The sequence below is a fragment of the Oncorhynchus clarkii genome, chromosome 20 (genome assembly GCF_045791955.1).
Source record: "Oncorhynchus clarkii lewisi isolate Uvic-CL-2024 chromosome 20, UVic_Ocla_1.0, whole genome shotgun sequence".
In the NCBI taxonomy this organism is placed as follows: domain Eukaryota; kingdom Metazoa; phylum Chordata; class Actinopteri; order Salmoniformes; family Salmonidae; genus Oncorhynchus; species Oncorhynchus clarkii.
The window spans coordinates 43,561,774-43,850,131 of record NC_092166.1 but is presented as its reverse complement, the minus strand read 5'-3'; the positions used below and the strand labels follow the sequence as shown (position 1 = coordinate 43,850,131).

General features: G+C 42.2%; 3 protein-coding genes and 2 pseudogenes across 4 annotated transcripts; all 5 read left to right on the top strand.

Annotated features, from left to right (window-relative positions):
• The first annotated feature begins 12,859 nt into the window (after window positions 1-12,859).
• On the top strand, window positions 12,860-41,933 carry LOC139376389 (dnaJ homolog subfamily C member 7-like). 2 transcript variants are annotated; one of them, XM_071118930.1, is made up of 7 exons: window positions 14,132-14,317; window positions 26,136-26,224; window positions 26,521-26,645; window positions 28,024-28,137; window positions 39,089-39,163; window positions 39,297-39,415; window positions 41,262-41,933. In XM_071118930.1, the coding sequence occupies exons 1-7, from the start codon at window positions 14,187-14,189 to the stop codon at window positions 41,332-41,334; spliced, it is 726 nt and encodes a 241-aa protein (XP_070975031.1). In that variant the 5' UTR covers window positions 14,132-14,186; the 3' UTR covers window positions 41,335-41,933. The 2 variants fall into 2 exon arrangements, with proteins under 2 accessions (XP_070975032.1, XP_070975031.1); XM_071118931.1 differs by lacking the exons at window positions 14,132-14,317; window positions 39,089-39,163; window positions 39,297-39,415; window positions 41,262-41,933 and adding exons at window positions 12,860-13,020; window positions 37,550-39,038.
• A 10,227-nt stretch (window positions 41,934-52,160) lies between these two features.
• LOC139377096 (ATP-citrate synthase-like) lies at window positions 52,161-160,332 on the top strand. Its single transcript, XM_071120133.1, has 20 exons — window positions 52,161-52,243; window positions 56,511-56,585; window positions 70,474-70,653; window positions 77,659-77,781; window positions 81,465-81,527; window positions 82,845-83,035; window positions 84,885-84,964; window positions 86,976-87,106; window positions 89,178-89,296; window positions 96,020-96,156; window positions 96,710-96,771; window positions 98,737-98,854; window positions 106,770-106,967; window positions 119,906-120,047; window positions 129,083-129,242; window positions 129,652-129,795; window positions 133,932-134,045; window positions 143,483-143,565; window positions 145,552-145,628; window positions 158,372-160,332. Exons 3-20 carry the CDS (start codon window positions 70,495-70,497, stop codon window positions 158,464-158,466), a joined length of 2,196 nt encoding a protein of 731 aa, XP_070976234.1. The 5' UTR covers window positions 52,161-52,243; window positions 56,511-56,585; window positions 70,474-70,494; the 3' UTR covers window positions 158,467-160,332.
• A 4,915-nt stretch (window positions 160,333-165,247) lies between these two features.
• LOC139376391 (E3 ubiquitin-protein ligase CHIP-like) lies at window positions 165,248-173,049 on the top strand (annotated as a pseudogene).
• Window positions 170,043-184,767, top strand: LOC139376390 (C-reactive protein-like; annotated as a pseudogene).
• Window positions 184,768-250,734: 65,967 nt separating this feature from the next.
• Window positions 250,735-253,267, top strand: LOC139377442 (proline-rich protein 35-like). Its single transcript, XM_071120471.1, has 2 exons — window positions 250,735-252,065; window positions 252,196-253,267. The coding sequence occupies exons 1-2, from the start codon at window positions 250,735-250,737 to the stop codon at window positions 253,058-253,060; spliced, it is 2,196 nt and encodes a 731-aa protein (XP_070976572.1). The 3' UTR covers window positions 253,061-253,267.
• Window positions 253,268-288,358: the final 35,091 nt, after the last annotated feature.

Here is a 288,358-nt window from a genome sequence, read left to right as displayed (position 1 = left end):
TCTCAAGGCTTAAACATCCTTTTTTAACCAGTCGTCTCCCCTCCATCTACACTGATTTTAAAGTGGATTAAATAAGGGATCATAGCTTTCACCTGGTCACTGTCATGGAAAGAGCAGGTGCCCTTAATGTTTTGTACATTCAGTGTATATTGTCGGTTTTCCAGACCCAGATAAAGCTTAGTCCTGGAATAAGTGATTTCCGTGGAGAATTTCCATTGCGAGTGCTTGTTAGTCCAGGACTAGGCTTAATGAGGGGGCGGCAGGTAGCCTAGTGGTTAGAGGTAGATCGAATTCCTGAGGTGACAAGGTAAAGATCTGTCATTCTGCTCCTGAACAAGGCAGTTAACCCACTGTTCCTAGGCCGTCATTGTAAATCAGAATTTGTTCATAACTGACTTGCCTAGTTAAATAAAGGTAAAATAAATAAATATTAAACAAATGAGTCTCCAAAACCGTCCCATAAGTGTTTTCTAGTAGTTAAATGGAGGTTCAGCTCCATGGACAACATCTAACCAGTTTGGACTATTGATTACCCCCAAACTGGATCACCAGTGGTTATTAGCAAGATGTGGTGATTGTGACAAGTACCGTGTGAATATACTGGTCCCGTTCCAGGCTGATTTTATTTTTCAGTCCTGCTGCATGAAGCAACCTAAGGTTGCATGAAACGTTGTGAATGTACACAGGCATGAGGTTGATATGTGGTTAGCTAATATGTAAACCCTTATCCAGGCGTTGTGATTTCTGGAAGGAGATTGCAATGTAGGGGATGATTTACCTCTTGGAACTAAAACTAAAATAAGTGGAGAATTTCAGGGTCTATAAATTATGCATGGTTGAATAGTCTGGAATACTGGTTGAAAAGAGTCTGGAATACTGTTGAAGGAATGCACCTCTTTCATGAGGAAATTGCTCGCATACTTTTGCTGGCATACTTACTGTCCCCAATTTATGCAGTTCTCTGTTTTTTTGTCCACTACCTGTAGGTCATAGACTACAATGTAGTGAGGTCTGGTTGAGTTATGATCACTCAATGGGGTCTATCTACAAAAGGAAGCTGGAGAATGGAGATGTAATCAGTGGATGTTCCCAAATCGCCCCCTAACCCCTTGGCGCTGTAACCCTTCGTCTCTGCCGATCTGTATGGTGGAAGCTTTACCATTGCACTGCTTATAGCTAACGAGACCATACAGATCTGCAAATATCAAGTGACTTGACTTGGAGCGATTTTTGGGACCAGCGTGTGTTAGAGCATCTAGATTCTCCTACATGGTAATGGTGGTCCAGTTCATGATTAACCAATCGTGTAAATTGGTTATATGCTGTCCACAGTTCTGAATCCTAGTATTGCAGGTAAAAAATTATATAATCTACACATGCATAGGGGGTAGGGGACTATTTTGAAATGGGCATCCAAGATCCAACAGAGTAGGGCACACCTGAAACGTGCCTGAGGGATGTAACGGCAGTGTTACTTGATTACAGTCCTGAGTTCACCTCAGAGGCCTACACTTAATTATTTTTTGACTTTTGGGTTAGCAAGATCTTGATTGAGCAAGAGCATTCTTGTAGAATAGGATATATTCCTACTGAATTGTCCAAATTAAATCCATGAATGTTAAATATTTAGAATGTTGCAAGCATTGTGTTATAGTGGGTGTATTAATTTCCACAATAATGCTGTTTTTAAACCAATACAGGTATCTCAAATGAAGCGTAACCTTTACTCGGCCATTTTCACTTGTACCTATGACCCCCATGAAATGGGATTGTCACTAATTGCCACAAAATCATACTGTTCGCATACTCAACCAATCAGATTAATGAGTATGATTAAGTATGAGATTAATGAGTATGCCGACCTACTTGCCGGGGTTGATAAGACATGCATTTTATTTTTTGTCTTGTTCAATTAAAGTGTGCAAGCTTAACATGAAGTTTGCCCTTACTCATGCTATAGTTACTTGTCCTAACCCAAAATAGGTTTACTCCAATAGCTGCATTGTTTTTAAAATTGCATGGAGATGAACTGATATCTTGATTTTTAGATTTTCATTTGAAAAATACCACAGTTTCACTGAAATTTTGTGTTTTGAAATTGGCATATTTTAGGCATATTTTCAAGAACTTTGATGCATTCTGACTTCAAAACATGAATATGAAATATGCTTATTCTTGTTAGGAGAATGCAGAGTTTACATTCTGTCAGAACATGTTATTGTTAGATATTAGGTATCCAGTGGAAAGAAGGGCCACAGTCTGGTTTCAGTTGTTTGGTTGTAATTTGAAATACTTGCTACACCAGAAGTTAATGGATATGTGTAGGAGGAATGTATATTGTGGAGGTTGTGGAGGGAAAAGCAATCACATGCTTTCGGTCACTGATAAGGGTGGATAGCTGTTGATTAGTGCGTAATGGGGGCCGAGGTCAGGTCACATGTAGGGAGAAGTTTATTACCCATATCACTTAACTTCCTGCCTAGCAACAGATGTATTGGCTCTCCAGATGTGTGAGGAGACTCGGCATAGGAGGAAGTTATAAATATATGTGCTTGTGTAAACATGTTTTTCTTATGCAGCTGTGTGACCCAGTGGGTGAATAAACTTGGTTTGAGCTTTACTGGTCGTCGGTGAGTTTACTATGTTTATTTCGAACCTAACAGTTGGTGCTGCGAGCGGGGTTCACCACAATTTACAATGGAACTACGGAGTCCAAATCAGTGGAAAAGGAGCTGGCACCAGAAACAAGGTAGGCAAAGTAGGCTGAACAATTAAAGGATACGGACCTAGAAAAGCCTGAGTTAATTTAGTAGGCCCACTGTATATACTAGGTTAGACTGGAGCACAGCGTGTTCAGGAGGGTTTAGCCCCCTTAATAGGTTAGATTAGGGGTTGGAGTCTTAAGTGTCTGTAGTATACAGTTGAAATCGGAAGTTTACAAACACTTAGGTTGACGTAATTAAAACTCGTTTTTCAGCCACTCCACACATTTCTTGTTAGCAAACTATAGTTTTGGCAAGTCGGTTAGGACATCTACTTTGTGCATGACACAAGTAATATTTCCAGCAATTGTTTAGACAGATTATTTCACTTATATCTGTATCTGTATCTCAATTCCAGTGGGTCAGAAGTTTACATACACTAAATTGACTGCCTTTAAAAAGCTTGGGAAATTCCAGAAAATGTCATGGCTTTAGAAGCGTCTGATAGGCTAATGGACATAATTTGAGTCAATTGGAGGTGTACCTGTGGATGTATTTCAAGGCCTACCTTCAATTGCAGTGCCTCTTTGCTTAACATCATGGGAAAATCAAAAGAAATCAGACCAGAAAATTGTAGACCTCCACAAGTCTGGTTCATCCTTGGGAGGAATTTCGAAATGCCTGAAGGTACCACGTTCATCTGTACAAACAATAGTACGCAAGTATAAGCGCCATGGGACCGCGCAGCCGTCATACCGTTCAGGAAGGAGACGCGTTCTGTCTCCAAGAGATGAACGTTCATTTGGTGCAAAAAGTCCAACTCAATCACAGAACCACAGCAAAGGACCTTGTGAAGATGCTGGAGGAAACGGGTACAAAGTGTCTATATCCACAGTAAAACGAGTCCTATATCGACATAACCTGAAAGGCAAGGAAGAAGGCACTCCTCCAAAACCGCCATCAAAAAGCCAGACTACGGTTTGCAATTGCACATGGGGACGAAGATCATACTTTTGGGAGAAATGTCCTCTGGTCTGATGAAACAAAAATAGAACTGTTTGGCCATAATGACCATCATTATGTTTGGAGGAAAAGGGGGGATGCTTGCAAGCTGAAAACCATCCCAACCATGAAGCACGGGGGTGGCATGTTGTGTGGGTGCTTTGCTGCAGGAGGGTCTGGTGCAGTACACAAAATAGATGGCATGAGCAAGGAGAATTATGTGGATACATTGAAGCCAGTGAGGAAGTCTAAGCTTGGTCGCAAATGGGTCTTCCAAATGGACAATGAAGTTGTGGCAAAATGGTTTAAGGACAACAAAGTCAAGGTATTGGAGTGGCCATCACAAAGCCCTGACCTCAATCCTATGGAATATTTGTTGGCAGAACTGAGTGTGCACGTGCAAGGAAGCCTACAAACCAGACTCTGTTACATCAGCTCTGTCATGAGGAATGGGCCAAAATCCACCCGACTTATTGTGGGAAGCTTGTGGAAGGCTACCCGAAACGTTTGGCCCAAGTTAAACAATTTTAAAGGAAATACACTCTACATTCTGACATTTCACATTCTTAAAATAAAGTGGTGATCCTAACTGACCTAAGACAGGGCATTTTTACAAGGATTAACACTGTGTATAGTGATATTATTGAATAGCTCGTAGGAGAGGAAGGACGGCTAACTGCACAATATATCAAATCAAATTTTATTAATTGCATGCGCCGAATACAACACCTTACAGTGAAATGCTTACTTACAAGCCCCTAACCAACAATGCAGTTTAAAGAGGAATAAATAAAAGTAACAAGTAGTAAAAGAGCAGCAGTAAAATAACAATCTATAACAATAACTACAGTGGGGCAAAAAAGTCTTTAGTCAGCCACCAATTGTGCAAGTTCTCCCACTGTAATTTTCATAATAGGTACACTTCAACTATGACTGCCAAAATGAGAAAAAAAAATCCAGAAAATCACATTGTAGGATTTTTTAAATATATTTATTTGCAAATTATGGTGGAAAATAAGTATTTGGTCACCTACAAACAAGCAAGATTTCTGGCTCTCACAGACCTGTAACTTCTTTAAGAGGCTCCTCTATCCTCCACTCATTACCTGTATTAATGGCACCTGTTTGAACTTGTTATCAGTATAAAAGACACGTGTCCACAACCTCAGTCACACTCCAAACTCCACTATGGCCAAGACCAAAGAGCTGTCAAAGGACACCAGAAACAAAATTGTAGACCTGCACCAGGCTGGGAAGACTGAATCTGCAATAGGTAAGCAGCTTGGTTTGAAGAAGAAATAAACTGTGGGAGCAATTATTAGGAAATGGAAGACATACAAGACCACTGATAATCTCCCTCGATCTGGGGCTCCACGCGAGATCTCACCCCGTGGGGTCAAAATGATCACAAGAACGGTGAGCAAAAATCCCAGAACCACACGGGGTGACCTAGTAAATGACCTGCAGAGAGCTGGGACCAAAGTAACAAAGCCTACCATCAGTAACACACTACGCCGCCAGGGACTCAAATCCTGCAGTGCCAGTACATGTCCAGGCCCGTCTGAAGTTTGCTAGAGAGCATTTGGATGATCCAGAAGAAGATTGGGAGAATGTCATATGGTTAGATGAAACCAAAATATAACTTTTTGGTAAAAACTCAACTCGTCGTGTTTGGAGGACAACGAATGCTGAGTTGCATCCAAAGAACACCATACCTACTGTGAAGCATGGGGGTGGAAACATCATGCTTTGGGGCTGTTTTTCTGCAAAGGGACCAGGACGACTGATCCGTGTAAAGGAAAGAATGAATGGGGCCATGTATCGTGAGATTGAGTGAAACCTCCTTCCATCAGCAAGGGCATTGAAGATGAAACGTGGCTGTGTCTTTCAGCATGGTAATGATCCCAAACACACCGCCCGGGCAACGAAGGAGTGGCTTCGTAAGAAGCATTTCAAGGTCCTGGAGTGGCCTAGCCAGTCTCCAGATCTCAACCCCATAGCAAATCTTCGGAGGGAGTTGAAAGTCTGTGTTGCCCAGCAACAGCCCCAAAACATCACTGCTCTAGAGGAGATCTGCATGGAGGAATGTGGGCCGAAATACCAGCAACAGTGTGTGAAAACCTTGTGAAGACTTACAGAAAACGTTTGACCTCTGTCATTGCCAACAAAGGGTATATAACAAAGTATTAAACTTTTGTTATTGACCAAATACTTATTTTCCACCATAATTTGCAAATAAATTCATAAAAAATCCTACAATGTGATTGTCTGGATTTTTTTCTCATTTTGTCTGTCATAGTTGAAGTGTACCTATGATGAAAATTACAGGTCTCATCTTTTTAAGTGGGAGAACTTGCACAATTGGTGCTGACTAAATACGTTTTTGCCACACTCTATATACAGGGAGTACTGGTACAGAGCCAATGTGCAGTAGCACTGGTTAATCGAGGTAATGTACATGTAGGTAGAGTTATTAGTGACTATGCATAGATAATAACAGAGTAGCAGCGGTGTAAAGGGGGGGGGGGACAATGCAAATAGTCTGGGTAGCCATTTGATTAGATATTCAGGAGTCTTACGGCTTGGGGGTAGAAGTTGTTTAGAAGCCTCTTGGCCCAGTGATGTACTGGGCCGTACGTACTACCCTCTGTAGTGCCTTGCGGTCGGAGGCCGAGCTGTTGCCATATCAGGCAGTGATGCAACCAGCTCTCCATGGTGCAGCTGTAGAACCTTTTGAGTATCTGAGGACCCATGCCAAATCTTTTCAGTCTCCTGAGGGGTAATAGGTTTTTCGCAACGGTCTTGGTGTGCTTTGACCATGTTAGTTTGTTGGTGATATGGACACCAAGGAACTTGAATCTCTCAACCTGCCCCACTACAGCCCCATTGAGAATGGGGGCGTGCTCGGTCCTTTTCCTGTAGTCCACAATCATCTCCTTTGTCTTGATCACGTTGAGAGAGAGGTTGTTGTCCTGGCAAGTCTCTGACCTCCTCCCTATAGACTGTCTCATCATTGTTGGTGATCAGGCCTAGCACTGTTGTGTCATTGGCAAACTTATTGTGGTGCTGGCCATGCAGTCATGAGGGAAAAGTAGGCACAGGAGGGAACTGAGCACGCACCCCTGAGGAGCCCCTATGTTGAGGATCAAAGTGGCGGATGTGTTGTTACCTACCCTTACCACCCGGGGGCGGCCCATCAAGAAGTCCAGGATCCAGTTGCAGAGAGAGGTGTTTAGTCCCAGGGTCCTTAGCTCATTGATGAGCTTTGAGGGCACTATGGTGTTGAACCCTGAGCTGTAGTCAATGAATAGTATTCTCACATAGGTGTTCCTTTTGTTCAGGTGGGAAAGGGCAGTGTGGAGTGCAATAGAGATTGCATCATCTGTTAGGGTGGTATGCAAATTGGAGTGGGTCTAGGGTTTCTGGGATAATGGTGTTGTAAGCCATGACCAGCCATTTCAAAGCACTTCATGGCTATAGACGTGGGTGCTACGGGGTCGGTAGTTATTTTTGGCAGTTTACCTTAGTCCCTGTGCCCAAGAACACTATGGTGGTCTGATTTAAACATGTTGGTATTACAGAATCGGACAGGGAGAGGTTGTAAATGTTTTTACTCCATTTATTTAGAACCTAATAACTTCCACTCTGTTAATAGTTAATGTATTAAACATATTGAGTTGAACATGTTTTTGTTAAGTTTGACTCTGTGTTATGTTCAAATTACGTGAAATAAAAGTTAATTTACTCTAAGGGTACTCGATTGGTGGAACGAACCACGCACATTCCTCCCTCCTCCTGCCCTACGCTCCCTGCAAACAAGGTATCTCATGCCACACTCTGTTAGGAAAACAGTTTTTTGCATGTCCACCTGTGAAAGGGTGTGAGACTCTTTTGGTTGGTAGGGTGTCCATGGCCTTCTCAGCTTTTTTCCTTGAGGAAAACATACTGCCGCCTTGTACATTTCAGCAGCCTATTTCTCTTTAGCTTTTGTTATTCTGTCTTTCCTCTTATGGCATTTATATGTCTTTGGGCCCACAACTTGAAAAGGGAACACCATTGAATGGGTGACTGGTGCTCTCCAATCTGAGTTTTTTTTCCCCCCTGCCAAAGTCTGCATCTGTTGAATTTTAAGAATATGGTATATTACTATTAGAATGAAAGGCTTGTAAGTGTGGAGGACAAGTTCCCGTAATTAGATTTAAGTTCATAAATAAATACACACATGGTGTATTCAGACCCCGTAACCTTATGTTACGTTACAGCCTTATTCTAAAATGAATTTAATTGTATTTTTTCCCCTCATCATTCTACACACAACACCCAATAATGACAAAGCAAAAACAGGTTTTTAGAAATGTTTGCAAATTTAAAACAAAAACAAATATCACATTTTAGTTAAGTATTCAGACCCTTTACTCAGTTCTTTGTTGAAGCACCTTTGGCACCGAATACAGTGGCAGGGACATTCAGAGACTTGTCCCGAAGCTAATTCTGCATTGTCTTGGCTGTGTATTTCGGGTTTGTTGTCCTGTTGGAAGGTGAACCTTCACCCCAGTCTGAGGTCCTGAGCGCTCTGGAGCAGGATTTCATCAAGGATTTCTCTGTACTTTGCTCCATTCAGCTTTCCCTCGATCCTGACTAGTCTCCCAGTCCCTGCCACTGGAAAAACATCTCCACAGCATGATGCTGCCACCACCATGCTTCACCTTTGGGATTGTGCCAGGTTTCTGTTTATTTCAAATTTGCTAACATTTCAAAAAAAAACTATTTACACTTTGTCATTATGCGGTATTGTGTGTAGATTGAGGGGGGGGGGACAATTTAATTCATTTTAGAATAAAGCTGTAGCGTAACAAAATGTGGAAAAAGTCAAGGGGTCTGAGTACTTTCCGAATGTGCTGTAAATGGATGTAGGAGAGAAACTCATTCTGATTGGATGGGGCTGGCTCCCCAATGGGTGGGCCTTCTAAGGGCCTTGGCTGTGTACTTAGGTTTGTTGTCCTGATGGAAGGTGAACCTTCACCCCAGTCTGGGGTCCTGAGTGCACTGGAGGAGGTTATCATCAAGGAGCTCGCTATACTTTGCTCTATACTTTGCTCTGTTCATCTTTGCCTCGATCCTAACTGGTCTCCCAGTCCCTCCCGCTGCAAAACATCCCCACAGCATGACGCTTCCACCACCATGCTGAGAGTCCTTTAGGTTCCTTTTGGCAAACTCCAAGCAGGCTATCGTGTGCCTTTTACTGAGGAGTGGTTTCCTTCTGGCCACTCTACCAAAAAGGCCTGATTGGTGGAGTGCTGCAGAGATGGTTGTCCTTCTGGAAGGTTCTCCCATCTCCACATAGGAACACTGGCGCTATGTCAGAGTGACCATCGGTTCTTGGTCACCTCTCTGACCAAGGCCCTTCTCCCCCGATTGCTCAGTTTGGCTGGGCGGCCAGCGCTAGGAAGAATCTTGGTGGTTTCAAACTTCTTCCATTTAAGAATAATGGAGGCCGCTGTGTTCTTGGGAACCTTCAATGTTGTAGAAATGTTTTGTTACCCTTCCCCAGATCTGTGCCTCGACACAATCCTGTCTCTGATCTCTACGGACAATTCCTTCAACCTCGTGGCTTGGTTTTTGCTCTGAAATGCACTGTCAACTGTGGGACCTTATATAGACAGCTGTGTGTGTGCCTTTCCAAATCATATCCAATCAATTGAATTTACCATGGGTGGACTACAATCAAGTGGTAGAAACATCTCAAGGATGATCAATGGAAACAGATGCACCTGAGGTCAATTTCTAGTCTCATGGCAAAGGGTCTGAATTACTTAGGTGAATAAGGTATTTCTGTTTATTTTCTTTTGCTAAAAATCTGTTTTCGCTTTGTGTGTAGATTGAGGATTTTTAAAAATGTAATCCCGTTTTAGAATAAGGCTGTAACGCAACAATGTGGAAAAGGTCAAGGGGCCTAAATACTTTCCGAATGCACTGTATACATATTTCACATTGTGTGCTGAAGGCATGGGTTTATTTTTTACACTGTCACACACACGAGCTGAAATGAAGGGGGATGCATAACTACTTTTCACTGAAGGTGAGAAACGAGGTACAGCATAGAACTTCGATTGAAGACTTAAAATCATGCCTGACAAGACCAATGAAATCATAACGGTATCCTATTACTGTGTGGATACAGGAGTAGCCTATTCTTCAATAATGTAACTATGTGCTAGTATTATTTATCTAATTGATAAATACAATTTTAAGTGTGGATGGGTACGATACTTAATTCAATGATTACCAGGTAGATACAGGAGTAGCCTATAGTCTACAATAACGTCATTGAATGTGCTTTAGTATAATTTATTTTATTGATGAATGAAATTGTAAATGGGGATGGGTAGGCTACTTCATTCAGTAAATACTGGATGTCTTGCTATCTCTGGGAGCATGTTCATGAAGGCTTTTCAGCTGTTGAACTATGGCAATGTCTAATTTCTAAATCGAGCTTTGTTTTTGTCAAGATGTGATTTGTATTAATGTATTTTTATTTAACCTTCAATTAACTTCACTGCAGCTGTTCAACCCACCACGCCCACTGCTCTCCCTCCACAAACACATCCTTTTCTCCTGTTCAACAAATTTGCCGGCACACTGAAAATGACTCTACTTACATACTCCTGTGGCCATCTCATTGAAACATGATCCACCCCAAGGCCTCAGCTGGACAGCTAGAATGAGAGAAATGTAAACAAGATGCTACAGTAGTGTGTGCGTACATAGAGTTCCAAGAAAATACATGTGTGATGTCCCTATGTATCAATGTTGAAATGCAATAAATGGAAGATGGCAAAGGAGATAGTGATGTGAGTGAGAGCATATGAAAATGAGGACCCCTTGGGATCTAAAATGAGTGTGGGGTGCCCTCGTGTCTCATTTTTATCCGTTTGAGGATGCTAGTCTGATGCTAGCTAGGTTCCAGGTTGAAGTATTTTTGGTTCCAGTAAGAACCCTGTTGGGTTCCAAATTGAACCCTCTGTGGAATGGAACCCTAAAGGGTTCTAACTAGACACAAGGGGTTCTACGTGGAACCAAACAGGGTTTTATGGGGACAGCAGAAGAATCCTTTTAGGTTCTAGATAGCACCTTTTTTTCTGAATGTAGGGCTATATTGCAGTGTTGGTTCTGTGGTTTTCAGTTTTTTTTTTTTTTTTTTACAGAAATTTTGGTGGTTAAAATAACCAACAATACTGTGAAACAGCTCCACTTTTAGCACATATTTGCAAGCCGGCAAAGTAGCCTTCTACTGTATGCATGCTGATGCATGTGTGATCACTCAATATTGACAGGACTGACAAAAAAATACATGCTCAATGCAATCAAGAAATGTACAAAACAATGAAGAAATTGACAAAAGTTGTAAATGTTATGAAATAAAACAAAACTTGTTGATCAAGTGTAGCAGTTTGAATTTCATTAACATAAATTACCATAAATTAACATTGTAGATTATTTAAAAAAACAGCATTAACGGTTCACATTTACTGGTGGGGATATAACAGGCCATGAGCATCTCTAGAGGATCTAGCAAGATAGCGAATCATTGCATCAACGACAGTATGACTACAGTATAATGGACATGTGTCAAACTTGCATTATTACGCAATTATTAAGAGACTAGATACAAATAGCTAATCCTGGCGACCAGTGTTCTAGCATTAATTTATTGAGGCAAGCAGATCAGCGACGTCAAGGTGGTACCCACGAATATGCTATGTGTATAGTGTAAATAACTACCAATAGACCTACTAAATTATAAGTGTTTAGTTCATCAAATAACTGTAAAACAAGGAATGCAGTTACTCCATTCAACTAATAGGATGCATTAGTCATGAAACAATTTACAGAAACAATTAGTGTACATGAAATGTATGATACATTAAAGAATAACACAGAGTAGCCTATATGACTATTACCATTAGGTTAAAACAATTCAATGTCTTTTAACCAAATTCAAGCAGAAAATCATGCCCACCTGAGTTAGCATTTCTTTGCACTGTACTAGTGAAAACAAAAGACAGGAAAACATGGCCAGATTCTAATCTAATCAACTCAATTTAAATGATAGGAGTGCACCCTTGTTGCTCTCCAACAAACAAAATAACAGTTTTCCTTTAACAATAAATCCATAGCACTTGCAGAGCAAAATATATGAAAATTCATAGCTCTTCATGAACTCTTGAACAATTCAAACATGACAATTTAATTTGCACAGTAACATTAATTTAGTTGATTCACGTTTTCATCTGTCTTCTCACCTTTCTTGGCGTCAGTGAACCCAGGACTTCCATGGAAACGTATCTTCTTAGAGATCCTCTGTGTCCAACGTAAAACACTAAATAATGCATGCAGAGCAGAATTAGGCCGAAACCCACTAATTATCCAAATACAGAAAATAGACGTTAAATTCTACAACCACCTAAAATGAACAATACCCAAACCTTACAAAACAAAGCCATCACCTACAGAGAAATTAACCTGGAGAAGAGCCCCCTAAGCAAGCTGGTCCTGGGTCTCTTCACAAACAGACCACAAAATGAGGTGCAAACTGAGCTGGACTTCCTAACCTTCTGCCAAATGTATGACCATATTAGAGACACATATTCCCCTCAGATTACACAGACACACAAAGAATTAGAAAACAAGTCAAATTTGGACAATCTCCCATAACTGGGTGAAATACCACAGTGTGCAATCATAGCAGCAAGATGTGTGACCTGCTGCCACAAGAAAAGGGCAACCAGTGAAGAACAAACACCATTGTAAATATAACCTATATTTATGTTTATTTTCCCTTTTGTACTATTTAGCTATTTGCTCATCATTACAACACTGTGTATATACGTAATATGACATTTGAAATGTCTTTATTATTTTGGAACTTTTGGAGGTGTAATGTTTACTGTTCATTTTTTGTTTATTTAACTTTTGTTTATTACATATTTAACTTGCTTTGGCAATGTAAACATATGTTTCCCATTCCAATAAAGCCCTTAAATTGAGAGGTATCAGTAGCTTCACCTGGCAGAATTCTGACCTGAATCACTCCACCACATACGCCTGGCTGAGGCTCTCAATCTATCCAATCACCGTTCGCATGCTGTTGACCAATGACGCGGAGGTATGTAGGCTGAAATACGCCCCTATGCGTTGCTTTGGCTGAACTCGTTGGGAAAAAAGACGGGTTCCTTTCAGAAAAAATGGCAGCTGTTGACATCGACATGCAGACGGAACTAGAGCCACAAATAATTATTGACGCCGACATGGAGAGGTAGCTAAATATGCACTTTTTCATTAATGGTTGTGAAGAAAGTACTCTTTGTTATTTGATCGAAATCCGAGCATAATCGTCATTTCTACTTAGCGGGGCCTACCTGGCTAGCTAACTAACAGTAACGTTAGCTCGCTAACGTTAACTGTCTTTCACCAACTAACAAGGGTTAGGTAACGTTAGCTACAACTAATCCAAGGGGCATTATCAACGGTCTCAAGTCTCCAGACAGAACGTTCCAGAAAGCAAACTATCCTAGCTAGTATTAGTTAACTATGCCATTTGTTCCTTCGTATTGGCAATTAACGTTACTTTACAATGACTAAATTGGTTCGAGGTTCTACTAGTTTATCTAGCTAACGTTAATTGACTAAATCTGCAAACCACCCTGAACTGTGCTGTTCTATGTGTATCCTTTGTCACTGCATTTTTGCCACTCATGTTAGGTTGCCTATGGATTATCCTAGGAAGCAAAAAGTGGCCACCACATCTGACTAGAGGATAAAATCATGCTGAGGCCAGACGGAATGACCCATTTCTCAGTCACGATGATAATGCCATCATAGTAGCTACTTGCCACACAAGTGTCAATAACTGAACTGTGTATATTGGTCTGCTCATTACATTTTTCAAATGAACGGATGTGGCCTTTTTTTTTGCCTACTTAGCGTTGAGATCAATGATTTTTATGCACGCTAGTTAGCGACTTAGCATTTAAGTTTGGTTTTCAAAAGAAACGATGTTGTTGCAAGATATCACGCTGTTAGTTTACATGGATGGGCCTAATGGAAGAAAGTGGATGTGGACAGTTTACCCAAACAAAATGACACCATGTTGACTAACCCCATTCAGTACAAATTTGCGCAACCGCGGCATTCAAACGAGACTGCAATGAAAACTAATAGGACTATGTTGGCATCAAAATCTGGGTTGTGAACTACGTTTCTATTGACATGGTAATGGCCCGATAGTATTGGAGAAAAGTTTTTTTTTAAACTGCCCCCTCTGACGCTGTTAAATTGTGACGTGTCATGACGTACGTACGCACGCATTATGCAACTCATTCTGTGTAGTACAGCCTCTCCACTAGGTGTAGCGCTTCTCTCGCAGTTTAAAAACAAGAAAGGGACAGGGTAAGGCGGATACCTAGTCAATTGTACAACTGAATGCATTCATTTTTTTGCATAATCGCTGCAAGCCACCATGACTCTCAAAAGCCGCGACAGCCGCTGTTTACTTCTGAAGATAACTTTAGTGCCGCCCTAAAAACCCGACTAACTCGACAAACTTCAGATAGGTATGTAATGACACATTATATAAACTTTTAGTGTTTTAAATCAAATCAAAGTTTATTTGTCATGTGCGCTGAATACAACAGGTGTAGGTAGACCTTACAGCTTACTTACAGGCTAAAGTAAAGAAATAAAACAGGAAAAATACATTTGAAAATAAGAGTAGCAAGGCTATATACAGACACTGGTTAAGTGTTTTATTTACATCTCAGAGGTGATAAATTGGACAGATCAGGTGAGAATAATCGGTTTCCCCATCTCCCGCTTTCCTTATCACGCAGTAGGTTTCGTTTCTCCACCCGCCATTTTTAAAAAGACCCAACAGAGCTCATTGCCTTCTTCAATCATGCAGAGACAGGCAGCATGACGGGCTTGTCATTGATTTTCCTGGAAAGGGTAGATATTGTGCTTTACAATGGTATTCATATTACAGTTGACCTGGAAGTATTGCGTTTTTTTGGGCGTTAAAATAAGGTCAGTTGTACGTTATAGCATGATGTACAAAATATTGTTAGCTAACTATGTGGTAAGCCTTAGCAAGCTAGTTGCATTCGTTTTCGAGATGATCGATCTCTGTTGAGGGAGGAGCTGGTTTTAACAATTCTGAACACATTCCGTTTGTCAAAATAATGATGTATGTTCGCTAGCTGGACAGGCAAACGCCGCCAAATACTAAACTGTAAACCAATATAAACTACTGTACTATCGCTGGTGATCATGTTATCCGTATCTAAGATGGTAGAAAACTGGTGACATCGAGAGACCTCCTTCCGACAAACTGCTATCAGGTAAAGTATTTTAAATGTATTTGTAATTTAGCTATTTAGCCATAGAAACGTGATGCATCAACACAAGCTGTAAAATGACTCCCAACATAGAGCACAGCAACCATAGTAATGTTGCTAATGTTTGCTAGATAGAACAAGTAGATCTGTTGCTAGCTAGTCGGAGTAAATACACTATATATCCAACAGTATGTGGACACCCCTTCAAATTAGTGTATTTGGCTATTTCAGCCACATCCATTGCTTACAGGTGTATAAAATCGAGCACAGTCACGCATTCTCCATAGAGTGGCAGTAGAATGGCCTTACTGAAGAGCTCAGTGACTTTCAACGTGGCACCTTCGTAGGATGCCACCACAGATAGAACAATGGGACAGATATTTCACCAGATGTATAAATGTCAGGCATCCATGGTTGGCATTCTGCACATTTTCTCATCTATGAAACATTTGATCTCAATACAGTTTTCTGTGCCTAAAACTATAATCTTATGAACAGTGGACTACGTTTTGTAGACTTCACTCTTTGCAAAGTTTTTCAAAATCGTGTTGTTTAGGAGTGTAAAGGAGAATTGAGTTAATGCACACGCCTACTTCAGAGTAGGTGTTCCCTAATGGAAATATGCAGATGCACGCTAGAACGCGCCAATAGGATCTCGCTAGCTCTTGCTTGCTTCTGCCCTCCTCCTTGCTTGTTCTGCCCACTAGGCCTCATATGTTCCCATTGGAAACAACAGGCTGTGGTCTATCTTGGTATAGTTATAAAAACCTTTAATGCCACTTTTCCAACAAGTCATTTCGTCACATTTCTGCCCTGCTAGAGCTACTTCGGTCAACTGTAAGTGCTGTTATTGTGAAGTGGTAACGTCTAGGAGCAACAACAGCTCAGCCACAAAGTGGTAGGCTACACAAGCTCACAGAATGGGGCTGCTGAGTGCCTACGTAGTGCGTAACAATTGTCTGTCCTTGGTTGCAACACTCACTACCAAGTTCCAAACTGTCTCTGGAAGCAACGTTCGCACAATAACTGTTTGTCGGGAGCCTCACGAAATGGGTTTCCATAGCCGAGCAGCCACACACAAGCCTAAGCTCACCATGCACAATGCCAAGTGTCAGCTGGAGTGATGTAAAGCTCGTCCCCATTGGACTCTGGAGCAGTGGAAACGTGTTCTCTAGCGTGATGAATCACTCTTCACCGTCTGGCAGTCCTACGGACAAATCTGGGTTTGGCGGATGCCAGGAGAACGCTACCTAACCGAATGCGTAGTGCCAACTGTAAAGTTCAGTGGAGGTAGAATAATAATGCCCTGGGGCTGTTCTTCATGGTTCGGGCTTGGCCTCTTAGTTCCAGGGAAGGGAAATCTTAACACTACAGCATACAATGACATTCTAGACGATTCTGTGCTTCCAACTTTGTGGCAACAATTTGGGTTAGGCTCTTTCATGTTTTAGCGTGACTTACATTTTTTTATTTATTTAACTAGGCAAGTCAATTAATAAGAACACATTCTTATTTTCAACACCGACCTAGGAACAGTGGGTTAACTGCCTTGATCAGGTGCAGAACAACAGATTTTTACCTTGTCAGCTCGGGGATTCGATCGAGCAACCTTCCAGTTCTAGTCCAATGCTCTAACCACTAGGCTACCTGCTGCACAATGTCCCCGTGCCCAAAGCAAGGTCCATTCAGAAATGGTTTGTTGAGATCAGCGTGGAAGAACTTGATTGGCCTGCACAGAGCCCTGACCTCAACCCCATCGAACATCTTTGGGATGAATTGTAACACTCACTGCGAGCCAGGCCTAATTGCCCAACATCAGTGCCTGACCTCTAATGCTCTTGTGGCTGAATGGAAGCAAGTTCTTGCAGGAATGTTCCAACAGCCAACATAATGGAAAGCCTTCCCAGAAGAGTGGAGGCTGTTATAGTAGCAAAGGGGGGGACCAAGTCCATATTAATGCCCGTGATTTTGGAATCGGATGTTTGACGAGCAGATGTCCACATACTTTGTGATGTAGTATAGGTTTATTACTAGCTAGCATGTAATTCCGGGACGTTGAGCGTTTTAGCTATCAGTTTATTCCAAGTAATAATTTAAGAGGACTGACCTGTAGGACAAGTAGTGTAAATCTAATACATTCAAAGGCAGGACCCACTAATTTAATTTATACTGACAAATAAGAAATGCCTCATTATCCCTGTCAATAGTTAGATGACTGTCAGATGACTGTCAGGATGTATTTTCTTGCTCACAAACTTCATTACTTTGCTGTGATTTATTTTATTCATTCAGGTCTCTCACGTGATCTATTCAGCTCTCCTGTGTCCATCTCCCAGAGATCAACCAAGTGCTATTTGCCAAGCATGGGCTGTAAGGAGAACCTTCCTGCTGCAGTTTGAACTAGCCCTGCTGTCACTATTTAGACATTGGGACCACGTATGCATTTGCCTGTTGTCTTTTCTTTTTGGGGTTGGTCTTAAACAATCTAGTGCATTTTTAGAGTTGAAGAACACCAACTACAGATGTGTGCCTGTTTGAACATCTCAGACTCAATTCACTGTGAATCAGTTTAACAGGTGACAGATTATTTTACTATTGTAACATGCATTGGGGAGAATTCAATTGTACCCGTCAGGAGCCCAGGCTTTTGCCATAGATGGTAGAGTTCTCATCTCTGGACCACACAAGACACAAGCTTTAGATTGCATTCCGCTAAGGCACTTGTCTGTCTACATCGGTCCGCTACATTGGTGACAAAGGTGGGATCCTTTCGATAGGGCCTGGGCGCACAAATGCTCCTAGAGAGGTGGGGTAAACTAAAGAGTGCGTTGATGACTCTTCTACAGTCTCTCAGAGGCCCAGGCTTTTGGCATGCATGGTAAAAGCTTTTCATTTCTGGACTGTAAGATTGTACCCTCCGTGGCACTAAATAGACATTGATTGGTAGGTTACACTATATTTAGATCATGGAAAACATGTCTCGCACTCAGTCATAGTTAGTAGTAGAATAATGAATGCATTGGCAAGATTTTGACACTGTCAACTTTAAAGGTTAATAATTTAAACCACCTAAATATACTCGCATGCACTGAACATTTTAGTATTTAAAACTCACATTTCCAAACTATAATCCTATTATTCTCCATACCTTATGTTCCAATGCATCCTACATTATGCATGGTATTGAGAAGCTGCTATTTGAGATTTCATCTTGTTTAGAAATGTAACTACGGTTTGTGAAGACCCTCCCACTCTTGTCTGCCGAATTCTTTCTCTCTGCTCTTGTTATCCTTAATACGATTGTTGGTGGGCGGAGCTGGGAGGGTTGTCAGCGAGATGGGACACACCTGGGCTCAGGTGTGTCCCGGGGATAAATACACCCCCACACATACATCGAGGAGACCATGTAGACATGCTGCTTTTTTTTGTGCCATTTTGGGGCTTTGTTAGTTTATTTTGGCACCTCTCAATACCCCTCATTATCACCATCTATGCACTCATCCACTCGCTTACACTACTGATTACACACACACCATTGTTACTTTATTTAATAAATATGTTTTTCTTTTATGCATTATGATGGGTTAATGCTAATTGGAATGCGCTTTGGTTGGTATTCACTGCTTTGTCTTATACGTGTTCCGTATAGTACCTTAGAGACGTATCAGTGATTTTGCTTGTCATCAAACAGGTGTGTTGCCTGGAAAATATGCCAGTAGGCCTAATACTAGTGTCGTTAAGTTAACTGGTAATTGTATTTTGTTTAGGAGAAAACAATTTGAGTGTTTTGATCAACTCTGTTCATGTTTTGATACTGCTGTCTTGAGTTGCGCTGTTTGCTAGGCCCAGTGTTGGCTGCCTTTGTTTATGTTTGTTTGGTAAACTTGCCACTGCATTGTATAATTGGTTGTGTGCTGCGTTGGAGAGAGGAACATTGGTTAGTTTCCAGTCCCCTGCCCAGGCTGGAAACTCTTGCTCTACTTGCTGTTGGGACATTTGTCCGAAGAGGTGAGTACATTCTGATGTGTATGTACCTCAATGGGAGATTTGGATAGGATAAGTGCCATTTTCTCCCCGGAGCCATAGCCCTGTTAGTCTTTTGGCGACGAGTTTCAATTTGGAATACGTTGGGCATAGTTAGTTATTTTGTTAGCTATTTTTGTGTGGGGTCCGTGGACCGATCAGTTGTCTCAGGATGCACATCTGTTGCTCGGGGTGGAATCTGCCATTTTGCTGCCCCTCCCCCTTTCTAGCGGGCTACAGTGCGTAATTACCCACCGCGAATCCACACGAAAACTAAACTAGGGTTGAGCTGTTGTAGGATTTGGTGAAGCACCTTGTACAATACCAATACACACCTACTCTTTCAGGGGTTTTTATTTTTACTATTTTCTACATTGTAGAATAATAGTGAAGACATCACAACTATGAAATAACACACATGGAATCATGCAGTAACCAAAAAAGTGTTAAAAACAAAATCAAAATATATTTTTACCCTTTGCCTTGACAGCTTTGCACATTCTTGGCATTCTCTCAACCAGCTTCACCTGGAATGCTTTTCCAACAGTCTTGAAGGAGTTCCCACATATGCTGAGCACTTGTTGGCTGTGTTTTCTAAACTCTGCGGTCCGACTCATCTCAAATTTGCACTAAAGGACCGATTTCCACCGGTCTAATGTCCATTGCTTGTGTTTCTTGGCCCATGCAAGTCTCTTCTTCTTATTGGTGTCCTATAGTCATTTTTTTGCAGCAATTGACCATAAAGGCCTGATTCACGCAGTCTCCTCTGAACAGGTGATGTTGAGATGTGTCTGTTACTTGAATCCTGAAGCATTTATTCGGGCTGCAATTTCTGAGGGTGGTAACTCTAAAGAACGTATCCTCTGCAGCAGCGGTAACTCTGGGTCTTCTATTCCTGTGGCGGTCCTCATGAGGGCCAGTTTCATCAAAGCGCTTGGTGGTTTTTGTGACGGCACTTGAAGAAATGTTCAAAGTTCTTTAACCTCTTACTTCTACCCCCACCTTTTTTGAAAATTCTGTTAAAAATCGCGCAACTTTTCGGCGTCCTGCTACTCATGCCAGGAATATAGTATATGCATATGATTAGTATGTGTGGATAGAAAACACTCTGAAGTTTATAAAACTGGTTAAATCACGGCTGTGACTATAACAGATCGTGTGTTTCATTGAAAAACGCAAGAAAAACTGCTCTCTGAAAGCAAAAAATAATTTCCATAAGTCACTTCCACCAGTTGTTAAAAGAGAACAGAATTTAATGGGAATCTGCCTGCACCTCATACAAATTCCGCACGATGGCGCCATTGTACTAATTTTCAATTGAATTAATTGTTGGAAAATACATCTGTCTGACCTCCAGTTTCCCAGTCTTCACCCGGATGTAGTTTAGGGAGAGATCAGATGGCATTGTTTTTGAAGTGAGGACCTATTGAAGAGACATCGCCCTGTAATCATTTTGATAGATTATAAACGTTTACTAATACCTAAAGTTGGATTACAAAAGGATTTCGAAGTGTTTTGTGAAAGTTTATCGTCGACTTTTTTAATTTTAAAAAATTACGCAGCGTTTAAAAACGATGATTTTTTCTGAATGACACAACCTCCATACAAAGCTATTTTGGGTATATATGGACCGATTTAAACGAAAAAAAGACCCAATAGTGATGTTTATGGGGCATATAGGAGTGCCAAGAAAGAAGCTCGTCTAAGGTAATGAATGTTTTATATTTTATTTCTGCGTTTTGGGTAGCGCCGGCTATCGCAAAATCTGTTGTTTACGTGTCGAGCTGGCATTTTGGGGGGTGCATGCTATCAGATAATAGCTTCTGATGCTTTCGCCGAAAAGCATTTTAAAAATCTGACTTGCTGGCTAGGTTCACAACGAGTGTAGCTTTAATTCAATACCCTGCTTGTGAATTTTGATCAAAGATTGAGTTGTAACGAGTACATTTAGCATTTAGCGTAGCGCATTTGCATTTCCAGGGGCATACTTGGGACGTCTGCGTGTCAAGTATTCTCAAGAAGTTAAAGTAATGATGGACTGTTTCTTTGCTTATTTGAGCTGTTCTTGCCATTACGGAATATGGTCTTTTCCCAAATAGGGTTATCTTCTGTATACCACCCTTACTTACCATGTCACAACACAACTGATTTGCTCAAATGCGTTATGACGGAAAGAAATTCCACAAATTAACTTTTAACAAGACACCTCAGTCGGGGACTCTCCAGCCATCTCCCGGTTTCGCTGCAATGGCCTCTCCGTCTGTTAGCCCTAGTAGTCTTTCTTCTGAACAGCAGAAATGACTGCTTCTGTTACAGCTTGAGCATAGTCGTGTTAAGGAATTGGAATTTAAATGGGATTTGTAGCGCGTTGATCGTGTTAAGCATGACAAGGAATTGGAATTTAGAGTATTTGGTGCTCGCTAAAATCAAGCTGCTACGAGCGGTTAGAATTGGTTAGGGAAGGAAAGTTCTCGAGAGTTTGCTTATGTAATGTGACCCTGATTCACCTAAGGGTCGCTCCTCTTTCGTTCCTGCCCCGGACACACTTGATATTGTTGAAAACTTACAGCTGTTGCCAAAATTTAATGAAAGGACCCTGACACATTCTTTTCATTGTTAGAGTAAGTTTCTAGCACTAGGAGTTGACCTGATTCTAATCACACTTTAATGTTGCTGTGTGTGTTGACTGGTAAAGCACAGGAAACATATTCAGCACTTTGGTGTAGCCAACGTTGTCAGTTATGAGGTCAATGGCTGTGTTACAGATTTACGAATTGGTTCCTAATGCTTACTGCCAACAATTTAGAACTTTAAAAAGGGATGATAAACAAACAGCCTCATGTTGAATTTGAGCTAAAGTTATCTTCACAGTTTAATCGCAGGTGTTCCTCTGTGGTTAAGACTTTCTAGGGGCTGTGTGATCTGATTATGCTAAAACAATTTAAGGACACAAACCCAGATCAATTAACAAACGAAAAGTGAAGACTGTCTCTGAAGCTGAGGTTTTGGCGGACGAGTATGTTTTGACTCAAATAAGTGGCTTTGCAGAGCCCTGTATTCGGATTGAGTGGGGGCGTTTGGAGAGATTTGAGCCTCGACCAACGAGACACTCTGGTTCACGGGCAGAGCTTCATTCATCTAGAGTTGAGCCTGGCTCCCATGGTAAAGCTGACTTCAGTCAAGTGACATTACTGTCAGGGTTCAGGTCATTGAAAAAACAAATGTCCTGTTCTCTCTAAGGGTAAATTCAGTACTGGCGCTAACGTTAAACCTAAGCCTACGGCGATGGAAGCGCCAGTCTCAAATCCGTTCACTCCGGTCACTTCGTCTTATGCCCAGGTGCATGTTAAAGTCCCAGTTGACCCAAATGATTTACCTTTCATTACACAGGGTTTTGTGTGTCTGTTAGGAAGTAACGTGCCAGTGTAGATCTTGAGGGACACCGGTGGCTCAGAGTTGTTTGTTAGTCTGTTACCTTTCTTTGCTGAGACTGATTCAGGGAATCGTGTTTCAATTAGGGGAATCGGGTCGAACACTCATTTCCATTGCGTAAACTGATGTTGGATTTTGAACTGGTGAAAGGCTCCCGAGTGGCGCAGCAGTCTAAGTCACTGCATCACATCCAGCCGTGATTGGGAGTCCCATAGGACGGTGCACAAATGGCCCAGGGCGTCCGGGTTTGGCCGGGGTAAAATAAGAATTCGTTCTTAACTGACTTGCCTAGTTAATAAAAAAAATAATTGTACGTGCATGGTGAGGATGTCCTGACGATTGCGTACTGCAGGGCAGATTGAAAAATGTAGAGTCTCTGGGTGTTTTGGATAGCCTTCTTGCTCATCTACCTGCTGATAGGCAAGACGAGTTGGTCGGTCTTATTCTGAGTTTTCCAATTATTATTTTTTTCTTCTGATATGCCTAAACGTACAAACTTAATACAACATAATGTTAGGGATGCGGACCCCATCCGTCAGTGGTTCTATAGTTTCTCCAGAGAAATGTCGTTTTCTGGATGCTGGAGAATGATATTGCAGAGCCTTCTTTTTCCTGCTGGGGTTCTCCCTGTATCTTGGTCAGTAAACCGGATGGGACAAACCGATTTTGTACAGACTACCGTAAAGTCACTAAGCCAGATTCATTTCCTCTTCCTTAGATGGAGGACTGCGTTAATCAGGTTGAGAAGCAAAGTTTGTGAACAAGTTTGACATGTTAAAGGTCAATTGGCAGGTGTAGGGCATCTGAATTCTCTGCCTTTTATTACGCCCTCCGGTCTGTACTCATATTCGGTTATTAGTTTCGGCCTGTAATGCACCTGCCACTTTTCAGCACCTTATGGATTGGGTTTTCTCCCGTATTCAAGCCTTGTTCGACCACCTGGCTGTGGGTTGCCTCACTATCAACTTGGCAGAGTGAGTTTGCTCAGATGATATTTACGTACCTTGGTAAGGTGGTTGGGAAGGGTGAAGTGCGTCCTGTTCAGGCTAAAGTGATAGCTGTTGATGATTTTCGACCGTCAATTACTAATAAAGAACTAAATGCGTTTCTTGGGAATGATTGGTTATCGTAGTTTCTGTAGGAACTTCTCTACCGTAGTCGCTCCCCTGACAGATTTGCTGAAAGCTAATGCGTTTTACGTCTGGTTTCCTGTAAGCAGACTTTTGATGTGAAGAGTTTGCTTACCTCCAGTCCGTTGCTGGCTGCTCCTGGCGTGGATTTGTCATTGACCTTGCAGGTAGATGCGAGTCACTGCAAGTGCAGTCCTGCTGTAAGCAGATGTGTCTGGTGTTGAGGCCCGTTGGTTTCTTTTCCAAGAAGTTTAACCGTTATCAGTTGAACTACTCCGTGGTGGTAAAAGAAGCTCTAGCACTCACTTGGGTGCTGCAAGACTTCAAGGTGTATGTTGGGTGTAGTACCAAATGTGGTCTACACCAACCATAACCCTCTCACCTTCTTGATGTCTGTCTCCTGACCAGAGAATAATGTTCTTACAGGCATTCCATCTCAGTGTGTGGCACATCAGGGGGTCTGATAATATTGTTGATGATGCTCTCTCGTGCGCACTGTTCCTGAACGCATCTGGTTCTGGTTACGTGGACATGTGATTTCTCATGCGTGTAGTCCCTGAGTGTTGTGACGTATGCTTTTTGTCCACGTAACCGGGAAACATAAAATACAGTTATCTTGTTTTTTAATTCCTCTTAAAGATTGCTGAGGTCTGGGGAGGATGAGGTTGGTTGGGGCAGTGGGGTAGCTGGGTAGCTTTAACCAGGGCAATATCTTTATTAATATTTTGATATCTTTTTTGGTTGGTGTGGTCCCTGGGGGGGGGGGGTTCTCCCACACTGACAAATTATTTCTCTGCTCTTGTTTTCCCTAATAGAATGTTTGTGGGTGGAGCTGGGAGGGTCGTCTGCTTGGCTCAGATGTGTCCTGGCAATAAATACTTTCCCCCATACTTCGAGGAGACTCTCCGCGCGGACATGTTGTTTTTGTTGGGGCATTTTGGGACTTTGTTAATTTATTTTGGCACCTCTCAACACCCCTCATCACCATCAATGCTAACACCATTGTTACTTGTATATAAGTTACTTTATTTAATAAATATATTTGTTAATTCTTTCTTAGTCGTCTCTTTGTTACAGGCAGGTGCTTATTGCACAGCGCATTGTACAACTGTTTTTGGAGAAGATTGTATCGCAAGTTATGTGATATGTCTAGGCTATGCCATATGTATTAGCTAATATGCATATGCAGCTGTCGTTTTGAAACATCCATTCTAGCATATGTGACACCTTTCTATCTCCATGCTTTTATTTGGTTTTCTATGCAAAGTATATTATAAATTATTATTATGCCTGCAGTTAGTTACTTGAACTTACATGTAATCATGCTAAAACATGATTAAATTGTATTCACTGACAGAGCGATAACTAATGAGACGCTGAGTAGGATTGTGATTTGACATAAAGTTGTTTTTGTGAAAATGCTTTTTATCTGCCTTCCCAATGGAAACTAGTTCAAATCTATTTTCTATGTAAAGAGATGTACGTTTCTGGATGATGCAACATGCTGCCTTGTTGACAACTTGACCGAGTGGCGTATATTACTGTTAGATTTGAGAAGGACGTTCCTCCTTCACTGCTTTTGCCCTTTCACGTCACAGGCCATAGATGGGTGCACCATGGCTCAGGTTAATAGAACTCTCTTATTGGTTTCCTTACCCTGTAAACAGTGTATGAACAAGGTATAGCAGCAATCCATGCTTTGGTTTAGTTTCCCTTGCAGTGGCTGGCACGGTTGCATTTGTGTCACAAATCCCATTCAAGTCATGTGACTGTTATTAGCATTTCTTTCGCATCATGTTCAAATCAGCTGTAAGTGACTGAGCGTAACAATCAATTTTTAGGTGCTTTTGGATAATTTGGACAGGATGTGCGGAAAGTGCTAACAAATTCTTAAATGTTAGCATTTGGAAACAGTGCCAGGCAAACCAAAGCATGGATTGCTTGTCCATAAACTTAGGGGCACAACTTTAAATTGGGACGGAGGGGACAGTTGCTAAATTGCTGCTATAGCCAATCGAGTAGACTACACATCCCCTAGTAGTAGGCCTATGTCTTAATGATATATTTATTCAATCCCCTTCCTTCATTGGTTTTGCTCCAGTGCCTTCTATGTCCTCACACTGGGCCAGTTTCTGTTTGTTCCAATCAGGTAAACATGCCAAGTGTGCTTTCCCATTTGGTACACTGAGCCAATTCATTCACATAGGTCAAAATGTGTTTGTTACTAAGACGAGATCCCCTGGCTGCTATGCACAAATAGATTGCCTCTGAATATTTTTGCTGGCATCAAAATACCACCTAGCAAGTAAAGAGGATTTGTCAATAGATTTTCCCCTGCTTAACTGGCTTAAGCGTAATTGTATATCAGTTACTGCTGAATTGTAGGTAACATCATGATAATTGTTTTTGGTGCATAGCCTGAATGCTCCATTTGTTTCTTTGTTTTCTCTTAGGGAGGCTGAGGGCTTCAAAGATCAAGGAAATGCTTTCTACGTCAAGAAGGATTATTCTGAGGCATTTAACTACTACACAAAGGCCATTGGTGAGAATGCAACCCTAGCTTTGAACCCTAGTTTAGTAACAACATGCTAGTTCATAGCGTAGAGGGCAACTGTGTAGGGACTTTTTTTTTGAAGGATTCTCAAATTATATTTCTTATTTAACTGGATCGTTAGAGCCAATTCTCATTGACGACTAGTTTGAAAATTCAGCGAATACTATTTTATTTCAGTTTCCAGACATGCTGATATGTTTCTCTGGAATTATAGACTGTTGTTTCACAGTGATTGATTACAGGCGTGACTATTGAGAATATGGTTCCCTTTTTGTTTTTGTCAGATGCATGTCCTAAAAACGCCAGTTACTATGGAAACCGGGCGGCCACTCTCATGATGCTGTGCCGCTTCCGAGAGGCCCTGGTGGACTCCCAACGGGCCGTGCGGCTGGACGACTGTTTCATGAAGGTCAGAGTTCAGCCTGCTTGCTTCCGTGGCGTCATTGTAGAATTGGGAGTCGAGCATAGGGTTGTCGCGATACCAGTATTACAATACCACATTTTCGAACTCTTGAGTCCTATATATATTTATTTATTTGCTGTATATTGGAAAATAAACATAATTTAGACTTTTTCCAATTAGAACTGTTTTCCTCATGAAATGGAGACTGCGTCATGTTTTGTTTCCTTGACATGATACTGCTGAGTATCACAATTAGAGCCCTACTGATAAATCCGTTTGCCGATATTATTGGCCGACATGGTCTTTTCACAAATATATTTGTATCAGTCTTCAGTCTTTAAAACGACGATATTATTTATACATGAATTAACAAATAAATCCACTAATCTGAGCATAATCTGAGATATTACTATCATTTTTCCAGGTTTGCCCTGAGATGGCTCTCTAGTCTCATACAAGCCTCTCACTGAACATCATTCTGTAGCCAGCAGATCGCAAAGGGTTTATTGTGAACAGTAGTAGGCATGCTGGTTTGACGTTGCAACCGCATTTGAAAAAGTAATTCATCAGAGTAAATCAAACTGGCTAAAGTTTTCACTTTGCTAACGTTAGCTAGCCAGCAAAGTATTTTTTTAGCTAGCATGCCTGGCAGTCTGTGCTGCTAATGACAGGACTGGTGGCGAAAGTTATACAATAACACTGGTTGCAGTTATTGTCTGTGCCTGTCATTCAAGCCATGTGCTGATATTGTGATTAGGATGTTACTAGCTAGAACGAGTAGTGACTCAAATGAGTGCGGCAAGCATAAACGTTGTATCGCTTACCATACAGATTTGAAATATCTAGCCAATACATTTTGTATTGAATAACATTGCTTGTGAACTAAAGTGCTGCAATGATTTGAGACTTTTAGGCTTTGGTTAAAGATCAGTACAAATGCTTTAAAATTTTGATGATAGCTTATACTTTCGAGAAGAGCGATGACTATCTGGTGATGATTCGGATATAACGTTGTCATCTCGCTGCCTGTTCTTAAAGCGGCAGTACAACATTACAAGTGCAATTTCATATTTACATTGACACTACGTTTATTAATTCAGCCAGGGCATCTACCTACTGTACACCGCATATTGTCCCTCCCATAGAGATCCTATTAAAGTATTCACATTTTTCACATTCATATTAAAAACAATTTTTGGGCAGATATGTTGTTAATTGGCACATTTTTCAACCTCTTAAACTGGTATTGGATCCAGAAATCCGATATCAGTTGGGCTCTAATCACAATACTGGTATCGTGAGAACCCTATGTGGAGCACACCAAACCTTTGTCGTCCTCCAGCAGCTTTAACCAAGAAGTATCTTTCCACCCACTGCACCACAGGGCCATCTGCGAGAGGGCAAGTGTCACTTGTCTCTGGGCAACGCCATGGCAGCCAGCCGCTGCTTTCAGAAGGTCCTGGAACTGGAGCCCAGCAACAGCCAGGCGCAGCAGGAGGTGGGTCCAAGTGACCTTGATTACTTTAAATGATCTAGGATTATTAGACAAATACTTATACATGCATACCAAGATCTTCCCTCTTGTTTTCCCATTGAACATTTACCTTCACTTGACCTACTTAAAAAATAATTGTGTTAAAGGCTAAGTGCTGTCAATGTGATTTTTCTGTTTTTATATATATTTCCACACCGAGGTTGGAATAATACTGTGAAATTACGAACATTATGATAATGCCTTTTTATTGTAAGAGCTGTTTGCAAAAAAACGCCTGAAAATTCAGCCTGTTTTGGTGGAATGGAGTTTTGGCCTACCTGGTGACATCACCAGCTGGTCAATTAGTTAATAGTAGGGCTGTGGATATTGAGGGTCATGGATTTTGGATTATGATAATTGGCCAGACAAATAAATGCAGTCACTGTAATATAATTGTTTTGACATACAGTTGAAGTCAGAAGTTTACATACACCTTAGCCAAATACATTTGAACTCAGTTTTTCACAATACCTGACAATTAATCCTAGTAAATATTCAGTTAGTTAGGATCACCACTTTATTTTAAGAATGTGAAATGTCCGAATAATAGTAGAGAGTGATTCATTTTTCTTTCATCACATTCCCGGTGGGTCAAAAGTTTACATACACGCAATTAGTATTTGGTAGCATTGCCTTTAAATTGTTTAACTTGGGTCAAATGTTTTGGGAAGCATTCCACAAGCTTCCCACAATAAGTTGGGTGAATTTTGTCCCATTCCTCCTGACAGAGCTGGTGTAACTGAGTCCGTTTTGTAGGTCTCCTTGCACGCACACGCTTTTTCAGTTCTGCCCACAAATGTTCTATAGGATTGAGGTCAGGGCTTTGTGATGGCCACTCCAATACCTTGACTTTGTTGTCCTTAAGCCATTTTGCCACAACTTTGGAAGAATGCTTGCGGTCATTTTCCATTTGGAACACCCATTTGCAACCAAGCTTTAACCTCCTGACTGATGTGCTGAGATAATGCTTCAATATATCAACATAATTGACCTTCCTGATGATGGCATCTATTTTGTGAGGTGCACCAGTCCCTCCTGCAGCCCCACAACATGATGCTGCCACCGTGATTCATGGTTGGGATGGTGTTCTTCGGCTTGCAAATGGTTGGGATGGTGTTCTTCGGCTTGCAAGCAATCCCCCTTTTTCCTCCAAACATAACGATGGTCATTATGGCCAAACAGTTCTATTTTTGTTTCATCAGACCAGAGGACATTTCTCCAAAAAGTACGATCTTTGTCCCCATGTACAGTTGCTAACCATAGTCTGGCTTTTTTATGACGGTTATGGAGCAGTGTCTTCTTCCTTGCTGAGCGGCCTTTCAGGTTATGTCGATATAGATTTGTTTTACTGTGGATATAAATAATTTTGTACCCGTTTCCTCCAGCATCTTCACACGGTCCTTTGCTGCTCATCTGGGATTGACTTGCACTTTTCGCACCTAAGTACGTTCATCTCTAGGAGACAAAACGCGTCTCCTTCCTGAGCGGTATGATGGCTGCGTGGTCCCATGGTGTTTATACTTTTCTACGATTTTCTACAATTTTATTTTCTGATGTCTTTTGTCATGCAAAAAGTAGATGTCCTAACTGACTTGTGGTGACAGGAAAATAACCTCACACTCAACGTCAACAAAACAAAGGAGATGATTGTGGACTTCAGGAAACCGCAGAGGGAGCACCTCCCTATCCACATTGATCGGACGGTAGTGGAGAGGGTAGTAAGTTTTAAGTTCCTCGGCGTACACATCACGGACCAACTGAAATGGTCCACCCACACAGACAGCGTTGTGAAGAAGCCGCAGCAGCACCTCTTCAACCTCAGGAGGCTGAAGAAATTCGGCTTGTCACCAAAAGCACTCTCAAACTTCTACAGATGCACAATCGAGAGCATCCTGTCGGGCTGTATCACCGCCTGTTACGGCAACTACTCCGCCCACAACCGTAAGGCTCTCCAGAGGGTCGTGAGGTCTGCACAACGCATCACCGGGGGCAAACTACCTGCCTTCCAGGACACCTACACCACCCAATGTCACAGGAAGGCCATAAAGATCATCAAGGACATCAACCACCCGAGCCACTGCCTGTTCACCCCACTATCATCCAGAAGGTGATGTCAGTACAGGTGCATCAAAGCAGGGACCGAGAGACTGAAAAACAGCTTCTATCTCAAGGCCATCAGACTGTTCAACAGCCACCACTAACATTGAGTGGCTGCTGCCAACATACTGACTCAACTCCAGCTCACTTTATGCCACTTTGTTTACATACCCTACATTACTCATCTCATATCCTTATACTGTACTCGATACCATCTACTGCATCTTGCCTATGCTGTTCTGTACCATCACTCATTCATATACCTTTATGTACATATTCTTTATCCCTTTACACTTGTGTGAATTAGGTAGTAGTTGTGGAATTGTTAGGTTAGATTACTCGTTGGTTATTACTGCATTGTCGGAACTAGAAGCACAAGCATATTGCTACACTCGCATTAACATCATGTGTATGTGACAAATAACATTTGATTTGAGAACTATAGTTTGTTGAAAATACATTTGTGGAGTGGTTGAAAAATGAGTTAATGACTCCAACCTAAGTGCATGTAAACTTCTGACTTCAACTGTATGTTTTCTCCTCTCTGCTCATGACTGCATGTGCTGCCATTTAATTAGAACGGGTGTCCCCAGAGCCATATACAGTGCCTTGCGAAAGTATTCGGCCCCCTTGAACTTTGCGACCTTTTGCCACATTTCAGGCTTCAAACATAAAGATATAAAACTGTATTTTTTTGTGAAGAATCAACAAGTGGGACACAATCATGAAGTGGAACGACATTTATTGGATATTTCAAACTTTTTTTAACAAATCAAAAACTGAAAAATTGGGCGTGCAAAATTATTCAGCCCCTTTACTTTCAGTGCAGCAAACTCTCCAGAAGTTCAGTGAGGATCTCTGAATTATCCAATGTTGACCTAAATGACTAATGATGATAAATACAATCCACCTGTGTGTAATCAGGTCTCCGTATAAATGCACCTGCACTGTGATAGTCTCAGAGGTCCGTTAAAAGCGCAGAGAGCATCATGAAGAACAAGGAACACACCAGGCAGGTCCGAGATACTGTTGTGAAGCAGTTTAAAGCCGGATTTGGATACAAAAAGATTTCCCAAGCTTTAAACATCCCAAGGAGCACTGTGCAAGCGATAATATTGAAATGGATGATCTACCAAGACCTGGCCGTCCCTCTAAACTTTCAGCTCATACAAGGAGAAGACTGATCAGCGATGCAGCCAAGAGGCCCATGATCACTCTGGATGAACTGCAGAGATCTACAGCTGAGGTGGGAGACTCTGTCCATAGGACAACAATCAGTCGTATATTGCACAAATCTGGCCTTTATGGAAGAGTGGCAAGAAAGCCATTTCTTAAAGATATCCATCAAAAGTGTTAAAGTTTGCCACAAGCCACCTGGGAGACACACCAAACATGTGGAAAAAGGTGCTCTGGTCAGATGAAACCAAAATTGAACTTTTTGGCAACAATGCAAAACGTTATGTTTGGCGTAAAAGCAACACAGCTGAACACACCATCCCCACTGTCAAACATGGTGGTGGCAGCATCATGGTTTGGGCCTGCTTTTCTTCAGCAGGGACAGGGAAGATGGTTAAAATTGATGGGAAGATGGATGGAGCCAAATACAGGACCATTCTGGAAGAAAACCTGATGGAGTCTGCAAAAGACCTGAGACTGGGACGGAGATTTGTCTTCCAACAAGACAATGATCCAAAACATAAAGCAAAATCTACAATGGAATGGTTCAAAAATCAACATATCCAGGTGTTAGAATGGCCAAGTCAAAGTCCAGACCTGAATCCAATCGAGAATCTGTGGAAAGAACTGAAAACTGCTGTTCACAAATGCTCTCCATGCAACCTCACTGAGCTCGAGCTGTTTTGCAAGGAGGAATGGGAAAAAATTTCAGTCTCTCGATGTGCAAAACTGATAGACATACCCCAAGCGACTTACAGCTGTAATCGCAGCAAAAGGTGGCGCTACAAAGTTTTAACTTAAGGGGGCTGAATAATTTTGCACGCCCAATTTTTCAGTTTTTGATTTGTTAAAGTTTGAAATATCCAATAAATGTTGTTCCACTTCATGATTGTGTCCCACTTGTTGTTGATTCTTCACAAAAAAATACAGTTTTATATCTTTATGTTTGAAGCCTGAAATGTGGCAAAAGGTCGCAAAGTTCAAGGGGGCCGAATACTTTCGCAAGGCACTGTATATACTGTACTCTATACCATCTACTGCATCTTGCCTATGCTGTTCTGTACCATCACTCATTCATATATCTTTATGTACATATTCTTTATCCCTTTACACTTGTGTGTGTATAAGGTAGTAGTTTTGGAATTGTTAGATTACTCGTTGGTTATTACTACATTGTCGGAACTAGAAGCACAAGCATTTAGCTACACTCGCATTAACATCTGCTAAGCATGTGTATGTGACAAATACATTTGATTTGAAAATCGTGGTGAATCCTGCCAACAACGCCAACTGACAGAGCAAAACTTAGATGGCTAGTGAAGTTCAATCCAAGTTTACTCACTCACTGGGTCACACAGCTGTATAAGACAAATACATATTTACACAAACACATTTATATCTTCCTGCTATGCTGAGTCTCCTTACACATCTGGACAGCCAATAAATCTGTTGCTAGACAGGACTTTAGTGATGTCTGTTCTTTCTCACTTCATCTGACCTGACCTCGCCCAAAGTCCCCATGGCTGTCCTGTTGACTTGAACCAGACTGTGGCCCTTCTCTCCATAGGATATCTCATATCTAACTTTAACTTGTTCTGACAGAATGGTAACTTTCTGCGTTCCCCTTTCTCACTCATTTTCATACCCTCAGTTGTAATATGATAACATAGTTAAATATATAAGTCATAGAAGCCAGTACCCATCACAGTCAAAAGGCTATATAGCCTATTATTGAACATGCAATTGATGTAATGAAGCAGCTAATAACAATTTTCAAACATTTGCTAAAATGCAATTTGAGGGAGAAACACTTCTAAATAGTGCACCTAATGCGAGCGGTTCCATATGTGACGGAGATGAAAATCTGTTAGATTAGAAAGAGGGGGAATCTAATAGCTAGAACTAGGATGGATTGCTAATATGACTAGGATTGTGCATTTGGCTTTTGGACAATGAAATGTTGATATGAAAACGAATAGAACAGGAGAGAAATGCTGGTTAATGGCACGAAGTCAATAAAAATATTGCCTTGACATTTCTATGGTTGGATTATGGCTAGACTACTTTGATGCAAGCTAATACATTCCTCATTATTTAAAGTAAAGCAAAACGTTAATTTTTCAGACAATTGTAAAGTGGTGGGTAACGTGCTGCCTACCGTTGATTTATAGCCTATGCACTCAAATTGCAAATGGGATGTTACAAGTTGAGATTGAGAAATAATTGTAGCCTTTTTTATCGTGGCCATCAAAGTTTAACGCGTTATTGCATTTTAGAATTGTTATTTGTTGCTCGATGACTTGGCTTTTAAAAGCACACATTTCACTCCAGTGCCAGGACAGCCTTCGCGCTGTCTGACAGGTGATGGGTCATTCCACTTCATAAACTAGGCTCTGTATGCTGTGAGAGTGTGGTAAATAAGATAAATGATGGCAAAAAAAATACACACTCTGCAATTTAATTCCACTAAATTATGCAAATTTTACCTAGAGACCGATAAGCATCACTAGTACCAATATGTGCTGTAATTTGTTGATTCAACTTAACTGTCATTACAAAAAATGACATTCCATTGCATGAATCACATCAGTTAACATCATTTGAATGAACATTATACATTACCATGGAAGTTATTGCATCACAATTCCAGGAAGCCATTGCGAGTGTATCCATGAGTTTAAAAGTCAAATTGCCACACGAATGCCCGCCATCTCCTTCAGTCAGCTGTTTATTCCCCCCCCCCAGAATAAAAAAAACACCGTACCAGTCAAAGGTTTGGACACACTTACTCATGCAAGGGTTTTTATTTTTTACTATTTTCTACATTGTAGAATAATAGTAAAGAAGTAAAAACTATGAAATAACACATGTCAATCATGTAGTAACCAAAAAAGTGTTAAACAGATCTAAAATATATTTTACTTTTGAGATTCTTCAAAGTAGCCACCCTTTGCCTTGAGGACAGCTTTGCACACTCTTGGCATTCTCTCAACCAGCTTCATGAGGTAGTCACTTGGAATGCATTTCAATTAACACGTGTGCCTTGTTAAAAGTTAATTTGTGGATTTTCTTTCCTTAATTAGAGGTCGACTGATTTATGTATTTTCAACACCGATACCTATTATTGGAGGACCAAAAAAAGCAGATACTGATTAATCGGACGATTTTATACAGTGGGGCAAAAAAGTATTTAGTCAGCCAACAATTGTGCAAGTTCTCCCACTTAAAAAGATGAGAGACCTGTAATTTTCATCATAGGTACACTTCAACTATGACAGACAAAATGAGGGGAAAAATCCAGAAAATCACATTGTAGGATTTTTTATGAATTTATTTGCAAATTATGGTGGAAAATAAGTATTTGGTCACCTACAAGATTTCTGGCTCTCACAGACCTGGGCAACGAAGAAGTGGCTTCGTAAGAAGCATTTCAAGGTCCTGGAGTGGCCTAGCCAGTCTCCAGATCTCAACCCCATAGAAAATCTTTGGCGGGAGTTGAAAGTCCGTGTTGCCCAGCAACAGCTCCAAAACATCACTGCTCTAGAGGAGATCTGCATGGAGGAATGGGCCAAAATACCAGCAACAGTGTGTGAAAACCTTGTGAAGACTTACAGAAAACGTTTGACCTCTGTCATTGCCAACAAAGAGTATATAACAAAGTATTGAGAAACTTTTGTTAATGACCAAATAGTTATTTTCCATCATAATTTGCAAATAAATTCATTAAAAATCCTACAATGTGATTTTCTGGATTTTTTTTTCTCATTTTGTCTGTCATAGTTGAAGTGTACCTATGATGAAAATTACAGGCCTCATCTTTTTAAGTAGGAGAACTTGCACATTTGGTGGCTGACTAAATACTTTTTTGCCCCTCTGTATATATTTATTTGTAATAATGACAATTACAACAATACTGAATGAACACCTTTATTTGAACATAATATAATACATCAATAAAATCAATTTAGCCTCAAATATATAATGAAACATGTTCAATTTGGTTTAAATAATGCAAAAACAAAGTGGTGGAGAAGAAAGTAAAAGTGCAATATGTGCCATGTAAAAAAGCTAACATTTAAGTTCCTTGCTCAGAACATGAGAACATATGAAAGCTGGTGGTTCCTTTTAACATGAGTCTTCAACATTCCCAGGTAAGAAGTTTTAGGTTGTAGTTATTATAGGACTATTTCTCTCTATACCATTTGTATTTCATATACCTTTGACTATTGGATGTTCTAATATGTACTTTAGTATTGCCAGCCTAATCTCGGGAGTTGATAGGCTTGAAGTAAACAGTGCAATGCTTTTACGCATTGTGAAGAGCTGCTGGCAAATGCAGTAAAGTGCTGTCTGAATGAATGCTTACGAGCCTGCTGCTGCCTACCACCGCTCAGACTGCTCTATCAAATCATAGACTTAATTATAATATAATAAAACACAGAAATACGAGCCTTAGGTCATTAATATGGTCAAATCCGGAAACTATCATTTCGAAAATAAAACATTTATTTCAGTGAAATACGGAACCGTTCCATATTTTCTCTGATGGGTGGCATCCATAAGTCTAAATTACATTGCACCACCTTTAATGTTATGTCATAATTACTTAAAATTCTGGCAAATTAGTAAGCAACGAGCCAGGCGGCCCAAACTGTTGCATATACCCTGACTCTGCTTGCTATGAACGCAAGAGAAGTGACACAATTTCTCTAGTTTAATATTGCCTGCTAACAGGAATTTATTTGAACTAAATATGCAGGTTTAAAAATATATACTTCTGCCTGTTGATTTTAAGAAAGGTGTTGTTTATGGATAGGTACATTCGTACAACGATTGTGCTTTTTTTGCAAATGCGCTTTTGTTAAAGCATCCCCCGTTTGGTGAATTTGGCTGTCTTTGTTAGGAAGAAATAGTCTTCACACAGTTCGCAACGTGCCAGGTGGCCCAAACTGCTGCATATACCCTGACTCTGTTGCACAGAACGCAAGAGAACACAAGAAGTTCATGTTAGCTGGCAATATTAACTAAATATGAAGATTTAAAAATATATACTTGTGTATTGATTTTAAGAAAGGTGTTGATGTTCATGGTTAGCTACACATTGATGCAACGACAGTGCTTTTTTCGCGAATGCACTTGTTAAATCACCCGTTTGGAAAAGTAGTCTGATTCAATGATAAATTAACAGGCACCGCATCGATTATATGCAACATAGGACAAGCTAAATAAACTTGTAATATCATCAACCATGTGTAGTTAACTAGTGATTGTTAAGATATGTTTAATGCTAGCTAGCACCTTATCTTGGCTCCTTGCTCCACTCGCATAGCAGGTAGTCAGCCTGCCACGCAGTCTCCTCGTGGAGTTCAATGTGATCGGTGTCCAAAAATGTAGATTACTGATTTGTTATTTCTTGAAATCGGCCCTAATTAATCGGTCGACCTCTATCCTAAATGCTTTTGAGCTAATCAGTTGTGTTGTGAGAAGGTGGGGTGGTATACAGAAGCTAGCCCTGTTTGGTAAAAGACCAAGTTCATATTATGGCAAGAACAGCTCAAATAAGCAAAGAGAAACGACTGTCCATTACTTTAAGACAAAGGTCAGTCAATCCAGAAAATGTAAAAAACTTAAGGTTTCTTCAAGTGCAGTCGCAAAAACCATCAAGCGCTATGATGAAACAGGCTCTCTTGAGGATCGCCACAGGAAAGGAAGACCCAGAGTGACCTCTGCTGCAGAGGATACGTTCATTTGAGTTACCACCCTCAGAAATTGCAGCCCAAATAAATCCTTCAGAGTTCAAGTAACAGACACATCTCAACGTCAAGAAACATGAGCAATGGACATTAGACTGGTGGAAATCTGTCCTTTGGTGTGATGAGTACAAATTTACTACCGTACCTTTTTGAGATGCAGAGTAGGTGAACACTACACACGTGTAGTTCCCACCGTGACGCATGGAGGAGATTGTGTGTGGGTGCTTTGCTGTTGACCCAGTCTGTGATTTATTTAGAATTCAAGGCACACTTAACCAGCATGGCTACAACAGCAATACGCCATCCCATCTGGTTTGCTCTAAGTCCCACTATCATTTGTTTTTCAACAGCACAGTGACCCAACACACCTCCAGGCTTTGTAAGGGCCATTTGACCAAGAAGGAGAGTGATGGAGTGCTGCATCAGATGACCTGGCTTCCACAATCGCCCGACCTCAACCCAATTGAGATGGTTTGGGATGAGTTGGACCGCAGAGTGAAGGAAAAGCAGCCAACAAGTGCTCAGCATATGTGGGAACTCCTTCAAGACTGTTGGAAAAGCATTCCAGGTGAAGCTTGTTGAGAGAATGCCAATAGTGTGCAAAGCTGTCATCAAGGCAAAGGGTGGCTACTTTGAAGAATCTATATATTTTGATTCGTTTAACACTTTTATTTTTTATTTTTTTGGTTACTACATGATTCTATATGTGTTATTTCATAGTTGTGATTTTTTTCCATTATTATTCTACAATGTAGAACATAGTAAAAAGCAAGAAAAACCCTTGAATGAGTAGGTGTGTCCAAACTTTTGACTGGTACTTTATATTCTATATAGCGTGTGTGATTTTTTTATATATATTTTTTCAGGTTGTTTTATTTTCATGACGGTCTTTATTCATACATGTTGGTTATAGGGTGTTTGTGCCAACCCTATTCAAGAGAGTACCAAACCTCTTCCAATAACAGCTAGTTTTCAGTGTTCTCCACTCAGACCACTCCCAGACAGTCCTAGCAAAAATCTTGATTGAGAAATTGATCTTTGCTAAGAAGGTATTTTTGTGTATTTTTATGATTTTAATTGAAAACTATCACATTAAGTTTTTCATACACCCCAAAAATAAAACGCATAAGAAATATCTTGCTGCGTTTTGTAAAAGCAGATTTAAAATGTTTTTTATTGTAATTTATGCTCGGCATCAGACAGTTTGCTTCAATTGCGCTTCTCCACTCAGATGAAAATACTTTTCTCGTGTAGCCTGCTTTTCTCCGGTAAATGCAAGATTAACTTCAAGCAAAACATTAGGAAGTGTAGCTGGCTACATTCTTTCTATGATAAACATTAGAAATATACATGCCATGCATTGTTTTTTGCAAAAAATACCTTGATTTTTCATTGTAAGCTCGTTTATTTGTGTGGCTGCTAGCCAAAAAGCCTTGCACTTCTGTTGTCATCTGATCAAAATTAAGCTTTTTTCTGCCGCATGTGTTGCACTAATGTATTTTCTGTCAAGGAAAACTAGTTGCACGCCACTCTATTGAAGCTAAAACTACACTGTTGACGTTCAATTTCAGATTCCTGGACTCGTAACGTGACCCCTATACTTAATTGTTACCCAAAAATGATTTGATTTTGAGATAAGAACTGCTGCATTGGACCTTTTAAAGTTTAATTTCTGCAAGTGCGTTATCTTTTGATTGTTGTATTCGCCATCTTTTCGGTTACGCATTGCACAACTCTGACTTGCATGTAAATCATGTCAATGGGAACTGTGCGAGACGTTGTGCATGTTTTTCTCAATTATTCAGCCTCCTATTCTTATCGTACTCTGTGTAGAAATTTCTATCACAGTGTGATTTTGATGTGCTTTGTTTTTTATTTGTGCCTTGCAGCACAAAAATGCCACAGCAGTACTGGAGTACGAACGAATGGCAGAACTTGATTTCGAAAAGAGGGATTTCAGAAAGGCATGTTACCCCATTCAACCCTACACACACACACACACACACACACACACACACACACACACACACACCTATTGACACACAGACATTGGCAGTCAACCCAGTTGTGAGATGGTAGCTGTCTTCTTTCCTGCAGGTGGTGTATTCTATGGACAAGGCCCTGGGATTGGCGTCCACCTGCCATCGCTTCAAAATCCTCAAGGCTGAGTGTTTGGCCCTACTGGGTCGCTACCTAGAAGCCCAGTCTGTGGCCAGGTACAAACCAATCAGGCACTAAAGTGGGGCAGAAAGGCGTGGAAGTTAGGAGGACATTGTTATTAGTTAAATAAAGTCCACTTGTGTGCAATCTGTGTCACATGATCTCAGTATATATACACCTGTTCTGAAAGGTCCCAGAATCTGCGGCACCATGAAGACCAAGGAGCTCTCCAAATAGGTCAAGCACAAAGTTGTGGTGAAGTACAGATAAGGGTTGGGTTATAAAAAAAATTATCAGAAATGTTGAACATCCCACAGAGCACCATTAAATCCATTATTAAAACATGGAAATAATATGGCACCACAACAAACGTGCCAAGAGAGGGCCGCTCACCAAAACTCATGGACGAGGCAAGGAGGGCATTCATCAGAAAAGCAACAGACCAAAGAGAACCCTGAAAGAGCTGCAAAGCTCCATATGGAAGAAAGTACTCTGGTCAGATGAGACTAAAATTTAGCATTTTCCTTGATGGTCAAAAAGCTATGTCTAGCGCAAACCTAACACCTCTCATCACCCTGAGAACACCATTCCCACAGTGAAGCATGGTGGTGGCAGCATGTTGTGGGGATGTTTTTCATCGTCAGGGACTGGGAAACTGGTCACAATTGAAGGAATGGTGGATGGCGCTAAATACAGGGAAATTCTTGAGAAACCTGTTAGTCTTTCAGAGATTTGAGACTGGGACTCTACAAAGTAGTCTTTTGGGGGGTGAATAGTTATGCATGCTCAAGTTTGTTTGTCACAATAAAAATGAAATGATACAGACCTCCAAAAAAATAAATTTTCATACCAGGTTGTAAGGTAACAAAATAAGAAAAATGCCAAGGGGGGTGAATACTTTTGCAAGTCACTGTGTGTATATATACAAAAATATGTGGACACCTCTTCAAATTAGAGGATATGTCTATTTCACCCACATAAAATTGAGCACACAGACATGCAATCTCCGTACAAGCTCACAGAGCGGAACTGCCGATTGCATGTCTCGTTAAAATATTTTTTTTAAGTATCTGTCACCAACGGATGCATATCTGTATTCCCAGTTATGTGAAATCCATAGATTAGGACCTAATGAATTTGTTTAAATTACGCTTCAGCGGTCCCGTTCTGTGAGCTTGTACGGAGATTGCATGGCTGTGTGCTCGATTTTATACACCTGTCAGTAACGGGTGTGGTTGAAATAGACATATCCTCTAATTTGAAGAGGTGTCCACATACTTTTGTATATATACACAGTGACTTGCAAAAGTATTCACCCCCTTGGCATTTTTCTTATTTTGTTACCTTACAACCTGGAATTATTTTTATTTTTTTTATACCTGTTAGCAATGGGTGTGGCTGAAATGGCCGAATCCACTCATTTGAAAGGGTGTCCACATTCTTTTGTATATATGGTGTATGTACCACTTGACTTTTTCCACATTTCGTTACACTAGTCTTATTCTAAAATGGATTACCTACCTTGTGCTTTTGTGCTTAGGGTTGTTGTACTGTTGGAAGGTGAACCTTCGCCCAGTCCGAGGTTCTGAGCACTCTGGAGCAGGTTTTCATCGAGGATCTTTCTGTACTTTGCTCTGTTCATCGCTGCCTTGGTCCTGACTAGTCTCCCAGTCCCTGCCACTGAAAAACATCCCCACAACATGATGCTGCCACGACCATGCTTCACCATAGGGATGGTTCCAGGTTTCCTCCAGACGTGATGCTTGTCATTCAGGCCAAATAGTTGGTTTCTTGGTTTCACCAGGGTCTGACAGTCTTTAGGTGCTTTTTGGCAAACTCATAGCGGGCTGTCATGTGTATTTTACTGAGAGCTGGCTTCCGTCTGGCAACTCTACCATAAAGGTCTAATTTGTGGAGTGCTGCAGAGATGGCTGTCTTTCTGGAAGGTTCTCCCATCTCCACAGAGGAACTCTAAACCTCTGTCAGAGTGACCATCATGTTCTTGGTCACCTCCCTGACCAAGGACCTTCTCCCCTAATTGCTCAGTTTTACCGGGTGGCAGAGAAGAATGGGAGAAGCTCCCCAAATACAGGTGTGCCAAGCTTTTTATTTTATTTTATTTAACCTTTATTTAACGAGGCAAGTCAGTTAAGAACAAAGCTTGTAGTGTCATACCCTTGTAGTGTCAGACTCTAGGCTGTAATTGCTGCCAAAGGTGCTTCAACAAAGTACCGAGTGAAGGGTCTGAATACTTATGTAAATGTGATAATTCAGTTTTTTGTTTTTCATGAATTTTCTCAAATTGATAACCTGTTTTGGTATTATGGGGTATTGTAAGTAGATTGAAGAAGGGAAACAACTATTTAAGCGAATTTTAGAATATGGCTGTAAAGTAACAAAATGTGGAAAAGGTCAAGTGGTCTGAATACTTTTGGTATTTTGTATACTTTTTGTAGTGTATTTTGTTTTCTTCAGCTGTAATGGGATGTTTAATTTTTCACGGGTTATAACCTTTTCAACTGTCGAATTTGACTTCAGCACTTTTTTTTTACAACTTTTGCTGACTAACGTATTACATTTTAAAAACCCCAGGAACATCGCCATTTTGACGAGGCTTCTTTTGCCCTTGTTTTTAATGTTTGCTCCAGTTAGGGGAATATCAAAGTCAGATTCTTTGTCTTATGAATCTTGTCTTTTCTCTCCCAGCGATATATTGAGGATGGACTCGACTAACGGAGACGCTCTGTACGTGCGAGGCCTGTGTCTGTACTACGAGGACTGCATCGACAAAGCTGTGCAGTTCTTCGTGCAAGCACTGCGCATGGCCCCAGACCACGAAAAGTCTCGGCTAGCTTGCAGAGTGAGTCACTCAACTTGCGCCTGTACTTATTTTAAAATGTTGAAATGATTTACTTGTGTAGGGTAGTTTTATGTCATTGGATAGTGTACAGGGAGAGGTCTGTAGCTAGGCCTACCTCTTACTGGCTATAAGGAGTCAAATGTTGGTATTGTGACAACACTACTTGATCAATAGCGGGTGGGGCAGTGGTCTAAGGCACGGTATTTCAGTGCAAGAGGCGTCACTGCAGTCCCTGGTTTGAATCCAGGCTGCATCACATCCGGCCGTGATTGGGAGTCCCATAGGGCGGCGCACATTTGGTCCAGGTTTGGCCGGGGTTGGTCGTCAAATAAGAATTTGTTCTGAACTGACTTGCCTAGTTAAATAAAGGTTACACATCAGTACTGTAGCCTGTGAATTGAGTTCTACTGCATCTGACGTACTGATTCAATGTGGTTAATATCTATCTAAAATCAGAATGCCAAAGCTTTGAAAGCCAAGAAAGAGGAGGGAAACAAAGTGTTCAAGAACAGCAACTTTGAGGCAGCCTACCGGCTCTACTCGGAGGCCCTGGCGATAGACCCCAACAACATCAAAACCAACGCCAAGCTCTACTGCAACAGAGGCACCGTCGGGGCTAAGGTGAGAACCTCAACTGGAATGTTCTAGAACAAGGTAGAGTTCAGGAACAAATGTGCAAAAACATTGCAGAATTAAGTGCTCATATTGGGCAAGTTCAGGTAGTACCTCATCTCAAAAGTGTTCCCAATTTATGGAATCCTAGACAGGACTGGGAAACTACTTTTGTAAGAATCCTGAATGTACATAATGGCCAGACCTTAAATAATACTACAAAATAAAAAGGAACCCAGATGTCACATTGGGTAAAAATCTGAAGCACCACCAGAGAGGAAGTGCAGTGGTCAGGAAGACGGAGCAAGATGAAACTGGGCTGACATTCTGCTAATTTTCTGAGAGAAACATCCAATATCAATTCAGTTTTCTGTTCCCAAAACTAGAATCTGTTATAGTTGGAGCAGCCTTAAGGGCAGTACGAAGCAGGAAGCAGCAGTTTCCAGTGTAAAATTGTGTCCAGTTTATTCAGTTAAGTGGTTCCATGTGAAAATATAATATGGCAGAATATTTACATTCAGTGTCTTCGGTAAGTATTCAGACCCCTTGAATTTTCCCACATTTTGTTACGTTACAGCCTTAATCTGAAATGGATTAAATAAAAAATCCTTAATACCCCATAATGATAAAGTGAAAAGTTTTTTGTTTTAAATTTGTGCACATTTATGAAATATAAAAAATGGATACCTAATTTACTTACGTATTCAGACCCTTTGCTATGAGACTTGAAATTGAGGTCATTTGCATCTGTTTCCATTGATCATCCTAGATGTTTCTACAACTTGATTGGAGTCCACCTGTGGTAAATTCAATTGATTGGACATGATTTGGAAAGGCACATACCTGTCTATATAAGGTCCAGTTTATGTCAGAGCAAACACCAAGCCATGAGGTCGAAGGAATTGTCCGTAGAGCTCCGAGACAGGATTTTGTCGAGGCACCGATCTGGGGAAGGGTACCTAAACATTTCTGCAGCATTGAAGGCCCCAAGAACACAGTGGCCTCAATCATTCTTAAATGGAAGAAGTTTATAACCACCAAGCCTCTTCCTAGAGCTGGCTGCCCAGCCAAACTGAGCAATCGGGGGAGAAGTGCCTTTGTCAGGGAGGTGACCAAGAATTCAATGGTCACTCTGACAGAGTTCCAGAAAGACAACCATCTCTGCAGCACTGCCCCAATCAGGCCTTTATGGTAGAGGGGCCAGACGGAAGCCTCTCCTCAGTAAAAGGCACATGACAGCCCACTTGAAGTTTGCACCTAAAGACTCATGAGAAACAAGATTCTCTGGTCTGATGAAACCATGCCAAGCGTCACGTCTGGAGGAAACCTAGCACCATCCCTACGGTGATGCATGGTGGTGGCAGCATCATGCTTTAGGGATGTTTTTCAGCGGCAGGGACTGGGAGACTTGTCATGATCGAGAGAATGATGAACGGCGCAAAGTACAGAGAGATCCTTGATGAAAACCTTCTGAGCGCTCAGGACATCAGACTGGGGTGAAGGTTCACCTTCCAACAAGACAACGACCCTTAGCACACAGCCAAGACAAAGGAGGATTTGGCTTCGGGACAAGTCGCTGAATGTCCTTGAGTTGCCCAGCCAGAGCCCAGACTTGAACCCAATCTAACATTTCTGAAACTGAAAATAGCTATGCAGCAATGCTCCCCATCCAACCTGACAGAGCTTGAGAGGATCTGCAGTGAGGAATGGGAGAAACTCCCCAAATACAGGTGCGCCAAGCTTGTAGCGTCCTACCCAAGAAGATATAATACATGAATGATGTTTTACGTTTTAGATATGTTAGAATTCTGTTTAATTCGTGAACAAATTGATTCGATGCATTAACATGTTGCTTAAACATATTAATTTTCCATTTTAAATTAAGATATGCTGCTGATGGCGCTCATGACCTGGGCGACTCTAAGTTGGATCTGTCTGAGCTCACTTCTCTATTGTGTGTGTCAGTGGGGAGTTTAGCATGTAAATCTTGGTGGGACAAAAAAAAAAAAATAAGATGCTTGCCAGCAAAGCCACTACACTAAATGAAACAATACATGAATTGCACTATACCGGTGACAAATGGTGCGCACAAACTGTTCGGGCCTACATAAAGCTGTCCCAACAGCAGAGCTTTCTTTTCAGCACCATTGAGTGAATCCTTACCACTAATACACCTGGTTATCAGCGGAGCCTTGTCTGGCAGCGAAACAGTTCATTCAGCCTCGTTTACTCCTTTAAAATAAAATCATAGCTGATATGTATGGCTGACTTGTGTGCAAATTGTGTCATCAAAGTCTGGCATTACCTGGATTTATGGTGCTTTCAAGACAACTGGGAACAAAGTCGAATCATGGCGCCAGTGATCTTCTGGTTGGAGCTCTAGAAAGAGGCCAGAGTTCCCAACTTCTAGTCGCAGCTTGTTTTTATCACAGTTCCCAGTTGTCTTGAACTCATTGAACTCATTGAACTCTTGAGATTTCCCAGTTCCGAGTTTCCAGTTGTTTTGAACATGAAGTCATGCTGGATTGACAGCATGGCCAATGTATTGTTTATCCTTTTAAGCTTGGAAAAGAGACCACAGACCCTTTGGACCACAGACCCACTGTTGCCAGATAATTTAATGTTAATTTCTCTAAGCCACCTCCGTCGTAAAGATAATTTTGCAGTACATCCAACTGGCCTCACAACCGCATACCACCTGTAACAACACCAGCCCATGACTTCCACATCTGGTTCTTCACCTGCGGGATCCTCTGAGACCAGCCACTCGAATAGCTGATGAAACTGAAGCTTATTTCGATCTCTAATAAAGGCCTTTGGGGGGAGAAACTCATTCTGATTGGCTGGTTCTGGCTCACAAGTGGGTGGGCCTATGCCGTCTCAGGCCCACCCATGACTGCGCCCCTGCCCAGTCATGTGAAATCCATAGAGTAGGGCCTAATTTATTTATTTTAATTGACTGATTTCCTTAATATAAACTAACTCAGTAAATCTGAAATTGTTGCATGTTGTGTAAATTTGTTTTGTTCAGTGTAGCTATGACAGTCAATGAATAAACAGTGCATTTGTAAGGTTTTCAGACCCCTTGACTTTTTCCACATTTTGTTACGTTACAGCCTTATTCTAAAATTGATTTTGTTTTTAATTAATCATCAATCTGCACGCAATATCTCCGAATGACAAAGCAAAAAAAATCTTGAACACAATTTTGCAAATGTATAAAAAATGTACAATTTAAATCACATTTACATAAGAATTCAGACTCTGTCAGCTGTGCAGCAAAGCTCCCCATCCAACCTATTTTCAGGTCTCTCCAGAGATGTTCGATGGGTTCAAATCTGGGCTCTGGCTGGGCCATTCAAGGACATTCAGAGACTTGTCACGAAGCCACTCCTGCATTGTCTTGGCTGTGTGCTTGGGGTCTTTGTCCTGTTGGGAGGTGAACCTTCGCCCCAGTCTGAGAACCTGCTCAGGACTTCATCAAGTGATCTCTCTGCGCTTCGTTCATCTTTCCCTTGACTAGTCTCCCAGTACCTGCCGCTGAAAAACATCCCACAGCATTAGGCTGCCACCACCATGCTTCACCGTAGGGATGGTGCCAGTTTTCCTCCAGTCTTGACGCTTAGCATTCATCACTGCAGATAATCTTGTTTCTCATGGTCCTTTAGTGAGAGTCCTTTAGGTGCCTTTTGGCAAACTCCAAGCAGGCTGTCATGTGCCTTTTTACTGAGAAGTGGCTTCCGTCTGGCCACTCTAACATAAAGGCCTAATTGGTGGAGTGCTGCAGAGATGGTTGTCCTCTGGAAGGTTCTCCCATCTCCACAGAGGAAGTCTGGAGCTCTGTCATAGTGACCATTGGATTCTTGGTCACCTCCCTGACCATGGTCCTTCTCCCCTAATTGTTCAGTTTGGCCAAGATGCCAGCTCTCGGATGAGGCTTGGTGGTTCCAAACTTCTATTTACTGTGTTCTTGGGGACCTTCAATGCTGCAGACATTTTTTGGTACCGTTCCCCAGATGTGTGCCTCAACACAATCCTGTCTCAGAGTTCTACGGACAATTGATTAGACCCCATGGCCTGTTTCTTTTTTTCTCTGACATGCACTGTCAACTCTTTATATAGACAGGTGTGCCTTTCCAAATCATGTCCAATCAATTTAATTTACCACAGGTGGACTCCAATCAAGTTGTAGAAACATCTCAAGGATGATCAATGGAAACAGGATGCACCTGAGCTCAATTTTGAGTCTCATAGCAAAGGGTATGAATACTTACGTAAATAAGCTATTTCTGTTTTTGTAATAAATTTGAAAAACATTCTAAACCTGTTTTCGCTTCGTCATTATGGGGTATTGTGTGTAGATGTTTTTTTTATTTAATCCTTTAGAATATGGCTGTAATGTGGAAAAAGTCAAGGGGTCTGAATATTTTCCAAATGCACTGTATAGCACAACTTTGGATTTCACCATCTAAAAGTTTTTCCGTAGTGATCTAATCCTCTCGCTTCAGCCATGCAGTGTGCCTCGCAAAAGTGATTGATGTCCTCGTTTTGAAATGATTGCCTTATTTCTAAATGAACCATATGCACCAGGGCTTTTCAATTGGCTGCCCGCGGGTCACATCCGGCCCGTGGGTCACATCCGGCCCGTTTATCGATTTTTAGAATAGTTTTGATCAATTTTGTACATTTAGTTTAAAAAATATGAAAAATGATCCCCATAAATTTCTGATGTCTAGTGCCAAAACTGCTCAGATGCAGACTTTATCACAGATTGAGATATGAGTGCTTCATCCAGCTCCCAAAAATATGTTTGTATAACGTTTTGTGATATATATATATATATATATATATATATAAAAAGTTATATACTTTGAGATCCAACAATCACCAAAATATATATATACATTGGGTCAAAAAAAGTATTTAGTCAGCCACAAATTGTGCAAGTTCTCCCACGTAATAAGATGAGAGAGGCCTGTAATTTTCATCATAGGTACACTTCAACTATGACAGACAAAATGAGGAGAAAAAATCCAGAAAATCACATTGTAGGATTTTTAATGAATTTATTTGCAAATTATGGTGGAAAATAAGTATTTGGTCAATAACAAAAGTTTCTCAATACTTTGTTATATACCCTTTGTTGGCAATGGTAGAGGCCAAATGTTTTCTGTAAGTCTTCACAAGGTTTTCACACACTGTTGCTGGTATTTTGGCCATTCCTCCATTCAGATCTCCTCTAGAACAGTGATGTTTTGGGGCTGTTACTGGGCAACACGGACTTTCAACTCCCTCCAAAGATTTTCTATGGGGTTGAGATCTGGAGACTGGCTAGGCCACTCCAGGACCTTGAAATGCTTCTTACGAAGCCACTCCTTCGTTGCCCGGGCTTTGTGTTTGGGATCATTGTCGTAGCTGGGTCTTTCAGCATGTTTCATCTTCAATGCCATTGCTGATGGAAGGAGTTTTTCACTCAAAATCTCACGATACATGGCCCCATTCATTCTTTCCTTTACACGGATCAGTCGTCCTGGTCCCTTTGCAGAAAAACAGCCCCAAAGCATGATGTTTCTACCCCCATGCTTCACAGTAGGTATGGTGTTCTTTGGATGCAACTCAGGATTTTTTGTCCTCCAAAAACGACGAGTTGAGTTTTACCAAAAAGTTACATTTTGGTTTCATCTGACCATATGACATTCTCCCAATCTTCTTCTGGATCAGACGGGCCTGGACATGTATTGGCTTAAGCAGGGGGACACGTCTGGCACTGCAGGATTTGAGTCCCTGGCGGCGTAGTGTGTTACTGATGGTAGGCTTTGTTACTTTGGTCCCAGCTCTCTGCAGGTCATTCACTTGGTCCCCCCGTGTGGTTCTGGGATTTTTGCTCACCGTTCTTGTGATCATTTTGACCCCACGGGGTGAGATCTTGCGTGGAGTCCCAGATCGAGGGAGATTATCAGTGGTCTTGTATGTCTTCCATTTTCTAATAATTGCTCCCACAGTTGATTTCTTCAAACCAAGCTGCTTACCTATTGCAGATTCAGTCTTCCCAGCCTGGTGCAGGTCTGCAATTTTGTTTCTGGTGTCCTTTGACAGCTCTTTGGTCTTGGCCATAGTGGAATTTGGAGTGTGACTGTTTGAGGTTGTGTACAGGTGTCTTTTATACTGATAAGTTCATATAGGTGACATTAATACAGGTAACGAGTGGAGGACAGAGGAGCCTCTTAAAGAAGAAGTTACAAGTCTGTGAGAGCCAGAAATCTTGCTTGTTTGTAGGTGACCAAATGTTTATTTTCCACCATAATTTGCAAATAAATTCATAAAATGTGATTTTCTGGATTTTTTTTCAAATTTTGTCTGTCATAGTTGAAGTGTACCTATGATGAAAATTACAGGCCTCTCTCATCTTTTTAAGTGGGAGAACTTGGTGGCTGACTAAATACTTTTTTTGCCCCACTGTGTATATATAGTTATGCACGCTCAAGTTTTCTGTTTTTTTTGTCTTATTTCTTGTTTGTTTCACAATAAAAATTATTTTGCACCTTCAAAGCATGTTGTGTAAATCAACTGATACAAACCCACCAAAAATCAATTTTCATTCCAGGTTGTAAGGCAAGAAAATAGGGAAAATGCCAAGTGGGGTGAATACGCAATCCACTGTATCTTACACATCGGTCCCCGATTCAAATGTTTATCGGCGAATCATTGCATCCCTAGTAACAGGCATCTTCATTATAGCCACTTTTACATATTCCGTCCAAATAGACATCTCAAAGAAGCCGTAATACTTAAAGAATTTTTTTTTATATAATACTGGTTTTGTTGACCAGTATTATAAACAGGCGGCAACACGTATTCCTTATGGAGCCGCACACTGCCCACTCTCCCGCTACACATGGACATGTGAACAATGACCGACATGGAGCTCCAAGATGCACAAATTACAAACATAGGAAACATTTAATATATGGAAATAAACAAGTTTTTTTTCTAATCAGTGTAGCGAGTGTTCATGTGCATCTGTACATTGCATCCACTTGGAGGATTGCAAAAGGATAAACTACTGAAACTGAATGGGCTCAGCGATCTAAGGCACTGCATCTCAGTACAAGAGGCATCAGTACAGTACCTGGTTCGAATCCAGGCTGAATCACATCTGGCCGTGATTGGGAGTCCCATAGGGCGGCGCACAATTGGCCCAGTGTTGTCCGGGTTTGGCCAGGGTAGGTCGTCATTGTAAATAAGAATTTGTTCTTAACTGAGTTGCCTAGTTAAATAAAGGTTCAATAAAAAAATACATGAATAAAAAGTGCCATTGTGCAACTTGACCTAACATTTCAATACATGATTAGCTTTGCACACAGTTAATACTCATGATATTGGCGAAAGAAGTACAACAATATATACATTTACTTACAAAAAAGGGAAAACATGAATGCGCCAAACCATTTATAAGGGGAATTAAATAATGTGCGGTCATGACGAGAGCGGCCGAGTCAGCTTCATCACACGAACAGAGCGCACGTTTCTTAGAATTTAACCTTTGCCAAGTTGTAAAAAATTACATTGTTTAGGAGTGCAAAGACAAATTCAAGTTCCTGCTCACACGTACTTCAGAGAATAGGCCTTCCCTAACAGAAATATGCAAATACATGCTAAAATGCGCCAATAGGATCTCACCAGCTCGTGCTTCGCTCAGCCTAACTCCCTCCTTGCTTGTTCTGCCCAATGTGTCTCCCAACTCCCATTTGAAAAAGGCCCATCTTGGGGTTAGTTAAAAGTACATTTGATAATACTTTATGTATGTTAGCAATCCAAGCTAGATTCTGGAAGTTGAGTTCCTAATTGTTTGAAATGCATGCCATCTGTTCATTTGTGTCTTTACTTCCTCTCCTTCAGCTGAATAAACCTGATCAAGCAATCGAAGATTGCACAAGTGCAATAAAGTTGGACGACACATATATCAAGGCCTATTTGAGACGAGCACAGTGGTAAGCTATGAAAAGTACTTATAACAAGTGGCTCAGACTTGGAGCGATAATCAGCGATCAAGTCATTGAGATCTCCCATGGTGGGTGTTTCATGCAAACACCTTAGATGACGGCAGTTTTGTTAGCCAAGGCTTGCTAGCAAGAACTACCCTCTCCTGATTGGCTGTGGCGTGGTTGCGTCGCCGAAATTTGCTTAATATTGAGACATTTCAATTCTGGTCACTAACTCTCTCGTCACTGACCGTTAAGTCGCTGTGTCTCTCCTCTTGTTTCCCCCTTCCATTGAAAATGACTGATCGCTGGTAACTAGGCTGCTGAATATCGCTTCCAAGAGACTCTTTGCCTCTTGACTCTGAGACAGTGAGACACTTAACTCTGCTTTTTTTTTCTGCAGTTATATGGACATCGAACAGTATGAAGAAGCTGTACGGGACTATGAAAAGGTCTACCAGACAGAGAAGACTAAAGGTATGTTGGTATTGCAACCATAGTTTACGTGATAGTCACCAGTGGAAAAATAATGGCAGAGGTTGAACAGTACTCGTTTTCTTTCCTGTGAAGCTTTTCACTCATTTCTTGAAATTTTCTTGATGGTGATGATTGATTACATTATTGCATTTGTTCATTCGGGTGAAATTGTTTTGTTAACAAATTATCTATTCTGTCTTTCCCTCTTTCTATTTCCCTTTCCCTCTGTATAGAACACAAGCATCTCTTGAAGACGGCTCAGTTGGAACTGAAGAAGAGCAAGCGGAAAGATTACTACAAGGTTCTGGGGGTGGGAAAGAATGCCACAGAAGATGAGATTAAGAAGGCCTATCGGAAACGGGCCCTCATGCACCACCCAGGTACACCAACATACACAGGCAACACCATTGAGGAGTAAGACTGTGTTCAAATAATATTTATATTATTTTCGTTACTCCAGGCAGGCTCAATCGAACATCAACGTTTTTGAAAGAAAACCAACACTATAGAATAGATACTTTATTGTCAATTGGTTAGAACGGAAATTTGTCTTTTGCCTTTCCCAACACCCCCATATATAGACTCCCACATTGAGAGGCACAGGGTCAGCTGCAGTGCAGCGCCCCTGGATGGAGGGCAATTGTGCCTTGCTTAAGGGCATAATTGCAGGATGTGATATAAGGGATCAGAGAGCAGCCTTTCCCATTTTCATTTTTGTGTCTCTGGGAAATACCAGCTGCAACGCAACGGTCAAGTAAAGCGTTCAAATTTTCACCTAATGTTTTCTATTTGCTGGTCAGATCGTCACAGTGCGGCCACGCCAGAGGTACAGAAGGAGGAGGAAAAGAAGTTTAAAGAGATGGGCGAGGCCTTCACTGTGCTCTCTGACCCCAAGAAGAAGACTCGCTATGACTGCGGCCATGACCTGGAGGACGACAGCAATAATATGGGAGGTCAGTAACCACCAATCTAAACTCAGCAAAAAAAGAAATGTCCTCTCACTGTCAACTGCATTTATTTTCAGCAAACTTAACATGTGTAAATATTTGTATGAACATAAGATTCAACAACTGAGACATAAACTGAACTAGTTCCACAGACATGTGACTAACATAAATTGAATAATGTGTCCCTGAACAAAGGGGGTGTCAAAAGTAACAGTCAGTATCTGGTGTGGCCACCAGCTGCATTAAGTACTGCAGTGCATCTCCCCCTCATGGACTGCACCCGATTTGCCAGTTAATGCTGTGAGATGTTAACCCACTCTTCCACCAAAGCACCTGCAAGTTCCTGGACATTTCTGGGGGGAATGGCCCTAGCCCTCACCCTCTGATCCAACAGGTCCCAGACGTGCTCAATGGGATTGAGATCCGGGCTCTTCGCTGGCCATGGCAGAACAATGACATTCCTGTCAGGAAATCCCGCACAGAAGAAGCAGTATGGCTTCTGGCATTATCATGCTGGAGGGTCATGTCAGGATGAGCCTGCAGGAAGGGTACCACGAGGGAGGAGGATGTCTTCCCTGTAACGCACAGCGTTAAGATTGCCTGCAATGACAACAAGCTCAGTCCGATGATGCTGTGACACACCGCCCCAGACCATGACGGACCCTCCACATCGATCCCGTTCCAGAGTACAGGCCTCAGTGTAATTCCTTCGACGATAAACGCGAATCTGACCATCACCCCTGGTGAGACAAGACCGTGAAGAGCACTTTTTGCCAGTCCTGTCTGGTCCAGTAATGGTGGGTTTGTGCCCATAGGTAACGTTGTTGCCAGTGATGTCTGGTGAGGACCTACCTTACAACAGGCCTACAAGCCCTCAGTCCAGCCTCTCTCAGCCTATTGTTTACAGTCTGAGCACTGATGGAGGGATTGTGCGTTCCTGGTGTAACTCGGGCAGTTGTTGTTGCAGGTGTTGTAACACGTGGTCTGTCGCTGCGAGGATGATCAGCTGTCCGTCCTGCCTCCCTGTAGTGCTGTCTTAGGCGTCTCACAGTACAGACATTGCAATTTATTGCCCTGGCCACATCTACAGTCTTCATGCCTCCTTGCAACATGTCTAAGACACGTTCACGCAGATGAGCAGGGACCCTGGGCATCTTTCTGTTGGTGTTTTTCAGAGTTTTCATAACTGTGACCTTCCGTCTGTAAGCTGTTAGTGTCTTAACGACCGTTCCACAGGTGCGTGTTCATTAATTGTTTATGGTTCATTGAACAAGCATGGGAAATGGTGCTTAAACCCTTTACAATGAAGATCTGTGAAGTTATTTGGCTTTTTATGAATTATCTTTGAAAGACAGGGTCCTGAAAAGGGGGCGTTTCTTTTTTTGCTGAGTTTAGAATCAGATTCCATTTTCCTAACCTTAAACACTACCCCATAACCACTGATTTAGGATTTATATTTCTTCACCCCAAATCCTAGCCCTAACCATTTCGCTATTCCTAGCGACTGAGGATCTGCCGAGGATCTCCCCAATTTCGTGACATCCATTTGGTAGTTAGTCTTGTCCCATCGATGCAACTCCCGTACGGACTCTGGAGGGGCTAAGGTCGAGAGCCATGCATCCTCCTACCCTGCCAAACCGCACTGCTTATTGACACACTACTCGTTTAACCCGGAAGCCAGCCTCACCAATGTGTTGGAGGAAACACCGTACAGCTGGCGACCGAAGTCAGCGTTCGATCCCAGGCTGTGTCGCAATCGGACGCGACTGGGAGACCCATGAAGTCGTGCACAACTTGCCTGTGATTGTCAGGGTTAGGGGAGGGTTTGGCCAGCCGGGATGTCCTTGTCGCATCGCGCTCCAGCTACTCCTTGTGAAGGCCCGGGCTAAGGTCGAGAGCCATGCATCCTCCTACCCTGCCAAGCCGCACTGCTTATTGACACACTACTCGTTTAACCCGGAAGCCAGCCTCACCAATGTGTTGGAGGAAACACCGTACAACTGGCGACCGAAGTCAGCGTGCAACACATTGATCCCACACATTGGTGAGGCTGGCTTCCGGGTTAAACGAGTAGTGTGTCAATAAGCAGTGCGGCTTGGCAGGGTAGGAGGATGCATGGCTCTCAACCTAAGCCCGGGCCTTCACAAGGAGTAGCTGGAGCGAGATGGGACAAGGACATCCCGGCTGGCCAAACCCTCCCCTAACCCTGACAATCACGGGCAAGTTGTGCACCACTTCATGGGTCTCCCAGTCGCGTCCGATTGCGACACAGCCTGGGATCGAACCCGGGTCTGTAGTGACGCGCCTCTAGCATTGCGGTGCACATTAAACACTACCCAAACACTTCCCCTACCCAAAGATCTACTCTACAGGTCAAAAGTTTTACTCATTCAAGGATTTTTACTTTATTTTTACTATTTTCTACTTTGTAGAATAATAATGAAAAAATCACAACTATGAAATAACACATATGGAATCATGTAGTAACCAAAAAAGTGTTAAACAAATCAAAATACATTTTATATTTGAGTTTCTTCAAAATAACCACCCTTTGCCTTGATGACAGCTTTGCACACTCTTGGCATTCTCTCAACCAGCTTCATGAGGTAGTCACCTGGAATGCGTTTCAATTCACAGGTGTGCATTGTTAAAAGTTAATTTGTGGAATCTGTGGAATTTCTTTCCTTAATGAGTTTGAGCCAATCAGTTGTGTTGTGACAAGGTAGGGGAGGTATACAAAAGAGTGCCCATTTTGGTAAAAGACCAAGTCCATATTACAGCAAGAACAGCTCAAATAAGCGAAGACAGTCCATCATTACTTTACGACATGAAGGTCAGTCAATACGGAAAATTTCAGCTGCGAAAACCATCAAGCGCGATGATGAAACTGGCTCTCATGAGGACCGCCACAGGAAAGGAAGACCCAGAGTTACCTCTGCTGCAGAGGTTAAGTTAGAGTTAACAGCTTCAGAAATTGCGGAGTTCAAGTAACAGACACATCTCAACATCAACTGTTCAGAGCAGACTGTGAATCAGGCCTTCATAGTCAAATTGCTGCAAAGAATCCACTACTAAAGGACACCAATGAGAAGAATAGACTTGCTTGGGCCAAGAAACACAAGCAATGGACATTAGAATGGTGGAAATGTGACCTTTGATTCGGAGTCCAAATTGGGGATTTTCGTTTCCAACCGCCGTGTCTTTGTGAAATGCGGTGTGGGTGAAAGGATGATCTCTGCATGTGTATTTCCCACCGTAAAGCATGGAGGAGGTTGTATTATGGGTTGGGGGTGCTTTGCTGGTGACACTGTCTGTGATTTATTTAAAATTCAAGACACACTTAACCAGCGTGGCTACCGCAGCATTCTGCAGTGATATGCCATCCCATGTGGTTTGCTCCCACTATCATTTGTTTTTCAACAGGACAATGACCCAACACACCTCCAGGCTGTGTAAGGGCTATTTTACCAAGAAGGAGAGTGATGGAGTGCTGCATCAGATGACATGGCCTCCACAATCCCCTGACCTCAACCAAATTGATATGCTTTGGAATGAGTCGGACTGCAATGTGAAGGAAAAGCAGCCAACAAGTGCTCAGCATATGTGGGAACTCCTTCAAGACTGTTGGAAAAGCATTCCAGGTGATGCCGGTTGAGAGAATGCCAAGACTGTGCAAAGCTGTCATCAAGGCAAATGGTTGCTACTTTGAAGAATCTCAAACATAAAATATTTTGTTTTGTTTAAAACTTTTTTGGGGTTACTACATGATTCCACGTGTTATTTCCTAGTTTGGATGTCGTCACTATTATTCTACAATGTAGAAAATAGTCAAAATAAAGAATACCCTTGAATGAGTAGATGTTCTAAAACCTTTGACCGGTAGTGTAGTTTAAGATTACCTTACCCTCAATGCTAGTCTGAACCATAACATCAACATCAAACCACTACCCCTAACCACATGTCTAGGGTCAGATTACCTTACCCTGGGTCCTAACCATAACCACTGAGGGGACAAATGCAACACTGGCCATTGATCAGCGTCGGCCTCTCTCATGGTCAAGAGTCAAAATGTAATTCTAGGAGAATGGCATATCTCTGAAAAATATACATGTGATCGAATTGTGCGAGAAATAGTTGCCAATTTTAAATGTCTATTCCCAGTGCAGTCTTTAATACAAAAAAGGTTTGTTTTGATGTGTGGATGTGACTGAATTGGGGGGAGAATTAATATCGCACGTTGACACTTTGACTCATTGCTGTTGTTTCTCTGCAGATTTCAATGCCAACAACATCTTCAAGACCTTCTTTGGAGGCCCAGCAGGAGGATTCAGTTTTGAATCCAATCACAGTATGTAGGATCACTGCTGTGACAATGATACTTTTTTACCTTTAATTTGTACACAGGTTATTCAGACCCCTTTGATTTTTTTAAATACATTTTGTTACGTTACAGCCTTATTCTAAAATTAATTAAATACCCCATAATGATAAACCAAAAACAGGTTTCTATTAATTTTTGCAAATGTATTCAAAATAACATACGGAAATATCACAAGTATTCAGACCCTTTACTCAGTACTTTGTTGAAGCACCTTTGGCAGTGAATACAACCTTGAGTCTTTGGTCTGATGCTACAAGCTTGGCACACCTGTATTTGGGGAGTTTCTCCCGTTCTCTGCAGATCCTCTCAAGCTCTGTCAGGTTGGATGGGGAGCGTCGCTGGACAGCTATTATCAGATCTCTCCAGAGATTCTCGGTCGAGTCTGGGCTCTGGCTGGGCACATTCAGAAAATTGTCCAGAAGCCACTCCTGCCTTATCTTGGCTGTGTGCTTAGGGTTGTTGTCCTGTTGGAAGGTGAACCTTCGCCCCAGTCTGAGGTCCTGAGCACTCTGGAGCTGGTTTTCATCAAGAATCTCTCTGTACTTTGCTCCTTTCATCTTTTCCTCGATCCTGACTAGTCTCCCAGTCCCTGCCACTGAGAAACATACCCACAGCATGATGCTGCCACCACCATGCATTACCATAGGCTTGGTGGGAGGTTTCCTCCAGACGTGATGCTTGGCATTCAGGCCAAAGAGTTCAATCTTGGTTTCATCAGACCAGAGAATCTTGTTTCTCATGGTCGGAGTCCTTTAGGTGCCTTTTTGCAAACTCCAATTGGGCTGTCATGTTCCTTTTTACTGAGGAGTGTCTTCTGTCTGACCACTCTACCATAAAGGCCTGATTGGTGGAGTGTTGTTGGAAGGTTCTCTTTTCTCCACAGAGGAACTCTGAAGCTCGGTCAGAGTGACCATCGGGTTCTTGGTCACCTCCCTGACCAATAACCTTCTACCCCGATTGCTCAGTTCGGCCCTGCAGCCATGTCTTGGTGGTTCCGAACTTCTTCCATTTAAGAATGATGGAGGCCACTGTGTTCTTCTGGACCTTTAATGCTGCAGAAATGTTTTGGTACCCTCCCCCAGATCCGTGCCTCGGCACAATCCTGTCTCGGAGCTCTACGGGAAATTCCTTTGACGTTATGGCTTTGTTTTTGTTATGTGAACTGTGGGACCTTATATACACAGGTGTGTGCCTTTCCAAATCATGTACAATGAATTGAATTTACCACAGGTGGACTCCATTCAAATTGTAGAAACATCTCAAGGATGATCAATGGAAACAGGATGCACCTGAGCTCAATTTCAAGTCTCATATTAAAGGGTTTGAATACTTATGTAAATGAAGAGTGCCTTGGTCCTCCTTTCATTTTGATGACCAATTTACCGCATTTACCGAAGAGCACTTTCTGTCGACTGAAATTTGCCAATATTTCTTAAACTGTTTTAACTTTTTTTTTTATTATTTATTTTTATAGAATATTCGAAACATACAATATACTTGCAGTGAAGCCGCTCAACTACTACATGATGCCAGTCTTCCAACAGATTCCCATTCAGGGTCAATGCCCTGCTCAAGGGCATGTTGACCGATCTATCACCAGGCCAAAAGACGTGAACCCGAACCCTCCAAGACCCCCCCCCACACACACACACACACACAATTCCCCAATAGCTGTCCCTCAACCATTGTAGACCCCTCCCACAGTACCCCCCCACCCCCCCCAGAAAAAATATAACTAATACAATTAATTCCATTCCCCACCCCCAAGAACCCCCCAATGCACAAACAACCAAGAGAATAAACTAAAGATTAAAAAGGAAACATAGAAGAAAACACCAAACAACAATGCAAAAAAATTATACATTTACAACAAAGGACATCAAGGACAACTAAAATCATAACAGCAATATGCCAACTGTATATGTTTGTGTGCATGTCTGGCACTATTACATGTATGTGTGTGTTCTTGTATGTGTGTGTTCTTCTCTGTGTTTATTTGAATGAGTGTGTGTGTGTGTATGCATGTCGACAAACACCTGCACGGCACCAGCCTCAGGCAAACCAGCATTAGTTGTAAAAACACTGCCACTTAGTGTCATTCAAATGTACTTTTTATTATGTTTTATTTTGCTTTTTTAATTATTATTTTTTTCCTTTTATCTTTGACCATCATTTTATCTCTCACACAGCAACTCACTCCCACTTGTCTCCAATTCCACATACCAACCCTCAGCTTCCCTCAGCCCATCCCATCCATCTCTGCTGGCCACCCACTTTCGAGTTTCTACGCAACACATATCTTTCAACTATGCTGTGATGTTTAACGTACAATTTCTTATCGAATAGAATCCACAGATTGCGAGTTGAAGATAAATACTTTTACTAAGAGTATGAGCAATTGACAGACCTGGTCTCTCCAGATGTCCTAACAGTACTATTTCTATGGTCAATTTTAGATCAATGCTATGCATTTTCAGCCATTCCTGAACCTGAGACCAGAAACAGGCTACCTGAGGGCAATACCAAAATAAATGGTCTATCGATTCTGTATCCTCACAACGCAATCTGCAGAGCTTCGATGATTTCATGCCCCAAATATTCAACATTTTGTTGGTGGCAAGAAATCTATATAATAATTTTTGCTAAAAAGCACGAAGTCTTGACTACTGCATTTTATATATCAACTCATACACCCTGTACAACGGAATCTGTACATCAAAAATCTCTTCCCAACTATTTTGCAATCCGTATGGCACATTTGTGAACATCCTGGTCCTCATATGAAACTGGTATACTTTCCTATTTATGCAATTTTTTTTTTTTATTCCTCTGACAGTTTTGACCCTTTATATTGGGCAGACAGACCAGACCAAATACTTGATATACCTCTACCGGTATGCCATCAAGCCCTGTCATTTTTCCAGACTGAAAGAGTTGAATAGCCTCAATTCTTCCTCTGTAATTTGGCCTTTGCACTGATCTTTCTGTACATTTGGTTAATTTTCCATTTTTTATATTATTTGGAAAGTATTCCTTACCATAATCTTCATTCAGTGGGAAAGGATGAGACGGAAAAGAGAAGATCTGCCTAAAATAATTAGCTTCCTCTTTTAAAATATAATTCGGAGAATGATACAGTGTTCCTGTATTGGAGATTCAGGAATAATTTTGTGAAATTCTCTATATTCCATCCAGTTTGCTATATTTTTTGTAATATTAGATCATTTTTGAAGAAGTTCCTCAAGTTCTTTTTCCTCAAACTTATTTTGTATCTATGTAGTGTTGCTATCTACCTGTACTATTAGTTCATGGATTTCCCTTCTTAGTCTCGTCTCTTTAGCCAGAAACTGCTTTTTTTATTATTATAATTAGCACGTCCGGTGAACAGGTCAGGGTTCCATAGCCGCAGGCAGAACAGTTGAAACTGGAGCAGCAGCACGGCCAGGTGGACCGGGGACAGCAAGGAGAGAGAGAGGTTTTTGCAATGTTACGTAGATGGAAAAAAGCTGTCCTTGAAACAGTCTTGATATGTTCGTCAAAAGGGAGATTAGGGTCCAGAGTAACGCCGAGGTCCTTCACAGTTTTATTTGAGACGACTGTACAACCATCAAGATTAATTGTCAGATTCAACAGAAGATATCTTTGTTTCTTGGGACCTAAAACAAGCATCTCGGTTTTGTCCGAGTTTAAAAGTAGAAAGTCTGCAGCCATCCGCTTTCTTACAGTGGGGCAAAAAAAGTATTTAGTCAACCACCAATTGTGCAAGTTCTCCCAAATACTTATGTTCCACCATAATTTGCAAATAAATTCATTAAAAATCATACAATGTGATTTTCTAGATTTTTTTTTTCTTCTCATTTTGTCTGTCATAGTTGAAGTGTACCTATGATGAAAATTACAGGCCTCATCTTTTTAAGTGGGATAACATGCACAATTGGTGGCTGACTAAATACTTTTTTGCCCCACTGTATGTCTGAAACAGAGGCTTCTAGTGAGGGCAATTTTGCGGCTTTACCATGTTTCATTGAAATGTACAGCTGTGTGTCATCCGCATAGCAGTGAAAGTTAACATTGTGTTTTCGAATGACATCCCCAAGAGGTAAAATATATAGTGAAAACAATAGTGGTCCTAAAACGGAACCTTGAGGAACACTGAAATTTACAGTTGATGTGTCAGAGGACAAACCATTCACAGAGACAAACTGATATCTCTCCGACAGATAAGATCTAAACCAGGCCAGAACTTGTCCATGTAGACCAAGTTGGGTTTCCAATCTCTCCAAAAGAATGTGGTGATCGACGGTATCAAAATCAGCACTAAGGTCTAGGAGCACGAGGACAGATGCAGAGCCTCGGTCTGACGCCATTAAAAGGTCATTTACCACCTTCACAAGTGCAGTCTCAGTACTATGATGGGGTCAAAAACCAGACTGAAGCATTTAGTTTACATTGTTTGTATACGAAATCTTTGATGCAAGAGAGAAAGAGACAAGAATGTAGTCAAAACGACTATCTGGATTAAGTCTCCATGTATATCTCACTAGGTCTGGGCTTTTTTAGTGTCCAAATATCCACTATTTCTAATGTGTCCATAATATTTGTGATTTCCTTAAGGTGATGATAGTTTGTGGAGTGATTATCTTTACAGTCCATTGAGGTACTTAACACTGTTTTATAGTCTCCTACCGTAATGATTAGATAATTTGTTGCCTGTAAGTTGAATAAATTGGTATAAATGTTTTCAATGAAGTGTGGATCATCCTGATTTGGACCATATAGATTAATGAGCCAAATCTCTTTTTTTTGTCCACTTTCATATATTATTTTTGCTTTGTTATTATGGGGTATTGTATGTAGATTGATGAGGAACAGTTTTTATTTAATCCAGTTTAGAATAAGGCAACAAAATGTGGAAAAACTCGAGGACCCTGTAAACTTTCCAAAAATACTGTAATCATACACTTTGTCATGGATTTCAACACAGCAAAGTAACATTTTTTTTTTTCACCCTCTAGACCAAGCACCTGGAAATGTATTTTTCCAGTTTGGCTAGAAATGAAGAATGCCATTGGGAATGCTGTAGCCCTGTGGTGGACAATATTAAGTCGGACGCACCCTCACAAGCTGATTTTTATGCTCCCAGTGTTTTTTGCAAAATGTTGCTTTCACATGCTAAAAAGACACTCAGTGTTGTTATCTGAGCGAGAGATGGTGCTCATCATGCTTGGCATCTTCCTAAAAATCTTTTTGGCTGTTACCACCACATTTGACAATACCCTCTTCAAATTCAAACTGACATGGGCGACTTTTGGTAGGTTTAGTAACTAAGAATGTAACTAATTAAATAGGTTATAGGTTTTTTGACAAGGGGGTTTCGGAAAACTTGAATCCTCAGAAAATTGTCTTGATTCTCTTTTGTGAGTATTTGTCGCAAAGCATGTTTTGAAGGCATGAAATAGGAGTACTGTTGCCAAAATATACATTTCATTTCTTGAATGGAAAATGTTTGCTGTACCTGGAGCAAGTAGAGGTTTGTAAATGAACACATGGGAGTGCAACTCCGTTGTTAGTTTTAGTAGGTCGCATGATTTTTTTCATTCACGCCACATAGAGGTCGCCCGGAAACACAAAGTTAGCATGGGAATCATTTGACGGTAAAGCAGAAACTGACCTTAGGGCAGAGCCTAGGAACTACTTCAGTCCCATGTAGAATGAGGCCTGGTTTTCATTTGTTGGATTTTCCTGCAGACTCTAACTACAGTTTCATGTTAGTCTCCATTTTGCTCATTGATGCATTGTGCATTTTACTGGTCTTATTTTGTGCTCCTAATTTGATTTGAGATTTTGTTCAGTTCTCTTAAATGTATTTATTTATTGTATATTCAAACTGTATCCATCTCAATGACAGTGTTGGTGATATTCCATTTGATTTCTAATGTTTTCTATTGAATAGGATGTAAAAAAAAACATATCCTTGACCCACGTATGTAAAGTTTTGACCTCTTAATAGATCTATTTTTCTCCATGTGGTTTTCTAGCATTGCTTTGGCCCCATAATACGATGCATCCGGTTTCAACTCCCAAGTGAACATTTGAAACTTCAGCAGCTAGTCTTGTAGATCAGTTTCTAACTGGTCCAAGCGAAGTACATGTTACTCTACAAACTAGTAGAGGAACTGTGTAGCAGATGGACCAGAGCTAGTCAGTCCCTCACATAAGTGGTGCCTTAGATGTTGACTAGACTGGACACGCTTGCGTGCAAAGTTAATTTTGTCCATCTTTTTCTTTTTATTGAACCTTTATTTAACTAGGCAAGTCAGTTAAGAACAAATTCTTATTTACAATTATGGCCTAGGAACAGGCCAGGGGCAGAACGACAGATTTTTACCTTGTCAGCTCTGGGATTTGATCTAGCAACCTTTCGATTACTGGCCCAACGCTCTAACCGCTAGGCTACCTGCAGACATGATCAGGACGCGCAGGTTGAAATATCAAAATTAACTCTGAACTAACTATATTACTTTGGGGAGAGGTTGAAACACATGAAAAATGTACCTTGCTGCTAGCTAATTTGTCCTGGGATATAAACATTAGGTCCTTTCTTTCTGGATCTTTGTAGAATTTTGGCCATTTTGAGTCACACAAATGTGTGTGTTCTCTTCTCTGTCAATCCACATATAGAAGTGGAAACCTTGGTGGTTTCTAGTAATCTCTCCTTTAGTTTTGTTCCTTCTTCTGTGGACTTTATATGGCAGTTGGTGACCAACTTTAAGATGCATTACCACCAACTGGACTGGGAACCTCAGTTCATCCTTCAATCACCCATGTGGGTATATTCTCCTGAAAACTAATGAGGAGATTGGAGAGGTGGGACTTGCAGCATGTCACGAGTAAAAAATAGAACCGTCTTCTATTTTAGCGCCTAGCTACTCAGACGCTCGTTGACACGCACAAGTTGTTTGGATGAAATGATTGAAATATGTATGTGTACATTTATTTAGCAATAAATGTTAGGAGAACCCTACTGACGGACGTTGCTTGAACACAAAGGTTGAGAAACTCTCTTGTAAAGTGTGCTAAGCAAAGTCACCTATTTTAATTGTAATTTTACTTTGAAGATGTTTAAATTTAAAAAGAAAAGTGGATTCCCAGCCTAGTACGATACAAGATGAGAATTGACTTGCTGGAATTGGTTTTGTGTTCTGTTCCAGAAAAACAACATTCTCAGTCTGGCCAGTCTAGGCAATGGGATCTTGAAAGAAGATACTTGACAAAAAACAGATCCCTTTTTTGCACCTAGAATCAGCTCTCATTGAGAGGCTTTTATTCTGCTTTTGGGGATTGTCATCATGCCTTGTATCTGTCATGAATGTTTGGTCAGTATGTCCCCTCTCAATCTGTGTGCTTCTCACCTGTGTGCCAGGTGTAGGTTGAAAACGTGAACAGAAACGCTACATTTTCATGATCCTAGTACCTGTGTACCTTTTTTATTTTTATTTTTTATTTTTTTAAGAATATGCCTCTGTACAATGTTTTGGTTGAAGGAAATAAAGATGAATCTTTTCCCCTTATCTCTTTGTCCTCATTGTTTTACATTTGAGTGGAGATATTGCTTCCACTATCTCTGATTCTACAAGTATAGTTTCAGAAAGCTAGTATTCTTTGTCAACATTACAACAATACAACACTGACACATGGCTTTGCCAAATTATAGCAAAAAAACATGTATTTTCCCCATAAATTATAAGGCTAGGATTTTCAACTAAATGTATACAGAACAAAAATATAAACTCATCATGCAACAGTTTCAAAGATATACTGAGGTACAGTTCATTATAAGGAAATCAGTCAATTGAAATAAATTCATTAGGCTGTAAACTATGGTTTTTACATGACTGGACAATCTTGCAGCCATGGTGGGCCTGGGAGGGCATATGCCCACCCACTTGGGAGCCAGGCCGAGCCAATCAGAATTGATGTATTATCTGGAATATAGGGGTCTATTAAGTCCATTACAGAGTGGATTCAGAAAGGGAAGAACTACCCTTGATGCATTACTGAAAGTTCGGTGGTGACCAAAGATTTGGCAATGAAGTGATGTTAATAGTGTATTTTGATATTGAAAAAGCATAAATGCTTATATTATGATACAATGTGGTGGGAAGGTCTACTGATTTAAATTGAATGAAATGCGTATTAGTGGGAGAATGTATAACTGGATTAAGGATTTCTTCTTTGACCGACCCTTCCATGTCAGGGTGGGATTGGAGTTATCAAGAGGAGGAGGTGGAAAATGCAACTCCACAGGGTAGTGCTATTAGTCCTATCTTCACAGGGTAGTGCTATTAGTCCTATTCATGTTGATGATTGATGATATCTTTGGGGATATGGGACAGGGTATAGGTGCAACGTTATATGCAGATGATGGTGCCTGTTGGAAAAGGGGAAGGAATATTCCTTATGTAATAGAGAAAATGCAAGGTGCTTTTGTAGCAGTAGTGGAATGGTCCTTATGAGGTTTAAAGTCACTGTATCTAAATCTTGCCATATGTTGTTCGCTAACAAAAATAGATGAACGAATGGAAATGGTAACAGAATTTAAGTATTTGGGGCTGAATTTAAGAATTTAAGTATTGAAGGGCGGCAGTTAGCCTAGTGGTTAGAGCGTTAGACTAGTTACCTAAAGGTTGCAAGATCGAATCCCTGACCTGACAAGGTAAAAATCTGTCATTCTGCCCCTGAACAAGGCACGGTTCCTAAGCTGTCATTGAAAATAAAAATTTGTTCTTACCTGACTTGCCTAGTTAAATAAATAAAATTGAGACTGAATACGTTCTTATGTTTAATCTAATGAGGATGATAGTTGGGCATGATTGGGGGCAGATAGGCCATCTTTACTGAATATTTATTGTACTTTGATGAGATCGTCCATAGATTATGGGTGCTTGGTATATGGTTCTGCGGCTTTTACATCGCTGTTGTGCCTTGATAAGATGCAAGCGAGGGCACTCATGATGTGCGATGGTGCATTTGTAAAGCCTCAACACTGGTTGAGTCTTTACAAATAGATACTGGGGAAACGCCACTATCCCTTGGAAGAGTTAAGCTAGCCCTGGCATACTGGGCAAGACTGTAGAGAAACGCTACATTTTCATGATCCTAGTACATGATCCTAGTAAAAATGCTCACACCACCTGATAAAACCCTATCAAAGCTTAGAAAAAATACATTTGAATCATATCAAGTATGGAAATGGATTAACCTAAAATCTTCAATCCCAAAAACCCTAGTACCGCCAACAAATTTTACGGTAGATCATCCTACACTGACACTATTGGAAGACTGCTGTGAATATGAACAATATCAAAAGAGGGGTTTTGGTGCAGAGATTAGAAAAAGGGTTGATTACTGTTGACTCAGATATTGTCATAGGGCCATTTGTGTCAATAGGAAATGTACCACTGTGGTTTTATACAAGACCACATGTTGATCTTAGCCTGATGGAAGAAAATTAACAGTGGTGCGAAGAAGATAATGAAGGAACAATGGTGGATCAGTATATTAGTAATCCGTTTTTTTCTTGTCTTGCAGTGTATACAGATCCCATGAAAGGATCCCATGAATGGGAGGACAGGAGAAGGTGTATTTATTCCTGAGTTCGATGTTCATCTATGCAAGAGATTAACAAATGTATTTGTATATTCAACAGAAATTGTTGCAAATCATTTGTTGGATTGCAATGGATAGAGGAGGTGCAACTAAGAACAGTAGTAATATGTTCGGACTCTGCATCAGTTTTGTGTAGTTCAAGATCTGGAAAGTCAGAACGTGAGGATTTATGGTTAGAAATAAAAAGCAGTGAAAACAAATATTGTGGATATACTGGTGCAGTTGGGTAGAGGGTAAATTAAAATATTGATTTGGGGTGATGGGAGTAGTGAGGTTTGTAGGGAATTGTTTTATTTTATTAGAAATTCAGGGTTAGGTAAGAGTAGATAGGTCGTGACCGGCCTCACACAGTAGGTGGCGGTGTATGCAGATGTCAGTTGGTTGCGATTAGCCAATAAAACTTAAAGAATAAGAAACCTTGCCCAATGGTAGTGGGTGTAAAGGTTTGGAGGAATATCACCACGTGGTTATGTTTGAGCCAATGGAACAGCCGAAGAGGTCGTAATCGTATCGGCAGATTATGGAGCGACAAAAACAAGTGAGGTGGCAAGAGAAGACTGATTTATTTGGCGTAGATCGCGCAGCCCTCTAAACTAGCTCGTAGCAACCAGGACATCATTTTACACCCCTAGGACGTAGCATTCGCATAAGGTATGATTCTATCTGTTCTGACTTTCTTCATGTCTTGCTACATCGAAATTTACCTAGAGAGCTATGCGCGCATGATGCTAGGAACGTCTGGCGGGATCGTCACTACAAAGTAATAAACCCCGCCCATTTCTACAATTCCTCTAAACATTTTATTTTAAACCTAACCTCAATTCTAACCTTAAATTAGTCATTTTGACTTTGTGGCCTTCGACTCTGACTTTGTGTATATAGAAGCTAATGGAAACCATCTGACGGTGTAAAATCTGTCGTTCCCTACTTCCTAGTTAGCTAACTACTGTAGCTAGCTGGAGTTAGTTCAGCAGCGACTAAATTGCAAACAACGTGCTGGTGAGTTTGTCCTGCAGGACTCTTAACGTTACCGTTAGCTAGCTAATTTAGCCAGCCGGCAAGCAACCAGAAAATTCATCTTTACCGTGCCTGTTTAGCTAAAGCGTTTACCCACCCCAAACCAGGACGGAGTAGCTCACTGGCTAGGTATCTAGCTACAAGCTAGCATGTGATACTAAATATTTTTCTATAATTTCTACTGGAGGTAGTTTTGCTATCTGCACTCAATCACCAACCCAGGAGGAGGTTGTTCCGGGCTCAATGCTGTTAACGTTAGCTACTGCTAAACACTATCATGTATTTAATTTGTCCAAGAAATGAGGGTGTGGAATTAAGTGTTGAAGTGTTGTGCGTCTTTGTAGCTAACTTTTGTTTTCTCTTACCTTGTTAGCTGGCTAGCTGCTTAATTAATCAGACCGTGAGTGATAAAAGCTTTCTGTTTACAGTCTGAAATAAAGCAGGGCTCTACACCGAACTATTGTACAAGGAGCACGTTTGCGCCTCAGTTGAAAGATATATGCTCACAAACAAATTTAGCAGCACAATTCAAATTATTTGATATATTAAAGGTGAACTGACACCGTTTTAACTATTTTGCAGATATGGAACGGATAGTTAAATATCAGTCAAAGTTGATGCTACAAATCCAACTTTATACGAGTTTCTATAAATAGGTTTTATTTGACTCAACATTTCATGATGTACACTAACAGGTATTCCCAAACTGGGGTACGCACAATGCTGTCGGAGGTACGCCAACAAATGGTGAATCACAGTTTTAAAAACATCAATCTTTACACATTTTCAAACATTCCGTCTGATTTTCCAACAGTATTTGGGTGAGGGGGTTTTCTTGTCTGAGTAGCCTTGTTTCACTGCCAAAAATCAAATTTAACCATCTAGTGTTCAGCGAAATAACAACACAATGTCAAATACAAGTAGCCTAGTCAAATAATTAACATCCAATCACATTAACCGGTCTGTATTTAGCCAAACGTTGCTGCTGCTCATGTTGGTATCTGTACTGATGGCGCAAAAGCCATGACAGAAATACATAGTAGAGTGGTAACGCACGTGCAAGCAGTTGCTCCCGACGCCACTTGGGTACACTGCAGCGTCCACCGAGAGGCTCTTGCTGCCAAGGGAATGCCTGACAGCTTAAGACGTTTTGGACACTACAGTGAAAATTGTTAACTTAATTTCTTGACGCAGGATCATTTTCATCAAATCCGCTGAATTGTACAGCGCCAAATTCAAATTAAATTACTAAAAATATTTAATTTTCATAATCACAAGTGCAATATAGCAAAACAAAGCTTAGCTTGTTGTTAATCCACCTGCCGTGTCAGATTTCTAGAAAGCTTTTCGGCGAAAGCATAACAAGCGTTTATGTAAGAACATCTCTCTCAGTAGACAAAATATTACAAACAGCTAGCAGCCAAGTAGATTGGTCACGAAAGTCAAAGCAATAAATTAAATCGCTTACCTTTGATCTTCGGATGTTTGCACTCGAGACTCCCAGTTACACAAATGTTCCTTTTGTTCCATAAAGATTATTTTATATCCTAAATACCTCCTTTATTTGCGCGTTGTTCAGAAATCCACAGGTTCGAGCAGTCACGACATCGCAGACAAAAATTCCAAATAGTATCCGTAAAGTGCGTAGAAAGATGTAATGTTTTTATAATCAATCCTCTGGTTGTTTTTACAATATAATCGACATGTCAACCGGAATGTAGCTTCTTCCATAGGCGAGAGAGAGAAAATGGCTGTTGCGCATGAAAAACTCATTTTTTCAAAATAAAAGCCTGAAACTATGTCTAAAGACACAGCTTGAGGAAGCCATAGGGAAAGGAATCTGGATGATATCCCTTTAAATGGAGGCTAGGCATCCAATGGAACAGAGAGCTTTCAGGAAAAACAGGACTTCCTTGTTGGATTTTCCTCAGGTTTTAGCCTGCAATATCAGTTCTGTTATACTCACAATATTTTGACAGTTTTGGAAACTTGTGTTTTCTACCCTAATCTGACAATTATATGCATATTCTCGGTTCTGGGCCTGAGAAATAGGCAGTTTCAAATGGGTAAGTTTTTTTTGCCAAAAATGAAAATACTGCCCCCTACAGTCAAAGAAGTTAACTTCTCTGGGATATGTGGGACACTAGTGACGCCACCTCGCCAACAGCCAGTGAAATTGCAGGTAGCCAAATTCAAAACAACAGAACATACAAGTATTATACACCATTTTAAAGATCAACTTCTTGTAAATCCAGCCACAGTGTCCGATTTCAAATAGGCTTTACGGCGAGAGCACACCAAGCGATTGTTAGGTCAGCACCTAGTCACAGAAAACCATACAGCCATTTTCCAGCCAAGGAGAGGGCTCACAAAAGTCAGAAATAGCGATTAAATCAATCACTAACCTTTGATCTTCATCAGACGGCACTCACAGGACTTCATGTTACACAATAAATGTGTGTTTTGTTTGATAGGGTTAATCTTTATGTCCAAAAACGTCATTTGAAATTGGCGTGTTATGTTCAGAAATGCATTGTCTCAAACAAACATCCGGTGAAAGTGCAGAGAGCCACATCAAATTACAGAAATACTCATAATAAACATTGATAAAAGATACAAGTGTCGTGCATGGAATTATAGATACACTTCTCCTTAATGCAACCGCTGTGTCAGATTTCAAAGGCAATTCCTTTGTCTTTAGAAATGAAAAGGAACGCAGCTACCTCTCACAGCCACACGCATGATTTAGCTCATGGCATTCTGCCAGACCCCTGACTCAGCTCTTATTCACTCCCCCTTCACAGTAGAAGCCTGAAACAATGTTCTAAAAACGGTTGACATCTAGTGGAATCCTTGGGAAGTGCAATATGACCCCATAGACACTGTTTATTCGATAGGCAATGACTTGAAAAATACCGATTTCCGATTGTTATGAAAACTTAATTTGCACTAATTAATCGGCCATTCCGATTAATTGGTCGACCTCTAGTTGGGAGAAGTTCTCACGTTTTCGTGAGAAGACCAATTTTTGGGATGACATGGTCTGACAAACACCAGTGTGTAAATTGACTAGGAGGCTAACATTCCTGTTACTAATTCAAGGACTTCTGTGTGGACCTGTACTAACTGCCCCTGAAACTCTTCTGACTTCTCCTCTTCCTTCTGCTAGATAGTGAGCCTGTGATTCGCCATGTCGGCCAAAGCCATCTCAGAGCAGACGGGGAAGGAGTTCCTCTACAAGCACATCTGCACCTCGGCGGCCGTGCAGAACCGCTTCCGCTACGCCAATGTCACCTCGGAGACGGACTGGGACCGCTTGACGCAGGACCACCCTTGGCTGCTCACTGAGGTACAATAAAATAGTATTGTCCTCCAGCAAGGACATTCTTCTCACCTTCTTGTACATGGACAAATTGTCACACAGTGCACTTATATGACATTTTTGGCCGATACCGATATCATATATATATAGCATTATAGTTAAACCGCACATGGACGCAGCGGTCTAATGCACTGCATCTCGGTGCAAGAGGCGTCTCGAATCCAGGCTGTATCACATCCGGCCGTGATTGGGAGTCCCATAGTGTGGCGCATAAATGGCCCAGCGTCGTCCGGGTTTGACCGGGGTAGGCCGTCATTGTAAATAATAATTTGTTATTAACTGACTTGTCTAGTTAAATGAAAGGTTACACACACACCACACTGACCAAAAAGTTATTTTGTTGGCATTTACGTATGTCCCCATTACCAGTAAAACATAATCAAAACCTATTTCTTTCACTTACTTGCTGTGCTGTTTCGTTGTTCAGTCATTTCATTCTGAACCAGGATTTCTATGGAACGCCGTTTGGATCTTTGCATGTCAAAAAGATACATGTCAAATAACACTTTGACGTGTCAAATAAGTTTGTTGACCAATCAGGACCTGAATATGACTGCACGTCACACAATAATTTAAAGCGTTTATAATTTTTTTACGTAGTTATTACACATTTTTAAACGTGCATATTAGTTCATTTTGCCTGCTAACATTAATTTATTTAACTAGGGAAATTGCCACTCTTGCGTTCTGTGCAACAGAGTCAGGGTATATGCAGCAGTTTGGGCCGACTGGCTCGTTGCGAACTGTGAAGACTTTCTTCCTAACAAAGACAGCCGGCTTCGCCAAACGGGGGATGATTTAACCTCTTAAAATAGGAGGCAGCATTTTCACTTTTGGATAAATAGCGTGCCCAACTTCCTGCTACTCATGCCAGGAATATATGATATGCATATGATTAGTAGATGTGGATAGAAAACATTCTGAAGTTTCTAAAACTGTTTCAATCATGTCTGACTATAACAGAACTTATGTAGCAGGCAAAACCCAGAGGACTGACTGTTCAGAATTTTTTATTTTTTGCCTCTGACCATTCCCTCTGTCTTTGCCAAGGGATATTTGATAGGGACCATTTTACAGTTCCTACCACTTCCACTGGATGTCACCAGTCTTTGGAATTTGGTTGAAGTTATTCATTTGTGCAAAGAAGAAGCACATCCTGGAACAAGGTTACCCTATTGAGAGTTGCGCAAGACATAAAAAAGAGCATGGTTTGTTTACTTGCTGTATTGAATACAGATTGCCCCGTCTTCAATTGGATCGATTATTTACGTTTAAAAATACTTAAAGTTGTATTACAAAAGTAGTTTGAAATATTTTGGCAAAGTTTATAGGTAACTTTTGAAATGTTTTGTAGTGACGTTCTGTTTTTGTAAGCTGTTTTTTTTTCTGGATCAAACGCGCTTTATTAATGGACATTTTGGGTATATATGGACAGAATTAATCGAGAAAAAGGACCAATTGTGATGTTTATGACAAATATTGGAGTGCCAACAAAAGAAGCTCGTCAAAGGTAATGCATGTTTTATATTTTATTTCAGCGTTTTGTGTAGCGCCTGCAGGTTTGAAATATGCTACCCTCTTTATTGACACAGTGCTATCATCAGATAATAGCTTAATGCTTTTGCCGAAAAGCTTTTTAGAATCTGACATGTTGGCTGGATTCACGAGTGTAGCTTTAATTGAGTATCTTACATGTGTGATTTAATGAATGTTTGATTTTATATCATTATTTGAATTTGCCGCGCTGCATTTTCCCAGTTTTTTTTCTCCAAGTAAGACGCAAGCGTCCCCTATACCATAAGAAGTTAACAAAAGTGCATTTGCGAACAAAGCATAATCGTTGCACGAATGTACCTAACCATAAACCTTAATGCCTTTCTTAAAATCAATACACAGAAGTATATATTTTTAAACCTGCATATTTAGTTAAAAGAAATTCATGTTAGCAGGCAATATTAAACTAGTGAAATTGTCACTTCTCTTGCGTTCATAGCACGCAGAGTCAGGGTATATGCAACAGTTTGGGCCGCCTGGCTCGTTGCGAACTAATTTGCCAGAATTTTACATAATTATGACATAACATTGAAGCTTGTGCAATGTAACAGGAATATTTAGACTTATGGATGCCACCTGTTAGATAAAATACGGAACAGTTCCTTATTTCACTGACAGAATAAACATCTTGTTTTCGAGATGATAGTTTCCGGATTCGACCATATTAATGACCTAAGGCTCGTATTTCTGTGTGTTATTATGTTTAAGTCTATGATTTGATAGAGCAGTCTGACTGAGCGGTGGTAGGCAGCAGCATGCTCGTAAGCATTCAGTCAAACCATTTTCGTGAGTTTGCCAGAAGCTCTTCGCAATGCTTCAAGCATTGAGCTGTTTATGACTTCAAGCCTATCAACTCCGAGATTAGGCTTGTGTAACCGATGTGAAATGGCTAGCTAGTTAACGCTAATAGCGTTTCAAATGTCACTCGCTCTGAGACCTTGAAGTAGTTATTCCCCTTGCTCTGCAAGGGCCACGGCTTTTGTGGAGCGATGGGAAAGGATACTTCGAGGGTGGCTGTTGTCTATGTGTTCCTGGTTCGAGTCCAGGTAGGGGTGAGGAGAGGGACGGAAGCTATACTGTTACACTGGCAATACTAAAGTGCCTGTAAGAACATCCAATAGTCAAAGGTATATGAAATACAAATCATAATCGGTCGACCTCTAGTTTTTACTGGTCATTGTTTTCAGCCTGGTTGTATTGGTGCTATCTATGTACCAAGCTAAAGCTAGCTAGCTACCCCAGAAGTTGCGGTCAAACAAATAATGCTTTATTACCAACGTGGTATTGTAAACACATCGTTCGTGGCCGGTGTTTGCAGACTTTTTTTTGTACAGCTTTGACAGTGCTACTGATAGTGGCGCTTGGCTTGCATGTGCAAATTCAGAACACAACATTCTATAATATAACTGTACCTCTAAAACAAGAGGCTCCCACGCTGAGGTCTGTCCAACGCTGGTCCGACCAAGCTGACTCCACACTCCAAGACTGCTTCCATCACGTGGACTGGGAGATGTTTCGTATTGCGTCAGATAACAACATTGACGAATACGCTGATTCGGTGTGCGAGTTCATTAGAACGTGCGTTGAAGATGTCGTTCCCATAGCAACGATTAAAACATTCCCTAACCAGAAACCGTGGATTGATGGCAGCATTCGTGTGAAACTGAAAGCGCGAACCACTGCTTTTAATCAGGGCAAGGTGTCTGGTAACATGACCGAATACAAACAGTGCAGCTATTCCCTCCGCACGGCTATCAAACAAGCTAAGCGCCAGTACAGAGACAAAGTAGAATCTCAATTCAACGGCTCAGACACAAGAGGCATGTGGCAGGGTCTACAGTCAATCACGGACTACAGGAAGAATAACTTTTTTGCCCGCTTTGAGGACAATACAGTGCCACTGACACGGCCTGCAACGAAAACATGCGGTCTCTCCTTCACTGCAGCCGAGGTGAGTAAGACATTTAAACGTGTTAACCCTCGCAAGGCTGCAGGCCCAGACGGCATCCCCAGCCGCGCCCTCAGAGCATGCGCAGACCAGCTGGCCGGTGTGTTTACGGACATATTCAATCAATCCCTATACCAGTCTGCTGTTCCCACATGCTTCAAGATGGCCACCATTGTTCCTGTTCCCAAGAAAGCTAAGGTAACTGAGCTAAACGACTACCGTCCCGTAGCACTCACATCCGTCATCATGAAGTGCTTTGAGAGACTAGTCAAGGACCATATCACCTCCACCCTACCTGACACCCTAGACCCACTCCAATTTGCTTACCGCCCAAATAGGTCCACAGACGATGCAATCTCAACCACACTGCACACTGCCCTAACCCATCTGGACAAGAGGAATACCTATGTGAGAATGCTGTTCATCGACTACAGCTCGGCATTCAACACCATAGTACCCTCCAAGCTCGTCATCAAGCTCGAGACCCTGGGTCTCGACCCCGCCCTGTGCAACTGGGTACTGGACTTCCTGACGGGCAGCCCCCAGGTGGTGAGGGTAGGCAACAACATCTCCTCCCCGCTGATCCTCAACACTGGGGCCCCACAAGGGTGCGTTCTGAGCCCTCTCCTGTACTCCCTGTTCACCCACGACTGCGTGGCCACGCACGCCTCCAACTCAATCATCAAGTTTGCGGACGACACAACAGTGGTAGGCTTGATTACCAACAACGACGAGACGGTCTACAGGGAGGAGGTGAGGGCCCTCGGAGTGTGGTGTCAGGAAAATAACCTCACACTCAACGTCAACAAAACTAAGGAGATGATTGTGGACTTCAGGAAACAGCAGAGGGAACACCCCCCTATCCACATCGATGGAACAGTAGTGGAGAGGGTAGCAAGTTTTAAGTTCCTCGGCATACACATCACAGACAAACTGAATTGGTCCACTCACACAGACAGCATCGTGAAGAAGGCGCAGCAGCGCCTCTTCAACCTCAGGAGGCTGAAGAAATTCGGCTTGTCACCAAAAGCACTCACAAACTTCTACAGATGCACAATCGAGAGCATCCTGGCGGGCTGTATCACCGCCTGGTATGGCAACTGCACCGCCCTCAACCGTAAGGCTCTCCAGAGGGTAGTGAGGTCTGCACAACGCATCACCGGGGGCAAACTACCTGCCCTCCAGAACACCTACACCACCCGATGTCACAGGAAGGCCATAAAGATCATCAAGGACATCAACCACCCGAGCCACTGCCTGTTCACCCCGCTATCATCCAGAAGGCGAGGTCAGTACAGGTGCATCAAAGCTGGGACCGAGAGACTGAAAAACAGCTTCCATCTCAAGGCCATCAGACTGTTAAACAGCCACCACTAACACTGAGTGGCTGCTGCCAACACACTGACACTGACTCAACTCCAGCCACTTTAATAATGGGAATTGATGGGAAATGATGTAAATATATCACTAGCCACTTTAAACAATGCTACCTTATATAATGTTACTTACCCTACATTATTCATCTCATATGCATACGTATATACTGTACTCTATATCATCGACTGTATCCTTATGTAATACATGTATCACTAGCCACTTTAAACTATGCCACTTTGTTTACATACTCATCTCATTTGTACATACTGTACTCGATACCATCTACTGTATCTTGCCTATGCTGCTCCGTACCATCACTCATTCATATATCCTTATGTACATATTCTTTATCCCCTTACACTGTGTACAAGACAGTAGTTTTGGAATTGTTAGTTAGATTACTTGTTATTACTGCATTGTCGGAACTAGAAGCACAAGCATTTCGCTACACTCGCATTAACATCTCCTAACCATGTGTATGTGACAAATAAGATTTGATTTGATTTGATTTGTTATTTAATGTGTTAAATAGTGTTATTTGACGTGTGTTATTTGACGTATCTTTTTTGACATGCAAAGACTGTAGTATGTCGTGAAGCTAATAGCAGTGACGCTAATACTGTATCTCCGGTAGGGCAACATCTGAGCAATAGCGCACTTGGTAACGTTAGTGTGTACCGGTGCTTGACCAGCTGTGAAAGCCAACATCACCCACGACAGAGAATGGTTGATTGTCAAGGGCAATGAATTCCATTATCTTAGTGTTCATGGATTCTGGCTCTACCCAGAATAGAAAGAGGAGTGGGAGGCCGCAGTGCACAACTGACCAAGAGGACAAGTACATTAGAGGGTCTTGTTTGAGAAACGGATGTCTCGCAAGTCCTCAACTGGCAGCTTCATTAGATCGTACCCCGCAAAACACCAGTCTCAACGTCAACAGTGAAGAGGCGACTCCGGGATGCTAGCCTTCTAGGCAGAGTTCCTCTGTCCAGTGTCCATGTTATTTTGCCCATCTTAATCTTTTCTTTTTATTGGCAAGTCTGAGATGTGGCTTTTTTCTTTGCAACTCTGCCCAGAAGGCCAGCTGCCCAGAAGGCCAGCATCCCAGAGTCGCCTCTTCAACGGTTGACGTTGAGACTGGTCCGAGCTGGTCTGTTTGTACACGTCCATCTTCCTAGTCTGACAGGGCCCCATGGCTAAATGCAGTGGTTCAGATGTTGATAGGAATTCGGTAGTGTTTTCCTTCAGATTTCCTCAGAATATACACGGCAGTGACGATGACCGAAGAACATTGTCTTGTGAGGTAATGCAGGTATTCCAGATTGGGAGACCAAAGTGACTTGAGTTCCTGTACGTTACAACAATAACACAATTAGTTATTTGTCATGAAACAACAAACCCTTCAGCTTTTCCTTTTTCCTGTAAATTTCTTTCCTGTCCCACGATGGACTGGGGCAATATATCCGGAGAGCGTTGATTCTGTAAAACGGACTATATTACAGTCCCTGATGTCGCTCTCGAAGGAGGTCCTCGCCCTGAGCTCGTCTACATTATTGTGAAGGGACTGAACGTTAGTGAGCAATATACTTTGAAGCGGTGGATGGTATGCACGCTGTCTTGAGTCTGACTAGGGCCCCACTTAACTCTTCTCGTGCATCAGCGTTTTCGTGCAGCCTCCGGGATGAATAGAACTGCCTCGAAGTTCAAACAAAGGATCCAGGTCAGGCATGTCAAATTTCTGGTGAGTAACTGCCAATCTAATATCCCAAAGTTATTCTCGTCTGTAGGTACAATAAATATTCTGAGCAAATAGTGTAAGGAAGAAAAAATCCTGCGAAATTGTCTAGAAGCTAGAAACAGGGCATCTTCAACTATCGAGTGCCGTTTTCCTCAAATGATTTTGGCTTAGCTTTGTTTTCTTGCGATTATACTTTTGAGCATTCCGATAATGGTTTCGTGACAACCCTATCACACACCCAATATTTTTACAATCACCGGGTTAACGGTAGACAAGTCCAGGCGCAATAGACAGTGAAACGATTCACCTGTGTGCTGTACCATGCTAACGTTGGTATTGTCCATTCCCCCTACAGCGATTGGTGGTGAAGCCAGACCAGCTGATCAAGTGCAGAGGGAAGCTGGGCCTGGTGGGTGTTAACCTAGACCTGGTGGGCGTGCAGGAGTGGCTCAAGCCCCGCCTCATGAGGGAGACCACCGTGAGTTGATCTTCTTGCTCTTTCTCTCTCTGTATGCCTGCATGCATGATCCAGTGTGAAGTTTCCCCTAGTTAGAGCTAGGGTCAGCTTCCCTTCCTCGATCCTAACCTTAACCAAACTGACCCTGGATTAGCATGTAAGAGCAACTTCATCCTACTCCTCCCTCAACTTCATAAACAGAAACTCTGCTGCCAGGTTCCCTCTTTTTTTTTTTTTTTTTTCCTTGTCCTGAGTCCTATTAGCTGCAGCCAATTTGACACTGGTGGAAGTGGAAACCTGCTGCAGGAGTTAGAAAGTTACAGCTGAGGAGTTTTTGTACACCTAGTATGCAGATTTTTAAAAAGCAATTTGACTTCAATCAATAGGCCTAGGCATTGTAGTGCTTAGTGTAGCCTTTCTTTATATTTAGCCAGGATGGTCTACTCAATAATACTTGTCACTGTTTTCCAGGGAGTCTTAACAGGGAGACCTGGCATGGAGCCATCCTCTCCATTTTGCTTCCTTCCTGTTCGTTCAGATCTCCAAACAGGAATGGAACTATGCCTGCTTTTCTTATCTAGCTCTCTAATCAGAGATCGTAGTGAGATGGCGGTGCTTGAGGGAACAATGCCCTCTGATTGGCAGGTTCCTCTGCCCCAACAGTGTGTAGCTCTGGGCTTGTTAATGTGGTGAATGTGTAGCATGCAGACAGGTGCCCATTTCAGGGGCTGCTAATCCACAATCCCCTGAACTGTTGGTCAGGGGTCCGGAACATCATTACAAATCAGTTCTAGACTGCAAATTGATCCCAAGAAGACCAAATTGATATGTTTGACTAAAACATAATAATTGTAAACTTCTCTTACATTTGTATACGATCACATATCTCTCTCTCTATTATTATGCGTGGGAATATTTCGGAACAGATTTCCAAAATTAAAATCACTTGGAGCTGATTTGCTGGTGTTTTTAGAGTCTGTCCAACAATTAAACAATACAATCACCTGTGGACCACCAGTTGGGGAACCCTGTCCTACAGTGTGCACTAATAAATACGATCCTGGTTTGTCATCTGCGGCATGTTCACCATGTGCCAGGCAGTACTTGTTCATGAGCATACAGCGTGCAAACATAGGGAGCTGAGGTTGCCATCTGTCTCTCCACTGCCAGGACCGGCGGGCTCCGAGTTATGTTTAGAACCACTGATGCAAGTGGTCAGAGGGTATGTAATGCCAATGTCAGGAGGCTAGTATGGCCAAAACAGCCTTATTAGGTCTGTCTTGGAAATTCAGTACTTAGAGAGACATGGTCATTTCTGCAATAATGAAGCCGTCAATCCAACTGTCGGACCAAGTGCTTGAATCATACAGAGAATACCGGATCTTTATACACCAAACCTAAAAATGCTTCAACCATGGCTGGCAAACATTCAGATTGGGCACCATAACCCACCCTGGGTTCATCCAGTTTTTCTGCACGGGGGTGTTATTTTACTCCTCCAAGCTAAGCTTCCCAGAAAGATGAGAAACTGAGGCATTGTTCTAAACTCTTCCAGGCTGTCTCTCTCTCGGGTCACACACACCCCACATCCTGTCCATGGAATACGTCTCCCTCAGTGCACCGCTGATCATGGAATGGAATGTGGCTGTAACGTTTTATCACCCTCTAGTAAAACCAATTTCCTTGATGCCCAGACGAGCTGCAGGAAGCTAGTGGTCACCATTAAAAACTCAGCCTTAGCAGGCCAGCCTTACGCTTAGTTAAATGTATAATCGTTTACTATTAATATCAAACAAATCAGGTAGGTACAGTGCCTTGCGAAAGTATTCGGCCCCCTTGAACTTTGCGACCTTTTGCCACATTTCAGGCTTCAAACATAAAGATATAAAACTGTATTTTTTTGTGAAGAATCAACAACAAGTGGGACACAATCATGAAGTGGAACGACATTTATTGGATATTTCAAACTTTTTCAACAAATCAAAAACTGAAAAATTGGGCGTGCAAAATTATTCAGCCCCTTTACTTTCAGTGCAGCAAACTCTCTCCAGAAGTTCAGTGAGGATCTCTGAATGATCCAATGTTGACCTAAATGACTAATGATGATAAATACAATCCACCTGTGTGTAATCAAGTCTCCGTATAAATGCACCTGCACTGTGATAGTCTCAGAGGTCCGTTAAAAGCGCAGAGAGCATCATGAAGAACAAGGAACACACCAGGCAGGTCCGAGATACTGTTGTGAAGAAGTTTAAAGCCGGATTTGGATACAACAAGATTTCCCAAGCTTTAAACATCCCAAGGAGCACTGTGCAAGCAATAATATTGAAATGGAAGGAGTATCAGACCACTGCAAATCTACCAAGACCTGGCCGTCCCTCTAAACTTTCAGCTCATACAAGGAGAAGACTGATCAGAGATGCAGCCAAGAGGCCCATGATCACTCTGGATGAACTGCAGAGATCTACAGCTGAGGTGGGAGACTCTGTCCATAGGACAACAATCAGTCGTATATTGCACAAATCTGGCCTTTATGGAAGAGTGGCAAGAAGAAAGCCATTTCTTAAAGATATCCATAAAAAGTGTCGTTTAAAGTTTGCCACAAGCCACCTGGGAGACACACCAAACATGTGGAAGAAGGTGCTCTGGTCAGATGAAACCAAAATTGAACTTTTTGGCAACAATGCAAAACGTTATGTTTGGCGTAAAAGCAACACAGCTGAACACACCATCCCCACTGTCAAACATGGTGGTGGCAGCATCATGGTTTGGGCCTGCTTTTCTTCAGCAGGGACAGGGAAGATGGTTAAAATTGATGGGAAGATGGATGGAGCCAAATACAGGACCATTCTGGAAGAAAACCTGATGGAGTCTGCAAAAGACCTGAGACTGGGACGGAGATTTGTCTTCCAACAAGACAATGATCCAAAACATAAAGCAAAATCTACAATGGAATGGTTCAAAAATAAACATATCCAGGTGTTAGAATGGCCAAGTCAAAGTCCAGACCTGAATCCAATCGAGAATCTGTGGAAAGAACTGAAAACTGCTGTTCACAAATGCTCTCCATCCAACCTCACTGAGCTTGAGCTGTTTTGCAAGGAGGAATGGGAAAAAAAATTCAGTCTCTCGATGTGCAAAACTGATAGAGACATACCCCAAGCGACTTACAGCTGTAATCGCAGCAAAAGGTGGCGCTACAAAGTTTTAACTTAAGGGGGCTGAATAATTTTGCACGCCCAATTTTTCAGTTTTTGATTTGTTAAAAAAGTTTGAAATATCCAATAAATGTCGTTCCACTTCATGATTGTGTCCCACTTGTTGTTGATCCTTCACAAAAAAATACAGTTTTATATCTTTATGTTTGAAGCCTGAAATGTGGCAAAAGGTCGCAAAGTTCAAAGGGGCCGAATACTTTCGCAAGGCACTGTATGTCATTTTTCTATCACAGGTCCAGTGCTCTTTTCCATTTTACTGCACTTCTTTTTTCTAGGGCCAGCTTTTCAGCAGAATGGATCATTAATAGTATTTTTCTGCAGAATAGAGCATTTATGCAAAATCGTTATTTTCCACCATTGATTGTTGCTTTTCCACAGTGCTCCATAATGTGAAAATACCATTTCCTCAGACATCTTCATATCCCTTTGCCACATAATAATACTAAACTAAATGTTGAATTAATCTATTTTACTGTTTCTCACCAGGTGGCAAAAGCGAAAGGCATCCTGAAGAACTTTCTCATTGAACCGTTTGTTGCACATACACAGGTAATTTGTGTGAGGTTGTCTTAAATATCCTACCTGTGGGGTAGGTGTGTAGTAGTCAAGTAACCATGCTAACAGATGTGTGTGTGCGTTCACTTGCCCATATACAAATTATTCAGACCCCTAGACTTTTTCCACATTTCGTTACTTTACAGCCTTATTCTAAAATGGATGAAATAAATACACTCAATACCCCATAATGACAAACAAAAACAGGTTTTTAGAAACATTTGCAAGTTTATTAAAAATAAAAAACAAACATGCATTATTTACGTAAGTATTCAGACCCTTTGTTTCCATTTTAGAATAAGGCTTTAAAGTAACAAAATTAGGAAAAAGTCAAGGGTTCTGAATCATGTCCAATCAATTGAATTTTACAGAGGTGGACTCCAATCAAGTTTAGAAACATCTCAATGATGATCAATTGAAACAGGATGCACCTGAGCTCAATTTCGAGTCTCAAAGCAAAGGATCTGAATACTTATGTAAAGGTATTTCTGTTTTGTAATAAATATGCAAAAATGTATTACGCTGTTTTTTTATGGGGTATTGTGTGTATATTGATGAGAAATTATTTTTATTCAAGCCATTTTAGAATAAGGCTGTAAAGTAACCTAATCTTAAAGTGCATTTGGAAAGCATTCCCTTTTTCCACCTGTGTTAAATTCATTGGACATGATTTGGAATGGCACACACCTGTCTATATAAGGTCCCACAGTTGACAGTGCATGTCAGAGCAAAAACCAAGCCTTGAGGTCGAAGGAACTCTCCATAGAGTTCCAAGCCAGGATTGTGTCAAGGCACAGATCTGGGGAAGGGTACCAAAACATTTCTTCAGCATAGACGGTCCCCAAGAACACAGTGGCCTCCATTCTTAAATGGAAGAAGTTTGGAACCACCAAGACTCTTCCTAGAGCTGGCTACCCGGCCAAACTGAGCAATCGGGGGACAAGGGCCTTGGTCAGGGATTTGACCAAGAACCCCATGGTCACTCTGAGAGCAAAAACCATGCCTCAATGGTGCTTCAACATAGTATTGAGTAAGGGTCTGAATATTTATTTAAATGTGAGATTTCAGTTTTTTTTGTTTATACATTTGTTTTTTCTTTTTCGTTATGGGGTATTGTGTGTAGATTGAGGGGAAAAATCTATTTAATCCCTTTTAGAATAAGGCTGTAACATCAGAAAATGTGGAAAAAGTAAAGGGGTCTGAATAGTTTCTGATTGCACTGTTATGTAACTGTCAAAACAATCTACCTCTGCTCCCTCTAACTTTTAATCCCTCCCTTACTTACCCCCCTGCTCCCTTTGTGCTCCGCAGGAGGAGGAGTTCTACATATGCATCTACGCCACCCGAGAGGGCGACCACGTGCTCTTCCACCACGAGGGAGGCGTTGATGTGGGGGACGTGGACGCCAAGGCCCAGAGGCTGCTGGTGGGAGTGGACGACAAGCTGAGCGAGGACTCTGTCAAGGAGCAGCTCTTCATGCATGTCCCAGAAGACAGGAAAGAGTAAGTGACCGAGAGCCGTAGGTCAGGGGTGTCAAACTCAATCACTGGAGGGCAGTGTCTGATGGTTTTTGTTATTTCCTTTTAGTTCATGCCCAGTTCAAACCTAGACAACCAGGTGAGGGTAGTTTCTAACAAATCAATTACCTTAAATGATCGATCACATACATGGGCGGTGTGAAAACCTGCAGACACTCAGCCCTCACAGATTTGAGTTTGACACCCCTGCTTTAAAGCAAAAGCTATACAGGGTTTAGAGTTGAGTCCTATTTTTTTTTTTCAGCTCACATGTTTTATGCTTCACAATATTTATGGTGTGAAATATCCAATCACCAACACTCACAGATACCTGACACTCAACTGCCAATGCCACAAAAAATAAGGGAGTTTGATTTTGCATTGAGAAAGTCTGTCCTTTGCACAGCCCTTGCTTTCAGCTGCAGACATACATACACTGAAACCTCCTTAGTCACAAACCCTTTAAAATGTTTCAGTAGAACGATGAACCTGCAATGCTCATCACCAAGCCATTTCACTTTCTGTGTTGAGAAATGTAGTTTCGAAGTTTGTTGGACCGCATCTTTTAGCAATACCAAGGGACTCGCGACTCTACTCGGAATTTAATATGAAGGACTCAGATTACAATTCTAGGTATTGAGACGCCCTGATGAAAACGTTAACCGATACGCATTGGTTTATTTTAATAATGACTTACTAATTAGCCCACACATGAAAGGCTTTTTCTTTCAAACCCACACAGGACTTCGATTTTTTTATGCCACTAACGTTTGCTAGGTACTTGGGATTTGACTGACTTGAGGTTTAGTGATTTCACTACATCACTTTGTGGTATTATGGTGTCCCCCTCAACATTCTGTGGTGAACTAGTGGGAGTACTTTTTATTTTTATTTAACCTTTAACTAGGCAAGTCAGTTGAGAACAAATTATTATTTACAATTACGGCCTACGCCGGACAAACCCGGACGACGCTGGGCCGGCTGTGATACAGCTTGGAATCGAACCAGGGTGTCTGTAGTGACGCCTCAAGCACTGAGATGCAGTGACTTAGACCGTTGCTTCACTCGAGAGCCCATACTTAACATTTCCTGCTGTGTTTGTGGTCTGGTTCCCATCCATGACAAGAAGTCTGACTCAATTACACACCTCAGTTATTTATAGTGTTTATAGGCAATGCACTCCCCATTTAGGCTGGACAGTGGACACAGTGAAATTAACTTTGATACGTCCCAATCTGCACCGCTATTCCCTAAGTAGTGCACTTTATATAGGGTATTGAGTGCCATTTAGGACTCAACCAAGGTCATTGCTCTGTGTCTACAATATAGTGCACTACTTTTGACCTAGGGGCCCAGGTCAAAAGTAGTTCACTATGTAGGGAATAGGGTGCTTTTTGAGATGCTTGTTTTGTCGATGTGTGGAGTAGCTCATTGTTTCACCCGGAGGGGTTCCCGAAGTTGAAGTGTTAAGTGATGACTGTCTAGTATTCTGTAAACTCATTGTGTGCATACCAAATGGCACAATATTCCATATATAGTGCACTATTTTTGACCAGGGCGGATTGGGCTCTTCAGAACTAGTGGCCTCAAATTCAACTCTGGACCTCAAAGACCGTTTGCTTTTTTTTTATTCTTCCGCTCTAATCAGGCACCAGGTGGGTGCAATTAATTATCAGGTATGATAGAAACGGCAGGAAACTAACATTTTAGTTTATTATTAAACCATTTTTAAAACTCAAATTTAGATTTCTTGTCTACAGTTTTCCATGTGGTTTTATATGCAGTTTTCCGAGATGGCTCTCTGATCTAAACTTTTGATGTTTGTTGTATGCAGGGTCCTGGTCAGTTTCGTTGTGGGTCTCTTTAACCTGTATGAGGACCTTTACTTCACTTACCTGGAGATCAACCCACTGGGTAAGTCAACTTGTTTTACTAAGGCGATTTTACTTGGACGTTTAACTAAGGATGCTGTCATATATCCCTGTATGGTTCGGATCCTGGAGCTTTTGGTACTTGGGCTGGGAATTAATTGCCAGAGACCTCACGATATGATATTATCGCAATACTTAGGTGCCAATAAGTTATGTATTGCAATTCGATGTTTCAAACATACTGCTCACCATATGCCTGCTGCAGCGGGACAAGCAAGAGCCATGAGAATTAGTATTGATCAGTCATGAAAACAAAGTTGCTCCTTATTTAAAAAGCGATGGAGAACAAGCTACAGTGCCTTCAAAAAGTATTCATACACCATGATTTATTCCACATTTTGTTGTTGGTGTGAATTCAAAATGGATTAAATATCATTTCTCTCATCTACACACAATACCCCACCCCATAATGACAGTGAAAACATGTTTTTAGAAATGTAAGTACATTTATTGAAAAATAAAAGCCAAAACATCTCATTTACATAAGTAAATACTTTGTAGAAACACTTTCTAGGTAAGTCTCTAACAGCTTTTCACACCTGGGTTGTGCAACATTTGCCCATTTTTATTATTTTCAAAATGCTTCGAGCTCTGTCAAATTTGGTTCTTTATCATTGCTAGACAATCATTTTCAGGTCTTGCAAAAATATTTAAGCAGATTTGTCAACTGTAGCTAGGCCACTCAGGAACATTTATGATCTCCTTGGTAAGCAACACCAGTGTATATTTGGCCTTGTTTTAGGTTATTGTCCTGCTGAAAGGTGAATTAATCTCCCACTGTCTGGTGGAAAGTAGACTGAACCAGGTTTTCCTCTAGGATTTTGCCTGTGCTTAGCTCCATTCCATTATTTATTTTTATTCGGAAAAACTCTCCAGTCCTTAACGATTACAAGCATACCCATAACATGATGCAGCCACCACTATGCTTGAAAATATGGAGAGTGGTACTCAGTAATGTGTTGTATGTTTGGGGCAAATCCAATAACACTTTGTATTCAGGACAAAATAGTGTATTTCTTTGCCACATTTTTGCAATATTACTTTAGTGCTTGTTGAAAACAGAATGAATGTTTTGGAATACTTTTATTCTGTACAGGCTTCCTTTTCACTCTGTCAATTACGCTAGTATTGTGGAGTACTTACAATGTTTATCCATCTTCAGTTTTTCATAGCCATTAAACTTCAACCGTTTAAGTCCCCATCGGCCTCATGGTGAAATCCCTGAGTGGTTTCCTTCCTTTCGAGGAACTGAGTTAGGAAGGACGCCTGTATCTTTGTAGCGACTGGGTTTACTAATACCATCCACCATCCAAAGTGTAATTACTTCACCATGCTCAAAGGGATATTCAATGTATTTTTTTTTTTAACAGCTAATTGTATGTGTGGTGTGCAGAGATGAGGTAGTCATTACAAAATCCTGGTAAACACTATTGTCCATGCAACTTAAGTGCCTTAAGCACATTTTTGGTTTTCTAACAAAGGGGTTGAATACTTACTGACTCGAGACATTTCAGCTTTTCATGTGTAAAAATTTGATAAACATAATTCCACTTTGACCTTATGGGGTGTATATGCCAGTGATGACAAATCTCAATTTAGTCTTAATTTAAAATGGATTCACACAACGAAATGTGGAGAACGTCAAGGGGTATGAATACTTTGAAGGCACTGTATTTAGGAAAAATACAGGAGCTTTGGTGTAAGTACAGCAAATTAGCACACAAATATTGTCGATACAATATATCGGCATATAATATCCCGATATGTAAATTTAATTGTATTTACTGTAGTATCCCGTTCTGCGTTAAAAAGTACATGAAATGCAAATGAAACCTGGACCTGCTTGAAATATGTGAAAATGCCTTAAAGCCAGGCTTTTACAAGCTCCCACAGCAATGGCTCAGCAGTACCTCTCACTTTGAATTCCTCAATGCAAATCAGCTGTTGTCTTTAACTCTCCATTGATGTATCATGGCATTTCTTTTTCTCTCCAGTGGTCAACCAAGATGGCGTGTTTGTCCTCGACATGGCAGCCAAAATTGATGCCACGGCTGACTACATCTGCAAGGCGAAGTGGGGTGACGTGGAGTTCCCCCCACCCTTTGGGAGAGAAGCCTACCCCGAGGTGAGTTGGACAGAGGGTCTAGAGATGTACACTACATGACCAAAAGTACATGGACACCTGCTCGTCGAACATCTCATTCCAAAATCATGGGTGTTCATATCGAGTATGTCCCCCCCCTTTGCTGCTACAACAGCCTCTACTCTTCTGGGAAGGCTTTCCACTAGATGTTGCAACATTGCTGTGTGGACTTGCTTCCATTCAGCCACAAGCATTAGTGAGGTTGGGCAGTAAGCCTGGCTCGCAGTCTGCATTTCAGTTCAGCCCAAAGGTGTTTGGTGTGGTAGAACTTGACCCCATCTATCTTGACTTGACAAACCATTTCTGTATGGACCTCACTTTTTGCACTGGGGCTTTGTCATTCAGCAATGGGCCTTCCCCAAACTGCTGCCACAAACTTGGAAGCACAGAATCGTCTGGAATGTCATTGTGTGCTGTCGTGTTAAGATTTCCCTTCACTTGAACTAGGGGACCAAGCCCAAACCATGAAGAACAGCCCCAGAGCATTATTATTCTACCTCCACTGAACTTTAGTCGGCACTACGCATTGGGGCAGCTAGCGTTCTCCTGGCATCCGCCAAATCTAGATTTCTCCGTCGGACTGCCAGATGGTGAAGAATGATTCATCACTAAAGAGAAAGCGTTGCCACTGCTCCAGAGTCCAATAGCGGTGCGCTTTACACCTCTCCAGCTCACGCTTGCGCATGGTGATCTTGTGCTTTTGTGGGTTTCCATGCAGCTGCTCGGCCATGGAAACCCATTTCATGCAGCTCCCGATGCTTGGTAGTGAGTGTTGCAACCGAGGACAGACAATTGTTACGCGCTATATGCTTCTGTGCTCGGCGGTCCCATTCTGTACTCTTGTGTGGCTTACCACTTTTCGGCTGAGCCGTTGTTGCGCAGACATTTTCACGCCATGATAAAAGCACCAAGCACCCATCTCCTCGAGGAGGGCAGAACTCTGACGAACTGACTTGTTGGAAAGGTGGCATCCTATGACAGTGTCATGTTGAATGTCACGGAGCTCTTCAGAAGGCCATTCTACTGCCAATCCTTGTCTATGGAGATTGCATGGCTGTGTATTCAATTTTATACACCTTTCAGCAATGGATGTGGTTGAAATAGCTGATTCCACTAATTTGAAGGGGTGTTCACATACTTTAGTGTATATATCAAGAGTCTCAGGATAGGAGTGAAGATTTTAGGATCAGTTTTGCCTTTTGGACCACAATGAATAATATTACATGGACAGTGAGGACCTGATCCTAGATTTCCATCCCTACTATGAGAAGCTTGATATTGTACATATGATAGGAGAATTATGTTCTCCAGGTACATCACCCAATTTAATTATATTACTCTGTTTGGTATTTGTAAGATCCTGGTTGAATGAAACAGACGGAGCCCAGCTAAATAGTCAAAGGTTTATTCACGGAACGTTCTGAAGTCAAGAATACAAATCAACTCATTTTATACTGACTTCTCACACCCACACATACACACAAACATACGCACACACATACACACAAACATACGCACACACATGTCCTGCTACGCACACAGTCTGTCTCACTTCCCAGCCGACAGAGATAGTGACTTTGTCCTTGAGACGTACTCCCCGTTCTCTCCCAAATCTCTAGTCAGGTCAGCACCAAGCTGAGACAGTGTGTTTATTATACCATAAAGACATATTGTCTTTACCCTAATTCTGACGAGGACTACACATTTATTATGATTTCATACATTCTAATAATTTCCATACAATTATATGTTTCAGGGTGGAATATTCTAATCATTCAATTAACAGACACTTTTCCTCCATCAACATATGGCCGCAGAAATGCCTGACAGTTCTCTAAGCTAATGGTTTTTCTTCTTTCTCCAGGCCAATGGCTCGGGCTCTCCAGTATTCAATTGAAATAAATGTTATCCATTTTCTTTTCATGAGAACTTTCAATCCATGGAACTAACAACTTGTATAGATTTTGGTGGGGTAATTAACCTGTGACTATGATTTTTTTTGCTACCCTCAGAGTATATGCCCTAGTGACACATCCTTGTCTACCAATTCTAGGAGGCTTACATCGCGGATTTGGATGCCAAGAGCGGGGCCAGTCTGAAGCTCACTATCCTGAACCCCCTGGGAAGGATCTGGACAATGGTGGCAGGTGGAGGAGCCTCCGTAGTCTACAGGTAGGCTTGCAAAATTCCGGAAACTTTCCTAGTTCCTAGCCTAGTCCCAGATCTGTTTGTTTTCCTGCCAACTCCATGCCTGTCATGTAGGTTGTAACGGTTTTGACTTGAGGTTATTTTTTTATAGGGGTGCCAGGTAGGTTGTGCCTACCAGAGAAAACATTGGTTTCTCCTTTTAGTTTGGGAGGGAATGAGTCCCATCTGGTCCGTCAAGTCTACACCATTACAAAGGACTTATGTAAACGTCAGAAGGGAAATCAACTTTTCATAAACCCTTAAAACATTGAAAGAACTTCAAAAACAACTATTCTTTTGCGTGGGTTGTATTAGCAACATCAATGGATTACACACACATAATAATATAACACAATGAGTTCTGGTTCCTCCAGAAATGTCCTGTACCTCGGGCCTAAAAAGAGTCCCGCCCGGTAAAGGAGTTCAGTGAACTCAAGTGACTTTTGTCACGCAATGTTGGTCCGTTCATTCCGTGTAGCGTAAACCCAGTATTAAATCATACAATCAATATAACCATTTTACCACAGAACTTTAAAGCGTATCTGCTCTTACTAATTCCTCAACTACATCTAACTACATAAATCATCACCGTATACATCATATCAAAACAAATGAAATACCGTATACAAAAAAGGTGGTAGTCAGTCGGTCAGTCAGACAATCCAATCCGCCAACAGATCTCCAGCGGAGAAAGGCCACGAAGAATAGAGAGGAGTAGTCCACGGACGCAAAGAGTGGATCCGATCCTGGGTAAACTCTCAGGCTACAAAACACACGTTTAACAGCAACAAAACAACCGGAATAGAGAAGTTTCGGGAACACATCCTCAGTCACGTCTCCATCACAAACGCCACTTTTGCGCAGCTGATGCTGGCTATTTAATTGGGAATTAAAGGGAAAGCACCCTATTGGAAGGAGAAGCACTGAGACGGCTCAAAATAATTCAGGGCCGTCACAAGGTGGTGCAAGCTATCTGCTTTAGTTTTCGAAATGATCTCTGTTGAGGGATGAGCTGGATGAGTTTCTTCTGAACACATTTCCAATTGTTGGCCATCTCAATTTGTGTACATTTTTCAAAATACTTTTGTTCCTTAGCTGGACAGGCAAACACTGCCGAGTACTAAACTGTAAACCAATCAAAACTTGTGTTACTATCCATGGTACAATCTCTGCTGATCACGTCTACAAATCACATTAAACATATCTAAGGTTGTAGACAGCTGGTGACATCTTAAGAGATCTCCGTCTGACCAACTGCTATCAGGTTAAGTATTTTTTATTTTTTTGTAATCTAACTTATTTAGTTATAGAAATGTGATATAATCTATGCAAGCTGTAAAATTACTCAACTTAAAACACAGCAACCTTACTATTGGAGCTAGCTTGGTAGTTTCCTAGCGACTTACAAGTCGATCCGTTGCTAGCTAGCAGGAGAAAATATCACTAGCATATCATTCTGGGACAAGGAGCGTTTTATCAGTTTATTCCAAGTAATCATTTAAGACAAGTAGTGTAAATCTAATAGTCAAGGCAGAACCCACTAATTTTATTCATACTGACAAATAAGAAATGTCTCATTGTCCCTGTCAGTAGTTGGTGGCAGAGCACCCTGACTCAGACTGTCAGGATGGTCATTTTGTAGCTCACAAACTACAAATCAAATTTAAATTTTATTTGTCAAGTGTGCCAAATACAACAGGTGTAGACTTTAAAATGAAATGATTACTTACAAGCTCTTACATTCCTTTGCAGTGATTTATTTTTATTAATTCTCGTCTCTCCAATGTTTCTCATGTTCTATTCAGCTCTCCTGTGTCTCTTTCAGAGATCAACCAAGTGATATTCACCAAGCATGGGCTGTGAGGAGAACCATCCTACTGCTGTTTGAACTAGGCCTGCATCACTATTTAGACATTGAGACCACGTATGGGTTTGCCTGTCTTTTCTTTGTTGAAGAACTGCAAATACATGTGCTTCTTTAAGCACTTTGAAGACAAAATTCAATGTAGAATCAGTTTAACAGGTGTTGTGTAATATTTCTGATTCAAAGGGGAGACTTTATCATTTCAAACAATCAACTTTATTTAATATTGATTATTTCAATAATTAAGCTGGTTGATCCCACACTCCGAAGTGTAATGCCGAGAGCTCAACGAGCAGAATTGAGCCACAGTATTTTATAGTTAAAACACATCCTCCTGAATACGTGACAAACAACAGATGTCTGGAATAGGTCAAAAGGTTAGGATTAGTATGTGAGAAAGGAGTATCCCCCAGCCAGATATCAGATAGAAGACTGTTCCATTTGTATAGAAGTCTTAGGGGCCAAACCCTGATAAGGTTCCTCCAATCAGCCGTCAACACCAGAGACATCTTCCTGGTACTTCACAGTATACAAACACCAACTCATTCTATGGAATGCAGGGTATAGGTTTTATCACCAAGCCATCACAAATAAATTGCTAGCGCAGAGGCCCAACTCAGTCCCGCTGACACAGATGAGAGTACCCATCAAAGCTATTTGATGCATAAACAGTAAAACATATTCTTGTAATTTTCCTACCATACAGGTGACAAACATATTATTTTACATTTGTAACATACTGTTGGAGGATTCCTGGAATTGTATTGTCCCCGTCAGGAGCCCAGTCTTTTGCCATAGATGGTAGAGTTCTCATCTCTGGATCACGCAAGCTTAAGATTGCATTCTGCTAAGGCACTTGTCTGTCTACATCGGTCCGCTACATTGGTGATCTGGGTGGGATCCTTTCATTTGACATTTTAGTCATTTAGCAGACCGTCTTTAGCAGACCCTCCTTTCAAAACGCATATGGGGCCTGGGCACACAAATGCTCCTTGAGAGAAGGGAGAATACTGAAACATGCGTTGATGACAGTTCTACAGTCTCCATCAGAGGCCCAGGCTTTTGGCATAGATGTTAAAGCTAATTTCTGGACTGCACCATTGTAAGATTGTGCCCTCCCCGGCATTTGATATACATTGATTGGTAGGTTACGCTGTACAGTGCATTCAGAAAATATTCAGACCATTCCCTTTTTCCACATTTAAGTTACAGGCTTATTCTAAAATGGATTAAATAGTTTTTTTTCTCATCCGTCTACACACAGTAAACTATAATGACGAAGCGAAAACAGGTTTTTAGATGTTTTTGCAAATGTATAAATAAAATAAAAACATACCTTTTTATTTACATAAGTATTCAGACCTTTGCTTTGAGACTCAAAATTGAGCACCGGTGCATCCTGTTTGCGTTGATCATCCTTGATGTTTCTTGATTGTAGTCCACCTGTGGTGACTTCAATTGATTGGACATGATTTGGAAATGCACTCACTTCTACATAAGGTACCACAGTTGACATTGCATGTTAGAACAAAAACCAAGCCATGAGGTCGAAGGAGTTCTCTGTAGAGCTCAGACAAGATTGTGTCGCTGCACAAATCTGGAGAGGGTACCAAAAAATGTCTGCAACATTGAAGGTCCCGAAGAACACAGTGGCCTCCATCATTCTTTAATGAAAGAAGATTGGAACCACCAAGACTCTTCATAGAGCTGGCCGCCCGGCCAAACTGAGCAATTGGGGGAGAAGTGCCTTGGTCAGGGAGGTGACCAAGAACCGATGGTCACTCTGACAGAGTTCTGCTATTCAGAACTCTAGAACTATGTTCTAGAGTGCTGCTGTTCTGCAGCACTCCCCCAATTAAACCTTTATGGTAGAGTGGCCAAACGGAAGCCACTCCTCAAAAGGAACATGACAGCCCGCTTAAAGTTTGTCAAAAGGCACAAGTTTGTCAAAAGACTCTCAGACCATGAGAAACAGGATTATCTGGCCTGATGAAACCTTTATTTAACCAGGTAGGCAAGTTGAGAACAAGTTCTCATTTACAATTGCGACCTGGCATCTAAATGTAAAATATATATTTTTATGTATGTGTGTGTGTGTGTGTATGGGGGGGGGTCATTGGTCATGGGGGGGTTTAATCCATTTTTAGAGCAAGGTTGTGATGTGGATGAAGTCAAGGGGTCTGAATCCTTTCTGAATGAACAGCATTTAGATACTTAAACTACCTGAGACACCTTTGCTATTTATCTCTGTACTCAATAAATGGTAAACAAAAACTATTGGTGATGGTGTACTTTGTTCGAATGTATATGCATGAAACGTATATTATGGAAAACATGTCCCACACTCTGTCATAGTTAGTAGAACAATGAATGGATTGGCCAGATTTTGGCACATCAGCTTTTAGAAGATTAATAGAAAAGCTAATTATTCAAACCACCTAAATATACTCACATTCACTGAACAAACATTTTCCCAACTGCTTTTTCTACAGTCCTACACACGCTAACATTCTACATATCTTAAATTCCAATGCATCCAACATTATGCATGCCTACCATGGTATTGGGCAGCTGCTATTTGAGAATTCATATGTATTGCAAGTTATGCCTAATATGTAGGCTAAGCCATATATAGTGGCTAATATTCCTATGCAGCTGTTAACTATTCTTGCTTACATGACACACACATGCTTTTAATTGTGTTTATAAGAAACGTATTTGAATTTTTTCAAGCCTGCTGCTAGTTACTTGAAATGAGACGCTGACAGATTGCTAATGAAACACATTAACATTTACAGTAGTTGGTTACGCAAACTGTGACATTGGCTAGCTTCAATATATTGGCTAAATGGTCAACAGAGTTACCTCTAAAGTGCACTTCTATATTTGAAGTGCACTCAAACAGATATTTACGTATATCTAGCTATATCTAATCCTCTTCATCAGACAGCAGCTTGCGTTCTCACAACAGGCTGTTTACACATCGTAGATAGAAGCAGGACATTTGCGTCCTTCATCATGAGGGGTATGTATGGAAGTTCTGGTTGGTTCCAAGTTTAACAGTTCCGTATTTACCTGGGCAGACACTTAATCTTTTTATGAGTGGAAGAATTGGTGTCTCAAACTTTTATAGTCTTCATAAGAATTGTTCAGTCACGTATACAAAAAAATCAGCTTGTTCAACTTCACATTTTTTGGCTTCTGCCCACTAGCTAATTGTCGAGCCAAACTGTCCCATAAATCAACTCGGCAAAAAAAGAAACATCCCTTTTTCAGGACCCTGTCTTTCAAAGATAATTCGTAAAAATCCAAATAACTTCACAGATCTTCATTGTAAAGGGTTTAAACACCGTTTCCCATGCTTGTTCAATGAACCATAAACAATTAATGAACATGCACCTGTGGAACGGTCGTTAAGACACTAACAGCTTACAGATGGTAGGCAACTAAGGTCACAGTTATGAAAACTTAGGACATTGAAGAGACCTTTCTACTGACTCTGAAAAACACCAGAGGAAAGATGCCCAGGATCCCTACTCATCTGAGTGAATGTGCTATAGGCATGCTGCATGAGGACTGCAGATGTGGCCAGGGAAATAAATTGCAATGTCCGTACTGTGTGACGCCTAAGACAGCGCTACAGGGAGACAGGACGGACAGCTGATTGTCCTAGCAGTGGCAGACCATGTGTTACAACAACTGCCCGAGTTACACCAAGAACGCACAATCCCTCCAGTGTTCAGACTGTTCGCAATAGGCTGAGAGAGGCTGGACTGAGGGCTTTTAGGCCTGTTGATGCCTGTTGTAAGGCAGACATCACCGGCAACAACGTCCCCTATGGGCACAAACCCAACTTCGCTGGACCAGACAGGACTTGCAGAAAGTGCTCTTCACTGACGAGTCGTGGTTTTGTCTCACCAAGGGTGATGATCGGATTCACGTTTATCGTCGAAAGAATGAGTGTTACACTGAGGCCTGTATTCTTGAGCGGGATCGACGTGGATGTCCGTCATGGTCTGGGGTGATGTGTGACAGCGTCATCGGACTGAGCTTGTCATTGCAGGCAATCTCAACTCTGTGCGTTACAGGGAAGACATCCTCCTCCCTCATGTGTTACCCTTCCTGCAGGCTCATCCTGACATGACCCTCCAGCATGACAATGGCCCCAGCCATACTGCTCGTTCTGTACGTGATTTCCTGCAAGACAGGAATGTCAGTGTTCTGCCATGGTCAGCGAAGAACCCGGATCTCAATCCCATTGAGGATGTCTGTGGAACTTGTTCAGTTTGTCGTTGAATCTTTTATGTTCATACAAATATTTACACGTTAAGTTTGCTGAAAAGAAACGCAGTTGACAGTGAGAGGACGTTTCTTTTTTTGCTGAGTTTAGTTGGCAGGAGAGCAGAAACATACTACCATCCAGATTTTTTTTCCAGAAATTCCTGTTGGAAGATTCCCACGCTGCTTGTTCGCTCCTGATTTAGGGAATCCTCCCAACTGGGATTTGGAAAATATTAAAATTACTTGTCACTATGGTGCAATGTTATCTATAATTTTATGATCCCAGCTACACTTAGTTTTCAGTTTGAATCGATCCGAGTGTTGCTGAATAGAACAATTGCGCTGCATTGGAGGTTTCGGCACTGAAGATACTTTCTAATTGCATTTATAACCCGTGCAGCTCAGGGCATGACTTTGGCCATGTCCCAAATGTCACGCTATTCTCTATCTAGTGCACTACTCTATGGGCACTGGTCAAAGTTAGTGTACTGTAAAGGCAATAGGGAGCCGTTTGGGAAGCAACCACTTGTCCTTGACTCTGACCCCTGTCCCCTCGAACGTAGTGACACCATCTGTGACCTGGGTGGAGTGGATGAGCTGGCCAACTACGGGGAGTATTCGGGAGCGCCCAGCGAGCAACAGACCTACGACTACGCCAAGACCATCCTCTCACTTATGACCAGAGAGAAGCACCACAAAGGTGGGCACTTGCTCAGCTTCCCCAACCCCAATTATAAGCTTTACCATTTAGTAGGAAAATGCATAACTGACCCAAGATCAACGTCTAGTGTCAACTTCACCCTACACCTGGGAACTCGCCAGGGTTGCCCACTTGCACCTCTTATAGTTTTGAAATCAACGTTGGCATCGTCAGCTCATATTACATTTGGGCTATATCATAAACAATGCACGTAGAAGCAAGAAGTCCCACAGACTGTATTGCTCCTGTACTGCCTCTATTCCAACGTTTTGATCCGAGTTGGATCTTCTTAATTCATTTATTAATCTTCATCAATAAATGTGAAGCAATATGTGTTGACTTAAAAAAATAAAACAATGTTTTACTAGTTACACTTAAATTACTTTTGGACACAGACGAATTCCATTGGTTGGGACTATTTAACTCAGTGCAACACTAAGTTCTATCACACGCTCAATTCTTAGTGTGTTACCGCATTGTCAAACTAGATAATGTTGTTACATGAAGTCTCGGCATTAATACTAACAACACATTTCTATCTTTGCCTCGCCAGGGAAAGTGCTGATCATCGGAGGAAGCATCGCTAACTTCACAAACGTGGCGGCCACGTTCAAAGTAAGGCGCCCAAACACGGTCTTCCCCTAGTGCTGTGTCATTGATAGGGCCAGACATAATCTGAGTGCAGAATGTGCATGAGTCCCTTGAATGTAATTTGTAATGAAAAATATATGAATTGGCTTGTCTAAATACCTCTACTCGCGTTCTAAATAGTATAATATGTCAAATGTCTAACATTGAGAGTGCTTTAAATGCCAGAATGTCATGCTCTATATATACCAAAGTATGTGGACCTCCCCCTTCAAATTCGTGGATTATGCTATTTCAGCCACACCTGTTGCTAACAGGTGTATAAAATAAAGCACACAGTCATGCAATCTCCATAAACAAACATTGGCAGTAGAATGGCCTTACTGAAGACCTCAGTGACTTTCAACGTGGCATCATAGGATGCCACCTTTCCAACAAGTCAGGTCATCAAATTTCTGCCCTGCTACAGCTTCCCCGGTCAACTGAGTGCTGTTATTGTGAAGTGGGAATGTCTAGGAGCGACAACTGCTCAGCAGCGAAGCAGTAGGCTGCACAAGCTCACAGAACGGAACCGCTGAGTGCTGAAAATTGCCTGTCCTCGGTTGCAACACTCACTACTGAGTTCCAAATTGCCTCTAGAAGCAACGTCAGCACAAGAACTGTTCGTCGGGAGCTTCATGAAATGGGTTTCCATGGCCGAGCAGCCACACACCAGCCTAAGATTACCAAGCAGTGAGTAGTTTTACACTACACTACACAGGAGTAGTGTAAAGCTCGCCACCATTGGGCTCTGGAGCAGTGGAAACGTGTTCTCTGGGCTGATGAAGCGCGCTTCACCATCTGGCAGTCCCACAGACTGGGTTTGGAGGATGCCAGGAGAACGCTACCTGCCTGAATGCACAGTGCCAACTGTAAAGTTTGGAGGAGGAATAATGGTCTGGGGCTGTTTTTCATGGTTCGGGCTAGGCCCCTTAATTCCAGTGAAGGGAAATCTTAACGTGACATTCTAGACTATGTGCTTCCAACTTTGTGGTTACAGTTTGGGGAAGGTGCTTTCCTGTTTCAGCATGACAGCATGCACTAAGCGAGGTCCATACAGAAATGTTTTTTTGAAATCGGTGTGGAAGAATTTGATTGGCCTTCACAGAGCCCTGAACTCATCCTCATCGAACACCTTTGGGATGGATTGTAACACCGACTGCGAGCCAAGCCTAATTGCCCAACATCAGTGCCTCACTAATGCTCTTGTGGCAGAATGGAAGCAAGTCTACGCAGCAATGTTTGAACATCTAGTACAGTAGAAAACCTTCCCAGAAGACCGACTGTTATAGCAGCAAAGGGGGGACCAACTCCATATTAATGCCCATGATTTTGGAACAAGATTTTCGAGCAGGTGTCCACGTACTTTTGGTCATGTAGTGTACTCATTTAGTCTTCATCTGTATTTGCTGCATACTCTATTAAGGAAGAGGTGCATCTTTTCAGACCCATTTGTCATAAGAGGATGGGCTGTTGCAAAATGAACGAATGGCGGGAAACAACACGTTTGAGCATTAGATTATGCTTTCTTAGTATGGGTGAGCCTAGTATGTTTATTTGTTGCTGAATGCATACTTTTATATTAAACCGTACATATATATATAGTATGATTAGTACAAAGTACGTTTTAAAAATTAGTAGGCAAGATCGTTTTTCGGACACAGTGGTTCTCTATTTGGATACACATGAGCTAATGCCTAGTCTTCCTGGCAATATTCTAACATTTAGAATCCATTCAATCAAACCAAATAATGCCACTAAACATGATATAACATGCTGCAGTTTCATATATGAAAAGTATGTATATAAATTCAATAAGGACAGATTTAGAAAAGGCATCCTGCAGATTTTGTCCAGCCTTAGCCATTGTGCCTGCCATTAATCCCATGCTTTGAACAAGGCATGTCTATCCATACATTTTACCATACTGTGCTCTCCTTTGATCACCCCTAGGGCATCGTCAGGGCTATCAAAGACTACCAGGGACCCCTGAAGGAGAACGGAGTCACCATCTTTGTGCGTCGCGGCGGCCCCAACTACCAGGAGGGCCTAAGAGTGATGGGAGAAGTAGGTGAGTCCAGGCTGCAACTAGTTGGCTACATTCCAATTCTCTACCCTACTTCCCGAAGTGTGCACTTGTACACTCCCTGTTATGGATTTCAAAGGAATGGACTGGTATAATGAATATGGTGGTAGCTCCCTCCAGCCATTCTTGTATCAATCCAATGCTTTGAAATGAATGATGTGGAGTGAACGAGTACACACTTGGGGAGAAGGAAAAGTAATTGAAACATGGCAATTGTCCCACTCCTCCCTTCTGCCAACGTTTACTCCAATTCTCTGATCTGAGACGACTGTCCCTGACTGCATCCCGGATGGCACCGGGGCCCATAGGGTGCTATTTAGGACAGACCTTAGTTGAAGCGATGGTGCCACTCAGTTGAAAGCAATATGGCAGAAACTATCAGATGTGATAAGGCGATTTGGGGGCGTAATAAAGTAATGTAGAAGTGTGGCCAGATAACCCTACCACTGGTCATACAGTGGCTTCAGAAAGTAATCACACTCCTTGACTTAATCCACATTTTATTGTGTTAGTCTTTAATTTAAAATGGATTCAATTGAGATTTTTGGTCACTGGCCTACACACAATACCCCATAATGTACGAGTAATTGTTTTTATGAATTGTTTACAAATTCATAAATGATTATCTGAAATGTTTTGAGTCAATAAGTATTCAACCCTTTTGTTATGGCAATGCTAAATAAGTTCAGGAGTAAAAATGTGCTTGACAAGTTACATAATAAGCTGCACGGACTCTGTGTGCAATAATACTGTATAACATGAATTTTGAATGACCACCTCAACTCTGTACACCACACATACAATTAGCTGTCAGGTCCAGGGAATTTCAAACACAAAAATCAGGGATGTTTTTCCAATGCCTCGCAGAAAAGGGCATTTATTGTTAAATGGGTAAAAAAAAAAAGTAAAAAGCAGACTTTGAATATGCCTTTGAGCATGGCGAAGTTATTAATTAATACTAACCTAATTGACTGAGTGAAAAGCAGGAAGCCTGTGCAGAATAAAAATATACCAATAGATGCCATTAACTTTTTGGCCTGAATACAACGTGTTATATTTGGGGCAAATACAACAAATTACTGAGTACCACTCTCCATATTTTCAAGCATAGTCATGGCAGCATCATGTTATGGTTCTGCTTGTAATCTTTAAGGACTGGGGAGTTTTTCAGAGTAAAAAATAAATGGAATGGAGCTAAGCACAGGCAAAATCCTAGAGGAAAACCTGGTTCAGTCTACTTTCCACCAGACAGTGGGAGATTAATTAACCTTTCAGCAGGACAAGAACCTAGAACACAAAGCCAAATCTACACTGGAATTCCTTACCAAGACAGTGAATGTTCCTGAGTGACCCAGTTGCAGCTTTGACTTAAATCTACTTGAAAATCCATAGCAAGACCTGTGTCGTGACTTACTTTTATTAATCTGATTTATTTATTTATTAATCAACTAACTTTGTTGTAATTGTTACCCGATTTTAAATGAATCATGTAACAATGATTGAGAGCCGTTGTTCAGAGTTACCATCTTCCGAATTAAACTCTAAAGGTCTTTCTTTACCTATCACATCCATAACAGTCAATGTATTAATGATTACCTCTTATCATTCTGAACAGTCATAACCTTGGATCTGCAAAAACCCCAACCTTATGATTCAGTGCTACACAAATTGGTTTATTTACTAACTAAATAATATCACAAACATACACACTTAATACATGAGAATAAGGTCCCTAGCGGACTGACAGCATATGGCGGCTTGTTACACAGAAATTAACTTCTCACTAATCATATACTTTGCACATGAACCGCTGCCCGTTTGAAGTAAGAAATCATGAATGTATTTACGTGTGAATGCTGTATATGTCTGTCAGATCCAGCCTTCTTAGGAAGGATGTGGGATGGCCTTTCAGCTGCATTCTTGTAAGGCTCTGATTGTCTGAAAGGGGTCTCCCCTTTCCTGTCTTCTACTGTTCACTCTGGAAGATTCTCCTTGGATAGCTAGGCAAGCCACCTGTGTCGATGGCTCCCACTGGGTGATGAGAGTAGCGTACTACAGTGATTTGAGAATAGTACAGTAGGATGATTTGAAGAGTAGTAGGATGGTCCCACTTTGTTCATGGTTACAAAATATTGACTTATCTGAGTTTGAGTGGAATCGGCTATTGCGATGTTTGCCTTGTGCGTTGTAACATTTGTATCGGAGTCTATATAGTCAAAGCCTGTAGGCTTGTTTCTTGATCGAGGGGACCCTGGACAGAGTCTCGAGTGAGAGCGGGGGTAATTGGATTGTTTGCGTCCTCGCTAATGGAATTAAATTTGGCGGACCTTTTGTCCAGCAATAACGCACCCTTTTTAACTGGAGTAAGTGCTTCTGTTCAATCTTAAATGGGATTTTCTAGACATTTGACTTAGAACCGCTAATCAGCCATCCAGTGATTGTCCAAGAGGGGAGTTTCCTCCTCTCTCCGCCTCGTGTTGGTAGTCCGATTGAACCACTTTACACGCAAAGCTGCAGCCTGGAGATTTTTCCGGTCTACTCTGGGAAGTGAGTTTATTTTCTTCACCTCATGTTGAGGTTTTAAAGTCCAACCATTTCAAACGTGTAGCAACGCTCCACACTTTTCTGGATTGTTAATTCGTTACCAATCCTTTTATACACTCTCTCGAAATGGGCTGGTCTGTAATTCTGACACACTCTCTGACCTCACTAGGGGCGTGGCTACTTACTATGCACAATTTATAAGAGATAGGAATGTGATTTTTAGGAGACATAAAATAATCTATTAACAAAAATACTTTCATTCTTTTTCATAACTAATATACAACGTTAAGGATGGAGTCTTAATAGATAAAGGGGATATACAGTGGGGCAAAAAAGTATTTAGTCAGCCACCAATTGTGCAAGTTCTCCCACTTAAAAAGATGAGAGGCTTGTAATTTTCATCATAGGTACACTTCAACTATGACAGACAAAATGAGGGAAAAAAATCCAGAAAATCACATTGTAGGATTTTTAATGAATTTATTTGCCAATTATGGTGGAAAATAAGTATTTGGTCAATAACAAAAGTTTATCTCAATACTTTGTTATATACCCTTTGTTGGCAATGACAGAGGTCAAACGTTTTCTGTAAGTCTTCACAAGGTTTTCACACACTGTTGCTGGTATTTTGGCCCATTCCTCCATGAAGATCTCCTCTAGAGCAGTGATGTTTTGGGGCTGTTGCTGGGCAACACGGACTTTCAACTCCCTCAAAAGATGTTCTATGGGGTTGAGATCTGGAGACTGGCTAGGCCACTCCAGGAACTTGAAATGCTTCTTACGAAGCCGCTCCTTCGTTGCCCGGGCGGTGTGTTGGGGATCATTGTCATGCTGAAAGACCCAGCCACGTTTAATCTTCAATGCCCTTGCTGGTGGAAGGAGGTTTTTACTCAAAATCTCACGATACATGGCCCCATTCATTCTTTCCTTTACACGGATCAGTCGTCCTGGTCTCTTTGCAGAAAAACAGCCCCAAAGCATGATGTTTCCACCCCCATGCTTCACAGTAGGTATGGTGTTCTTTGGATGCAACTCAGCATTCCTTGTCCTCCAAACACAACGAGTTGAGTTTTTACCAAAAAGTTATATTTTGGTTTCATCTGACCATATGACTTTCTCCCAATCTTCTTCTGGATCATCCAAATGCTCTCTAGCAAACTTCAGACGGGCCTGGACATGTACTGGCACTGCGGGATTTGAGTCCCTGGCGGCGTAGTGTGTTAGTGATGGTAGGCTTTGTTACTTTGGACCCAGCTCTCTGCAAGTCATTCACTACGTCCCCCCGTGTGGTTCTGGGATTTTTTTTTTCTTGTGATAATTTTGACCCCACGGGGTGAGATCTTGCGTGGAGCCCCAGATCGAGGGAGATTATCAGTGGTCCATTTCCTAATAATTGCTCCCACAGTTGATTTCTTCAAACCAAGCTGCTTACCTATTGCAGATTATTGTCTTCCCAGCCTGGTGCAGGTCTACAATTTTGTTTCTGGTGTCCTTTGACAGCTCTTTGGTCTTGGCCATAGTGGAGTTTGGAGTGTGACTGAGGTTGTGGACAGGTCTTTTATACTGATAACAAGTTCAAACAGGTGCCATTAATACAGGTAACGAGTGGAGGACAGAGGAGCCTCTTAAAGAAGTTACAGGTCTGTGAGAGCCAGAAATCTTCCTTGTGTGTAGGTGACCAAATACTTATTTTCCACCATAATTTGCAAATAAATTCATTAAAAATCTTACAATGTGATTTTCTGGATTTTTTTTCCTCATTTTGTCTGTCATAGTTGAAGTGTACCTATGATGAAAATTACAGGCCTCATCTTTTTAAGTGGCAGAACTTGCACAATTGGTGGCTGACTAAATCCTTTTTTGCCCCACTGTTTTTTCCAAGTTACACTAGTTACCTGGAATGCTTTTCCAACAGTCCTGAAGGGATTCCCACATATGCTGAGCAAACGTTGGCTGCTTTTCCTTCACTCTGCGGTCCAACTCATCCCAAACCATTTCATTGGGTTGAGGTCGGGGGATTGTGGAGGCCAGGTCATCTGATGCAGCACTTCATCACAAACCATCTTGGTCAAATAGCCCTTACACAGCCTGGAGGTGTGTTGCGTCATTGTCCTGTTGAAAAACAACTGATAGTGGGACAAAGTGCAAACCAGATGGCATGGCGTATTGCTGCAGAATGCTGCGGTAGCAATACTGGTTAAGTGTGCCTTGAATTCTAATTAAATCAGTGTCACCAGAAAAGCACCGTCACACCACCACCTCCATGCTTCATGGTGGGAACCACACATGCAGAGATCTGTTCACCTACTCTGCGTCTCCCAAAGACCTGGCGGTTGGAACCAAAATTCTCACATTTGGACATCAGAACAAAAGACAGGTTTCCACCGGTCTAATGTCCATTCCTCGTGTTTCTTGGCCCAAGCAAGTCTCTTCTTATTATTGGTGTCCGTTAGTAGTGGTTTCTTTGCAGCAATTTGATCATGATCGTGAATCACGCAGTCTCCTCTGAACAGTTGAGATTAGCCTGTTGAACTCTGAAGCATTTATTTGGCGTGCAATTTCTGAGGCTGGTAACTGATTAACTTATCCTCTTCAGCATTCCTGTGCCGGTCCTCATGAGAGCCAGTTTCATCATGGCGCTCAATGGTTTTTGCGACTGCAATTGAAGAAACGTTCAAAGTTCTTGATGTTCCGTATTGACTGACATTCATGTCTTAAAGTAATGGACTGTCATTTCTCTTTGCCTTTTTGAGCTGTTCTTACCATTAATATGGAATTTGGTATTTTACTAAATAGGGCTAACTTCTGTATACCCCCTCACCTTGTCACAACTCAAATGATTGGATTTGAGTTGTCCCACCTGGTCAACATCCGGTGAAATTGCAGAGAGCAAAATTCAAATGACAGAAATATACATATTTAACGTTCATGAAAATACAAGTGTCAAACATCAAATTAAAGCGTAACTTCTTGTTAATCCAGCCGCTGTGTCAGATTTCAAAAAGGCTTTACGGTGAAAGCACACCATGCTGAGGACAGACAAAAGCATACAAAAGCATATTTCAACCAGGCAGGTGCGCAACGAAAGTCAGAAATAGCCATATAATAAATGCCTTACCTTTGAAGATCTTCTGTTGGCACTCCAAAAGGTCCCAGCTACATCACAAATGGTCCTTTTGTTCGGTAATGTTCTTCTTTATATCCCCAAAAACTCAGTTGAACTGGTTTCCCTCCAAAATGCATACAAAATGAATCCCAAACGTTTCCAATAAACTCCTCCAAGTCAAACAACGTTTATAATCAAACTCAGCTACCCCAATACGTAAAAAAACAATAACATTTAAGACGGAGAATCGTTATTGTCTTTACCGGAGATTAACAACAAAGAACGCGCTCTCATCCCCACGCATGACATCACTACAGCCAAAATGGGAACCACTTAGAAAAACGAATTCTAGCTAATTTTTCCAAAAACAAGCCTGAAACTCTTTCTGAAGAGTGTTGACATCTAGTGGAAGCCCTAGGAACTGGAATCTGGGAGATTTTCGCCTCATAATAAACATGACAACCATTGGAAACAGTGGTAGGCTGAATTTTTTTTTTTTTTTTGGATGGTTGGTCCTCTGGGTTTTGCCTGCCATATCAGTTCTGTTATACTCACAGACATTATTTTAACTGTTTTAGAAACATTAGTGTTTCATCCAATACTACCATGCATATCCTAGCTTCTAGGCCTGGGTAATAGGCAGTTTACTTTGGGCACGTTTGTCATCCAAACTTCAAAATACTGCCCCCTACCCCAGAGAGGTTAACCTGTTGCGTCTACCAAACCCGGATCCGGGATTCTATTTACAGACCTAAGCTCATTACCATAACGCAACGTTAACTATTCATGAAAATCGCAAATGAAATGAAATAAATATGCCATCTCTCAAGCTTAGCCTTTTGTAAACAACACTGTCATCTCAGATTTTCAAAATATGCTTCTCAACCATAGGAAAACAATCATTTGTGTAAAAGTGGCTAGCTAGCGTAGCATTTAGCGTTAGCATTAGCGTTAGCATCCAGCACGCAAGATTTCAACAAAAACATAAAAGCCTTCAAATAAAATCATTTACCTTTGAAGAACTTTGGATGTTTTCAATGAGGAGACTCTCAGTTAGATAGCAGATGCTCAGTGTTTCCAAAAAAGATTCTTTGTGAATTCGAAATAGCTCCGTTTTCTACATCACATTTGGCTACCAAAAAAAAATAAAAAATTCAGTCCTCAAAACGCGAACTTTTTTCCAAATTAACTCCATAATATCGACTGAAAACATGGCAAACGTTGTTTAGAATCAATCCTCAAGGTGTTTTTCACATATCTCTTCAATTATATATCGTTCATGGAAGCATGGTTTCTCCCCTCAATCAAATGGAAAAGTACAAGCAGCTGGCGTTTGCGCACCGAATTCCACGCAGGACACCAGGCGGACACTTGGAAAATGTAGTCTCTTATGGTCAATCTTCCAATGATATGCCTACAAATACGTCACAATGCTGCTAACACCTTGGGGGAACGACAGAAAGTGTAGGCTCATTCCTTGCGCAATCACAGCCATATAAGGAGACAATGGTAAACAGAGCTTCAGAGATTCTGCTCATTTCCTGGTTGACGCATCATCTTGGTTTTGCCTGTAGAATGAGTTCTGGGGCACTTACAGACAATATCTTTGCAGATTCTGAAACTTCAGAGTGTTTTCTTTCAAAAACTTCTTTCAATAATATGCATAGTCGAGCATCTTTTCGTGGCAAAATATCGCGCTTAAAACGGGAACGTTTTTTATCCAAAAATGAAATAGCGCCCCTAGAGATCAAAGAGGTTAAGAAGGAAAGCAATTCAAATATTAACTTTTAACAAGGCACACCTGTTAATTGAAATGCATTCCAGGTGACTAGCTCATGGAGCTGGTGGAGAGAATGCCAAGAGTGTGCAAAGCTGTCAAGGCAAAGGGTGGCTACTTTGAAGAATGTATTTGTTTTAACACTTTTTTTTGGTTACTACATGATTACCACATGATATGTGTTATTTCATAGTGTTGATGTCTTCACTATTATTCTACAATGTAGAAAATAGAAAAAATAAATAAAAACATATGTGAAACTTGCCTAATGTTCCAGGTTTGCTGGGTGTACTAAAACATAAAGACCATCTTTGGCACTAAAGATAATTGAGTCCATTGGTAGACAATGAAAACGATTTCTGTTTTTGGGAAATTCACACCTGGAGATTTGATCAATAGGTTTCCTTTTTTATTGTACAGTTGTTCAGGATAATCAAAATATTTGTTAACCATGTCAATTTTTTTTCCCATAGGTAAGACCACCGGTATCCCCATCTATGTTTTCGGCACAGAGACCCACATGGCGGCCATTGTCGGCATGGCGCTGGGCCACCAGCCAATCCCCAACCAGCCTCCAGTAGCCGCCCACACAGCCAACTTCCTGCTCAACTCCAGCACCAACTCCGCTGTACGTTTTGTTCAATGTAGAGCTGACCCCAATTGGTCGGCAGGTCGATTTTTCAGTCGATAGCTTTTCGCTCTACCAATATGTATTTTTTTGGTCAAGCAGTGGAGTGTATGCATGCATGCATGCATGCATGCATGAATGCACGCACGTATGTATGTATTCCAGCCAGTCAGCCAGCTAATCAAGGGTTTTTGTTGATTTTTACACTTTTCTACTTTGTGAATTAATAGTGAAGACATCAACACTATGAAATAACACATGGAATCATGTAGTAACCAAAGAAGTGTTAAACAAATACAGTGCCTTGCGAAGGTATTCGGCCCCCTTGAACTTTGCGACCTTTTGCCACATTTCAGGCTTCAAACATAAAGATATAAAACTGTATTTTTTTGTGAAGAATCAACAACAAGTGGGACACAATCATGAAGTGGAACGACATTTATTGGATATTTCAAACTTTTTTAACAAATCAAAAACTGAAAAATTGGGCGTGCAAAATTATTCAGCCCCCTTAAGTTAATACTTTGTAGCGCCACCTTTTGCTGCGATTACAGCTGTAAGTCGCTTGGGGTATGTCTCTATCAGTTTTGCACATCGAGAGACTGAAATTTTTTCCCATTCCTCCTTGCAAAACAGCTCGAGCTCAGTGAGGTTGGATGGAGAGCATTTGTGAACAGCAGTTTTCAGTTCTTTCCACAGATTCTCGATTGGATTCAGGTCTGGGGACAGTTTAGACTCCCTACAGCTCATATTCATTAAGGCACATTGTAGCTAAATGTAGCAAGATGTTTTGCAACGGAAACCATTTAAATCACTTAGTAGTGCATCTGGGAGTAAACAATTGACATTGCAAAATGTTTTGCTACAGTGTGCATTGTCCACTAATGAATATGAATGACCCTGTTCTCACACACACAACCCTCTGTCTTCTGTCTGCTTCTTCACCTCTGCCATCCGTCTTTCCATTTTCTCCCCATCTACACCAACCACCCAGCACAGTTTGACATTTTAAATGTTTTTTTTTTTTTTCCCTTTTGCCCCTCATTTCGATGTGTAATCAGCCTGTCTTTTCATGCTCAAATCTTTTAAGCCGCTTCTCATTATCCGTGGCTGTGGCCTGTGAAGGAGGAATTCACAGGAGACTGCTACGGTAAGTGCAGGTGTAACCCTACACGACGAGCTCACCCATCCTGCTCCCCCACTCCTTGGGTTTGTCCCTGTCTTGCCCCACACTTCCCCAATTTAGAGGTGTGTGTGTGTGTGTGTCTTGCTTTCACGCCTATGTTCTGAATTGGCATTCTAGAACTCCCACGGACTAGGCCTAGGGAATGGTCTACATGGGTAAGTTCCTTGGGTTTCGTATTGTTTGTTTACTTTTTTAAAAATTTTTAAATAGATGTTTAGTTAATTGAGCTCATATCGGTCCCTCTTATTGGGTATCCATGCAATGAAGTGTGAAGGCCAAGGTATGCAGCCATACATGCAACCATACAACACACCCAATGCATTAGTTGATTGATGAGGTTACATAGTAAGGCTTTTATTCAAACTGTTTGGTACCTTATTTCGGTGTCGCTTATTTTGTCGTCACTGCTTTGTGTTGCCCAGTTGGTCACAGAAGCACAGGCTTCGTCAGGCTGGAGTGGAGGTAGGAATGAGTGATAGACCCTCAGTCCTCCTCCAGGTTCTCCTCTCTTCCTCCTTCTTTCCCCTACGTCCATCCCTGTTTCTCTTAAGTAGTGTGTGTGGGAAATGCCTTTGTTCAGCCTCCATCCAGTTAGGTGTTTCTCATGGTGACGAACTGTCCCAATTCTCCTACTCTTTTCCAGAATGTTGACTTGCATGCTTCCCGGCATGGATTTTAAAGCATATTATTGATGTAAGCATTGGCTGGAGTACGTTTCCACCATTGTTAAATCCATGCACGGGTGTAAGTGTACACTTTGGGAGGAGGGTGTAGAATCAGACGCAAAAACCTTGTCAAATGGGTCTGCGGCTGTCCCGGACTGCGGTTAATTACAGAAAGTTGCTCAAAAAAATACATTTAAAAAAAGCTAAAACATTACCCCTTAGGTCAGTCATAGTGGAAGGCACAGAAAGATAAATATCCGCTACGACAGTATTTCCTCGCTCCCCCTTTTTGTTTATTTATGTATATATGTAGAAACGTCCCTTTTTCAGGACCCTGTCTTTCAAAGATAATTCGTAAAAATCTAAACTTCACAGCTCTTCATTGTAAAGGGTTTAAACACTGTTTTCCATGCTTGCTCAATGAACCTCAATGAACATAAACAATTAGTGAACATGCACCTGTGGAACGGTCATGCAGACACTAAGAGCTTACAGACGGTAGGCAATTAAGGTCACAGTTATGAAAACTTAGGACACTAAAGAGGCCTTTCTACTGACTCCAAATTGACACCAAATTAAAGATGCCCAGGATCCCTACTCATCTGCGTGAACGTGCTATAGGCATGCTGCAAGGGGGCATGCGGACTGCAGATGTGGCCAGGGAAATAAATTGCAATGTCCGTACTGTGAGATGCCTAAGACAGCGCTACAGGAAGCTGATCGTCCTAGCAGTGGCAGACCACATGTTACTACAACTGCCCAAGTTACACCAGGAACGCACAATCCCTCCATCAGTGCTCGGACTGTCCGCAATCGGGTGAGAGAGGCTGGACTTAGGGCTTGTACGCCTGTTGTAAGGCAGGTCCTCACCAGAGATCACAGGCAACAACGTTGCCTATGGGCACAAACCCACCTTCACTGGACCAGACAGGACTGGTAAAAAGTGCTCTTCACTGTCTTGTCTCACCAGGGGTGATGGTCGGATTTAAGTTTATCGTCGAAGGAATGAGCGTTACACCGAGGCCTGTACTCTGGAGCGGGATCGATTTTGGAGGTGGAGGGTCCGTAATGGTCTGGGGCGGTGTCACAGCATCATCGGACTTAGCTTTTTGTCATTGCAGGCAATCAACGCTGTGCGTTACAGGGAAGACATCCTCCTCCCTCATGTGGTACCCTTCCTGCAGGCTCATCCTGACATGACCCTCCAGCATGACAATTCCACCAGCCATACTGCTTGTTCTTTGTGGGATTTCCTGCAAAACAGGAATGTCAGTGTTCTGCCATGGTCAGCGAAGAGCCCTGCTCTCAATCCCATTGAGCACGTCTGGGACCTGTTGGATCAAAGGGTGAGGGCTAGGCTAATTTAGTTTCTCATGGTCAGTCCTTTAGGTGCCTTTTGGCAAACTCCTAGTGGGCTGTAATGTGCTTTTACCTTTATTAAATCGAACCCCAGGCTGTAGTGACTCCTCAACACTGCTATGCAGTGCCTTGGACTACTGTGTCATTGTGTGCCTTCATGTGCTTTTTAAAATGAGAAATGGCTTCTGTCTTGCTGCTCTACCATATAGGCCTGATTTGGTGTAGTGCTGCGGAGATGGGAGAACCATCCAACCAACCATCACTCTGAACTCTGTCAGAGTGACCATTGGGTTCTTGGTCACCTCCCTGACCAGGGCCCTTCTCCCCTGATTTCTCAGTTTGGCCAGGCAGCCAGCTCTAAAAAGGGTCCTGGTGTTTCCAAACTTCTTCCATTTAAGAATGATGGAGGCCACTGTGTTCTTGGACCTTCAATGTGGTCATCCCCCCCCCCCCCCCCCCCCCCCCCGGGTTGTGCCGTGGCGGAGGTCTTTGTGGGCTATACTCAGCCTTGTCTCAGGATGGTAAGTTGGTGGTTGAAGATATCCCTCTAGTGGTGTGGGGGCTGTGCTTTGGCAAAGTGGGTGGGGTTATATCCTTCCTGTTTGGCCCTGTCCGGGGGTGTCCTCGGAGTGGGCCACAGTGTCTCCTGACCCCTCCTGTCTCAGCCTCCAGTATTTATGCTGCAGTAGTTTATGTGTCGGGGGGCTAGGGTCAGTTTGTTATATCTGGAGTACTTCTCCTGTCCTATTCGGTGTCCTGTGTGAATCTAAGTGTGCGTTCTCTAATTCTCTCCTTCTCTCTTTCTCTCTCTCGGAGGACCTGAGCCCTAGGACCATGCCCCAGGACTACCTGACATGATGACTCCTTGCTGTCCCCAGTCCACCTGACTGTGCTGCTGCTCCAGTTTCAACTATTCTGCCTTATTATTATTCGACCATGCTGGTCATTTATGAACATTTGAACATCTTGACCATGTTTTGTTATAATCTCCACCCGGCACAGCCAGAAGAGGACTGGCCACCCCACATAGCCTGGTTCCTCTCTAGGTTTCTTCCTAGGTTTTGGCCATTCTAGGGAGTTTTTCCTAGCCACCGTGCTTCTACACCTGCATTGCTTGCTGTTTGGGGTTTTAGGCTGGGTTTCTGTACAGCACTTTGAGATATCAGCTGATGTACGAAGGGCTATATAAATAAATTTGATTTGATTTGATTCAATGCTGCAGCCATTTTGTGATACCCTTCCCCAGATCTGTGCCTCGACACAATCCTGTCTCTCAACTCTACAGACAATTCCTTGAACCTCATGGCTTGGTTTTTGCGCTGACATGCACTGTCAACTGTGGAATCTTATATAGACAGGTCTGTGTCTTTCCAAATCATGTCCAATCAATTGAATTTACCAAAAGTAGACTCCAAGTTGTAGAAACATCTCAAGGATGATCAATGGAAACATGATGCACCTGAGCTCAATTTCGTGTCTCATAGCAAGGGTCTGGAATACTTAGTAAAACAGTTTATTTTATTTTATTTTTTTTATCTCTGTGGGGACGATTGTTGCTAATGTGACTAGAATAACTTTCCGGAACAGACATTTATCTTTATATGGACAGAAAGCTTAAATTGTTAATCTAACTGCAGTGTCCAATTTACAATAGCTATTAGTGTAAAAGTACCATGTTATTGTTTGAGGAGTGCACAACATATCACTGGTATCAAATGGTTTGATACATTTACCTTCCAGAATGTATATCACGTTATTACATTCAGCGATCTTGCTCTGATTTGTCGTCCTGAGGGTCCCAGAGAGAAAATGTAGCATAGTTTTGTTTGATAAAACTATTTTTATGTTCAAATGTAGGAACAGCGGTCTGTAGTTTGACCCCACTGCTGTTTCTGAAAAATCAATTTCAGAATAAGGTTGTAACGTAACAAAATTGTACTTTTTGGGGGGGGTTGTATTATTTCTGACAGTACAGTTGGAAATGTAAAGGAGGGACAGATCGTAGGGGCAGAAGGGTGGCTGCAATTGGGCTCAAAACACCGTTGCCAGAGGGCTGTTACACCAGCCGCTGACACTCCCTCCCCTTTTGTGTCTGATAGATCTGGATAGGCGTAGCCTATTATTTAATAGCTCCTCCAGTCATCTAGGTTCTGATATGTTGATTCCACCTTATAGTCATGACAGCAGATGGCAAGCATAGATGGAAGGAAACTAAGATCTGGAATGAAACAAAGCCCTGGTAAGACTGTGGCGAACAAATGCTTTTAATTTCGTTTTTTTTCCAGAGGGGGGATTACAGGTACAAAAACAAAGAAATGCATACAAAGAACTGCAAACCAGGTCATTTTTTTCCTGGTCAGGTCATTCTGATTTAATTAGATCTGTGGACCATGCTTTTTTTTATGGCTAGCTTAGAATATGAGCGTTCCAAAAGTTGTTTATATACACTGCTCAAAAAAATAAAGGGAACACTTAAACAACACAATGTAACTCCAAGTCAATCACACTTCTGTGAAATCAAACTGTCCACTTAGGAAGCAACACTGATTGACAATAAATGTCACATGCGGTTGTACAAATAGAATAGACAGGTGGAAATTATAGGCAATTAGCAAAGGAGTGGTTCTGCAGGTGATGACCACAGACCACTTCTCAGTTCCTATGCTTCCTGGCTGATGTTTTGGTCACTTTTGAATGCTGGCGGTGCTTTCACTCTAGTGGTAGCATGAGACGGAGTCTACAACCCACACAAGTGGCTCAGGTAGTGCAGCTCATCCAGGATGGCACATCAATGCGAGCTGTGGCAAGAAGGTTTGCTGTGTCTGTCAGCGTAGTGGCCAGAGCATGGAGGCGCTACCAGGAGACAGGCCAGGACATCAGTAGACGTGGAGGAGGCCATAGGAGGGCAACAACCCAGCAGCAGGACCGCTACCTCCGCCTTTGTGCAAGGACGAGCAGGAGGAGCACTGCCAGAGCCCTGCAAAATGACCTCCAGCAGGCCACAAATGCGCATGTCTGCTCAAACGGTCAGAAACAGAGACTCCATGAGGGTGGTATGAGGGCCCGACGTCCACAGGTGGGGGTTGTGCTTTACAGCCCAACACCGTGCAGGACGTTTGGCATTTGCCATGATTGGCAAATTCGCCACTGGCGTCCTGTGCTCTTCACAGATGAAAGCAGGTTCACACTGAGCACATGCGACAGATGTGACAGAGTCTGGAGACGCCATGGAGAACTTTCTGCTGCCTGCAACATCCTCCAGCATGACCGGTTTGGAGGTTGGTCAGTCATGGTGTGGGGTGGCATTTCTTTGGGGGGCCGCACAGCCCTCCATGTGCTCGCCAGAGGTAGCCTGACTGCCATTAGGTACCGAGATGAGATCCTCAGACCCCGTGTGAGACCATATGCTGGTGAGGTTGGCCCCGGGTTCCTCCTAATGCAAGACAATGCTAGACCTCATGTGGCTGGAGTGTGTCAGCAGTTCCTGCAAGAGGAAGGCATTGATGCTATGGACTGGCCCGCCCGTTCCCAAGACCTGAATCCAATTGAGCACATCTGGGACATCATGTCTCGCTCCATCCACCAACGCCAAGTTGCACCACAGACTGTCCAGGAGTTGGTGGATGCTTTAGTCCAGGTCTGGGAGGAGATCCCTCAGGAGACCATCTGCCACCTCATCAGGAGCATGCCCAGGCGTTGTAGGGAGGTCATACAGGCACGTGGAGGCCACACACACTACTGAGCCTCATTTAGACTTGTTTTAAGGACATTACATCAAAGTTGGATCAGCCTGTAGTGTGGTTTTCCACTTTAATTCTGAGTGTGACTCCAAATCCAGACCTCCATGGGTTGATAAATTTGATTTCCATTGATCATTTTTGTGTGATTTTGTTGTCAGCACATTCAACTATGTAAAGAAAAAAGTATTTAATAAGAATATTTCATTCATTCAGATCTAGGATGTTATTTTAGTGTTCCCTTTATTTTTTTGAGTAGTGTATTATAGAGAGCATTCCTTTCGTGAGCACAGATAATTTATTCTTAAATCCCATCATTGAATGGTTCGGTAGTTCAGTTTCCCAAGTGACACCATAGGATCTATGTTGTACGTATAGAAAAATGAGTTTCCTTTTGCTGTGTATATATCTTTAATATATTAGAATTTTAACAAAACCATTACTGTCCCAATATAGTAAGGGTTTGCAAGGCATTATTGGGAAATGGGAATGCCACGTTGTTTTTTAATTTTGCGCCACATAGAAATTGTGTGAGAAAATCTGACCAAAGCGTAGTTTACATTGTTGAATGGATATATCAGTGAATACCTTTTTCCAGGGAGATAGGTGACACCATATTTCTCGCTGTACTCAGCCAGGGGGCAGACGAGTCGTGCCTAAACCAATTAAGGATATGGTGACATGCTAGTGCCTGGATATGCAATTTTAAAGTTTGGTATGGATAGTCCTATGTCGTTCCTCTCTTTGTAAATTTGTTAATTTTATATTGAATCGTTTACCTTGCCATTCACTGAATATTTGTAAAAAATAATTAAGGACACCTGCTCTTTCCATTACATAGAGGTGGATTCAGGTGGATTCAGGCGAAAGGTGTGATCCCTTATTGATGTCACTTGTTTAATCCACTTCAATCAGTGTGCGTGAACGGGAGGAGACAGGTTAAATATATTTTTATGCCTTGAGACATGGATTGTGTATGTGTGCCATTCAGTGTGAATGGGCAAGACAAAATATTTAAGTGCCTTTGAACGGGGTATGGTAGTAGGTGCCAGGCGTAGGGTTGTGGCGGTCATGACATTTTGTCAACCGGCTATTGTCATGCAAAAGATGACCGGTCTCATGGTAATTGACCATTAATGAACATAATCATGTTCAATATCTCCAGGCCTCCACATGTACAAGCTGCATAGAAGCCCCTGAAATGTGCTCCTTTGGAATATAAAAAAGTAAAATCTACAAGAAGAATATAATTTTACTTAGCTGAATAAAATAGAAAGGATATTTTTCAACTTTGGGTTTATAGCGGAGCATGTTGATATTCCGCCCAATCGCTGAATGCCATGGACTCTCCAACCCTGTTCCTACAGCTACCCAATACTTAATTTGGGAAACCAAGTGAAATCTGTTCGGGAATTGTTGACAGCCCCTTCGCGAGCTTGAGTATGGAATATAGGAGATGGTAACGCATGGTGGGGAGATTCTGTATAGCTAAAGGTAATGTCATCCAATTCATTATGAAAAATGCACTATTAGTAGGTTTATTCAAATACAAATTCACTATAATTGTAGGCTAACTTTAAGCCGGCCTTTACAATCAATGAACCAACAACATCGCTTGGGGCTCTCCCAATCTCTTGGATAGAAATTTTACTCTAATTTGTTTAATTTTGGAGTATATGCTAGACCAATTATATACCAAATACATCTTAACCTTTTATGGCTAGGGTTCCGCTCCACTGAAATGGCAGAGTGAAATTCAAATATATATTTTTTTTTATATTTAATTAAAAACCTCTTACTTCTACCCCCTCCTTTTTCGAACATTCTGTTAAAAATCGCGCAACTTTTCAGCGTCCTGCTACTCATGCCAGGAATATAGTATATGCATATGATTAGTATGTGTGGATAGAAAACACTCTGAAGTTTCTAAAACTGGTTAAATCACGGCTGTGACTATAACAGATCGTGTGTTTCATTGAAAAACGCAAGAAAAACTGCTCTCTGAAAGCTAAAAATAATTTCCATAAGTCACTTCCACGAATTGTTAAAAGAGAACAAAATTTAATATCGACCTGCCTGCAATTCATACAAATTCCACACGATGTCGCCATTGTCGTCATTTTCAATTGAATTAATTGTTGGAAAATCCATCTATCTGGCATCCATTTTCCCAGTCTTCACCCGGATGTTGTTAATGAAGACATTGGCAGCCATTGATTTGCAAGCGAGGACCTATTGAATATACATCGCCCTGTAATCATTTTGATAGATTATAAACGTTTACTAATACTTAAAGTTGGATTACAAAAGGATTTCGAAGTGTTTTGTGAAAGTTTATCGTCGACTTTTTTAATTTTAAAAAATGACGCAGCGTTTAAAAACGATGTTTTTTTCTGAATGACACAGCTTCCATACAAAGCTATTTTGGGTATATATGGACCGATTTAAACGAAAAAAAGACCCAATAGTGATGTTTATGGGGCATATAGGAGTGCCAAGAAAGAAGCTTGTCAAAGGTAATGAATGTTTTATATTTTATTTCTGCGTTTTGATTAGCGCCGGCTACCGCAAAATCTGTTGTTTACGTGTCGTGCTGGCATTTTGGGGGGTGCATGCTATCAGATAATAGCTTCTCATGCTTTCGCCGAAAAGCATTTTAAAAATCTGACTTGCTGGCTAGGTTCACAACGAGTGTAGCTTTAATTCAATACCCTGCTTGTGAATTTTGATCAAGGATTGAGTTGTAACGAGTACATTTAGCATTTAGCGTAGCGCATTTGCATTTCCAGGTGCCTACTTGAGACGTCTGCGTCTCAAGTATGGTCAAGAAGTTAACTTTACAGCGAAAGCGCACCATACAATTATGTTAGGTCAGCGCCTAGTCACAAAACATACATCCATTTTCCAGCCAAAGAGAGGAGTCACAAAAAGCAGAAATAGAGAAAATGAATCGCTAACCTTTGATCTTCATCAGATGGCACTCATTGGACTTCATGTTACACAATACATGTATGTTTTGTTTGATAAAGTTCATATTTATATCCAAAAATCTGTTTACATTGGCGCGTTATGTTAGTAATGTTGTGCCTCAAACATTCAGCGAATTTGCAGAGGGCCACATCAATTTACAGAAATACTCATCATAAACTTTGATGAAAGATACAAGTGTTATGCATAGAATTAAAGATCTACTTCTCCTTAAAACCAGTTGTGACGAGCAAACCCGGATCCGGGATCCTATTTATAGCCTCAAGCTCATTACCATAACGCAACGTTAACTATTCATGAAAATCGCAAATGAAATGAAATAAATATGCTAGCTCTCAAGCTTAGCCTTTTGTTAACAACACTGTCATCTCAGATTTTCAAAATATGCTTTTCAACCATAGCAAATCAAGCATTTGTGTAAGAGTATTGATACCTAGCGTAGCATTTAGCGTAGCATTTAGCATTGCATTTAGCGTAGCATTCAGCGTACAACATTTTCACAAAAACAAGAAAAGCATTCAACTAAAATAATTTACCTTTGAAGAACTTCAGATGTTTTCAATGAGGAGACTCTCAGTTAGATAGCAAATGTTCAGTTTTTCCAAAAATATTATTTGTGTAGGAGAAATCGCTCCGTTTTGTTCTTCACGTTTGGCTGAGAAAAAACCCTGAAAATTCAGTCATAACAACGCAAACTTTTTTCCAAATTAACTCCATAATATCGACAGAAACATGGCAAACGTTGTTTAGAATCAATCCTCAAGGTGTTTTTCACATATCTATTCGATGATAAGTCACTCCTGGCAGTTTGGTTTCTCCTCTGTTCAAAATAGAAAAATGCGCGCACCTGGAGATTGCGCAATAGTTTCGACGGAGGACACCCAGCGGACACCTGGTAAATGTAGTCTCTTATGGTCAATTTTCCAATGATATGCCTACAAATACATCACAATGCTGCAAACACCTTGGGGAAACGACAAAGTGTAGGCTCTCTCCTTGCGCATTCACAGCCATACACAGCGCCTCAAAAATCTGGCTCCCTTCCTGTCTGAAATTTCATATTGGTTTCGCCTGTAGCATTAGTTCTGTGGCACTCACAGACAATATCTTTGCAGTTTTGGAAACGTCAGAGTGTTTTCTTTCCAAAACTGTCAATTATATGCATAGTCGAGCATCTTTTCGTGACAAAATATCTTGTTTAAAACGGGAACGTTTTTTATCCAAAAATGAAATACAGCTAGTGCCTTAGACCACTGCGCCACTCTGGAGGCCCAGGATAAACACTTTGTAACAAACCGGCTTTGGTCCATGTGGCCCAATTTGGGTAAGTCTCGAGACTGGATGACAACATTTTGGAAAACAGTTTAAGATCTGTGTTTATCAAGGATGGGGGGGGGGGGGGGGGGGGGGGGGTTGAGGTTTCTACTTTTAGAAAGGACTTAGTCTGGCTTGGTGTGGGTTTACAATCTGAGATGTACAGTTCTTTATAGAAGCGGGAGTAACTAGATCAATTTGGGTTCTGATTTAGTAATTCCAGTTTTAGATTTAATAGTTGCTAAATCAGCTAATTGATCATTACTGCGTAGCTTGTTGTCCAGTGCTGGGTCGATTTACCATGGAAGTAATGGTTGAGTCTTACTCAATGCATGGTACTTTCAGTAAATTAAGTTTCATTTACAGCAAAGAATTTCAATTGATTGTTTAATTTTTTGTAGATTGATTTCCTTTTATAGCTTAGTTCATGCTGTTTCCAGGTCATGCACATTGGCCGCTGTCTTTAAACTCCACTTTAGTTGAGTAGGTATCCACTTTAAAAGTGAGCCGTGCAAAAGACTCAACCTCTGCCCTCGACTTCTCTTATGTCCTTACAAACAATCTCTCGAATATTGGCCAACGCTTTCTGTTGTCGGGTGTTGAGAGCAGCCATGTTCCCACAAGTGAATTGTGAACGGACAGAATATGCCAGCTGCTGTAGCGAAATAGACAAGACAATTGCTATTGTTCCTTGTAATACAGTGAATGTCCCAAACGTTATTGTGATGGTTAAATGTTGACAATTATTTATAAATAAGTCAGTTAATTCATAGTTTTGCTATAAAAAAAAAGCCACGAGGAAGCCACGTGTTTCAATGCATGCCACTGGAACCTGAACTACCAAACTGCTCTGCACTTTGCCCTTTTCTGTGTTCACTTGGGTTGGGGTCAATAATTGTTTTAAAATGCAATATTACATGTTTATTTCCTTGGTGAGGCACATTAGAGTTGTTGCTTTGGAATAATTCATTACTCATTCTTTCATTTTCAGGTGGTGTTTCAGTAACACTTTCCAGTACAATGAAAAACCAAAACATTTGTCTGTTGAGCACCTTAGGAAAGAGAGCCCTTAGCTCCAAGAATGGGAAATGTATATCCTACTGACAAATATAACTAGTCAGACTCTTGTCTTAATTCAATACCTTCAGATAAATAGTTTTACGTGTATGTCTTTTTTCATCAAAGTCGTGGGCAATGGGAAAGATTATTTTCAACAATTTCCCCCAATCAAAGATTCATAGTTTTTTTTTCTGTAATCGAGGTATGCACACAATGATATATGTATCAAACTTATATGTATCAAATACAAAACATTCACCATTCTATTCTTCTCACACCTGCATTGGTTTCAGTTCTCATAACATTTCTGAGCTTGCCTCAGGTTTCCATGAACAAATGTTTGAGAAGAAATACAATGTCAGATTCAGACCCCCTCTTGTTTAAAATGAATAGTTCCTTCATCCCCCTTGTCCATTTGCCTCCCCTGGTGTCTGCTTTCAGAAAAAACAGAGAACCCTCCCTCTGATACATTTCCCGTGTAACATTTGTGACGCCTCTCCTCAATATCCTCACAGAATTAACAGCCTATCATGTCTCTGCATGTGCTCCCCGTCCCCGTTGCTTGTCTCTGTTCTTAGTGCCTTGCTGTACTCTACAATAACCCCTCCTATGTGTGCTGTCTCTTCTCTTCCTCCACTCTTATCCACTCCCTCCTTTTCTCATCTCCCTGCAGCCAAAGCCACCATGCTGTTTAGCAGAAACACCAAAGCCATCATGTGGGGCATGCAGACGCGGGCGGTGCAAGGCATGCTCGACTTTGACTACGTGTGCTCACGGGACGAGCCCTCTGTGGCGGCCATGGTCTATCCCTTCACGTAGGTTCCTCAAGACTCTTGAGCCCAATTTCCATTCTCCCACAAATCTTTCCTCAAAGTGTGCACTTGTTCACTACCACTCAAGGACTTTAAAATAATTGATTGTTGTAGATTGCCATAAAAATACAGAGTACCCTTTTGAAAGGCACAGAATTTATTCACAAAAAAGTTAGAAATTTAGAGAGGTGGAATACATTTATTTTAGAGCCAAACTGAGCTTACCAAATGATACAACACATTATCAGAAGCACAGTGCACTTTGTCTCATGTCTGTAGGTCTCACCATTGCTGAGATGTGTATATACATTTTTGTGTCCAAATTCTGGGTCAAAGTGGCCTGAGAATGCACACATCGGAGGCCACCCGTGTCATTTTGGTGCCATTTTTGGAACAATGGCTAAGCCTTTTCCAAAAATGGCAACAAAATGACACGGGTGGACTCCGATTTACAAACCGAAACTAAAATATCTCAAGATAGGAATGTTGTATTAACATGACATTTTCAGGGGTTATATAAAAGTAGCATGTTAAAATTAAGTATACTTGTGTACAGTGGAGAACAGGTATTTGATACACTGCAGATTTTGCAGGTTTTCCTACTTACAAAGCATGTAGAGGTCTGTAATTTTTATCATAGGTACACTTCAACTGTAAGAGACGAAATCTAAAACAAAAATCCAGAAAATCATGTTTTTTAAGTAATTCATTTGCATTTTATTGCATCTCCCATTCCTCCTCTGGATCATCCAGATGGTCATTGGCAAACTTCAAATGGGCCTGGACATGCGCTGGCTTGAGCAGGGGGACCTTGGGTGCGCGGCAGTATTTTAATCCATGACGGCGTAGTGTGTTACTAATGGTTTTCTTTGAGACTGTGGTCCCAGCTCTCTTCAGGTCATTGACCAGGTCCTGCGGTGTAGTTCTGGGCTGATCCCTCACCTTCCTCATGATCATTGATGCCCCACGAGGTGAGATCTTGCATGGAGCCCCAGACCAAGGGTGATTGACCGTCATCTTGAACTTCTTCCATTTTCTAATAATTGCGCCAACAGTTGTTGCCTTCTCACCAAGCTGCTTGCCTATTGTCCTGTAGCCCATCCCAGCCATGTGCAGGTCTACAATTGTATACCTGATGTCCTTACACAGCTCTCTGGTCTTGGCCATTGTGGAGAGGTTGGAGTCTGTTTGATTGAGTGTGCGGACAGGTGTCTTTTATACAGGTAACGAGTTCAAACAGGAGCAGTTAATACAGGTAATGAGTGGAGAACAGGGGGGGCTTCTTAAAGAAAAACTAACAGGTCTGTGAGAGTCGGAATTCTATTTCACCTTTATTTAACCAGGTAGGCAAGTTGAGAACAAGTTCTCATTTACAATTGCGACCTGGCCAAGATAAAGCAAAGCAGTTCGACACATACAACGACACAGTGTTACACATGGAGTAAAACAAACATACAGTCAATAATACAGTATAAACAAGTCTATATACGATGTGAGCAAATGAGGTGAGAGAAGGGAGGTAAAGGCAAAAAAAGGCCATGGTGGCAAAGTAAATACAATATAGCAAGTTAAAACACTGGAATGGTAGATTTGCAATGGAAGAATGTGCAAAGTAGAAATAAAAATAATGGCGTGCAAAGGAGCTAAATAAATAAATAAAATTAAATACAGTAGGGAAAGAGGTAGTTGTTTGGGCTAAATTATAGGTGGGCTATGTACAGGTGCAGAAATCTGAGCTGCTCTGACAGTTGGTGCTTAAAGCTAGTGAGGGAGATGAGTGTTTCCAGTTTCAGAGATTTTTGTAGTTCGTTCCAGTCATTGGCAGCAGAGAACTGGAAGGAGAGGCGGCCAAAGAAAGAATTGGTTTTGGGGGTGACTAGAGAGATATACCTGCTGGAGCGTGTGCTACAGGTGGGAGATGCTATGGTGACCAGCGAGCTGAGATAAGGGGGGACTTTACCTAGCAGGGTCTTGTAGATGACATGGAGCCAGTGGGTTTGGCGACGAGTATGAAGCGAGGGCCAGCCAACGAGAGCGTACAGGTCGCAATGGTGGGTAGTATATGGGGCTTTGGTGACAAAACGGATTGCACTGTGATAGACTGCATCCAATTTGTTGAGTAGGGTATTGGAGGCTATTTTGTAAATGACATCGCCAAAGTCGAGGATTGGTAGGATGGTCAGTTTTACAAGGGTATGTTTGGCAGCATGAGTGAAGGATGCTTTGTTGTGAAATAGGAAGCCAATTCTAGATTTAACTTTGGATTGGAGATGTTTGATATGGGTCTGGAAGGAGAGTTTACAGTCTAACCAAACACCTAAGTATTTGTAGTTGTCCACGTATTCTAAGTCAGAGCCGTCCAGAGTAGTGATGTTGGACAGGCGGGCAGGTGCAGGTAGCGATCGGTTGAAGAGCATGCATTTAGTTTTACTTGTATTTAAGAGCAATTGGAGGCCACGGAAGGAGAGTTGTATGGCATTGAAGCTTGCCTGGAGGGTTGTTAACACAGTGTCCAAAGAAGGGCCAGAAGTATACAGAATGGTGTCGTCTGCGTAGAGGTGGATCAGAGACTCACCAGCAGCAAGAGCGACCTCATTGATGTATACAGAGAAGTGAGTCGGTCCAAGAATTGAACTGCCAGAGGTCCGGACAGCAGACCCTCCGATTTGACACACTGAACTCTATCAGAGAAGTAGTTGGTGAACCAGGCGAGGCAATCATTTGAGAAACCAAGGCTGTCGAGTCTGCCGATAAGAATGTGGTGATTGACAGAGTCGAAAGCCTTGGCCAGGTTGATGAATACAGCTGCACAGTATTGTCTCTTATCGATGGCGGTTATGATATCGTTTGAGACCTTGAGCGTGGCTGAGGTGCACACATGGCCAGCTCGGAAACCAGATTGCATAGCGGAGAAGGTACGGTGGGATTCGAAATGGTCGGTGATCTGTTTAACTTGGCTTTCGAAGACCTTAGATCTGTAGCAGTGTCTCCCCCTTTGAAGAGGGGGATGACCGCAGCAGCTTTCCAATCTTTGGGGATATCAGTCAATGCGATGAAAATATTCATTTTCATGAAATCACAAGTCAAATATATTGAAACACAGTTTAGCCTTTTGTTAATCACCCTGTCATCTCAGATTTTGAAATGATGCTTTACAGCCAAAGCAAGACAAGCATTTGTGTAAGTTTATAAATAGCCTAGCATAGCATTATGCCTAGCTAGCAGCAGGCAGCTTGGTCACGAAAATCAGAAAAGCAATCAAATTAAATCGTTTACCTTTGATGAGCTTCGGATGTTTTCACTCACGAGACTCCCAGTTAAACAGCAAATGTTAATTTTGTCCCATAAAGATTATTTTTATAGCCGAAACACCTCCGTTTGTACTTCACGTTTGGTTGAGAAATCCACCGGAAACTGCAGTCACGACCACGCCGAAAAATATTCCAAATTAGATCCATAATATCGACGGAAACATAGCAAACGTTTTTTATAATCAATCCTCTGTGTTTTTCAAATATCTATTCGACTATATATCAACCGGGACAGGTGGCTTCTTAGTAGGAAATAGAGAAACAATGGTCGCATTTGTCTATTACGCACATCACTCAGAGCCTCCAGCTGACCATGACGCAATGTTGTCGTTCAGGCTCATTTTTCAAATAAAGCCTGAAACTATGTATTGTGACACTAGACACATTAGGGATGCCATAGAAAAAGGAATCTGGTTGATATCCCATTCACTGTTCAATAGGGACGCATAGGAACGCAGAGCTTTCTAAATAAGAGTCTTCCTGATTGGATTTTTCTCAGGCTTTCGCCTGCAATATCAGTTCTGTTATACTCACAGACAATATTTTTACAGTTTGGAAACTTTAGTGTTTTCTAGCACCAAGCCACAGAAAAACACAGCCATTTTTCCAGCCAAAGAGAGGAGTCGCAGAAATAGAGAAAATTAATCACTAACCTTTGATCTTCATCAGATGACACTCATAGGACTTCATGTTACACACTACATGTATGTTTAGTTTGATGAAGTTCATATTTATATAAAAAAATCTGAGTTTACAATAGTTCTAAAACATGCAGTGATTGTGCAGAGAGCCACATCAATTTACAGAGAACTCATAATAAACATTGATAAAGATACGACTATTATACATGGAACTTTAGATAAACTTCTCCTTAACCTCTTACGTCGACCTGACACGCAAGCCTCCCATCTAGACACCTGGAAATGCAAATGCGCTACGCTAAATGCTAAATGTACTCGTTAAAACTCAAACGTTCATTAAAACACACATGCAGGGTATTGAATTAAAGCTACACTCGTTGTGAATCTAGCCAACAAGTCAGATTTTTAAAATGCTTTTTGGCGAAAGCATGAGAAGCTATTATCTGATAGCATGCAACACCCCAAAATACCTGAAGGGGACGTAAACAAAATAATTCGCGTAGCCGGCGCTACACAAAACGCAGAAATAAAATATAAAACATTCATTACCTTTGATGATATTCTTTGTTGGCACTCCTATATGTTCCATAAACATCACAATTGGGTCTTTTTCCCGATTTAAATCCGTCCATGTATGCCCAAAATATCCATTTGTATAGCCTGTCTGGTTCAGGAAAAAGCTCCGTTCCAAAACGCAACGTCATTTTTTAAAATTATATAAGTTGCCTATATTCTTTGACAAAACACTTCAAACTACTTTTGTAACCCAACTTTAGGTATTTGTAAACGTTAATAATCGATCAAATTGATCACTGGGCGATCTGTATTCAATAGCAGCTACTCAAGAAAACGTTGTCCTTTCTCTCTCTTCCAAAAGTCTCTTCCTGTATGCTGGACGAAATGAAGGATCTATTTGTCATTACACAAAGGATTTTTGTCAACGAAAATGACGTTTTTGGCGACGTCGTGTGGAAGTTGTAGGAACTGCAAGCTCCCGGCTATATATTTTTGCTTGCAATAAACAATTCAGAGACTGGCGGATTAATACTTTTCTGTGGTTTTTGTGACCAGGTTTTTCTTGGGATTTCGCTTGCTGTTCACGTTCTGTTATAGTCACAGACATTATTTAACCAGTTTTAGAAACTTCAGAGTGTTTTCTATCCACACATACTAATCATATGCATATACTATATTCCTGGCATGAGTAGCAGGATGCTGAAATGTTGCGCGATTTTTAACAGAATGTTCGAAAAAGTAGGGGGTAAGCTTAAGAGGTTTTTAATTAATGCAACCGCTGTCAGATTTCAAAAAAAGTTTACGGGGGAAAGCAAACCATGCAATAATCTGAGTACAGCCTTTTTGGGTAGTCAACATTACTCAGAAATAGCATTTTAAATATTCACTTTGATGATCATCAGAATGTACTCCCAGGAATCCCAGTTCCACTATAAATGTTTGATTTGTTCGATAATGTCCATCAGTTATGTCCAAATATCTTCTTTTGTTAGGGCGTTTGGTAAACAAAAGCGCTTTCAGGTCGCGCCGAACCTCGGACGAAAAGTTCAAGTTCCGTTACAGCCCTTAGAAACATGCCAAAGTAAGTATGGAATCAATCTTTAGGATGTTTTTTAAAACTTAATGTTCCAACCGGACAATTCCTTTGTCTGTACAAATTAAGTGGAACCTAGCCACCTTTCACGTGAGTGCGCCAGACCGGGGCTGTGGCACTCTGCCAGACCGGGGCTGTGGCACTCTGCCAGACCGGGGCTGTGGCACTCTGCCAGACCGGGGCTGTGGCACTCTGCCAGACCACTCGCTCAAAGAGCTCTTATGAGCCCCTCCTTTAGAGTAGAATCCTCAAAATAGGTTCTAAATACTGTTGACATCCAGTGGAGGCCTTGGGGAGTGAAACATATCCCACTATCTTCAATGGGGGCTGAGTTGAAAAACTACAAACCTCAGATTTCCCACTTCCTGGTTGGATATTTTCTCAGGTTATTGCCTGCCATATTAGTTCTGTTATATTCACAGACATCATTCAAACAGTTTTAGAAACTTCAGTGTTATCTATCCAAATGTACTAATTATATGCATATTCTAGGTTTTACGGCTGAGTAGCAGGCAGTGAACCACCCCTCCCGGATCCGGGATAATTGTCATCAGCAACGCTGAATAGCATAGCGCAACAGTCAAATAATATTACTAGAAAATATTCATGAAATCACAAGTGCAATATAGGAAAACATTAACCTTTTGTTAATCACACTGTCGTCTCAGATTTTGAAATGATGCTTTACAGCGAAAGCAATCCAAGCGTTTAAGTTTATCGATAGCATAGCATTATGTACACTTAGCATCAGGAAGCTTGGTCACACAAATCAGAAAAGCAATCAAATTAACCGTTTACCTTTGATCTTCGGATGTTTTCACTCACGAGACTCCCAGTCTAGGGCACTGCATCGCAGCGCTAGCTGTGCCACCAGAGACTGGGTTCGCGCCCAGGCACTGTCACAGCCGGCCGCGACCGGGAGGTCTGCACAATTGGCCTAGCGTCGTCCGGGTTAGGGAGGGTTTGGCCGGTAGGGATATCCTTGTCTCATCGTGCACCAGTGAATCCTGTGGCGGACCGGGCGCAGGTGCACAGTGTTTCCTCTGACACATTTGGGCGGCTGGCTTCCGGGTTGGATGCGCGCTGTGTTAAGAAGCGGTGCGGCTTGGTTGGGTTGTGTTTCGGAGGACGCATGGCTTTCGACCTTCGTCTCTCCTGAGCCCGTACGGGAGTTGTAGCGACGAGACAAGATGGATACCACAAAATTGGGGAGAAAAGGGGGTAAAATAAAAGAGTGGTGCTTGGAATCATTGTTCTTCCTCTTGTCAACCATGGTTGCCTGCAAGGAAAAATGCCGTCATCATTGCTTTGCACAAAAAGTGCTTCACAGGCAAGGATATTGCTGCCAGTAAGATTGCACCTAAATCAACCTTTTATCGGATCATCAAGAACTTCAAGGAGAGCGGTTCAATTGTTGTGAAGAAGGCGCCCAAGAAAGTCTAGCAAGCGACCATCTCCTAAAGTTGATTCAGCTGCGGGATCGGGGCACCACCAGTACAGAGCTTGCTCAGGAATGGCAGCAGGCAGGTGTGAGTGCATCTGCACGCACAGTGAGGCAAAGACTTTTGGTGTCAAGAAGGGCAGCAAAGAAGCCAGTTTTGTCCAGGAAAAACATCAGGGGCAGACTGATATTCTGCAAAAGGTACAGGGATTGGATTGCTGAGGACTGGGATAAAGTCATTTTCTCTGAATCACCTTTCTGATTGTTTGGGGCATCTGTAAAAAAGCTTGTCTGGAGAAGACAAGGTGAGCGCAACCATCAGTCCTGTGTCATTCTAACAGTAAAGCATCCTGAGACCATTCATGTGTGGGGTTGCTTCTCAGCCAAGGGAGTAGGCTCACTCATAATTTTGCCTTAGAACACAGCCATGAATAAAGAATGGTACCAACACATCCTCCGAGGGCAACTTCTCCCAACCATCCAGGAACAGTTTGTGACGAACAATGCCTTCTCCAGCATGATGGAGCACCTTGCCATAAGGCAAAAGTGATAACTAAGTGGCTCGAGGAACAAAACATCGATATTTTGGGTCCATGGACAGGAAACTCCCCAGACCTTAATCCCATTGAGAACTTGTGGATAAACAAAAACCCACAAATTCTGACAAACTCCAAGCATTGATTATGCAAGAATGGGCTGCCATCAGTCAGGATGTGGCCCAGAAGTTAATTGACAGCATGCCAGGGCAGATTGCAGAGGTCTTGAAAAAGAAGGGTCAACACTGCAAATATTGACTTTGCATCAACTTCATGTAATTGTCAATAAAAGCCTTTGACACTTAAGAAATGCTTGTAATTATACTTCAGTATTCCATAGTAACATCTGACAAAAATATCTAAAGACACTTAAGCAGCAAACTCTGCAGTAGATTGCAACTCCGCCCCCTTTGGCAGTTCTATCTTGTCGGAAAATGTTGTAGTTAGGGATGGAAATTTCAGGGTTTTTGGTGGTCTTCCTAAGCCAGGATTCAGACACTGCTAGGACATCCAGGTTGGCAGAGTGTGCTAAATCAGTGAATTAAACAAACTTAGGGAGGAGGCTTCTAATGTTTACATGCATGAAACCAATGCTTTTACGTTTACAGAAGTCAACAAATGAGAGTGCCTGGGGAATGGGTGCGGAGCTCGGCACTGCAGGGCCTGGATTAACCTCTACATCACCAGAGGAACAGAGGAGGAGTAGGATAAGGGTACGGCTAAAGGCTATAACTGGTCGTCCAGTACGTTCGGAACAGAGAGAGTAAAAGGAGCAGGTTTCTGGGCACGGTAGAATAGATTCGAGGCATAATGTACAGAAGGGTATGGTAGGATGTGAATACAGTGGAGGTAAACCTATGCATTGAGTGACGATGAGATATTGTTTCTAGAAACATCATTTAAACCAGGTGAGGGAAACCGCATGTGTAGGAGGTGGAACTAAAGGGTTAACTAAGGCATATTGAGCAGGGCTAGAGGCTCTACAGTGAAAATAAGGCAATAATTACTAACCAAAACAGCAATGGACAAGGTATGTTGACATTAGGGGAAAGCATGCGTAGCCGAGTGATCATAGGGGTCCAGTGAGACAGCTAGCGGGCCGGGGCTAGCAAGCTAGCAGAGGGGCCTTAGAGGGACGTCACGACGGAAGAAGTCTGTTGTAGCCCCCTCGTGCTGTTACGTCGGCAGACCAGTCGTCATGAATCAGCAGGGCTCCGTGTGGTAAAAGGGTCCAAGCCAATTGGCAAAATAGGAGTGTCTTTGATTGGCCAGAGATTTCTCACACCTGAGTGTGTTCATTAGGCACCAAACGGAAGAAGGACTGACACCTGGAAGGATTACCTGGACTTTTTTTTACCTTCAGATTTTGTTTTTCTGTTGCACAACATTTTCCGTTGCGTGCCTGTATATGAATGAACACGAATGCACACTCCACTTTGGCGTTGTGCACTGACATGGCCCCATCACTTCTCCCTCCAGTTATCCTCCCACATCTTGATTTTTCCCTAGGTTACCGCGCTACGCCTGCCAGTTCATTGAGATGTGCCTGATGGTGACTGCAGACCATGGGCCCGCCGTATCTGGTGCCCACAACACCATAGTCTGTGCCCTTGCCGGCAAGGACCCAATCTCCAGCCTGACATCCGGCCTGCTCACCATTGTGAGGACACACACACACACACACACACACTGTGTGTGACTTCCTGAAATCTAATTTGAAAATGCATCAAGTCCAGTTACCATTAGTATCTATCCAATGGCTTCCATACCTCTCAGATTAAAGGTCTTGAAGGAAGGGAATGAGAAAAAGGGAAGATTTCAAAAGACCATTACTTCTGCACTTGCACATTCTCCATCGTGGATTTAAAAAGCATAGCATTGGTCTAAGGCTCTCTCCAGCCAAGATCTTTGGCTTCCACCATTTGTTAAATGAATGCAAGAATCTGTATAAGTTCAGGAAAAGTGTGGAGAATTTGGATGTAGCCCACTACTGGGACACTGACAAAAAGGGGTTGTCTTAACTTGTAAGAGTTTAGAGACGAATATACTTTGTTGATATTGTTTCCCAGGGGGACCGCTTTGGAGGAGCTTTGGATGCTGCGGCCAAGCAGTTCAGCAAGGCGTTCGACAGCGGCATGCTGCCGATGGAGTTTGTCAACAAGATGAAGAAGGATGGCAAGCTGATCATGGGTATTGGGCACAGGGTCAAATCGGTGAGCAGTAAATTACAAGGATTTAAATATAGCTACATTTCCAGTTAATTTGAACGATTCCATCTCAATTTATTTGAATGAGCATATACTAACACAAATATAAATGCTACATATAACAATTTCAAAGATTTTACTGAGTTATCATTCATATGAGGAAATCCGTCAATTGAAATAAATTCATTAGGCCCTAACCTGTGGATTTCACATGATTGGGAATTCAGATAAGCGTCTATTGGTCACAGATACTGTACCTTTTTAAAAAGGCCCTCACAATAAGCCTCAGGATCTCGTCACGGTATCTCTGTGCTTTCAAATTCCCATCAATAAAATGCAATTGTGTTCGTTGTCCATAGTTTATACCATACCATAACCCCACCGCCACCATGGGGCACGCTGTTCACAACGTTGACATCAGAAAACCACTTGCCCACACATCATACACTGGTCTGTGGTTGTAAGGCCGTTGGACGTACTGCCAAATTCTCTAAAACGACGGAGGTAGCTTATGATAGAGAAATTAGCTTTAATGGCTCTGGTGGCCATTCCTCCAGTCAGTATGCCAATTGCACGTTCCCTCAACTTGAGACATCTGTGGTATTGCAGTGCATTCGGAAAGTATTCAGACCCCTTGACTTTTAGCCTTATTCAAAAATGGGTTCAATAGTTTTTTTCCCCCTCATCAATCTACACACAATAACCCATAATGACCAAGCGAAAGCAGGTTTCTCAATGTTTGCATTTATATTTTTTTTTAAATTCTGAAATATCACATTTACATAAGTATTCAGACCCATTGCTATGAGACTTGAAATTGAGCTCAGGTGCATCTTTTTTCCATTGAACATCCTTGTGATGTTTCTACAACTTAAATGGAGTCCACCTGTGGTCAATTCAATTGATTGGACATGATTTGGAAAGGCACACACTTGTCTATATAAGGTCCCACAGTTGACAGTGCAAAACCAAGCCATGAGATCAAAGGAATTGTCTGTAGTTCTCTGAGACAGGGTTGTGTCAAGAGACAGATCTGGGGAAGTATACCATATAATTTTTTTTATGAATTCATGACTGACATCTTTGATTCGGTCTGTTGTGTCGGACTGATTAAATTATGACAGGCTATTTTATCAAATTGATTACCTAAAGTTTGATTACGTGATTGAATTAAACCATGCTACAATTAACTTGTTAATAACCTGGGGCACCACGGAAGAGTGTTTATTGAGCTGCTGCCTTCCGAATAAACTCTTAAAGAGCTGAAGATCTTTTGTATCAATAGCAGTCAATTATTAATCGTCACCTTCTATCGGTCTCATTCTGATTGTCGTAAGTACTTGGTTATCTTCACGAACCCGGGCAAACAAATTATTTCAATTGTTTATTTTCTAAATAATCACACAGAATTACAAATACACAGGATGGATCATACATCGATTACTAATCATGTCATAAAAGGTCCCTAGCGGACTAAACCGATATGACAGCTGGTTACACAAAGAAAGGGAGTTGGGTTTGAATGAAAGAGCGGGAAGACTGAGGAACAAAAGGATTGGGTCTCTATCGGACCTTGAGAAGCTATGCTACTGTAAATACAGAATCTGTAAATACGCCCATTCAGAAAAGGAAAATGCGAGATGTATATTTACACCGAGCTGCGCTCCGATAGATGGATCGAAGATGGAAGACTGGTTTGTCCAGCAGAGCTTTGTCCTTTGACAAATCTTTCTGGTCGTAATGTTGTACGTTGTACCCTGTCGTTCTTATTAGGAGATTCTGTAATTTCCTTGGCCACGTACGTTTACAGCTGCAGCTGATAACTCGACTTCTAGGATGTATCACTTCTTTATTGAATACGAGTTCAAAGTTCATACCGTTTTGCCATAATCAGCTCGTGCTGTATTCTGGCTGGTCTTGTCGAAATTCATCCTTCCAGCGTGGGGAGTCACCTCCACGTTGAAAAAGCCCCTTTTTCGCGCCCAGGCTCTGTCGCAGCGGCCACGACCGGGAGGTCCGTGGGGCGATGCACAATTGGCCTAGTGTCGTCCGGTTTAGGGAGGGTTTGGCCGGTAGAGATATCCTTGTCTCATCGCACACCAGCGACTCCTGTGGCGGGCCGGGCGCAGTGCATGCTAACTAAGGTCACTAGGTTCACGATGTTTTCTCCGACACATTGGTGCGGCTGGCTTCCGGGTTGGATGCGTGCTGTGTTAAGAAGCAGTGCGGCTTGGTTGGGTTGTTTTTCGGAGGATGCATGACTTTCGACCTTCATCTCTCCCGAGCCCGTACGGGAGTTGTAGCAATGAGACAAGATAGTAACCATTAACAATTGGATACCACGAAATTGGGGAGAAAAAGGGGGTACAATTTTAAAAAACAAAAACAAACAACAACAAAAATAGCCCTTTTTTAAAGTATAGACACCATTCCTAATGTCGTCGGGAACTAGAGTCGATTTCCATCAGGTTTTTGTATTAAGGTAGAGAAGGCCGTGTTCCATAGTTTTCAACCAATGTCTGTTCACTTGGTCATTACCACTGAGTGAGCACAGTTTACGTATGAAAACAATTCATTTAGAAGCTAAATTAAATTTTTATATTTTCACAAATAGGTTCATATTTAAACATTTAAATTGCACAACAATTCCATGTGAATCTGATAACTAGTATGATACAATGCATGTCATCCTATCATCAGATATAATGTCCCAGACACCAACTCATCTGACATCATATTCTTTAAGTACCAATGGACACTTTCATCTGGTTGGATTACAGAAATATTGTACATTTCCCCAACCTTTTGATGTTAACACAGGGCTTTCAAAGAGTTCTTTCTCTATTGGCTTTCCAAGAGGGAAAGGTGATTATGGGGGTCATAAACCTCATACAACAGGGTAATGTCATGACAGGTCTTATGTAGCAACATGTGATATTGTTTTTTTTTACGTTGAATAAAGGTAGACACAAGACTATAAAATGGTATATCATACACTGCATTTCAGGAACAATGGGAAAGTAATTCTGCTTTGAAAATTGATCAACTTGTAACCTCACTTTTGAGAAAATGGCCTTTGAATGTTTTGGTACCTACTGGAGAGCTCTTCATTGTCTTTCATAAAATGTCTAAAAAACTGTTTTTGCTTTGTCATTATGGGTTATTCTGTGTATATTGATGAGTGGGAAAAAAATATTGAATTAATTTTAGATTAAGGCTGTAACATAATGTTCTAATCTTCTAATTCTGAGTAAAAAACTCAAGACACTATGAAGGCTTAAACAAGTTTATTCTTTCCAGAGGATCAATGCAGCTGCATTAGATGAAGACATTTTCACACAAGCACTGATATAACCGTTCCTCCTTGGCTCAGTCTCCTCCTACACATCTGAACAGCCAATGCATTTGCTAGACAGAACCTTAGTGATATCTGTTGCTAGACAGAACCTTAGTGATATCTGTATCATCTGACCTGACCTCTACCCCAAAGTGCTCACTCCTCCCCAACTCACGGCTGTCATGGTGACTGGTACTAGACTGTGGTCTTCTCCTCCCAGAGGATCCTTCCCATAGGATTCCTGATGGCCAACAATAACATATCCTGACATAATGTAAACGTTATACATTACCCTCTCTCCCTCAGTGACATGAATAAGTATATTTCATATTCTCAGAACTCAGTAGTAACAAAATTGGAAAGTCAAGTTGTCTGAATACTTTCCGATTGCACTGTTTGTTGTGACAAAAGTGCGTATTTTACATGTTGCATTTATTTTTGTTCAGTGTAGATTAAAATAATCCTAAACCTGTTTTTTCAAGACCAGATGTATGGCTGCTTTTAAACATGCAGCCCAATTATTGGCAAAATATCAGACTTTTTCTGTTTTGGTCAAAATATCAATTAATGGCAAAATATCAGAATTGGTCTGCCTGTGTTAAGTCTAACTAGAATTTTTGTTATTTGACACCATGATTTGCAAGAAAGTATGCATTAAGATTTGATTCCCGTCCTTAGTCTTATTGCCTCACAATTAAATCAAATAAATTCAGAAGTGTGTGTATACCTCTACAGCTCAGTGGCAGAATGGATACATTGACATATTTGCTGGCAGAATGATCTAAATGTGTTGATTTAATTGTAGATCGACAACCCCGACATGAGAGTCCAGATCCTGAAGGACTTTGTGAAGGGGCATTTCCCTGCCACTCCGATGCTGGATTACGCTCTGGATGTGGAAAAGATCCCCACCTCCAAGGTACTGCCCTCTACTGATCTCTCACTTCTCTACCTAGTGGTGCAGGCTACTTTATTTAGGGAATACTTAATTTATTTTGTTACTTGATCATTTTTGGTCAAGGTTACAGGTACAATACATTCTTATCAAGCGTAATGCTGCCGTTAACATAGTTTAGACTATTTTGAATCCATTACTGTCCATTATTAGGCATGGGGGGGGGGGGGGGGGGGGGGGGGGGGGGGGTTAGGCTTTAATATTGCAGATAGATTGTAGCTTCAAAAGTTTGGACCAGCCTACTCATTCCAGGGTTTTTCTGTTTTTACTATTCTCTACATTGTAGAATAATAGTGAAGACTATCATAACTATGAAATGACACATGGAACCACGTAGTAACCCAAAAATTGTTCAACAAATCAAAATATATTTTAGATTCTTTAAAGTAGCCAACCTTTGCCTTAATGACAGCTTTGCACACTCTTGGCATTTTCTCAACCAGTTTCATGAGGTAGTGTTTAGACCCCTTGACTTTTTCCACATTTTGTTACGTTACAGCCTTATTCTAAAATTGATTAAATAGTTTTTTCCCCCCTCATCAATCGACATACACTACCCCATAATGACAAAGCAAAAACTGGTTTTTAGAATTATGAATGTGTTAACCTGATATCACATTTACATAAGTATTCAGACCCTTTACTCAGTACTTGTTGAATCAGCGATTACAGCCTCGAGTATTCTTGGATATTACGCTACAAGCTTGGCACACCTGTATTTGGGGAGGTTCTCTCATTCCTCTCTGCAGATCCTCTCAAGCTCTGTCAGTTTGGAAGGGGAGCGTCACTGCACAGCTATTTTCAGGTCTCTCCAGAGATGTTTGAACAGGCTTAGGTCCGGGCTCTGGCTGGGCCTCTCAAGGATATTGAGACTCGTCCCGAAGCCACTCCTGCTTTGCCTTGGCTGTGTGCTTAGGGTCGTTGTCCTGTTGGAAGGTGAACCTTCTCCCCAGGTTTTAATCAAAGATCTCTCTGTACTTCGCTCCGTTAATCTTTCCCTTGATCCTGACTAGTCTCCCAGTCCCTGCCACTGAAAAACATCCCACAGCATGGTGCTTGCCACCACCATGCTTCACTGTAGGGATGGTGCCAGGTTTCCTCCAGATGTGATGCTTGGCATTTGCACCAAAGAGTTCAGTCATGGTTTCATCAGACCAAAGAATCTTATTTCTCATGGTCTGAGAGTCCTTTAGGTGCCTTTTGGAAAACTCCAAGCGGGCTGTCATGTGCCTTTTAGAGGAGTGGCTTCTGTCTGGCCACTCTACCATAAAGGCCTGATTGGTAGAGTGCTGCCGAGATGGTTGTCCTTCTGGAAGGTTCAGGTACTTGGTCACCTCCCTGACCAAGGCCTTATTCCCCTGATTGCTCGGTTTGGCCATTGGGCCATCTCCAGGAAGAGTCTTGGTGGTTCCAAATTGTTTCCATTTTAAGAATGATGGAGGCCACCGTGTTCTTGGACCTTCAATGTTGCAGAAATTGTTTGGCTGCCCCTCCCCAGATCTGTGCCTCGACACATTGGTGAAGTGTGTGGTCTCTCCTCGAAGAAAGAAGTTTGTCTGGCTCAGTAAAGCCTCAAAGATAAATTGTCCGCAAAGCTGAAATGGGCTACTTCTATGTGAATGAATTAGGCGGAACACCCCTCAGTTGACAATTTGAAACATAATTATCTATAAGCTATCAGGCAGCGTGTGTTATTTGTCCTGTTGTGTAAGAATCACATTTTGGAATAGTGAGTGCATTCTGACATCACGTGCAAAAAACAACTCACGCCGGCCTACCGAGTTGGGCAGTGGTTTAAGGCTCTGCAGTGCTAGCTGTGCCTCTAGAGATCCTTTGAGTCCAGGCTCTGTCGCAGCGACTGGAGGCCCATGGGGCGGCGCACAATTGACCCAGTGTCGTCCTTTTTAGGGTTTAGCCGGCCGCGCTTCTAAGCACCCCCCCCCCCCCCGCCAAACCCGGAAGCCAGCCACACCAATATGTCAGAGGAAACGCTGTTCAACTGACAACTGGTGTCAGCCTGCAGGCACCCGGCCCACCACAAGGAGTCACTAGAGCGCGATGAGCCAAGTAAAGCCAAACCCTCCCCTAACCCGGACGACGCTAGGCCAATTGTGCGCCTCCCTATGGGACTCGCGGTTGTGACACAGCCTGGGATCAAACTCGGGTCTGTAGTAACGCCTTAAGCGCTGCAATGCAGTGCCTTAGACCACTACGCCACTCAGGAGGCCAAATACAATTTATATTTCATACAGGGATGGTCATGTGAAATTGATCCAATAAGACCTCATTGAGTAGTTTGGCGGCCATATTAGAAAACGGCTCCTGTGGGGTTAATGCATGAATCCGGTGATGATCCTGTATTTACAAATCTTAATTGTGTGTGCGCAATTTGGTGCTTTCTAGCGACGGATGAATGGCACAACAATGGGCCTCAGGATCTCCTCACGGTATCTCTGGTCATTCAAATTGCCATTGATAAATGCAATTGTGTTGGTTGTCCGTAGCTTATTGCCTGCCCATACCATAACTCCACCGCCACCATGGGACACTCTGTTCACAACGTTGACATCAGCAAACCGCTCACCCACATGACGCCATACACGCTATCTGCCCGCCAGTGGCCATCGAAGGTGAGCATTTGCCCACTGAAGTTGATTCAAACGCCGAACTGCAGTCAGGTCAAAACCCTGGTGAGGACAATGTGCATGCAAATGAGCTTACCTGAGATGGTTTTGACAGTTTATGCAGAAATTCTTCAGTTGTGCAAACCCACATTTTCATCGTGGACATTTCTGCAGTCAGCATGCCAATTTCCCACACCCTCAACTTGAGACACCTGTGGCATTATTGTGACAAAACTGCACATTTTAGTGGCCTTCTATTGTCCCCAGCACAAGCTGCACCTGTTTAATGATCATGCTGTTTAATCATCATCTTGATTTTCCACACCTGTCAAGTGGAGGGATTATTTTGGCGAAGGAGAAATGCTCACTAACAGGGTTGTAATCAAATTTGTGCACAAAAAGCTTTTTGTGCCTATGGAACATTTCTGGTGTCATTTATTTCAGCTCATGAAACATGGGACCAACACTTTACATGTTGCATTTATATTTTTGTTCAGTTTAGAATCTATAGAGCCTATGCTTTAGTGATAATCTACTGTGTGATCGCGCCTCCGTCGCTTTCTCTGTTGCTCTGTCTGCTCTTTGCTGCTGTGTCGTGGTTTTCTATTTTGCTATCTCTTTTGTTTACCCTACTCTCTCGTCCTGTTTGTAAAAAGTGTAAAAGTAAACAATTGTTTTAATTGTAAATTATACAGGCTTTTTCACCTCGGCTGCAAATTATTTGTGAACCATGTTTTACTTTTTCACTCTGTATTTCACCTTTTGTAATGCGCAAAAAAATAAAACGAATTACTCTATAGAGCAGCTTGAAGTGATAGGGGTGGTTGCTCAACCAACCTCTTCTCTCTCCATCTTCTGTCACTTTCGCTGTCACAGGTTGTTTGTTACTGTCTCTTGTGTTATTACTTCTATTCTTCTGGTGTCTCTCCATCTACTCTTCTGTTGCTTGTCTTGGTGTCTTGTCTGGTGTGTCTCTTTAGTTTTGCAATTGAAAATGGTCAAGGGGATCCTGAGGTAGCTTCATTTGTTATGGGCCTGTGTCTGGGTCACCTAAATCATCCCTACCTGTTGCCCCTGGCTGCTGCATTTCTAAGCACTCCACTGGCCTGCTGTTCTCATCTATCCTCATTGGCTCATCTGAAATCTGTCATTAGTTAGTTTTAAAGGACGAATGCACTTCCTGATTTGGTCTCGTTTTAAATTCTGTTCATTAAGTGTTAGCGGCCATGACTGAATTCAAACGAGAGTTGGTTTGATGGTGTGGTTTAATGCGCGCGTGTGTGTGTTCGCAGGTGGTAAGATTTAGCCAAATTATTTACCTTGTGCTACCTGACTTTGAATCTCTGGGGCTAGTTAGGGACTGTCAATAAAAATGACACAATGTAAATGGGACAATATTGTGTTGCACATCTTTTAGTTGTCTCATTAAATGCTTTCAATATTTGTATGTACATTTCAAAAATGTCTAGTTGGTTTGAGGTTGTCATAACAATTTGGAGCTATTGGAATGTTTATATATTGTCCCATGTACATTGTGATTTACAGATGGTCCCTAACTAGCCCCATAGGGATGTCCAAAGTCATCCCAAATTTACCGCAGGCAATATGGTCGGGTCGAGTGCAGCTGCACTCCGAATTGATGATTACTTGTGTGCTGCCAGCTGTGGGCAGGATTGAAACAAACCAAACATTAATTTACGTTGTGATTCAGTCACGACCATAAGTATCACAAAACTCAGTTTTGGATGACACTGACTTAATGACCAAAATGATTATATTTACACTTTAGTACATTTTGACAGTAGAATAAATGTTTGACTTATATCGATGGCACCTTGGCTATTTTCTAAATGAGAAATCGTTTTTTAGGGGTGGTTGCTTTTTTGTTTTTGTTACTGTATACTGACTGGCACAACCAGGGTAACTGAACTGTAAAGAAAAATGCAAGTGTCCACATAACAGACCAGAACTGCAAACATGATAGATAAGAAGCTTTTTTCTAGCTTTCAAATGGGCACATTCTTCTCTCCCATGGAACTCTTTCCTGGGTCGTTAGTGCACTACTTTCTCTTGTACAATATGTTTTCTGTCAATTAACCTGGTAAAATAATGGTTAATAAACAACTAGGGGGGGCCCTATAAAATCTGTGATTTGTTTCCCAAATAGTTTTATAGTTTCTGAAATTGTTACATTTTTCTAGTTGTTTTTCACTTAAATTATGATTGTTCATAGAGAAAAAAACTCAATTAAATTTGAGTCCATGTCAATGCTTAAATAAAAATGTTAAGATCTGAAAGGATTTTTTGTTTGTAATTCTCCATTAAATGAACAGCTAGCGGTTGAGGAATTTCCCGTCTAATATTGGTGAAGAATGTGCCGGGTCTAGCGATGGTGCTGTATTGCAGCTGCTCATTTCATGGCAAAGTTCGCAAATAACAAATAATAGATACAAATGATATACTTAATCATTATATACTTCTGCCAGGTAATGGAATATACCTCCCTGAAATGGACAAAAATGAATGGGGACATATTGCCATTGGATGAAACATGTACACAATCGCAAATACCACTCAATTGGATGACAGTTCATGCAAACCATATGGCAAATGTCAAGTGTCATACAGCAGAAATCCCAAAGATGGCGTGCGTGCGCCACTGTACATTTTTATATTGCAAATGGTCATAAAGTTAAGACCTCTTAAAGTGCTTTCTGGACCGTTTTTCAAAATTATTTTAAAACATTTGGTCAATTACACATGTATAAGAACTGTATGAACATACCTTTTGTCATATTTTACTTTTCCATAAGGCATATTTGCAATATGATATCATAGGAAGTCAAAAGTCAGGGAACCATTGCCAAATTCCAGAAATGTCCATATGCAATATGAAAGTATTGAAAGTGCCAAATCAGGATGTTATGTCCATTTGCCATATATTATCATAGGAAGTCAGTTTCAAAACCCAAAAGTCAGTGAACCATGTCCAAATGGCATTTATCCTGCCCAAATGATATCACTATGTTAAGCTCTGAATCAACCCAAGGTCTGTTTGTCATGCATGGTGAGAGAGAAGTGGGACTTAAATAATTTGTTTGAAAAACGGCCAAAATGACCAGGGGCCATTGCACCCTATTGTATGGGTGGGGTGGGGGGGGGGGACCCCTTGCACCCTCCTAAAGGCATTCAAAACCATTTCAAATATTTGCTCCTGGTAACCCGTTCCAGTCACCAGGCTCACGGCTGTCTATTTGCAATATGTTTCAATGGGCATTTGCCATCATGAATTTGATCATGAATTTTCAAAAATACTTCAGAAATGCAAAATTGACTGGCCCGATGAACTCGGGATGGCCGGGCAGTGATAGTGGTTCCTCTCCATCGCTCGTTGTGTTGATTTCAACATGTCCATTTGGTGATGGTTTTACTGTTTAAACTTATTGCAAATGGACAAAAGTCAGCCATCAAGTCAGTGTCCATCAGTCAAAAATATATCATTCTGACACCAAACTGATAGAAGCTGACACCAAACCCACTTTGTCCAACTCAACTCGGTTAGAAGCCAACTATCACATATTTCAGAGCAAGCCCAAAGTTCACAGCACCTTCTGTTTTAAACCATAATTAAAATATAAAACACATAGTTACGTTCTAGCTGCGGGTCCAGTTCTGACATTGTGTAGGCCTTGCTGAGGCAACCCCGAATCCCGAGTCATTCGGAGCCCGAGCAGCGACCTTAATTGGTGCTGAAAATACTATTTTTCCGGGCGTTGCTATGGTGTCCTTGAATGAGCTATCTGACAGAAACGCTAAGGTCCGTCTCTATGGGCCGAGGCGGTTGCAATGCACCTAGTCTTGTGACTCTGGGACTTCTCTGAATCTCGTCATTTTCGCGATAGTCACTATTAATTGAAGTTATTGCAACTGTACAAGGCTGTTTCTCGGTCTGAGAACCTTCTAGAGCCACATAACTCACTGTGCACTATCGTCTTGAGCTCTAGAACAGGTTTATAAAGTTTCAGAGCTCTAGGTCTGACGGTTCTTTGAAAGTTCGAACAAAGGTAGCTATTGCATTCTCTGTGTGTCTGTAAGCCCCACACTGTCACTCCGTCCTTGCTGTGTGTGTGAAAATCTGATGGGAGAAATGACTGATTTACAGTTCATGAGGTTTACCTAATCTCACAAAGTTTTGGAAAGATGTGACTTAACTCTTTGAAACAGCCCCTATGCCCCCAATTAAGGCACTTCCAGTTGGCACAGGAAGCTAAAAGTAAAAACATATCTTCATTGGGGTAGGCTTTTACAGAATCCAGAGTTTAAAGTCTTTACATTAAGAACTGACTGATTTACACAGGGTTGAATGCAGTGATTTTCACAAACTGCAGGTTGGGGAAATCAAAACACCTTTAGGTTGAATTTAACCACTTCCGGTTGCTCCAGGAAGCTTCAAATCAACACAGGTAGACCTCATAGTTGCCTGATGGATTGTCATCGAAGACAGGTTCATAAGGCTTTCATAACCCACATAGGCTTCAGGTTGAATTTAGGGGAGCAGGAAATGTAAATGTTAACCTGTGGCTAACTCTGCTGCTGCACTTTGAGTTTCTGGCTGTTCTGCCCCCTCCACCTCATTCACTGCTGCCTGCTCATGCTCAACCTGCTCGCTTCTTTTGCCTCTCCTTCGAAAGATGTTCCGAATATCCATATTTGCTCTGTGATATACTACAGACTCTGAGTGAGAGTTTTGCTGAGTGATGACATTGACATTTAACCGGTGCTGTGAGGGAGGGGTCAAGGGATGTGAGTGGTCCACTGCGTTGTGAAATCCTGACCAATCACAGCAGCTACTGAGTCATTCCGGTGGCTTCATGCAGTGCCTACTACTGGGTTTCCACTAGTTAAGAGCCACAAAGTCATCGATTTTTGGTCTTAATTCATAATTTGTAGAGTGGGGTTTAGCCATAATACTTTGGCTGTGTGAACTAGTGACTACCCTACTACTGCCTAGCACAGTATTGTATTGTTTATTTTTGTCATAAAAATGTTTAAGTAAACTTTTAATACTGCTTAACATATGTGATATGTTATGAAGATGCCATATCAGACATTTTTTTTTTAAAATACATTTGTCCAAAAGGTTCAGGGGTGACACCACTGGCCCAAAGGTCAAAGTTCTGTTGACCTTAACATTCCAAAAATGTGTCCCCTGGATAGCTGTGAATCTTAACTTTGTAATGATTTAAAGGGTGTGCTTGAGCAGTAACTTGTTGTATCCTGACATTGTTTGTCATAGTGTAAAATGTATGGGATGGAGGGATGAACGAGTGATAACGCAGAGAAAGCTCACATTGCCATCACACATTTTCCAACTCTTAAGGACACAGACCTTCAAGAAAATCCCTGAGACATCGTCATCCCAAGTGAGCCTGATGGCCCAAATTCGGGGGTCTTACTCATGGACTAATAACCCTGATAGAGTATCAGTCATTTCAACCTTATGAAGTGTACCCCTTGATTTCTGTGTCCAGATGAAAAAAGATTGGTACTTTCCCTGGCTGTGTTCGAGAGTATCAAATTTGGGGGGGGGGGGGGGGGTTGACTGGTGGCCCATTCACAACGTGGCTTCGGTTCCTGATTTGACATTGCTAAAGATTCCTGTATATGTGCAGGATGTTTTTTACGTTGCTGCCCACTCCACTACCGCTTATTTTATGTAGCTGCTTTGCTTCTGCTTTTGTCTGGTGCAGCCTACAAACTTTGACATGCTGTACACAAAAGATATGTTCGAACAGGCACTATAGTGTAATTTAGATGAAACAGTAGTTGGTGTCTGTCCAGAATGAATGGGTTTATCACCACTTTATCGTTTATTTAGCGTTTATCACCACCGCTATGGCGTGCCAATAGAGGGCGGCTTGAACGTTCAAAACAATGGCATGGTGTGATGGAGGAGAAACCTATGAAAAGCAAACGTGTGTTGTAACAGTAGGCTATTACAAGCATAAGCGCCATTTTTATTTAATTGTATTTTTTCAGGAGGTGAGTTAGGCTACATGCCGCACACAAAAGACATGAACCACATGTTCATACAAAGGTTGTTGTAACAGTATTGCAAACACAAGCGTGACACAAACAGGCAGTCAAGCAATTTCATGTTCTTCTTAGCTGCTGAGTTACAGAACATGCAGACAATTCCATTGCCCCAATGCAAAACGCAAGTGTAGAGCTACCTAGGCAGCATATTAAACACAAGCAAGACGCAGACAGGGAATCTAATTAGCGATTTGTTGTTTTTTCACCATTGCGCACACATTGGCTAAGCAGGAGGCAGACAGACAGGCAGTCAGTCGTGGTGTTTTTTCAGGAACTCTGGGCTAGTGACCACGATATTGCAGCAACTATAAATATTAGCCAACATCTCAAAATATGGCTTGATTTTGCTCCAATGCAATGTGTAGGGACTGCGTACGTCCTGCTTGTGCAACTGGAATGTCCATTACGACAGGTTTAAAAATATATAGGTGATCGATAGGTTAAACATTTTTTTGTGTCAAATTAACACATGCGCCAAATGTGATCCGGATCCTTAACTTTGAGAAAGAGAGACCCAGAGGGGTGGGTGGAGGCGGAGCAGGGGAGAACTGTCTTCACAGCCAAACAATAATTAAAGTTATTTATGATGCAAGGTGATTTGTAGATCAGTCTGCCGCAATGTTGAAGAAGCCCATTGATTCATCAACTAAGTATTGTTGTTTCCCTCCTGTCTGTGTGCAGAAACCCAACCTGATCCTCAATGTGGACGGCTTCATCGGTGTGGCCTTTGTGGACCTACTTAGGATGTGCGGTGGATTCACACGGTAAGAGGACGTTTCTCTTTGGTCTTGCATGGGGCCAAATCATTACTAAAGGATTGTGTGCAAAACATCAACTTAGGCACAAATCATGCATTCATTGATGTCAATTTGAGATTGCTGTTCAAATTCGTGCTACTCAAAATTGGACTGAGTGTTAATCACTTGTAGAAAAGCAAACTGTTTTAAGTCAGGTGTGTAGGTCTAATGGAGGTTTGTCCTATCATACACAGAAAGATATTAAGTGGCTGTGTACTAAAATGCACATTATACACTGCTCAAAAAAATTAAAGGGAACACTAAAATAACACATCCTAGATCTGAATGAATGAAATATTCTTATTAAATACTTTTTTCTTTACATAGTTGAATGTGCTGACAACAAAATCACACAAAAATGATCAATGGAAATGTAATTTATCAACCCATGGAGGTCTAGATTTGGAGTCACACTCAAAATTAAAGTGGAAAACCACACTACAGGCTGATCCAACTTTGATGTAATGTCCTTAAAACAAGTCAAAATGAGGCTCAGTAGTGTGTGTGGCCTCCACGTGCCTGTATGACCTCCCTACAACGCCTGGGCATGCTCCTGATGAGGTGGCGGATGGTCTCCTGAGGGATCTCCTCCCAGACCTGGACTAAAGCATCCGCCAACTCCTGGACAGTCTGTGGTGCAACGTGGCGTTGGTGGATGGAGCGAGACATGATGTCCCCGATGTGCTCAATTGGATTCAGGTCTGGGGAACGGTCGGGCCAGTCCATAGCATCAATTGCCTTCCTCTTGCAGGAACTGCTGACACAATCCAGCCACATGAGGTCTAGCATTAGGAGGAACCAGGGCCAACCGCACCAGCATATGGTCTCACAATGCTGGTGCATTGGTCTGAGGATCTCATCTCGGTACCTAATGGCCACATGAGGTCTAGCATTGTCACCAGCATTGTCACCAGCATATGGTCTCACAAGGGGTCTGAGGATCTCATCTCAGTACCTAATGGCAGTCAGGCTACCTCTGGCGAGCACATGGAGGGCTGTGCGGCCCCCCAAAGGAATGCCACCCCACACCATGACTGACCCATCGCCAAACCGGTCATGCTGGAGGATGTTGCAGGCAGCAGAACGTTCTCCACGGCGTCTCCAGACTCTGTCACATGTGCTCAGTGTGAACCTGCTTTTATCTGTGAAAAGCACAGGGCGCCAGTGGCGAATTTGGAAAATCTTGGTGTTCTCTGGCAAATGCCAAACGTGCTGTAAGCATAACCCCCACCTGTGGACGTCGGGCCCTCATACCACCCTCATGGAGTCTCTGTTTCTGACCGTTTGAGCAGACACATGCACATTTGTGGCCTGCTGGAGGTCATTTTGCAGGGCTCTGGGAGTGCTCCTCCTGCTCCTCCTTGCACAAAGGCGGAGGTAGCGGTCCTGCTGCTTAGTTGTTGCCCTCCTATGGCCTCCTCCACGTCTCCTGATGTACTGGCTTGTCTCCTGGTAGCGCCTCCATGCTCTGGACACTACGCTGACAGACACAGCAAACCTTCTTGCCACAGCTCGCCATCCTTTGGCCATCCTTGGATGAGCTGCACTACCTGAGCCACTTGTGTGGGTTGTAGACTCCGTCTCATGCTACCACTAGAGTGAAAGCACCGCCAGCATTCAAAAGTGACCAAAACATCAGCCAGGAAGCATAGGAACTAAGTGGTCTGTGGTTATCACCTGCAGAACCACTCCTTTATTGGGGGGTGTCTTGTTAATTGCCTAATTTCCACCTGTTGTCTATACCATTTGCACAACAGCATGTGAAATGTATTGTCAATCAGTGTTGCTTCCTAAGTGGACAGTGATTTCACAGAAGTGTGATTGACTTGGAGTTACATTGTGTTGTTTAAGTGTTCCCTTTATTTTTTTGAGCAGTGTATTTTCCCAACATGTTTCAGAGAAGCCTGTAATAGTGACTTAGGAGATGCAGTCTGGTAAGTGTATGTGTTACAGAGACGAAGCGGACGAGTTTGTGGAGATTGGTGCACTGAACGGGATCTTTGTGCTGGGCAGGAGTATGGGCTTCATCGGTGAGTCCCATTGGCTTATTTTAGGTGTCTCTCAACATTAAACCCACCTCATATAAAATCTGGTTCGAATACACACGTTTTTGAAATTCTTGTGGTGCAGCTCTCCTGGCAAGCAGCATGTGGGCTTTTTAGGCCATTACATAACAGGCCAAATTCAGCACACCAAGTATTTCAAATACTTGGAAAAATGAATTCAACCCAGGTTTGCAGTATATGCTGAATTTCACTCATTAGTTTAACACTAAATTGAATGTCCAGTTAACTGAGAAACGGAGGATCACCTAGACTAACAAATTGATGTATATTTTGTTATCTACTGTACCGTAATTGCTGGACTATTAAGCGCACCTGAATATAAACCGCACCCACTGAATTATTAAAAAAATATGTATTTTGTACATAAATAAGCCGCACATGTCTATAAGCCGCAGGTGCCTATCGGTACATTGAAACAAATTAACTTTACACAGCCTTTAAACGAAACACGGGTTGTAACAAAAATAAATAGGCTTTAACGAAACACGGCTTGTAACAAAAATAAATAGGCTTTAACGAAACACGGCTTGTAACAAAAATTAAAACAGTAGCCTACCAAGAAAGTCATTGGTCACTATCTTCCTCCTCCTGTGCACTGAAACCACTGAAGTAATCTCCTTCGGTGTCGGAGTTGAATAGCCTCAGAATTGCTTAATCCGATGTTGGATCGTTTTCATTGTCGCTCTCGTCACTTTCATCCGGAGGCAAATACCCCGCTGAGCTCATGCTGCCCCTTCAACACGCAGCAGTCCAGCCTTTCGAAACCTGTTGATGATAGTGGATTTTTTGACAATACTCCACGCTGTCAGGACCCACTGGCAGACTTAACCATAAGATGCTCTTCGCCTGCGGCGCGTTTTAGTGAAGGATTTCTCCCCACTTGTCATCCAAGCCTCCCACTGAACAAGGAGCGCCACCTTAAATGCACGATTTACACTGATGTCAATTGGCTGCAAATACTTTGGGCCATCTGCTTTTCTTCCCTCTGAAAGCTTTTGTTGTCTTTTTGCACTGAGTCAGTTCCTCACGCTGCTGTTTCCAACGTCTTATCATCAAGGCCAAGCTCCCGTGCAGCAGCTCTATTTCCTTTTCCAACAGCCAGATCGATCGCCTTCAACTTGAAAGCTACATCATATGCATTTCTCCGTGTCTTTGCCATGATGAGGGTGACAAAATTACTACCGTAATCAGAATGATGGGAAGTTTGAGCGCGCTCGATTTACGTCACATGTGACGGTGCTCAGTTTTTTGGCGGCATGAATCTTATGAAAGCGGGAAAAATCCATGAATTAGCCGCGTCATTGTATAAACCGCGAGGTTCAAAGCGTGGGTATAAAGTAGCGGTTTATAGTCCGGAAATTACGGTAATTCTATTTTCAAGTACTATATTACCTGTTTGGCTGTATATTTACAAAAGCATACTGTGATTTATAGTGCATTGAGAGAAAATGCTGTGGGCAGAGAAATAATCTCTGGCTCATTAACGTATTTTGAGGCATCCCTTGTAAGAGGATTTATTTGTTGCACGTGTTAGTGAGAAAGCTGTACCCCACAAAATACAGTGCCATACTGTATCTTTGCATTCCAAAAACCTTGTCCTGTAAATCTACAGTAATTTACTGGCTACTGTGCTGACAGTAATGCACTGTAAATTCTAGAAATACAGCATTTTGCTCTAGTCAGGTGTTACAGTAATATGCTGTACATTTGTGTTTTAGTAAAGGTCCTGTAAATCTACAATAAGTTATTGACTTTGCTGCCAGTATTTTACTGTCAAAATTACAGGATTATTTTTACAGTGTACTGGGTTGATGAATTAACTTCTTTGGGGTAGGGGCAGTATTGGGAATTTTGGATGGGAAAACGTTCCCAAATTAAGCTGCCTGCACTCAGCCGTAAAAGCTAGAGTATACATATAATTAGTCGATTCGGATAGAAGACACTGAAGTTTCTAAAACTGTTTAAATGATGTCTGTGAGTATAACAACTCATATAAAAACCTGAGACAAAATCCAACCAGGAAGTGGGAAATCTGAGGTTTGTAGTTTTTCAACTCAGCCCCTATTGAAGATAGTGGGGAGAACAAGTATTTGATACACTGCTGACTTTGCAGGTTTTCCTACTTACAAAGCATGTAGGGGTCTGTAATTTTTTATCATAGGTACACTTCAACTGAGACGGAATCTAAAAAAATCCAGAAAATCACATTGTATGATTTTTAAGTAATTCATTTGCATTTTATTGCATGACATGAGTATTTGAACCAGTAAGAATTCCGGCTCTCAGACCTGTTTGTTTTTCTTTAAGAAGCCCGCCTGTTCTCCACTCATTACCTGTATTAACTGCACCTGTTTGAACTCGTTACCTGTATAAAAGACACCTGTCCACACATTAAATCAAACAGACTCCAACCTATCCACAATGGCCAAGACCAGAGAGCTGTGGAAGGACATCAGGGATAAAATTGTAGACCTGCACAAGGCTGGGAAGTTCAAGATGATGGTCAATCACCCTCGGTCTGGGGCTCCATGCAAGATCTCACCTCGTGGGGCATCAATGATCATGAGGAAGGTGAGGGATCAGCCCAGAACTACACGGCAGGACCTGGTCAATGACCTGAAGAGAGCTGGGACCACAGTCTCAAAGAAAACCATTCGTAACACACTACGCCGTCATGGATTAAAATCCTGCAGCTCACGCAAGGTCCCCCTGCTCAAGCCAGCGCATGTCCAGGCCCGCCTGAAGTTTGCCAATGACCATCTGGATGATCCAGAGGAGTAATGGGAGAAGGTCATGTGGTCTGATTAGACCAAAAAGCTGTATTTTTGTCTCAACTCCACTCGCCATGTTTGGAGGAAGAAGGAGGAGTACAACCCCAAGAACACCATCCCAACTGTGAAGCATGGAGGTGGAAACATCATTATTTGGGGATGCTTTTCTGCAAAGGGACAGGATGACTGCGCCGTATTGAGGCTCCCCTCAATACGGCGCAGTATTGAGGGGATGGGGCCATGTATCGCTCGATCTTGGCCAACATCCTCCCCTCAATAAGAGCATTGAAGATGGGTCGTGGCAAGGTCTTCCAGCATGACAACGACCCAAAACACACAGCCAGGGCAACTAAGGAGTGGCTCCGTAAGAAGCACCTCAAGGTCCTGGAGTGGCCTAGCCAGTCTCCAGACCTGAACCCAATAGAAAATCTTTGGAGGGAGCTGAAAGTCCGTATTGCCCAGCGACAGCCCCGAAACCTGAAGGATCTGGAGTAGGTCTGTATGGAGGAGTGGGCCAAAATCCCTGCTGCAGTGTGTGCAAACCTGGCCAAGAACTACAGGAAACGTATGATCTGTAATTGCAAACAAAGGTTTCTCTATTTTTTTTAAGTTCTGCTTTTCTGATGTATCAAATACTTGTCATGCAATAAAATGCTAATTAATTACTTAAAAATTATACAATGTCATTTTCTGGATTTTTGTTTTAGATTCCGTTTCACAGTTGAAGTGTACCTATGATAAAAATTAAAAGTCTTCCACTAGATGTCAACAGTATTTAGAAACTGTTTTGAGGATTCTACTCTAAAGGAGGGGCTCATAAGAGCTCTTTGAGTGAGTGGTCTGGCAGGGTGCCACAGCCTCGGTCTGGCGCGCTCACGTGAAAGGTAGCTATGTTCCGCTTCATTTGTACAGACAAAGGAATTGTCCGGTTGGAACATTATTGAAGATTTATGTTAACTTCTTGCTCCTACTTGAGACGCAGACGTCTCAAGTAGGCACTTGGAAATGCAAATGCGCTACGCTAAATGCTAAATGTACTCGTTAAAACTCAAACGTTCATTAAAACACACATACAGGGTATTGAATTAAAGCTACACTCGTTGTGAATCTAGCCAACAAGTCAGATTTTTAAAATGCTTTTCGGCGAAAGCATGAGAAGCTATTATCTGATAGCATGCAACACCTCAAAATGCCTGAAGGCGACGTAAACAAAATAATTAGCGTAGCCGGCGCTACACAAAAACGCAGAAATAAAATATAAAACATTCATTACCTTTGATGATATTCTTTGTTGGCACTCCTATATGTCCCATAAACATCACAAATTGGTCTTTTTCCCGATTAAATCCGTCCATGAATGCCCAAAATATCCATTTGTATAGCCTGTCTGCATCACGAAAAAAGCTCTCTTCCAACACGCAACGTCATGTTTAAAAATTATATAAGTTGCCTATATTCTTTGACAAAACACTTCAACCTACTTTTATAACCCAACTTTAGGTATTTGTAAACGTTAATAAGCAATCAAATTGATCACTGGGCGATCTGTATTCAATAGCAGCTACAAAAGAAAACAGTGTCCATTTTTCAATCTTCCAAAATCGATTGAGGTAGGCTGGATGGAATCAAGGATCTATTTGTAATGTCTCAAAGGATTGTTGTCAATGAAAATGACGTTTTTGGCGACATCGTGTGGAAGCTGTAGGAATTGCATCCGTCTCCATATTAAATTTGGTTTCCTTTAAATAATCCATGAAAGGGGCGCATGGATACTTTTTTCAGATTTCAGTGATTTCAGATTTCAGTGACCAGTTTTTCTTGCGCTTTTCGATGAAACACACGCTAGTCACAGCCGTGATTTAACCAGTTTTAGAAACTTCAGAGTGTTTTCTATCCACACATACTAATCATATGCATATACTATATTCCTGGCATGAGTAGCAGGACGCTGAAATGTTGCGCGATTTTTAACAGAATGCACTATTTTCATTTTTGGAAAAATAACGTTCCCAAAGTAGGCTATTTTGTAATGACAAGATGCTAGAATATGCATATAATTGACAGCTTAGGATAGAAAACACTAACGTTTCCAAAACTGTAAAAATATTGTCTGAGTATAACAGAACTGATATTGCAGAAAAATCCAATCAGGAAGACTCTTATTTAGAAAGCTCTGCGTTCCTATGCGTCCCTATTGAGCAGTGAATGGCATATCAACCAGATTCCTTTTTCTATGGCTTCCCTAATGTGTCTAGTGTCACAATACATAGTTTCAGGCTTTTATTTGAAAAATGAGCCTGAACGACAACATTGCGTCAGTGGTCAGCTGGAGGCTCTGAGTGATTTGTGCGTAATAGACAAATGCGACCATTTTATTCTCTCTTTCCTACTAAGAAGCCACCTGTCCTAGTTGATATATTATCGAATAGATATTTGAAAAACACCTCGAGGATTGATTATAAACAACGTTTGCCATGTTTCTGTCGATATTATGGATCGAATTTGGAATATTTTTCGGCGTTGTTGTGATCGCAATTTCCGGTCGAATTCTCAGCCAAACGTGGAGAACTAACGGAGGTATTTTGGCTACAAAAATAATCTTTATGGGAAAAAGGAACATTTGCTATCTAACTGGGAGTCTCGTGAGTCAAAACATCCGAAGCTCATCAAAGGTAAGCGATTTAATTTGATTTATTTTCTGATTTTCGTGACCAGGTTGCCTGCTGCTAGCTAGGCATAATGATATGCTAGGCTATCGATAAACTTACACAAATGCTTGTCTTGCTTTGGCTGTAAAGTATAATTTCAAAATCTGAGATGACAGGGTGATTAACAAAAGGCTAAGCTTGTGTTTCAATATATTTCACTTGTGGGGGGCGGAGCTAGCATGTTGGAGTGAACGGCTGTGCGTGAGAGGCTCCTGCAACTTTTTTGCAAAATAATCTAATTTAACCTACTTTATGGCACTTTTTACAACAAACGTTTCTTTCTAATACAAGATTGTAACTTTTTATATGAAAATGCCAAGTAATAAGCGACCAAAGGACAATAAATCCACAGCGGAGGCCTACTCCCCACTAAAAAACGAGACAGACATGGCGGGAGGCACCTGCAACAACGTGACACTTACAGAACTTACCCGGGCTTTGGGGGAGCTACGTGTTGCTATAGCTGAGGATCTTAAGGCCACTATTGCTGAACTGGACACCAAAATCGAGAGTATCATTCGAACGGTCGCTTCGCATGGCCAGAGTATTGTGGGCCTTGAGAAAGCTTCTGAATTCAACGCTGGTAGGATCGACGAGTTAGAGAAGCTATGCACGTCATTGCAGGATAGTGTGCAGAGGCTTTCTGTGAAAGTGGTGGACCTGGAGGGCTGATCCAGATGTAATAACCTTCGCGTTGTTGGTCTGGCAGAGGGCGTAGAGGCGGGCTCTCGCCCCACCGACTTCTTCGCCAAGCTATTGAAGGATGCAATGGGATCGGATGTTTTGGATTCGGATCCCCAGCTGGACCGTGCACATCGCTCCCTTGTCCCAGTGCCTGGACCGGGCAAACGTCCTCGCCCAGTAATCATCTGTTGTCACAGTTTCAAGACCAAGGATCTTATCCTGCGTGAAGCTCGAATGAGGGGCAACCTGTCACATAAAGGACACCCATTCCGTGTCTATGAGGATTATGCGCCCGATGTGGCAAAGCATCGCGCCGACTACAGAGATGTCATGACCAAACTCTACAAACTCCATCTTCGCCCAACCTTACTCTTCCCTGCAAGACTAAGAATTACCCCGCCTTCCGGTGAGAAGATTTGGCTCTCTTCGGTTTTGGACGCAGAGAAGTTTATCCGGGGATATACACCAATCCCCCGTACAGGTTAGAGTGCCTTGTTATTGCGTGTTAGGGTCTGCTCATGGACTCGAATCCATACTATACCATTTTGGGTGAAACCGTATTAAACGGGCTCAACAAGGGCTACCGAACATGTAAGACGCTGGGCCGACCAATGGATGGCGGTCAGAGCTCTCATTAAACGTTAAATTCACTTTCATCCCGGCTGTGCTCAGAGCGACGCATATTTTTACTTCCAGGTTTGATCACTGACACCTTCGGACGGATATACTTATATTCCCCCACTTTTGTTTTGTTTCGTTATTTATTTTACAATCCTTACATTATTCTTACTACCATACCATTTATGTATTGCTTGCAGGGGACTGGGGGTGATGGTTGGGAAGGGGCAGAAGCAGACACCTGGTTAGGAAGTTGATGTTTTGTGCTGTTCTGCCTTTGTCTAGCCGTGGGCCGCTCTCCCGACTAGAGTCCCACCAGCCCTCTGTAGTGCTTATGTCTGTGTAGGTGTGCGTACATATAATTACTATTTGTACTTTATTACTATTTTCTCTTAGCATTTTAGTATTATGTATGTGTATATTTTAAATCAGTGTAGATTGTTATTCTGGGGTATGAATGTTTGTATGTGTATATGTGCATATGGATGTATATACATAATCTTTAAATATATATGTATATATATGTTTTTTTTGTGTGGGTATGTATGTAGTTATGTATGTGTGTGTGTGTGTGTATATATATAAATATATATATATACATTTTTTTATTTTTTTAATTGGGTTAACGTTTAATTTAGAAAATCCTTGTTCCGATCTCCTGACCCACAGTATGTAAAGGTACGGCTGACTATGTCGGTTGCGGATGGTTTATGTTTTGACCGGCAGTGCTTAGCAATATAATCTTGAGGCTATATCTTGCTTATCTCTGGGATTGACCCAGGATGACGCTTAAATGCGCAATATGTTTAAGTTGCAACTTATTCTGTTTAGGTTTACTGAACACTTTATTCGCGGTAGCCTCCTCAGTTCATATGTTAGTAGAAGTTCTAGGATCGTGAGAGGTGAACGTATAGTTGGGATTTTATTTTTGTTTTACCTCTTGTTCGAGGTCGCGCCGTGCTTTTTTGGCATCGGCCAGACAATGTGTTTATTAATTTTATTTTTCCTTTTTTTTCTCTCCTGTTTGTGCATGCCTGTTAAATGTGGGTTGATGGGGGGGGGGGGGGGGGTGTAAAGTGTTGGGGAAATTAGGGGAACAGGGTGGGAAGTAAAGGTGCTTGCAGGGGGGGAGGGGTGGGTTGGATACTGCTCGGGTGTAGGTGCTACATATGCTGATCGTGATGGTTTGGTGCGCTTTCTTACCTTTTTATCAAGTTACATGGTATGCAGGCCACCATAGGAACTACAAACGAGAGGAGGGCGGGGCTTACATTCACTTCCTGGAATGTCAAGGGTTGAAACGAACCAATTAAGAGAGGCAAGGTCCTAGCCCACTTGAAAGCACTCTGTCTGATATTATATTTTTGCAAGAAACCCATCTGAAGAATAACTCTCATAGCAGACTTAAGTGTAGGTGGGTGGGGCAAGTGTATCACTCTAACTTCTCTGCCAAAACGAGAGGCACAGCGATTCTGGTACGAAAAGGAATTCCCTTTCTACGTAAAACCACCCTTGCGGATAAAGAGGGTCGGTATGTGATCGTAATAGGACAAATCCACTCTACCTAACTCTACTATCTATGGGCCAAACATTGATAACCCCTCTTTTTTCAAAAGAGTCCTTGCCCTGATTCCAGATATCTCCCATACTAACCTGGTCATTGGAGGGGACCTTAACTGTGTGCTAGACCAGTATTTGGATAGATCCTCTACCCGGCGAACCCCTACCTCCTATTCAAGCGAATTCTTAAATACCTACATAACAAATTCTAACATGGAGGATCGCTAACCCTACGGGTAGGGAATACTCCTTTTACTCTCATGTTCACAATGTTTACACTCGAATTGACTACTTTTTGTTGGATGCTAGACTACTCCCCTATACCTGTAATGTGAGGTATCATGATGTTATAATCTCGGACCACAGTCCAGTCACCCAATCTCAGGGAGAAGGTGAGATTGTACCAAACGAGAGGGTCTGGAGGTTGAATCCTCAGCTCCTCACAGAACCAACATTCTGTGAATATCTTAAAGACCAAATTACACTTTTCTTTGATACCAACGACAACACAGGATTATTGTGGGAAACACTGAAGGCTTATCTGAGAGGCTGTATCATCTCCTTTCAGGCTGCCAGGAGTAGGCAAAACAGAGGAAAACTGGAAGAACTGGAGGGACAAATTCACTTACTGGATAGGAAGAATGCTAGCCACCCATCTATGGAGAAACATAAAAAAATTACCTCTTTAAAATTGGAATCTAATCAGATTCTCTCTGCTAAAATAGCTAAATCTTTTCTCTATGCCAAGCAAAAATATTTTGAGTTTGGTGACAAACCACACAAATTACTCGCCAGACAACTTCGAAAAAATGTGAGTGACAGAATGATTCACAAAGTTAAATCTGCATCTGGGGAATTACTCTCTTCCCCCAAAGACATCAATGACAGATTCCGGCAGTTTTATGAGACTCTATATACATCTAAAGCGGATCCTATAACCCCTTAATTATGCAAACATTTTTGGAGGACTGTAATCTTCCTGCCCTTGAACCAGGAAGATTAAAACTTCCTGAATAAGGAAATATCTCTTGATGAAATTCAAGAAACAATTAAATCTCTAAAGAGTGGCACCCCGGGCCCAGATGGATACCCTGGTGAATTCTATAAAACATTCAGCAACATGCTCTCTCCCTACCTGCACAAAATGTTGGTTCAGGCCAATGAGGATGGAGCTCTCCCTTCTACTTTGGACGAAGCGTTCATTACAGTTATACATAAGAAGGGTAAGGATCCAGAAGAGGTAGGGTCATACAGACCAATATCTCTCCTTAATACAGACCAAAAGATTTTAGCAGGCTTAGCATTTTAATTGGCAAATTGGTCCATTCGGATCAGACCGGCTTTATCCCTAACAGAAACGCATTCTTCAATCTCAATATTATGTATTCTCAGAGGTTACCCAACGTGGACCTTGCCGTCATATCTCTTGACGCCGAAAAGGCCTTTGACCAAGTTCCTACAGAAATGTAATATTGGAGATGAGTTCATAAATTGGATCCAGCATTTATATAGGAACCCCTGTGCCAGAATACTCACTAACCAATCATTGTCGCCCCGATTTAACCTTAACGGGGGGACAAGGCAGGGTTGTGCGCTGTCGCCTATGCTCTTCGCCCTAATTATCGAACCGCTCGCTCAGACGATTAGATCTCATGCGCTAATATACGGCTATAATACTAAAGATACTCTAAATAAGATTTCCCTATACGCAGATGACATCCTCCTCTATGTAACAGAACCCCAGGCTAGTATCCCAGCTATTCTTGATGTGATCAATTTGTTTGGTACCTTCTCGGGATACAGAATAAATTGGAACAAGAGTGAATTAATGCCCATACGGTCGCAAAACACCTCCTGGCTAGAACCTCTCCCATTTAAGTTATCTTCAGAAAAATTGACCTACCTAGGAATTGTAGTTACCAATCAATACTCCTTACTATTTAAAGAGAATTTCCCCTCTCTGATACAAAAACTCAAAGCAAACATACTTTTACATAAACATACATAAACATATTTTGGAGAACTCTCCCAATTTCTCTGCTCGGAAGAATTAATGCCATTAAAATGGTCTTCTTCCCACAACTGCTCTACCTATATCAGAACATCCCAGTATTCATACCTAAATCCATTCATAAACAACTGGACTCAATTATCAATCCTTTCATCTGGGATTATAAAACACACAGGATAGGTAAAAAAACACCTCTGTAAATCCAAGATGGAAGGAGGATTGTCTCTCCCAAATTGTATATTTTATTGGGCCGCTAACCTGGGCTGCTAACCTCCGCGTTGTTACGTTTCTGCTGGATGACGCACTTCCGGCATCCAGCTGGCTTACTATGGAGCGTGAGGAGTGTCACCCCTTCTCTATTGGTGCTGTGATTTTGTCGCCTGTCAATCTGGAGATGTCACTTTATTGTAACAATCCTATTATACATAGCACAGTCCGAATATGGAAGCAAATTAAAGTCCACTTTGAGCTTAGACCAATGTCATTCATGCTCCCTGTCGCCAGGAATCCCTCCTTTGCCCCTTCTAACCTTGATAACACATTTGAGCGATGGGGAGAGCTGGGGATAAGTACCATAGGGGATTTATACATAGAAGGGACCTTTGCTTCCTTTGAGTTGCTGAGGGAAACATAATCTTCCCAGAAGTAATTTTTTCAGATACCTACAAATTAGAGACTACGTTAGAAAACACCTCCCAACATTTGGGAATGCTAAACCTTCCATGTTTGACGGATGCATAAAAATATGCCCCACCTCAGATAAACTGATATTGATGCTTTTCAATCTGTTAGCACACCTTCTACAGATGCCATCAAGGCAAAATGGGAGGAAGAACTAGGGACTGACATTTCTGTGGCAGACTGGGAAGAGAGCTTGGAGTATATCCACACATGCTCCATTAATTCCAGACATCGTCTCATACAATTCAAGGTATTACACAGATTACACTTTTCCAAAACTAAACTGCATAGGATATTTCCACATCCCCTACATGTGATAAATGTCAGGCTGCCTCTACTCCACTGCTCCACTGCTTTGCCTTATGGTCTAGCTTGCATGGTTATTGGTGTGGAATTTTTGGGATCCTCTCTGAAGTTGGAGACTTCAATAGATCCAGACCCGCTTCTGATAATCCTGGGAGTATCTGAGTCCCTAAACGGATTAACCAACCCCCAAAAACAACTAATCTCGTACGGTGTACGGGATAGGGAAAGATTGAATATGTTCGTAAATGATCACCAGTCAGATGGTCGCGGCTAGGGATGCCATCTGGGCCGGCAGCCTTGCGAGGGTTAACAAGTTTAAATATTTTACTCACATTGGCCACGGAGAAGGAGAACCCACAGGCTTTGGTAGTGGGCCGTGTCAGTTTTTACATTTGTCTGGGAGCAAGACGTTGGTGTTCGTCGGGGCTCGTTTTCTTTTTGTAATATGTGATTGACTGTAAGACCCTGCCAAATGCATTTCGTGTTTGAGCTGTTGAATGGCAACTCTACTTTGTCTCTATACTGACACTTTGCTTGTTTGAGGGAATAGCTGCATTGTTTGTATTTGTTAATGTTTCCAGTCGCCTTGCCATGATTAAAAGAGGTGCTTCTCTTTCAGTTTTGCGCGAATGTGCCATCAATCCACGGTTTCTGTTTAGGAAAGGTTTTAATAGTCACAGTTGGGTACGATATCTCCAATGCACTTGCTAATAAACTCGCTCACCGAGTCAACGTTATTGTCTGAGGCTATCTGGAACATATCCCAGTACACGTGATTGAAGCAATCTTGAAGTGTCGAATCCGATTAGTCAGATCAGCATTGGATAGACCTGAGCAGGGGCGTTTCCTGTTTTAGTTTGTCTATAGGCTGGGAATCTTTAAAAAATGGAGTCGTGGTCAGATTTGCCAAAGGCAGGGCTTTGCATGCATCGCAGAAGTTAGTGTGGCAATGATCCAGAACGCTACGACCTCGTGTCACTCATTCGATATGCTGATAGAATTTAGGGAGTCTTGTTCTCACGTTAGCTTTGTTAAAATCCCCAGTTACAATACATGCAGCCTCGATGTATGGTTTCTAGTTTACATAGAGACCAGGGAAGTTCTTTCAGGTTGGAGGGATATATGCAACTGACTATTTTCGAAGAGAATTCTCTTGGAAGATAATGCGGTCAGCATTTGATTGTAAGGAATTCTAGGTCAGGTGAACAAAATTACTTAAGTTCCTATATGTTGTAGTGATTACACCATGAGTCGTTAATCATAAGGCATACACCTCCACCCTTCACTATATCACAGTAATACTAAGTTATAAGGTGTAGTTAAATAAGTTCTAGTTAATCAAATCACTTTCTCTACTTCCCATCCCAGGTCATTACCTGGACCAGAAGAGGCTAAAACAGGGCCTGTACCGCCACCCATGGGATGACATCTCCTATGTGCTTCCTGAACACATGTCAATGTAACTGATGACAGCGAGTCGACACCTCTGGATGTCGGATATGACGGGAAGCATTTTCACCTTATCACTTCAACAACCTCTGCCTTTGGGCAGGGTAAATCCAGAGGTGGGGGGATATGGGGGAAGAGGGGAGCGTTAGTTTTATTAGGTCACTAAAGAAAAGGGGAATCATTTCACGTTATTTAAGTTATGAGTTCAATCGTTAACAAAAAAAAGGAGCCGAACCAATGCAAGCTGCAGCTGTGGTCACACTAGGTGACTGGGAAAACTAGGTCACCGGTTCACAAATGGGATAGTGGCTTTTTGACCATGCCACCTGGTTGTTTGAGTGATTGGTCCATCGCCTACTCACTTATATTTTATTTTCATATCTCTTACTAAACTCTCAAACGATTAACAGTTGGTTGAGCTGTATAATATAGGGCTAGCCCTGCTTTAGGCCTCTAGGGTGTGTGCTGTTGAAAGTTAGCATGCTTTCTGGGTGACTTGGTAATGCACATAACATGAACACTAGCTTGCCTATGGAGAAGTAGTCTTGGTCGGTAAACCTGCATCCCTCAATGGAGTGTAAGCCTTGAACGATCCACCGTCATGTACATTACAAAACCAAAGTATTGTGTGAGTAATATTGTATTAGGTTTTATTTACACATTTAATCTAGTTTCCGACCTCAATCCCCTTCCAAAGTTGTGTAGCCTATTATGGTGTGTACTCTGTGGCTCTTCAAGATAAGGGGGCACGGTTTAACTAGCTGAATGTTAGTGTCAATTTGCCACTGCCTTTTTTTTTTTTTTTAGGATCCCAATTATCTGTTGCAAAAGCAACAGCTACTCTTCCTGATGTCCTTTCTCATCCCCTCTGTCATTGGACGAAACGATCATGTTAACTTTATTTTCATCCATTTAGATTTCAAGAAATTACAAATGATACAAACACCACGTTTGTTAAAAATGTGTTATTTTAAAATGTTTCAAAATAAAGGAAAAGGCAATAAACAGTCCTACTTTTGAAGGGGTTAATTGCTTTAAAATGTGAGTCTTAAACGCATCTTTTGCGAGGGACCATGAAGGCAGTGTATTTTATCTGGGAAAATAATGTCTGATTTGCACGTTATGACTAGACTATTGCTACCAGTAGCAGTAGCCATTTTTCTTTGTCCTCAATGTTCTGTGACAGGCATGTTTGTTCTTTGTTTTACTTCATTTTATTTAAATGTGAATTAAAAATGCTTCTTAGTTTATTAAATATGCCCATAATTGTTATATTGTAGTTTAATAAAACCAAGAATGTCTAACTTTTCATTGTGGCTATTTATTATCACTAAGTGATGCATGTAGCAGCTGTGCTGGTCGACACACATTGGTGTGAAGGATTTAGTATTATCCAAATATATCCTCAAATAGTATATAGGTTAACTGAGCATATACAGACAGTGGAGAAATTATTTTGTGTGGGAATATACAGTGGCAAGAAAAAGTATGTGAACCCTTTGGAATTACCTGCATTTCTGCATAAATTGGTCATACAATTTTATGTGATCTTCATCTAAGTCACAACAATAGACTAAAAACAAACAATATGTTTTTATGTCTTTATTGAACACACCATGTGAACATTCAGTGTCGAGTGGAAAAAGTAGGTGAACCCTTGTATTTAATAACAAGTTAACCCTCCTTTGGCAGCAATTAACCTCAACCGAATGTTTTCTGTAGTTGCGGATCAGATCTTCACAAAGGTCAGGAGGAATTTTGGACCATACACTTTTACCAAACTGTTTCAGTTCAACAATATTCGTAGGATGCCTGGTGTGAACCGCTCTCGGGTTCATGTCACAGCATTTTAAATCTGCTTAAAGTCGGGAAGTCGGGACTGGGCCATCTTCTGTTGAAGCCATTCTGTTGTTGATTTACTTCTGTCTTTTGGGTCATTGTCCTCTGTTGCATCACCCAACTTCTTTTGCGCTTCAATTGGCAGACGAATAGCTTTACATTCATTCTTCACATAAGACAATGCTTCTTGTGAATAGCAAACTTAAATTGTGATTTTATAATAGGGCAAGGCAGCTCGAACCAACATCTCTGATCTTGTCTCATTGATTGGACTGGACAGTTTTCAGCAAGTTGCAACATTGAAATACAGAAATAACCACTTTTCCATAAACAAGCTCTAAATCATGTTTGATGCACTCTGGATGTAAAAAAAAAAAATTATGTTTATTCGAGATGATATGAACACTCTGGACAGTTTTCAGCAAGTTGCACCATTGAAATACAGAAATATACACTTTTCCATAAACAAGCTCATAATCATGTTTGATGCACTCTGGATATACAATTCTTTGCTGTGCTGTCTATTTGAGATGAAATGAACACTGGACGGTTTTCGGCAAGTTGCAACGTTGAAAATACAGAAATAACCACTTTTCCATAAACAAGCTCTAAAATCACGTTTGATGCACTCTGGATGTAAAAAAAAATGTTTCTGTTTATTCGAGATGAAATGAACACTGTGGATAGTTTTCAGCAAGTTGCAACATGAAATGAACATTGTGGACAGCAAGTTTTAACATTGAAATACAGAAATATACACTTGTCCATGAACAAGCTCTAAATCATGTTTGATGCACTCTGTATGTAAAAAAAAATTGTTCTGGTTATTCGAGATATGAACAACTGTGGACAGTTTTCAGCAAGTTGCAACATTGAAATACAGTTATAACCACTTTTCCATAAACAAGGTGTAAAACATGTTTGATGCAATTAGCAAATACAATTTTGTCCACAGCTGTGTAGTTGAGATAGTAGGAACACCTTGGACAAATTTCAGCAGGTTTCAACCATGAAATACAGTTATAGACACTTTTCCATACACAAGGTCTATAACATGTTTGATGCAATTGGCAAGTAAAATTTTGTCCACAACTGCGTTTTTGGGATGTTAGGAACACTGTCAACAAATTTCAGCAAGAGGTATTGTAAGAGAACACCCCCCTGAAATGGACAAAAATGAATGGGAAGTCATTGGCACTTGATAAACCATATACACGTGTCCAATACCACTCAATTCGGCGTCGTTTTGTTCAAAGTTGATTGCAAATGCCATATGGCAAATGCCAGGTGTAACACTTTAAAAATCAAACAGGTGGCGAGCGCGCTCCACCGTGGTTTGAAGTCAACATCCAAAAGCAAAATTTTGAAAAAGTGAAAAAAAAATCTGGACCGTTTTTCGAAATTCTTTCGATTTTTTTGTCAATTACACATGTATAAGAACTGTATCAACATACTTTAGTCATATTTTATTATCATAATTTTAAAAAAAAAATGGTTTTACTTGTGCATAAGGCACATGTTTTCTCTATTTGCAATATGATTTCATAGGAAGTCAAAAGTCATGGTCAAAAGTCACTTTTTTTTGGCCAAATGCCATAAGAAATGTCCAAATGAAAGATTTGAAAATGCCAAATCAGGATGTTATGTCCTTTTGCCATTTACCATCACGAATTTGACATGCTCAAAAATACTGCAGAAATGCAAAATTGACTGGCCTGATGAACACAGGATGGCCGGGCAGTGATATTTGCTCCTTTCCATCACTCGTTGTGTTGATTTCATCATGTGCACGTGCATTTGCAATATGTTTCAATGGGTATTTTACCATCACGAATCACGAACCCACTTTTTCCAACTCGTTAAGTAGCCAACTATCACATAATTCAGAGCTGGCCCAAAATTCACGACACCAACTGTTTAAACCATAATAAAAACGTAAAACATGTAGTTACAGTCTAGCTGCGGGTCCAGTTCTGATGTTATGTGTAGGCCTAGCTGAGGCGACCCCGAATCCCAAGTTTCGGCTCGATAGGTCATTTGGTGCCCGAGCAAGACCCTAATCGGTGCTAAAAATCCACTTTTTTCCATGACTACGGGGTCGTTGAATGAGCTATCGGACAGAAACGTTGGGGTCCGTCTATATGGGCCGAGGCGGTCGCAATGCACCTAGTCTTGCGACTGTGAAAATGTCGTTATTTTCGTGTTTCTCGGTCCGAGAACCTTCTAGAGCCACGTACCTCACCACGCACTATCGACCTGAGGTCTAGAACAGGTTTCTAAAGTTTCGTAACTCTAGGTCTGACGGTTCTTTTTTAGCTCGAACAAAGCTAACTAATGCAGGCAGTGTATATCTCTACGCACCCCAATGTGTCCCTCCTTCTAAGCTGTGCTTGTGTGTGATTTAGTTTTTCTTTGAAATTTTATGGGAAAAATGACTGATTTACAGTTCATGGGGGTTGCCTAATCACACAAATTAAGTTTTGGAAAGATCTGACTTTTTTAACCCTTTGAAACAGCCCCTGTGACACCAATTATGGCACTTCCGGTTGGCACAGGAAGCTATAGGTAAACACATATCCTCATTGGGGTATGCCTTTACAGAATCCTGAGTTTTAAGTGTTTATGTTAAGAACTGACCGATTTACACAGGGTTGAATGCACTATTTATCACAAACTGCTGGTTGGGTATGGAAAAACACGTTTAGGGTGATTTTAACCACTTCCGGTTGCTTCAGGAAGCTTAGAATCGACACAGGTAGACCTCATAGTGTCCTGATGGACTGTCATTGAAGACAGGTTCATAAGGCATTCATAACCCACATAGGCTTCAGGTTGACTTTAGAGGAGCAGGCAATGTATTCCTATGGGGAGAGATGTCATTGTAATCTGTGAGATCAAAAAAACCCTGTTTTACTGTTAAGGGTTAATGCCACACGGTCAAGGTTAGGCTTGCACAGATCGGGAGGACCTCAGGAACGTACCTGAGGTCGAATTGTGCTTCTCACCCTAACGCTTCTCTCACTGTCACCCAAAAGCAAATGACATTTAGGGCCAGGCTTCATTTTGGGCCTACTTTTTTCACGGTCGCTGCACTCAGAGCGAGCTACGGTCAAGCGGGGCATCTCGTTGAACTCGGAACGGCCTAGAGAATATGGAAATGACATTGCAGGCTCTGTGTGTCTTTAAGCACCGCACTTTGTCACTCCATCCTTGCTGTGTGTGTGTGTGTGTGTGTGTGTGTGTGTGTGTGTGTGTGTGTGTGAGAGAGAGAGAGCTTTTCTTTGACATCTGTTGGGAGAAATGAATGATTTACAGTTCATGGGGGTTGCCTAATCACACATATGAAGTTTTGAAAAGATCTGACCTTTTTAACCCTTGGAAACAACACCTATGACACCATTTTAAGACACTTCCGGTTTACACAGGAAGCTGAAAGTGAACACATGGGGTAGGCAATTATAGAATTTTGAGTTTTAAGTCTTTATGTTAAGAACTGACTTATTTACGGAGTGTTTAGTGAGTGTGTGTTATTTCAGAAAATCACAGAAAATCACAGAAATCTCGTAGAACTCCGAAGCACACTTTAAAAAGATTTGTATGAACACGCTGCAACTGGATCTGTAACTGTTTAAAAAAAAAAAAAAAAAAGATTTTTGAACATCACCAATTTGACATTGTACGAATTCCCTTAAATGACGATAGATAAAGGCTGGTTCTTTTTTTATTGACACCGGAGGTTCCTTGACTTTGACATGAAGCGGAAAAATTATTGCTCTATTTTAATTTTGGACCTTTAATCCCAGAAAAATGGCCATAACTCAAAAACCGTTGAGGTCTAGACGCCATCTTGTTCGGGGCCAACTGCCCATTATGCCAAACCTATGCTCACCAAGTTTCGTCTTCAAAGTCTTTTCCGTTTTGGAGATAAGGCCACACATCGTGATTCGTGATGTTTTGTACATTTGCAATATGATTCGCACTAGCGACTCCTGTGGCGGGACGGGTGCAGTGCACGCTAACCAGGTTGCCAGGTGCACACACGTGGCACCTCCGAAACATTGGTGCGGCTGGCTTCCAGGTTGGATGTGCACTGTGTTTAAAAGCAGTGCGGCTTGGTTGGGTTGTGTTTCAGAGGACGCATGGCTTTCGACCTTCGTCTCTCCCGAGCCCGTATGGGAGTTGTAGCGATGAGACAAGATAGTAACTACTAACAATTGGATACCATGAAATTGGGGGAAAAAAGGGGGGAAAAAACAACAACATAACTTCCAAAAGTTTTCAACCACTTTTCGTGAACATGAGAATATTTCTACCATAAAACTACTACACGATTTTGTGTACTTTACTCAGAAAATATCCTTTTAGTCAGATTTCCAACATTGGTGATTAACATGATATAATATGACTTTTGAGGCAATTTCTACAGAAACACTACTAAAGGACAGAATGGAGGTATAACTTGTAGAATTTCAACCATGAGATCTTTTTCAATAATAATAGAAATAATTTTATGTATTTTACTCACAAAATATCATTTTAGTCAGTTATCCAACATTGGTGATTAACATTAGGCAATTTCTATCATAAAATTACAACACAACTGAAATGAAGTGCCATTTGGAGAATTTCAACCTCGGAGATCTTTTATAATATTTGAGGAAATCAATTTTACGTATTTTAACAGGCAAAGCATAATTTCCAAAAGATTTCAAACACTTTGGGAAATGCGTGCCTCTAGTGAAATTGCATGTTTGGATAGGACGCCGAGGTGATCGTGCGGCAGAGTCGATTTCCGCGCTTATAAACGCAGGGTCGTTACAGTATTTTATCAGCAAAACATAATTTCCAAAATATTTCAAACACTTGTTGTTAACATGATGTAATATGACCTTGAGGCAATTTCTACCATAAAACTACTAATGGTAAGGATTGGTTTTGGGGTATTGGTAACTTTTTTGTTATTGAATCTTACCTCGCGGTGCTCCGTCGTATTTCCGACGTCAGCATGACAACAAACTAGCTAGCTCTTAGCTCTCTGTTATAGTATAGTTACAGTTCAATGGGAAAAGCAAATCAATTAAGACTTGAAATTGAAATATACTGGCACATCAATCGTCTGTATATGAAATTCATTTGAAAGGGTGAGGTTAAAGATGTTTGTTTTTGTGTGTAGTTCACCACTAATCGGTAGCTAGGTAACGTTAGTTTAATAACCGAAATTTGAGCTAGGCTAGCTGTTAGCTAACGCTTGACTTTATCATCATGAGATAAGGTTACATTAGACATACATGTGGCTAAATCATTGGGTGAAGAGGCGTATTCTGGAGGGGGAGTTCTGAACATTAAACAAGCATCACCTTATCTTTCATATCCGTGATAACATATTTTCAAAAAACTAAAATTTAAATTGATACACAGCTTTATAGGGCTGGGGTTCCCACACAACCATGTTTCCATCTCACAGCGCTTATTTACGGAAGACAGAGTGGACTACCTGAGCTAATTAGCAATCTGTTTCTCCGAATACGCCTGCTGTGTGAAGACAGACGCCACAAACGTGTTGTTACTGAAAAATACTGTTTTGTGTTAACCGGTTAAGACCGTGTACAGTAGGTGTGTATTTTTTGCATTCGTGAAATTATTTTGATGTGATATGAACCTAGAGGGATTTATTTCAAGAACCGTAACGTTACTGCAACTGAGAATCGATTCACGTTTAGATGGCTTCCAGAGCTAATTCTCCCTTTAAATATAACATGTACCTAAGGTCATTGGAAAAAAGGAGTAACGCTAGGCTAATTTTACTCCACTATTGGGCTAGCGTTAGCATCGTTGCTTAGCTGTGGGATTTGGACGTTGCATTGTAGCAGACGTTTGACTCAGTAAACCATATCAGCAAACCAATGGGGAAAGTCCACGGTCTTTGCCAACGCAACTAGCTAGCTAGCTACCTTGTTTTGTGTAGTGACACAGGGACTGAGGGAGGGCGCAACGTCAGCCATTAGCTAGTTAGCGTAGTTTTGACATACAGTCCTTTCAGTGTGGTCATGGCCAGGTGGTGTGCCCGATAATGACTGGTTTTAATGCGTCTCAACCATTGACTTCAGCATCTTAGTTGCACAACCATATGTTGCTGCATAACTAGCTAGCCAGTGAAATGTGAGGGCTCAATGTATGAGTTGCAACAGCACCTCACCACATGCAGCAGCAACGCATCGACTGTTGCTGATGCTGCCTATCTTTCTTTTGTAGTTTGTGAGAAGACAAAGAACAGGGCCATTCTTTCACCTGACAGCTAGCCAGCCGGAGAGACGGGGAACAGGACAGGGAAACAGTGCGCAGCGGGCGCTGCAGAGCCACCAGAGAAGATGGCTAGCAGCCCAGAGAAGAGTTCCACAGCACAGGACCTGAAGGAGCAGGGCAACCGACTGTTCCTCTGCCGCAAGTACCAGGAAGCTGCCACCTGCTACAGCAAAACCATAGTGAGTAGCAAGCTACTGCTCTTAAGGGGAATGATGATGTAAAATGTCTACACACCTTTTCAGATGACTGAAAGTCTATATGATATGAGATATTGACACTGTCCTATTCACCTACTCTGAATAGATGTCAGAATAGAAGTAGCTTGGTCTGATGCACTCTTACAAAAATAGCTTGTGCAATATGTAGGCCTAACGTGCGTGGTTGCACCTGTGTGTGTGTATACATCTTGCCAACAGAACCGTAACCCCTCAGTGGCGGTGTACTACACCAACCGTACTCTGTGCCAAGTGAAGCTGCAAGCAGAACGACAAAGCCCTGGCGGACTGCAAGCACGCGCTGGAACTGGACCCCCATTCTGTCAAAGCCCAAAGCTGGAGAACTACAACGAGGCCATCGGCAACCTGCAGAGAGGTCAGGACCAACCCTCAAGGCCAGTTTCCTAGACACAGATTAAGTTTGGGCCTGTATTCACTAAGGGTCCGATTTAGGAAATTACGCCTTTCCTATATACTTTTTAGTAGTTGGTATTCAGAGTAACCTTATTAAGGTGCGTAACAGGCTTTTATAGGCGTGGTTCACTTGCGCACGCCAAATAAGTGTAATTGAACTGCTAGAAACCTTCCCACTGGCTGGCCAACAGATGTTCTCGTGGAGTTTTTATTCAATAGGGTTTTCAGTACATTTGTCTTAATAAGTCATCCCTTTAAATACAGTACACCTTTTCACTTTGGTTTTTGTCAACAGACTCAATAGAATATATTGAGAGAACGGGTTCAGAATATTATGGATCAATGAAGGAAAGATATCTAAATATATGCATATTTATCTCCGTTTCAACACCAGTTGGTAGATTTAAAAGAAATACTCTGATCTTGTAGATTATTTAGGGTTAGGAAAGTATTTATGAATCATAAAAAAATAGCTTGGAGAACCTTTCGGCATGAAAGAAAGTAAACAGTGGTTTGATTCATTCTAAAAATTGCCACACTCACTTATTTAACCTGTGGTAATGTTGGAATATTTGTGTACATAGAGAATAGTGTACAATAGCTATACCCACATCTATTGCCTGCACCAACCATGGAACTGGGTGATGACACAGCCAAGTATGGTGCCATACATCGGGTTCAAACTGCTGTCTTAATCAGTGTTCCGCTCCATAAACGATTTAATTAGCCTTTTATTTTTTTATGTTATCAATTGTTACTAATGATCCTTAGCAATAGCCACATGGCCGTGACGGCGTTTACAGAGGAAGCAAATTAAGGTAAACCAAACTTAGGTTAGGTTATACCTACTGATGGAAACTAATAGTAAATTGGCAGTTGAATAAGTGTTATTATTATGCCTACTCACAGTCGATACTGATAGTGGTTAATATTTAACATGATAGAAATAGGAGACAAAGTCGGGGTAGCCTATAATTAAGACATTCAAGAGTGTCCATCCCTGCAAGTTAAAAGGCCGTACAATTGAAATTCTGCATAATGGCACGGCATTTCATAAACATAAGTTGATATGCTTTAGTTTTCTGCCATATGACTGGCACCTTTGTCTCCAGCGACTATAAGGTCAAATATATTTACATTTAAACAATTTATATTTACAATTTTCTTATCCAAAAAATATGACTAATTACCTAGCTATTATCAAGCTGCAAATTATGGTGCTTGGACAATGGTGTTATTGCAATCGGAAAAAATAAAGTAGATGATTTTTCCACTTGGAGTCAATAGATTTGCTGGACCATATTCATGGTTTCCTCATGCGTGAAGGTGGTGAAATTAGAGAATTAAGGCATGGCCAGAATACGGCTTTTCATTAGACATCTCTGCCACACATTAATTTATTCAATCTCCTCCCAAAATGATTAGCAGGCGAATAGCATGCTATTCATGCTTAAATTCGTCACAATAGGCATGGAGAGAAGTGCATAGAAAGCGTATTTGGAACGCAATTCCCATGCTTAACTCGAGCCGGAATCAGGCACAAAGTGTCCCAGTGTGTAATGAATACGATTATATGAACAGTCTTTTTATGCCTCCTTCATTAGGAAAGTTCAGACTTTTTCACTTTTTCAAAATTGTATTACTTTACAGCCTTATTCTAAAATGGATTAAAAAAAATAAAACTCAATCTACACACAATACCCCATAATGTCACACCTTTTTAAAATATATATATTTTTGTAAATATATCACATTTATTTAAGTGTTCAACAAAGTACTGAGTAAAGGGTCTGAAGTACCTTTGGCAGTGATTACATCCTTCTTGGGTATGACACTACAAGCTTGGCACACCTGTATTTGGGGGACTTTATCCCATTCTTCTCTGCAGATCCTCTCAAGGTCTCAGGTTGGATGGGGTGCATTGCTGGACAGCTGTTTTCAGGTCTCTCCAGAGATGTTTGATCAAGTTCAAATCCGGGCTGGGCCACTCAAGGACATTGAGACTTGTCCCGAAGCCACCCCTGCGTTTTCTTGGCTGTGTGCGTAGGGTCGTTGTCCTGTTGGAAGGTGAACCTTTGCCCCAGTTTGAGGCCCGGAGCGCTCTGGAGTAGGTTTTCATCAAGGATCTCTCTGTACTTTGCTCCATTCATCTTTCTCTCGATCCTGACTAGTCTCGCAGTCCCTGCTGTTGAAAAACCTCTCCACAGAACGATGCTGCCATCACCATGCTTCACTGTAGGGATGATTTTGGCTAGGTGATGAGCAGTGCCTGGTTTCCTCCAGACATGACACTTGGCATTCAGGCCAAATAGTTCAATCTTGGTTTCATCAGCCCAGAAAATATTGTTTCTCATGTGAGAGGCCTTCAAGTTGTAGAACTACCTCAAGGATGATCAATGGAAACAGGATGCACCTCAGCTCAATTTCGAGTATCATAGCAAATGGTCTGAATACTTATGTAAATAAGGTATTTCTGTTTTTGCAAACATTTCTAAACCTGTTTTTGTTGTGTCATTATGGGGTGTTGTGTGTAGATTGAGGGGAAAAATGTATTAATATATTGTTAGAGTTACGCTGTAACATAACAATGTGGAAAAAGTGAAGGGGTCTGAATACTTTCTGAATGCACTGTAGATGTGCAGTATTGGGCCGAGTGCAATTTATAATGCTGTCAACATTCTAACTATACCCAGTACTAGGCATCTCTGAGGCAGTATTACTGTTTTCAATGGACTACATTCATGTCTGGACCTTTTCTGTCGGCAGCTTACAATCTGGCCAAGGAGCAGAGACTGAACTTTGGAGACGACATCCCGAGTGCCCTGCGGGTCGCTAAGAAGAAGCGCTGGAATAGCATTGAGGAGAAGCGCATCAACCAGGAGAACAAGCTGCATGCATATCTCACCAAACTTATCCTAGCAGAGAAGGAGAGGTGAGGGAGGGACCGGGAGCTAGGCTTTTGGGCAGATAATCATACTAGTGTATGAGCAAAATTCATTGCCAGAATTCATTGCCAAATTCATTGCCAGAATCATCTTGTATGACATTCAATGAGTTGCTACACATTAATAATCATGTGTGATAATTAGGGCTGTCCCTGATACAATTTTTTTAATGTATTTTTAAAATATTTTTTTCTTAAAAAAAAATTGAGATTAGAAGATCTCTCTTGGTGGCCCGAAGTAGTCTGTTCTTTCGACCAATCAATGCTCAATTTAAAAACGGGTATTTTTCCATATAGAAACTCTGTTTTAAAAAAATCAACTATATGCATTGAGCTTGTCTGGTGGTTTAAAATCAATTACAGTTGAAGTCAGAAGTTTACATACACCTTAGCCTAATACATTGAAACTCAGTTTCACTTTTTTTCACATTTATACCTAGTAAATATTCCCTGTCTTAGGTCAGTTAGGATCAACACTTTATTTTAAGAATGTGAAATGTCAGAATAATAGTAGAGAGAATTATTTATTTCAACTTTTCTTTATTTCATCACATTCCCAGTGGGTCAGAAGTTTACATACACTCAATTAGTATTTGGTAGCATTACCTTTAAATTGTTTAACTTGGGTCAAATGTTTCGGGTAGCATTCCACAAGCTTCCTACAATAAGTTGGGTAAATTTGGTCCTATTCCTCCTGACAGCTGGTGTAACTGAGTCAGGTTTGTCGGCCTCTTTGCTCGCACACGCTTTTTCAGTTCTGCCCACAAATTTTCTATAGGATTGAGGTCAGGGCTCTGTGATGACCACTCCAATACCTTGACTTTGTTGTCCTTATGCCATTTTTCCACAACTTTGGAAGTATGCTTGTGGTCATTGTCCTTTTGGAAGACCCATTTGCGACCAAGCTTTAACTTTCTGACAAATGTCTTGAGATGCTGCTTCAATATATCCACATAATTATCTTTCTTCATGATGCCATCCTATTTTGTGAAGTGCACCAGTCCCTCCTGCAGCAAAGCACCCCCACAACATAATGCTGCCACCCCCGTGCTTCACGGTTGGGATGGTGTTCTTCGGCTTGCAAGCCTTCCCGTTTTTCCTCCAAACATAACGATGGTCAAACAGTTCTATATTTGTTTCATCAGACCAGAGGACATTTCCTCAAAAGTACGATCTTTGTCCCCATGTGCAGTTGAAAACAGTAGTCTGGCTTTTTTTTAATGGAGGTTTTGGAGCAGTGGCTTCTTCCTTGCTGAGCGACCTTTCAAGTTATGTGGATATAGATACTTTTGCACCTGTTTCCTCCAGCATCTTCACAAGGTCCTTTGCTGTTGTTCTGAGATTGATTTGCACTTTTTTAACCAAGTACGTGCATCTCTAGGAGACCGAACGCATCTCCTTCCTGAGTGGTATGTTGGCCCCCTGGTGTTTATACTTGCGTACTATTGTACGTGGTACCTTCAGGCGTTTTGAAATTGCTCCCAACGATGAACCAGACTTGTGGAGGTCTACACATTTTTTTATGAGGTCGTGGCTGATTTCTTTTGATTTTTAATGATGTCAAGCAAAGAGGCAAGGAGTTTGAAGGTAGACCTTGAAATACATCCACAGGTACACCTCCAATTGACTCAAATTATGTCAATTAGCCTATCAGAAGCTTCTAAAGCCATGACGACATTTTCTGGAATTTTCCAAGCTGTTCAAAGGCACAGTCAATTTAGTGTATGTACACTTCTGAACCCCTGGAATTGTGATACAGTGAAATAATCTGTCTGTAGACAATTGTTGGAAAAATAATTTGCGTCATGCACAAAGTAGATGTCCTAACCGACTTGCCAAAACTATAGTTTGTTAACAAGACATTTGTGGAGTGGTTGAAAAATGAGTTTTAATGACTAACTTAAGTGTATGTAAATTTCTGACTTCAACTGTATATTCATTGAGCTTGCCTGATGCTTTAAGCACACTGTTTGATGAAATGAGACAGCCTGAATAGAGGCGGAAAAACTCTATTCGATCATCCTCCTTCTCCCTTTCACGCCAAGTGGTTATCAAAAGGTAGAGAGCTGGAAAGATTTTTCTAATATGTTGAGGAACTAGTGTCATTCTCAGACTTCGTTTACTTGCTGTTTTGAGGTGAAGAAAACTACTTTGAGAAGCTCCACAGCTCAGTGGCGTTAAGATAATCAGAAATACTTCAGAGTACCAAATTGGCACATTTATAGCCTAGGGCTACTTCTATGCGTAATCAGGTGTGGTATGTCCTTACTCATCATTGACAGGAGCCCTCCAAACAAAAGACAATGAATAAATTGACAACTCGTAAATGTAATGAAATCATCCAACATTTGTTTCTCACAGGTGTAGCAAACAATGTGTCCACTTCGACAATGAGAACGATGTAATTATGGCAATTAAAGGTAAATGTTCTTCTGTTGATATATGTCATGGGGGAATTGATAGACACTAACAATCAAAGGGCACACAATGAAACAATGAACGTGCACAAATTAGCGGGAGAGAGTGCATTCTGGAGAGAGACATTGTGCATATTAGCCACACTCCCCTTTTTGCACTGTTCCTTCCCGCTGCCTCCGCAATGGATTAGTCCACTGAGATAGGTGTGAATCAGACTGGTGTCTCGTGTGCCATACACTTTTTTGCTACTGCTCGACTAAAAAAAATCTTGGTCGATCAACAGCAAATCGACCAGTCGATTAAATGGGATCAGCCCTAGTGAGAATACAACTGTTGAGATGTTGATGCAAATTTTAGGAATGTCTGGTTAATTAATGCATTACAATTTGACGGTGCATTTTCTCTTTTGTTCAATAGGGCTGGAATGGTAATTGTAAGCAATGATTATGGATGAAGACCGTGAATAAAATAACCATTCTTAGACATCCATTTTATTGTATTTTTAAGTAAATATATGATAACAGTAGTGTAAATTAATGATTATTATAAACAATATTTTTTCTACCTTATTCCTTCAATCTGTCTCCATCTTCTGCTTCCAATTTGCTCCCTTTGATGCTGTAACATGATCCATTTGTACTACCTTATGCATAGTGCTCTGGCCGAACTGCGCATGTTCAGGCCGTGAAATCAAAGGCACTCCTTCGATATAAAGTTATTTTTAACGAAGATGATAATGTGTCAGTTTGTCACTTTCGCGAGGTTGGACTAATAACATGTTAAACTATTTTAGACATTGGTTTGAATCTAGGCTGTGCCTTTAAATTTGGAGAAAATTAACATTTTAAGTAAGAATTTTTCACTTCTCATTGAATTTTCAAAATCCTACCTGTTCTGTTTAGTCTGTGTCAAGAAACTCTTTGGTGTTGCATTGCAGCAAATGACTGTATATATGAATGGACAACACCATTGATCACAAATCAAACTCTACTTGTCATGTGCTGGATACAACAAGCCCTTAATCAATAATTCAATAAGAGTTACATGCTGACAAGACCGAATGTTGATTTTTGTCCACCCACACCAGACGCGATCAGACACGCAGGTTCAAATATCAAAACAAACCAACTGTATTAATTTGGGGGACAGGTCGAAAATCATTAAACATTTATTGCAATTTAACTAGCTTGCTGTTGCTAGCCAATTTGTCCTGGGATATAAACATTGGGTTATTATACCTGAAATGCACAAGGTAAAAGTGTAAACCCAGTTAGTTTCTAGTAATCTCTCCTCCTTTAGGCTTCTTCTTTTGACTTTATATGGCAGTTGGCAACTAACATTAAGGTGCATTACCGACGAGTGTGGACCTCAGTTCATCTTTCAATCACCCACGTGGGTATATGCTCCTAAAAACCAATGAGGGGATGGGAGAGGTGAGACTAGCAGCGTGTCAAGCATCACAAATAGAACCAAGTTCCATTTTAGTGCCTGGCTATGCAGATGCTCATTGGCGTGCGCGAGCAGTGTGGGTGCATTGATTGAATACATCATTGTACCCACATTTACTAAATAAACTAAAGTAACAATAAAATAACAATAATTAGGCTATATACAGTTGGGCAAAAAAGTATTTAGTCAGCCACATATAGTGTGCAAGTTCTCCCACTTAAGATGAGAGAGGCCTGTAATTTTCATCATAGGTACACTTCAACTATGACAGGCAAAATGAGAGAAAAAAATCCAGAAAATCACATTATTAGTATTTGGTCAATAACAGAAGTTTATCTCAATACCTTGTTATATACCCTTTGTTGGCAATGACAGAGGTCAAACGTTTTCTGTAAGTCTTCACAAGGTTTTCACACACTGTTGCTGGTATTTTGGCCCATTCCTCCATGCAGATCTCCTCTAGAGCAGTGATGTTTTGGGGCTGTTGCTGGGCAACACAGGACTTTCAACTCCCTCCAAAGATTTTCTTTGGGGTTGAGATCTGGAGACTGGCTAGGCCACTCCAGGACCTTGAAATGCTTCTTACGAAGCTACTCCTTCGTTGCCCGGGCGGTGTGTTGGGGATCATTGTCATGCTGAAAGACCCAGCCACGTTTCATCTTCAATGCCCTTGCTGATGGAAGGAGGTTTTCACTCAAAATCTCACGATACATGGCCCCATTCATTCTTTCCTTTACACGGATCAGTCGTCCTGGTCCCTTTGCAGAAAAACAGCCCCAAAGCATGATGTTTCCACCACCATGCTTCACAGTAGGTATAGTGTTCTTTGGATGCAACTCAGCATTCTTTGTCCTCCAAACACGACGAGTTGAGTTTTTACCAAAAAGTTATATATGTTGGTTTCATCGAACCATATGACATTCTCCCAATCTTCTTCTGGATCATCCAAATGCTCTCTAGCAAACTTCAGACGGGCCTGGACATGTACTGGCTTAAGCAGGGGGACACGTCTGGCACTGCAGGATTTGAGTCCTTGGCGGCGTAGTGTGTTACTGATGGAAGGCTTTGTTACTTTGGTCCCAGCAGGTCATTCACTAGGTGTGGTTCTGGGATTTTATACAACATTTTAGTCACATTATGCATATTGGGCAACAACTGTCCCGTAGATGGGACACCGATCAATAAGATTTTTTTTAAAGTAATCATTGACTGTCGTTTTCTCTTTGCTTATTTAAGCTGTTCTTGCTATAATATGGACTTGGTATTTTACCAAATAGGGCTATCTTCTGTATAGCACCCCTACCTTGTCACAACACAACTGATTTGGCTCAAATGCATTAAGGAAAGAAATTGAAATGCATTCCAGGTGACTACCTCATGAAGCTGGTTGAGAGAATGCCAAGAGTGTGCAAAGCTGTCAAGGCTTTCAAGAATCTCAAATATAAAATATATTTTTATATAATATAATATATTATATTTTTTTTGCTGTCAAAATAACCTAAATTCTCCATTTACTGACACTTATGGCTGCTTTGTGTGATGTATTGTTCTTTCTATCTTCTTGCACTTTGTGCTTTTTCTCTGTCCCCAATAATGTTCTGTACCATTTTTTTTGCGTCGATACCATGTTGTGTTAGTACAATCTTGTGCTGTTGCCATGTTGTGTTGCTACCGTGTTGTTGCTACCATGCTGTGTTGTCACATGTTGCTGCCATGCTGTGTTGTCTTTAGGCCTCTATGTAGTCTCTCTTGTTGTTTCCCTGCCCTCATCCCCACAGGAGGACTTTTGGTAGGCCCTCATTGTAAATAAGAATTTGTTTTTAACTGACTTGCCTAGTTACATAAAGGTTAAATAAATACCTTTGTCAGGGCATGGACGCTAAAATGTGTCAAGCGTCCCACAGTTGTATCAAGTTGCCTGGATGTCCTTTCAGTGGTGGACTATTCTTGATACACATGGGAAACTGTTGAGCGTGTGAACCCCAGCAGAGGTTTGTAGTTTTTGAACTCACCCCTATCAAATACACAGTGGGATATGGGTTATTTTGTAGTCCCTAAGGCTTCCACTAGATAGCAACCATCTTTAAAACGTTGTTTCAAGCTTCTACTGTGATGTGGGACCGGATGAGAGCTCTTTGAGTCAGTGGTCTGCCTCCAGCCTCATTCTCAGTCATGCGCTTTCACTTGAGAGGTAGCTCTCGTTCCATTGCTTTTCTACAGACAATGGAATTCTCCGGTTGGAACATTATTGAACTTTTATGATAAAAACATCCTAAAGACAAGTTTCTTCGACCTGTAATATAACTTTTTAAACTTTTTGTCCCGAATGGACCAGATCGTGCTTTTGGATTTGTTTACCAAACGCCCTAACAACAGAAGCAATTGGACATAAATTATGGACATTATCGAAGAAAACAAGCATTTATTGTGGAACTGCGATTCCTGGGAGTGCATTCTGATGAAGATCATCTAAGGTAAGTTAATATTTATAGTGCTATTTATGAATAATGTATAACCCAACATGGCGGATATTTCTCTGGCTGGTTTGGGCTCTTCACACCGTTCTCAGATTATGCTTTTTCCATAAAGTTTTTTTGAAATCTGACACAACGGTTGCATTAAGGAGAAGTGTATCTATATTTCCATGTGTAACAATTGTATTTTCATCAACATTTATAATGAGTATTTCTGTAAAATTATGTGGCTCTCTGCAATATCACCGGATGTTTTTGGAACTAGTGAACGTAACACGCTAGAGTATACTGAGATTTTTTTTCTATAAATATGCACTTTATCGAACAAAACATATATGTATTGTGTAGCATGAAGCCCTATGAGTGTCATCTGATGAAGATCATCAAAGGTTAGTGATTAATTTTAGCTCTATTTGTGATTTTTGTGACTCCTCTCTCTGGCTGGAAAAATGGCTGGGTTTTTCTGTGACTTGGTGGTGACCTAACATAATCGTTTGTGGAGCTTCAGACACTCCACGTTTGTGGAGAATCAGACACTGTAGCTGGATTAACGAGAATTGTATCTTTAAAATGGTGCCTAATACTTGTATTTTTAAGAAATTTGATTTATGAGATTTCTGTTGATTTGTATTTGGCGCCCTGCAATTTCATTGGCTGTTGGCCATCGGAACCCCAGTACCAAATATTTTGTTCCCCTCATCAATACCCCATAATGACGAAGCAAAAACAGTTTTAAATTTTTTTTTGGCAAATGTATTAAGAACAAAAAAACTATACCTTATTTACATAAGTATTCAGACCCTTTGATATGAGACTTGAAATCGAGATCAGGTGCATCCTGTTTCTATTGATCATCATTGTGATGATGAGTGGCCAGTGATTCCTAATCTATGTTTATAGGCAGCAGCCTCTGATGTGCTGGAGATGGCTGTTTAACATTTAGTGGTGTAGTATAGAATGCAATGCAGTATATACATATTAAATGGAAGATGCAATATGTAAACACAATTTAAAGTTACTAAGATACCGTAGAATAGTGTGGAGTGCAGTTTATAAAAAATGAGATCAGTAATGCTAGATACAGAAACCATTATTAAAGTGGCTAGTGATCCATTTCTAAAAGTGGCCAGTGATTCCTAATCTATGTCTATAGGCAGCTGCCTCTGATGTGCTAGTGATGTCTGTTTAGCAGTTTGATGGCCTTGAGATAGAAGCTGTTTTTCAGACTCTCGAGCTTTGATGTACCTGACCTCGCCTTCTGGATGATAGCAGGGTGAACAGGCAGTGGCTCGGGTGGTGATGATCTTTTTGGCCCTCCTATGGTATCGGGTGGCGTAGGTGTCCTGGAGGGCATGAAGTTTGCCCCCGGTAATGCATTGGGCATACCACACCACCCTCTGGAGAGCTTTGCGGTTGTGGGCAGTGCAGTTGCCGTACCAGGCGGTGATACAGCCCGACAGGATGCTCTCAATTGGGCATCTGTAAAAGTTTGTAAAGGTTTTAAGTGTCCAGACAAATTTCTTTAACCTCCTGAAGTTGAAGAGGCGCTGTTGCACCTTCTTCACCACACTGTCTTTGTGGGTGGAACATTTTAGTTTGTCAGTGATGTGTACGCCGAGGAACTTGAAGCTTTCCACCTTCTCCACTGCGGTCCCATCGATGTAGGGTGCTCCCTCTGCTGTTTCCTGAAGTCCACGATCATCCCTTTGTTGACGTTGAGTGAGAGATTATTTTCCCGGCACCACACTCCCAGAGCCATCACCTCCATGTAGGCTGTCTCATCGTTGATGGTAATCAAGCCTACTACTGTTGTTTTGTTTGAAAACTTGATGATTGAGTTGAAGGCGTGCATGGACAAGCAGTCATGGGTGAACAGGGAGTACAGGAGTACACACCTGTCTATATAAGGTCCCACAGTTGACAGTGCATGTCAGAGGAAAAACCAAGCCATGAGGTCGATGGAATTGTCTGTAGAGCTCCAAGACAGGATTCTGTCGAGGCACAGATCTGGGGAAGGGTACCAAAAAATATCTGCAGCATTGAAGGTCTCCAAGAACGTAGTGGCCGCCATCATTCTTAAATGGAGGAAGTTTGGAACTACCAAGACTCTTCCTAGAGCTGGCTGCCCGGCCAAACTGAGCAATTTGGGGAGAAGGGCCTTTGTCAGGGAGGTGAACAAGAACACGATGGTCACTCTGACAGAGCTCTAGAGTTCCTCTGTGGAGATGGGAGAACCTTCCAGAAGGACAACCATCTCTGCAGCGCCCCACCAATCAGGCCCTTATGGTAGTGGCCAGCCGGAAGCCACTCCTCTGTAAAAGGCATATGAACGTAGCAAACTACAGAGAGATCCTTGATGAAAACATGCTCCAGAGCGCTTAGGACCTCAGACTGGGCCGAAGGTTCACCTTCCATCAGGACAACAACCCTAAGCACACAGCCAAGACAACGCAGGAGTGGCTTCGGGACAAGTCTCACTGTCCTTAAGTGGCCCAGCCAGAGTCCGGACTTGAACCCGATCGAACATCTCTGGAAAGACCTGAAAAGGGTTAAGCAGTGACGCTCCCCATCCAACCTGACAGAGCTTGAGAGGATCTGCAAAGAAGAATTGGAGAAACTCCCCAAATACAGGTGAGCCAAGCTTGCAGCGTCATACCCATGAAGACTCAAGGCTGTAATCACTGCCAAAGGTGCTTCAACAAAGTACTGCATAAAGGGTCTGAATACTTATGTAAATGTGATATTTCAGTTTTAGATTTTTAATACATTCACAAAAATGTCTAAAAACTAATTTTGGCTTTGTCATTATGGGGTATTGTGTGTAGATTGATGAGGGGGGGGGAATTAATTAATCAATTTTAAAATAAGGCTGTAACGTAACAAAGTGGAAAAGGTCAAGGGGTCTGAAAACATTCCGATGCACTGTTAAGTTAATTTCTTAGCAATTTTTTTTTCAGCTTTACTTTAGTGCCTTATTGCAAACAGGATGCATGTTTTGAAATATTTCTATTCTGTACAGGTGTCTTTCTTTTCACTTTGTCAATTAGGTTAGGTATAACCACAATGATATTTTTCCATCCAAATGTTTTTCCTATCACAAGGGTTTTAAAGTTTCACCTCATGGTGAAATCCCTGAGGGGTTTCCTTCCTCTCTGGCAACTGAGTTAGGAAAGACGCTTTTATCTTTGTAGTGACTGGGTGTATCGATACACCATCCAAAATGTATTTAATAACTTCACCATGCTTAAAACTTCTTGACCATACTTGAGACGCAGACGTCTCAAGTATGCCCCTGGAAATGCAAATGCGCTACGCTAAATGCTAAATGTACTCGTTACAACTCAATCTTTGATCAAAATTCACAAGCAGGGTATTGAATTAAAGCTACACTCGTTGTGAACCTAGCCAGCAAGTCAGATTTTTAAAATGCTTTTCGGCGAAAGCATCAGAAGCTATTATCTGATAGCATGCACCCCCCAAAATGCCAGCACGACACGTAAACAACAGATTTTGCGGTAGCCGGCGCTACCCAAAACGCAGAAATAAAATATAAAACATTCATTACCTTTGACGAGCTTCTTTCTTGGCACTCCTATATGCCCCATAAACATCACTATTGGGTCTTTTTTTCGTTTAAATCGGTCCATATATACCCAAAATAGCTTTGTATGGAAGCTGTGTCATTCAGAAAAAATCATCGTTTTTAAACGCTGCGTAATTTTTTAAAATTAAAAAAGTCGACGATAAACTTTCACAAAACACTTCGAAATCCTTTTGTAATCCAACTTTAGGTATTAGTAAACGTTTATAATCTATCAAAATGATTACAGGGCGATGTCTTTTCAATAGGTCTTCACTTGCAAAACAATGGCTTCTAATATCTTCTTCAACTGCATCCGGGTGAAGACTGGGAAAATGGAGGTCAGATAGATGGATTTTCCAACAATTAATTCAATTGAAAATGAGGACAATGGCGCCATCGTGCGGAATTTGTATGAATTTCAGGCAGATCGATATTAAATTCTGTTCTCTTTTAACAACTGGTGGAAGTGACTTATGGAAATTATTTTTAGCTTTCAGAGAGCAGTTTTTCTTGCGTTTTTCAATGAAACACACGATCTGTTATAGTCACAGCCGTGATTTAACCAGTTTTATAAACTTCAGAGTGTTTTCTATCCACACATACTAATCATATGCATATACTATATTCCTGGCATGAGTAGCAGGACGCTGAAAAGTTGCGCGATTTTTAACAGAATTTTCGAAAAAGGAGGGGGTAGAAGTAAGAGGTTAAAGGGATATTCAATGAATGCTTTTTATTTTTACGTTACACATCTACCAAAAAGGGGCCCTTCTTTGTGAGGCATTGGAAAACCTCAATGTTCTTTGTGGTTGAATCTGTGTTTGAAATTCAATGCTCAGCTGAGGGACGTTACAGATAATTGTATGTGTGGGGTACAGGGATGAGTAAGTCATTCAAAAATAATGTTAAACGTTATAATGTCATGTTACACTATTATTGAACACAGTGAGTCAATGCAACATATGTGACTTGTTAAGCAAATTTGACCCCCTGAACTTATTTTGGCTTGCCATAACAAGTGGTGGAATACTTTGTTGACTCAAGACATTTTAGCTTTTCATTAAAAAAAAATCTCAATTTAATCAATTCTGTGATGTCCCTATTAATTGATTTAGTTGTAATTACTTCCATCACATCTCAACCATACTGCAAAATCTATTTTCTCCGACAAATGTTTTTTATAGATTAAATATGGTTTATTTGAACTATTTTCATAGTTCCTTACTCATGATGAGGGTGAACCATTATTGATACACATGGGAAACTTGAGTGTGAAAAACCCAGCAGTGTTTCAGTTCTTGACACACTCTGGCACATCCTGCCTGGCACCTCCTGCCATACCCTGTTCAAAGGCACTTCAATCTTTTGTCTTGCCTGTTCGCCCTCTGAATGGCACACATACACAATCCATGTCTCAATTGTCTCAAGGCTTAAAAATATTTCTTTAACCTGTCTCCTCCCCTTCATCTACACTGATTTGAAGTGGATTTAACAAGTGACACCAATAAGGGAGCGTAGCTTTCACCAGGTCAGACTATGTCATGGAAAGAGCAGGTGTTCCTAAAGTTTTGTACACTCAGTGTAAGATGTAACCATGTGCTATTGAATTTATTTATTTGAGCGGCACTGAGCATTCCAAAGGTGACATAAGTGAGTATTCAAAAAAATTATCAAGATTAGGAAAGGTTTGAAAACTGCTCCAGGAGTGCTGCTTGACCTGCTTCCAGCATCTGAAGTTTGTGTGTCCTGCCCAGGTTGGGAATTAAAAAGCAGACTGCAAAAAACGAGTTCTGCTTCGATGGACAATAAAGTTGTATGTAGATTAATCAACATGTCAATCTGAAATCAGTAAAGGTCAATACAAAATGTACATACTCAAGATACCATGAGGTTGCTCAACTGTAGAGGCCACCCTAACTCAAAACACAGTCATTACATTACTTGACAGGCACACTCACCCACAATCAGATGTTCCCGGAATGGGGGTCAAAGTGTGTGTGTGCACATCTGCACGCGTGTGTCAGTCAACACAAACAGACCAGTATCACCCAAACCCAAGCCACCCTCACACACACTGGATCCATTGTCATCACACATTGAAGTGATGTAATGATCTGGTACCTTGAGGGAAGAGGAGTATAGACCCATGGCATTAAGAATAGACAGGCATGACAGTGAGCTAGCATCACAAGGCTTTTCAATGGAAATACAGCCTTAAATCATCATAGAGCAATTATGTTAGTATTTTGTTTGTGTTGAGGCATTTCGTTATAGAATATGCAGTTTATACTATATGATGTATTTACTACTATTTATTATTTTCACAATTACTTTGTGGCATCTTTTGCCATTATGATATGTGTTTGCTGTGGTAGATATTCTCAAGTGAAAAGATAGCTGCCAGTGCCGTAGTCTTACTGGGTATCGTCAGTGTCACCTTAGCCAATGAAGGTATGTTTTGGTTGGTAGGCTATGGAAAATAGAGGAATAATTTGGATTATACTAGCTATTATTATTTATTTGTATCACATAACTATTTTATAGAAGATACAGAAAATAATGTCATACAATTGTTATTGGTAAAATCCCAAATAGTAGATCCAATAGCTCATATCATAATACTTTCAAAGCATTACGTGTGCATACCTCCTCAAGTGAGCTCATGTAAAGCTGTTTTTATACTGTTGTGACCGTAGTACAACGTAATGACCGTCAAGGGGTCTGGACCTCCTAATCATTCGCAAGGAGATTCCTGCAAAAATATTATTTGAAGATGATATCATCATCTCCTATCATCTTCAAATAATATTTTTAAAGGAATCTCCTTGCGAATGATTTTGCCGAAGATTGTATCACCGGTGTTGGACTGACAGTCAGAGGAACCCAGGTTCAAGTTCCAGTCAGTTAATTTGCTACAATACTGTTGTCATCTTCAGCTCTAAGTTGATGATGTTATTGTTGATGATTTTGTTTGTGGTATTGTTTACAGTTGACCTGGGCAGGAAGGTACTGGTCTTTCCGTATGAGACAGACTTCAGCTTCATGGTGCTCATCCCCCAAAAGGAAATGGTCCTGCGCACGTTCACTCTGTGCATGCGTGTGGCCACTGAGCTGGAAGTCGAGCGGCAGATCATCCTGTTTGCCTACCGCACCACCGACTACGACGAGCTCAACGTGTGGCACAAGAAAGATGGCCGCATCGCCTTCTACCTGAGCGGCGATAGCGCTTTCTTCCACCTGCCGCCCATCACCACCTTCAAAACAAGTCTCTGCCTCACCTGGGAGTCCCGTACTGGGCTGGCTGCCTTCTGGGTGGACGGCCGCCGCAGCACCTACCAGCTGTACAAGCCGGGCTACACTATCCGGCCCAAGGGGACCGTTCTCTTGGGGCAAGAGCAGACAAACACATTGGAGACCTGGAGGCTTTGCAGAGCTTTGTGGGGGAGGTGACCGACCTCAACATGTGGGACTATGTCTTACCGAGGAGCCAAATCCAAGCCCTGCATTATGGACATAAGCTCACCAAGAGAAACATCTTTGACGGGCCACCATTGAGTACCAGCTGAACGTGAATGTGATTGTGGTGGATGATGATTGACTCGGACTGGAATCACAAACAAATGCGGATGTGATACATTTGTGTGTCTGTGCTGGACTGCTACTGACCTTTTTGTTTAGTTTGGTGTCCTAGGTTTAGTCACGTTCACACTTTATGCAGTCAATGAACTATGCTCAAACACAAAATATCAGTGGTTCATAGGACAATATGACTTGCATTTTGTGATCATTAAATAGTCTAATGCAGGTCAAAACCAGATCCTTCACCAGACAGGCACCATGTAAACACCATGTATAGCACTATCCTCTTTCAACACAATTCTTCTTTAGACATCCACTATTTATAGGATACTGTAGATACAGTATGTCCACTCACCTGCTGCATGGATGGTGAGATTAACCATATTTTATAAGCATTGCATTCAAGATGTTAATTTATGAAACAAGATGCCAAAATGTTGACATTTATTTCACAGTGGAAGTTTATTAGTCGCCTTTTGCAACCTGCTAATTATCACAAATATTCAGTACAATTTACGTACAGTATTAAAATTAAGCTGGTGTTTAGTTACAGATAATGCATTTTTTGCTCTCAGCATGATTACATTTTTTATGTGGCCTTTTATACATTTCTCACGTGGCTGATGAGTACTAATTTCAATGGAATGTATTGTTGATGTACCGAATTTAACCACAAGGTGGCAGTATATGCTAGAGTTTTTATTCAGTGAGCGACGAATAAGACTATTTCATTTGTTTATTTGGATCCCCATTAGCTTTTGCAACGGCAGTAGCTACTCTTCCTGGAGTCCACAAAAAACACAACATGACAAGTAACAAAACATTGATACACTGATATACAAGGACAGTCACACAAATGTATAATACTACAAACAATATACAAACAATACAACAAAAATTATTCAAACATTACAACTAAAAAATGTGTGTTAGAGTTTGTTTGTGTGTGTCCCCTCACACAAACATACGAATGGTGTGGCATTCTTACGCTCAAGATTTAAATTGCTTTTGATCCCACATAATGATTCATTATTTTTATACTTAATAATTTAACTGTGCTTTGAGACGTACCATTGCCATAATGTTGCCTTTGGTTAGCACACTCTCTCATAATGGTCAATGTTTAAACTGATGTAAGAATGCTTTTGGGTCTGAAATTTAATCCTGGCATGTGCATAACTAAAGTATGTGTTATTTAAGAGAAAATAGGTATTTTAACTTTTTGAGCATCCTATTTGTATTATAGCCTACCTATAATGCTGGTGAGACCTTCACAATATTAAATATTGTTGTTATATTTTATTCCATTGTTTTAACTTGTATTCTTTTAAATTGTTGTTCTAAAATGAAATTGCCTTTGTACATGTTTATTAGCCTATATGTTGTGAACTCTAAAAGGAACAACACCACAGAAACAGTATAGACTTTTGTTCACTGTGACAATAAGGGTATAGTCCTGGAATAACCTATGTGTAAATGTAATCTGTTGCTGTATTTTTTGTGTTATCTGTGATGGTTTTGTTTGTCTTGTTTAGTTTAGTTTTTTAATCATTGTACCTAAACTGTATGTGTAAACATGTATACGCAGAGCCCAGCTGTAAAAGAGACCTTGGTCTCAGTCTGTGTTCCTTGTTGAAATAAAGGTATAATAATAGTAATAAGTCCCTGTGCAGACTTAGTAGCCACCATGTACTGTAGTAGTATGCTTGTTGTTCACTATGAACATGTTCTACCTCCTCCCCTCCACCTCCTTAGAGAGGAAGAAGTTTTCAGTGAACACACAGCATAGGCTCCCCAGAGGGTGGGAAAGTGCAGCGTTCCGAATGTGTGTGTGTGCTTATTCGGACTCAATCTCCTGCAGCAGCAGCTAAATTAGTTGGGAGGGAAGGCAAATGAGTTCTGACTGTGGGTCAGCAGCCAAATGTTCCACCTTCTTGAATGTTGCAATGCATCAATCGCACTGCCCACTCACTGTGTGGTAACACCTTTGTGGACCATCTGCCCAGGCAGGCTCCTCAGCCCTCACATTCCAAGCACTCTTTCTCCGCTCCTCCTTTCTCTCCAATTGCATCCCTGCCCAAGAGGAGTGCTAGCTGCCTCCCAGCCTACACACACACACACACACCGACCCCCATAACACTACACTCCCTACTCATACCCCCCATATCACCATATTGTCTTTACTTTGACTTATGGAAGGTTAACTTTTAAGTAAAGTATTTTATTTGATATTTTTTTAGATCAGATGCACTATGAATTAAATATAAATTCATCCCATATTGGAGTAGAGATTAGTGATTAAGAATATTTTCTGAGTATTTCTGAACAAATAATTATATTTCATTAGCCTACTTTGGACTGAACTAAAGGTTTATGGTATGTTAAATGTCAACCTTTAGTTTTTTTGTTCTATATCTAGGCACTGTTTTTCACCTATTCAATAATAAGAATATACTTTAGTGCCCAAAATACAAATTAAAACCCTTTATACACAATCAACCATCATCATATTTGTTTCAAACATTATTTTATCGGATTATGTACAATATAATAAAACAAATTGAAAAATAATGAACAAAGAATGAACAAATTGATGTTTAAAATGAGTCACATATGTTTTGATTATGAGATCTGCATAATCGCCCATGGTGGGGCCGTCTGAGGCGGCGCAGTGTGGTGCGTGCGGCTCGCTGCCCGTCCCTGCGTGTGTGAGCTGGTGAAATCTCTTCCACACGAGAGGAGATAGACGGCGCAATGGAGGCCCGCAGAGCCGGTGGGGGAGACAGAAGGAGGCCCGTTCTGGATTCCTTCGAGCAACTCCAAATAGATTTCCAGGCAAAACATATTTGCATAAGCAAGACAGTGCTACGAGCTATCCATGTGAGCTCTGGCATGTGAGCAATAAACAGATGGATAATTTTTTTAAGAGAAATGTTCATCTGTTAAAATGTGGATGTTCAGCCTGCTATTGTTTTCATAAAACAACTATTGTTTAATCCTAACAAGACATACTGTATAACATGATATACAGTTCACAATATTGGAGTAATATAAAAAAGTATGAATACCTAATTTTAATATATTTTACATGCATTGGATGGTTACTGGCTTATTCACCCTGCTACCATCTAACAAGGGAACACTAGAGGTGCATTAAAGCTGGGAAGGAGAGACTGAAAACGGCTTCTATCTCTAGGCTTCAGTGTGTTGAACATTCATCACTAGACGGCCTCAGCCCGGTACCCTTGCCCTGCACCTTACAAAGTCAATAGACTACTACCAACAGTTACTCTACCCTGCGTCTTCCAGACTGCTGCCCCATATATATAGAGTCATTGAACCCTGGTCACTTCAATATTCTGAAATTCTTTATGTACACGGAACAAAAATATAAAACACAACATGAACAATTTCAAATATTTTACTGACTTACAGTTCGTTCATATAAGGAAATCAGTCAATTGAAATTAATTCATTAGGCCCTAATCTATGGATTTCACATGACTGGGAATACAGATCTGTTAGTCACAGATACCTTAAAAAATAGGTATGGCTGTGGATCAGAAAACCAGTCAGTATCTGGTGACCACCATTTGCCTCATGCAGCGTGACACATCGCATTCGCATAGAGTTGATCAGGCTGTTGATTGAGGCCTGAGGAATGTATTTCCACTTCTCTTCAATGGCTGTGCAAAGTTGTGGATATTGGCGAGAACTGGAATACGCTGTCGAACACGTTGATTCGGAACATCACAAACATGCTCAATGGGTCTGGTGAGTGTGCAGGCCATGGACGAACTGGGAAATGTTTAGCTTCCAGGAATTGTGTATAGTTCCTTTCGACATGGGGCCTTGCACTATCATGCTGAAACATGAATGGCAATGGGCCTCACGTTCTCATCACGGTATCTCTGTGCATTCAAATTGGAATTGTTAAAATGCAATCGTGTTCGTTGTCCTTAGCTTATGCCTGCCCATACCATAACCCCACCGCCACCACGGGGCACTCTGTTCACTCTGTTCACAACGTTGACATCAGCAAACACGTCATCCACAAAACGCCATCTGCCTGGTAGAGTTGAAACCGGGATTCATCCGTGAAGGGCACACTTCTCCAGTATGCCAGTGGTCATCAAAGGTGATCTTTCGCCCACTAAGGTCGGTTTCGCCAAACTAAAGTCAGGTCCCTGAGACGGTTTCTGACAGGTTGTTCAGAAATTCTTTGGTTGTGCAAATCCACAATTTCATCAGCTTACCGGGTGGCTGGTGTCAGACCATCCCGCATGTGAAGAAGCTGGGTGTGTAGGTCCTGGGATGGCGTGGTTACACGTGGTCTATGGTTGTGAGGCTGGTTGGCCGTACTGCCAAATTCTCTAAAAATATTTTATGGTAGAGAAATGAACATTCAATTCTCTGGCAAAAGCTCTGGTGGACATTCCTGCAGTCAGCATGCCAATTGCACGCTCCCTCAAAACTTAAGGCATCTGTGGCATTGTGTTGTGTGACAATCTGCGAGGGGCCTGTGGTCCCCAGCACAAGGTGCACCTGTATATTGATCATGCTGTTTAATCAGCTTCATGATATGCCACACCTGTCAGGTGGATGAATTATCTTGGCAAGGAGAAATGCTCACTAACAGGGATGTAAACAAATTTTTGCACAAAATTTGAGAGAAATACGATTGTTGTGCATAATAGAACATAAACATGCGTTATATTTTTGTTCAGTATAGTTAGAAATAGATAAGATTAGCATTCCTACAACATTATTTAGCTGACATGTTATTTGATCTTGTCACGTTCGTTGAATGGATGAGACCAAGGTGCATTAAAGCTGGGAAGGAGCTTTAATGAGATGAATACATCTTATTTTAAATGAAGACGAAGAAACACTTAAACAAACTACAAAACGAACGTGACGCTAAATGTAGTGCTGACACAAGCAACTAACCATAGACAATAACCCACTAAATACCCAAAGAAGATGGCTGCCTAAATATGGTTCCCAATCAGAGACAACGATAAACAGCTGTCTCTAATTGAGAACCAATCTAGGCAACTATAGACATACATAAACACCTAGATAGTATACACCCCCATAAACATACAAAACCCCTAGACAGACAAAAACACATACATCACCCATGTCACACCCTGACCTAACCAAAATAATAAAGAAAACAAAGAATACTAAGGTCAGGGCGTGACAGTACCCCCCCGCCCCCAAAGATGCGGATTCCCGGCCACACCTAAACCTATATGGGAGGGCATAAATCATAAATCCGAGATGGTAATTCTGGCTCGGGACGTGGACCCCGCTCCACTTCACACTTACTTAATGTCTCTGGAGCGGGAACCCTCACCGCTGACCACGGACTAGAGGGCGCCACTGGACTGATGGTCGAGTCTGTAGTGAGTGGCGCCTCTTGGAGGGAGATTCTGGCGGATCCGGACTGGAGGGAGACTCTGGCGGATCCGGACTGGAGTGAGACTCTGGCGGATCCGGACTGTGATCCGTCGTGGTAGGTTCCGGACTGTGACCCGTCGTGGTAGGTTCCGGAGTGTGACCCGTCGTGGTAGGTTCCGGACTGTGACCCCAAAAATCTTGGGCCTGCCTCTCGGGCTTCCGTGCTAGCCGTGTACCCTCATAATGTTGCCGTTCCTCCTGTGCGTTCTCCACCTGCTTTTCCATTGCAGAGTCCTTTCCCCTCAGTACTTCTCCTCGTAGTATCGCCGCTCAGCTTTTGCTGCCTCTAACTCTTCCTTTGGACGGTGATACTCCTCCGGCTGTGTCCAGGGTCCTGCTCCATCCAGTATTTCCTCCCAGGTCCATTTCCCCATTAATCACTGTTCATCTTTCTCACGCTGCTTGGTCCTTGTTTGGTGGGTCATTCTGTCACGTTCGTTGAATGGATGAGACCAAGGCGCAGCGTGAGATGAATACATCTTATTTTAATGAAGACGAAGAAACACTTAAAACAAACTACAAAAACAACGAACGTGAAGCTAAATATATATGTATATTTTTTTAAATAATTTATTACGTTCAATACCATTCATTCTTTACAACTCATAATTTTCATTCATACTCCAATAATGGTATTTTAATTTAACTAAACAAAAACCCCAAAACAAAACCTCAGGGGAGCATCTTCCCTCCCCGTCATCCTACAAACTACCTTTCCCTATCTCCCCGTCCCTAATCTATCCCCTTACAAATCTAAATGAAACCCAGCCCTAAACCCCCCTTCCACCTCTCCCGGGCAGCATGCTGCCCCCACTTCCTCTCCTCCCTCATCATCCTCCCCCTCAAGTCTCCTTCCACCCTCCTCACAATCCCTTCCAACCCCCAATCTCTCCCTGTCTTAACCATGTTCTGCCTGGCTTCCCACAGCCCCCGTTTAAAGAGACTAATGAGAAGCCAGAGCAGAAACCTGTCCCTCTCGCTCTCCCTACACCTCTCTCTAACCTGGCCCACGTCAATACAAAATCCCCTCTTACCAAACCTAACAACACCCGTGCCCTAGCCCATACTACTCCGACAAAGGCACAGTCCCAAAAGGCATGGCGCACAATCTAGGACATGTGGGGGATTGCGCCAAACTATGCCGGCAAGCACTTGTGGAGGCTCAACCAATTCAGGTCCTTGAGCCTGTTGTCCAGGCCACGCGCCTGCACTCCCTCCCAGACCACTGCCGAGATGCCCACTACAGGTGCCTCGTACAGGTGCCTGTGATCTAAACCTATTCGGGCAACTTCAACCTTGGGGTGCGCCACTTGGCCGCATGGCCAAAGTGCCACGGCAGCTGTTCCGCCCGAGGACCCGTATTAGACCACACCATTACGCTTCTCGCCTGATACGAGAAGAACACCCGCAGGAGGTAACCGGACGGGTGTATCACTGGATGAGCAAGTTCCATTAACAGGAAAGAAACAAAAATTGCGTCCAGCTTTTGAGGGGGAGATGTGGTACCCCCTACCTCCCTCCCCGGTGGGACAGAGCATGCGTGCCCTGGCGACCCACTCGTACCTGCCACCCCACATGAACTGAAACACAAGCCTCACTAGAGGCCTCCTCAGACAAGCCGGCAGTGGGTAGATGTACGCCAAATACAAAAGAGACGGCTACACATCCACCTTTAGGACCAGGACCTTGCCTATAAAAGACAAAGACCTAGCCCTCCACATCACTAGCTTTCTCCGTACCACTGCGATACCTCAAAATGGACCCCGAGAATCCTCAGGGCCCCCTCACAGAGAGATAACCCCCCGGGCACATCCGTCCTACCGCGCCATCTTCCGAAAAACTTAACGGAAGACTTTGCATGGTTCAGAACCGCTCCCGACGCTTGGGTGAAATCCCCAATGGGACCTTGTCAGGCACGAGTCCTTGCACAGCAGCAAGGAAGTGTTGTCGGCGTACTGCGTCATCTTAACACGCAGCCCACCACTTCCAGGGATCAACAAGCCTTCCAACCCTGTGTCTGCCCTAATGGCAGCCCCCAGTGGCTCCATGTACAGAATGAAGAGGAGACCCGAGAGTGGGCACCCCTGCCTGACCCGACGAGAGGTCAAAAACGTCACCCAAGTGACTATTTACACTAACTCGGCACCCCGCTCCGACATATAATGTACGTATCCATCCTATGAACTTCTCCCCAAATCCTAATCTACCTAACACTCTGAATAGACAATATCTATTCCCGCGATCAAAGGCTTTCGCCTGATCTAGCGCTGCTACCATTAACCTCTTGGATCTCTAGGGGCGCTATTTCATTTTTGGATAAAAAACGTTCCCATTTTAAGCGCAATATTTTGTCACGAAAAGATGCTCGACTATGCATATTATTTACCGTTTTGGAAAGAAAACACTCTGAAGTTTCAGAATCTGCAAAGATATTGTCTGTAAGTGCCCCAGAACTCATTCTACAGGCGAAACCAAGATGATGCGTCAAGCAGGAAATGAGCAGCATCTCTGAAGCTCTGTTTTCCATTGTCTCCTTATATGGCTGTGATTGCGCAAGGAATGAGCCTACACTTTCTGTCGTTTCCCCAAGGTGTTGCAGCATTGTGACGTATTTGTAGGCATATCATTGGAAGATTGACCATAAGAGACTACATTTTCCAAGTGTCCGCCTGGTGTCCCTGCGTGGAAATCGGTGCGCAAACGCCAGCTGCTTGTACTTTTTCATTTGATTGAGGGGAGAAACCATGCTTCCACGAACGATATATCATTGAAGAGATATGTGAAAAACACCTTGAGGATTGATTCTAAACAACGTTTGCCATGTTTTCAGTCGATATTATGGAGTTAATTTGGAAAAAAGTTTGCGTTTTGAGGACTGAATTTTTTTTTTTTTTTTTGGTAGCCAAATGTGATGTACAAAACGGAGCCATTTCTAATACACAAATAATATTTTTTGGAAAAACTGAGCATCTGCTATCTAACTGAGAGTCTCCTCATTGAAAACATCCGAAGTTCTTCAAAGGTAAATGATTTTATTTGAAGGCTTTTATGTTTTTGTTGAAATCTTGCGTGCTGGATGCTAACGCTAATGCTAACGCTAAATGCTACGCTAGCTAGCCACTTTTACACAAATGATTGTTTTCCTATGGTTGAGAAGCATATTTTGAAAATCTGAGATGACAGTGTTGTTTACAAAAGGCTAAGCTTGAGAGATGGCATATTATTTCATTTCATTTGCGATTTTCATGAATAGTTAACGTTGCGTTATGGTAATGAGCTTAGGTCTGTAAATAGAATCCCGGATCCGGGTTTGGTCGACGCAACAGGTTAAAGGCGGACCTCTATCTTCAACCCAAGCGATGGAGTCCCTGATTAACTGTAGGTTCCATCTAATAGAGCGGCCCTCTACCCCGCACGTCTGATCCTCATGGACGACGTAGGGAAGGGCTGTACGCAACCGGTCTGCTAAAACCTTTGCAAGTAGCTTGTAATCTACACACAGCATGGTCATCAGCCGCCAAATGCCAAGGTCTGTTGCTTCCCCCTTCTTATACAGAAGTGACAGCACACCAACAGCCATTGATCCCCCCCGGGACCCCCGTCTCAAGGATGGCCTTCAAGACTTCGAGGACCACTGGTCTCAACCTCTTCAAGTGAGATCTGGGCCTCCATCACTTCTCTAATGTCCTCCGGCAACCGCCTGGACAAATGTTCTAAAAACATATTTCCCTGCTCTACATCTATTTCCCTTTCCTTAAATAAACCTTGGAAATGGTCAGTTGCCACCCTGACCATTTCCTCTGGTTTTCTAACTATACTACCATTTTCTTCCCATTACCTTCCTACACTGTCTGGCCCTAACCGACTTAAAGAACATAGCGGAACAAGTCTCATTGTGTTCTAGAAAGCCACTATGCGCACGCTCCAGGAAAGCTCGAGCCTTCCGCTCCTGCAGCTCCCTGAGCTGCGCCTTTAGGGTTGCGGATCTCTCCCAGTCAAACGACCCGCCGAGGTTGCCTGCCTCGTACTCGAGTTCGATTAACCTTTGGATACAATCCATCTCCCTCCTTTCCTCCCTTTTTTTCCTCTTGCAATACCCTATTATAAAAGCCCTAATCCTCACCTTAACCAATTCCCACCACTCTAACACCCCCTCGCACATGGACCGGAGGCCTTCAAGCCTCCAAAAGAAACCAAAAAAAGCGTCAACGAAAGCCTGCTCCTCCAGCACATCCCGATCTAACTTCCAGTTCCCCCTACCGAAGAGGCAGACTGGCGACCCCACCTGCAGGAGCACCCCGTCGTGATCTGAAAAGAAAACAGGCAACAGCTGCCCAGACAACTTACCCAAAGACCTGGATACAAAAATATAGTAGAGCCTCCGCGCAACCCCCCTGAAGTTGCAAGATTACAAGGGCCGGCCATTTTCGGAGTAGTGGGCAGGCCACCATCAACCAGACCATGGCAAGCCATTAGCCCGGTGATATCGACTGCACTGCTATCCCCCCCTACTCCTAAATCTATATTAAAATCCCCCCTATCACTAATGTCCTATTTGTGACGCACAGGGGCGCCGGACAGTCCACCATCTCCCTCCTGTCTGCCGCCACCTGTGGCCCATACACCACCACTAATCTAAATGTACAATCCCTTATCGTGACATCCACCCCCATAACCCTCCCCTGCATCACCACAAAAGAACCCTCCACTTTTACCTCCCTGTGCCCGCACAAAATCCCTACCCCCGATGAGTGCACCCTCCCAATACCCCAAACCGACTCCCCCTTGTCCCACTCCCTCTTAAACCTACTAACATCCCCTCCATCCCTCAGGTGAACCTCCTGTAAAAAAACAAAAATCAAACCCCACACCCTCCAAATAACGCCCTCCTCTTAACAAAATCCCTTAAACCCCTTACATTTAAACTAACAAAAGCCAAATTAGACCCCATGAAAGAATAAATTAAAAACATCAAACATTTCACTCAAATACTAAACCCAGACAGAAAAAAACAAAAACAGGAGACTCACCAGCAGCTCCCCTGCTACATATCTACCGGTGGGAACACCATCCGTACTCCCGACGTCCCCCCCTCTTCCTCCATCTCACCAACCCAGGATGCAGGAATAGTGTTTGGCACCGGGGTGCCCTGCACCCTGGGTCTACCCCACACTCCTCCCCCTCCCCAGTGCTGTAGCTGGTTTGGAAAAAAATAGGGGAGGCTGAGTCCCCAAACAAAAAACTCCCCACCTCTTCCTCTACCCAGTCCTAGGCCTTGTTAGGTGGGTCCCCACCCAACAGGAGTTGAGGGCCTGGGGAAACCAGCAGCAACCCAGAGGTTTCTCCTACCCTCATCGCTCTCTTGGCCATCCCCTCCCTCTCACTGTCGGCCAATCGCACCCTCCTCTTCACTCTCTTCTTTGGTGATGGCGGCAGTGGAGAGATACCACCCTCCCCCCCTGCCAGCTCCTCCACCATACCCCTCATCTCTTCCACCAGGGCACTTTCCCCCCACTCCCCCCTCCCCCACTCTCCACTTGCCCTTCCACTGTCTCCTTCTCCACCACCCCTCCCTCGCTTTCTTCTCTCTCATGCTCCTCCACTCGCTTGCCTTCTTCCGCCGCTTTTCCCTCCTCTCTTCCCGGTTCTCCGACTCCCGTGCCTTCCGTTTCCTTCTCTCTTCCGTCCGCCGCTTCTTGCTTCTCCTCCTTCCTTGCGGCCTTCCCCTCTTGGCCTGTACTCTGGTCATGAGGTGTCCTTCCTTCCCCTCCTCTTTTCCCCCGTCCCCCGCTCCTGCTCCCCTGCAGCCGCAGACGCGTATGACCTCTGACGAGCCGGGCACCCCCGCCACAGGTGTGCTGACGAGCCACACCCGTGGCACGCCTTAGGCTCGTCACAATCCTTCGCCTCGTGCTCCCCAGATCCACAAAATCTGCATTTTCTTGTGCTGCACGAGGCGAGGATGTGGCCGTAGGCCATACAGCGCCTGCAAAATGGGGGCTGACGTGCATAAAACAACGTCCCCCTGTCAGCCCCCAGGGAGAACATAGCAGGAGGATGGAGGTAGCCACCATGTCCCTTTGGGTCCTCCCTGAGGAGGGCCTGGAAGCCTCTCCTCCCATTCCAAAACCCTAGGGAGTCTTTGTGGTGCCTTGCTTAGGAGATGTTATCCATGTATCTCCCCAGAAAGGCCCTCACCTCCTCGTCCTTAACGTATGGGTTGTAAATGTTTACAGTCACAACCCTAAAGTTGTTCCTCGCCAAGCTGGTTACTTCATAGTGACACATCGGCCTCTCACCTCCCACTGCTCTTGCCCTTCTCAGGATCTCATCATGTTTCTCCTCTGTGTGTAGTGCCACGTCGTATGCTCCCTCCAATGAGTTGCCTTGGAAGCAAAACACGTCCTTCACCGTCAGCTTTAGGATCCCCATCAAGATGGTCCTTCCAAATGTTTCCCGTCCTAAAGGCTCAATCTTCTTTTCCTTCCATGCAAAACGAATTGTGTTGGCCAGCCCAATCCCAGGGACCGACCGTGTTGAAGAAGTTTGCGCCATCTCCGCAAGGAGAATGGCGCACCCGGCTCACGTTCTCTTCCAAAACAAGGAAAAAAGAAAATCCAATGTGACCGAGAAACTGAAGCTAAATATAGTGCTGACACAGGCAACTAACCATAGACAATAACCCACAAAATACCCAAAGAAGATGGCTGCCTAAATATGGTTCCCAATCAGAGACATCGATAAACAGCTGCCTCTAATTGAGAACCAATCTAGGCAACCATAGACATACATAAAACACCTAGATAGTATACACCCCCATAAACATACAAAACCCCTAGACAGTACAACAACACATACATCACCCATGTCACACCCTGACCTAACCAAAATAATAAAGAAAACAAAGAATACTAAGGTCAGGGCGTGACAGATCTCTAAGAAATTAAGCTGATTTCTTTTCTTTTTTTTGGGGGGGGGGGGGGCGGGGGGGGTTATTTGTGTATTAGTATTTTACTGTAAGACATCGCCTGCACTGCTGGAGCTAAAAACACAAGCATTTTGCTGCACCTGCTTTATTATGCTAATCTGTGTATGCGACAGATAAACTTTGATTTGATTTACTGTGTGTGAGAGACATGGAAATGTGCAATGGAAAGTTAAGAGGGTGTCTGGTGTTTAATCCAATACAGTAATAACTGTCACGTTCTGACCTTTATTTCCTTTGTTTTGTATTTATTTAGTATGGTCAGGGCGTGAGTTGGGTGGGCAGTCTATGTTTGTTTTTCTATGTTTTGGGGCATTTCTATGTTTCGGCCTAGTATGGTTCTCAATCAGAGGCAGGTGTCATTAGTTGTCTATGATTGAGAATCATACTTAGGTAGCCTGGGTTGCACTGTTTGTTTGTGGGTGATTGTCTATGTTAGTGGCTTGTGTCAGCACAGGTCTCATTTGTAGCTTCACGGTCGTATTTGGTTTATTGTTTTTTGTTACTCTTTTGTATAGTGTTCAGTGTTCTCTTTATTAAAATTCACTATGAACACATACCACGCCGCATATTGGTCCTCTGATCCTTCTCGCCTCTCCTCTTCAGATGAAGAGGAGGAAGACCGTGACAATAACCACGTATTATCAGGTTATTTATTTTCATCACACAATTTTAACAAATATGTTAGAACCGTTTGTTACAGATTCATTAGATAGAATGTAATCCCAACAATATGTGTCTCTATGAATCAAATCAAGCTTTATTTATACAGCACATTTCAGACATGGAATGCAACACAATGTGCTTCACAGGAAAAAAAAAATAAAAAAATATTTGGTACACAACAAACATAGAAGGATAAAAATACTAAGGAATAACAATAATAACTAAACGACTAAAAAGCACCCTAAGGAAAAGCAAATAAAATATTTTTTAAATATGTCCAGTTTAGGCCCCCTCAGATTCTCTGGCAGGCTATTCTAGAGGCTGGGGACAAAATAACTAAAAGCTGCCTCTCTATGCCCCTTGGTCTTAGTCTTTGAGATAGTTAAAAGGCCAGTGCCAGAGGACCTGAGAGACCTACCATTTATATAACTTAAAAGCATGTCTGAGATGTTTTGGGGTGCACAATCATGGATTGATTTAAATCCAATAGAAGAATCTTAAAATTAATTCTAAAACTCACAGGCAGCCAGTACAGAGACCTTAATACCGGTGTAATATGTGCTCTTGGTCAGTACCCGTGCTGCAGCATTCTGTCTGTTTTGCATTTGACCAATGGCTTTCTTGGGTAGACCAGATAGGCGAGCATTAGGTACTCCTCGCTCTTTTGTTTTGGGATTCTACCCTGTGTTTAGTTACGTGTTTGTTTGGTCTTCGTCCCAGTGCCTTTACAAGGCACGCTGTAATTTGGGCTTAATAAATATAACTATTACATACTTGAACTTTGCTCCACATCCTGCCCCTGTCTCCCGAATCTATTCATACCAACGTGACACCAGTTGCCGTAATAAAAGTGTGTTGTTGTTGTTTACTATCCTCAAAAAATAGCATGCTATTTTATTTTGCTGTAATAGTTACTGTAAATTGGACACTGCAGTTAGATTAACAAGAATTTAATCTTTCTGCCCATACAAGACATGTCTATGTCCCGGAAAGTTGGCTGTTGTTTACAACGTTTTCTAGTCCCAATATCGCATATTGAGCAACAACTGTCCTGGTTTAGGGACACCGATCCCGTTGTGATATCACTTTCCTGAGCATGTCTGTGTCAACCATGGACAATAAATCCATAGTGCCTTTGTGTGGAAGGCTAGGGCACATATCATAAAACTTTTCATCAGGTCTGGCATGACTGATGTTTGTTATCTCTGAAATATGCTGCAAACTCATCACATTTAGATGTGGAGCAAAGTTCATATAGGTTTGCGGGGGTAGGATTTATCAGGTCGAGAAGGGCACTCTCAAATTATTCTGATTATTAGTGATCGAGTTGGAAAAAATTTGTCTCAGAATATCATAATGGACCTGCAACTTTGACTTTCTCCACTTCTGCTCTGCCTTTTTGCAATTTCTATTAAATTGATTAGCTTCCTCATTCATCCGAAGGGCTCTCCGTTTGGATGTGACCTTTTTAAACTTTACTGGAGCTATGGCATCAATGGTTGCCCTTCATTTGCTAAATCATTACAAGAGGAAGGCAGAATAGGCAATCCACAAAATAAAATCTATACCAACTTCAGAGGTAATATAGTGTTTCTTTATAATGCATTCAGTATTACCCTGTGCTATGGTAACAAGGTAGTAAATATACACAGATAAAGCAACATCAACAACAGAGGATATGTCAGTAGAAAGGCCCTTGGTAATAACCATGTTCAAAGTACCTTACTGGGACTATTCTTCAAGGGGAGGCATTTTTTTTCAAGGGGAGGCCCTGTATATATGATCAATGCAGTAATCTACCTATGTCAACTACCTATGTCTCTAAAGTCTTCAACATGTCAAAATCACAAGTACTTGAAATACTATATGTGTCAGGTCAATTTAACAGAACTTCTCATTTACAAAAAAACAGTGGCGAATTTAGCATGTAAATACTGGTGGGGCAAAAAATAGTTTTATGCATGCCAGCAAACTGATAAATTGTGCCCACAAACTGTTAGGACCTACATAAAGCTGTCCCAACAGCAGAGCATGTTGGACACTTACAACGCTTACAACCGCTACCTGGCTATCAGCAGAGCCTTGTCTGGCTGCGAAACAGTTGATTCAGCCGCATGTACTACCTTAAAAAAAAACATAGCTGATTTTGCTGACTTGCTTAAACAAATGTGGTTTGTACTGACAATTGAAATGTACAAACTATGGCATAAGGGAACGATGAGCGGATAAGCGGTAATACGTCATTGAAATGCATTCTAGGTGACGACCTCATGAAACTTGTTAAGAGAATGCCAAGAGTGTGCAAAGCTGTCATCAAGACGGTGGCTACTTTAAAGAATCTCAAATATAAAATATATTTAGATTTGTTTAACACTGTTTTGGTTACTACATGTATGTGTCATAATTTTGATGTCTACACTATTATTCTATAATGTAGAAAATAGTCCAAATAAAGAAAAACCCTTGAATGAGTATGTGTGTTAAAAATTTTGACTGTCACTATATATACACTGCTCAAAAAATAAAGGGAACACTTAAACAACACAATGTAACTCCAAGTCAATCACACTTCTGTGAAATCAAACTGCCCACTTAGGAAGCAACACTGATTGACAATAAATTTCACATGCTGTTGTGCAAATGGAATAGACAACAGGTGGAAATTATAGGCACTTAGCAAGACACCCCTAATACAGGAGTGGTTCTGCAGGTGATAACCACAGACCACTTCTCAGTTCCTATGCCTCCTGGCTGATGTTTTGGTCACTTTTGAATGCTGGCGGTGCTTTCACTCTAGTGGTAGCATGAGACGGAGTCTACAACCCACACAAGTGGCTCAGGTAGTGCAGCTCATCCAGGATGACACATCAATGCGAGCTGTGGCAAGAAGGTTTGCTGTGTCTGTCAGCGTAGTGTCCAGAGCATGGAGACGCTACAAGGAGACAGGCCAGTACATCAGGAAACGTGGAGGAGGCCATAGGAGGGCAACAACCCAGCAGCAGGACCGCTACCTCCACCTTTGTGCAAGGAGGAGCAGGAGGAGCACTGCCAGAGCCCTGCAAAATGACCTCCAGCAGGCCACAAATGTGCATGTGTCTGCTCAAACGGTCAGAAACAGACTCCATGAGGGTGGTATGAGGGCCCGACGTTCACAGGTGGGGGTTGTGCTTACAGCTCAACACCGTGCTTGACGTTTGGCATTTGCAATAGAACACCAAGATTGGCAAATTCGCCACTGGCGCCCTGTGCTCTTCACAGATGAAAGCAGGTTCACACTGAGCACATGTGACAGACGTGACAGTCTGGAGACGCCTTGGAGAACGTTCTGCTGCCTGCAACATCCTCCAGCATGACCGGTTTGGCGGTGGGTCAGTCATGGTGTGGGGTGGCATTTCTTTGGGGGGCCGCACAGCCCTCCATATGCTCGCCAGATGTAGCCTGACTGCCATTAGGTACCGAGATGAGATCCTCAGACCAATGCACCAGCATTGTGAGACCATATGCTGGTGCGGTTGGCCCTGGTTCCTCCTAATGCTAGACCTCATGTGGCTGGATTGTGTCAGCAGTTCCTGCAAGAGGAAGGCAATTGATGCTATGGACTGGCCCGCCCGTTCCCCAGACCTGAATCCAATTGAACACATCTGGGACATCATGTCTCGCTCCATCCACCATAGACTGTCCAGGAGTTGGCAGATGCTTTAGTCCAGGTCTGGGAGGAGATCCCTCAGGAGACCATCCGCCACCTCATCAGGAGCATGCCCAGGCATTGTAGGGAGGTCATACAGGCACATGGAGGCCACACACACTACTGAGCCTCATTTTGACTTGTTTTAAGGACATTACATCAAAGTTGGATCAGACTGTAGTGTGGTTTTCCACTTTAATTTTGAGTGTGACTCCAAATCCAGACCTCCATGGGTTGATAAAATTGATTTCCATTGATCATTTTTGTGTGATTTTGTTGTCAGCACATTCAACTATGTAAAGAAAAAAGTATTTCATTCATTCAGATCTAGGATGTGTTAGTTTAGTGTTCCCTTTATTTTTTTGAGCAGTATATATATATATATATATATATATATATATATATATATATATATATATATATATATATATATATATATATAGACAGTTGAAGTCGTAAGTTTACATACACTTAGGTTGGAGTCATTAAAACTCATTTTTCAACCACTCCACAAATTTCTTGTTAACAAACTATAGTTTTGGAAAGTCGGTTAGGACATCTACTTTGTGCATGACACAAGTAAGTTTTCCAACAATTGTTTACAGACAGATTATTTCACTTATAATTCACTGTATCACAATTCCAGTGGGTCAGAAGTGTACATACACTAAATTGACTGTGCCTTTAAACAGCTTGGAAAATTCCAGAAAATGATGTCATGGATTTAGAAGCTTCTGATAGGCTAATTGACATCATTTGAGTCAATTGGAGGTGTACCTGTGGATGTATTTCAAGCCCTACCTTCAAACTCAGTGCCTCTTTGCTTGACATCATGGGAAAATCAAAAGAAATCAGTCAAGACCTCAGACAGAAAATTGTAGACCTCCACAAGTCTGGTTCATCCTTTGGAGAAATTTCCAAACTTCTGAAGGTACCACGTTCATCTGTACAAACAATAGTATGCAAGTATAAACACCAGGGGATCGCGCAGCCGTCAAAACGCTCAGGAAGGAGATACGTTCTGTCTCCTAGAGATTAACATACTTTGGTGTGAAAAGTGCAAATCAATCCCAGAACAACAGCAAAGGACCTGGAGGAAACAGGTACAAAAGTATCTATATCCACTGTAAAAACGAGTCCTATATCAACATAAGCTGAAAGGCTGCTCAGCAAGGAAGAAGCCGCTGCTCCAAAACCGCCATAAAAAACCCAGACTATGGTTTGCAACTGCATATGGGGACAAAGATTGTACTTTTTGGAGAAATGTCCTCTGGTCTGATGAAACAAAAAATAGAACTGTTTGGCCATAATGACCAGCCAAGCATAAGCTTGGAGGAAAAAGGGGGAGGCTTTCAAGCCGAAGAACACCATTCCAACCGTGAAGCACGGGGGTGGCAGCATCATGTTGTGGGGGTGCTTTGCTGCAGGAGGGACTGGTGCACTTCACAAAATAGATGGCATCATGAGGCAGGAACATTATGTGGATATATTGAAGCAACATCTCAAGACATCTGTCAGGAAGTTAAAGCTTGGTCGCAAATGGGTCCTCCAAAAGGACAATGACCACAAGCATACTTCCAAAGTTGTGGCAAAATGGCTTAAGGACAACAAAGTCAAGGTATTGGAGTGGCCATCACAAAGCCCTGACCTCAATCCCATAGAAAATGTGTGGGCAGAACTGAAAAAGCATGTGCGAGCAAGGAGGCCTACAAACCTGACTCAGTTACACCAGCTCTGTCAGGGGGAGTTTGCCAAAATTCACCCAACTTATTGTGGGAAGCTTGTGGAAAGCTACCCGACACGTTTGACCCAAGTTAAACAATTTAAAGGCAATGCCACCAAAAACGAATTGAGTGTATGTAAACTTCTGACCCACTGGGAATGTGATGAAAGAACGAAAAGCTGAAATAAATCATTCTCTTTACTATTATTCTGACATTTCACATTCTTAAAATAAAGTGGTGATCCTAACATACCTAAAACAGGGAATTTTTACTAGGTATAAATGTAAAAAAAAGTAAATAAATGTCAGGAATTAAAAAAAAACTGAGTTTAAATGTCTTCGGCTAAGGTGTATGTAAACTTCCGACTTCAACTGTATATAAATATATTTTATTTTTATCAAATCAAATTTGATTTGTCACATGCGCCAAATACAGTGAAATTCTTACTTACTTAACCAACAATGCAAGAAAATACCAAAAAAAAGTAAGAGATAATAATTAAAGAGCAGCAGTAAATAACAATAGTGTGGATATATACAGGGAGTATCGGTACAGAGTCAATGTCAATGTGCGGGGATACCGGTGTCGAGGTAATTGAGGTAATATGTACATGTAGGTAGAGTTGTTAAAGTGACCATGCATAGATAATAACAGAGGGTACCAGCAGCGTTCCAGAGGGGCGGGGGGCAATGCAAATAGTCTGGGTAGCCAGATGATTAGCTGTTCAGGAGTCTTATGGCTATTTTAGGAGCCTCTTGGACCTAGACTTAGCAGAGTCTATGACTAGGGTGGTTGGAGTCTTTGAAAATGTTTAGGGGTACCTCTGACACCGCCTGGTATAGAGGTCCTGGATGGCAGGAAGCTTGGCCCAGTGATGTACTGGGCCGCACGCACTACCCTCTGTAGTGCTTTGCGCTCTGCGACCGAGCAGTTGCCATACCAGGTAGTGATTGCAACCCGTCAGGATGCTCTCGATGGTGCAGCTGTAAAACTAGCTGAACAGTTGGGGCTAAAAACAGATGGGGCTCTGCCAACATGTATTCTCTCTCTGTCTCTCTCTCTCTATCTTCCGAGAGGTTATAATGTCTCTTCCCCCCCCTCTGGGCTGTGTGGAAAATTCACCAGACCTCCCCATTAGAGTCAGTCTGAATCAGGGAGCAGGCGTTGCTATGGCCGCCCTCCTGGCACTATCACCGCTCTGCAACAGCAAATTATATGTTTAAAAAACACAAAATCACTGCCTTACTGGAATTTATCACTCTCCCCACTGGTATCAAAGTAGTAGTGTCGCACGCACACACATACCACCACTACCAACAACCTCCCTCTTGTTAAAACCATCCCTTTTCTATATATGCTTTTCACACTTCTTGTGTGAAGCCTGACCTTTAGTTTAATGTGTGAGTGTGAGAGAGAGTGGAAGACCTTCAGGACCACTAGGCACGGCACACAACTTTAGAGTTATGCACATGCCTTTAGGTATACTTAGTACATGAGTATAATATAGTAAGCCTGTACATCACGGTTCCCCAACTGGCGGCACACTGGCCGACTTTGGCCCTCTGGGGATTTATTTCGTCCTCCAAGTTTTCTGAGGAAACAAAAAAAGTAAAAAACAACAACATAATGAAGAAATCAAAACAGGTTTTTAAACATTTTTGCAAAACAGAAAGACCTTATTTACAAAAGTAAATCCTGTTTCCATTGATCATCCTTGAGATGTTTCTACAACTTGATTGGAGTCCGCTGTGGTAAATTCAATTGATTGGACTTGATTTGGAAAGGCACACACCTGTCTTTATAAGGTCCTGCAGTTGACAATGCATGTCAGAGCAAAAACCAAGCCATGAGTTCAAAGGAATTGTCCATAGAGCTACGAGACAGGATTGTGTCGAGGCACAGATCTGGCGAAGGGCACCAAAACATTTCTGCAGCATTGAAGACCACAGTGGCCTCCATGATTCTTAAATGGAAGAAGTTCAGTCCACATTTTGTTATGTTACAGCCTTACTAATGAAGGAAGTTTGGAACCACCAAGATTCTTTCTAGAGCTGGCCGCCCGGCCAAACTGAGCAATTGGGGGAGAAGGTTCAGGGAGGTGACCAAGAACCCCATGGTCACTCTGACAGAGTTCCTCTGAGGAGATGGGAGAACCTTCCAGAAGTATAGTGATCTCTGCAGCACTGCACCGATCAGGTCTTTATGGTAGAGCAGCCAGACGGAAGCCACTCCTCAGTAAAAGGCACATACAGTAACAGCCCGCTAGGAGTTTGTCAAAAGGGACCTAAAGGAATCTCAGACCATGAGGAACAAGATTCTCTGGTATGATGAAACCAAGATTGAACTCTTTGGCCTGAATGCCAAGTGTCACACCTGGAGGAAACCAGGCACTGCTCATCACCTAGCAAATACCATCCCTACGGTGAAGCATGGTGTTGGCAGCATCATGCTGTGAATATTTTTTTCAGAGGCAGGGATCGAGGGAAAGACGAACGGAGCAAAGTACAGTGAGATCCCTGACGAAAACCTGCTCCAGAGCGGTCAGGACCTCAGACTGGGGCAAAGGTTCACCTTCCAACAGGACAATGGCCCTAAGCACATAGCCAAGACAACACAGGAGTTGCTTCAGGACAAATATCTGAATGTCCTTGAGTGGCCCAGCCAAAGACCGAACTTGAACCCAATCGAACATCCCTGGAGAGACCAGAAAATAGCTGTGTATGCTCCCCATCCAACCTGACAGAGCTTGAGAGGATCTGCAGAGAAGAATGGGATTAACTCCCCAAATACAGGTGTGCCAAACTTGTAGCGTCATACCCAAGAAAAGGATATAATCGCTGCCAAAGGTGCTTCAGCAAAGTACTGAGTAAAGGGTCTGAATAGTTATGTAAATATCATATTTCCATTTTTTTATTTTTTTGGGGGGAGGGTTTTGCTTTGTCATTATGTGGTATTGTGTGTAGATTGAAAAACGATGTAATACATTTTAGAATAATGCTGTAACATAACAAAATGTGGAAAAAGTGAAGGGGTCTGAGTACCTTCTGAATGCATTGTATGTGATCGTATACAAATGCAAGCAAGGTTTGAAATCATTATGTTTTTGTCAAATATTATTTATATTTGGGCTTCTTGCAGTGTACAAATAATTGTTTATTATTTTCCGGCCCCCTGACCATCCGCTCAGGAAAAGGCACTGCTCCACTTTAGGTCCCCAAGACCAGGATTGGTAAACACTGCTTTTTTTGGAGTGGCTGTGTCTAAGTAGTTGATATGATTTGTAAGAAGTGATTGCAATAATTACAACAATTTTAACAGTAATTTGGTCGCAAAATTATGTCTGATTGGCTGTTTCCAAACAGACAATAATTGGAAGTCGACATCCACTACTAGAAGGATGGTCAAATCTAAACCAAGTCCAGTAATTTCCTCCAATCTCCATCTCCACTGCAGGAAGACGGACCCAAGGATAAGCAGCAAAGCAGCTCTGTGGTTGACTGTGTTGTGTGGGACTTTTAGCTGTGAATTTCCCTCGCTTCTGGGCTGGCCTCCCTCTCCTGTAAACATATGAAGCATGCCAGGGTGTGTGGCACTGGGAGCGAGGCCAGGGCCCCTGATTAAATATTGCAGCCCTCTAAGTGGATAGAGATTAACCTCTGTGGTAATGTTATGGGGTTAATATGCCCCCCGGCCAGAATGAAGAACTCCACTCCACTCCATCCTCAGGAGGAGAGGAGAGTACACACTCACTGTGTGTGTGGTGTGTGGATATGAAGGGGTGGGGGATGTTGTACGCATGGGAGGGGGTGTAAATGCATGTAATGGAGAGTAGGTCTGTTTTTTCGGTGACGGGCAGAGGCACTAACTTATAGTCTCTATACTATAATGTCTATAGTACATCACCACTTCTTACATGAAGTGAAGCCTAGTAATCCTAAAACTTGAAATCTCATTGAACTCTCATAATCCTCTCTAGTCTTAAAAAGTCCTCTCCAATACATCCCTAAATTCAAGTGTCATTCCTAGAAGGACTTGAATAATACTCTCTCTATTAAGTTTGTTTTCACTTCCCCAAACAGTCAAAATATCAACACTTTAATGCCTAGACTTAAAACAGTTATCCCCCAATCACTGTTTTCTGATCCTCGCCTCATTTTACTTTTAGGGCTAGATTCAATCCGGGCCTCGGAAGAGCTGCCTTATTGTGTAAGGTAATTTTCTGATTGAGCTGACATATACAGTGTTCACCGTGAATGCAGTCTCCGCGAATGCGAGAACATTGCCTTTAAATTTCAATTGCACTATAGCGTGGATCTTCTGCGGCCCAGATTGAATATAGGCCTAAATTGGAAGTTAGGAAATGGTCTATATAACTACTGTAACCACAACTAACAATTCTAGGGAGAAATATTTTTTTTGAATGTCCAGTTATCCGTTATTTAGGGGAAAATTCTATCAATGTCAGCAAAAACATTCTGAAAACCTTTCTACTGTAGCATGTTAGGGTGTTAAAGTTAGGAGAACGTTCCCTTAATGTCAAACAAAATGTATCTAGAGCGTGGTTACAATGTTCCCAGAATAAGTAAGGGATAATCAACAAGAAGCTATGCTTTCTATGGAAAATAATGAATGACGTGGAACACGTGGAACTCATCTTCCACAGTTGCCTTATTTTCCAGAGAACGCATAGAGCCACGAGTTCCCTTTTATATCATGACTGTAATGTAAGATATTTGCCGCAAAAGACGTGTTCATTTGGCGCTAGAAATGTTCAACATCCACTGAAGTAGATAGCAAGTTTTCTAGATAGTGACAGTAGTTGGCTTGGTAACCAAACATACTTACTTGTTTAGCTAACCAAACCATCCATCCTAGTTTGCCATTTTAAAAATCGATTTTAACAATGCCAGTAATGTTTTCAATTTGACTTTTGCTTTCAAAAGCAGATCAAACATATAACATGTAAGAATTAACTATTGCCATTGAATTCCACTATGCAAATATACTGTAACGACCCTGGGTTTATAAGCGCGGAAATCGACTCTGCCGAAATCGACTCTAGTGCGCCGGACCTCGGGCTCGAAGGTCGAGGGTTCGAGGGCTGCTCCCTGCTGTTTCATTACAATACCTTTCGTCACAGGGAAATAATGCATGCTCGAATGTACTTCAAGTCAATCAGAAACAAGTGCCTTGGTACAAACAACGTTAATGTTCTAGACGCGTTTTATGGGATGTTGCAAGAACATTCATGTGTCCAGTTTTCTGAGGGTCAGGAGAATATTGCATCAACATCCCACCAAACATACACAGAACATGGTAGCTATGTTCTCAGAATTTATTGTAGCGACCCGCACAGACAGCTGTGTGTAATGTGTTAGGCTAGTAGGTGGTTGTGTTGTACTTACCAGTACCCAGTGTTCGCGGGGTTCGACATGCCAATCAACCTGCTATCTGCCAATCACGGGAATGCCTGAAAGGTTCTGATGCCGGGAAACCTTGCCAACCGCAAGGGGCAGGGGGATGGAGCATTGGAAGTTAAGACCAGGTTTAGCCTTTGTTCTCTCTCTTACATACAAAATTCTTAAAGGCAAGAAGTTGGAAACCACCAAGACTCTTCCCAGAGCTGGCCGCTCGGCCAAACTGAGCAATCGGGGGAGAAGGGCCTTGGTCAGGGAGGTGACTAAGAACAAGATGGCCACTCTGGCATAGCTCCAGAGTTCCTCTGTGGAGATGGGAGAACCTTCCAGAAGGACAACCATCCTTGCAGCACTCCACCAATCAGGCCCTTATGGCAAATCAAATCAAATCAAAGTTTATTTCTCACGTGCGCCGAATACAACAGGTGTAGGCCTTACAGTGAAATGCTTACTTACAGGCTCTAACCAATAGTGCAAAAAAGGTATTAGGTGTACAATAGGTAAGTAAAGAAATAAAACAACAGTAAAATGACAGGCTAGATACAGTAGCGAGGCTACATACAGACACCGGTTAGTCAGGCTGATTGAGGTAGTATGTACATGTAGATATGGTTAAAGTGACTATGGATGGCAGGCATCTTAGTGATGTACTGGGCCAAACGCACTACCCTCTGTAGTGCCTTGTGGTCAGAGGCTGAGCAATTGCAGGCAGTGATGCTCTCGATGTTGCAGCTGTAGAAACTTTTGAGGATCTCAGGACCCATGCCAAATCTTTTTAGTTGCCTGAGGGGGAATAGGCTTTGTAAAAGGCACATGACACCCCACATGGAGTTTGCCAAAAGGCACCTAATGGACTCTCAGACCATAAGAAACAAGATTCTCTGGTCTGATGAAACCAAGATTGAACTCTTTGGCCTGAATGCCAAGCGTCACGTCTGGAGGAAACATGTCACCATCCTTACGGGGAAGCATGGTGGTGGAAGCATCATGCTGTGGGGATGTTTTTCAGCGACATGGACTGGAAGACTAGTCAGGATTGAGGGAAAGATGAATGGAGCAAAGTACAGTGACAGCCTTGATGAAAACCTGCTCCAGAGCGCTCAGGACCTCAGACCGGGGAAAAGGTTCACCTTCCAACAGGACATCGACCCTAAGCACACAGCCAAGACAACGCAGGAGTGGCTTTGGGACAACTATCTGAATGTCCTTGAGTGTCCCATGCTGAAATTGCTCCTCAGTCCTGAGCTACCCCTCAGCTGTCCTTCAGTCTGGAGCTGCCCTCAGCTGCCCCTCAGTCCGGAGCTGCCCTTCAGTCCGGAGCTGCCCTTCAGTCCGGAGCTGCCCTTCAGTCCTGAGCTACCCCTCAGTACTGAGCTACCTCTCAGTCCTGAGCTACCTTTCAGTTCTGAGCTACCCCTCAGTCCTGAGCTACCCCTCAGTCCTGAGCTACCCCTCAGTCCTGAGCTGCCCCTCAGTCCGGAGCTGCCCCTCAGTCCTGAGCTACCTCTCAGTCCTGAGCTGCCCCTCAGTCCGGAGGAGTTTGTTCAGTCCAGAGGTGTCCTTCAGTCCAGAAGCGTCCTTCAGTCCAGAGCTGGAACCATATTTAGGTAGCCTGTTTTGTCGTTGTGGGTGATTGTCTATGTCTAGTTGCATGTTAGCACTATGTTTCATTAGCAGTCACGTTCGTCTTATTCGTTTTGTTTTAGTGTTTTTCGTCATTCAATAAAATAATGCATTCATACCACGCTGCGCTTTGGTCCGCTTCATACGACGATCGTGACACAATGCTAATAAGTCAGGAGTCTTTCTGTATTCTCTCTTATATACATATACTGTAGGCTATTAAGATTTGTAAATCCAATGTAACAGGTGCATGATCTGAAATAAATTATTTTTGCCCTTGGATTAACACACATAATGATTGACTGTGGGTATAAATCGACGTAAGGAAAACATCTTTCTCAGGCACATTAAGTAAATGACTGTCCCTTTTAATTGCAGGCTGTTTTCTATGCCCTGTTATGTCAGCTCAACTTTCTCACTGAATTATTTATGGGTTGGTTTTGTATAGTTCAACGGGCCTGAAATGCTTTTACGGATGTGTGTGTTTTGAGGTTTTCTCATGAAAAGAGTGAATTATTTATAAACACACATAGCCTTTGACAATGGAAAAAATATGAATATATGATCTCAGTATTTCTTTAAGAAATGTTTTGCATTTAACTGTTTATTTAGTATGATATTACGTTAATTGAGTTTGAGTGTCATCAATGTGTTATTGCAAAATCAACTGTAATGTCTATAATGAAGTTTGAGCAGCACATTTTTCATGATATCCAGACAATATTCTTCACAAACATCTGGATGGTATGTTTTCTTTCTGTTTATTTTGCTGCCAATAAAATGCACATGTCCACTCATTCCTATTAGGATAATAGATTTACACACACACACACACACACACACACACACACACACACACACATCAACACAGAAAAAAAACTGTGTACACACATGCATACGCACACACGTGTGTGAACACACGCACACACACACACACACACACACACACACACACACACACACACACACACACACACACACACACACACACACAAGCACTACGCCAGTAGGCAGGGACTAGCCAGAAAGATTGAAAGCAATTAAAACTATCATCTGCAGTGGCTCTGGGCAGGCCTGTGGCTGCGAGGGGGAGCTGCCACTGTGCATCATCCTCTCTGTCTCAGCAACACACAGCCACAGAAAGGAGTGCAGAGGAGGCCCTCTCCAAAACAGAGATGTGCTGCTAGAATCGTATACACACTCAAAGCACAGTAGCACCTCAGTGCTCCAGCAACCCTCCCATAATGTCTGCTATAGCCCTTGTTAACATATAGACAGAAGCGACACACCACACTGCTAGTGTGCAGTTCGACTTGAAAACATCCTATAGCTCAAGCAGCAACTGAAGACACGGCAGTCAGAACACTAGTTACAACACCAGTAGAGCTTCCTTGAAGACGAATTATGTCACACAACAATAGCCACACTCAGCATAATGGCAATGTTCCCAAGCTCTGCAGGAGTCATATTTGCCCTCACTGTGGCAACACTGTACACAATTGCGACATAGCTGTGCCAATTAGCTCAGTGCTGGGACTTCCCCTTCGTCCCCTAACTCCCTTAAAACCAAGGCCGCGAGTGTGACTGTAAGGGCCAAGTGAAATAAATGGAATATGCTTGTTACCTCAAAAAGCATGGCAAGTCTAGGGCAACTTTCAGGCCCTTGGAGGTGAAATAGATGGGCTGACGTGTTTTCATAATGGTACTATCATTGGGTTTACTTGATAGCTACCTACACAAATAGCTAGCTAGAACAAAGTGTTAATAAGATATTCATTTAAAAAGATTAAAAGCCATACAAATAAGTTCTCCAGTAGGCATCTACTGAGGGAGCTAAGAGCTGTGTTGTCAGTCATTTCCCAGCAACTTCAGTAAAAAGGCAGATCCCCAGTAATAGGGAGAGGTACCCCAGTAGGCCTGTATACAGAGATACAAGCCTTCCAATAATTGCTCATTTGAAAGTAAGAATAAAGTATTTAGTATTATCTGCTCCCTGCATGAGTCTTAAAGGCCACTTGGTATGAGAATGTACTGTAGACACAGATACTCATTTGCACACACACACAGAGATACACAAAAGCACACAAACAGAACCAATCTGTCCAACCTGAGTTGATGGGAATGACTACAAGCTGTTTACCTGAACTTGGAGCTTTTTACCTGCGTTTAGAGCTCCATGAAACAGTGGATGTCTGACTTGGTCTGTCCAGTCCTTTAACAAGTGTCCTCAGGACAGGACATCCACACCTACATAATCAGCCATTGGAACTGTCTCTCGCTCGCTCTCTCTCTTCTCTGTCAACCTCAACAGATTGGCCCAGCCTGTCACTCTTGCTCAGAGTCAACATTACCACCGGTGGTTTCCCTCTTCCTGGCTCCTCTTTTTTTTTCTCCCTGTTGCGTTTGAATACGTATCCCGTCCCTGTCTAATTTGACAGGACCCTGTTTTGTTAGGCTGACAGGCTGATAGCCGGACACTAATAGGCCGCAGAGACCACCAGCAAAGCACCAGCCAGGGCGGCCCCTGCGGTGCCAGGCCCGATCACCCTCCACGTCTCTTGGGGCGATGCGGGCATAGAGAAGGGATAAGGGGGGCAGAGTGGGACAGAGTGCCGGTTTGGCTGGTTGTGCAGGTTAACTCTGTCACACCGGCCACAGCAGACTGGGCCAGACTCCCATAGCCTACTGACACCGTCACTGAGCCCCTCAAAACCAGTGTTAATTTCATCAACAAAAATTGTGATTAAATATTAGTCAAACATATAATTTTCAGTGGCAATTAACAAGCTGACTAAATACACTCAGAAAAAACTATAACTAAAGAAAAATATTTTTCATTTCAGTTGACGAGATGAGATGAAATGATCTCTGTGATTCAAATCTGACTACTACTCTAAGTGGACTGGACACTCTTTTTCGAAGAGATTCAGAGCTTTTCATTGATAAATTAATATAAGCAGTACAGATGCGAAGCTTAGTTCTGTTCAGCAGTGGGAAAAACGCAGGGACCCGGGACAAGCGAGGACAAGCGATGCAGGTGGGCAGACAGGCTCCGCTTCAGCTCCACTTGCGATTATACACAAATGGTTAATGGACTTGGACTTCAGCCATTGAGACTCATGACTTGACCATTGTTGATTTGGACTTGGACTCGGACTCGAGAACAGGGGACTTGGGACTCGATTCGGACTCAAGGTTTAGTGACTCGACTACATCACTGGTCGAAACAGTCATTATCTCCCGTTCAAAGTCATTAACTCTGGTTCTAGTTTTTGGCATTAATGTGGCTGTAGCGTCTGTGGAACGTTGATAACAATGGCAATGACGCAACCGAGTGACGGAGATGCAACTCATACTACTTTTCCAATACTTTGCGGAACCATCTTATGCTACTCTCTCTCTCTGCACTTGTCTGTGTCTGTTTGTTTTGTATGTAATGTATAACATCTATGTAGGCTAAAATTAGGAATTTACATGCCAGATAATTCTTATATATTCTTATATATGTTTGTCGTATTTCTGCTGTTGGGAAGAGAATAAGATATTATGCAGAAAAATATGTTGGTAGGAGTAGGCTATGTATGTTTGTGACTTCCATGTGTTTACTACAGGTTAATGAGGCAATACAAATGTGATGTTACTAAAATGTGACTAAAATGAAAGGGAATTTAGTTGACTAAAATGGCCCACTAATGTCATTTTGACAATAACTAGACAAAAATGTGACTAAATAAATTAAAAAAGAGTTACAAAATGAACACTGCCCTAAACAGGGTGGTGAAAAGAGCAGGCAGTGGGGGGATCTGATGACTGGTGACTGGGGTTGACACTCACAGCCAAGGCCCTAGCCATCATCAGAGATATCAGGCCTGATGGGGAAAGGGGGAGAAGGGGGTTAGTCTATTATTGTGTGTGTGTGTGTGTGTGTGTGTGTGTGTGTCAGTCCCTTTAGGCTGCCTGACTGTGACCTGCTAGACTGTTATAGGGGTTATTTGGTAGGTGGGGGAGCCTGGCTGTTTTGGCGTGGACAGGTACCCAAGATTAAGACAGTGTGTTTTGTTTTCTTTGACAGGGCTAGTTATTGCTAGATGACCGAAAGAGGGCATTAAGACAAAAACATCGAATTCAGATTTGGGTGCGCTCATGAGCTCAAATTTCAAAACCCTATCATGAGGAGATATCAATACCTTTCTCCAAAAACGTGTGATTCTAACATTCGGGCTAGCAAGCTGATGTGGGACACTGACTTTCAACAACCTAAGAGAGAGATAAAGAAAGAGAAGAGAGAAGAATAAAGATAGAGAGACGAGAGGTGAGAGGATGACAGACAGGCAGAGGGGTCGGCGGGGAGGGACTTACGCAGGTCTGTGCATTGTAAATTATTAAGGTTTACTAATACTTCATAAATTCCCTCTTTGTCCTGTCCATTGCCGGCCTGTCACATCCGCTTGCCATGCAGAGACTGAGTCACCGGCTTCATCCGAATGACAGAACAGTCTTTCTTCCAGAGGAGATGGAGGGATGGAGGGAGAAGAGGGAAAGGAGGAGGGGGAGGGAGGGGGCAACAGCACTCTGCAAGTAGGCCCCAGGGCTGGAGGGATGGGTTGGGAGTGTGGAGTGTGGTATGCAGGACAAGTGTCTGTGCATGTGTGTGTATGAGTGAGAGAGAGTGAGTGAGAGTGTGTCTGTGTGTACAGTATGAGTGAGTATAGTACATTATAATATTATATTTGTGTGTGCATCCATGTGTGTGTATTCGTGTACGTATGTGTGTGTGTTTGTGTATTGATCTTCATGTGTGATTTTGTGGGTCCATGCTGGAGTTTCTTATATATTCCATATGCACCCCCTTAACACCAGCAAGCCCCCCATCTTACCACCTCCTCCGCTCCTCCTCCCCAAAACAACAAGCCTCGCCTCAGTGCGTGCCTGGAGGACTATCTCCGCGGTCTCGACAGCCGAGCTGGTCGTTGCCCCGAGTGCTGAGGAGCTGTCGCCTCTCATTAGTATCGCCGTTGCGACCCAGAGTCCTGCCTGCCTGCTCCTTGATTAGAGCGAGGTGGAGAGGGGCGGGTGGTTGAAGAGTGGGGGGAACGAGGGAGAGCCCCTTCCAGAGCTGCTTTTAAAGATCAGTGATTTGGTCAATTTGCCTGGCAACTCCAATCCCACAAAAGGTCAATGATGACTCAATGGACCCGTCAGAGAAAGCAGGCTGTCACACACATGGTGTGTGCAAGTGTGTTTTTGTGTATTGCGTGCTTGTGTATGTGTGCGTGGAGGAGTGAGAAGATCGACATAAGTACGTTTTGAACAAAATTCCACAACAGTTGAGATTCAACTCAGCAATGTATTAGAAAAGTAGGCCTACACAAGTAAGTACACTCAATGGGCAAATTCACACCCAAGCAGACACATCCATAACCACGCACACTGTATGCAGTAACCTACTCACAGAAATGTGCACAGAAATATGCAATATGCACATAGAGCAGACATTGATTTCTTCAAAATGTAAGGATGCTTCTGTTCATGCATCCCTTTGAAAGCACACTTAGGAAATGTTGAGTGCACTGTATTTTCATTAGGAACATGGCGGCTTTACAGATCACATTACAAAACAATAACATCCAACCGACATTCATTTCAGTGTCACGTTCTGACTTTAGTTCCTTTTTTATGTCTTTGTGTTTGGTCAGGGCGTGCGTCGGGTGGGTATTCTATGTTATTTTTTCTATGTTGTATTTCTGTGTTTGGCCTGGTATGGTTCTCAATCAGAGGCAGCTGTCGTTCGTTGTCTCTGATTGAGAATCATACTAAAGTAGCCTGTTTTCCCCATTTTGGTTGTGGGTGATTGTTTTCTGTTTTGTGAGTATTCCTTACAGAACTGTTTCGTTTACGTTCTCGCTCTTTATTATTTTTGTCATTTCAGTGTTCAGTTTATTTTGTTTATTAAAATGAACACTTACGACGCTGCACCTTGGTCCTCTTCTCCTTCACCAGACGAAAACCGTTACAGAATCACTCACCAAAAAAGGACCAAGCCACATGGTAACCTGGAGCAGAGGGTTCTGGACTCCTGGACTTGGGAGGAGATACTTGAAGGCAAGGGACCCTGGGCACAGGCTGGGGAATATCGCCGCCCCAAGGAAGAACTGGAGGCAGCGAAAGCTGAGCTGCGGCAATATGAGGAGGTAGCACGGCAGCGCGACAGGCACGAGAGGCAGCCCCCCCCAAAATGTTTTTGGGGAGGCACACGGGGAGTGTGGCAGAGTCAGGTTGGAGACCTGAGCCCACTCCTCGTGGTTACCGAAAGCAGCGTTGTACTGGTCAGGCACCGTGTTATGCGGTGGAGCGCCCGGTATCGCCAGTACGCGCTCATGGCCCAGAGCGCTATAGGCCAGCCCCCCGCAAGTGCCAAGCGAGAGCGGGCATCCAGCCACGGCGTGTTGTGCCGGCTCAGCGTGTCTGACTCCAGTACGCCGTTTCGGCCCAGGGTATCCTGCGCCGGCTCTGCGTGCTGTGTCTCCGGGGTGCTGGGAGGGTGCAGTGCGTCCTATGCCTGCGCTCCGCCCGTGTCGGGCGAATGTGGGCATTGAACCTAAGGGAGAGGTGCGAGTAGTATGCACCATATCTCCAGTGCTCACCCACAGCTCGGTTCAACCTGTGCCTGCACTCTGGATGGTCAGGGCTAAAGTGGTCATCCAGCCTGGAGGAGTGGTGCCAAGGCTGCACACTAGAGCTCCAGTGCTCCCCCACAGCCCGGTCCATCTGTAGGACTCCCCAGCCTGGTGTGTCCTGTGGCAGCCCCACGCACCAGGCTGTCTCTCCGTCTCCTCCCTCCAGGTTCTCTCTCCAGGCCAGAGCCGCCCGTCAGTCCGGAGCTGCAGAGCCGCCCATCTGTCCTGAGCTGCCAGAGCCGCCCGTTACTCCATTGCTGCCGGAGACGCCCTTCACTCCGGCGCTGCCGGAGTCGCCCTTCACTACGGTGCTGCCGGAGTCTCCCGCCTGTCCGGCGCTGCCTGGGACCCGCTGTTAGGGTCCCCAGTACGAGGTCGGCGGCGAGGGTCGCCGCTCCAAAGGCGCCACTTAAGTGGGCCAAGACTATGGTGGAGTGGGGTCCATGTCCCGCGCCAGAGCCGCCACCACTGACAGATGCCCACCCAGACCCTCCCCTATAGTTTCAGGTTTTGCGGCCGTAGTCCTTTTTTATGTCTTTGTGTTAGTTTGGTTAGTTTACCACGCTGCACCTTGGTCCTCTTCTCCTTCACCAGACGAAAACCGTTACATTCAGTTAACCCAATACAGAGACAAAACCGTACAACAACGAAGAGGGTTGTCTTTCTAAGCTTGGCCACTGCAAGATGTTGCATGTAAAGGTACAGAAGATAACTGATCCATATCTGGTAAGAATCCTAAATGAAAGTGGATTTTAGCAAAGACATAGAATTTTAAATTTGTCTTATTCATTCAACATAGTTTATTTGATTAACAGCAATGTAATCCAGTGTTTTAGAGACAACTGTTTCTAAGAACGTGTAATAATGCTGAAAGACCAATAAACTAAACAACCCTAAAAGTTTCATCCATCTCTTTCCCTATGAGCCGTGGCCTCATTCCACATACGGTGTTGGTACCTATGTGACGGACTGTCTCTGACCTTGTGATGAATTTTAGATAGTCATCTGTTTGCCTGTCTGCTCGGGGTGACCAGGTCACTGAGTCAAGAGACCCCCGGGGGCCACAAATTCTGCCGCACACTGCTCGTGATGTAATTTCCTATATGTCCTGCCCTGGGCACAGCTGACCATCTCTGGCCAAAGGGGTAAATGACTCGCCCGACAGACTACACACACACACGCACACACACACACACGCACGCACGCACGGACACACACACACACACGCACACACACCATCTGTTTAGGAGTGTCCTTCATTCACCCTCTGAAAATACAACTGGGGGATATACTCATTTTGTAAAATTGCCAGATCTGATGGAAAAATGTGGATTCTGATTTTAACGGTACTCTGTCTCAACTCTAAGAAAGACGGTCAGATAATTGTGTTGATCCCTTTCAACTCCCCTTTTGAGTTGGTACCCAATCAAATCAAATCAAATGTTATTTGTCACATACACATGGTTAGCAGATGTTAATGCGAGTGTAGCGAACTGCTTGTGCTTCTAGTTCCGACCATCTAGTAATATCTAACAAGTAATCTATCAATTTCACAACAACTACCTTATAAGTATAAAAAAATGAATAAGAATATGTACATGGATGAGCGATGGCCGAATGGCATAGTCAAGATGCATTAGATGGTATAGAGTACAGTATATACATATGAGATGAGTAGTGTAGGGTATGTAAGCATGATATAAAGTGGCATAGCTTAAAGTGACTAGTGATACATTTATTGCATCCAATTTGTAATTATTAACCTGTTGGGGCTAGGGGGCACAAGGAGTTCCCTAAAGGGAACATCCCCTCCCATTCAGCTGAAAAAAATATTATTTAGAAATATTTAACTTTCACACATTAACAATACAGCAAATGAAAGATAAACATCTTGTTAATCTACCCATCGTGTCCGATTTAAAAAAAATGTTTACAGCGAAAACACAACATATTTATTTATGTTAGATGACCACCAAATTCAAAAACACACACAGCGATTTTTTACAGTCACAAAAGCATAAATATAGATCAAATGAATCACTAACCTTTGATAATCTCCATCAGATTACACTCAGAGGACATCATGTTATACATGTATTGTGTGTTTTGTTCGATAATGTGCATATATATACAGTGCCTTGCGAAAGTATTCGGCCCCCTTGAACTTTGCGACCTTTTGCCACATTTCAGGCTTCAAACATAAAGATATAAAACTGTATTTTTTTGTGAAGAATCAACAACAAGTGGGACACAATCATGAAGTGGAACGACATTTATTGGATATTTCAAACTTTTTTAACAAATCAAAAACTGAAAAATTGGGCGTGCAAAATTATTCAGCCCCCTTAAGTTAATACTTTGTAGCGCCACCTTTTGCTGCGATTACAGCTGTAAGTCGCTTGGGGTATGTCTCTATCAGTTTTGCACATCGAGAGACTGAAATTTTTCCCATTCCTCCTTGCAAAACAGCTCGAGCTCAGTGAGGTTGGATGGAGAGCATTTGTGAATAGCAGTTTTCAGTTCTTTCCACAGATTCTCGATTGGATTCAGGTCTGGACTTTGACTTGGCCATTCTATCACCTGGATATGTTTATTTTTGAACCATTCCATTGTAGATTTTGCTTTATGTTTTGGATCATTGTCTTGTTGGAGAACAAATCTCAGTCGCAGACTCCATCAGGTTTTCTTCTAGAATGGTCCTGTATTTGGCTCCATCCATCTTCCCATCAATTTTAACCATCTTCCCTCTCCCTGCTGAAGAAAAGCAGGCCCAAACCATGATGCTGCCACCACCATGTTTGACAGTGGGGATGGTGTGTTCAGGGTGATGAGCTGTGTTGCTTTTACGCCAAACATAACGTTTTGCATTGTTGCCAAAAAGTTCAATTTTGGTTTCATCTGACCAGAGCACCTTCTTCCACATGTTTGGTGTGTTTCCCAGGTGGCTTGTGGCAAACTTTAAACAACACTTTTTATGGATATCTTTAAGAAATGGCTTTCTTCTTGCCACTCTTCCATAAAGGCCAGATTTGTGCAATATGCGACTGATTGTTGTCCTATGGACAGAGTCTCCCACCTCAGCTGTAGATCTCTGCAGTTCATCCAGAGTGATCATGGGCCTCTTGACTGCATCTCTGATCAGTCTTCTCCTTGTATGAGCTGAAAGTTTAGAGGGACGGCCATGTCTTGGTAGATTTGCAGTGGTCTGATACTCCTTCCATCCATTTCAATATTATCGCTTGCACAGTGCTCCTTGGGATGTTTAAAGCTTGGGAAATCTTTTTGTATCCAAATCCGGCTTTAAACTTCTTCACAACAGTATCTCGGACCTGCCTGGTGTGTTCCTTGTTCTTCATGATGCTCTCTGCGCTTTTGACGGACCTCTGAGACTATCACAGTGCAGGTGCATTTATACGGAGACTTGATTACACACAGGTGGATTGTATTTATCATCATTAGTCATTTAGGTCAACATTGGATCATTCAGAGATCCTCACTGAACTTCTGGAGAGAGTTTGCTGCACTGAAAGTAAAGGGGCTGAATAATTTTGCACGCCCAATTTTTCAGTTTTTGATTTGTTGAAAAAGTTTGAAATATCCAATAAATGTCGTTCCACTTCATGATTGTGTCCCACTTGTTGTTGATTCTTCACAAAAAAATATATAAATAAATATATAATTTATATCTTTATGTTTGAAGCCTGAAATGTGGCAAAAGGTCGCAAAGTTCAAGGGGGCCGAATACTTTCGCAAGGCACTGTATATATATATAAAAAATCTCAGTTTACATTGGCGCGTTACATGCAGTAATGTTTTGATTCCAAAACATCCTGTGATTTTGCAGAAATACTCACAATAAACATTGATAAAAGATGCAAGTGTTATTCACAGAATTAAAGATAAATGTATCCTCTATGCAACCGCTGTGTCAGATTTCAAAAAAACTTTACGGAAAAAGAGTAATCTGAGAACGGTGCTCAGAACCCAAAGAAATAGCCGCCATTTTGGCGTCAACAGAAGCTACAAAAAACACTATAAATATTCACTTACCTGAATATCTTCCTCAGAAGGCAGTGCAAGGAGTCCTAGTTCCACAATAAATCGTTCTTTTGTTCCATAATGTCCATTACTAGTGTTCAATTAGCCGCATTTGCTACCACTTTCAGCTCACGTGCCCAAAAGCTGACGCTGGTCCAGGCGAACTCGGACGAAAACTTCAAAAATATATATTCCAGGTCGAATAAACTGGTCAAACTAAGTAGAGAATCAATCTTCAGGATGTTATTTTCATATATATCCAATAATGTTCCAACCGGAGCATACGTTTTCATCTGCAGCCAAATGGAACGATGGTGATATCAACAGACAAATGCGCAACAGGGAAATTGCATTCTGCCAGGACAGTGACTCATTCCCCTCCCATTCGGTCAAAGTTCACACCAGAGGCTCCATTCCACGTTCTACTGAATGAGGACATCTAGTGGAAGGCGTAGGAAGTGCAGAGGCGATGACTTAAAATTAGACCCGCATTCAGAATTTCACTTCCTGTTTGGAAGATTGCCTGCCCTATGAGTTCTGTTATACTCACATACATAATTCAAACAGTTTTAGAAACTTCAGAGTGTTTTCTATCCAATAGGAATAATAATATGCATATATTAGCAATCTAGGACAGAGTAGGATGCAGTTCACTATGGGCACGCAATTCATCCAAAATGAAAATACTGTCCCCTATCCCCAACAAGTTTTAAAGTGGCTAGAGATTGAGTCAGTATGTTGGCAGCCGCCACTCAATGTTAGTGATGGCTGTTTAACAGTCTGATGGCTTTTCAGTCTCTCGGTCCCAGCTTTGATGCACAATCGCTAACTTGTTAAGAAAGTAAAGATATTTGAAGGAGCCAACATCAAAAGATGTTTCAATGAAACCTATCCACTAGCTTTACGATACCTGCCTTAGTAATCAATATTTAACGCAATTACATTACCAGTCAAAATTTTGGACACACCTTCTCTTTCAAGGGTTTGTCTTTATTTTTTTAAACTATTTTCTACATTGTAGAATAATAGTGAAGACATCAAACTATGAAATAACACATATGTAATCATGTAGTAACCAAAAAAGTGTTAAACAAAGCTAAATATATTTTAGATGTTAGATTCTTCAAAGTAGACACCCTTTCCTTTGAGGACAGCTTTGGACATTCTCTCAACCAGCTTCACCTGAAATGCCTTTCCAACAGTCTTGAAGGAGTTCCCACATATGCTGAGCACTTGTTGGCTGCTTTTCCTTCACTCTGCGGTCCAATTCTTCCCAAACCATCTCAATTGGTTTGAGGTTGGGTGATTGTGAAGGGCAGGTCTTCTGATGCAGCACTCCATCACTCTCCTTCTACAGTCACAAAAGCATAAATATAGATCAAATGAATCACTAACCTTTGATAATCTCCATCAGATTACACTCAGAGGACATCATGTTATACATGTATTGTGTGTTTTGTTCGATAATGTGCATATATATACAGTGCCTTGCGAAAGTATTCGGCCCCCTTGAACTTTGCGACCTTTTGCCACATTTCAGGCTTCAAACATAAAGATAGAAAACTGTATTTTTTTGTGAAGAATCAACAACAAGTGGGACACAATCATGAAGTGGAACGACATTTATTGGATATTTCAAACTTTTTCAACAAATCAAAAACTGAAAAATTGGGCGTGCAAAATTATTCAGCCCCCTTAAGTTAATACTTTGTAGTGCCACCTTTTGCTGCGATTACAGCTGTAAGTCGCTTGGGGTATGTCTCTATCAGTTTTGCACATCGAGAGACTGAAATTTTTCCCATTCCTCCTTGCAAAACAGCTCGAGCTCAGTGAGGTTGGATGGAGAGCATTTGTGAACAGCAGTTTTCAGTTCTTTCCACAGATTCTCGATTGGATTCAGGTCTGGACTTTGACTTGGCCATTCTATCACCTGGATATGTTTATTTTTGAACCATTCCATTGTAGATTTTGCTTTATGTTTTGGATCATTGTCTTGTTGGAGAACAAATCTCAGTCCCAGTCTCAGGTCTTTTGCAGACTCCATCAGGTTTTCTTCTAGAATGGTCCTGTATTTGGCTCCATCCATCTTCCCATCAATTTTAACCATCTTCCCTCTCCCTGCTGAAGAAAAGCAGGCCCAAACCATGATGCTGCCACCACCATGTTTGACAGTGGGGATGGTGTGTTCAGGGTGATGAGCTGTGTTGCTTTTACGCCAAACATAACGTTTTGCATTGTTGCCAAAAAGTTCAATTTTGGTTTCATCTGACCAGAGCACCTTCTTCCACATGTTTGGTGTGTTTCCCAGGTGGCTTGTGGCAAACTTTAAACGACACTTTTTATGGATATCTTTAAGAAATGGCTTTCTTCTTGCCACTCTTCCATAAAGGCCAGATTTGTGCAATATGCGACTGATTGTTGTCCTATGGACAGAGTCTCCCACCTCAGCTGTAGATCTCTGCAGTTCATCCAGAGTGATCATGGGCCTCTTGACTGCATCTCTGATCAGTCTTCTCCTTGTATGAGCTGAAAGTTTAGAGGGACGGCCATGTCTTGGTAGATTTGCAGTGGTCTGATACTCCTTCCATCCATTTCAATATTATCGCTTGCACAGTGCTCCTTGGGATGTTTAAAGCTTGGGAAATCTTTTTGTATCCAAATCCGGCTTTAAACTTCTTCACAACAGTATCTCGGACCTGCCTGGTGTGTTCCTTGTTCTTCATGATGCTCTCTGCGCTTTTGACGGACCTCTGAGACTATCACAGTGCAGGTGCATTTATACGGAGACTTGATTACACACAGGTGGATTGTATTTATCATCATTAGTCATTTAGGTCAACATTGGATCATTCAGAGATCCTCACTGAACTTCTGGAGAGAGTTTGCTGCACTGAAAGTAAAGGGGCTGAATAATTTTGCACGCCCAATTTTTCAGTTTTTGATTTGTTAAAAAAGTTTGAAATATCCAATAAATGTCGTTCCACTTCATGATTGTGTCCCACTTGTTGTTGATTCTTCACAAAAAAATATATAAATAAATATATAATTTATATCTTTATGTTTGAAGCCTGAAATGTGGCAAAAGGTCGCAAAGTTTAAGGGGGCCAAATACTTTCGCAAGGCACTGTATATATATATAAAAAATCTCAGTTTACATTGGCGCGTTACATGCAGTAATGTTTTGATTCCAAAACATCCTGTGATTTTGCAGAAATACTCACAATAAACATTGATAAAAGATGCAAGTGTTATTCACAGAATTAAAGATAAACGTATCCTCTATGCAACCGCTGTGTCAGATTTCAAAAAAACTTTACGGAAAAAGAGTAATCTGAGAACGGTGCTCAGAACCCAAAGAAATAGCCGCCATTTTGGCGTCAACAGAAGCTACAAAAAACACTATAAATATTCACTTACCTGGATATCTTCCTCAGAAGGCAGTGCAAGGAGTCCTAGTTCCACAATAAATCGTTATTTTGTTCCATAATGTCCATTACTAGTGTTCAATTAGCCGCATTTGCTACCACTTTCAGCTCACGTGCCCAAAAGCTGACGCTGGTCCAGGCGAACTCGGATGAAAACTTCAAAAATATATATTCCAGGTCGAATAAACTGGTCAAACTAAGTAGAGAATCAATCTTCAGGATGTTATTTTCATATATATCCAATAATGTTCCAACCGGAGCATACGTTTTCATCTGCAGCCAAATGGAACGATGGTGATATCAACAGACAAATGCGCAACAGGGAAATTGCATTCTGCCAGGACAGTGACTCATTCCCCTCCCATTCGGTCAAAGTTCACACCAGAGGCTCCATTCCACGTTCTACTGAATGAGGACATCTAGTGGAAGGCGTAGGAAGTGAAGAGGCGATGACTTAAAATTAGACCCGCATTCAGAATTTCACTTCCTGTTTGGAAGATTGCCTGCCCTATGAGTTCTGTTATACTCACATACATAATTCAAACAGTTTTAGAAACTTCAGAGTGTTTTCTATCCAATAGGAATAATAATATGCATATATTAGCAATCTAGGACAGAGTAGGATGCAGTTCACTATGGGCACGCAATTCATCCAAAATGAAAATACTGTCCCCTATCCCCAACAAGTTTTAAAGTGGCTAGAGATTGAGTCAGTATGTTGGCAGCCGCCACTCAATGTTAGTGATGGCTGTTTAACAGTCTGATGGCTTTTCAGTCTCTCGGTCCCAGCTTTGATGCACAATCGCTAACTTGTTAAGAAAGTAAAGATATTTGAAGGAGCCAACATCAAAAGATGTTTCAATGAAACCTATCCACTAGCTTTACGATACCTGCCTTAGTAATCAATATTTAACGCAATTACATTACCAGTCAAAATTTTGGACACACCTTCTCTTTCAAGGGTTTGTCTTTATTTTTTTAAACTATTTTCTACATTGTAGAATAATAGTGAAGACATCAAACTATGAAATAACACATATGTAATCATGTAGTAACCAAAAAAGTGTTAAACAAAGCTAAATATATTTTAGATGTTAGATTCTTCAAAGTAGACACCCTTTCCTTTGAGGACATTCTCTCAACCAGCTTCACCTGAAATGCCTTTCCAACAGTCTTGAAGGAGTTCCCACATATGCTGAGCACTTGTTGGCTGCTTTTCCTTCACTCTGCGGTCCAATTCTTCCTAAACCATCTCAATTGGTTTGAGGTTGGGTGATTGTGGAGGGCAGGTCTTCTGATGCAGCACTCCATCACTCTCCTTCTTGGTCAAAAATCCCTGACACAGCCTGGAGGTGTTTTGGGTCATTGTCCTGTTTGAAAAACAAATGATAGTACCACTAAGCGCAAACCAGATGGGATGGCATATCGCTGGAGAATGCTGTGGTAGCCATGCTGGTTAAGTGTGCCTTGAATTCTAAATAAATCACTGACAGTGTCACCAGCAAAGCACCCCCACACCATCACACCTCCATGCTTCATGGTGGGAACCACACATGCGGAAGATCATCCGTTCACCTAAATCTCACATTTGGACTCATTAGACCAAAGGACATATTTCCACCGGTCTGAAGTCCATTGCTTGTGTTTCTTGGCCCAAGCAAGTCTCTTCTTCTTATTGGTGTCCTTTAGTAGAGGTTTCTTTGCACCAATTGTACCATGAATGTATCCTCTGCAGCAGAGGTAACTCTGCGACTTTCTTCCCTGCAGTGGTCCTCATGAGAGGTAGTTTCATCATAGCACTTAATGTTTTTTGCGACTCTACTTGAAAAAACATTCAATGTTTTTGACATTTTCCATATAGACTGACTGTCGTTTCTCTTTGCTTATTTGAGCTATTCTTGCCATAATATGGACTTGGTCTTTCACCAAATAGAGTATATCTTCTGTATATCTACCTTGTCACAACACAACTGATTTGCTCAAGAGCATTAAGAAGGAAAGAAAATCAACAAATTAACTTTTAAGGCCCCCTGTTAATTGAAATGCATTCCAGGTGACTGCCTCATGAAGTTGGTTGAGAGAATGCCAAGAGTGTGCAAAGCTGTCATCAAGGCAAAGTGTGGCTACTTTGAAGAATCAAATATGAAATATATTTTGATTTGTTTAAAACTTTTCTTGTTCCTACACGATTACGTATGTGTTATTGTCAGGCGGTGGGTAACTGGTGCAGTGAATCGGGCGCAGGAGAGAAGAGATGAGTGTACAAGGTATTTAATTCCACGACAGCACCAGTATTCAGACAATACTCAAGGTGCGGAGAAATACCGGTCACTCGAAAATAACGGGCGTAAATACATAACCGGGCAAACAATAACTAGTCGTCAAGAACCGACATTAACAATCAATAAACACGCACACTAACATGTGGGAAACAGAGGGTTAAATACACAACATGTAATGAGGGAATTGAAACCAGGTGTGTGGGAAGACAAGACAAAACAAATGGAAAATGAAAAGTGGATCGATGATGGTTAGAAGACTGGCGACGCTGACCGCAGAATGCTGCCCGAACAGGGAGAGGAACCGACTTCGGCGGAAGTCATGACAAATATACTTTTTTTTTTTTTTTAACTCTGTTTATTAAGTTTTGAACATACACACACACAGACAAGACAAAGCAATATAAATAATATACTCAACTAGAAAAAAAATACAAATAAAAATACAAATAAAAAAATAGCTTTAAAGATACCATACTTTAGACAAGTTAAACACACCGGGCAGAAGGCTACAGAGGTTAAAGGGCAATCTATAGTACAGGGACAGGGCAAACATCTCACCATTGTTCCTGTAAACAGTCAAGGGATAAGGGTGGAGAAATGCAACCACTCACAGAGAGTCATGGCCACAGACCGACCATCCACTGGACAAAAAAAAAAGTTTACAATGCTTTAAAATAAAAATAAAAAAAATTATTATTCATGTAGGCGTGAACAAAATGTAAAAATAACTGGGAAAAACAAGCTCACACTTCAGTCTCTGCCTGGGCAAGATGAACAAGGCATCTGCGGACCACAATCAATAAGCACATGGATCTTAATGCCCCCCCCAGCAAAAACACAGAGAGAAACTCCCCCAACCCTTAAGTCACAGACTTATTTTAGTATTAATTGGAATGCCATCAGAGGATGGACTGTTTAAAGTAAGACCGGAATGGAGCCCAAGCCTCATCAAACAGTTTGGGGTTCCCACGTGAATTGAATTGAATTTTTTCTAGTTTCAGAGAGCACAACACATCCCTCACCCAATATTTATAAGATGGGGGAGCTGCCATCTTCCAGTTCTGTAGTATTAGCCGTCTAGCTAAAAGAGTTGTATAAGCAACAGTGTCCGACTGGATTCTTGATAGGGGGGTACCCATGGACAGTACTCCAAAAAGGGCTGTAAAGGGGAGACGGATCTATAACAGTGTCATATATATCAGAGAAACATTTAAATATTAATTCCCAGAAACCTGACAGTTTATGACAGCCCCAAAACATATGCAACAGTGTGGCTGGTTCCACCTTACATCTGACACAGGTAGGATCAAAATCAGAGAATATTCTTCCAAGTTTGGCCCCCGACCAGTGGATACGGTGAACCACCTTGAATTGAATGAGGCTGTGTCTAGTGCTAAAAGAGGACGAGTGCACCCTGTGCAGCACAGATTCCCAGGCGTCTTCCCCAAGTTCCTCCCCCAAATCCTTTTCCCATCGAGTCTTTAAAGGCACCAAAGAAGGGTTCTGTAAGTCATGAATGATTGCATATACATCTGAAATTGCGCCCCTAGGAAGCTTGTTCAGCTCCAAGATGCTCTCTATAGCTGTATTCGCAGGCCGATTGGGAAATCCAGGTGTATTAGCCCTGACAAAGTTTCTAGTCTGGAGATAGCGGAAAAAGTGGGATTGGGGGAGATTGAACTTTTCCTGCAGCTGAGAAAAAGAGGCAAATGTACCATCAAAGAATAATTGGGCTAGCGAGGAAAGACCTAGTGAGTGCCAAATGCCAAAAGCCCCATCATTCAAAGATGGAGGAAATAAAATGTTCTGATTGATTGGGCTTGATAGAGAAAAGCCTCGGAGGCTAAAGGCTAAACGGAACTGATTCCAAATTTTAAGAGACTGCTTTACAATTGGGTTGGCACACCTTTTGCCTAGGGACACTGGGAGAGACGAGCAAAGCACAGAAGAAAGTGCTGCAGGTTTACACGATTCAGACTCCATCTGGACCCAGAGTGGTCTAGGGCCAGTAGGATCAGTCTGCAGCCAGTACAGAACGGCTCTAAAATTTGCAGCCCAGTAGTATGTCTGAAAATTTGGTAGAGCTAAACCCCCCAATGACCTAGGCTTCTGTAAATGTTTTCTACCAATCCGTGGTACCTTGCCATCCCAAATAAAATGCATGAATGTTTGATCCAGTGAAATAAAAAAAGATTTTGGAATAAAAATGGGTAAACATTGAAATAAATATAGAAATTTGGGCAACACATTCATTTTAATGACATTAACCCTTCCGATAAGAGAAAGGGGTAGCGAATTCCAAAAAGTAAAAGATTGTTTCAATCTGTCTGCTAGAGCAACAAAGTTTTCCTGAAACAAATTTGAATATTTCCTTGTCACTTTTACTCCCAAGTAAGTGAATTGATCCCGGACAATCCTAAACTGAGAACTTGTGAAAGAGCACTTTAAAGCAGCCTTGTTTACCGGAAAAAGCTCACTCTTGCCTAGATTCAGCTTGTACCCTGAGATTGATCCAAACTTTTTAAGAACAGATAGGGCACGTGGCAATGAGGTATCGGGATTGGAGATAAACAAAAGGAGGTCGTCAGCATATAGCGAGACTTTCTGCTCCCAGCCCGCCCTGATTATGCCTTGAATGGCATCATTAGAGCGTAGTGCAATGGCGAGAGGCTCGATTGCCAAAGCAAACAACAAGGGGGAGAGTGGGCAACCCTGTCTGGATCCGCGGTGCAAGGGAAAATAGTCAGAGGACAAGTTATTAGTCCGTACCGAAGCCATGGGGGAAAAATAAAGAATCTTTATCCACGCAATGAATTTGGGGCCAAAGCCAAATCCATAAAGGGCAGCTGTTAGGTAATCCCACTCAACGCGGCAAACGCTTTTTCGGCATCAAGTGAGACCACCACCTCCGGGTCCTCCGACGCTGGGGAGTACAGTAAGGCGCCTAATATTGAAAAATAAATGCCTATTTCTCACAAAGCCAGTCTGGTCAGAGTGTATTACTTGGTGCAGCAAGCCTTCCATACGGATGGCTAAAAGCTTAGCTAGGATTTTGTAATCACAGTTTAAAAGCGAGATTGGGCGATAGGATCCACATTCCAGGGGGTCTTTGTTTTTCTTTAGTAGTAATGAAATTGAAGCCTGATAAAGACTAGGCGGCAGCTTTGAAGTATTGAGGCACTCTGCAAATAGTCGGGACAAGAATGGGCAAAGCAGACCAGAAAACGTCCTGTAAAATTTGGTTGGAAAACCGTCCGGACCCGGTGATTTACCACTTTTCATTGCGGACACTGCGGTTGCAATCTCCTCAAGCGTAAATTCTTCTTCTAGACAGTCATGGGAGTCTGTATCAATTGAAGGCATATTCAATCCATTAAAGAAGGAGTCAATCAGCAAAGGGTCTTGAGGGGATTCAGAGGTGTATAGCGCAGAGTAAAATTGTTTAAATTGATCATTGATCTCTTTATGTATAACTGTGGTGGCACCAGACGGGGTCCTTCTTTGTGGGATTAGCCGTGAGGCCTCAGATTTACGGATCTGATGTGCAAGGAGTTTACTGGCCTTGTCGCCTTGTTCATAGACTTTGTATCGAGCTCGCAAGAGTAACTGTTCAGCTTGCCTGGTAGAAAGCTCATCAAATTCAGATTGGAGTAGTTGGCGCTCTTTATGCAGATCAGAGGAAGGATCCGTAGCATACTTCTCATCCAATGTGGCTATGGACTCGCTCAGGTCCCGAAGTCGCTGGGAGCGAACTCTGTTTTGGTTGGCTGTATAAGAAATAATTTGGCCACGTAGGTATGCTTTGAGAGACTCCCATATGGTAGAGCAGGACATACCTGGTGTTGAATTAGTTTCTAGGAATAAGGTAATTTCAGAAGAAATTAAATTGACAAACTCCTTATCTGAGAGTAAAATGGGGTTGAGACGCCATTGATAACACCTAGGAGGTCGCTGGGGAAACTCTAGTTCAAGCACTAATGGTGAATGGTCAGAGATAACAATACTCTCGTAAGTACACTGCCGAAGGTTAGGCAGAAGTTTTTTGTCCAAAAAGAAGTAATCAATCCGGGAGTATGTTTTATGAACATGAGAATAAAAGGAATACTGTCTATCTGTAGGATGTAGGAAACGCCAGGCCTCAAACATAGCATATTTCTGAAGAAAGGATGGAATAAGTAGGGCACATTTAGATGGGCCTGTATTTATTTGTGAGGACTTGTCCAGAACTGGGGACATTTTACAGTTGAAATCCCCCCCTAAAATCAACAAATGAGAATCTAAATTGGGGATAGCAGACCGAAAGGAAGAAATGAAACTTGTGTCATCCCAATTGGGAGCATAAACACTAGCCAAAACAAGAGGGGTAGAAAACAGTTCACCAGTTACTATGACGTATCGTCCCTTAGGATCAGCAATAACCTCAGAAGCTACAAAGGGAGTAGCTTTATCAACCAGAATAGCAGCACCTCTTGATTTACTATGAAAGTTTGAGTGGAACACTTGACCAACCCAGTCCTTACGCATCCTAAAATGCTCACCAGTCCTCAAGTGAGTCTCTTGTAGAAATGCAATATTTGCATTCAAACCCTTTAAGTGCGTCAACACCCTCTTACTCTTCACCGGGTTGTTAACCCCTTTGGTATTCCAAGAAATGTACTTGATCGTATTATTTCGGCCCCTCTGGGCATTCCCGTTATTCAACCCTGTCATTAGAGCATAGAATGGAAAAGCAATGAGCGCCCAAAACCCCCAGAATAACTTGTCTCAGAGTAATAATGTACGGTGGTAAATTTTTGGAAAAAGTACAGGAAAAAAAACTAAAAAGACAGAATGACAACATTAGAACTGAACAATTCAACCTGCCCCCCCACCCCCTCCCCCCATCCCAGACAATACCTCCCCAAACGAGGTACAAGCCTAAATAGAACATGTTCTCTTCGCACAGTATGTCTGTGAGAGTGCGGTCTTAAACCTAAACCCACAGTCCCGCTCCTTAAAGTTGTGTTTTGTTAGTGGATCAAGCAGCAAAAAGAAAGATTTGTATGTATTTTTTCAAATAAAAAAAAGGCGAATCCCTTGTGCAAACGGAATGACAAAAGCACCACTTGTAGATGTATATAATTGTATTCACCCGTCTTATAACAGGCATTGAGAGAGAAAATAAATACAATGTATAAAGGCTCTCAGCCAAAAATCTAATTTGAAGTAAGGAAATCGTAGTTAGACAATCAAAAATAATAGTAATTATAATAGTAGTCTAGTTGAAGCTGAGACAGCTTACAACCAATACCAAAAAACTACGTGTGCGCAACGTTGAACGTTTGCTGGGCATAAATGACGCTCAAAACTTTTTAAATTAAAGTGAGGCCCCAGAAACAGTGTAGCCTCGGGAGACATTTACTGTTTACTGGGTCAATGCAAACGGATGCAGTAAACAAATAACCAAAACTATTTTGAGTCACTGAGACAATGTGTAAACAAACTAAATAGGTGAGCGAGATAAGGCACGCACACTAGATAATCAAAACATTAGATCACATCAAATAAGCCTGAATAGTTTCACCAACTATAGAAGACTAGCCTGTTATATCTAAACATAATTGTACCACAAGTGGGGTACTTACAATCCACACTGTGAGCATATTCAAGACTTCTTGACGTGACGTTGAATGTGAGCCATAGCCTCATCCGGAGATTCAAATGTGTGGTCTTTACCCTCATGAGATATCCATAAACGGGCCGGGAATCGCAGTCCATACTTCACACTTGGATGGTCCCGAAGTACTCGTTTGGCCTGTCCGAAAGCTGCGCGCTGCCTGGAAACAGTGGGGGAGTAGTCCTGGTAAATGGAAAAGCTCTGTCCTTGAAAGCTCAGAGTGGTATTGCGGGCTCGTCGGAGGATCTCCATCTTCTCATGAAAAAAGTGCACTCGAAGAATTATGTCACGGGGCCTCTCCCCATCCCGGGGCTTTGGGCGCAGCGACCGGTGGGCTCGATCAATCGGGCTTTTCATCTAAGGCAAGAACATCCTTCAGCAGCCCTGAAACGAAATCCGTGGCGCGATGCATTTCCGCGGACTCTGGGACTGATACAAGTCTCAGATTATTGCGGCGAGAGAATCCCTCTAAACTCACACAGCACTCCCTCACCTTTTTCAAATCCGCAGCTAGGCGTTTAACTTAAGTCTCCAGGGATGTAGTTAAATCGGAGACATTAGTAGCGGAGGCCTCCAGTGCTGCAATCATTGTAGTGTGTGACGCAGTTGTTGTTTTGAGTAATGTAATTGCCGGCACAGTCTCGTTCCGCAGGATGGTTAAATCTGCTTTTAAAGTATCAGAAACCTCCTGTATTCTGGCCTCAATCGTAGCAACCACCTGTGTTTTCATTTCAACTATCTCAGTAGCCTGATGGCCTCGAGAATGTTCATTTCAGCGCCGCCAGGCCAAGCCGCGTCCCCGGGCCCTCAGACTCAGGAGAGGGCGGTGATGAGAGCGGGTCTTGTAGGCCGGGTTTTCTCAAAGTCATGTTCTTGGCCTTATGTTTGGTCGACATGCTGACATTCGGAAGCAAAGTAGTCTTGGTTTTTACGGAAAGGGATCACCAAATTAATATTTGAAAATAAATATGGTTCTGCTGCAGAATTCACATAAACTTTAAGAATACCACGGGAGCAAACGGAGAACACGTCAGTCACACATGGCGTCCCCTACCATCCCCCTAGACTTTGGTTTTTAATGTAAATATATAATTGAATCGTGTTATTATACAGTTGAAGTCGGAAGTTTACATACACCTTAGCCAAATACATATAAACTAAGTTTTTCACAATTCCTGACATTTAATTCAAGTAAAAATGTTGTCTTGGGTCAGTTAGGATCACCACTTCATTTCAAGAATGAGAAATGTCAGAATAATAGTAGCGAGAATTATTTATTTCAGCTTTTATTTCTTTCATCACATTCACTGTGGGTCAGAAGTTTACATACACTCAATTAGTTTTTGGTAGCATTGCCTTTACATTGTTTAACTTGGGTCAAACATTTCGGGTAGACTTCCACAAGCTTCCCACAATAAGTTGGTTGAATTTTGGCCCATTCCTCCTGACAGAGCTGGTGTAACTGAGTCAGGTTTGTAGGCCTCCTTGCTCGCACACGCTTTTTCAGTTCTGCCCACACATTTTCTGTAGGATTGAGGTCAGGGCTTTGTGATGGCCACTCCAATACCTTGACTATGTTGTCCTTAAGCCATTTTGCCACAACTTTGGAAGTATGCTTGGGGTCATTGTCCATTTGGAAGACCCATTTGCGACCAAGCTTTAACTTCCTAAAAGAAGTCATGAGATGTTGCTTCAATATATCCACATAATGTTCCTACCTCATGATGCTATCTATTTTGTGAAGTGCAGCAAAGCACACTCACAACATGGTGCTGCCACAGTAGTCTGGCTTTTTAATGGCGGTTTTGGAGCAGTGGCTTCTTCCTTGCTGAGCGGCCTTTCAGGTTATGTCGATAAAGAACTTATTTTACTGTGGATATAGATACCTTGTACCTGTTTCCTCCAGCATCTTCACAGGTTCCTTTGCTGTTTTTCTAGGATTGATTTGCACTTTTCGTACCAAAATACGTAAATCTCAAAGAGACAGAATGCGTCTCCCTCCTGAGTGGTATGATGGCTGCGTGGTCCCATGGTGTTTACTATTGTTTGTACAGATGAACGTGGTACCTTCAGGCATTTGGATATTGCTCCCAAGGATGAACCAGACTTGTGGAGGTCTACATTTTTTTTTTTAGGTCTTGGCTGATTTCTTTTGATTTTCCCATGATGTCAAGCAAAGAGGCACTGTGTTTGAAGGTAGGCCTTGAAATACATCCATGGGTATACCCCCAATTGGCTAAAATGGTGTCAATTAGCCTATCAGAAGCTTCTAAATCCATGATATCTTTTCTGGAATTTTCCAAGCTGTTTAAAGGCTAGTGTATGTACACTTCTGACACACTGGAATTGTGATACAGTGAATTATAAGTGAAATAATCTGTCAACAATTGTTGGACAAATTACTTGTGTCATGCATGAAGTAGATGTCCTAACTGACTTGCCCCAAAACTATAGTTTGTTAAAAATACATTTGTGGAGTGGTTGAAAACTGAGTTTTAATGACTCCAACCAAAGTGTATGTAAACTTCCGACTTCAACTGTGTGTAGTAGAAAGCAATAGGTTAGAAGAAGCCTACACAACCAACCCATAAAGTAAAATTTAACATCCATATATGGCCAGCTATGTAAACTTTAACATTGATTTATCCTACAATGGATGTCGTTCAATTGGTAACATACATTTTTGTCTTCTTCTAATGCCTCTTAAAGGGAGGTAAAAGTAACTGAATGTAATCAGATTACGGTACTGAGTTTGGATAATCCAAAAGTTATGTTACTGATTACAATTTTGGACAGGTACCTTGTAACGGGTTACATTTAGAAAGTAACCTATCCAACCCTGCTTATAAGCCACAAAAAATGTTTTTTTTGTGAACATCTGCCAAGGAAGGTTTTGTACAGAGCTAATAGTGAAGCGAGTGTGTGGGTCATTCCACGAATAGAGTGCCTTTTGCATCCCTTTGACATTTTAAGTAGATGTTTTTCCCAATATTATTTTTTTTAAAGCCTGCTACATTAAAAGGCCTTTATTATTGACGTCATGTTTTTCCAACTGGGGTGGCAGGTTAGCCTAGTGGGTAGAGTGTTGGACTAGCAGCTGAAAGGTTGCAAATTCAAATCCCAAAGCTGACAAAGTTGTTCTGCCCCTGAACAAGGCAGTTAACCCACTGTTCCTAGGCTGTCATTGAAAATAAGAATTTGTTCTTAACTGACTTGCCTAGTTAAATAAAGGTAAAATGTAACCCCAAGTTTTCACCATCATTATAAAGCCCTAGTTACTTTATTGCTTTGACAAAGTAATTTCTGGAGATACATTTTTATTTTGTGTGATTAGTGATTAATTTACTTTAATTTTGGCCACAATGTAGAATGAGCTCTTTCTACTTTTAAAGGTATCCTTTCCGTTTTTTTACCATTTATGATATTGGCTGTCTAACTGATGACGGAGTCAGAGCAGGTCTCTTTGCTGGTGGCGTGACTTTGAATGGGAGTATGCATGACCTCAGCACAGCCTATCAGAAAACCAGGCAGGCAAATCTTGTTAGGGGGCCGGCCTTTGCCCACTGATCAGCCCAGCCAAAGGCTTATTATACACTGAGTACAAAACATTAAGGACACCTACTCTTTCCATGACATAGACTGACCAGGTGAATCTAGGTGAAAGCTATTGTTACCTTGTTATCACTTGTTAAATCCACTTCAATCAGTGTAGATAAAGGGGAGGAGACAGGTTAAAGAATAATGTCTTGAGTCTTGAGACAAATGAGACTTGGATTGTGTATGTGTGCCACTCAGAGGGTGAATGTGCAAGACAAATGATTTGAGTGCCTTTGAAAGGGGTATGGTAGTAGGTGCCAGGGGCACCGGTTTGTGTCAAGAACTGCAACGCTGCTGGGTTTTTCTCGCTTAACAGTTTCCTGTGTGTATCAAGAATGGTCCACCACCCAAAGGAAATCCAGACAACTTGAGTCAACACGGGCCAGCATCTCTGTGGAACGCTTTTGACACCTTGTAGAGTCCATACCTGAATGAATTGAAGCTGTTCTGAGGGCAAAAGGGGGGGAGCAATTCAATATTAGGGAGGTGTCCTTAATAATTTGTACACTCAGTGTAGATTAACAGAGAAATTGTGCAAAAATATTTTAAAAAATTCTTAACAGCCCGACAGGCCCATGTCACTTTTTCATTGTTTTATTTGTTTACAGTATGCTGTATATATTTTTGATTTTTGTGTGTTTCAATTTCGACCAGCCCAACCAACTGAAAAATGGTCCGGCTCATCTGCCGTTTGCCAGATGGCCAATACGCCCCTGGGCACAGACATCAGTTCAACATTTAGTTTTAATTCACATTTGTTTGTCAACTAAAGTGAAATGAATGAGAAATCCACAAAAAAAGACATTGAATATAGGTAAAAAGTTAGGTGAAAAAATACTAAATTCCCTTACATTGAAAACATTTTAAAAATCCAATCAGTTTTTCACGTTGATTCAGTCATCACATTTAATTATTTTGGTTGAAATGACTTATAAATACACAGGGGATAATGGGGAAGATGGGTGACACATGGAGGGGGGTGGAGACAATCACAAAGACAGGTGAAACAGATCAGGGTGTGACAGGAAACAATGTTTGATATAACCATTTTTTTCCCAGTGGGTTGGCACTTAATTGGCAATTACTATAATAATTGTTTAAATGTAACCTCTTGAGATGGGAAAACATGTTTTTTATGATGTTGCTGAACAACTGTTTATTAAATAATGTTAAAAATAGGTTCAATAAATATTTTATTACACCACCCAAAATGCACTCTATTGGTGGAATGACCTGTAATTTATATTATTATAATTGCAGGTATTTTTACAGTAATTTTTATTTTACTCAGCTATACATCACATACTTATACTCTTTGCCTCACATAAAACACAGGGAACACGCAACACCTGCTGAACAACAAAACTGTTTCAGATCGATGAAGTAAAATAATCCAACAAAATACTGTCAGCGTGAGGGAATAAACTTTACAGAATAAAAGTCAGCCCCTGCTTACAAAAGTCCCTGCTGTTTCAGTGTTAAGATAATCCATGTCATACAATAATACATGACAGATTTCTGCTCCATTTATAATATGTGACACATGCAGCCAAAATGTACTTTGAGAGGACACACAGAGAGAGTATGAGAGAGAAAAACAGATAGAGGAGAAAGAGAGGAGAGAGAGAGACACAACCTCCCTCTAGGTATAGCTTCTCAACTTGTTTGTTTGCTAAAGGGGTGTGGGGGTGAACATATGGTATGCTAAAACATAGACTTGTAGTTTGGAAGGCTGCGGGATCCCAGGGGATGGAGCTGAGTGAGTCGAGGGGTCCTGGGTGATTGGGCCCTGTCTCCTTCCATTCCTCCCGCTTGGCCAGCCAGGGCCATGGCCGCCTCTACTCTTCCTCAGAGAACCAGAGCCAGAGCTGCAGCCTCCTCTCTCTATAGACTCCCACACGCCCACATCCAGCGCACGCTGTTCCCCAGCTGAGCCCCCATCCCACCCCACACCGCTGCAGGTCACACCCAGTGACGGCGGTCGCTGGGGGACCAGACCGCGGCTGCAGCTGGGCCACACACTTACACCAACCAGACTTCATGTTCCAAAGAGTGTGAGGGCGAAAGGTGGCATCGCATTGAGCTCTGGTGCGAAGGGATTCGAAGGGCATGGTCATGGACATGCTGGCGGTGCTGTATCCCCCAATGGTGCTACCAGATAGTTGGTAAGCAAGAGAACTGTATGTGGGATAATTTAGTCTAGTATAATATGGTCATCGATATAATCTCTCATGGACAGATGCATGTAACATAAATGGTAGTTGCAACTGTCGACAGACTGTGGGATGGACGAGTAACAATGAACTGTTCTGGCACACTGATTTATCGTCACTGATCATTTGGACAAGTCACGATTTCCCAGGTGCTCGCATCTTTTGAATTTCGGAATGGGAGGGGACATTTGGCCCATAGACTTTCCTGAAACTTGCAGATAGTTTCCATTTAGGGGGGTGGAGACTTTATAAGTCACATTAATATATTTTCTGACATGTCTCCCCCAGAACTTCATCGAGCATTTGACGCAATTACACAATATTTTAGTTCTGGGTGTTGAGATTATCATAAATACAGTATATTGTGCCTCTGGTTTGGGAATCCAATATGTACAACCTATTGATATTTACTGAGTGCAGTTCCAGTATGTTTCGTTTTTAAAGTAGTGAAGGAGGATAGGATGCACACGTAAAAGCATTTAACTTTGAACTCAATATCAAATCAGAGCCAATGTTTAGGCTGCTGGGCCATTTTCAAGGGATGCTGTTGAGAAGAAACTCAATGACATATACAAACCAGACACTAACACACAGGCATGCAGTCTTACAGATCAGTGCATTAGATACACACACTACACACACACCCTCAGGTCTATGTGTTCACGGACACACACACACTCTCTAGGATCAAGGCGTTAATGTAATGTACTCACAAACCCTGCAATGATGGGCATGCACACGTAAACATGCGCACACACACACACACACACACACACACACACACACCCTGTGGGTCAGTGCGTTCATTGACTCACGCAAACACACACACTCACATAAACACACTCACACCCTGCAGGTCAGTGGTTTGACTGACAGGAGCTCTGATGCTCTGTGACAGGATCTGCTGCTTCCCTTCATTTCCACTTCCTTTTCCCCCGTCAGGTGACACCCCCACAGGTGCCACAGCAACCGAGACCCCGACTCCTCTGGGTGCGGACCGGGGCAGCTGGTAACCGGGGGCGGAGACTGACACGATGAGTTGACCCAAGACACCCTGCACAAGCTGCTTCCCATCACAGTCTGACAACACAGGACCAGTAAGTGTCAACTCCAGTGTCTCTACACACTGACAGATATATCGTTCACTAGGTGTAATACTAACAGTCGGTCAACCAAAAACAGAATGAGAGTACACTCTCCATCTATTCCAATAGAGGGTCATGTAAACTGTGTTTATCTTGTTTAATGTATTTTGTATTGCCTCATGAGGAATAGAAGGGCATCAATATCTAGAGAGAAAAAGAACAGTCATAACCGCACTTTGACATTTTCCCTTTTCAGAGATAAACCAAGCTCACTTCAGAGGCTGTATTTTAAAAGTTTGGACCGTGTCCATCACTCGTCTGCCCTCCCTGGTATAATTGTGTGAGAGCATTTGAGTGGAAAACTGAAATTGTCTCAATCCTCCTGCTTCATGCTCCCAGGGCTGTTCACTTCCCTCACTCCTTCTGAGGGTAATTCACCTTTAAGGGAGTCTGTCACTGTCACTACTGGCTAGTCAGGATGGTAGGGTCGGATGGATTACTCAGCAGCGAAATGACTGATAAGAGTTTCTCCATGCTTCCCCTGAATATAGATAGGAAATAGGAGATGTTTTAAGAGTCTTTAGACTGTGGTTACAGTGTTTATAATGCAATAATGTATCTATCCAATTCAAAGAGTGGTGGCACCTTAATTGGGGAGGACGGCTCATAGTAATGGATGGAATTTATTCTATTCCAGCCAGTACTATGAGCCTGTCCTCCCCAATTAAGGTGCCACCGGCCGCCTGTGGTTGCCGTCTACCACCAAAAGACCATGCCTTCTTTTTTTATGCCTTCTACATAAATCCACTGGTTCCAAGGGTTTAATTCTAAGGATTTGATTGAGTTTGATTCTATTCCAGCCATTAATTTGAGCCTGTCCTCCCCAATTAAGGTGCCTGTGGTTGCCGTCTACCACCAAAAGATCACTTGTTTGCTTTCTATATAAATCCACTGGTTCTAAGGGTTTGATTGAACCACTCTTTAATTCATGGTTTCCATGTGTTTGATACCATTCCATTCACTCCATTCCAGCCATTATTATGAGCTGTTCTCCCTTCTGCAGCCTCCTGGAATGGCAACTATGTTTTCTACTGGGTGAAAAATGTATGGTATACTGTACATATGCTACACAGCAACTCAAGCTACTTACACAACCTACTTTTAGACACAGGCTTGCGTTATGTTACATATAACAATTATGTATTACCACATAATTAGCTAGATGAAGCTATTCCAAGCCTTTGTTAGCTACTGATTTTCCGTTAAGACAAATATTAATGTTAAAGGCTATACTGAAATAACAAAGGAAGACACTAAGGCATTTGGTGGCTGTGTTTTGGAAATGCTGGGGATGGATGTTAGGAGTTGTTCTCCTTTGAAAACTAAAGAAAGGAGCAGGGACGGGCTGTTCAATAATTGATTGTGGTTGAGAGTGATATGAGTTTACTTAATGTGCCTGGCAGTGCAGGGCTAAGAGAGGAGAGGAGCCGTTAGCTATTCCACCCCAGGCCCTAAACCCAGGCACTGGAAAAGGGAAAAGGCTTCAAGACTGAACACTCACATGGGCAATAGGCCATCAGGCCAACCATTACCCATCTATCCATCTATCCATCCACAGTCCATCTTGTAAGTGTGTATATGGAGTATGTGTGTGCATGTTTGTGTCTGTGCATGTTTGCGCGTGTGAGTATCATGAATGTGTGAGTGTGTGCACTGCAGGTGTGTGTGTGTGCGTGCATGTGTGTGTGTGTGTGTGTGTGCAGGGGCTGCACAGCTGGATCTCCCCAGCAGCAGTGTTGTAGCTGCCCTGAAGTTCCTTTCTCTAAGTCTTAATAGAGTGCTCCTGTCAGCCTCCCTAGATGCCTCTCTATAAGGATCTTTACTACACCAGCACAACTCTCTTAACTCATCGAAGTCTCAAATTGAAAATGCTACAATCTTAGGAATCTCATTGGTACAGTATACTGTATATCTCCAGACTTGAACCCAAAGCCAAAACTTAAATCACAATGGCTATTTGGTGAGGTGTATTGGTCGAGTACACAGTTCAGCAGATGTTAAAGCAATAGGGTGTAGCGAAATGCTTGCGTTACTAGCACCTAACAGTGCAGTAAAAAGTTAAAACAAGTACACCAATAATAAATAATCAAAAACTAGAAACAAGAAATCAACAATGTCAAAACGAATCCAATTAACAACCCAATCTATGCGCATATACACTAAAAATATATAGTAAGAAGGATATGTACAGCAGTAAATATATTACAGTGAGCTACTGTATGTCAAGAAATGTCAGTATCTTTAAACAGTGTAACAAAAACGTAATGTACAGTAGTAGATATATTAGAATGAGCTTTATGAAGAATAAAGTATTTAGTCAGCCACCAATTGTGCAAGTTCTCCCACTTAAAAAGATGAGAGAGGCCTGTAATTTTCATCATAGGTACACTTCAACTATGACAGGCAAAATTATTTTTTTAAATCCAGAAAATTACATTGTAGGATTTTTAATGAATTTATTTGCAAATTATGGTGGAAAATAAGTATTTGGTCACCTACAAACAAGCAAGATTTCTGGCTCTCACAGACCTGTAACTTCTTCTTTCAGAGGCTCCTCTGTCCTTCACTCGTTACCTGTATTAATGGCACCTGTTTGAACTTGTTATCAGTATAAAAGACACCTGTCCACAACCTCAAACAGTCACACTCCAAACTCCACTATGGCCAAGACCAAAGAGCTGTCAAAAGACACCAGAAACAAAATTGTAGTCCTGCACCAGGCTGGGAAGACTGAATATGCAATAGGTAAGCAGCTTGGTTTGAAGAAATCAACTGTGGGAGCAATTATTAGGAAATGGAAGACATACAAGACCACCGATAATCTCCCTCGATCTGGGGCTCCACGCAAGATCTCACCCCGTGGGGTCAAAATGATCACAAGAACGGAGAGCAAAAATCCCAGAACCACACGGGGGGACCTAGTGAATGACCTGCAGAGAGCTGGGACCAAAGTAACAAAGCCTACCATCAGTAACACACTACGCCGCCAGGGATTCCTGCAGTGCCAGACGTGTCCCCCTGCTTAATCCAGTACATGTCCAGGCCCGTCTGAAGTTTTCTAGAGAGCATTTGGATGATCCAGAAGAAGATTGGGAGAATGTCATATGGTCAGATGAAACCAAAATATAACTTTTTGGTAAAACCTCAACTCGTCGTGTTTGGAGGACAAAGAATGCTGAGTTGCATCCAAAGAACACCAAACCTACTGTGAAGCATGGGGGTGGAAACATCATGCTTTGGGGCTGTTTTTCTGCAAAGGGACCAGGACGACTGATCCGTGTAAAGGAAAGAATGAATGTATGAGTGAGATCGTGAGATTTTGAGTGAAACCCATCAGCAAGGGCATTGAAGATGAAATGTGGCTGGGTCTTTCAGCATGACAATGATCCCAAACACACCGCCCGGGCAATGAAGGAGTGGTTTCGTAAGAAGCATTTCAAGGTCCTGGAGTGGCCTAGCCAGTCTCCAGATCTCAACCACATAGAAAATCTTTGGAGGGAGCTGAAAGTCCCTGTTGCCCAGCAACAGCCCCAAAACACCACTGCTCTAGAGGAGATCTGCATGGAGGAATGGGCCAAAATACCAGCAACAGTGTGTGAAAACCTTGTGAAGACTTACAGAAAACGTTTGACCTCTGTCATTGCCAACAAAGGGTATATAACAAAGTATTGAGATAAACTTTTGTTATTGACCAAATACTTATTTTCCACCATAATTTGCAAATAAATTCATTAAAAATCCTACAATGTGATTTTGGGGATTTTTTGTTGTTGTTGAAGTGTACCTATGATGAAAATTACAGGCCTCTCTCATCTTTTTAAGTGGGAGAACTTGCACAATTGGTGGCTGACTAAATACTTTTTTGCCCCACTGTATGAATACAAAGTGTTAAAAACAGTATTAAAGAAACGGGAGGTGTCAAGTGTTTAATTGTCTCTATACACTACCTTTAAAAAATTTGGGGTCACTTTGAAATGTCCTTGTTTTTGAAAGAAAAGCACATTTTTGGTCCATTAAAATAACATCAAATTGACCAGAAATACAGTCTAGACATTGTAAATGACTATTGTAGCTGGAAAATTCTGATTTTTAATTGAATAGGCGTACAGAGGCCCATTATCAGCAACCATCACTCCGGTGTTCCAATGGCATATTGTATTAGCTAATCCAAGTTTATAATTTTAAAAGGCTACTTGATCATTAGAAAACCCTTTTGCAATTATGTTAGCACAGCTAAAAACTGTTGTTCTGATTAAAGAAGCAATAAAACTGGCCTTCTTTAGACTAGTTCAGTATCTGAGCATCAACAATTGTGGGTTCGATAACAGGCTCAAAATGTCCAGAAAATAACTTTCTTCTGAAACTCGTCAGTCTATTCTTGTTCTGAGAAATAAAGGCTATTCCATGTGAGAAATTGCCAAGAAACTGAAGATCCCGTACAACGCTGTGTACTACTCCCTTCACAGAACAACGCAAACTGACGCAAACTGGCCCCGGTGCACAACTGAGCGAGAGGACAAGTACATTAGTGTCTAGTTTAAGAAACAGACGCCTCACAAGTCCCCAACTGGCAGCTTCATTAAATAGCACCGCAAAACACCAGTCGCAACGTCAACAGTGAAGAGGCGACTCCGGGATGCTGGACTTCTATGCAGAGTTGCAAAGAAAAAGCCATATCTCAGACTGGCCAATAAAAAGAAAAGATGGGCAGAAGAACACAGACACTGGACTGGGGAACTCTGCCTAGAAGGCCAGCATCCCGGAGTCGCCTCTTCACTGTTGACGTTGAGACTGGTGTTTTGCGGGTACTATTTAATGAAGCTACCAGGAGTGATGGTTGCTGATAATGGGCCTCTGTATGCCTATGTAGATATTCCATTAAAAATCAGCCGTTTACAGCTACAATAGTCATTTACAACATTAACAATGTCTACACTGTATTTCTGATAAATTTGATGTTATTTTAATGGACAGTGCTTTTAGTGCTTTTCTTTCAAAAACAAGGACATTTCTAAGTGACCCCACACTTCTGAACGGTAGTGTATAAGGGCCAGCAGCGTTGACTGTGTGTGTGTGTGAGAGTGTGTGTATATGTGCATGTGTTTGTGAGTGAGTGTACACTGAGTTTACAAAACATTAACAACACCTGCTCTTTCCATGACATAGACTGACCAGGTGAATCCAGGTGAAAGCCATGATCCATTATTGATGTCACTTGTCAAATCTACTTCAATCAGTGTAGATGAATGGGAGGATTTTTAAGCCTTGTGATAACTGAGACATGGATTGTGTATTTGTGCAATTCAGAGAGTGAATGGGCAAGACAAAATATTGAAGGCTTTTCTGAGTGCAAAAGAAAGGGGGGGTGCAACTCAAAATTAGGAAGGTGTTCCTAATGTTTGGTATACTCAGTGTATGTGTACGCGACCAATATAATTGGATTTCCACACTGTCAGAGGAAGAAGCTCTCTCTCTCTCTTTCTCTACCTCACTCTCTCTCCATCTCACCCTCTCATCTCATTCCTCCTGATTTGCCAGATATCCTTTCCCCCCTGCTGTCACATTTGGTACAGATGGTTAGGCCCTATGGAGTGGCCTGTCTGTCTCCATTTGCCCGGCGCAGCGTGACAGCGGGCTTGATGGCTCGTGAAGGGGGCCCGACTCCCCCAGACACACGTACACTGACATTTTCAAAGGGGCCCGCACACGCCTCCACACAGCCAGATACTGTAGGAGAGAAATGAAGAACCTGGAGTTGACCCAGTGCCAGCCACAGGCTAAGGGAGAGGGAGTGAGAGAGAGAGGGAGGAAGAGAGAGAGGATAGCAAGAAGTGGTAAGGATGGGAGGTACAGAAGAGAGAGGGGAAAAAAGGAGGAAGAGAAGTGGAGAGATGGGAAGGTTGGGAGAGCAAGGAATAGGAAAGAGAGAGCGAGAGAGAAAGATTAACAAATGAGTCTGAGCTGTCAGATTAGACATGCATCAGTCATTGCCCGTGGATGTGATCTCACAGCTCACGTCAGGAACCTATCCAGTGCCACTGCACTAATCGCTTCTCTGGGAGGCTGCACTGAGTCGTGTACCAGGCAGCGCGGCCTGCCAAGCTCTGTGTGTGTGTGTGTGTTGTTGCGGGCAAGCGGAGGAGAAAGAGCCCCCGACCACCCTCAGATGCACTTCCACCTGACATAGCCATGTTTCCTTATACACACAGTCAGTAGTACACAATCATACACACACGGTCAAACTCAGGAGACACATACACACAAACACACACACACAGGCAGAGAGTGTCATATGTACATGTTTGTGCACACACACACACACACACACACGTATGAACAAATACAAAAAAACACTTATTTTAACTATAGATTCTGGACAAAATCTTATATATGTTTTGATGCATGCTATTGTAATTATTTGTTTATTCAATAATACGAAATCTCTTAAGTTAATATCTGAAATGGATAAACACATCTACAGAGAATAGCCTATACGCACAAAAAGGCAAAGCAAAAACAACAAGACTATAATAAAGAAAGGAAACAGAAAAAACGCATAAAGGAGGAAAAATAACTGACAAGTACAATTTTCCACGCCGAACGATTTTACACAAATATCCCTACTCACAGATAGACAGCTGAGTATTCCCCCATCCAATAATTTAGCTCCACATGTATTTATATTTTCTCATTGATATATCTTTGGGATTTTGATGTTTACTTTTACTCTAATGTCATTGACAAAGATTGTGACATCCACAAATGTCAGCATCATTAGACCTAGCTTGATGTTGAAACCATCCTTTGAACAGGCCTGCAATAGAAGAAAAAAAACATGACATTTAGATGAACATATTAACTTACATTGAAAACATAAGATTAGGCCTAGACTACATGGTGTTTTGGTGGTCGGCCCTTTATATATTAATAAAGGCTAATAGTTTTCAAAAGCAACAGTATTGAGGCTAAACTACCCAGTAAAAGTTATAAGTGACTGAACTAACAAGAACAAACCAAACCACATAACTTCTGCAGGCTGTATTAAAAATCTTAACCGGCCGCTGTCTCTCATGAATAATAGGCCTATGCATTTAATATTAATACAATTTGTCTCCACTTTTAAAATAACTTCCATCCAATACAATTAAAGGTCCAATGCAACTTTTTTTCTTCTTTTTTATCAATATCAAGTCATTTCTGGGTAACAATTAAGTACATTGCTGTGATTGTTTTCATTTAAAAACAGTCAAAAAGAAACTAACTTCTTATCAAGAGCAATTTCTCAAGCAAGAATTTAGCTAGAACTGTCTGGGAGCGGACTGAGTGTGGAGGGGAAACTGAAAACGAACTGTTATTGGCAGAGAGGTTTGGAGCACTCCATCTTATTGATTTATTAACTAATTAACAGGCTGCTGATGTCATCAGGCAGGCCAAAACTCCATCCCACCAAAACAGGCTGAAATGTCAGGTGGTCTTTTCAGACAGCTCTTACACTAAAAGGGTATTATCGTAATTTTCACAATTTCACAGTATTATTCCAATCTCATAATGTGGAAATATATATAAAACACAGGATATATATATTAAATATATAAAAAACATGTTTAATCAAGTTAATCACAGGAAATATATATAATTCATGTTTTAGACTGCACTGGGCCTTTAATGTTCATTTGTTTTTCAAAGATGTCCATGCTTAACTTCTTGAAACAATAGGCCTATCCTATTCCACACAAGTGCAAGCAGTTGCAACATTTTTTTTTACCTGCCAAAGCATAATTGAATCTTATTAAGAATTAAACATCCATTTGATACCAGGTTGTTTTGAAATCAATTAGGGGAGTGTATGAACAAATACAAACAAATACTTATTTTAACTATAGATTCTGGACAAAATCTTATATATGTTTTGATGTATGCTATTTTAATGATTTGTTTATTCAATAATCAGGAATTATGTTAGGTAGCAAGGTACGTTTTGACATTGATGCCTAGGCATTGTTGTGTGAAAAATGAAAATACTCTTGAAATAGGTCGGTCAAACAAGTGTTGAGGTTGAGCGTTAGGCCTATCAGACCTAATTTGAAAACCAAACAAGAAATTGTCAAATAAAATATTCTAATTGTACATAGCCTACCTAAAGTCTGCATCGAATTAACGTTGAACCAACCTTTGCCGATACTGTTAAATGTGCTTCTGTATCCTTGCTGCAAGGTAGAACCCACATGCGACAATACCGAGGACGGAGCTGCAGTATTACAGTGCCCCAAGGCAATGCTCCTAGTCAATATCTTCTACACACTCGCTTTCGCGCTCCCATTTGAGCTGGATATGCGCTGTCTGCTTGTACCGCTATACGCAGAGAATTGACATACCACGGACACACCACGGACACACACCAGGTAGGAATACCAGATGTATTCCCTAATTTCAGATACCATATGTTGTATAATTAGTATGAGTGGGTTTTATTTAGAAGGCTATGATTATTGGGCTTTGTAGTTGTGTTGTGTCAATGTGTGTAGGCTATTGTCATAATTGGTCCACAGACACCGTTGTCCATGGGGAAAACAGTGCAAAGTGTTCTGTTATTTGACATTCATGGAATTTGTGTGAAAATTAAATTAAAAATATTTATAATATTTTACGACTATATTATCTTATATAATTTAAAACAGCCTACTCATTTTGGAAGATTGTTCTGAAAATGTCTCTCAAAATTATTTCATTAGATTATTTCAAAACATTTTTATCTCACAGTAGGGAATTACTTGAAGTGTTACTTTGTATAGATTTTTGTGATTTTCATACATAGACTAAAGTTGTATTTTAGGATAAAAAAAAATATATATATCTATCGAAGTCTAATTTAGGACTGAAGCCCAGATATTTTTGAGAAGTGTAGAAATAAATCATGTGTTATTTGGATATTGACTCTTTCACAATAACATCAACAATATCATTAATGTGAATTCCTTTTGCTACTCAAAAAAACGGAGGAAAGTTTTTATGGTTAACTTCACGGATGTATTAAATATCACTGCATATTAATTAAATAAATGGAACAAACAATCCCCCACAATGTCAATGTCAAACATTCAGATGTATGTACATTCTATGTAATGTATGCTAATGTGTAGTTTAATATTGACCATTTTTATGAGGCCCCTACACAGTATCACAGTATTATCAAGTAACTTGCATGATAATAACTACATCTAGATTAACAACTAAAATTCATGTTGAATTATTCTTCCATCCTCTTTTTCAGGACCTTCTCCTTAGTGGAAGTTGACAGAAGACATTGGATCATCACTCAGTCTTCACTGCAAGCCACCATCTTAGGTAAAGTCACATCCCTTATGAATTTAGAAATTAGGCTGAATTTAAAATAGAATGCAAAAGTATAACAGTTATACTCTCTGTATTAGTCAATATATAACTACAACATAAAGAGAGTAGATAGAAAGGATGATTCTGCACTCTATAAAATGTAATTATTTCCTGTCTGTGAGTAGATCAACATCTCATATTGGTGCCATTTGACACGTTTGCACCCCTTCCCCCAAACCATCCAATGTTATCGGTTTTTGTTTGTTATTGCACGCAACTTGTCAATGCTTTTAGTGATGTGAGCTATCTTAATTGAAACAATATATGTTGAAGCTGAAGCGATTATAGGCTTGTCTGACCAGGAACCCATAAAAGCTTAAAACAAGGATACGGGACAGGAGGGGAGGAGGGGTTCGATGGTTTGGTGGCCACTAACAGTGTCCAGCAGTGAAAAAATCTAAAGGAAAAATGATTTTTATTGATTGCCTCCTAATAGCAGCTGTTAGGCTCTATTATGAGCTCAGAGGCCAGGTCAGAGCCTCAGGGGTAGACGAGCAGGATTCTGCAAAAAGGCCTGCCACCCTGTGTTAGAGTGAGTTTTGTTATCCCTCTTGTACTGCAGTGAAGTCGAGTTCAATTTATGTCTATCTGTCCTCACAAGGTGTGATGTACGGCGTGATGGTTTAATAAAAGTTGATCGTATTCTGAAACAAGACTTACCTCAGCCCGGACCCCGAAACATCACACAGGCTTTCATCCCTGAACGACCTCAGAAAAAAAAGCCTCACAGCAGGGTCTTTTAATCTGAAGAGTGATGCTCTCTCGGTTGTTCACTCGCTCTACCCACAGGGCAGCTTGACTAACAGTGGAAAACAATTACAACGTTTCCCCCCAAAAAGACACTATACATTTTTGGAGAGTGTTTGAAATTGGTTTGAGTGAGTTATTTAAAAGGCTAATTAAACTAAAGTGATTATTACAACGAAATATGTAAGAAAATGGTGCTCTGTTGAGATAAGACAGTAGTTAACTGTAGATAATTCAATTCCCCTTGTATTTATCTATAAAAAAAGATGGTGAGACAACGCTGCATGCAATTATCCTATTTAAATCAGTCAGTTAACAGAGTAGGTCAAGTGTGTAAAACTTTTAAACTTTTATGTTAAAATGTATTTGACATTTAATCTGCATTGTCCAATTATTTTGTTTACCTTTGGGAATTGTGAACTACCATAATTATAGACGGGCAGGAGGTCAACTTGCTTAAATATCCAACCAAAATTCTGAAATACAGAGAGAGAGTTGATAGGGAAGTCAGTCACTTCTTGATGACATTTTCCAATGTTTTTATTTTATTTTTTACGAGTGGCAAATATGTATGATTTCACTAAAGAAAACATCTAACTTAAGTAGTCTCTGAAAATATTGTAACGTTGCCATATTTAGTGCACTGGCTTATTAATAAACAAATCCCTGACAATCAGAATACATGACAAACATTACATTAGAAATAGTTCACATATTCACACAAGGAACACTATCTATTTACCTGATATTTATTTTAAAAACATAGAAAAATGTTTCATGACCTAATAACCACCTCTTCACAGCTGTAATAAATTTCCTCTTATCTGTCTTTGGGATTCATTAAAAAAAAGTAGCACAAGTATAATATAGTACCAATGTTTTAGTCCCAAAACGCCACAATTGTTACCATGTCATTTTACAGGAAATTCCAGCTGTAATAAATCTCCCCTCTTATCTGTCCTGTGAAATGGATGAAAGAGTATATTCAACTTCGAGAACACCACCCCAACTCCAAAAGCACCAAAGTAGGGAGAAAAGACAGAAGTGGGTGAGAGGAGAGCAGTTGAACTTGGTGTGATGTGCCCTGACCCAAATCCCAGCCCTGACACTAACGATGCCCTATGGGCGTGACGCCAGGCTCTCATTAAGAACCAGGGCCCATGCTCCGACTCCCCCAACACCCGCCCTCTTAATTAAACCATCACCATGGCCATGCTGCACGGTAGCCGGCCTCCATGGACCCGGCCCAGAGCCCATGTAGCCAGGACAGGGCCGTGAGTGGAGCCCCCTGCACAGGTGCAGAGCCCCCCCGGGGCTGCCTGTTTGCCCCCAGCACTGGGACTTGCTAGCGCCTGGTGCTGCACTGGAAATAATGATTAGTGGCAGGTACAGTGAGAACAGAGCAGTGGGGGCCTCCCTGCAGTTGGGTTAGTGGCAACTCAGCTCAGCAGCTCAGGGAGACAACACATGATGCACTCTCATAGATACACATATGAGCATGCTGATACATAGCTCCCCAATGCAGATAATTAGACAGTAGTTAACTGTAGATAATTACATTTATTTATCTTGTATTCATGTATTCACAAAACATAGTTTCTGGGTCAGATAGAGAACATGTGATCAAAATGATCAATACTTTGCATTTATGTACCTTTTTTAAATGCTTTTATTTGTATATTTGTTAGGCAGTCCACAGGTAAATATGATATGAACTGAATATGAAATTATATTCATTTGTATATTGCACCTATAATTTATTTACTCTTTATTTTTATTTAACTAGCCAAGTCAGTTATTTACAATGACGGCCTACCCCGGCCAAACTCTCCCCTAACCCGGACAACGCTGGGCCAATTGTGCGCCGCCCTATGGGCCGGTTGTGATACAGCCTGGGATCGAACCAGGGTCTGTAGTGACACCTCTAGCATTGAGATGCAGTGCCTTAGACCGCAGCGCCACTAAGGAGAAAAACCAACCACCAACAGAAATATGACAAAAAAATTATTGGCCAACATTTTTTTCGATTGACTTTCGATTGACTGTATGACACGATTCTTTAATTTATGTTAATACTCATCCCTGAACATTTAATTTTTATGTTATAATATACCAATATATGTATCTTGTATTCCACAGCTCCTACCCACCTGGATCCCAGGTTAAAGAATCTTTAAAGTAATGTAAATAAAGGCTAAAGAAGTGTACTACATCTAGCCCGAGAAAGAACGAGAGCCTGCATCCCTACAGCCTCATCTCTCCAATACTTTTACACACCTTCTCCTCAGAATAACCTGCATTGTGAGGACATAATTATTCCCCATCATGTCCAAGGAGGACCACACGTGCAAGCACAAGGAACGCAAGCCCAAGAAGCCCCACTACATCCCACGGCCATGGGGCAAACCTTACAACTATAAGTGCTTTCAGTGCCCCTTCACCTGCATGGAGAAGTCCCATCTGTACAACCACATGAAGTACAGCCTCTGTAAGAACTCCCTGTCTCTGTTAATCGAGTCCGACTGGCCATACAAGAAGGGCAACCTTCTACACCTGGACCAGCTCCGGCCCCTCCAGCAAGCCCACTCTCTCCGGACCACAGCTGGGAAAGAGGAGCCCGAGCCAACTACAGGGAATGAGGAGAGGCCCCGGCAGCATCAAGACATGGAGGAGGAAGGGGAGAGCCCGGGAGGAGAGGAGGAGGAGAGCGGACAAGGGGCTGAAGTCACTGAGATGACCAGAGAGAGCTCCAACAGGGACTCAGAAGGCACAGCCAAGAGAACCAGTAAGCGTCCTGAGCCGGAGCTGCTGATGACTGATGTGTTCTCCCTGGAGGATCAGCTCTTGAGAGCACACTCGGTGGAGAACCAGCTAAAGCACTACAAGCTGTCCAAGACGTTCCTGACTGCGCCTGACCTGCTGTCGGAGCAGTGGCGCCTGCTTGCCACCAGCCACACCATGGCCGAGGGCACCCAGCCCAGAGTGAGCGACTCCATCCCATGCTACCCGCCTCCACCCGGCCTGGTGGACTACCAGGACCCCACAGAACTCAACCGGTCTATCCTTGGGGTGGGATACCCCTTGAGCCCCAGCCTCATCTCCTACATGAATGCAATCCCCACTGCTGACACCAATATAACCGTACCGACCCAAGCGCAGCTAGCCCAGCTCCCCTTCCTGGCATCAGCCACTCAGCTCTTGCACCCGGCATCCGGTGTGCACCACCCCATCAACCGGACCCTCCTGCCGTCCCGCTTCTACTACCCATTCCTCTGCGAGCATGCCTTTGGAGCAGCCTCCACTAAGAGCGATGTCAACAAGGTTCTCAAAACCTCTGCGAATGGCCTGGAGCCCAACCCCAGTTACCAGCCCAAAGTCAACTTGTGGAAGGTGCCTGCTCTGAGGCCAGGTACCACCACCACCTCATCCCCTACAGCATCACCAGACCCTTCCTACAGGACAGGGGACAAGCTCCAGGCTGCAGCCAAGGAGGGGAAACCAGGATGGGGCCTCAAGAGAACAGGAGCCCTCTTGGGGACCGACGAGTCCCCTGCAGAGAAGAGGCCAGCCCTCGGGTTCACCCTGGATCTACTCAAGAACATTCAGAATACCATACCCTTCTCCATGGCAACAGAAAAGCTCTTCCTCCACAGCAGGTAAGATCTTACTTTTATAAATATAATTTCACTATACATTTTTCATATTATTCGTAATTGACTTCGTATTTTCCTCTCTGAAATCTCTGATTTCCATAATACATTCTTCTCTTCTGTGGTCTCTCCATAGTTTTACAAATGCTCAGTCTCAGTCACGGCCATCGGAGCAGTGCTGCACAAATAACCCCGTGAGCCGTGTCAGTGAATCGCCCTCTCCTCCGAATTGTAGAAGAACCAGCAGCCAGGACTCTACCATCGGTCAAGGGACGGGCGAGGCATCCTCAAAATCAGAATCAGCTGCTGCCCTCCTCAGCAAACTTTCCAACGCTCTACAGGAGTACCAGGATGCCGAATGCAAGATCTCCCACCTGGAGAAAGAGGACCTCATCGCTCAGGGACACCTATGGGAACACCTGAACAAGATCCGCAGTGAGCTCTCCCACATTCACCATGCACTGGAGAGGACAGCCCGTCAGACGGAAGGACCCCTGGATCTCTCCATCAAGAAGGAACAACCCGTGGTGACTGAGGTGGTCGCGGCCGGTTACCAGGGCCTCGTGGGAGCCTCACTTAAAGACGACATCACCACGGAGACTGAGGAAGACGATGAGGAGGCAGAGGAGGAGGAAGCGGAGGAGGAGGAAGATGAGAATGAGATGAGGAAGGAAGCGATGAAGGCTTCATTAGAGCGTCGAAAGCAATCGCTGGACGTGCTGATCAAGATGAGTCAGGCTGGGGTGCAGGTGGTGAAGACGGAGGTCCTGTCACCAGGGGGGTTGGGGTTGAGGCCAAGCCAGGCGGAGGGTCTCTGGCCAGGCAGGACCACCAAGTGTGAGGCTGACTCCAGCGTGCTACTTTGCACTGATGGACGTCCCCTCGCGGTCTTCACTGACTTCCCCCCCTCCTCCAACAAAAACTCCAAGAAGCCCCTGTCCATTCAGCGACTAGGGGTGCCACAATGTCCGCCAAGCCCCCTGACAGCAACAGACTCCTAAACCTCTCCTGAGAAGCTAAATTTCCCAGCTTGCATTGCTCCTGAAAGCCCTCCTGAAGACAACACACTTTTGTTCATGCACTCCCTATGACTCTCACTGTCCAGGCAAGAACTCTCACCACTAATATCCTCTCAAAACACCACCGCCATCTCCCCCAAAAGATAACTAAGCTTAGCACCTTAAATAAAAGTGGGGGAATGAAGAAGTGATGTTGATTGTTGATACAGGATTATTTGGGAAAACATTTCAAATGGGCAGTAGTGATGCTTGAAATGTTGTTGTAGGACAAAAAATAAACTTGCACTTATAGAGCGACATTGAACACATGTAAATGAAAATATGTTTTATGATCTAAGGTATGAATCCTCTTACAATTCTGTCCCAAGTTGAGAGACAATCATTTGAACTGATTTGTACATATTGTAATGAATTTGATTGATGTAGTTAAAATTAATTAAGAAGTAAATGTAAACAGTACCTACATGACAGACTGGAGACTCTGGACAGACGGGAGACTCTGGACAGACGGGAGACTCTGGACAGACGGGAGACTCTGGACAGACGGGAGACTCTGGCGGCTCTGGGCAGACGGGAGACTCTGGCGGCTCTGGGCAGACGGGAGACTCTGGCGGCTCTGGGCAGACGGGAGACTCTGGCGGCTCTGGGCAGACGGGAGACTCTGGGCAGACGGGAGACTCTGGCGACTCTGGACAGACGGGAGACTCTGGCGACTCTGGACAGACGGGAGACTCTGGCGACTCTGGACAGACGGGAGACTCTGGCGACTCTGGACAGACGGGAGACTCTGGCGACTATGGACAGACGGGAGACTCTGGCGACTATGGACAGACGGGAGACTCTGGCGACTCTGGACAGACGGGAGACTCTGGACAGACGGGAGACTCTGGACAGACGGGAGACTCTGGACAGACGGGAGACTCTGGCGACTCTGGACAGACGGGAGACTCTGGCGACTCTGGACAGACGGGAGACTCTGGCGACTCTGGACAGACGGGAGACTCCGGCGGCTCTGGACAGACGGGAACACCTGTAGGGGCTGGAGAGGAGGAAGGCTCTAGCAGCGCTGGACAGGCGAGGCGTGGCGCCGGCGCTGGTGGTACTGGGCCGAAGACACGCACAGGAAGCCTGATGTGGGGAGCTGCCACCGGAGGGCTGGTGCGTGGAGGTGGTACTGGATAGACCGGACCGTGCAGGCGCACTGGAGCTCTTAAGCACCGAGCCTGCCCAACCTTACCTGGATGAATGCTCCCGGTCGCCCTGCCAGTACGGCGAGGTGGAATAGCCCGCACTGGGCTATGCAGGCGAACCGGGGACACCATGCGTAAAGCTGGTGCCGTGTATGCTGGCCCAAGGAGACGCACTGGAGACCAGATGCGTAGAGCCGGCTTCATGGCACCTGGCTCGATGCCCACTCTAGCCCGGCCGATGCACTGGGGACACAACACGGTGCCTGCCCGGTCTCTCTCGCCCTCCGGTAAGCACAGGAAGATGGCGCAGGTCTCCTACCTGGCTTCGCCACATTTCCTGTGTGCCCCCCCAATACATTTTTGGGGCTGACTCTCGGGCTTCCATCCACGCCGCCGTGATGCCTCCTCATACCAGCGCCTCTCCGCCTTCGCCGCCTCCAGCTCTTCTTTGGGGCGGCGATATTCTCCTGGCTGTGCCCAGGGTCCTTTACCGTCCAACTCGTCCTCCCATGTCCAGTCCTCCTTGCACTGCTCCTGCTGCCGTTGCCTGTCACCACACCGCTTGGTCCTGTTGTGGTGGGTGATTCTGTCACGATCGTCGTCAGGAGCGGACCAAAGTGCAGCGTCGTATGTGTTCATAAGGATTTTTTAATTAATGAAAGCACTGAACACTGAATACAAACTATACAAAACAATAAACGAATAACGACCGTGAAGCTATAATGAGAACTGTGCTGACACAAGCAACTAACATAGACAATCACCCACACCCACAATGACAAAACAGGCTACCTAAATATGGCTCCCAATCAGAGACAATGACTAACACCTGCCTCTGGTTGAGAACCATATCAGGCCAAACACAGAAACAGACAAACTAGACATCCAACATAGAATGCCCACTCAGATCACACTCTGACCAAACAAAACATACAAAGCAAACTATGGTCAGGGTGTGACAGTGCCATCGCTCTCACACTCCTTCATACTGACTAGTCACTGGAAGTTCAACATGGCACTTCATGGCAAAGAACTCTCTGAGGATCTGAAAAAAAGAATTGTTGCTCTACATAAAGATGGCCTGGACTATAAGAAGATTGCCAAGACCCTGAAACTGAGCTGCAGCACGGTGGCCAAGACCATACAGCGGTTTAACTCGTCAGGTTCCACTCAGAACAGGCCTCGCCATGGTCGACCAAAGAAGTTGAGTGCACGTGCTCAGCGTCATATCCAGAGGTTGTCTTTGGGAAATAGACATATGAGTGCTGCCAGCATTGCTGCAGATGTTGAAGGGGTGGGGGGTCAGCCTGTCAGTGCTCAGACCATACGCCGTACACTGCATCAAATTGGTCTGCATGGCTGTCGTCCCAGAAGGAAGCCTCTTCTAAAGATGATGCACAAGAATACCCGCAAACAGTTTGCTGAAGACAAGCAGACTAAGGACATGGATTACTGGAACCATGTCCTGTCGTCTGATGAGACCAAGATAAACTTATTTGGTTCAGATGGTGTCAAGTGTGTGGCGGCAACAAGGTGAGGAGTACAAAGACAAGTGTGTCTTGCCTACATTCAAGCATGGTGGTGGGAGTGTCATGGTCTGGGGCTGCATGAGTGCTGCCGGCACTGGGGAGCTACAGTTCATTGAGGGAACCATGAATGCCAACATGACTGTGACATACTGAAGCAGAGCATGATCCCCTCCCTTGGGCCGCAGGGCAGTAATTCCAACATGATAACGACCCCAAACTGCCTTGCTAAAAAAGCTGAGGGAAAAGGTGATGGACTGTCCAAGCATGTCTCCAGACCTAAACCCTATTGAGCATCTGTGGGGCATCCTCAAATGTAAGGTGGAGGAGTGCAAGGTCTCTAACATCCACCAGCTCTGTGATGTCGTCATGGAGGAGTGGAAGAGGACTCCAGTGGCAACCTGTGAAGCTCTGGTGAACTCCATGCCCAAGATGGTTAAGGCAGTGCTGGAAAATGATGGTGGCCACACAAAATATTGACACTTTGGGCACAATTTGGACATTTTCACTTAGGGGTGTACTCACTTTTGTTGCCAGCGGTTTAGACATTATCGGCTGTGTGTTGAGTTATTTTGAGGGGACAGCAAATTTACACTGTTATACAAGCTGTACACTCACTAATTTACATTGTAGCAAAGTGTAATTTCTTCAGTGTTGTCACATGAAAAGATATACTCAAATATTTACAGAAATGTGAGGGGTGTACTCACTTTTGTGATATACTGTGTATATATATATATATATATATATATATATATATATCACATTTTTTATATTCACATTTTTCAAACAGCACATTTATATTTTCCAATGGGGCCATACAATTTGGTGAGCTTTTTATCTCGGCTGAGTAGCCTTGTTTCACTGCCAAAAAGAAAATTAAACCATCTAGTGTTCAGCGAAAAAACAACACAATGTCAAATTGTTGCCGCCTGCTACCGACCCCCCTCAGCTCCCAGCTGTGCCCTGGACACCATCTGTGAATTGATCTCCCGCCATCTAGCTTCAGAGTTTGTTCTGTTAGGTGACCTAATCTGGGATATGCTTAACACCCCAGCAGTCCTACAATCTAAGCTAGATGCCCTCAATCTCACACAAATCATCAAGGAACCCACCAGGTACAACCCTAAATCCATAAACATGGGCACCCTAATTGACATTATCCTGACCAACTTGCCCTCCAAATACACCTCTGCTGTCTTCAATCAGGATCTCAGCGATCACTGCCTCATTGCCTGTATCCGCTATGGGTCCGCGGTCAAACGACCACCCCTCATCACTGTCAAACGCTCCCTAAAACACTTCTGCGAGCAGGCCTTTCTAATCGACCTGTCCCGGGTATCCTGGAAGGATATTGACCTCATCCCGTCAGTTAAGGATGCCTGGTCATTCTTTAAAAGTAACTTCCTCACCATCTTAGACAAGAATGCTCCGTTCAAAAAATGCAGAACAGATATAGCCCTTGGTTCACTCCGTGGGGCGGCAGGGTAGCCTAGTGGTTAGAGTGTTGGACTAGTAACCAGAAGGTTGCAAGTTCAAACCCCCGAGCTGACAAGGTGCAAATCTGTCGTTCTGCCCCTGAACAGGCAGTTAACCCACTGCTCCTAGGCCGTCATTGAAAATAAGAATTTATTCTTAACTGACTTGCCTAGTTAAATAAAGGTAAAATAAAAACATTTACTCCAGACCTGACTGCCCTCGACCAGCAAAAAAACATCCTGTGGCGGACTGCAATAGCATCGAATAGTCCCCGCGATATGCAACTGTTCAGGGAAGTCGGGAACCAATACACGCAAAGGCCAGCTTTTTCAAGCAGAAATTTGCATCCTGTAGCTCTAACTACAAAAAGTTCTGGGACACTGTAAAGTCCATGGAGAACAAGAGCACCTCCTCCCAGCGCCCACTGCACTGAGGGTAGGTAACACGGTCACCACCGATAAATCTGTGATAATCGAAAACTTCAACAAGCATTTCTCAACGGCTGGCTACTCCAACCTCGGCCAACAGCTCCGCCCACGCCTCCCCAGCTTCTCCTTTACCCAAATCCAGATAGCAGATGTTCTGAAAGAGCTGCAAAACCTGGACCCATACAATCAGCTGGGCTTGACAATCTGGACCCTCTATTTCTGAAACTGTCCGCCGCCATTGTCGCAACCCCTATTACCAGCCTGTTCAACCTCTCCTTCGTATCATCTGAGATCCCCAAGGATTGGAAAGCTGCCACGGTCATCCCCCTCTTTAAAGGGGGAGACACCCTGGACCCAAACTGTTACAGACCTATATCCATCCTGCCCTGCCTATCTAAGGTCTTCGAAAGCCAAGTCAACAAACAGATCACTGACCATCTCGAATCCCACCGTACCTTCTTCGCTGTGCAATCCGGTTTCCGAGCCGGTCACGGGTGCACGTCAGCCACGCTCAAGGTACTAAACGATATCATAACCGCCATCGATAAAATACAGTACTGTGCAGCCGTCTTCATCGACCTGGCCAAGGCTTTCGACTCTGTCAATCACCATATTCTTATCAGCAGACTCAATAGCCTCGGTTTTTCTAATGACTGCCTTGCTTGGTTCACCAACTACTTTGCAGACAGAGTTCAGTGTGGCAAATCGGAGGGCATGTTGTCCAGACCTCTGGCAGTCTCTATGGGGGTACCACAGGGCTCAATTCACGGGCCGACTCTTTTCTCTGTATATATCAATGACGTTGCTCTTGCTGCGGGCGATTCCCTGATCCACCTCTACGCAGACGACACCATGCTATATACTTCTGGCCCTTCCTTGGACACTGTGCTATCTAACCTCCAAACGAGCTTCAATGCCATACAACACTCCTTCCGTGGCCTCCAACTGCTCTTAAACGCTAGTAAAACCAAATGCATGCTTTTCAACCGTTCGCTGCCTGCACCTGCACGCACGACTAGCATCACCACCCTGGATGGTTCCGACCTAGAATATGTGGACATCTATAAGTACCTAGGTGTCTGGCTAGACTGCAAACTCTCCTTCCAGACTCATATCAAACATCTCCAATCCAAAATCAAATCTAGAGTCGGCTTTCTATTTCGCAACAAAGCTTCCTTCACTCACGCAAAACTTACCCTAGTAAAACTGACTATCCTACCGATCCTCAACTTCGGCGATGTCATCTACAAAATAGCTTTCAATACTCTACTCAAACTGGATGCAGTTTATCACAGTGCCATCCGTTTTGTTGCTAAAGCACCTTATACCACCCACCACCGCGACCTGTATGCTCTAGTCAACTGGAACCTCGCTACATGTTCGTCGCCAGACCCACTGGCTCCAGGTCATCTATAAGTCTATGCTAGGTAAAGCTCCGCCTTATCTCAGTTCACTGGTCACGATGGCAACACCCACCCGTAGCACGAGCTCCAGCAGGTGTATCTCACTGATCATCCCTAAATCCAAAACCTCATTTGGGCGCCTTTCCTTACGGTTCTCTGCTACCTGCGACTGGAACGAATTGCAAAAATCTTTTTTTTTATCTCCCTCACCAACTTTAAACATCTGCTATCTGAGCAGCTAACAGATCGCTGCAGCTGTACATAGTCCATCGGTATATAGCCCACCCAATTGACCTACCTCATCCCCATACTGTTTTTATTTTATTTACTTTTCTGCTCTTTTGCACACCAGTATCTCTACCTGCACATGTTCATCTGATCATTTATCCCTCCAGTGTTAATCTGCTAAATTGTAATTATTCACTCCTATGGCCTATTTATTGCCTACCTCCTCATGCCTTTTGCACACAATGTATATAGATAAAAATGTTATTGACATGTTTATTGTTTATTATTTACTCTGTGTTGTTGTCTGTTCACACTGCTATGCTTTATCTTGGCCAGGTCGCAGTTGCAAATGAGAACTTGTTCTCAACTAGCCTACCTGGTTAAATAAAGGTGAAATATATATATATTTTTAAATACCGGTAGCCAAGTCAAATAATTAACATCCAATCACATTAACCGTTACTCTCTTGCTGGAAACCTTCACTCTTGTGCAGACATTTAGAAACTAAACATGACCATTTGAAAAATAAACCACAGGAGTTTTTTGAGCGAGAATAAAGACAACGTTTGAGTAGTAAGACATGTATAAAAGCAACCATTAATAAGAAGGGGCTACAAGCGTCTTATATGGTGAGCTACCAAGTAGCTAGGACAGGCAAGCCCCATACCATTGTGGAGGACTTAATTCATCCTGCTGAAGCAGATATGGCTGGGACAATGCTGGGGGAAAAGGCCAAAAAAACTATACAGACAATGCCTTTATCAAACAACACTGTTTCACGACACATCAGTGACATGGCAGGAGATGTTTTGAAACAATTACTGCTTTTCATACAAGCCAATGAATTATATACATTACAGCTGGATGAGTCAAAAGACATGGCAGGCATGGCACAGCTCCAGGTATATGTCCGTTACGTTTATGGGAGGTAAATTAAGGAAGACATCCTCTTCTGGAAACCAGGACAACATGAGAGGACATTTTTAAATTACTGGACAGCTTTGTTACATCAAATGAACTTTGGTGGTCAAGATATGTTGGTATCTGTACTGAAGGCGCAAAAGACATGACAGGGAGACATAATGCCATGGTAACGCACATGCAAGCAGTTGCTACAGACGCCACTTGGGTACACTGCAGCATCCACGAGAGGTTCTTGCTACCAAGGAAATATCTAATAGCTTGAAAGATGTTTAAGACACAACAGTGAAAATGGTTAACTTTGTTAAAGCAAGGCCCCTGAACTCTCGTGTATTTTCTGCATTATGCAATGATATGGGCAGCGAACATGTAACGCTTTTACAACTTACAGAAGTGCACTGGTTATCAAGGGGCAAAGTATTGACACATTTTTTTAAATTGAGAGACTAGCTTAAAGTTTTCTTTACTGACCATCATTTTCCCTTGTCTGACCGCTTTCCTGATGACGAGTTTCTCACAAGACTGGACTGTCCAGGTGATGTTTTTTCTCGCCTGAATGATCTGAATCTAGGATTACAGGGACTCTCCGCAACTACATTCAATGTGCAGGACAACATTGAGGCTATGTTTAAGAAGTTGGAGCTTTTTTTGTCTGCATTAACAAGGACAACACACAGGTCTTTCCATCATTGTTGTCACGCCCTCTAGGTCAGGGTGTGACTAGGGTGGGAAATCTATGTTTACATTTCTTTGTTGGCCGAGTATGTCAGGTGCGTGAATGAGGACCCAAAAGCGAATTAACAAACAGAGTTTCTTTAATGATGAACACACGTGGGCTCAGATGGACAGGTAGATTCCGACAGGACAGGACAAGGTTGCAGCAAACACGATGATAGTCTGGTTCAGGCATGAGACACACAAACAAGAATCCGACAAAGACAGGAGCAGAAACAGAGAGAGATATAGGGACCTAATCAGAGGGAAAAAGGGAACAGGTGGGAAAAGGGGTGAATGAGGTAGTCAGAGAAGACAAGGAACAGCTGGGGGAAAGAGGGACAGAAACGGTAACCTAGTACGACCAGCAGAGGGAGACAGGGTGAAAGCACAGAAAGACACAACATGACAATACATGACAGTACCCCCCCACTCACCGAGCGCCTCCTGGCGCACTCGAGGAGGAAACCTGGCGGCAACGGAGGAAATCCTCGATCAGCGCACGGTCCAGCACGTCCCGAGAGGGAACCCAACTCCTCTCCTCAGGACCGTACCCCTCCCAATCTACGAGGTACTGGTGACCACGGCCCCGAGGACGCATGTCCAAAATCCTACGGACCCTGTAGATGGGTGCGCCCTCGACAAGGATGGGGGGGGGGGGGGGGAAGACGAGCGGGGGCGCGAAGAACGGGCTTGATACAGGAGACATGGAAGACCGGGTGGACGCGACGAAGGTATCGCGGAAGAAGAAGTCGAACTGCGACAGGATTAATGACCCGAGAAATACGGAACGGACCAATGAACCGCGGGGTCAACTTGCGAGAAGCCGTCTTAAGGGGAAGGTTCTGAGTGGAGAGCCAAACTCTCTGACCGCGACAATATCTAGGACTCTTAGTTCTACGCTTATTAGCAGCCCTCACAGTCTGCGTCCTATAACGGCAAAGTGCAGACCTGACCCTCTTCCAGGTGCGCTCGCAACGTTGGACAAAAGCCTGAGCGGAGGGGACGCTGGACTCGGCGAACTGAGATGAGAACAGCGGAGGCTGGTACCCGAGGCTACTCTGAAAAGGAGATAGCCCGGTCGCAGACGAAGGAAGCGAGTTGTGGGCGTATTCTGCCCAGGGGAGCTGTTCTGACCAAGACGCAGGGTTGCGAAAAGAAAGACTGCGTAAGATGCGACCAATAGTCTGATTGGCCCGTTCTGCTTGACCGTTAGACTGGGGGTGAAAGCCGGAAGAGAGACTGACGGAAGCCCCAATCAAACGGCAAAACTCCCTCCAAAATTGAGACGTGAATTGCGGACCTCTGTCCGAAACGACGTCTGACGGAAGGCCATGAATTCTGAAAACATTCTCGATGATGATTTGTGCCGTCTCTTTAGCAGAAGGAAGCTTAGCAAGGGGAATGAAATGAGCCGCCTTAGAGAACCTATCGACAACCGTAAGAATAACAGTCTTCCCCGCTGACGAAGGCAGTCCGGTGACAAAATCTAAGGCGATGTGAGACCACGGTCGAGAGGGAATGGGAAGCGGCCTGAGACGGCCGGCAGGAGGGGAGTTACCGGACTTAGTCTGCGCGCAGACCGAACAAGCAGCCACGAAACGACGCGTGTCATGCTCCCGGGTGGGCCACCAAAAACGCTGGCGAATGGAAGCAAGCGTACCCCGAACGCCAGGGTGGCCGGCTAACTTGGCAGAGTGAGCCCACTGAAGAACGGCCAGACGAGTAGGAACGGGAACGAAAAGAAGGTTCCTAGGACAAGCGCGCGGCGACGGAGTGTGAGTGAGCGCTTGCTTTACCTGCCTCTCAATTCCCCAGACAGTCAACCCGACAACACGCCCCTCAGGGAGAATCCCCTCGGGGTCAGTGGAGGCTACTGAAGAACTGAAGAGACGAGATAAAGCATCAGGCTTGGTGTTCTTAGAGCCCGGACGATAAGAAATCACGAACTCGAAACGAGCGAAAAACAGCGCCCAACGCGCCTGACGCGCATTAAGTCGTTTGGCAGAACGGATGTACTCAAGGTTCCTATGGTCAGTCCAAACGACAAAAGGAACGGTCGCCCCCTCCAACCACTGTCGCCATTCGCCTAGGGCTAACCGGATGGCGAGCAGTTCGCGGTTTCCCACATCATAGTTACGTTCCGACGGCGACAGGCGATGAGAAAAATACGCGCATGGGTGGACCTTGTCGTCAGAGAGGGAGCGCTGAGAAAGAATGGCTCCCACGCCCACCTCTGACGCGTCAACCTCGACAACGAACTGTCTAGAGACGTCAGGTGTAACAAGGATAGGAGCGGATGTAAAACGATTCTTGAGGAGATCAAAAGCTCCCTGGGCGGAAACGGACCACTTAAAGCACGTCTTGACAGAAGTAAGGGCTGTGAGAGGAGCTGCCACCTGACCGAAATTACGGATGAAACGACGATAGAAGTTCGCGAAGCCGAGAAAGCGCTGCAGCTCGACGCGTGACTTAGGGGCGGGCCAATCAATGACAGCTTGGACCTTAGCGGGATCCATCTTAATGCCTTCAGCGGAAATAACAGAACCGAGAAATGTGACGGAGGAGGCATGAAAAGTGCACTTCTCAGCCTTCACAAAAAGACAATTCTCTAAAAGGCGCTGGAGGACACGTCGAACGTGCTGAACATGAATCTGGAGTGACGGTGAAAAAATCAGGATATCGTCAAGGTAAACGAAAACAAAGATGTTCAGCATGTCTCTCAGGACATCATTGACTAATGCCTGAAAGACAGCTGGAGCGTTAGCGAGGCCGAAAGGAAGAACCCGGTATTCAAAGTGCCCTACCGGAGTGTTAAACGCCGTCTTCCACTCGTCCCCCTCCCTGATGCGCACGAGATGGTAAGCGTTACGAAGGTCCAACTTAGTGAAAAACCTGGCTCCCTGCAGGATCTCGAAGGCTGAAGACATAAGAGGAAGCGGATAACGATTCTTCACTGTTATGTCATTCAGCCCTCGATAATCTATGCAGGGGCGCAGAGACCCGTCCTTCTTCTTGACAAAAAAAAACCCCGCTCCGGCGGGAGAGGAGGAGGGGACTATGGTACCGGCGTCAAGAGCTACAGACAAATAATCCTCGAGAGCCTTACGTTCGGGAGCCGACAGAGAGTATAGTCTACCCCGGGGGGGAGTGGTTCCCGGAAGGAGATCAATACTACAATCATACGACCGGTGTGGAGGAAGAGAGGTGGCCCTGGACCGACTGAACACCGTGCGCAGATCGTGATATTCCTCCGGCACCCCTGTCAAATCACCAGGCTCCTCCTGTGAAGAAGAGACAGAGGAAACAGGAGGGATAGCAGACATTAAACATTTCACATGACAAGAGACGTTCCAGGAGAGGATAGAATTACTAGACCAATTAATGGAAGGATTATGACAAACTAGCCAGGGATGGCCCAAAACAACAGGTGTAAAAGGTGAACGAAAAATTAAAAAAGAAATGGTTTCGCTATGATTACCAGAAACAGTGAGGGTTAAAGGTAGCGTCTCACGCTGAATCCTGGGGAGAGGACTACCATCCAGGGCGAACAAGGCCGTGGACTCCCTTAACTGTCTGAGAGGAATGTCATGTTCCCGAGCCCAGGTCTCGTCCATAAAACAGCCCTCCGCCCCAGAGTCTATTAAGGCACTGCAGGAAGCTGACGAACCGGTCCAGCGTAGATGGACCGACAAGGTAGTGCAGGATCTTGAAGGAGAGACAGGAGTAGTAGCGCTCACCAGTAGCCCTCCGCTTACTGATGAGCTCTGGCTTTTACTGGACATGAAGTGACAAAATGACCAGCAGAACCGCAATAGAGACAGAGGCGGTTGGTGATTCTCCGTTCCCTCTCCTTAGTCGAGATGCGGATACCTCCCAGCTGCATAGGCTCAGCTCCCGAGCCGGCAGAGGAAGATGGTAGTGATGCGGAGAGGGGGGCAACGGAGAACGCGAGCTCCTTTCCACGAGCTCGGTGACGAAGATCAACCCGTCGCTCAATGCGAATAGCGAGTTCAATCAAGGAATCCACGCTGGAAGGAACCTCCCGGGAGAGAATCTCATCCTTTACCTCTGCGCGGAGACCCTCCAGAAGACGAGCGAGCAAAGCCGGCTCGTTCCAGCCACTGGAGGCAGCAAGAGTGCGAAACTCAATAGAGTAGTCTGTTATGGATCGATTGCCTTGACATAGGGAAGACAGGGCCCTGGAAGCCTCCTCCCCAAAAACAGATCGATCAAAAACCCGTATCATCTCCTCCTTAAAGTCCTGATACTGGTTAGTACACTCAGCCCTTGCCTCCCAGATTGCCGTGCCCCACTCACGAGCCCGTCCAGTAAGGAGAGATATGACGTAGGCGACACGAGCAGTGCTCCTGGCGTAAGTGTTGGGCTGGAGAGAAAACACAATATCACACTGGGTGAGGAACGAGCGGCATTCAGTGGGCTCCCCAGAGTAACACGGCGGGTTATTGATTCTGGGCTCCGGAGATTCGAAAGCCCTGGAAGTGGCCGGTGGATCGAGGCGGAGATGGTGAACCTGTTCTGTGAGGTTGGAGACTTGGGTGGCCAGGGTCTCAACGGCATGTCGAGCAGCAGACAATTCCTGCTCGTGTCTGCCTAGCATCGCTCCCTGGATCTCGACGGCTGAGTGGAGAGGATCCGAAGTCGCTGGGTCCATTCTTGGTCGGATTCTTCTGTCAGGTGCGTGAATGAGGACCCAAAAGCGAATTAACAAACAGAGTTTCTTTAATGATGAACACACGTGGGCTCAGATGGACAGGTAGATTCCGACAGGACAGGACAAGGTTGCAGCAAACACGATGATAGTCTGGTTCAGGCATGAGACACACAAACAAGAATCCGACAAAGACAGGAGCAGAAACAGAGAGAGATATAGGGACCTAATCAGAGGGAAAAAGGGAACAGGTGGGAAAAGGGGTGAATGAGGTAGTCAGAGAAGACAAGGAACAGCTGGGGGAAAGAGGGACAGAAACGGTAACCTAGTACGACCAGCAGAGGGAGACAGGGTGAAAGGACAGAAAGACACAACATGACAATACATGACAGAGTATGGTTCAGAGGCAGCTGTCTATCGTTGTCTCTGATTGGGGATCATACTTAGGCAGCCCTTTTTCCCACCTTCAGTTGTGGGATCTTGTCTTTGTGTTTTGCATGTTTTTGCACTCCTAGCTTTACGTTCGTTGAGTTGTTTATTGTTTTTGGTGGAACATTTGAAATTAAAGAAAATGTACGCCTACCACGCTGCACCTTGGTCTTCATTTAACGACGAGCATTACAATTGTATGATTTTTTTGTGTGCAAATGAACTCAAGTTTGCGGACAATGTCAAATGTGATGTAGTGCCTGAGTGAGCTGGGTGCGCAATTATGCAGGTACTATACTTTCCGGAAACGGATGACACAAACAACTGGATTCGTTATCCCTTTCATGCCCTGCTTCCAGTCTACTCACCAATATCTGAACAAGAGAGCCTCATCAATATTGCAACAAGCGGTTCTGTGAAAATTGAATTTAATCAAAAGCCACTGCCAGATTTCTGGATCGGGCTGCGCTCAGAGTATCCAGCCTTGGCAAATCGCGCTGTTAAGACATTAAGACACTGATACCCTTTGCAACCACGTACCTATGTGAGAGTGGATTCTCGGCCCTCACTAGCATGAAAACTAAATACAGGCACAGACTGTGTGTGGAACATGATTAAAGACTTTCTCCAATACAACCCAACATTGCAGAGTTATGTACACCCTTCTCATTAACCTGTGGTGTGTTATTCACAATTTTTGATGAACAAATAAGGTTTTATATGTAAGATGACTAAATAAAGAGCAAAATTATGGATTGTTATTATATTATTGTTTGTACCCTGGTCCTCTAAGAGCTCTTTGTCACTTCCCACGAGCCGGGTTGTGACAAAAACTCACACCCATTCTTATGTTTAATAAATGTATTGTGTAGTGTGTGTGTGGCAGGCTTACAATAATGTCAAAAAACAACAGCTGAGAGTGCGCTGACCCTGGTGCTAGAGGGGGTATGCAGCTGGAGGTTGAATGTTTGAAGGGGTACGGGACTATAAAACGTTTGGGAACCACTGAGCAGGGTTTCCCAAACTTTTTTGGCCCATGACCCCATTTTGATATCTGAATAATTATGTAGCCATTGTTAAGCTCTCTGGGGTATGTGGGACGCTAGCGTCCCATCTGGCCAACATCCTGTGAGGTTGCAGAGCGCCAAATTCAATTACAGAAATGCTCATTATAAAAATTCAGAAAACAAAACATATTTTACATTTTAAAGATTAACTTCTTGTTAAACCAACCACAGTGTCATATTTATACTATGCTTTTCGGCGAAAGCATACCTAGCCCAGAACATACCTAGCCCAGAACATAGCCCAGTTGACAAATTATTACAAACAGTAACCAGCCAAGCAGAAGCATTACAAAATCTCAGAAATAGAGATAAAATTAATCCCTTACCTTTTGATGATCTTCATATGGTGGCAATCAGAAGACATTCATTTACTCAATAAATGTTCCTTTTGTTCGATGAAGTCTCTTTATATCCAAAAACCTCCGTTTTGTTAACGTGTTTTCTTCAGTAATCCACAGGCTCAAACGCAGTCAAAATAATCAGACAAAAAAATCCAAATTGTATACGTAAAGTTCATAGAAACATGTCAAACAATGTTTATATTCAATCCTCAGGTTGTTTTTTTAGCCTAAATGATTTATAATATTTCAACCGGACAATAACGTTGTCAATATAAAAGAAATGCACATGCGCCTGAAAAAAACTCTGCGTCACGTTAGGGTCCACTCGTTCAGACTGGTCTTACTCCCTCATTTATAAGAATACAAGCCTGAAACGATTTCTAAAGACTGTTGACATCTAGTGGAAGGCATAGGAACTGCAAATGGAGTCATAAGTCAATGGATACTGTAATGTCATTGAATAGAAAACTACAAAACCAAACAAAAAAACTATTTCCTGAATGGATTTTTCTCAGGTTTTCGCCTGCTAAATCAGTTCTGTTATACTCACAGACACTATTTTAACAGTTTTGGAAACTTTAGAGTGTTTTCTATCCAAATCTACCAGTTTTATGCATATCATATCTTCTGAGTAGTAGGCCGTTTAATTTGTTTAACTTTTCATCCAAAATTCCGAATGCTGCCCCCTACCCTAGAGAGGTTAAACATTTTATTTGGGGCGAAGGTAGTCAATTGAAAAATATTAACCCAGTATTTCTGATTGTCTTCTCAACTCACCATCACATACTTTAAATGTGGGGCTATGACAGTCAATTGCAAAATAGTCTGACATAAAGTCTTACTCATCTTACCATTTCACCATGAGATGGGTGTGCTTGAAACATATCGCGTAGGAGGTCCTTAAAGTCAGGGGGCATGGTCAACAGTTCTCACCTCATCTCTGCTGTCACATCCAAAATGGATCGATATTTTGTTTTAATGCAGACGAGAGCACTGAATCCAGCTTCACACTGATATAAGCGGGTGAAGTGGAACCATGAGTTTTATGGTGCTTTAAAGACAACTGGGAACTTGGAAAAATACGAGGTCAAATCATGACGTCAGTGATCTTCAGGTCGGAGCTCTAGAAAGAGGACCAAGTTCCAGAGTTAGAATTCCGAGTCAGATAACCGTTCAAAACGAGTGGGAGGGGTATGGTCCGGAGGAGAGGTGCTGGGTTCCGGTCGACGACATGTTGGACCCTTCAATGCTGCAGGAGTTACACCGTCTTTGTCCAGACTGCCCTGCGCCTCGTCCTCTAGGTCTTCCCCGAGGCCAGTGTCGAAGCGCAGCTGGAGCCACGTGTCAAGGGGGAGGGGGGGGGGTACTGTCACGACTTCTCCTCTCCTTGTTCGGGCGGTGTTTGGCGGTCGAAGTCACCGACCTAGCCATCGCTGATCTACTTTTCATTTTCCATTGGTTTTGTCTTGTCCTTCGTCACACCTGGTTCCAATTCCATCAATTACATGTTGTGTATTTAACCCTCTGTTCCCCCCCCATGTCCTTGTCGGTAATTGTTTATTGTAAGTGCTTGTGCACGTCTGTCCTGGTGTGTGTCGGGTTTGTACCCATTCTTTGATTGTTCTGTTTTACGGTGTTTTTTGTTTGTTATTAAACTGCACAGTTTTTGCACTCCTGCGTCTGACTTCTCTGCCACCAGTACGCACCCCTTACAGCATCCCCCGACATGTATAGCGAACAAAAGTCAATGCATGGGCATCGCCGCTGTGACGGAGAATTCCATCACTGGCCGTGGGTAGCGTTTGGTACACTAACACACACACACTCACTCCCCCCTCCGTTATCAGCTACGTTAGCAATGTGGGTCGACACTAAGTTAACTTCGCTATCTTAGTTCATACATTACACACTTTATTCTTACCTCCTGACAGTAACAGTTTGTTATGGTATAAAGAATATACAGACAAGCGTTCATGTTTAAGTTAAGCAACATTTATTGTACTTATCAATGTTATGGATGGGCGGGGACTGCTTCTGACCAAGAATCAGATGTGACAGCGTGGAAGGATCTGTTTGTCCCTGACCAAGTGTTGAAGGCACTGAGCAATCTAGGGTTCGGATCACCCACGGCCATTCAAGCTCTGGCATTGCCACCTGCTATTAGAGACCATATGGACATTGTTGGGGCAGTTGAGACAGGTAGTGGTAAGACGCTGTCTTTCGGCATCCCCATGATCCATCATATCCTGGAGTAGAAGAAGGGAGTAGACGAAAATGTGGGGGCTACAGATGGCCAGACTGAGCCAGGAACACAGGTGGAAAGCTTGTACCAGGTGACTGTGGAAGAATCTGTAGAGACTGAGACAAGTATTTCCATGGACACCAGCAATGAGATCACTGAGGCAGCTCCAAAGACCAGTGCTGAGTCTAAAGAGGCCTGCACTGAGGAAACCACAGAGCAGGAAGATCCACAAGAGCATGGGAGTGAAAATGTAGCAGAGGAAGACAAAGGTGCTGCTGATGACAAAAAAATCATTGAGGAGGATGATGAAAAAACTATTAAACAAGAGAAGGTATGTGAGGGATGTAGTGTCAAAAATGAAATGATTGAAAAACCAGCTAGGAAGAAGAATAAAAAGAAATCAGCCCAACAAAATAATCCAACCACACAGGATGACATTCCTGCGGACAGTAAAGTGATAAGTGAGGAGGTGAGTGACAAATTCCAAAACCTTGAAAATGGTTCAGAGAATGTTGTGGTCAAGGAGGAAGAGGAGAGAAATCCCATGAAGAAACTGTCTCACAAGATGCAGTTTTGCTCGGAGGATGCTGAGCCTCAATCAAACAATACAAAGACTGATGGGAAAAATAACAAAAAGAGGAAAAATAAAATAAATGTAGAAAAGTAGACAGTCACAGAGTCACAGAAAGCGCAGCAGTCACAGACCACCTCAAGGCAAAGTGTCTAAACTCTCCAAAAAGAAAGCAAATAATTGGAACAACGTGACATATGATGGCAGTATTGTTGTTATTCTTCCAGATTCACTATGTAAATGAACACCCTTGCACAGAAGTACTTTTGCGGCTCAGCCATCTTTTTATTTGATTGAGGCTTTTCAGTTTAGCCTCCTGGCCTACTCTACGCGACAGCCGCCCTCACAGCTGATGTCCATTTGGAGAGCATAAGCCGGGGAGTTTTTGAGTCATTCAGTGAGTTTCCTCTTGATTGCTAGCAATAGCATACATTATTTGTTTACCAGTGTTATCTGACAAATGTGTGAGTTTGTGCCTCTGCCTCCCACACGTTTTCATCATATCAATTGCAGCCGGTATTATCTGTCTCTGCAATAGTGTTTGGTTTCATAGCTGTCACGCCCTGACCTTAGAGATCCTTATTTATTCATTCTCTATGTTTGGTTAGGTCAGGGTGTGACTCGGGTAGGAGAATCTATGTTTTCTATTTCTTCGTTGTTTTTGCCTAGTGTGGTTCCCAATCAGAGGCAGCTGTCTATCGTTGTCTCTGATTGGGGATCATATATAAGTTGTCATTTTCCGTTTGGGTTTTGTGGGGTGTTTTCTTCCATTTAGTATTTGTGCCTGATGGAACTGTTCGCTTTCGTTTTTTTGTATTCGCTATTTTTGTTTGAGTGATTCTTGACAATAAAGATCATGAACACTTTCCACACTGCGCTTTGGTCCACTCTTCCTTATGACGACGAGCGTTACAATAGCCTAGCGAGCCATTCACCGTGGGAATGATTCAAGTGCAACAGTCAAGTGCGGCCTTTTCCTATGATCTAAGGATACTCTCTGGTTGAATTTGTTATTTTAGATTTGAATAGTTTAAATTTAGATTTTTTTAGGTTAACCACATTACAATGCTTTGAGGTGCAAAGATGTTATTATAATATATTTTGTTTTATATAATTTTTTTCCCAGGATTTTGTAAATTCTCACGTGACCCCATGTTCATATCAGGCGACCCCGCAAGGGGTTGCAACCCCTAGTTTGGGAGCTGCTGAGTTAGAAGGAGTTTCCATATAACAGTAATTTCCTTTAAAATCCTTGAAGGGGCCGTAACCATGGTCTTTCCAAATGCATACTGGCATGACCTCTGTAGCTCTTCTGTACCTACCCTGACATGGCAGGGTGACCGACCCATGTTAAAGGTGAAGCAGCTCCCAGAGCTAAACCGTCATCAGCATCAGGGTCACCTGTGCCTGGGTCGACTGGGGTCCACCAGCCCCCTCCAAAGGTCAGGGCCCTGGGCTGGGCTCCAGATAGGCTGGGAAGAGGTCTCCCTGTCAGCCCCTAGGACGGATGCTCAGTGCTGGGCTGCCCTGCACTCCCCTGCCCCCTCTTCTCCACCCCTCATGCCTGGTCAAATCAGCAAAGGTCAACTGTCAAGACCCAAAGTGGTGGCTCTTTGGTCATGATGAACAGGTCAAAGTGTCTGTCTGTTCTCTTTACTCTTCTGGTTTTGTGGGTAAACATGGTTCCTTACAAATTCTGCACTTGACTGTCCACCTCATTTTCGAACGTTGCTATGGGCACAGCCAAACAACGGAAGTGATGGATTTCGACTTTCCGCTTTCCTTCCTTACTGCAGGCCGAAGGTGGCAAATTTGCCAGAGTAAATTATTTGAAGAACTCAATTTATAGAGTATAAAAGTCAAGTAAACAAGTGTATAAGTATTGATGGCCTCCTGAGTGGTGCAGTGGTCTAAGGCACTGCATCGCAGTGCTAGCTGTGCCAGTAGAGATTCTGGGTTCGAGTCCAGGCTCTGTCGCAGCCGGCTGCACAATTGACCCAGCATTGTCCGGGTTAGGTGAGGATTTGGCCGGCACGGTGGCCTTGTCCCATCGTGCGCTAGTGACTCCTGTGGTGAGCCAGGTGCAGTGCACGCTTACACGGTAGCCAGGTGCATGGTGATTCCTCCAACACATTGGTGCGGCTGGTTTCCGGGTTAAGTGGGCATTGTGTCAAGAAGCAGTGGTTGGATTGTGTTTCGGAGGATGCATGACTCTTGACCTTTGCCTCTCCCAAGTCCGTATGGGAGTTGCAGTGATGAGACAAGACTGTAACTATCAATTGGATACCATTAAATTGGGGAGAAAACAGGGTATAAATAAATAAATAATTTTAATTTTAATAATAAAATAAGTAATTTTATATTTATTTCATTCAAGTTTGCTAACGTTAGATAGACCTACTAGTTCTGCAGTGATAACATTAGTTGTTAGAGTTAAGCGCCATCCACCAAGACAATAATGATAACTATAATGATAAACTATAGGCTACATAACTGCAAATAATAGTTCAATGTACATGTAGGCATAATGAAAAATATAGTAACTTAGTAGAAATGATAGTAGAAATTCAACAACAAATGCTGTTTAGCCTGTGCATCTTTTACAGCAGGCCTATGTAATTGCCTCCTTGATCAAGTGGTTTCCATTTTTCTAATGGTTGTCAATTCCTTTGGGTCTTCTTGTTTACTGTGCTCATCTCTCTGTCCTGTACAACTTTTGCAATGCATAAGTGCAACGACGTTATCCTAATTGGCCAAAAGTGATCACAGCAATGCACTTTCTCTCCTCAACTTTCCCCAACATGCATTTTCTATGCCATAGGCCTGTTTTACATTAAGCAATTAACAAGAACAAACCTGCTTCTTTCCCCGAATAGGTTTATAATAAAAATGATCAAAATTACTGTTCTATAGCTTTTGTAGCCTATAGCATTTCCTGGAATGTCATGAGAAGAAGAATGGTCTATTCCGGAGAGGCTTGCATGGTCTACAACCTATTACACACGGGAACAGATGGGATAGGCTATTGATGTGTAGCCGAAGTAAGAGGCGAAATATTATCTAGATATTAGGCCATTCATAAGCTAAATATTGAAGTACAAAATAAAAAACGTTAACAGATTATAAAATGGCAGATCTGTAATGAGTTCCTAAAGGCTGGCTCTGTGGTTCTCAGGCACTCAACGCTCCACTATGGATTAGGCCTACATTTTTAAACAAGAAAATTATACCTACCTGGGCTTGTTATCAAGTGAGTACACAATTATTGTCCAAGGCTGTAAACTGCAGTGATGTAGACAAATTTGAATAACCACCCAAACGTACAGTTTTGGTTCATGCCGAAATAACTGCATAGACCTACAGCCTAGGTTTGATTATGCAAGCACTTGGATCAATTTGGGCCTATTTTCGACTGTTTAGAAGGTCCAGAAAGGTACATTAGCAGGCCACTCATAATGTGCATTTTGTCAGTATGTAATCGGTGTTAGGCCTACTATAGAGAAATATGGGCTTCTCCTTTCCAAATCCCTGCCCGTTCTTAAAACTGTAGCCTATTTTACATTAAGCATGAAAGAGCAAGCGTGCATCTCTCCTCCAAAAGGCTATTACTAGGCTAAAGAACATAAGCTGAAATACATGTCCAACAACCTTTTGTTGTCTGGCTTTTCCTGTGACTCCATAAGATTTAAGTGGCAGCGGAGAGGCCAGGTTCGTTATTGTGTAACAGAACAATGAAGACAGACTTGAGATATAGCCTAAGTTAGAAGCATATGCATATTAGTCCATTATTAATAAGCTCAATGTTAGTCTTAATAATGCAGTGAATATATCCAGTCAATTTACACAGCGAAATAAAAAAAGATTATCAGACAACGAATTCGTAGGCTACACTATGTGCGTTCTCGAGGCTGCGGTGAATGCCTTCACAGTCCCAGCAGCATGAAAAGCAGGGTCTTGACTTGACTGCAGTTCGACATCGTAACCGACTTCAGTGTGCAAATGCTCTCCTTAGATGGACACTGTCATTCTGGAGAAGTGTGCTCTTCACAGATGAATCTTGGTTTCAACTGTACCGGACAGATGGCAGACAGCGTGTATGGCGTTGTATGGGCAAGTGATTTGCTGATGTCAACATTGTGAACAGAGTGCCCAATAGTGGCAGTGGGGTTATGTTATGGGCAGGTATAAGCTAGGGACAACAATTTATCAATGGCAATTTGAATGCACAGAGAGATACCGTGACGAGATCCTGAGGCCCATTGTTGTGCCATTCATCCGCCACAATCACCTCGTGTTTCACCATGATAATGCACAGGCCCCATGCCGCAAGGATCTGTACACAATTTGAAAATGTCCCAGTTCTTCTATGGCCTAATTTATTTATTTCAATTGACTGATTTCCTTATATGAACTGTAACTCAGTAAAATCTTTGAAATTGTTGAATGTTGCGTTTAAATGTTTGCTCGGTGTTCTTACATTTACTTCCATCCCAATATTTTTGTCAGCTATCTTTTATGAAAAAGGTCTCCCACGTTGGGTCACATAGTGACAACTCGTCATTGGAACCACTCGATATGATTGGTCATCGCCTACCGTTTGCCGCTGGTGATTTCCATAAAGTTGGGAAATGCTGAATTTTTTCATCGCCTCCCCGCCCCACCACACTCACCACTTTTCTTCCATTGGGCCGTTATGCTTCTGTTTTTCAGTGATGTAAAGTAAAAATACTTGAGTCGTTTTTTGGAGTATCTGTATTAATTTACTGTTTATATTTTTGTACCTTTTACTTTCCTGACACCCAAAAGTACCCATTACATTTTGACAGGAAAATTGTCCAATTCAAACACTAATCAAGAGAACATCCCTTGTGATCCCTACTGCCTCTGATTTGGCGGACTCACTAAACACAAATGCTTCATTTGTAAATTATGCGTGTTGGAGTGTGTCCCCTGGCTATCCGTCAATAAAAAAAGAAAGAAAATTGTGCCGTCTGGTTTGCTTAATATAAGGAATTTGAAAAGGATTATATTTTTACTTTTGAGTACATTTTAGCAATTCCATTTACTTTTGATTCTTAAGTATATTTAAAAGCAAATACTCTTAGACTTTTACTCAAGTAGTAATTTACTGGGTGACTTTCACTTTTGTCTTTTTCTATAAAAGGTATCTTTACTTTTAGTCAAGTATGACAATTAATGACCTTTTCTACATCTGCCGTTTTTTTTTAAAGCATTCCGAAAATGAGATGGATATTAAATATTATAGTTGTCAGTATACAAAGGGTCACATAAACAAATCACACACAGGCCTCTAGACTCACTTGTGAACCTAAATGTGTACCCGGGCTCTGATACACTGAGTGGAAAACTGTATTTGACTTTTATTGAAATTTAAAACCTAAAATCTTACCTTTGTACACAGAATTTAAACATATTGCTGCCATAGAATGAAACATAATTTAGTTGATACTTAAGCTCTACCTCCACAACTGATATCTTTAATAACAAAATGTTACGTTTCCATCTCTATGGACAAGCATATGAACTGCAGCTCACTTTAGTCTAGACACTGATGTGTTGGTTGAGATCACCCTCTTGTGGACAAATTACTAACTAACTTTACCCTTAGTGTGACCCTCCACAACAGGGATCCTTCAATACATACAGTATCTACACTGAGTGTTAAAAACATTAAGGATCAACCTGTGGTAAATTCCATTGATTGGACATGATATGGAAAGGCACACACCTGTCCATATAAGGTCCCACAGTTGACATTGCATGTCAGAGCAAAAACCAAGCCATGAGGTCGAAGGAATTTTCCATAGAGCTCCGAGACAGGATTGTGTCGAGCCACAGATTAGGAGAAGGATATCAAAACATTTCTGCAGCATTGAAGGTCCCCAAGAACACAGTGCCCTCCATGATTCTTAAATGGAAGAAGTTCAGTCCACATTTAGTTATGTTGCAGCCGTATTCTAAAATGGATGCAATTGTTTATTCCCACATCAATCTACACACAATACACCATAATGACAAATACTCCTTCACATAGAGTTGATCAGGCTGTTGATTGTGGCCTGTGGAATTTTGTCCAACTCCTCTTCAATTGCTGTGCGAAGTTGCTGGATACTGGAGGGAACTGGAACACGCTGTTGTACACGTTGATCCTGAGCATCCCAAACATGCTTTATGGGTGACATGTCTGGTGAGTATGCCGGTCATGGATGAACTGGGACATTTTCAGCTTCTAGGAATTTGTTACAGATGTTGTGACATGGGACCGTGCATTATCATGCTGCAATCACATGAGGTGATTGCAGGCGAATAAATGGCAGAAAACTGCTCGCTGACACGACGCCATACATGTGGTCTGTGGTTGTGAGGCAGCTTATGGTAGAGAAATTAACATAAAAATCTCTGGAAACAGCTCTGGTGGACATTCCTGTCGTCAGCATGCCATTTGCACACTCCTTCAACATGTAGACATCTGTGACAGAACTGCACATTTAAGAATGGCCTTATTGTACCAAGCACAAGGTGCACCTGTGAAGTATCATGCTGTACAATCAGCTTCTTGATGTGCCACACCTGTCAGGTGGATGGATTATCTTGGCAAAGGAGAAATGCTCACTAACAGGGACGTAAACTAATTTGTGCACATGATAAACTTATATGTCCCTCTTTTCAACTAAAATCTTTGAAATATAATATTGGAATGGAATATAAATAACATTGGAATATAACATTTAACAACAATAACTTAACTAACTCAGTGTAACAACTCTGTGGCAACTATCTTATGCTCTTCTATTGCACAATTCTAATTTGTACCTGTAGGTCACAAATAAAGCTATCCCAAGTAAAATTGGAGCACAACTCATTAGCTCACCTCTTGCACTGCTCACACCTAATTACAGTCCCCAACTGTAACTGAAAACAGGGGGAGAGATTCAGCTATATGAAGCATTTATTTGGGCTGCAATTTCTGAGGCTAGTAACTCGAATGAACTTATCCTCTGCAGCAGAGGTAATTCTGGGTCTTCTATTCCTGTGGCGGTCCTCATGAGAGCCAGTTTCATCATAGCGCTTGATGGTTTTTGCGATTGCACCTGAAGAAACTTTCAAAGTTCTTGAAAGGTTCCAAACTGACTGAACGTTTTGTCTTAAAGTAATGATGGACTGTCGTTCCCCTTTTCTTATTTGAGCTGTTCTTGCCATAATGTGGACTTTATCTTTTACCAAAATAGGGCTCTTTTCCTCTATACCCTGCCCCCCCACCTTGTCACAACACAACTGGTTGGCTCAAACGCATTAAGAAGGAAAGAAATTCCACAAATGAACTTTTAAGAAGGCACACCTGTTAATTGAAATGCATTCAAGGTGACTATCTCATGAAGATGGTAAGAGAATGGCAAGAGTGTGCAAAGCTGTCATCAAGGCAAAGAGTGTCTATTTGAAGAAACTCAAATATAAAATTCTGAACAGTCGTAGCACCTGCCTCCTGCATCTTCAAAAACACCAACCTTACTTATGATTCAGTACTACACAAATTGGTTTAATGATTTATTACTACTAACTAAATAATAACACAGGATAAACATACACACTTAATACATTAAAAGGTCCCTAGCGGACTGACACAATATGGCGGCTTTTTACAAAAAGACATGGAGAGGGCGAGAGAGAGAGGGACAGAGACATAATACATTGCTACATTTAGAACTACTCTCACAGTAATCACACAAATTGCCACCCGTTTGGAGTAAGAAATCAAGAATGTATTTACATGTGTAGTCCTGAACAGAACTACAGAGTTTATTCCCTGTAAGAGAGGGTCTGGTTGAAGTCTATTCATTACAAACCAGATCTGACCCATTTGAAACCTCACAGGACAGTCATGACAGTCCACCTCTGGTGGGTTCAATCTTGGAAGGTTCTGCAAGTTGCAACCCACCACAAAAATGACCATGGGATGTCCTGGTTTGTGGATCATCGTAGCAGTCCCCCTCTGGTGGTTTAACCTGGAAGGATTCCTGCAAGCTGCAGACCACCAAAAGAATAGTCAGGGGAAGTCTTGGTTGTGGATTGTCATTCCGGACACGTCGTCCAGTTGTCCAGGCTGGTGGATCTAGGCAGACGTTAATGACGCACAACACTCACGCAATACATCATTACATTTCTTCCCCAAATGAGCGGCATTGTGGTACTGACTGGTGGTTATATGGGGAACTTGTTTGTAGCCGTATCACTTTGTCAAAGAAAAAGAAAACAAGAAGTACAAAATATAGTTACCACACTTTAATCATCTAATTGGACTCTATTCTATATACATAGTCCAGTGGCCATTTGATTAATAGTTCTCCAGTCTTATGGCTTGGGGTAGAAGCTGTTAAGGACACTTTTGGTCCTAGACTTGGCGCTCCAGTACCGCTTGCCGTGCGGTAGCAGAGAAAACAGTCTATGACTTGGGTGAATGGAGTCTCTGACAATTTGAATGGGCTTTCTTCTGACATGCCTATTATATAGGTCCTGGATGGCAGGAAGCTTGGCCCCAGTTTTGTACTGAGCCATACACACTACCCTCTGTAGCGTCTTACTGTCAGATTGCGAGCATTTGCCATACCATGCAGTGATGCAACCGGTCAGGATGCTCTCAATGGTGCAGCTGTTTAACTTTTTTAGGATCTGGGGACCCTTGCCAAATCATTTCAGTATAGATAATAGAACAGACACAATCCGTTCAGTTGACATTCGATGGTGGGTAGATCTTTGTGGTAGTAATTAGAAGGTAAAATGTCAATTCAATTTAAATTTCAAAGGTGTACCAGCTAAGTTGCAGTGGTCTGAAGGGATAGGTCCATTCTGTGAATTATATTATGATTGAAATTAAACCCACCCTGTATTCAAGAGCATGTTGTGTACAACACAACCTCAAATGATGGGAAATAGGGTCTAAGCTACAACATATGTGAATATGAAAAAAATCTGATTTTACGCCTTTTCAGGTAATTGATGTGAAATGTTTGAAGAAATAATAAAATAGTTTGACAATTCTGTTTGTAAACTTTCAAATGATACTAAACTCAACCGTTAATCTTTCCCGGGGATGAAGACATGGATGTCTCATGGTATGATGGGGTATGCAAAATGGGTCAACTTTGAGCACCTTTAACTCCTGACTGTTTTGGAATTCAGGTCCAAAAAGTCACTGTCTTCCATGGGCAAACATCTATGGACATTTTTGTTTAAATCAAAAGGGATGCTGTCAACATGTGATTGAATTCAAATGGATTTACCCAATACGAACTTAGGGATACTTCTGGATTTTGGCAATGAGGCCATTCATCTACTTCCCAAGAGTCAAATGAACTCGTGGACTTCCAGTCATTGCACTAACGCTAGTTAGCATTGGCTTGCGAAACTACCTTTAACTTCCTTCATTCTGGACACAGAGGCATCTGACTGGGGAAGTAGATAAAGGGTCTCATTGCCAAAGTCCCGAAGTATCCCTTTAATAAGTTTCAATGTATTCCTCAAAAACCTGTGTAATTTATCCTAACAACTGCCATATCCCTACATTTGTTTAGTTAAATAATATGTTTATTTTGTTTTCAAAGCAACTTTGAGGTTCAACATGTAATGAAAAGTGCTATATGAAATAAATCTATAATTATTATTATAGTTAGACTGTTTATATCTAACATTGGAGTTCCCATCCTTACCTGTTTCTCCGTCCTTTCTGCTGCAGCTGAGACTGTATCATGGCTTTTATGTTCATCCATCGTACAACGATAACAGATACACTGCTGATCGGTAGAGCAGTAAATCTCCAGTAGTTTGTCATGATGGGAACAGATCTTCTCCTCCCACTGGGCACAGATGTCAGTTCAACGTCTAGTTTTGATTTATGTGTACATTTGGTTGAGTTGTCAACTAACGTGAATTCAACGGGATCTCAACAAAAACGGTCACCATGTCTTTGGATTTAGGTAAAAAAATACAAAATTCTCTTACATTAATGACTTTAAAAAAAAAAAGCCAATCAGTTTTCCACGTTGATTCATCATCATCACATTTCATTTTGGGTTGAAATTATGTGTATACAACATTGATTCTACCAGTTTTTTTTCCCAGTGGGCTGTAGTTGTGTAAACGCTTTAACCAGCTTGTGCTTCTTTAATGGTGCTACTTCATAGTGAGGCTGGAGGAGGTGAGTCTCAACATAAGAGGCCGGACACATCAGACAGGACTTGACGGATTTGAGTTCTCCCAGCACAAAAATCACGCTCCACATCTACAGGTCCAACATTACAGTGAGCTGGAAGCGCAGCTTGGAGTTGTCCTTTCCTTACACAGGGGACAGCTATAAACACCCTTCAGATCATCCTGATCCAAGCAGCCCTCAATTCCCAACTTGGAAGACAACCAATGTCTTCTAAACATCTAGTTGCTGGGGGTTCATTTGAATTTAGAAAATTCTCTATTATTAAACTAAATCAATGTTTTGCTCTATGAAATAATCCAACAATGTGTATGCCGTCATCTTGTCTATTTCATATCTCTCATTGATTGAGACAGGTGGGTGTCCACCCCAAAGTGGCGCATGTCATGATGACACTCTCCATGGGCTTAATAATTAGTCCAAACAGTTGAAAAAAAAATTGAATTTCTATTGGATAAATTCAGGTAGTTCCCTCCTCGTTTTGTTCCGTTATTTCTGTTTATGAAACGTTTTGCAACAGAGTCAGTGTAATGAATACGCCCGTCTCGATTAATGAGAGCAGATGTGATGGCGGAGTACACATTGTTGGATTACTTAATGGATTACATTGTTGGATTACTTCATGGAGCAAAACAATAATTTAATTTAATAACGGAGCATTTTCTAAATTCAAATTAACTCCCTGCAACAAGACATGGATGTTTAGAAGACATTGGATGTCTTCCAAGTCAGGAATTGAGGAAGTATTGCCAAGGTAAGGTTGGTAGAACATTCTCTGTGCTATGCCAAACAGTATCTAACCTGTAATGGCTAATGTAGCATCACATTAACCCGTTACAATCTGCTAGGTACCCATATAGTATCTGTATCCACAGGAAATAGTCACCGCATCCTTAAGTACATGCAGATGGATAGAACAACTGATAGTCCATGGCCTCTGCCATTTTGATACATACACTAACAAACGGAGCAAGAGTACCAGAGGTAAGTTTTGTTTTCCTTCCTTTTTTGAGTAGGATGAGTGGCTTCTTCTTCTATTTCTTCTTCTTCTTCTATAGTATTATGGCAGTCCGCAAACATTCTTTAGAGATGCATGACGCCAAGTACTGTGTGGATTGTGTCCGCCTACTGTTCTGCAGTGTGAATTCATTACACTGTGACACAAAGGAGAGGGAAAGAGGACTGGGGGAAAGGGAAGAAAAATTGCCCTATCAATTAACCCTACACCCATTAAAACCTCACCTCTATTCCACTATTTGGCCCTATCTGATCCTACACCAGGCCGGCAGCCTGGGAGGACGGGACACTATTGTTCAATACACCGCGTAACTCTTCTGCAGTAAAATCTTGTACACCAAAGTACTTCTCTGCAGCTGCCACCACAACATATTTTTTCTATGCTTTTACGTTCCATTTCTGCGGTACAGTTAAACTTCTTATGGCTGCAGGGGCAGTATTGAGTAGTTTGAATGAAAGGTGCCCAGAGGTGCCCAGAGTCAACGGCTTGCTCCTCAGTCCCAGTTGCTAATATATGCATATTATTATTAGTATTGGATAGAAAACACTCTGAAGTTTCTACTGTTTGATTTATGTCTGTGAGTATAACAGAACTCATATGGCAGGCAAAAACCTGAGAAGAAATCCAAACAGGAAGTGGAAAATCTGAGGTTTGTAGTTTTTGAACTCAGCCCCTATTGAATACACAGTGGGATATGGGTAAAGTTGCACTTCCTAGGGCTTCCACTAGATGTCAACCGTCTTTAGAAACTTGAATGAGGATTCTACTGTGTTGTGGAGCTGAATGAGAGCTGAATGAGTCAGATGTCTGGCAGAGGTGCCAGGTCCTGGTCACACGCAATTCCAATGATTAGCGACCTGCGTTCCATGGCTTCTCTACAGACAAAGGAATTATCCGGTTGGAACTTTATTGAAGATTTATGATAACAACATCCTAATGATTGATTCTATACTTAGTTTGACAAGTTTCTTCAACCTGTAATATAACTTTTTGAAGTTTTCGTCCGACGTTCAGATGGACCTGCACGAGCGTTTGGATTTCTGTACTAAATGCGCTAACAAAAGTAGCTACTTGGACATTATCGAACAAATCAAGCATTTATTGTGGAACTAGGATTCCTGGGAGTGCATTCTGATGAAGATCATCAAAGGTAAGAGAATATTTATAATGTAATTTCGGATTTCTGTTGACTCCAACATGGCGGTTATTGTATTTATTTTCTGAGCGCCGTCTCAGATTATTGCATGGTTTGCTTTTTCCGTAAAGTTTTTTTGAAATCTGACACAGCGGTTGCATTAAAGAGAGGTATACCTATATTTCCATGTCTAACAATTGTATTTATCGACATTTATAATGAGTATTTCTGTAAAATGATGTGGCTCTCTGCAATATCACCGGATGTTTTTAGAACTAGTGAACGTAAACGCGCCCAATGTATACTGAGATTTTTTTTATATAAATATGAACTTTATCAAACAAAACATTGTGTAACATGAAGTCCTATGAGTGTCATCTGATGAAGATCATCAAAGGTTAGTGATTAATTGTATCTCTATTTGTGCTTTTTGTGACTCTCTTTGGCTGTAAAAATGGCTGTGTTTTTCTGTGAGTTGGTGGTCACTTAACATAATCGTTTGTGGTGTTTTCGCTGTAAAGCCTAGTTGAAATCGGACACTGTAGTGGGATTAACAACAAGATTACCTTTAAAACCTCTTACTTCTACCCCCTCCTTTTTCGAACATTCTGTTAAAAATCGCGCAACTTTTCAGCGTCCTGCTACTCATGCCAGGAATATAGTATATGCATATGATTAGTATGTGTGGATAGAAAACACTCTGAAGTTTCTAAAACTGGTTACATCACGGCTGTGACTATAACAGATCGTGTGTTTCATTGAAAAACGCAAGAAAAACTGCTCTCTGAAAGCTAAAAATAATTTCCATAAGTCACTTCCACGAGTTGTTAAAAGAGGACAAAATTTAATATCGACCTGCATGCAATTCATACAAATTCCACACGATGTCGCCATTGTCGTCATTTTCAATTGAATTAATTGTTGGAAAATCCATCTATCTGGCATCCGTTTCTTCCAGTCTTCACCCGGATGTTGTTAATGTAGACATTGGCAGCCATTGATTTGCAAACGAGGAGCTATTGAAGAGACATCGCCCTGTAATCATTTTGATAGATTATAAACGTTTACTAATACCTAAAGTTGGATTACAAAAGGATTTCGAAGTGTTTTGTGAAAGTTTATCGTCAACTTTTTTAATTTTAAAAAATTACGCAGCGTTTAAAAACGATGATTTTTTCTGAATGACACAACTTCCATACAAAGCTATTTTGGGTATATATGGACCGATTTAAACGAAAAAAAGACCCAATAGTGATGTTTATGGGGCATATAGGAGTGCCAAGAAAGAAGCTCGTCTAAGGTAATGAATGTTTTATATTTTATTTCTGCGTTTTGGGTAGCGCCGGCTATCGCAAAATCTGTTGTTTACGTGTCGAGCTGGCATTTTGGGGGGTGCATGCTATCAGATAATAGCTTCTGATGCTTTCGCCGAAAAGCATTTTAAAAATCTGACTTGCTGGCTAGGTTCACAACGAGTGTAGCTTTAATTCAATACCCTGCTTGTGAATTTTGATCAAAGATTGAGTTGTAACGAGTACATTTAGCATTTAGCGTAGCGCATTTGCATTTCCAGGGGCATACTTGGGACGTCTGCGTGTCAAGTATTCTCAAGAAGTTAAAGGTTTTGAGAACAATTTGTTTCTGCATTCAAATACATTAATAATCTTCTTCCCATGAACCATAAGTCAGATTCACTCCAGATTAGTTATATAGACTCATTAATTAGCGTTCTAATGAATTTAAGCAAGATAATCAACCAACAGCACTAGACTAAACTTTGTAGCCATCCTTGTAATTTTGAGAGATAAACATGGTAATGTTTTCACTGATTGCACAGTGTTCTTACCTGACAGAGTGCTTGCTTTGTTGTCCAACTGATCCTGTGTTGTTTCTGTCATCCTGTGAACACGTTCATTGCTGCTTGAACCTATATTTGTCATTCATATTTTTTATATTGTATTAAATCATGTGGATGGTAAAACAATTATCACACAAGGTTGAGAAATACTCAGCAATCTACACACAAAATCCCACAATGACAAAGCAAAAATACGTTTTTAGACAGTTTTGCAAATGTATAAAAACATTTTTTAAATACCTCATTTAACATAAGTATTCAGAACCTCTGCTATGAGACTCGAAATTGAGCTTAGGTGGATCCTATTTCATTGATCATCCTTGAGATGTTTCTACAGCTTGATTGCAGTCTACCTGTGGTAAATTCAATTGATTGGACGATTTGGAAAAGCACACCTGTGCTTATGATACCACTGCTGAGCAAAAACCAAACCATGATATCAAAGGAATTGTCCGTAGAGCTCGGAGAAAGGATTGTGTCGAGGCACAGATCTGGCGAAGGATACCAGAACATTTCTGCAGCATTGAAGGTCCCCAAGAACACAGTGGCCTCCCATCATTCTTACATGGAAGAATTTTGGAACCACCAAGACTCTTCCTAGAGCTGGCCGCCAGACCAAACTAAACAAAGGGGGGGAGAAGGACCTTGGTCAGGTAGATAACCAAGAAACCAGATAGTCACTCTGACAGAGCTCTATAGTTCTTCTGTAGAGATGGGAGAACCTTCCAGAAGGACAACCATCTCTGCAGCACTCCACAAACCAGGCCTTTATGGTAGAGTGGTTAGATGGAAGCCACTCCTCAGTAAAAGGCACATTACAGCTCGCTTGGAGTTTGCTAAAAGGCACCTAAAGACTCTCAGACCATGAGAAACAAGATCCTCTGGTGTGATGAAAACAAGATTGAACTATTTGGTCTGAATGCCATGCATCACTTCTGGAGGAAACTTGGCACCATCCCTACGGTGAAGCATGGTGCTGGCAGCATCATGCCGTGGGGATGCTTTTCAGTGGCAGGGACTGGGAGACTAGCCAGGATCAAGGAAAAGATGAACGGAGCAAAGTACAGAGAGATCCTTGATGAAAACCTGCTCCAGAGCGCTCAGGACCTCAGACTGGGGCGAAGGTTCACCTTCCAACAGGACAACGACCCTAAGCATACAGCCAAGACAACGCAGGAGAGGCTTTGGGACAAGTCTCCGAATCTAGAGAGCGTGCTATGGAATAAATGTGTTTTCCTAGAGCTCTGCTCAATTTTGAAAAAAATTCAAATGTATCTTAATCTCTCACGACCTATGACTTCAAATATTGTCTGGCAATATGACAAAAGGAAAAGGCGTCAAAAAAGGTGGAGCCAAACAAGATCATTTGTATGAGACAGAAAACGAACCAATGTCAACATTGCAGACCCATGTGGAGTTAACTGAAGATGCAAGCTCCCAAGAGCTCCTCACAAAATGTACTCAAAGTGACCTACTGGCCGCTATAAACTTACGAAGAAAAAAGGTGGATCACAAGGCCAGGCTTCAGGACATTGAGAAACAATGCACAACGTTAATAAAATACAACAAAACACTGAAAGTCCAACTGGAAATGCTTGAATCGCATTCGAGACGCACGAACATCCAAATATTTGGGATCCAGGAGGACACTGAGAACGGGAAACCCACTGAATTTGTATCAGAGCTGAGACCGGCACTGCTGTGGAGTGAACACTCCAAAACTGCCATCCTGATCGACCGCTCACACAGATCACAGGCAACGAAGCCAGCCAAGGGCGGGCCACCAAGGCCATTCATCACACGGCTACGCTGTCCCCAGACCAGGGATCTCGTCCTCAAGCCAGTCAAAAGTTCCCCCTTACCCTGGCTCCGTTGTAGTTGTCTTTCTTCCCAGATCTTACTTTGGAGGTGAGGAACCAACGGAAAGAGTATGATGAGTTACGCAAGAAATGCAGGGCGGCCAGCATATGGATTCCTCATCCCAGCCCGGGTTTAAGGTGACAGTCGAGGGATCAGCACGTACGTTTGCCAACCCGAATGAGGCCGAATTGCTCTTGTCAAGCAAGCTCCCTGGCTGAGGATAAAGAACTGCTGTGTCAGCCATCTAAGTGGCCAAATACAGGCCAGGAATGTGTTTGAATTTTCTGCTGATGCTTTTCTATCAGAAATTGAGACTTATAATGATGGGTGAGATGTTATTGCTTGTAAAGCATTGTTTAGTCTATCATGGTTTAGTTTCACTCACCCCCTAATGTGAGAGTTAAGTGTTATTCAATCTTTGTTTATATGCGGAGCATCTATAGATGCCGAGTTAGTTTAAGCTTTATGTCTAGTGTCGTGACATGACTCTCATTAATGTAATGACTGTTATTTATCAAATAATTAACCACTATGTTTAATTGTTACTGGATTAAATTAATCATGTAAAAATTAACTTATTAGGAATTTTGGGGCACCACCGAGTTACCATCTCCAGAATTAACTCAAGAATATATACTACCGTTCAAAAGTTTGGGGTTACTTAGAAATGTCCTTGTTTTTGAAAGAAAATAACATTTTTGGTCCATTAAAATAACATCAAATTGATCAGAAATACAGTGTAGACATTATTAATGTTGTGTGTGCCTGTACGTGTGTGTGCACACACACAAGTGAAACAAAACATGTTGACTCACCCTACTTGTAGACTAGTTGAACGCCAATGCCATCCTCCTCTTTAATTTTGGCAAAACTGTCTATGGCTCTGTCATACGGTAGTACACTTTTAGTTTTTGTTGTCATAGGCTACTTAGCTAAAATGCTTGCTAGCCTAACTTCCTCTTATGGGCATTAGTGAACCAGCTATCTAGCTAGTTAACGTGAGCCTACTAGGCTACATCTAGGCTACATATTGAACTTTAATCATCTTAGGCCAGTGGCACAACATATTAAGTTATGGTTAGATCAGAATCGTCATCATAATCATTGGCCTGTACAGAGAATTAAGTAAAAACCACTAGTCCAAATCCCCATCTCCATACATGGCTTAGGAAAGGTCCAATTTAGCAAGCTAGCTACTGCAGGATATCAACACAAGCAGACCAGAAACTAGACAAGTTTTGCTTAGAAAGTGATTTGATTGGTATAAAGCCAAATCCAAGCTGGCAGCCCAAATCCAAGCTGCGTCAGGACAACCCACAGTTGAGCGCTGATTGGCTAATTGTTTTATACTTTCTTATCAAGGGAGGCCAAATACTTGCTGGCATCAATCAATCAAATGCTATGATGGCAACATGTTATACTCTGTCGGTCCATACAGCATCAGATACATGGGCTACACATACTCTGACAGAGGGGCGCTGTTTCCCTCGCTCTGATTATTTCTTCGGTGAGATTCAGCCTCTTGCTAATTGACAGAAAACTATGAAAACATAATAATGTATTGGTCAAATTTTTGGGGAAGCCTGGCTTCCCTTGACAGCCATGGCTACATGCCACTGCCTCTGAATGGCACACATACACAATCCATGTCTCAATTGTCTCAAGGCTTAAAAATCCTTCTTTCTCCTCCGCTTCATCTTCACTGATTGTAGTTCTAGCTTTCACCTAGATTCAGCTGGTCAGACTATATCATGGAAAGAGCAGGTGTTCTTAATGTTTTGTATTGTCAAATGTACTATTATGATGATAAGTATTATGTAAAAAATCTGACAAGATCAGAGATGTACTGTATGTAACAAATCAAACCAAAGTGTAATGATTGCGTACACAGATTAGGAGATGTTACAGCAGGTGTAGCGACATGCTTGTGTTTCAAGCTTCTACAGTGCATTTAATTGCTTTGATGCAATTT

What these genes read in the sequence shown, in the direction of transcription:
- LOC139377096 (XM_071120133.1), top strand. Translation starts at nt 70,495, where the DNA reads ATGTCGGCCAAAGCCATCTCAGAGCAGACGGGGAAGGAGTTCCTCTAC. An exon ending in CATCCGGCCTGCTCACCATT is followed by an intron (nt 129,243 to 129,651) that starts GTGAGGACACAC and finishes ATTGTTTCCCAG; the next exon opens with GGGGACCGCTTTGGAGGAGC. An exon ending in ATGTGCGGTGGATTCACACG is followed by an intron (nt 143,566 to 145,551) that starts GTAAGAGGACGT and finishes TATGTGTTACAG; the next exon opens with AGACGAAGCGGACGAGTTTG.
- LOC139376389 (XM_071118930.1), top strand. Translation starts at nt 14,187, where the DNA reads ATGCATTCATTTTTTTGCATAATCGCTGCAAGCCACCATGACTCTCAA. An exon ending in ACAGCCAGGCGCAGCAGGAG is followed by an intron (nt 28,138 to 39,088) that starts GTGGGTCCAAGT and finishes TGTGCCTTGCAG; the next exon opens with CACAAAAATGCCACAGCAGT. An exon ending in GAAGCCCAGTCTGTGGCCAG is followed by an intron (nt 39,416 to 41,261) that starts GTACAAACCAAT and finishes TCTACCATAAAG; the next exon opens with GTCTAATTTGTGGAGTGCTG.
- LOC139377442 (XM_071120471.1), top strand. Translation starts at nt 250,735, where the DNA reads ATGTCCAAGGAGGACCACACGTGCAAGCACAAGGAACGCAAGCCCAAG. An exon ending in AAGCTCTTCCTCCACAGCAG is followed by an intron (nt 252,066 to 252,195) that starts GTAAGATCTTAC and finishes GTCTCTCCATAG; the next exon opens with TTTTACAAATGCTCAGTCTC.